Source organism: Cygnus atratus, chromosome 4 (genome assembly GCF_013377495.2).
Source record: "Cygnus atratus isolate AKBS03 ecotype Queensland, Australia chromosome 4, CAtr_DNAZoo_HiC_assembly, whole genome shotgun sequence".
Taxonomy (NCBI): domain Eukaryota; kingdom Metazoa; phylum Chordata; class Aves; order Anseriformes; family Anatidae; genus Cygnus; species Cygnus atratus.
In genome coordinates this window covers 17,395,675-17,684,032 of record NC_066365.1, presented here as the reverse complement: position 1 = coordinate 17,684,032, position 288,358 = coordinate 17,395,675, and the positions used below count along the sequence as shown (strand labels likewise).

General features: G+C 35.6%; 1 protein-coding gene across 1 annotated transcript; it reads right to left on the bottom strand.

The window, feature by feature from the left end:
• Window positions 1–159,342: 159,342 nt before the first annotated feature.
• TUSC3 (tumor suppressor candidate 3) lies at window positions 159,343–279,157 on the bottom strand. The gene is made up of 10 exons (XM_035537732.1): window positions 278,951–279,157; window positions 234,945–235,114; window positions 226,684–226,801; window positions 224,389–224,529; window positions 223,577–223,717; window positions 216,843–216,932; window positions 184,309–184,372; window positions 169,665–169,739; window positions 167,561–167,651; window positions 159,343–159,635 (listed from the first exon to the last, which is right to left on the bottom strand). Exons 1-10 carry the CDS (start codon window positions 279,086–279,088, stop codon window positions 159,620–159,622), a joined length of 1,044 nt encoding a protein of 347 aa, XP_035393625.1. The 5' UTR covers window positions 279,089–279,157; the 3' UTR covers window positions 159,343–159,619.
• Between the last annotated feature and the right edge of the window lie 9,201 nt (window positions 279,158–288,358).

Genomic DNA, 288,358 nt, shown 5'->3' with positions numbered 1-288,358 from the left:
AAGTTCTGGTACCTCACAAGTAGTTTTACTCTCCTGACCAGTCTTATTATTCATTGTTTTGGTTATTTGTGATAACCTTTGTAGAGTTTGTTTGTTTATTTGTTTGTGTTTTTTAAATACATTCATTTATAACAAAATAAATGTTCATCTCTTAAATTCAATATTTGTAAAAAATTCCTAAATTCTCTCATGAATTACAACATCCTCAAAATGTTCATAGACTTTTAAATATCATTGAAGTTCTCTTGTAAATTAATAAAATACTTCATCTCCTTCCCTTTTTGACATATGAACTTTTAGCTGATATTTTTCTTAGAACTCAGACTTCAAACGCTATGATCAAAACATAGATTTTGTTCATTTGCTCATTTTCAAATAGGAAATTCCCCAGACCATTCCCTTCCAGCACAGCACAAGACTGTAATACCAGCATTAGCTGCAGTTGTTTTTTGGTTTTGTTTTTCTTTTTTTCTTCTTCTTTTCTTTACCCCTGATCTGAAGTTTTCTATGTAGTGCTCATGTATTTTTTTGAACTATTGTATCCACCCTTTCCAATTTTCTGATACATTCCCTTCAAAGCTTAACCGCTTCGTGTGAAATTCATCTATCTTCTGGCAAAATCCAGACCTTCACTTTTGACAGTTTATTCTATGTGTTTATTATCTTCAGTATAAAATTATTCTCTTCCTATTACCCTTACATATTTTGTTTACTTTCTTGGTATTTATTATTATTATTATTATTATTATTATTACCTCTGTCCTTAGTGTATTCAATTTTTTTTCCGGTATATGTTAAGTGTACATGCAATACCCAATGTTTCCTATATTCTCCCATATCTGTAAAGGTAGGCTTTGTAACAGAACGCACAATACATGAAAATACAAACACTTACATACATTCTACTTTACTTCATAATCCTAGTTAGAAAACTTATTTCCAGCAGCCACAATAAACCACATTCCTTAAAATCACTAAAAAACACTTTAGAGAATGAAAATGCTGGGACTTTATTCTTAGTGTTAGCGTTTTGTTTAATTGTACTCTCTGGACTGCAGAGAGTTGCAAATAAGCTTTAGAAAAGATGTTTTGTTTGGAAGGGATTATCTTTCTTTGGATTAAGACATACAAGAAATGAAGATTGGTCAGCTAGTGGGTCCAGGAAGCTATACAAAAATTTTCATTAAAAGATATCAAATAGCTAAGACAATAACACAACATTTCATTCAGTGAGGGTTTTTTTTTTTTTTTTTTTAAGAGTAACAGCAGACTATGACCAATCCCGTGGAAATTGTTTTGGTAGTATAATAAAACTGAATGTCAGACAGAGTTTCAAACTTAATATTACACAAATATATTGTCATAGGAATATTTTATATACTCATAATTCTCCCTTCCCCGCTCAACACATTTAGTGGGTAGATTTTTATTCTACAGATGTTGTTCCTAAGATTGGTAAAGACCAATTCTCATTAAATTACAATGTTATTATCTTAAAATACCTTTAAGAAGGTACTTACCTTCTTAAAATCTAATGAAATCTTTTTGCTTTCATTTTCTTCCTTTGCGTTTTTGAATATGACATCACTGACAATTTACTGCCTTGTGTTGTCTTCTGCAGAGACTAAGTATAACACTTAGGCTACAAATGAAAAATAGTAGTTTCTTTTCTTTCTCATTATTGTGTTAATTTTTTTTCCTCTTGGTAGGGTGCATTTTGGATGACATATTAGCCTTACTGAGAGCTGCAGGATTCTGTAAAATCTGTTTGGATACCCATTTCTTCATCATTATCTCAGTTCTAACTATTCTTATAATCACTAATGTGGCAGGATTTCTGTTGCAGTTTTTTAAAAATGAATAAATTAATCTGAAGTGAGCCATTACTAAAGGTGAAAAAAAAACCAGCTAATTTTTTTTGCAAGTGTAAAGTAATATCCCATGTTCTGATTACCAGAATAAATTAATTAATTGATAGTAAATGCATGCTACCTGAAAAATCATGACTTAACAAAGTGTAGCTACTTTTTAGGTGTGTTTAAGGAGATAAATCACCATCATGTCTGCATATATCTCTCTTCCATATAACTCATCACAACTCCAAACCAAATTAAAATTACATAAATCTGACCATCACCTTTAAGTCTACTTATTTTTTGCAAACTAGTGAAGAGTAGTACTCTTAATAAAAAAAGAGTTTGAATTAAAGATATAGCCAGTACAGTGGAGTTGATTCCTGGTGATGATACCTGTCAATAGCATCCTGCTTCTGTTGATGTTTAAGTTGGAGAGTGCATTTTTGGGGTAGCAAGGAGTGAGATGCAGTTTGAGTCCCAGACTGTGTAAGCCAGGAATCTGCGTGTATAAAAGCAGATGACTATTTCCAGTGAGCAAAATGAAGAGCATGCTCCAGGGATGATCCAGAGCTCCTATTTACCATGATTCTTGCCTTTGATTTATGCACAGAAGTTTTTGTGTAGAAATGACTGCATGACCTAGTAAATACAAATTACTTAGCAAAGTGTTTCTTCCCCTAGTTCTCTGCCATTTAAAACCATGGTATCTTACTTGAATATAATTTGCATTATGCACTAATAGCAGTGTGTTAAGTCTGTCTACCTTTAACATACACTTTTTTCCTCAATTTAAAATCTCTTGCTGCTATAATCATAAAAATATTTAATACAATACTATTCACTCCATTATAGAAACATATTTTTATTCTGTTTTGTGTAAACATATGCTGTAGGGTACATTTATGCACAGATGGTTAACAAGTAAGACTCTATAAGTGATATATATTTACCAATATTTCTTCACCATTTCTCTTCCATTTATTTTATTTATTTTTTTTTAATTTTATTTCATTTCATTTATTTTATTTTATTTTATTTATTTTCTTTTGTCCTTATGAAAATACTTTTACAGAAAATAAAGAGACCAGTTGCTTTCTTGTCCATTGCTGCACATTGAGCAGAGTACTGGCAATGAGGAACGACACAGGCTTTAGTATAGACAGTTTAACTTAAAAGGGTAACCAAGATGTTGCATGACTGACAAAGGTGATAAACTCTTTTTCCTGCCTCCTGTCTCATCTGGACTTTTATCAGAGTGTGAATTTCCTTAGATATTGAAAACGTTTACGTGTTCATCTCTCCTTCCATCCCAGGAAGATGCCACCAGGAAGTCACATCACCTGAATATCATGGGAGAAAGGAGGACATGTTCTGCTATGTCCATCATCATGTTGATGTTGAAAGACAGGTGGTACCAGCAACACCTACCCTTCCGGCAAAAGGTAAGAATTGTTGCTGAACTAGAAAATAAACCAGAAGTGAGAGTAAATTTATTTTTTTTAACCTCAGTTTTAGCTGTTTTTTGTTTTGTTTTTCTTTTTGTGACTATGAAAAAAATGCATTACTTGTAGTAAGAGACAACTCTACTGTTAAGACAGTTATAGTGATGAAGGAAACATAGACTATGAGAAAGGACAATTTGCCCATGCAATTGCCTCCAAAACCTTGAGAGTAGACATTGATTGATGCTTGGATTGCTTCCAAAGTTTTTAATCTATTTCCCTCTTTTTCTTTGCAAAACAGAATACGTTTTCTGTTCAGTACCTGCATAGAAGTCTAGGCAAATCGGAGATAATGATTAATGTTTTTGGGTCCATATCAGCAGCACTCATATACTTTCTACAAGTATTTTTCACTTACACACTTTCACTTAAAAAGACATGCCAGTTACTGAGTCTGTTGATCTCTTGATTACTCCCAAAGATAAAAACAGAATTACATATAGGCTAGTAATGATTATTTCACAGTTTGTTGTGTTTGTAATTTCAAAACAAATAATGCAATTGCATTTTTGTTCTCTGACAGAAGTAATTAACTACCTCTGCACAGTGTTTCCATAGCACGTATCTGCCAGTGATTTAAATTGTTTGTTTAGTCATGTTACAACATGCAAGGGCCCGGGGGGGGGGGGGGAGGAGGGGAAGCCATCTGTCATTTAATTTATTTGTCACTGCATTATGTATATAAAACAAGTGCTGGTTATGCATTAATGTTGGCTAGATAGAGTATTTCTCTGCATATTTTTTCTGTTTCTAAACTGTCATCATTTTTATAGCCTTATGTTTGGAAGATAAATAAATGCCTTCTGTTGCCTGTAGTATGAATTTCAGAGCAATGTTAGAGGGAAAAAGTTAATAGAGCCGTGTTCAATGTATCTATGCTCTGATGGATAGATTTGTCTTGTTTGTAGTAAGTACAGCATGCAAAAGGCTTTATTTATTCACTTGTCATGGGCAAGTAGCTTATATGTGATTCTGTCTTCCAGTCTGTACAGAATAATCCCAGAATTTTTCTCTGACAGACACCTACACAGAATCATAGAATCATAGAATGGTTTGGGTTGGAAGGGACCTTAAAGATCATCTTGTTCCAACCTCCTTCCCACTAAACCAGGTTGCTCAAAGCCCCATCCAATATGTCCTTGAACACTTCTGGGGATGGGGCATCCACAGCTCTGGGCAACCTGTTCCAGTGTCTCACCACCCTCATCCAGAAAAATTTCTTCCTAACATCCAGTCTAAATCTAACTTTTTTTTTTCAGTTTAAAACCATTACTCCTTGTTGAGTCACTACATGCCCTGGTAAAAAGTCTTTCTCCTTCTTATAAGCCCCCTTTTACACATTGAAATCATTCTCAGGCATTACCCAGTTAGGAACTGATCTTTGACAATTGGGATGCCCTTTTCATTTGACTTTGTTCCTTCAATAAAGTTAGGATGTTGATGACTAAAATTTTATTTGCCTTTATGTTTTTTGAAGTTTCACATTATTTCAAGATGATCCTTTAGATGATTCTAATGTGTTCCCTCTGACTTCAGTTGAGGTCTGATATCCGTTTCCATCCTTGGCTTGGTGAAAGAGAATATCCACACTAAAATTTTTGCTCCTTTTTCTCTGAGGCTTGAAAGGTATCTGCCTTTAATTTCTCTGTAAGAAAATGAGCAGTGAACTTTTACTGCCACAGGATAATAGAAACATTTAATGATATTTACAGGACCTTTGTTTCTTTTTATCTCAGTATGCTTTTAATTATGGCTTTTATTTATATTACAGAAAAGCTGAAGGATTCCAATTAGGAATGGGCGTCTTCTGTATTCAACATTTTATTAAAACAGAGTTTTGCCATGCCCTGAGGAGTTTACAGTTTGATTTAAGACACAAAAGAGAATTAATTAATTAATTAATTGGGAAAAATAATTCTTATGAAGAAAAAAAAATTGTATGACCTTGTGTGATTTTAACACTGTTATTCTATGCTTCACTTTGAGATCAAGCTTTTGAAATCAGAGGGCTGAGCTGTGAGTCTCACTTTTTGCTCATTTTTAATTTTTTCTCTCCCCCAAGAAAGGTTTAGTTCTTCAAGTTACGGAAAAATACTTCAGAAAGTGAGCCCTCATGGCTGCAGTAAAATACAGAAAGAAGAAAACTTCCTGATACATAAAAAAAAGAATAAATGTGAAATTGGAGCCTTAATAATAAACATTCAAAGATTGTATGCCAGCATATTCTCAGTGAAAAATTCATAGCCAAAAAAGTTTGTCAGAGTTATATAATACCTGATGACATAAATGTGGGTATTTTTGTGTTGAGATTCACTGGCCAGTTTTAAAAGCATGTTCTTATAAATACTTAGAAAGGTGGCATATGAATTAAGAGGATATCCAGGCTGTTTTTATTTTTGAATGTCATTCCTATATCATTGTCTTTACGAAGGGATGCACCAAAATCCTAGTGTTTTTTGTTTGTTTGTTTTGTTGTTGTTTTTATTTTTTATTTATTTTTTTTTAAGTCTCTGAGTTACAGTATATATCGGAGAAACCTTATGAGCAACAGAAAACATATGTAGGAAAAGAAACAGTCCATACAAATCTTCCTTTTATTACACAATCATTAGTTACTTCCAAAGACTACTGGAGTCTTGTGTCTGTTTCTCTCCCAGATTCCCTAGGATATCTGGCTAGTGAAGGAGACAGAGTCATGACTCAAAACACATCCAGATGTCAAAACATCTTGTCAAAATGGTGACCAATTTTAGAACTAAATAGTCATAGATAATAAATATTGTGCTACACATTAAAAAAAATAAATATAAAATACACAGTCACTAATTCTTAAGATCTCAGTGATCTTAAGAATTACTTTCATGTTATATCTGGGTCAATGAAGAGTGATATTATGACCTTAATAAAAACTATGCTATTTTCATGTAGCATACTAATTTTTCAGATTCCATGCTAATGATTTTATATCACAGTTCTGTTATAATAGAAAAGAAGTAGAAATAGAAAAAAATAATTTATTCAAATATTTCTATCCTTCACATATATATTTACAAAAATCTGTTTATGACTAAAACCAACACACCTGACATTATTGCAGAAGAAAATGCTATTGTTGTTATCATAACTCATATCTGTATTACCAAAAGCCCAGTTACAGACCAGATTTGTACTGTTTTAATTTTCCTATGAATGCCAAGTCTTTGCAAACTAGGTATACAACCAAGACAACATATGCACAAAGATGGCAGGAAAATACAAAGATTTGATGAATGAATGTTAGCTTAAAGTGCAGTGCCCTCAGCACCTTTTTGCCACTGCATGTGTTCTATGTAACAACATAATTTAAATAAAACTCATCAGATCGCTATAAAAAGGAAAGGTGAATGAAAGTTTCTGATAGTGCTGAAGACTATAACTGAATATTGAACTGTCAAGAAAATATGATATGACATGGATATATCTCTTACCAAGCAAATGACTCTAGTTCAAAGGGCAGAACAGATATTTTTCTGTAACTGTCTGCCTCTCTCCTCTGGTGAAAGGGCTTGTCACTTCTGCTAATCCACTACAGGCCATCTATGGCCATTTTTTCGGAACAGCAATATAGGTTACTATAATTTATATCTGGACAATAGCCAGAGACAAACCAGTACAAAGTTTTAGAAAGTGCAAAACTGAAATTTCTGCATATACCTTATAGCTTAATTTATATTTTGGGCTACTCAGCAACCTGTCTCTGTATCTGTAGCTAGGAAATAAGTGCAAGTATCTTCACTTGTACATCTTAATGTGTTATTGAATGCTTCCTGCTGTGATACAATCATAGAACTGTTGTACATAAAATGTATATAATCAGTTATCACCTATAATGCTATTATCCCCTTTCTTTTTTTTCCTCATTGAGAGAAAAACAAAAAAAGAAAAAAAAAGTGAGGAACTTGTGCAGAAGAAGAAAGAGAAAAAAGCATCACACACACACACACACACACACACACACACAAAGAATTGTTAGCTAACATACAGATTTATCTTTTTTGGTGTTTCTCCTATATTATTCATTTTTATGCTTTTCACTTCTGTTTGTCTCAGCCTTTTAGAAATACTCACATAACCTGTTAGTCTGTTTTGGGAAACTTTGCAAAATTGCACTTCATGGTTTGCTGCTTCTATTTATGGATATTTAACATTTATTTTCATTGAAAGATTATAATTTTATTTTTTCTTTTACATAAAACACTCCTTTTGGGCTTTTAGGACACACTCCAGGTCTATTTCTCTCCTTCCTCCTTTCTTTATCTCAGGTATATATCTTCTAATTTGTGGATCAAATGTTGCTTACCAGACCACCACTCTAAATCTTTCATGAGTTAGTCTGGATTTACACTGATGGAATGGAGGGAAAATTGGCTTCATGCCTCTTATCCACTGTAGTCTCTTTTGCCTCTAACAGCATCTCCAAATATGTAGCAGATACAAAAGACACTGGAAGTGCTAAAAGAGCTCCTATCCATAGCAGATGGTTTTGGCCAGAACCTCTTACAAAATTATTTCTCTCTTTCTTGACCACTGTCTGTTACCAGAATCCACCTCTTTTTTGTTTCAGTCCTTCCCACCAAGATGTTTGCATTTGTATCTTTCCTTCTTTCCTTGCATTTCTTTCTTCTCTTGTCCACAGGGTGCATGTTTTCTGTAAGTATACTGAATCAAAAGATGGGGTGATTAAATAGTTATGGTGGCAATCACATGTATTTTTCTCCTAATCCTGAAGATGCAACACTAAATGAATACTAAATGCAGAAAAAAATAATTAATACAATCAATATGTTAATTCTTATTATTTTATTATTTCAAATTACCCAAATCTACCTTTTTCACAGCTCTGTTAAAAATACATCTCTGTTACAAGCTGCTTCTTCAGCTAATAGAAAAAATGTTATGTATGAAATAGAACTCATGGAAAGCTTAATATCCAGTGAGATCAGCACAGAAAGGAACACTTTTCTGCCTTCTAATAAATCTTGCAAGTCTCCATTAGTTATGTGGAAGCATATTCACTTGGAACAGAATGTGTTACTTTATACTGGAGGCAATCATTTACAAAGAGTAAATTGTGGCAAGCTGAGTAGATTGCCAGCCTTTTGTATTGTAATGAATCAGAAGGATTGGCTGTGACCCTTGCAAGTAGAGATCAGGTGAAAGACTGGCAAGGTTCAAGTTCCAGCAGCACTCACTGCCTAAAGACAGCACTACTGGCCTTTAGTATTTATTTGGGTGTATGTAGCCCAAGCAGTCCCTAGTTTTTGAGTGCCAGCAAACTGTGGTATTTCACTGACTACAGTTTTCTTCCGCTCCTCGTTAATCCTGTCCACATGGCACTCTAACAAGTAGCTCTGACTTTTATGGTCAGATCTAGCACGGTAAATCTTCAAGAGAAACTTCTCACAGCTTATTTCTCTGAAGCCATAACAAACTACTGGAGAATCAAAACTGCCCGATATTTGAGGCTTAAATGATTAAATAGTATTTTAGTGAAGCCACTCTTGAGCTTGCAACACTCACCAAAACTTTCGGTCCTGTGACTTTTTTGTTGGCTTGCAAAGTGCCTTTCACTTAGTAGTAACTCTCTGTAATTCTTTTCTCTTACCTCATTCCCACTAAAGACAGAGAAAAAGAGAGACATTCTGTTTGGTGCAAGGCTCTTCATTTAACTCACCTAAAAATTGCCCATTAATGTATGAACCTGTAATAATTCAACAGATATTTTACACTGAAATCAGGTGCTGGTGAATATTTTCCCTAAAGGAGACCAGTGGTCTTTTTGGTCCTTTTTTTTTTTTTTTTTTTTTTTTAATACTCTTCATCTCATTTTCTATTGAACTTCCTGGGAAACCTGCTCTAGGTCTCCCTGCTTGAACCTGCTCTAGGTCTCCCTGCTTGAGCAGGGGTTTTGGACCAGATACAGATGACCTCCAGAGGTCTCTCCCAACCTCAACCATTCTGTGATTCTGTGAACATACTTATTGTTCAAATATTGAACTTTTATTAACTAGCTTAATATAATTACTTGTCTATTTTTAAAAGGAAAAACTTGAAATTATTAAACATTAAAAAACGCACTGTGCACTGCTTTTCTCATGAAAAAAAATAATAAAGAGTAGTAACAACCTGTGCAAGATTAGACTAGACTAGGCTAGACTAGACTAGACTAATTCAGTTGGAAGGGACCTGCAAAGATCATTAGGCTAACCAAAAGTTAAAGCATATTCATGAGGGCATTGTCCAAAAGTCTCTTGAACACTGGCAGGCACGGGGGCATCAATCATCTCTCCAGGAAGCCTGTTCCAGTGTTTGACCACCCTCACAGTAAAGAAATGTTTCCTAATCTCGAGTCTGAATGTCCCCTGGTCCAGCTTTGTGCCATTTGTGCCATTCCCATGTGTCCTGTCATCGGTTCCCAGGGATCAGAAGCTGGAACTTCCCTCTCCCCTTCCCCTCCTCAGAAAGTTGCAGATAGCGGTGAGGTCGCCTCTCAGCCTCCTTTTCTCCAGACTGGACAACCCAACTGTCCTAAGCCCCTCCTTATAGGACATGCTTTCCAGCCCTTTTACCAGCTTTGTTGCCCTCCTCTGGATGTTTTCAAGGACCTTAGCATCCTTTTTACATTAAGGGTACCAAAACTGCATACAATACTCAAGGTGAGGCCTCACCAGCACTAAATACAGATGGATAATCAATTCCTTTGACTGGCAAATACCTTTTTTTGATCAATAATCACCTCTTTTGACTGGAAAATATTTTATCTTTATCAAAACATTTAATGTAAAATCCAGCTTTTATAACAACTGATGTATGGGTGCAGTCTCTGTTTTAAGCTGCCTTTGAAACAGATGCAGTGGGGTGAGGGAATATGTTCAAACACTGTTCTGGAAATGAGAACACCAGGGTTCCACACCGTGGTGCATGACCTTTGATTAGCTATACAACGTTTTGGTACAACACTTTGCTCTTCGTAAAACAAAGGTGATAGCATTTATTGACTCTTTATAAGTTTTGTCATTAAAAAGGCATTTGTGAAAGTGAAAATGATCCAGAAGTTAAAAAATAATCAAAGTACCTTCTTAAGAGAGAAAGAGTCTTTGTGAACTGAAAGATCTGCCCTGTGATATGTGTCTTATTGGGAAAAAAAAAAAAAAAAAAAAAGCAAATTCTGACTTAACAGAGAAAGAAAATATTTTTTTCCCCTACAATTATATGTCCAAACTGATGTCTTTGTAGATGCTGAGCTGTCAATAACTAAGACTCTGTCAAAATTTTCTCCTTTTTTATTTTTATTTTTCCCATATGAGCAGGAGAGAAAACCATACTAATGTAATAATTTTCTTATTTTCTTGTTTAAGTGTGTATTTATAAAAGTGTTGGAAAATGCTTACTTACTGGGGGGAAAAAATGTATTTACCAGAGGAAAAAGGAGAAGGGACAGATAATTAACCTCTTCTCCCCCTCTCTAATGTTACTGGAAGACAGACTCCAGATTACTGCAGTTCTGTAGAGATGTATGTTCTAAATATTACAAATTATTACATGTAAGTCTGGAGTACACAAAATGACTAAGACTTTCAGAGGCACCTAGTGAATTTTATGTGTTCTAGAAAGCATGAAGCATTTTCTATCTGAAAATATAACTAATGTAATATGTTTTAAGTTTTCATAGGAATTTGACATAACAGGATTTGGTATATGTGCTGCAGTATGGCTGTTTGTCTATGTGCTCTTCTCTGTCTTATCCTTCTGTCAGCGTGAGGTGGCTTATCTCTCTTTTATGACAGACTAAGAAGTTTTGAATTTTCCTTTTCTACACTTATATTTGCATAACTTTAAGATGCAAATATTTCTTTTTGCAGATATGCACTGTTGTTGCAATTTTGATCCAAGGAAGCAGAAAAACATATATTTAAATGTATTAACTCCCCATTGAGTACAATATGGAAGATCTTTCATGACTCAGGCTCTTTATCATTAATTAATATTGGATTACCCTGGTATTCATGAAGATACTGATATTGAAATCCTTAGGGTACATGTTTTTCTTGTGTAAGTTTGGGAATTCAGAAGGCAGCAAATTGTGAGGAAGTTCTTTCATATGCAATTACATGTTCAGACAAACATCCTGACTGTCAAGTCTCTTGCCCTACCTAGGAAAGCAATACTCTATCATGCAAGTGTTTTTTCTTTGTTGTTGGTGTTGTTGTTGGTGGTGGTGGTGGTGATAGTGTCTTGGTTGTGTGTGTGTTTTTTTCCCCCCATTTAATAGGGCAATATTTTAGTAATTTCTACAAAACTGAAGAATAGAATCTGAAGCCTGAAATTTACTATTTAGTGGTTTTCAGGAAATAAATGCTGTTTTCCCAAATTGCTTTCCACTTTAGAAAGGACGTATTTCTTATCTTGCATTGACTGTGTTTGTCATTGTCAGAGAAATTCGTCTGCACTACCTGACCCCACATGACCATCTGTCTGTTTTGGCTGGGCAGTGATGCCTGTAGGCTCAGAGCTGACCTCAGCCACTGGCACGCTGTGACCAAGGTCACTAATCCAGCTGGAAGGCTTGCAGGAGTCATTCTCACTCATGGAAAAGTTTTGATACGTTCTTTCCCACGAGCCCTCTTGCCAGACCAAAGGGCTGGTGAGACTGCACCACCAGTAAATATGGGGAATTTTGAATGCTACTTTCCTCTGAAAAGTAATAGTGGGGAAAAACAAACAAACAAACAAAAAACTGTTTTGTGTTTTTTTCACAGTGACAGTTTATGGTTGTTCATTTGAGTATGTATAAAAGCCACTTTACACAACAAAACTATCCAGGATCTTGGATCTATAAAATTAGTTCTTGTTAGTCAGTAAAATACACAGAGTTAATTTGAACTGAATTGCCAAAGAAGAGCTGATCTATGTTCTTATAATGTTTTTCAATTACTAATAGTTGTTTTAAAAGGACTTTTAACTGTATAGATGTATTTATAGAGTGAAAATGCTGAACTAAAAAACAATCCAAATATTCACTCATAGTTTTTTAGTTCTGCTGCTTAGAACTGAAATATAATTCTACTAAAACTATAAAGAATCATGCTGCTTTATGTTATGTAACTGTTACAAATCCTTTTTTTTTTTTTTCAAGTGCAGCTTACAATTGAGGAATATATGAAGCCAATAATTTTAGCTTACTTATTTGCGAATGTAGTTTTAGAACAAAGTTTCTTTGGACAAGTATAGTATCTTTGAATTTTTGTGTGATTATTATAATCATTTCTGTATCTTGAATTCTTACTGTCTCACAGAGAAAATATATTCCCCGTTCTCTGTAACAGGACGACTTTATGAACAAATTGCCCTAATGATCTCCACACTATTTTTTTCTGAATTCTTTAATTAAGAATGGGATTTCTATCTCCTTGAAAAAATCCTCTCTTAAAACCTGCCCCATGTTACTGTGGATACCTGCAGTATTTTCAGGCTTATTGACACACACACATGGTATTTTATTCTTGACTGGCCTAAGTCCTAAGTGATTTCCCCTGGTCTTCTCAGCAGAAGCTCCTTTAGAATTAGTTTTTTTTGTTATTTTGGTTCTCTTGAGCCCATATTTTTTCCCACAGGAGAAAGTTAATTCCTCACCTGAATGGAATTTTTCTCTCTTCTGGCTGTTCCACTGAGGGATAAAGAAGTGTGCTCTCAAACAACTTCTGATTGACGAAGGACTTTAATATAGGGAGAAGAAAATTCTAATGGAGACAGTGAAGCACATAATCTGTAGAATATCCCCTAATAGAAGGAAATTGAAAATCTGTCTTTCCTAGTGAGCTTAGTTACTGCTGGTCCTTCTATGAGAACTGGTGCTGTTTTTTTCAAGTGTTTAAATCCTTCCTGTTTTAATTATTTTGGCTGTTAGAAGAAAGTTTTTTCAAAATTCAATTAAGTCTTCAATATGTCCACATCAAGAAATGTTATAAGTAGTGCATTATATTCTGGAATTCTCTAGTCACAACTTAGGCAAAATATCTAGTCACAACTTAGGCAAAATATGCTTTATCTGCAAAACCAGGAGGAACGGTAAAATTTCCCCTTATCTCTGGTTCTTTTCAGATTCAAACAAAGACATTCAGGAAGTACTGCAGATATTTACAGTTACCATCATTACCTCCTCTTTCTGTGTTTTTTTTTTTTTCTTTTCCTCTCACATTGCTACAGGAAGGAATGCTTTCCCTTCCTGCTACAGGAAGGAATGCAATTCCTTGCTACTAGGAGGAAAAACTTTTTTTTTTTTTTTAAGTGAAGAAACAATAGACATACTAGGTCAAATTTATACCAGAGAAAATTTTTACAGAACTGAAGAAGAGCTATGCAGTTAGTTAATGACTCAGTGAAGGATGATGCTGGAGCTTGTTGTCACTGAGACTCAGTTGTGGCCCTTATCCACCTGTCTGTGTCTCTCCCCTAGGGAGCTCTTCAAACCTGTATGTGCTTTTCTCTTGAGAGCAGAACAGCAGCATCACGTACCTGCATGAGCTGATGTCCTGTGGGTGGCTGCTCTTGAAGGCACAAAGTTGTTGAGGATAGTGGAGTGCTCTGTGCCTCAATGAACCACCTACATTGTGCAACTTTTCTACCTCAAGAACTATTGACACAAGAAAAAAAAGCACTTTTCCCCCATGAGGTTAAATGACGCCTTTTGACAAAGAAACCCAGTGTCTGTTTTGAATAGAGCTTTGTAAGGTCTGTGGATCTCCAAACCTGTGGATGTGTGGGATGAAGTGTGAGGAGAGAAATGGACTTTTGACTTCTATGACATTGATACTCAGCACGTTCTTTAATCTAAAGCAATTAAAAAATAAAATGTCACCATGTAGATTTTAATTATGTTTTGAGTTCAAAGAATACCTAGGCTTATTTTTTTCTACAGAAAAAAACTGCTGTATTATACTGTTGTTTTGTAGGGTTTTTATCTTCCCTTTTTTTAACAAAAATATATATATATTATTATTATTATTTTTTACAATCACAGTTAATGTTATTTCTTTTTACTTCTTTAAGGAGGGTGTTCTGGAAAAAGAATTACATTCTGTAGTGATCTTTGTTTTCTCCTAACACGATGTGACTAAAGAGTAAAGGTGAGTTTTATTCTCTTTCTTCTGGACAGAAATCAGGGAAGTGTGAAGGTAGCATTCATAGGGATGACTATATATATAAGTCATTTATAAATTTATAAATAAGAAGAGGGCCTACCTATCAGAGAGTGTGTCCCATAGGAAGAATGAAGTGATGACAAAAAGCAGATGGGAATTCCTGAAAGCAGCATCAGCAGGTCAGTAGGTATTCTGACCTCCAGGAAAACATTATCCCCCCACTCTTTGTGGAATACAATCTCAAGAGTAAACTTTTCTTATGAAAACTGATGAGTCATACCACACCACCAATCTCCATCACAGTGGGAAATGTTTAGCTCTGCATTTGTAAACTAGGTCCAACAGCAATGGTGTAATTCTTTGTTTAATAATCCATCCTTCACTCTGCCAACCTTCTGCCTATCCTGGCCTTAATTATATGAAATATTTCCAATTTTTTTCTCTCTGATCCATATTCTTCTCCCAGGGTCCCTTTTCCCAGTAATGCAGGCACAGTTAATTAAGTCTTCAGCAGAAGTCAAGTAGAAGTCATGAGCCTATTTAACTGCTCTGGGAACAGGAGGGCTAAAGGGAATTGATCAAGAGGGCTGGAGAGCCATGGAGGAAGTTAAGAGAGCTGAATTTACATCCCTTCTTTTGCCAAGCATAAAGATAGGAAAAGGTAGCAATGTCTCAGCCTATAAATTTCTGGATGAAAAGTATTATTCTTGGATTTTGCATATCTTCTAATGAATTTTCTCCTGAGTCAGCAGACATCATCTCTCCACTGAGTTTCTCCCCCTTTACCCTCTTGTAGCAGCACCTGCTATCTTGACTTTCCAAAGCTTTGGAGAAATTAAGCAAATGGGTCTCTGTCCTTAACTGTAAGGTGTGTGCAGTGCTCATATCTAGAGGTATTAATTCCTTGCAGTTGGAAGAGCACAAGCCCGTGAATCAGTCCTAATGTCAGAGCAGAAAGCTCATTGGTCCTTCTTACATGGTTTGGGAATACACACTATAGTACAATAAATCTGGGAGAAAGCCCTGTAACAAGGTGGCCAAATAGTTTCTTTCCATTCATGGGTTTATAGGGAAGTTTCTTTCTCTGCAGTGCCTAGGAGCAGAATCATTACAGAGGAACAGATAACATATTCCATCTGAGATGGCCTCACAGCCATTTTTTTCAGCTAAGTTATTGTTTTCCAATTCACTTGTACTGTGCGCATTCATCAGGCAAGAGTAGCTCTAGGTGTAAGCCTTGCTGATGTCAGTGAATCTACACCAGCAAAGGTTTGGCTAAGCTGCTTTTTCATGCTTAGACAGAATGGCTTCAACAAGAACATGAGAATTAGGACTTTCTCTCATCTCTCTGTTGCTCAAGAAATCAAAATAATGTCTTCAGTAAAATAAAAGGTTTTAAAAGAAACACAGGGAAAATACTCCATGCAGTAGCAAACAGAAGCAAACAAACTACTTTTAATGTCAACATTGACTGATCAGAAAACATTTCATTTCATATGAACAGTAATAGCTGACTATTAACTCTGACAAACTTCTAAAAATGTCTGTTTTTCTTCCTGCTCGTATTAGCACCCATTTCACTAGCAATACTGAGCCCACTGTGTCTGCCTGGCATGAATAATAAGCATCTGTCAGACTATCTGCAGCTACAATTAAATACTGAAACTGCTGTATAGTTTCTAAACAAATAGAAGCTGAAAATCTGGCTGTCTCTATCCTGGGATTTCAACTGCATGCAGTCCACAGGGGACTTAACTTTCCTCTATAGTGAATTGCAGAAGGCACTTAAGTTGTATGACCATTAATTTAATCATCCTGAAGTTTACCACTGGGAAAAAGAGGGCAGGAAGGGAAGGAGACCTAAGAAGTGCACAGTAGTGATCAGTTGGTTGTTCACTCTGCAGAAGCCATCATCACAACAGGCATTAATTGACTCCCTTGTTGGCAGTCTCCATGGATGACTGAAATCACTCCAAGCCTAAGCTGGTCTAATAAAAGTATTACTTCTCTCCATAGACCTTGCTTCATATACTGAAATAGGCTTTCTCCAATAGGGGTGGTCCCTCTGAGGTAGCCCTGAGGCAAACTTCTTTACAGGGAGGTTTAATGTGTCTACACATACAGTGGGGGAATAAATGCCAAATTTGCTTACCATGCTTGTCACCTAAAAACCTTTCATGGCATTCAGTTTGTATACCAAAACGTCATCATATATATATATATATATTTTCTTTCAAAATATATTTCAAATTTAAAAAGAAGTCATGAAGAGAAAGAGCTCTGTTTAGGACCTTGATACTAATTGTGTATTTGAACTACTGTTAACTTTAGTTATTTTTTAATATCACAAATGTTATTCCACTCTTTTCTTCTGAAGTGTGTACCAGATATATCTTCCCACACTTTATTCTACCTAAAGAGCAAATTTTCAAAATTCAGCATATAACACCTGGCATATAAATAAAAGGCTGTGATTTTCTACTGAGAGCTTTTCATAGATTTGTAAACCCTAAAGGGTGGAAATGTCCACCTAATCTGATGATATATCCATATGCCACACATTTTCTTCCAATTACATTTTTGTTAAACTGCCTCATTTCTGTTTGGCTGTGTAGTGGGTTTATGTGGCAAGGTTTTGGTAGCAGGGGGCCATAGGGGTGGCTTCTGTGAGAAGAATCTAGAAGCTGCCCCATGTTTGGTAAGGGCCCCACTGCTGACCAGAGCTGAGCCAATAAGTGATGTTGTTTTGTGCCTCTGTGAGAGCGTCTTTAAGACAGGGAAAAAAAAAACACTGGGCCACACAGCAGCTGGGAGAGTGAGAGGAGTGAGAAACAGCCTTGCAGGTGCCAAGGTCAATGAAGAAGGAGGGGGAGAGGTGCTCAGGCACCGGAGCAGAAGTCCCCAGCGGCCTGTGGTGAGGACCATGGTGAAGCAGGCTGTCCCCCTGCAGCCCATGGAGTACCACGGTGGAGCAGGGTTCCACGCTGCAGCCCATGGAGGAGACCACGGTGGAGCAGGTGGACCTGCACCGACAGAGGCTGCGGCCTGTGGAAGACCCCTGCCAGAGCAGATTCTGGGCCAGACCTGTAGCCCGTGGAGAGGAGACCACGCAGGAGCAGGTGACCTGGCAGGAGCTGCTGCCCATGGGGGACCCAGGTTAGAGCAGTTTGCTCCTGAGGGATGGACCCCGTGGTACGGACCCATATCTGGAGCAGTTCTTGAAGAGCTGCTGCCTGTGGGCAGCCCACGCAGAATCAGTTCAGCAAGGACTGCATCCCGTGGGAGGGACCCCACAGCACAGAGGACAAGAGTGACCGAGAAGGAGCGGCGGAGAAGAAGCGCTATAGACTGACCATAACCCCCATTCCCCCGATCCCCAGCGCCACTCGGGGGGAGGAGGTGGAAGAGGGTGGATGGAGGGGAAGGTGCTTTTGGTTTCTTTCCTTTGTTTCTCAATTCTCTAGCTTGTTAGTAATAGGCAATAAATCTTACTATCTCCCTATGCTGAGTCTGTTTTGCCCATCATGGTAATTACTGCGCGATCTCCTCGTCCTTATCTCAACCCTTGAGGCCTTTTCATCGTATTTTCTCACCATTCCTCTTTGAGGAGGGGGAGTGAGAGAGCAGTTGTGGTGGAGCTCGGCCGCCCACCCGAGTAAAACCACCACAGGCTGAAATATATTTTAAAGAAAATCAGTCAATCTTGAAGTCAAGAAATGGAGAATTGCTGTTTCCCTCAGTAATTTATATTGAGGGCTGGTAACTATCCTAATGACGTGTCTGTGCCTTTATTTTAAATGTAAAATTGCATGGATTTAGTATCCAGACATTTTAAAATATTTCTTTCAATTAAAATATTATTTTTCTATTTTTAGTAAGGTTGGTATTATATTTTCTTGGAGGTGTTCCAATGTTTTAATCACATAATCTCAGTCTTTTTTGATGAACTAAATGGACTTGACTCCTTAATTATTTCTTTTTTTTTTTTTTGTATTTGTTCCTCAGTTAAGATTTTGGGGTTGTTCTCTGATCTCTCTTCCATCTGTCAATATCCCTCTCAAAATGCAGATGTCAGAATGAGATGCAGCACTCCAATTTTGTTTGCACTGTGGTTGTAGAGATATATAATGCCCACTTTTTTTCAAAATCATTTGCTGTTCACATCAACTTTCCTGAGTGTGTTGGTTTGTCATTCCTTCTGGAAATTGTGCCACTTCTATATAAATGACTTGCTTTAGGCATACGAAGTTGAAAGTACTGGTATTTGCTCCAAGAAACTAATCCAAAAAGGAGCTTGATGTGGACAGAATCTAGTATGCCCAGGGACATCTATTGACTTTAATGAGGCTTTATACAAGCCCAAATGTGTTCCCATGTGGAAATCCATGAATCAAATTTGAAACTGTTTAGGACCAGTAATGGGAAAAAATAAGAAAGAAATAATAAGAAATAAAAGAAATAAGAAAGAAATGCTGATAAAATCCTTGGATAGATAGCATTATGATTTTTCTAGTTTCAAGATTAAATTTTTTTTCTTTCTTTTATTGTTCTTTTTTTTCTTTTACATGTGTCTGACTAGTAAATAGATAACTGTTAACTTGTAGTAAGAAACCATACAATAGAACTGGAAGACAAATTCTATAACAAAATTGTATGGTCTTGATATTTGTCCCATTGATTTCATTTCATGAAGAATATATGTCATCTAAATCTAAGGATTTAACAGTAGAACTGTATATTCATTTGAAACTTTTTTAGTTGGAAACTTCATTTGATAGTGGAATTTAATTTGAGGAATAACTCATCTATTCCTCTCACCTTCAATTCCCCTGGGAAAAGAGAGCTTAGAAAAAATAATTTGAGATCACATGGAAACTTTAAATCAATTTGCCAAACATTTCAGAACATTTACAAAATCTAAATATAAAAATTAAACAAAAGTATTCTGAAACTGATTTTAAGCTACAGTTCCTATGGCTAGAGGCAAGTGAAAGATAGTAAGCAAAATTGTTTTTCTATGTGATGTCTATCATTCTTACTGCTTCAGATATCATCAATTCTATATGTACAGAAGACAGCCTGAAAAAAAACAAAGTACAAAATTGCATTTGCCTCACAAGATTTAAGTAGTTGCTAAGATTCATTAGTGGAAAAAGGAGCAAGAATGGACTTTGAAGCAAGTATTTGACTTCTGGAGTAAAGCTGTTTTTGTAGAGTACCTTTAAAAGCTTCAAGGAACAGATTCTTATTCTGAAGTTTCAATTTATGTCTGCCACAGATCCACTTTTTTCTTTTTTCATGACAAAATGAAGTAAATATTGAAATATCTATTGAGTGTATTTTTCTGATACTAATAAAGGGAGCCAATGCTATGAATATTCTTCTGAAATTGGGAACAAATTGCCTCTGTGTTAAGATTCATTCATTTGGCAAAACCCTCTGCTTCAGCCAAAATACACTTAGTGAACCTATGGATTAAGTGAGAAAGTACATTTTCTTTCCCTTGATTTAGTACATCCCAGGATATTTGGCCAACTTGTACCATAAGTTAAAGTTTGTTTCCATCAGTCAAGAATGAGGTACTCAACAACTCTACTCAGTCAAGAATTGAGGTACTCAGCAACTTTGCCTCAGTCTTCACTGGCAGTCAGGAGCTGGGGGAGCAAAGTCTCTCCCACTGTAAGCAAAGAGCAGGTTCAAGACCATCTGATGAAACTGAACAGATACAAGTCTATAGCGCGTCATTACATGCATCCCAGGGTCCTGAGGGAACAGGCTGATGTAGTTGCCATGCCATTCTCCATCATATTTGAAAAGTCATGGCAGTCTGGTGAAGTACCTGATGACTGGAAACAATTCCCATTTTTAAAAAGGGTGAAAAGGAAGACCTGGGGAACTACGGACTGGTGAGCCTCACCTCTGTGCCTGGGAAGATCATGGAACAGATCCTCCTGGAAGCAATGTTAAGGCACATGCAAGACAAGGAGGTGATCCACGACAGCCAGCATGGCTTCACCAAATTGTGCCTGACCAATCTGGTAGCCTTCTATGATGGAGTGACTGCATCAGTCAACAAGGGACAACATACCAATGTCATCTACCTGGTCTTCTGAAAGACCTTTGACACAGTCACACATGACAACCCGATCTTCAAATTGAACAAATATGTATTTGAAGGGTGGACCATTCAGTGGATGAGGAATTGCCTAGATGGCTGCACCCAGAGGGTTGTGGTCAATAGCGCTATGTCTATGTGGAGGCCGGTGATGAATGGTGTCCCTCAGGGGTCCATCTTGAGACTGGTACTGTTTAATATCAATGATATAGACAGTGGGATCAAGTGCACCCTCAGCAAGTTTGCAGATGACACCAGGGTGAGTGGTGCAATTGATACAACAGAAGGAAGGGAAGCCATCCAAAGGGACTTGGCCAAGCTCGAGAAGTGGGCCCACATGAACCTAGTGAAGTTCAACAAGTCCAAGGGCAAGGTTCTGCACCTGGGTTGGGCAATCCCAGACATGAGTACAGACTGGAAGAATAACTCACTGAGAGCAGCCTTGCAGGGGCTATAGGCTAATCAAACTTTCAGAAACAGAAAGAGAAAAAACACCCAGAAATTACTCTTGCAACTGAACAGCTCTATTTTTCTACATGAAATCTGAACCAACATAAAGATTTATTTAGAATTAATTATAATAGCTTAAAATGAGGTAGCAATATTGTAAAGCTTTGCTTGTGGGAATAGGTTTTGCTTTTGGGGGATAATTATTTTACTGTGAAAATGCTCTCTTCTCACTTCTGCTACTCACAGTTGCTACTCTAAACAAAAATTCACTAATAGAGCTTATCTAATGAATAAGATCTATTATTGTTTTCAGGAGCTGACCATTAGTGATGACACTACTACATTTTTAACAGAACATCACAAAAGTATGAGATCATTTCTACAACAAATCAGAAGCTGTCGTGACCACAGAAGGGCATCAAATTACTGCAGAGCTGGAATTAAGAATAGAAATTGGGCTTTCTGATAATTTCACATTAAGAGTCTGGGATCACCTCTGTAGCACTGCAGAATAACACATTACTACAACATAGCTTTTGGTTCTTTTGGTATATGTAAATAAGCAAAAACACTTTTAAAATCATCAAGAAGACAGGCTTTATAATAGCAGCTTGTACTGAAGTTTTTGTTTATAAACGTGTTATGTGTTAGAAGGAGTGAAAATTTGTCACCAAAACTGTCAAATTTCTTCTATACCACTTCTCTAAACATTTACTCATGAGTTTTTTGTTAGGTATTCATGTGTTTGCTGAAGGTCAGGTGCTCAAGAGCTTGGGCATGTAAGAAATGTTGTTCCAGAACAGAATAATGATTCAGTGATTTCCATATCCTGTTCTAGCAATGGCCAGTGATGGATGTTTCATATCTACTTAATGGAGCAATAATATATCATGCAGATATGATTGTCCTTAAGCACAACAACCCTGGCTGAGGAATACTGAATAATCAGAATTGTTGATACTTAAGCTGTTTCGGGAGTTGCAGTTTAGTGGTAAATCCTTTTTTTTTTTTTTGGTGTGCATTTCTGACTCTGCAGTGTTAGTCCAGTTTTAGGAAGAAATAGCACCGCTAATTTCAAAATAGTTGCACCAAAGGCACAGATATAGACAGCCAAACTTCACTTTGGGAACATGTGATTATTCTGGTGCATGATTTCCAGTGTCATTTCCAATCACAGATTTCTGAAAGTGTCAACAGGAATGCATGATCATCCTTCTAAAAGCAGGAATAGATGTACAAAACTGTCTCAATATTTTTTCTGTTTTATCTTTATATAGTCCTATATCTTTCAGAGTGTTAATGTTGGCAAATTAGAAGTTATATAGTGCTGTAAAATATCAATTATAAACACATACTTGACTAGACACCTGGAACTCCCCCTTTGTTAGATTTGTTATTTGTGGGGATAAATGTTTTTAATGCTAGATTTTATTTATTTATTTATTTGTGATAGACAATGTAAAAAATCTGGAATGCTGGAAAAGGCAAACAGCAGAAATTAGATAAAAGCATAACTAGAATATTAGAAAAGATGAATGTTTTTCAGCTATTTGGTTATGTTCCTAATTCCCACTGAAAGCAAATAAATAGTTTCTACATTTTAGTAGAATGAAAACCAAATTTTTGTTCTAATTATATTGAACATGAACAAACCTTCTTATTAAGCAATGTTCCTAGCAAATGGCATGCTATATCAATAGCTGTACTCTACACCTAGAGCAGAGGTAGAACATCAGTGATCTTTTAATTGCTTCATTACCAGACAAGGTGTAAGAAGTAGATTTAGATTTGGTAAAACAATGCCAAGCAAAAATGGAATGGAAGGGAACTGCTAGTCCACTTTTCTAGGTGTACTTATTTTCTTTCTGGCAGATATTCATCTGGCTTACTGCTGGAAACCTGTAAAAATGAAGACTTCCAGACGATTTATTCTGTCTTGCTGTCCTTTTCTTTCTTTATGCAGTCTGCCTTGAAATCAAATCTTGATCTTGCTGCAGTATACTTTTTCTATCTTGTAAAAGAGAAAAAACTTTTTTTTTTCTTCTCTTTTATGTCTACTATATGCTTTGAGACCATTGATTGTTCTACCTTTTCTCTCAAAGCTGGACAGGCTTTAACCAGTCCAATTCTCTTTTGAGTTATGATGTCTGATGACTCTCGTTGCTCTCTTCTGAACTTCATTGAAGAGATTCATATTTTTTTTCTGAGCTGACAGCTCAAAACTTGGCAAAGCATTGCAACCAAAGCTCGTCCAGTTTTGAAAAGAGAAAGGGATTCTTTCACGTATCCTTTGGGTTATCTTTGCAGGATGATGTGGGTATTTCTTGAAATTTTTGACATGCCCAGGCTTATGTAAAACCTTAAATCATTTTAATGATTGAGATGCACAACAAGTTCTCTTTTAGATGCATAACAAGTTCTCCTCCGTTCTGTATTTCTACAGTTAAGCTCCTAAGAGTAGGCATTGCACATAGTTTTAATGTTTTTTTTTTTGTTTATTTATTTTTTCTTAACTCCTTTCTTCAATATGAAAAAAATCATTTTGATTGCCAGTGCCTGTTCCCCATGATATAAAATTAATTACATTGATTTGACATGCATTTTTCTTGACAAATCTGTCCTGGCTACAGTTATATCCTTGTGATCGCCCACATTTTTAAGATGTGGTGGTGATTTTTTCCTATAAGCTATGATACTTCTTTCTTATTTTATTAGCTGTGTTAGCCACTTATTCATAAGTGTCTCCTCGTTTGACTGTTCTAGATACCCACTAGTCTACATTTTCTATTTCTTTTTTATTATGACTCAAATGTTTTAAAAGGTCTAATTCCCTCTTCATTTCAGCATTTTTAAAAAATTCTTGACATAAAAGGCAAATATTTTTATTTTCTCCTGTCTGTCTTTCTTAAAGAAACTCTATCATTCAGTCTTACATATTATTGCACAAAGATTTTGGAATACCATCTAATTCATAATCTTTTTGGAGAATAAACTCTTCCCTTTTTATTCCTAGTAAGTCTTGCATCTAAGAAATTCAGCAGTTGACTGTTTTTCTCCTCCTGTCTGTCCTATGACCTGACTCATAAATAACTTACTGCAAAAATAAAAAATGAAAATGGCAGTGTTATCGTAGTGTGACTCGACTGTCATATTTAACAAAGGATTCCAGAAAAAAAAATAAAAAAAAAAATACATAAGCATGTCTGTAGTAATATATACCAAGACAATTTGATATATCCAGGACATGTCAGCTTTATTGGGCAAATTTTATGGCCATTTCTTTAGGATTTAAAGGTGCTGGTAACTTGGTCTGAATGCCCATATGAATGTATACTATCTTTTTGGAAGGGAAAAGGCCAAATGGAGGGAAACCTTGGTGCTTGGTAACCCTGGAAGTCTACAAGTCTGCTGTAATAGCTTAGTAACGCTTTAGACAACATCCATCCTCTGCTTAATAAAGCTATCCTCTGCTCATAAATTCCATCATCTGCTAATAGTGGTTTTATCAGAGGGTTGGAGCACCTCTCTGATGAAGAAAGGAGAAGAGAGCTGGGGATTTTCTGCCTGAAGAAGAGAAGTTTCCAAGGTGACCCCACTGCAGCTTTTCAGTACTTACACAGGGCTTATAAAAAAGATGAGCAACTTTTTGCTTGGTCAGATAATGACAGGACAAGGTGGGTTGGGGGTGTTTTAAACTAAAAAAAGGGGAGATTTAGATGAGATGTTAGGAAGAAATTATTCACTTAGGGGGTGAGGAGGCACTGCAATAGGTTTCCCAGAGTAGTTGTGGATGCCCCATCCCTGGAGGTGTGCAAGACCAGGTTGGCTGAGGCTCTGGGCAACCTGATCTAGTGGGCAGCATCCTTGCCCATGTCAGGGGGGTTGGAACTAGATGATCTTCAAGGTCCCTTCCAACCCAAGGTGTTCTATGATTCTGTGATTTTCTGTGATTCTGTGTATGCTGATAAATGTAGGCACTACATTTTTTCCCTTTCTAGAAAAAATAGCATATATTTGTTTTGTCTCTTTCTACTGTTTGACACCCGCGCACTTTGTACTTCTGTAAAGAAATGCATACATGTATTTAAATAGAATTCCTTTCTAATTTATGCCACTCTCTGTGCTGAATTCTTTAGGCACCTTTCTTTGAGGATGCATTCTTAGGTTTTGCTTTGAACATTGCTTTATGACAGCATTGTTCTTGCACACAGTATTGCTGTACTTTCATAACCCTTCATCTTTAATTCCTTTCCTCTTCATTCCACCAAAGTAAAGCCTTGATGTATGTTTAGGATAGTCAGTGAGATTTAGAAATTAAGTCCTCTGTTTTTGGTTTAGATTTCCAAACAAATCTAGATTTTACTTTATATAGTGCTTGTGTGTAATTATTTTGTGTCCTGTGTTGAAAGTTTTAGCCATCAACCTGAAAAATGAACCCTTTTCTGAACATTGTAAATGGAAAAAAAAATAGCTTATACTTTGATTACATACATGACATTATTGTTATACCTTTCTTTTAAAATATATGCAAGGGCCTTTTGTCAAATTCTCCTAAGGTTGTCCTAGCCAGTGGAGAGAGAGGAGATAAATGTGCAGAAGGCAACCAACAGATAACAAGAGTTCAAGGACCCAGAGGTAGGTTGTTTGTCAGATAATTGTACAGGTGACACAGTGTATTTATTAATTGTTCAAATCAACTGTAGATTTATTTGCAAGGCCAGGCAAAATTTTCTTGATGAAATAAAACCTCTGTAGGATAAAAATTTATTTACTTTGGTATCAGCTCTTGATCTAGATCCTTTTCAGAACTCTCTGCCCAGCTGTTTTATAACAGATGATACAACTGTATGTATTGACATTTGGTTTCTGGGATGCATCTAACACTGATCATTAAAAATCCCCCAAATAAACAAACAAATGACCATTACTCTAGATTCAACATTTTGTACTTTTATGTGTGAATTTAATTTCAGACAGACTTCCAAGTTTTTATTTTCCCTTTTTCTTGCCTTTTAGCATTCTGGAATAGATCTGTTTCAGTTCAATGCATTCTTGTGTGTATTTTGCTCTGTGTTTAGGAGAGTACAGATACAGCTGAAATACGTTTAAAAGTGATTTTTATTTTCAACAAAAAATCATAACAAAATTTTCATACTGTTTTAACTCAAAGCTTGAGGACTCAAAATATTGGTTTGCTGATCCTTGTTATACTTTTAGACAACTAGGGCAGCAGTAACAGAGATAGACTGATTTACATGTAATGCTCCCAGAAAAGCTGATGGGAAGCTGCCCACAGATCAAGGACCATCTGATGTTCTAAATACATTTACATGACACATAGCAAGAAAACTCCAATACTGCAAAGATTTATACTTGTATTTAGCCCACTGTTTAACTTGACACAGGTGCTGATGGATTACTCCCTCATAGTGAAAAGAAGTTGTATCAGCTGTTTGTGAAAAATTGACTTGTTTAAGGAAGAAAAAGAGATATTTTGAAGTATGGAAGAGAATAGGGGGTTGCACTCATCAACAATGTAAAAGCAGCCCCTACACATGTATAATGAATTAGAATGCCTTTCACTCAAACCATTTTTTTTAAATTATGGCCTAGCTCACTACTAAACTGAAGTGTATTACTTGATACATCGATTTTAATGGAAACATGGTGATGCAGAGCTGACAGAAAATTGGCTTTCCACTGTGACATTAGGAGTCAGGGCCTAGAGCCAAATCAGCATTTAATCAGCTAACCTGTAACTTCAGTGGAACTTAGATGGCTCAGCTCTTTAGACTGATCCACAAAATCTCTGCCTAACTGCTTAGATTCATGATGTGCCAGTAGACTCACTTGTTATTAGTAAAGTTAATTAGCTCCCTAAAATATGTATGTATGTAGACATTATTGTTAAGCCAGACATAACAACGTACTCATTTGTCTTATACCTGAAGCTATGAAATCAAGTTGCATATGTAACTAGAAAGATTTTGAGGGAGAAAAAAAAGAAAAGATTTATTTTCATAATTCAGCATTGAATACAAAATTATAAAAACTAAAGATTCCTTTCCAAAAAGGTCCTTTAATCCAACCTTCAAATGGAACAAATGACCATTTGCACCAGCAGGGAATTTGGCTCATACTGAAGAAACAGTGACCCATTTCTTTGGTTCTAATAGGTTTCATTTATGCCTTAAAGGGATGGTGGACATCATTGTTTTCCTTGAAGTCCCAGCCAACAAATATTAAAGGAAGTTCAAAAAATAATGCCCTTAGCAAGCAATTAAAAGAAGCACAGACAATGCTCTAGTAAGGTACATGTCCTTCCTATTTCTAAGGAAGGACAAGTTGTTAACAGGCTGAGAGAATTCCTTGATAAACTCAATCCTGTATAATAACTTCAGAAGCCTCTACTACATTCACAATTTATACAACTTTTATACTGATGAGTAGAAAGGGAAATGTTTTCCTATGTGTTAGTCAGTAATAAAATGGTAAAAACAGAAATATCAAGGGGGTAATTTTTTATCTGTTGGCTTTGCTTCATTCTGACCATCTAAATTGATATGAAAATCAGGTTAATTGCCTTCTGTCCCAGACAGCCTGCCACCAATCGTTTTCTCTGCATGTAGGTGTCACTATGATCTTTGGGCTTAAGTCAAGAGTTAGAACATTTCTCTGCCCACCAAGCTCCCATATTTTCCTAGATAAAATGGAGCATGTATCCACTTATTCCACAGCAGCAGAGACAGGAAGTTTTTGACACCCATGTTTTATCCTCTATAGAGGTAATGCTTCAGATTTTCTTTGCATTTCATCTCTCTGTAAAGTGCTGTTGTGGTAGCTGACTTGCAATCCTTTGTCATACTACCTACCAATTGTTCAGGTGTTTTCCCTAGAGTTCTGAAGTTTCATTTTCTCCCAGTTCTACATATGGCATTGTCCATCAGTCTTCTAATTCAAAACAGTTTTATTGCTCTGGTTTCCTCTGTTGCCATATTGTCTTGATCTGTGATTTTATTGCTTCTAGCTTCTCTTATTTGGTGAACTCCTTATTAGATATAAGGTGTGTACACAACCTTCCTCCCCCCCCCCCTTTTTTTTTTTTAAGCTTCATTCTATTGTTGTAGTATGTAGATGATAACAACATAGAGGGAAGGCACTGTTTAGGGAGTTACAAAATTACTGTTACTCCCTAACAATTACTGTTAGGGAGTTACAAAAACAATACAATGGCAAGACATTGCAGTACAATTCAACTCAGAGTACAAGGAAATCCATGCTACAGCACAGTATTCACATCTCTCAATTTCACTCTTTCTATTTTTTTTATGTTGCTGAGATTGTCTGCTTATTGGAGCTAAATGTCAGCTAAAAAGCCAAATTATAAAATGCTTCATTTTCATTCACATCTGTGCTAGAGAAATGAGCTTGGGAAAAAGGCTTTCAAGGAGCTGAGAAGAAGTGCTTTAAAAAGCAACTGCAAGTCACTGGGGGCAAAGGGGCATATGTGGGTTGGAGAAAGCAGAGAGATATTTTTGTTACTAATGCAGAATGAGAGAGAAAAAAAATCAGCAGCACTGCCAATAAAGCCTGTTATGTATGTTCTCTATAATAAAATTTGAGAGACATTTCACATTGTATTCCATAGCTTCAAATGACTTAATTGTACCATTAACTCTATAACCTTGTTCTAAAGGTAACTTATGGTTCATGAAGTTCCTTTGAAAGAAATAATCCTAGAAACTTTTTTGTATGAGATGGTTTTCAAAATTTTCCTCTGGCTATTAATTGTTATTTAGTTCATCAATATATATGACATGGCACTACATTTAATTACATTAATTATATGCAATAATTCTGACAAAAGAGATACCATTTCCTTTACCTGACAAAGAAGTCACTTCGACTAAGAAATGAAAAATTGCAAGGTGAAAGAAAAGGACATCAAAGAAAAATATGGAAAAGACAGGAAAGAAAGAAAGTGGTGAGGAAGAGAGAGAAAAAATGAAAGGAAACAGCCAAGACAGAGAAACAGATCTTGTTTTTCTTGACTTTTAAAACTGTCCTTTTTGTTTAGCAATATTTATTTGTAGAGAACCACAAATGTATGCTTTCCATCTACCATTAGTATAAGGAATTCTGCTTCCTATGGACTACATTGATAATGTGTCTCCATGGATGTATTCCAGAGTAGAGTCATTTAGAAATCTACTGGATGTTCAGCTTTTCTAAACTATAAGGTTAGCACCAAAATAAAGCAAAAGAATAAATAATGTTATTATGGAACACAGCAGAAGTTTCATCTTCTCAGCCATTTTTACTGCAGTTCCAGAATAAACATGATAAATGTCACTACACTGATAGGCACTAGGAAGAATTTTTTCACAAAACTTGAATGCACTTTTAGCACTGATGTTCACCAACAGGTGTCTCATTACCTAACAACTCGTGTATGATGAAAAATGGCTTATTTGTTTGTAGAGATTCAAGAAAATCTGTCATACAGAAAACTCTAGTCCTTGTTTTTCTCTAATGATGCAACATAATATTTGAAATTATGCTGAAATGTATACTTTGGGTCTCCAGTTTCCAAGTATGCAGTTGAATCTCATTGCTGTGTTTCCCTACAACTCTTTTGCTTTCCATGACACGGCCACTATCAAAATTAGCTGCTGCTTCTTTAGATGGAAGTACATGTGTATACCTTTCCTTCATTTTTATTTACAGTTTTTCATTTTCAGCAATATGGTGGAGTTTAATGATACAACTATTACTAACAACTTTCTACCAGGATATTTAAAGTAATATGGACTACATTTGCCTGAAACATACATTTGATGGTGAAAATTAGATACATGACAAATAAGCATGTGTTTCTCTGAAAAAAATAGGACAAATATGCATATTTCCTCCTCTTATGGAGGAAACAGTGGCTTTGCACTTAAAATTCAGGAAAAATGACAGATTATGTTTTTTGACATTGGTGCCAATAATGGGACCTCCAAGATGTCTTCCTCAATGTGTGCTCCAAGAAGTAGTGAGTGGTAGCTGGTACAAGCATCTTCAAGGAATGACCTGGGTTCTTTGAAATTTGGAGGACCTGTCCTCTCTCATCTTGATCTAGGCCTAGGGTGGTATTGAATTTCATTTTACATGATCTCCAGCCCTCCTTTTGGAATTTGATAAAAGGAGCTTAAAAACATAGATTCAGACATAGATTCAGAGTTTGCTAGGAGCAGCAGGTGTAGGTGCCTACTTTACAGAGCCACCAGAGTCCTAAAGAAGAAAGAAAAACATAAGCTCCTTAGTTAAGCTATGAGTATTTTTCTTCAGAAGTGTTACTTTTCATTATTAGTTGTATATGGAGACAGGTTTTGGCGGTCATATGAGGTATGTATCATGCATCATTCATTGCTGCCTTGAGTCTGAGCAATAAGCATTTTGAAATAAAGACCATAAAGGAAAGGATAACCCAAGAAGAGAACATCTAGTTCTGTGTCAACAGCCTGTTTTGATGCTATGCAGAGCTATGTGCAGTCTAGCTAGAGTGGGTGAAAAAAAATTTTGTAATCACATTTAGTAGGAACATTTCATGGTAACCACTGGAAAATGCTGGGAAGTACATTTGACATGTTTTTGTTGCATGATGTCTGAGCCTGATGCCTGACTAGTATTTGGGGAATTTTCTAGTGATGGGCAGGTAACAGTCGTTAAATATATGAAGCCTGGGAAATCTCATCCCCTCTACTCCTGTGATTCTCAAACTGCCCTCAGTTGCATGCACACAGAGGGGGATAATCCATGATGCTCACTAAAGCCACTTTTTCACAGTGGGTCTCCCTAAGAGACATTTCAGTTTGACAGAGTTTCTTGGGTAGAAAACTGTACCTGTCTTAACATGGATAATGTATGTGTTTTTTTTTCCATAATCCCTGACAGGATCTCCCAACCTTCACCTTCAGTGACTTCATTTATCTGCAATCTGCATATGCCCTGGAGCAAAAGAACTATCAAGAACTATGACAAACCATGATGTGGTATTAGAGACACAATTGTCTACCATCTCCTTGGAACACTGAACCTCAGTGTTGAAGCTGATGGCAGTAGATCTAAAGAGTTTTGGACAGCACAATGCTTTCAATCAGAGTTTTGTGAATAAGAATGTGAAAATTAACTTTGAGCATTGACAGAAATGTCTAATAGACATAATAATAAAATAAAACATTAAAATTGATGAATTTAGAAAAATACAATCACAGGGTTTCTCTTCATTGGATGCTGTGGTAGCTGCTGCAAAAGAGTAGATAAGAAGGAAGCCTGAAGATATTATTTAATATTGAAATAACCTATTTATGTGTGTTTTTCACATTTGCAAAACTGAAAACATGCAGTGTATTTTCCACCTGCATTTGAGAATTTGAAATAGGCCTTTGGCAGTACTTCTGTGGGAATTAATACTGGGTTTTCTTTTTTCCTTTTTGTTTTCTGACAGTTGTTTTTTTTTTAAAAAATCAACTCAACATTATATTGAATAGAAGCTTTAATCCATTTTCTGGTCTTTCATTGCTAAAGAAAAGGTGGTGAAATATTAATAATTGGTGAGATGGGTCCCAGCATAGTAAAAGCTGTTGTTAAACACCATTTCATTTAATGCTGTTCTCTTTGTGTTATTGTGAAACTTAGATGTGTTTAGTGATGTGATATTAATAATTAAAAATTTCTGAAAAAAATTATGCAACTGGAATTGAAGTTGTAAGGAGATGCTTTAAGTTCAAATATGAATATCTGTCTCCTATTCCTGTTTCAATAGCTGGGAGTCAAGAGCCAGAATATTTTCAGTATCCACACTCTCTTAATGTAATGTTAGCATAAAATTGGAGCTTATGAAATTATGACACCTGTGCCACCCCTCCATCTACCTATTTCTAAAAGGATTGCCTCTCAAGCAGGAAGACACTTTCAAACATGATTATGTTTATCCAGACTGATTACTTTTAGAAAGAAAATACCTGCTCTGTTAATAAAAAAATCCGCCACTAGACCCTGACAACTGATAACTATACAAAGGATAATTTCTTTATGTTGTCTATAGAAATTTTAAACTTGCTGTCTCCTAAAGAAATTTTAATTGGTTTCAAGGGCCAATATTTCTTTGCTGCAGATTTCCTAACTGTATTTTCTTTTCTTCTTTACGCCAAATGACAGGGAGATTCTGCACTGAACCCTTACCCATGTATCTGACCAGCGTGCTAGATGGCCAGAAGGGACAGGGCTGGAAAAAAGGTAATTCTGTATTCTTCTGGTTGTACACCCATAGGCAGCTTATTTGTCCCCTGTCATAAATCAGAACGATGTCAAGGGTACCTTCACTCACAGCTGCCTGGAAAGATAGTGAACTGCTTTGGAAGTTGTGGTCAGGAACAACCAGGGTCCAGCATGATTTCCTTTCTATATTTTCTTCTCTCATATACTGTTTTTGTTAGTTAGTTAGTTAGCTAGTTCGTTCGTTCGTTCATTTGTTTGTTCGTTCGTTTGTTTTTAAGGATCCATGTCAGTTGGTTTTAAAGTTGGCTACATTAGTTCTACTGCGATCACGTCCTCTGCTGCTAGGATCCTATCTGTGCTGGCAAAATGTCATGGTTATGGCCTAGCTCCACTTTAAATTTCCTTCCATTTTTCTAAACAAGTCTCTCATTCCCTTTATTGCTTGCGTTTCATCATCCAGTGGTGGAATGTCTCACTCCAGTAAACATACTTGTACTAGTCTTCCCCTCAGTAGTGCAGGTAGCAGTGACATAATCTTTGGCTCATACTGACACCCAGTGACTCTGGCTGGCTATTATAATGTGCTCACAGTCACAACATGTTTTGTTGTTGTGGTTACTCTGAGCTTGCTAAATCATAGTTAGTTCAGCTTTGCCTATCATGCTCCAAAATGTTTCAGTAAATGCACTGACAGTCAGGCCTTGGGCTACTGTATCTTGTGTATCAGCTACCCTTATCCAACGTGTCCAATTGCATTTTTGTCAGCAGTTTTTGGCAAACCTTGAATACTCTGTGACCAAAAGCGTCACATAACACATCTTTTCTTATGTTTTTGTACTTTTTCTCTGAGCTGGCATAGGTTTTTTTTTCAAATCTAACATGGCTGCAGAGAGGTGATTTATCTTGCATATCCTTATATTGCTCTTTTCTTTTTTTTCCTTTTTTTTTTTCATAGTAGTCTGTCATAAATTAAATGAATACATTCATGTAACATCTTTTTTCAGTGGTCACATGACATAAGTCAGCAAATGAGTTTACATAGCACTCAAAAAAATGTATAATACAGCTTTTTGAATCTGCAAAAGAGTACTAGTGAAATTAGGAGACTAGCTTCTCTCATGGACTAGGAAGAAACAATCATGAGGTCTAAAAAGTTCAAATAAATTCTAATGCAAATCCAGCTAGGGTTGGTTTAGATACAGTGTAAGAATAAAGCTTATGCTTTGTTGATTTACTTCATTAGGTCTTAATCAGAATACTGAAATACACAACCTAAAAACAAACAAAAAAGCAAACATAACAAATGAAAATAAAATAAATGCAAAACCAAAACCAAACCAAACAAAAAAAAAAATCAAAAAAATGTTATATATACAGTTTTTTAGGTTTGGGGTATGAGTTATTACTGAAAGGATTTGGTAGTCACAAGGATGAAATAAATGAATTTGAAATGTAGACCCAGGTCTCTGCAGGTTAAAATTAGAAATTTCTGAGAGAGATGGATGAAATGGTAAACCAGAAAGGGTAAACCAGAAGCTGGGGATGCAGATTTAAGTCACTTGTTCACAGGACTTCAGAGTAGGATTTGACGTTATCTAATGCAACACATCTGTTAGCAGATTGAAAATCAAAGTGTAACAATTTGAGCTAATAGTAAGGTAGACAGTACAAATAAAAGACAGAAAATGGACATCACTCACAGTCAACAGAGACAAGGACAAAAATTCCAGATTAATGCCACAAAAATCAAATAAGATGAACTACTCCAAAGCTGCCAGACAAAAGGTTTATTGTCAAAATACAGTATAAAAACTTGAATAGAAAATCTCAAACTAATTCTCTGAAGGAAGCTTATAGATTTACAAATTATATCTAAATATAATTTTCCTGCAGTTTTAAAATCTGAATAAAATTGAACTGCTACGTTTAGAAAGGAAAACAACAGTTTTAAAACTTCAGATAAATGTTTGCAAAGAGCTAGATGTTACCGTATCTTTCTGTAGGTGCACAAGGAGTTAAAAGAGAATTATGTGGAGTTGCTTTGGAGGTGCAGAGCAAGGATTTGGAGTGCTAGATGGGATTGAATTATTTTTCACTGAAGAAGTTGTGAGATGGCAAAAGGCCAGAGAATGGTGTTCCTCAGGAAGGTGAGAGCTAAAATGTAACTGAGATTTATTTTGTCTTTGCTCCAACCAAAAAATAGTTTTGATCATTTCAGAATGACTTTAAAATAGAAGTGAATTTAGCAAACAGTTATAAGGGTTAACAAGGGGTTTCTGCCTTTCTGGTTGGAGTGAAGAGGGGAAATCTTAAATTCAGCAAGAAAATGACATTCCCATTTTATCCCCTACCTCAGTTTAGCTGGTCAGCAGAGAAACACATTCAGTTTCCTTCTTAGACAGTGGGTACAGTACTTAAATACATAAGCATTCCACCTAACCAGACAGTGGTCCAACCAACAAAATTTTTTGTCTCTCTGGCTGAGTGGTAGATGGTAATCCATGTGTTTCATTTTGCACATGAACACTTGACCCAGTAGGATAAAGAAACTGTCTCTCTATTGTAATGACTGTGTAAACATTTTATATAAAATAGAAAAAGGTCAACAGGATGGAAAAAAAAAGGGTGAAAGTGAAAGGAAACCCTGCCTATGAGTTACCACATCACCTTTTTCTTGGGAAATGAAAAATATGCATTCATGTCTTCTGAAACAAATTACTCCTGTAGATGTGTACACAAAGTGATAGTTTATTGCATAAAGGAGAAATAACTTCATCTTCTCTTTATGCATTGTTTTTAATCTAGGTGATTGATTTTCTTTTTTCCTTTTTTTTTTTTCTTTTTTTTTTTTCTCCCAGTATCCAGGAGAAATTTGCCATGTGTCAAACAATTTCACTGATACAGATCAGTTTGATTTTCTTTTTAGTGAGAACAGTTTTTAGTTTCTGTTATGCCTTGCTTTGCCTTCCCACTGAAAATAGGGTAACAGAATGGGGATCTTCCATTAGCAAAAGCCATCTAGTTTTGTAAAAAAACTAATTTGGTTTTAAATCCTTTTTTTTTTTTTTATAATGAATTAAAGAGTAATAATATTCTTAACCATTTTTTTTGACTCTTATTGACTTCATTGATACAAGCCCAAACTTCCCACAGACTTTTCTGGAAGTTCAGTACTCAATGTAATTAAAGAACTGGATATGTTTTTTTCTTCTTGATATATTTATATATTTAAGTAGCAAAATATTAATAAACGAACAAATTAATATAGTAAAATTTCAAATGTGGTATAGTAAAATATGAATCTATCATTCACTTTGCAGAGGGAAATTCATAATGAAAAATGCAAATAATATTGTTTACAAACCAGTATTAACTTTTTTATTACCTTAAAACAGGGTAATTGGGTTCTATTAATTCAATATATTTTGGAGAAAAGGGCTAATTAATATGCTGGAGTTTAATGTTTGACTTTTGTCACTTCTCTAGAAAATGCAATTAGAAAGTTTCAGAATGTTTAATTATAGTGCTTGCCTTGATCTCTAGTTTGTGATGCATGCACAGATTTTTAGCTTGTAATATGAAGTCTTCAGCAAGCTCTTCTCTGTCTGATACTGAAAGTTTTTCCCCAGATCTTTTCCATTCTCCTATGCTATGACATTAATCTATGAAATGTCTTTATAAAGAAAAAAAAAAAAAAAAAAAAAAAGTTTAATGTATTAGAAAATGTAGCTGTTGACTATTAGTACAATTAAAGTTACTCTTTCTCGCCCCTCCCCTCTTTTTTTCCCCTCAGAGTTATAAGAATGGTCTATCATACGAAAAAAATTAGAGGTAATCAATACCCAATTTTTTACCTCATATTTCAGTTTTAATATGGTATGAAAAGGATAGCCTCCCACTGGAAAGGGAACAGCGAGAAAGGATTTTCATTCTGAGAATAAGTAAGTTTGTCTTTGACACCGAGACATGATTTAAATCCATCCAGTCCATCTGGTCTCAAGCACAAGGTAATGCTGAATGGATTGCAGATTAATCTAGAAATCTAAATAAGAGGGGAAATAGTTCTGAAACTGCAGCAGTTGAAGAAGTCAGTGATAAGGTCAGTACACCTCATGGTTTATTGGATAATTAGAGCTTTCTTAGTATTGGAAAAGCTTAAAAATATTCAGGTTGCTATGGTATTGGTGCTCTCAATCTACCAGTTTTATTGGTAATCTAACTTTCATACAGACAGTGCTAAATACATTTCTATCCCATCTTTTTTGTTTGTTTGTCTAGAAAAAGTAAATTTCCCCTGGATTCTTTCTGATCCATATGTAGAAGTGGACATATGATGTCTGGCAGCATTCTGGAGGGTTTGCTGTCTTGAAAAAAGGACAAAATTCTAAGTTTTGTTTCTTGTATTTGTAAATGCATTTATTACACAGAAGATTGGTGGCCAAGGTGCAGAACTGGTACATCAATATTAGTTATTTAGGGTGCTAGAGAGGTCTTCCTAGATGTAGATTTGCCGTACTTTTACACATGCGTTGATACGATACTCTCTGAAGCACATCATCAGTGACATCAAGGTGATTTCTCTCCTGGTGGAACAAAAGCTGCAGCCACATACCAGGGTTCCAGCTAGAGACACCCTCTTGAAGTGCAGATGCAAGACCATCTAGAACCTCTGCACATGAGTAATGTTTATGGTTGGCAAGATGCAATATATATATGTGTTACAGCTCATTCAGAAAATGTAGACTTGTGGTCTTGCATAACTGCAGCAAATTAAACCCTGGTCCCTCACTCTTTGCTCTGTGTCAACTGGTAAGGCAAAAACATCCATTAACTGCTGTGTTACATCTAGCACATATTTTGTTGTTCAAACTCCAAACAACCTGTGGAGTGTTTAAAAGAATTCTTCCCAAAAATGTGATTGTTGTGGTTTAGCCCGCCTGGCAGCTAAACACCACACAGCCGTTCGCTCACCCTCCCCACTCCCTCTCCGGGATGGGGGAGAGAAATGGGAAAGTGAAGCCTGTGAGTTGAGATAAAGACAGTTTATTAAGACAGGAAAATAATAATAACAATAATAATAATAATAATAATGATAATAGTACTACTACTAATAATGTGTACGAAACAAGTGATGCACAATGCAATTGCTCACCACCCGTTGACCGATGCTCAGCCTATCCCCGAGCAGCCGCCCCCCCCCCCCCCCCCCCCCCCGGCTAGCCACCCCTATATATTGTTCAGCATGACGTCAGATGGTATGGAATACCCCTTTGGCCAGTTTGGGTCAGCTGTCCTGGGTCTGTCCCCTCCCAGCTCCTGCTGCATCCCTAGCCTGCTCGCTAGCAGGACAGAGCGAGAAGCTGAAAAGTCCTTGGCTTGGTGTAAGCACTGCTCTACAACAATTAAAACATCAGCATGTTATCAGCGCTCTTCTCATTCTAATCCCAAACATAGCACCCTACCAGCTACTAGGAGGAAAATTAACTCTGTCCTAACTGAAACCAGGACAGTGATGCAACTGATACAAACAGAACCTGACCTACTCTTTTAAAATATAGACTTGGAAAATTCTCTGTGTCTTGAACACTAAGAAGGAAAATCAAAGCACGTACAAAAGAGTAAGGTGAATTTGTCAGCCAAGCTTCTTTGTAAAATAAAGATGTACAATACCATCCACAATATAAATTAATTAGCATAACAGTCAAAACTTTTTAGAGATTTTGTTATTTGATGTCAGACATAGGAACTGGGCAGAGGAAGCAGTTACAATTCTTTTTTTTTTTTTTTTCCTATTTCACCATACAAAAATCAATCAGTCTTCTGATATTAGTGATGTTGTAATGACAGAAGATACAGAGAAGAGGGGAAAGAGCACAATCCTGTAACTGAATTTCAGGAGTTGAACATCTACAAATATATGTAGGCTCAAAAAAATCAGATGTACTGAGTTACAATGAATGTGTTTCATTGTACAACTCTGACAAAAAGGGATATGACAGAGAGCTTATGCAGTGCTGTTTGCTGTATGCCTGCCTATTATCAGTCTCCAGTTTTATGAGCTGAACTGATTTACAGAGTTCAAGCTTCTATCATTTATGAATAGAATGGGTAAGAGATGAACCATGCTGACAATGCTTCTCTATAATAGATGATAAAAAGGGTGAATAGAGTACAATGTTGCCTAGTAAAATAATAACTCTTTCAGATGGGGTTAATTACCTATCTTCATGATACAGATAAATGGTCTTCAGGAAGACTTTCTCAGGTTTCAAAGACATAATCTCAGGGAAATATATGTCTTTTTGAGCAGCTTTTCTATACAAAAAAAACAATCACAAGAGTTAGAGAGCTGTAAACAGGTTTTCAATATTCCTCACTCTTCTTTGGAAATATTCAGCCTAACTTTAATGAATAACAAATGCACACCTTGTAATTAAACCCTAGTCTGAGGTCATGTCATACAATAAGTGATTCAATTTCAAGACCAAGCAAGCCTCATTATAAGGTAGCCAAATCTTCCAAGATTTGGTGTTTCTGTACAAATGTCAAAAGCTACTTGTTATCTTTTATAATTTCCTACCTTCAGGTGGAATTGAAGACCAAACTTAAACAGGATGAAGCATAATAACAGCATCTTCAGGAAAAAATAATGTCATTGTTCAAAAGCAGGGAAATATGAAATTGAAAAGCGAAGATTATGATGGTCGCCATCAGATCGTTAATAGCACTCGTGGATCTAATCAGACCTCTAAATTGCATGAGGAGCAGAAGTAACACTACCCCATCTTATTGTTTCCTCTGACCTACAGGTTTCATTATTGTTTTATCTGAACTGTTATGTACCTATCTCTGCTACCAATATTAAGGTCATTGAATAGGAGTGCTTGTCACAACAAAGGGAAAGAGCTGGCTGTAAACATGACATTAGAAAGGACACGGCCTCTAGATTTCTTGTAAAAAAACTTTTTACTAGTTCTGGGTTGCACAAGTGGGATAGGATGAGAAAAATCTTGATGCGGTACCCAGAGGTCAGAAAAAGAAGAATTGCTTAATGTTAGCATCTGAGAAAATATGAAAAGGAAGGAACAAAACCAAGGAACGAAGTCTTACATGGCACTGTCATAAGAAGCCAGTGCAATATATATGTGAATGAATACCTGAACATCACCCACTGTAGATAGAAATTCATGAATAATGAAGCAAGTGTAGACTTGGTATCTTACACAAATTTGTGTAACCAGATTAACTAGCAAAATGAAACCTCTAGTAGAAAGATTACCTGCAAATCTATGGCTCCATACTAGATTATGCTACATACTTGTGTAAGAACCTTTTCCTTTAGAAATTGCTAAAGAGTTCACATGTCTACTCGACCATTTGACAACTGAATGAGATTGGCAAATACTAATATAATTTGCCAATTTTGGATTAGAGAAGCTAAGTGTCTTTCTCAGTGTCATAGAATTAAGTCATGTTAGTAGTGTAAAGAACAGAAGCTGCAACTTCAGTCTCTTCTTTAAGTTTCAAACTGCTACCTTTCATTTACCTCTCACCTGTTTGCTGATGACAAAAGGAAAAGTGTCACCAGTAAGGTTTTTCAATTTCAGTTACAACTTATTAATAGATATTTTTTATTTTTTTAACAGCTCAAAATTTCAGCATTTGTCATGGAGGACTACAAGCTTCTCATGACAAATAATCAGATTTTTGTTTTTATTTTTTTTCATAATGGTCAATGCGGTAATACCAACAGACTAAGGTGTTCAGCATCTAGTGGTCATATAGATGCTGACAAGTTAGGTGCACATTTTGCACATCAGTTATGTGCACATTTCAGACAAGTTAGGTGCACATTAATTCAGATGAAATAATTTATACATCTCCTGTACCATTAGTATTTCCTAAAGAATGGTTATGTTACAATAGCAAGAACAGAATATTTTCTGTGTATCAGCAGAAAGATATTCCTTGTGTAAAGCAAACCCTATGTGTAGAAAGAGTCTCTGGTCAAGGGACACACATATGCAGATATTTAGATTTTGTAATTGCCATCTCAATTTGGTTCCAGAATACAGGGGATGCCTTTACAAAACTTATTAAAACACATTGAAAATTTCAAATTATATTTATGCACCTGATCACTTCTCTGAAGATGTAAATCATTGCCATGCATTGTTCTCTGCCACTGTGATTCGTAGGTATTTCAAATAAGACATCCTAAATGTTAAAATTCTGATTTTAACTGATCTTTTTAACTGATCTTCTGATCTTTTTAAACCATAATCACATACATGGAAAATTTGCCCTCCTGCTGTAAGTGTAGTTCCCATAGTGGTAGATGATGTTTTCTAATTTGGATTTGGAAGCTTATTTCAAAAATATATAGTTGTAAGGGCTAGAGTATGATTGAGCTCACAGTGAAGTTGCTGATTTCTTTGTACAGGTTGATGCTAAGATACACAAAAAAATTATAAAGCTTTAATTTTTCTTTCAGACAATAAATTTTCATATGGGCATAGGACAGCTTGTTTTGTCACAAGTGCCATGACTGTCACAGAAAAGAGGCCAATATATCCAGTATCGGATATAAGCATTTATGTACCTGGAGCATTTTAGTTCTCATGTCTTTGAGGCAGGATTCAAAATGCAAGCTTTCAAGTCCAAAGAAAGAATATCTGTGATCTTTTTTTTCAGGAAATTGCCCTAACAAGCAAACTGTGAGTAGGTGCAGTCTCTGTGATTTGATTCTGATGACTATCTCCAGGTAAGTTTCTAGTCCTATTCTCATGTGTGTTTGTGGCTGTGAGTCTGGATTTTAGATCTTTTTTTTTTTTTTTTTTTTTTTTTTGTAAAATTAATAAGGAAGTTATTAAAGGGAAAATCTGCAAGAAACATTAGAAAATTAAAGAGGAAGAAATAAGAAGAATGACAAGGCTGGAATGATTCTTCCAGACCATCCTAATGAGCGTCAGGTCACTCTGGGTATATTAATCTTTAATGAGCAGAGTGTAACTCAGAAATAAGATGGTATGATTCTGAGCTCTTTTCTTTTGTTGTTGTTGACTTGGATTCCTTTATGTAGCATAGGACTGATCTGTTGGAGAAACTAAGCCTTAAGCAGGTGAAATATAAGAATGAAAGATATAGAAGAAAGTGTTTCAGGTAAGAAGTTGGACTCTTAGATCCTGGGTTACATCTAGTTAAATTGCTTTGCACAACATCAGAATGATTTTGTGGTGCCTCAGCTTACACCAATCACAGCTGTAGATATTGCTTGTGTAAGCTTACCTGAACTTAATAATTTTTCTACTGAAAACACTGCAGTCATAGCAGCACCTATCTCAGTATGAGGTAAACATCTTGCTTTGCAAACTTTCCTGGGTTTTGTGCAACCATCACTTTACTATGAGGAGCTAAGCTAAAGTAAAGCTCTATAAGTGCTGCGCTACTTGCCGTACAGATATTCTCACAAGGATATTAAGACCATGTGCTTGATTGCTTTATAATGACCCAAGTTCTTTTACTTCTTGCTGCTAGTACTACTGTAGTCAATAAGTGCAGGTGCCTTTCCTCTTCATCTTTAGTCTACAGCTGATTGTCTTTCACTGAATAGTCAACCACTCTTCTGCTCCCTGATTTACACCAGGTGCTGGGCTGTCATTTTCCTTTACCAGGAGCCTGGCAGGCTTTCATTGTATGAGAGTGCCTTTTAGTTCTGTAGAGTATCATTGAACTTTGGAGTAAAATATTTGATTACAGAGTAACATGCCTAGGTTATACTTGCATAAAAATGAAATAATCTGGTTCCTTAAACTTCTTATAAGCTATTTCTGTGAAGAATCACCTGCTCCTAAATTCTTCAAAGCTTCTTTGAAGAAAATCTGTTCCAAGAGGGTGGCTGTTACCATATTAACACTAGATAAAACCTAACATCTCTGGAGCAAGGTTAGAATGAAAGAGTGAACAGCCCAGCGACATGCTGGGTCGTTTTTGTTTGAAGTTGTGTGGAGGACAAATCTTTTCATTAACATAAAATTGTCCTTAATAATCTTGATAGGAGTTTTTTTGGCTTCTTAAGAAACAGTGATGGGAAAATAATGGAGCTGAGTAAATGGAGTTCAAGTGTAAGGTTATAATAAAACATAAAATTCATTCATCCAATTTCTGGGTTAATTGTAAGGCTTTAGCACAGCTCTGAAGCTAATGGGCCAAATTATTTTTTTAATGTGAATAGAAATAAGTTTGAAAAAATATGAAATGTAGTTGCCTCAATATCTACATGAGACTGGAGGGTAAGTCCAAAAACATTACTTTTGTGGTTTAACCCAGCTGGCAGCTAAGCACCACACAGCTGTTTGCTTACCCTTCCCCCCAGTGAGATGGGGGAGAGAATCGGAAAAAAAAACAAAAAAAAAAAGTAAAATCTTTTGGGTTGAGATAAAGACAGTTTAATAGGACAGAAAAGAAATAATAATAATATTAGTAATAATAGGTGCAAAACAAGTGATGCACTATGCAACTGTTCACCACCCGCTGACCAATGCCCATCCCATCCCCTAGCAGCAGTCACTCCCATCCCAGCCAGCCACCCCATACTAATTGTTCAGTATGATGTCATATGGTATGGAATATCATATGGCCCCCAGTTTGGGCCAGCTGTCCTGGTTCTGTCCCCTCCCAGCTCCTTGTGTACCCCCAGCCTCCTCACTGGCGGGGAGGGGGGGTGATGTGGGAAGCTGAAAAGTCCTTGGCTTAATGTAAGCACTGCTCTGCAACAATTAAACCAGCAGTGTGTTATCAACATTATTCTCATGCTAAATTCAAAACACAGCACCATACCAGCTACTAGGAGGAAAATTAACTCTATCCTAGCTGAAACCAGGACAATTACATCGAAAATAAAATGCATATAATTGAGATATGGGGAAGAAAAAAAGTACCTGTCCTGGGAAATCAGGACATCTTCCACCCTCAGGCTGTATATTCAGCAAGTTCCCAAACATTAATGTGATATATGGAGTAATAATTCATGTCAAGAAGATGGTTGATGTTAATAAAGAAGGGGGAGATGTGGGAGTGTGGCCATGGGGGTCGACAAGCCCCATGGTTGATGATAACTTCGGACTCTTGACTGTGAGGCCATCAGGAATGTAAAGAGTTTAGAGGGCACAAAGAAGAGTGATTCAGGAGACGCCATGCCGTCTCGGGTTGCTTGTTCTCCAGCTGTTAAGGCATGGAAGTTGCTGGGGGTTTGCTGGTTGCCGGGCAAAGTTGTTTGACCAATGAAGAGTTAGTGGAAAAGGACTGCTGTGGGGCGAATAGTATAAGAAGGGAGCCTGTCCTCAGTATGGAATGCAACACGATATGATGAAGTTCTGTCAATAAAGTAGTAGCAGTTACTGATCCTAAAAGAACCCTGGTGTCCGTGTGGTCGTTACGCCACAAATGGCACCCGAATAGGGACCTGAAGAAAACAAACAGGAAGAGGGACATGAACAACAGGCACGGGGACAGGCTAACAGAACAGGGACCAGGACTGGAACAGGGACATTGATGCCTAATGAAGATAGGTTCGGCCAAAATCAGCAAACAGCTCAAAGAAGCTCGTATAGAAAGTCGCTGGAAATAGGCGCACCGGAGCTGGAAGGAAGCTCAAGCTGAGAGAAGCTGACCCGTGAACACAACTGCCCCTCGCTGGCCGAAGGTAAGCAGTTGCGTGCTATGGGGAATCATACGTCCTTAGAAGCAAAGACTGTCCTGGTAACCTTACAGCTTATTCCCTTTATTAACAATCAGACAGTTTATGATCCTGAAACATGGGACCAAATTGAGGTCAAGGTGTGGGACTCTGCTACTAGTGAGGACGGGGTTGCGGTGGGATTGCTCGGCACCTGGCGAGCAATCTCTGAGGCCTTAAAGAGCCACGTGCGACCACAATCAGAAACGTGTGGTTTGCCAGATAGTGAGGGAGCTGCAGGCTCGTCCACCGATCCTTCTGCTACACCATCCCCCGCCGCTACAGCCATCGCAGGCCTTTGCTGTTACGCCCCCTGGTGACCTGTACGTTCCTTTTGATCCAGGCCCTATAGGCCCTGGAAAGGAGCCGGCTCTGTTTCCCTTCGATCCGGGAGGAAGAGGATACATAAGGCCCGAAGGCCGAGTTGCTTAACAACTTAAAGCGAGACGTATTGTTCCCACGACTAGTCCTGGAATTCTCCGGTGTTTGTAATCAAGAAAAGGAATGGAAAATGGAGACTGTTATACGATCTGAGAAAAATTAATGAAGTCATGGAAGATACGGGAGCACTTCAACCAGGATTACCAACTCCAGCTATGTTCCCCCAGTCATGGACATTAATAGTAATAGACTTAAAGGATTGTTTGATAAACACTTGCCAGAATTTGGAAAACTTTGCCATGTTTATGTTTCAATTGATACCTTTTCTGATTGTACATATGTATAGGCATGCTCAGGTTTCTTATGAATATGTAAAAACAATGTTCTATATATTTATGAAGTTCGACGGTTGTGTATGCGTGTTGGTAGAAAGTAGACTCCCCGCGCACCCAGCACTGTTTAATTGCCTTTTATAAATATGCAGATTGAGTTATATCTTCATTTATAACACATTAAGTTGAATTTTTAAATATCTCGGCCCACTCACTCCATTCAAGAAATACAATCTTAAAGATGTGGTGATAAATTACATAGTATTTTATTATGCATTGTATTATTGACTCAGTGGTATATGTGTTCTTAGCATCGTACAAGTAAGAGGAAACAGAGCTTACCCTAAGGACTGCACAATGTAGGTCAGACACAAGCAAAACAGCTCAGGCACATTAAAATCTGATTAACAGCACATACACAAGGTGGTGAAGCGATTTGGGAGTTTTTACAGGGGTTAAATTTGAAAGGCTTTGCAGGGAGGAAATACTTTAAGGAGGGATTTGAGGGAGATGGATGGGCTAGATAATGTAACAGAGAGAGTTGGTAGACAGGTCAGGGACCTGATCCAGTCCTGCAGTAAATGAACCTATGCTGTGAGTTTCAGGTATGGGTATTCAACAGGACAATAATGCAAGAGCCTATGAAGGAACAATGCCAGGGAGGTAGAAAGGAAATTTGGACTGTAGATAAAGTAGCAAAAGAACGATGATGAGGCAATTATGAAGGAGTAGGATAAATGGTAAGGACATTCTAGAGATTTTATAATCCAATTAAGTATGGCTGCAATACCAGGTATAACCTGTTGGCTCTTGGTTTTCTTTCTGTAAACATGAAACATAATAAACAGAGATGAAAAAAACAAAATGTGTTGCATTTTGATGGGAAAAAAGCATTCTTTTCATCAACCTTTCATCTGTCTTGTCTCTTCATGCAGTCAGCAATGAAGCTAAATGGAATATTAAGGTTCATCCTATTATGCATAATTTTCATCTTTTTTTTCCTAGGCTATGTTAGTATTAAGCTGTCCTAAGTCCATTTGCTAATCATCTGTTAATAACCTTGTGACATCAGTTAACCAAACCTTTTCAGAAATGCTGCTTTTTCCTGCCAAAAAAGATCTTTGCTTTCTTGTGCTTAAGTAACATTTTTTATTCAAGCTGTTAAAACTTAATCAGATAAATTTTTAATTCCCATTTAATTTTGAGGCTTCAGAAATTCACCATTACTACAAGATTTGATAGCAAATGCTAACACATAACTACTGGTAGGTATTATTCAGAATAATAGTTTTTTTAAAGAAATGAGACCAATCTCCTTCAGAACATGAACATATACTACGTTCAAACCAACTGTCCACCAAAATTCAGGCCTGACTAAAATAAGAATAAAATAGAGAAACTAAAGCTACCTAAAAAAGGCATGTTTTAAGAGAGAACATCATTTCCTAATGTGTAAAGGATGTTTACATTTGCAACATAAAGGATGCAGATTTACACCTCAAAATAACTCAGTGGGAGTTTACACACCCTTCCCATCACCTGAAAATCTCGGGGGAATGAGCTGCAAAAATCAACTGGCATAAGATGCATGGCTCCAAGAGAATGCCTCCATGAGTCATACTTGCTGGAGGCTGTGCTGACCTTGCTGGTGGTGGTTAAATCCCAGTCCTGAAATACCACACTGCATCATTGTCCTTATGTTGAAATCTCTTTTATTCTTTTCCTTTTTTTTTTTTTTAAATCAAAATACGAGCTTGATTGTTTGTTTTGTTGTTGTTTATGGGAGAAAAACAAACAAATAGATATACCTGCTTTGTTTTCCAGTGTAGAAAAGGCAGCATTGGTGAAACTGATAACAGTCTGAGTGTAGCGAACACAATGAGGCTTAAAACTCTTAAGTATGCTAGAATATAGACAGATGTGTGTAGTTGGGTGTCTTGGATCATCCAGATTTGTTAACAGAGACATTTTGACACTGCTGGAAAGTACTGCAGCAAAATCACAGTCTCTATTGTCTTCACTGCTGATGAAAGGGCAAAGAACATTTGCCATTCTGCAGTTCCTTGGTGGGTTGTTTGTTTTTACCTCTTGAGACTCAAAGCTGGTAAAGAAGTTGTCACCCTAACCTGTGTCAGCACTCTGCTAGGCAGTGCTCAAAGATGTTTTGTGTGGCAGTTGCGTCTTTGCCAGTGCTGTAGATTTCAGATTTACTTCGCTCCAGCTATTGCCTCTGTTTCCGCAACCAAAATCAGTGGAAGCAACAGAAGCCTGAACACTTCTGTAAATGATAGTGGCTGCCACTCCATTGTCATTACAGGCTGGAGAGAAAGAAAGTTCTTGCTCTAAAAGTGACACAGTCTTCAGATTTAGTAGACCTCCAGAGGCAGTGTTGAATCTTTCTCTCTCTTACTGCAGTAGTGATTGTAAAGCTAAGTGAGACACTGGAATGAGATCTACTGTACGTACGGCTTAACACTCCCCCTAGCTCTTTCCCTGTGTGAAGATCTTTCAGAATATCCTGTCCCTTGCCCTAATTACAAACTGAAAAGGGATGAAACCTACTTTAAAGTTGTTTGTTTAGTTTAACAATCTATATGTTTCATATTCTTTCTGAATTAGCAACTGTGAGCTGTAGCATCCACCTCCTTCTCTGTGTTCTCCCTTTTTCTCTCTGCTCATTATAATTTGCTGACCAGGAATGGTTCATATTAAATGTCTGTTAATAGTACTAATAGCCACTTAAAGGAAGCCACTGACAATTTCCCATACTATGGGAGCTGCTAGCTGAAAAGCCTCTATGGCATGTTGTGTGTGAGCGATGGCTAGGGCATTCTCAAGGTGGACTTCAGACAAAATGTCCGGAATCTCCTCCAACATGAGCAGAGATGGGCAAACATGGACCACATGACAGTTCAAGTTAATTGTACGCTAAAGGCAGTTCAGATACACTGGTAACTGAGTCATGTATCATCCAAATCCTGCCCTGAGCACCTAAGAAAGCAACAGAAGAAGCAATTGACTACACACCAGGTGGTGAAGAAGAACACTGCTTTTGCTTACATAAATGAAACTTGTCTCTCTTTTCTTAAAAACTGGGAAGACATGCAGCTGAAATATTGCTTTTGTCAATTCCTTTGAAGTTTCTACTATTTTCTAAATCTTTTACTTTTATAGTCAATCTCTTAAAGAGAACAAGATGTGTAGACAACAAGAATATGGTTAGGTAATTTTTTTTAAGATTTTTTTTCACTTCTCTTTTCTGTCTAATTTCTTCTTTTAATTACCTACTGGCTTGCTGTTAATTTTTTTATTATTATTGTCTTTGAAAAGTCAGTCATGATACTAGCAAGTTAACCAAATAAAAATATGATGACACCAGTTTGTGCTGCTATAAGCTGTTCTCAAACATGAATTCCTTTAGTAACAGCAACACATAACATTAATAAAGGGTCATGCTACTGAAAAGAAACGAAGGGTAGAGACAAATGGCAGCAGGCTGACATAACACAAATATGATTTCAGGAATGAGAAAAGTGTGACTTAGCTGAGAGCATATGAAGGGGTATAAGATGTCAAAGACTAAAAAAAGGTGTATTAGGCTGAGAAACAAGGTGGATATTAAGAGATTACAAGGTTTGATGAGAATGGGAGAAGCATGATGAAAAATATTTGTGGGAACACTCTAGAGATGTTTTTAGTGTTACCCAGCAGGAGGTAAAAATCAGTGCAAAGGACTGCCTAGACCAATAAACATAAAAATACAGAGTCAAGCTTTATACAAGTAAAACAATCATTTTGGGAAAGAGTTAACCATTTAATAGAAGTGAAATAAATGTTAACATGTCAATTCCCAGAGATTCTAGGAAGTGCAGAATTTATACACTTATGTACATGTGCAAGAAGGTTCTGTTATGCACACTTTTACACTACATTGAATGTGAAGATTTAAGAAACTACCCAAGTACAAAGCCAGGAGTTTAAATCATTGAATTTATTCTTTCTAACAGTTTCTATCAATATTGCTTTCTACTTTTCCTTATCAATATATTCTAGTTTAAGTAGAAAGCAAAATCTAATTAAAAGGACCTTCAGGACTATACCTCACACTGCACTTCCCATGATCAAAGCATATATGATTTTGCCTGTAGGGAAGTGTTAGCAGAGTCCTTAGGAAAGGTTAGAAGTCATGCTGTGTAAGAGGGCATTATTTTTCTGATTTTCTACAATAATATCAAATGACTTTACAGTCTGACAATCCTCTTTCAGAGAACTTCAGACTTTATATAAATAGGTGTTTTAGGTGAATATATAGTATACACTGTGAACACTAACAGACAGCAAGGAACTGGGTGTGTGTTTCTAGGTCAACGTCCAAAATCGAGCTTTTGAACTTCCCAGACAGACCCCGCTTCTTGCTAGATGGTACGAGCTGGTTGTAAATTTTGGAAGTGTGTAGGCAAACAGAAGTGCCCCAGCCAGTTTTCTGAAATTAAAACATGTGGTGGTTTTACCATGCTAGGCAGCTGAACACCACAACTGCCCTCTCACTCCCCCTCCTTAGATGAGGAGGGGAAGAAGTAAAGGAAAGAACAACTCACGGGTTGAGATAAGGATGATTTAATTAAAGGGAAGAAAAAAAAATAATTATTAAGGAAAGATTATTATTAATTAAACAATTTAACTAAACAATTAACAATTTAACTAAAGGGGAAAAAAGGAAAGGGGAAAGGGAGGGGGAAAGGGAAAACTAAACAAAACAATTAAAGGCTATGTGGAAGTGCAGAGGAAAGAAATTACTCTCTACTTCTAACAAATGAGCAATGCTTGACCACGTCCTTGAAGCAGGGCCTCAATGCATGTAGCCGGTGTTCAGGAGGAGGACAGACGTTTTCACAATGAGAGCCCACCGCTCCCTTCTTCTTCCTTTTTCCACCTTTTATTGCTGAGTGTGACATCATATGGTATGGAATATCCCTTTGGTTGGTTTAGGTCAGGTGCCCTGGTGATGTTTCTTTTCTCACATCTTTGCCCACCCCTAGGGGGGTTAGAGAGAGTCCTGATGCTGTGCCAGCACTGCTCAGCAGCAGACACAACACTGGTGTGATACCATTGCTGTTTTAGCTACTAGTGCAGAGCACAGCACTGTATGGGCTGCTTCAGGGAAAGTTAACATCCCAGCCCGACCCAGTACAATGCAAAACCAGGAAGCAGAACCAATTAGGAGTCTAATTGTATTCCTGCATTTAGGCTGCTTAGAATAGGAAAACCTAGGGCTTGCTTTTCTGAAAAGAAGAGCTGGTGACAAAAAAAGAGTTGGAAAGATAAATCTGAGAAAAGATCTTGGAAGTGGGTGCAGGTCCTAGGGGATCTAGGAGGTGCATGAATACATTGTGCAGGGGATGCTCCAGGATCCTGGCTGGTGATGCCCATGAGGGGTAACTGAGACCAGCAGCAGAGCAGGGACTAGCAAAACGTAAGGAACTTCAAGAGCTGGGTAATGTAGTGCTGGGGAGGGAGAGTGAGTGAAGGAATGAGGTAGATAATCAAGTAGGTTGGTTAAAAGTGCTAATCTCATTGGTTATTAATTAAACCCCAGTACCAGAGGCACATAATTAATGGAGTCTGAAAGCTGTTATGAAAACCTTTGGGAAAAAGGAATGTCAGAATATGTTAATGGGATATATCTTTAAAAATACATCTGATTCCTGTGAGCCTATATACCAATTTCATCCACCCTTCTTAGCAACTCCAGTCACAGTAGAATAGATTCAAGATAACCATTTAAGAAATTAATTCCTTTGAATCTAACATGGCTTTCGTCATCTACAACTAGTTGAAAACATCATCCACGGTTATAGATTAAAAGGGAACTCTTTGGATTAAATGTGAAACTTTTTCAAGAACGTCCTTTTAGTTTGGCAATGAGCTTTGAGATTAACCCCAGTTGGGACAGATTCATTGGGAAAATGGAATGGGATAATCAAAACTATTTTTTTTCAGAACTGTTCTCTCAGTACGAAGTGTTTTCCTGCTGATGAATGAGCCACACAGTTTAGTAACAAACTTTGTAGATGCTGTGATACCATAAAGAAATCCAGGCAGCCTGTAAAGGGACTTACATGCCTCTGCCTTGGCGTTTGTCTCTAATAGCTGAAGCAGTCTCAGACTGCCTTTGTTAACAAAATACAGAGGATTGCATGAGAGAATTAATTTTTTTTTCTTGGTCTGTGGACCAGGTTATTAAAAGTAAAATCCATGGGAATTAAGAGTCTCAGTGTTTTTTGATCTCTCAGAGGAGTTACCATCTGTGGAGACTTAAGCACCTTAACAAAACAGACACTAACTTTTTAGTCCATAGTCAAATTGTCTAGGGCAAACACTCAGCAGGGGTAACCCGTATGATGATGACAATGATGATAAAAATTTCTCTTGTTACCGTTTGTGCTATTTTGTAGCACCTGGATCTGTTACGCCATGGTCAGTAAAAATCACATGGGGCAAGAACAATACGTTTCCACCAGCAGATTTACATGTTTGTGCCTAGGATAATATTGCTTATCCTGCTTGATAGGAGGGTTCAGAACAAGTGCAGTCACAGTAATCAGTTCTGGCTAAACATCTGGCAAGTTATGTTATCTCCGTGTCTCAGGTGCAAACAAACATTTTTAAATGCTGACCTGAAGTGTTCACTTCAGGCCATACCTGAACTTTTTTATCTACTTCAAAAAACTCCATACTCAGAAAGTGAGTTTCAAGCTATTTCATAAATCAAATAAATTAGACACTTAGCACTCTGTGATACCATCTGGCTACTATATAATTTAAGAGAGAATTGAAAACTGTCTGATGATAATACTGTAGGGAGAAATAATTAGTGTAAATTTTCTTTTCTGCTTTTTCAGAGACCTGTGATCGCTGCATAGCAGATGAGAAGGTTTCTGAAGAAAATCCTCAAAAGGAAATCAGATTTGTTTATTGTCAGAAACCCTCAGTGTAGATCTTTGTGTCAACACATGTTCTTTCAGTTTAGTGGCTACAATAACAGGGAGGTGAAGAGGAAGGCAGGGGAAGGAGGCTAAAAACATAGGATCCTCTTTTCTATACGACTTCTAGTGAAAAGGCAATAAGAAATCTGATTTGGAGACAAAGTTTAGTGGCTGGAGGAAATGTATCTATGAATACGTAAGCAAACTGTATCTTCTGCTAAACATGCACTCACAGACTCTCATGTTGAAGCACCTATCAGGCTCTATGTGCAGATGTGATGAGGTTCAGTCTGTGTGGAGCAGAGGAAGCAGATCATACCTAAGAGACAGCTAAAGTACATTCTTGCCAATAGTTACAGACATGCAAATCTCAATAAAGCTCTGCTGTTGCTGTTCATGCACAGACTGAGATTTACTTCAAAGTTGATGAATTTATATGCATTATTTTAAGATTTCTGTAGCTCTGACAAATTGAACATTATGAAGTCAATGAATTTTCCTTGGTCCATAGTTGTAGGGTACTAAACCACATCCGTTTCCTTTTTTTAATATTATTATGTTTTCCATTAGTCCCTTCTTGGAAAGAATTGATCTATTTTGGCTGAATTGTTCCCACAAAATTCTTCATGAGGAAGCCATAGCTAAGTAAGATAATGTAACTGGAAAAAGGGGCTTTTACTGAGATATGTCAGGTCACCTTATATATATTATAAAGATGCTGAATATCTGTAACACTGATAATATTTAAGCCAGGTTACACCCAGTAAAGAGATATTGCTCCACTTGCTTCACTCAAATTACCCACTGACAGATTTACTATTGGCACTTCCCATGTTTTATTAAACTTTTGTCAGGTATTCAGAAAGATAAAGATAATGCATTTTTTAATAATTTTCTACTAGTTTCAGCATATTTAACGATGTGAAATCAGTATAATTTTGGAGTGATTTTGGAGGATTTATAGGGATAACAAAGTAAATCAATTTTGTATGGAGTCTTACTTTTAGAGTGCTAGTAAAGTGAAGGCAAAATATGAGAATAACATAAATACCAGTCCCTTATATTTTCATGACATTAAATGTTTCCAAATTAATGAAGGAATCAAACATTTCTAAAGTACTGTAAAAATTGCTAAATGGTTTTGTAATATGTCAACTGAGTTTAATTATTTTCAATTGCAGAAGACTAGAATCAACCAGCTAAGTAATCCTTTTACCTTAGGCTGTTTTCCCAACTCTATTTGAGGGATAAGAGTCTGGGAAGATTGAAATGGAGAGTGAAAGCATTACTTTATCCAGTCTGCAGGCACAGGGTAGGTACAGTCAATAAATAAAAAAATAAATAAAAAAGAGAGAAAATACAACTTCAAACCAAGATTTTTTAAATGGGCAGATGAAAGAATAAATGTGCTAACAATAGCATTTCTAATTCTTTAGGTACGTAGATAGTAAATATGCATACAAATTGTGAAAAAGTTAATCCCCTAAATCCAATGAATATGCAGTTTTCATGTTGCACAGAAGAAATTAAATGTGTAATTCTAGGCCTCTGTAATTGGAAAAGTTAAATTCAGTTACCTTTGCTAAAGAGAAGTTATCCCACTTACTCCTCATATTGTGCCATCCCATGCCACTGTATACTTTAGCAGCATAGCACCACTAGTAAGTTAGGTTAGGAGATATGACTATGCAATTGAGCAAGTCAGAAACATTTTTTTTAAAAAGCAGATATGATCTTTCTGTAAGTCATCCTCAGATAATAAATAAATATTGAAACATTAGTATTTGTCTGTAGCCTTGTCAGAAAACAGGTTGAATAAAGTGCTTTAAAACAGATGGAAATAACTCAAGTGCATTTATACCTTTCTAAAAAATGTCATGTCCACAGTGATCTCCTACCTGTCTATAGTAAACACTTGTGAAGCAACTGTTAAAAAGTGAAAGACAACATATATCAGAAACATTCATTTTATTCCTGAAGACATTATACTTATTACATAGAACTCATTAACAGGTATTATTAAAAATATTGAAGAGTAAATATATTACTAAAGCATTCAGAAGTGTCCAGGAGGTGCTCTTAAAGTCCATTGTTAGGTCCATACCTAACCAAACTTCATTATTTTCTATAGTTTAAGTCCAGATAACTTATCATTGTTATCATCATTATAAACTCCTGCACTCAAGACCATCAATTCTTACCCAGATTAGTGTACGGTACTCCCAGTGAGTGAAAGATAGGTCACTTGTGCTTTATTGGTTTCAGAATATCAAAGTTGTAGAAATAACAAATGCTGGAAAAACTCATGACGGTTAGAGAAGACAATAGTGATCTAGAGATATCACACATATCTTCTGAAAAGACAGGTATTCTTGTCAAATCCAAAGAGCAAGCTGACCATTTCACGTATGTGAAAAGCACAATCAGAAAGAACACCGCACCATTTTGAGATCACTTAGTGAGGAATAAGGTAAAAAGGACAGAATGGAGCAAAAGAGAATGGCTGTTGTCCCAGCAACCTCTCTTAATATGTAGAAATCAGCCATACGTAGCATAACATCCCACAAAGTTATCCTGGCTCATATTCAGGTCTTTATTTATCGAAGCACAAAGTGTGGGAATGACCACTGATATGAGAATGAATCGACCATAGATTCTGCGCGCATTCATCTCTGTAGCATGGAAGCAACAGCTTAGTAATGTGTAAGAAAACAGTAGATTTGAAAGGCATATGTATCAAACCAAATGGATTGAATCAATTTGAGTTCTTGTTTTTGTTTGTTTGTTTGTTTGTTTGCTTTCCCAGTAAATTCTTTCTGATTTCAAATGTTATGTACCATATGTTCCTCTATGTCAGACAACTGAAATAACCAATTTCTTTACAGCAATATAAATGAGAATTACTGAGTTAGGCATAGTTAATACAGCGCTACTTAATATGATTACTATTATTCTCTCAGGTCTGTAACCCCTTCTAAAGCATTTGCTTAATAGATCAATGTGACATACACTTGAAGCTTTGCTCTCCCAATAGGCTTACATCTTTATTTAACCTTGTGCCTGTGATTAATGAAATATGCTATTTCTGCTTTACTGTAATGGATGGTTATGTTGGGACAATACACAACTTAGTAATGACATCTTGCTCCATGAAAAAGATTATAACAAAAATATATAGGTGAACGAGAGCTGACAAATGCATTTTTACTCAATATTTTTATCTCTCTTTCCCTTTGACATATCTTTACAGACTAAATGGTTTTTCAAGTAAAATCTCAATGGTAACACTTCCTCTTGAAAGTTCACTTCTGACCACCACAGGGATTACATTGCCCCAAGAAGTGAGGAGAATTTGTTGGTACATTCACAGACTGTACACTGAAGTGCAGATTCAAATGTGCAACTCCTTCATTTTGAAGGCAACTGTACGCTTCAAAGGACCATGAAAAGTATGTCATATCCCATGGTTACTAAAATGTTAAAGCATTTTTTTTCCTGAAATGAAAGAATTATTGAAATCCTTTTGCCTACATGTATCAAGCATTACAGAAAGATAACGTGCCTTGTATCTGTAGATTCTCAGCTTTTGTAATAGTGGACAAATTTATATAGTTTCATGAATATAAAGAGAACCACACTGCCAAGACTGAAGACTAAAATTAATCTTGAATTCATTTATGAATTTATCTGTTGCCAGAAGTGTTTACACTTGAAAAAAAAAAACATGCTGGTCAAGGCTAAATATAGTTTCTTTAGGTTTTATTTACAAATATATAATTGATTTGCTATTGGATTAAAATAAGGTACTTGTAAAACAAACACAAACTACTTAACTGGTCCTAATTATACAAATATGCAGTTCTGGTCATCTCACCTCGAAAGGATATGATAAGATTGGAATAAGTTCAGGGAAAGATGGATAGAAAGTCAAGAGTGTCCTGTAGAGCTTCAAAAACTTTATTTAAAAATATTTTTAAAAAATCAGAAAAGAGATAATCAATTGAAAACTAATCTATGCTTCTTAAAAGGTATAGGGAAGAAGCCTAGGGAATGAGGATTCCACTGTTCTAATAGCACAAAGGGTTCCAAAGGAAATAATGAGGTATAAAATAAATGGAAGGAAATACCTTCCCACACAACACATATGTAAATTGGGAATATGATTGTCAGAGGAATTGCAAAAAGCAAAATTACAAACAAGTTCAGAAATGGTTTTGTCAGACTCATGAAAAATAGATCATTTGGCAACTGCAAACTCAAAAGTCCTAGATGAAACCTCTGAAACAGCAAGTCCCCTAAGTTGGGATTTGAAGATATTGGAAGGGAAGTGGAGATAAAAAATAGATTATTTTTCCCTATGGGTACACTTCGCTTTCAGTTATGGTTGACAACTGTTATTGGCTGTCATCAGAAAAAAATATCCTTGTGTAGAGAAATCCTGTGTTGACCACATGTAGTCAGTCTTCAGCCATCCCTTCCATTGCCTGTTGTACTTACCTTTCAGATTTTCTGCTCATTCAATCTTTGTTTTTCAGCAAAGGCTTTTTTCTTAAAGTTGCCCTTGGAATTCATCCTGCAATGATCACAGCATCGATAGTGCCAAACGTTTGGAGAGTAAGATTTAGAAAAACATATCCTACATAATGAAGTGATTACTTTTATGAAGTGAATAGAAGATCAAAGTCCTAAACATATTTTGGACCTTTGAGGATAGAGCAATACATATAATAATAAATAATAATAAATCACTTTTTGTTTGTTTTTGTTTTCAGTAGGAATATGTTCAGGCTTTGCAGCAAACTATCTGTTAGACAGCCAAAATCAGTTTTGATTGTATTGATGCAGACCTATTTTTTTCCATCAGAATCTCCTTGAAACATAATGCTTTATAAGAATTGTACTTGTCATTTTGATTACACTCAGCATCCTTCACAAATGCTTATGTTAGTCTAAAACACTCAAATGACAAATCTTGTGTATTGATTATTGTTGACATTAATGCTGCAGTTAACATCAAAATATTATAGAAGTTCTTCAAGATTTTTGAGGGATTTTAAACAGTTTTAACTCTTTTCTGAAGGTCACAGCTGCTTTTTCTATGTTACAGATATTTGTTAGGTGAAGTTTCCAAGCAATGTCACTTTTCTTTAAGAGATGGAAGCAGGACAACAAAGTAAGAAAAACTGAAACCTCAGTTCAGCTCTGATTTGGTTGGTAATTACAAATAATTTGCTTGTCATGGTCATGAGAGATATGGGGATGTGCCCTAAAGGATTCTGGAAGCTGTCAAAAATTGCAAACATTTTAATGACCTTTAAAGTTGTATTGTGAAAGAGCTATAGTATGAGGTTATTTTCCTTAAAAACAAAATTAATTTGAAAGATGCAATACCATTCCTCTCCTCTCTTTTCTAGCATGCATTATATTTTATAATTCATTAGTCTCTGTCTGCAGAAAATAGAAATTGCTGTAGGGAAATTTAAGGTAAATGTACACAGCGCTCACTTTTGTTGTTGAGACAGTGTGTGAAAATGCTCTCTGGGGTGTGAAATTCTCTAATAGAGCCTATCAGAATATAAACTTACTTGCATATCATCACAAAATAAGTGAAAAATAGATTTTTTTGGATGTTGCTGTTGATTTTTTAAAATTCTTTGTGTTTATTACAAGTAGAAGTATTTTAGAAAAGCTCTAATGTATTCTGATAGCTTCTATTTTGTGACAATTGAGATTATCTTCATAAATGCATACATAGTCTAGGGTTATATCACAAAAATACGTCAGCAACCTATTATGAATTAAGATGGTGCATAAGCATAAATATTTTGAGTCTTTAGATGCCTTCAGGTTTAGAAATAAATTTATGTTTTGAGATTAGTGTCTTTCTCAATAAAATTTGTTTCATAAAGAATATTAAGCAATATCATTTTCCAGGTCTTGTGAATTAGCTATCAAAGATGCAAAGCAAAGATATATATAAAAATTAGTACTAACGGCATGCAGCCTTTCCATGGGCAAAATCTCCTGAAACATATTTCTAGTGATGCATAATTTCTTCAGTGGAAGGCAAGAGTTAAGATTGCTGCTTTAGATCAGCTGAAAACTACCTTTGGTCAGCAGAGGATTAGAACATATGGACAAGATATATGTAGGACATCTGGTAGGATTTTATTTTATTTTACTTATTATTTTAGTATATTTTATTTTAAACGATGTCTGAATGGATGTTAAGAAACTACTCTTCTTAATTCTATAACACACCAAGTCAGGTCTCTGACAGCTACATATACTGTCAAGTCTTTGCTTCCTGTTCCTGTGTTTTACCTGTTCCAGAGACTAGGAGTTCAGTTTTGATGACGATCTACTGGGTTTTAGAAAAAAAAATTAAATTTAGGTTGTCATTTGTTTCCCAGTTCTCACTGTTGCAGTGAGTCCAAAATCCTTTATGTTTTATCTGCTTAACAGATACCTTCTCAGTGCATTTGAGAGTAGCACAATGATACTTGACAATCATTTAAGAATAAATACCTGAAATTAATCTATTTATTCTTTCTAGAGAAATATTCTGCTTCCTTCTGTTCTTTTAAATAATTAACTTACTATTCAAGTAAAGTTTAACTAAAGCCTTACTTCCCTGACTTTCTAATTACAGAGGCCCAACAATACACAGAAGCCTTTCAGTTTTACTTCATGAATAAATGAATGTTCTCTACTCTTTCAGATAATCCCAAGATTTACAACACTTTGGTATAATGATTTCAGTGAATATACTGTCAGTACTGATGGCATAGATGATTACAAAGTTTTCTCTTCAAGATACATAAAAGGCAGTTTGGGTTCATGATCTGTCAGTAGCTTGTATTTAAGGTCCCCTCCTGTATGCTTCCTTCATGCATGGCTGATTTTGAAGCATTTTTTTCTGTATGTTATTAAAAAGCAAATGTTGCTGCCATTTATTCTCTCTCTCTCTGTCTCTCTCTGTGTCTCTCTCTGTGTCTCTCTCTCTCTCTTTTTCCACTGTATATAAATCAGCTACTATGTGAGGGAGACAGGCTGTGTTTGCAAGTTAAAAGCTTTCATGCAGCATAAAAGAATGACAATGTCACTTCTCTAGCTGGAAAGACTAGTAAAGGACATCAGTTTTCAAAAACACTGCATCTATTTTCAGATAAAGAAACACATCAAGACAGATTTATAAGACGGGGGAAGAACATTCGTACCATTCAAGTGTGAAAAATAACTTCAAATGGTATCTTTGCATCATACACAGTACATCTAACCAGAGCATAAAACTTGCAATGAGCTTTTTAGTTAAAAGAATACAGCTAAATATGGGTATATTTAGGGGTAAATACATTTGAGGTATGTGAGGGAAGTAGTTAACTGTATAGCAGGAATAATGTTAAACTGCTGTTAGCACTATTTGCTTTTACTCCCAGGAATACCCCTGTGACTATAGGGTACCTTGCTGCCAAATGCCCCATCTCAGTGATCACTGGAGTCTGCGTAGTAAAGCTGGATGTGTAGAAAATGCAGAGTGGTGTAATTCTTAGCCTGAAGCTAAGCACAGCATGCTGTATACATTACTGTGCTGCCCTGCCTAAAACAGAAGAAATTAGACCAAATACTAACTAAAGGCCCTAGTTTAGAACAGCAAAAAGTGAAAAAGCCTGAAGTGCCAGCTCCTGACTATAGCAGTGCAGTTGTGATGCAGTAGTGTTAATATAAGCAGGGTTATCTAAGAATATGAGTGACATGAGGGAGAACATTTATTAGACCAAATGATGTAGCTGGAAAATGATCCAGGACACACAAGTTTTTCTGATGTTCTTACCTAGGAATTCAAGCAATACACAGAATCCAAGGCAGGAATCTCAAGCCCTCAACTTCATTCCAAGCTCAGTGCCTTTTTAGTGAGATCTGTTATAATGTGGCCACAGCACCGACCGCTCTAATATGAGAGCACACTGCATACATATCCTGTGGAGAAACATGCAGTGTTGTTGTGCTCTATGATTCATGTTGACTCCAGGTGAACCAAGCATTTACACAGGTTAATGCTCTATGACCTGTTAGTTTCTTTTATTATTCTTCAAGGGAACTTTCTACCAAGTAGCATATCCACAATTTTCCTTACCAATGTTTGAGCTCAGTTTTGGGAGAGGGGTGATGTGTAAGATGTCAATAGATACCAAGTTTCCTTTTTAAAGTTTTCTTTTGTTTGTTTGTTTGTTTTAGAGGAGAAGATGAAAGGCAGTAATCTCTGACAACAGAAAGAGAGGATTTTGTTGCTGTTGTTGTTGTTGTTGTTCTTTCTTTTTTTTTTTTTTTTCTTCCAGACATGCAGGAATGTCCAAGATGCATGACTCAGCTGTGTTTCTTTGCTTATCTTTCTAGTTTATGACAAGCCAATTTATTCACTGCCAACCAGATTATCCCATCACAGCAGTCTGTGATGCTGTTAAGTCATCACTGGGCTAGCAAATACTGGTTTAGCTCTTGCTTGCTGACCTGTTTACGTCTATCCAATTTGCCTCAGTTTAAAGAGAAGACTAGGGTAGTAACAGCATCTGCTGCCCTGAACAAGAGGCTGTTTATCCTGACTGCTAATTCAGAAGAGGAAAAAGTGATGAAAAAAACTCATGAAAACATTTTCCTAGAGATTTGTATGTACTAATGAGGAGCTTAACACTGGAAGGATAACTTTCCAGAAAGTCCATTACCAATACAGAAATACTGAAGCAGGGAGGAATAGGAATATTGATAGGAGTGGGAAAATGTTGGACTTTTGTGGAATTAGGAAGGACTGAGATCTGTAAATGGTCACCTAACTAGAAATGTGGTAATGGGAAATATACTCTTTGCTTTCATAATCTCTTAGGGAATTTATGTAAGGAAGGATGGCTGTGATGCTGAAAACAGCTGCTGTGGGAAAGCAGACAAACCTGATTTCCCTTGCATCTCCTCCCAGAGTTGTGCAGTAGCCTCATGGAAATATATTTAAGCTTTCCCCTTCAGCTATTGTCTGAGGGGAGGAAAGCTCTTACACTATCACGCTTGCATGGGTGAGGCAGGCACAGACTTTGGGTTATCTCCACACAGGTTTCTGTTTTCTCTTTCAGTGTCTGTTGGCTGTCCTGTTTTCTCAGAAGCAAATGTTGTGGTTATGGTGGTTGACTTAGTCTTGCACAGTCAGACAATGCTCCACCTCATTTTGACCTTTGATAAAATGAATCATGTCATATGTTTCATATGTGCCCTTTGTAGATATGTTGTGGCTATCTATCTGACAGAGACATGGAGAAAAGGACAAGACAAAATAATAACTGATGTTATCTGCAACACTAGAAAGAGAAGATATATATATATATTTAGTTTTTCCATCTACACATGATTTTTTCTGAGATAGTAGAACAAATGTTTTGCTTGTAAAATACACAACCCATTTTTCTTTCTGAAGTAAGTCAAGCAACCAAAGGAAAAACTTATAAGCCATGATACACACTATCTCTTTTTTCTATCTCCTTCCTATATGTGCTGCAACTAAGACTTTCAGTGGTTCAGTTTCTGGAAAATTCATTATCTGGTTTGAATAAAGCAGCATAAAGGCTTCTCAGCAATTATTTAAGACCAGATTGCTGAGTTCAGCTTTTACATAAACAGCAGTTCTGAAGTTTGTATTAAATGGAAGCAGAAAAAAAAAAGGCATAAGTATAACCTAAGAACAATATTTACATCACTTTATAAGAAAAATGATTATAGGTCAGCAACAATCTGAATTCTTCTGTGCTGTTCTGGGAGAAAATTTGCCAGTTATTTATCCAACAGTGAAACAAATGTTTCTACTAATCACTTGAGCAAAAAGGCATCAAATTCTTTATAAATCTTATTGTTAGTGTAAGTTCAGTTGGGTTGAGTCATGAAAAGAATAGCTTTTCAAAGGTAAGCACAAAGCATATGTAAATATGTGAATTGACCTTAATAAATAAGATGCCAAGTATCTATTCAAATTGGTGCTTGCATTAGTAGGATTTCTAAGGTACTCTGCATGTTGCACACACAAGTTCATGTATCTTCCATGATGTTGTGCTTGCATAACTGTCCATTAAAAAAAAAAATCATTTATTACGTCTATACAAAGCGGTTCCAATGCTTTATCGGGTCTGAGTATGTGTATCATCACATCTCTGCTCTACATTGGGATATGACTTGCCGGCTAGTCTCTAGCTGTTTAGCAGGCTTTTCCTCCTTTACCTGTCATTTTCCTGGAAATAAGGCTGGACACTGGAAAATATTTCCTGGAAATAAGGCTGGTGTATGTAGAAACGTGTACCCACTCTGTCTGGAATTAACTTCTGTATTTCAGAAAGGTGTTCAATTTTAAGAAACTTTCCATCATTTTTAGAAGATAAAACTCTCTGGTCCAGTAATCCAAATGGGGAGACTGATTTTTCCTTTAAAGAAGAAACTGTAGTAGATGAAAAGACACAGTTTTAGTGCTGCAATCATTATGTGTCTCACTAGACAACTTCTTATTGCCTTCATCACCAATTGCCACTTCTCACTAGCTGAAACCTGTGGTCCTGTTTAACATGAAATAAAAAATATTCTGTGCCTGCAGGATATCCAGGTGATGACTTCTTAATTCATAAATGGAATACAATGTAAATGGAATGTCTCTCTATTTTCAGACTTAAGCTTTAGATTATTTTTTGGTCTTCAGTGTCTTAAAAACGTCTGTGTCTTAAATAACTAAATAATTTAAGTTTGAAATGGAACTAACCTCCAAAGCATGAGACATATGGACTAACAAATAATAAAAATCTAATTATTGTAAGCACTGTAAGCCGACAGAACAAGTTCTAAAAAATTGTTTTCTGTAATGTTGTGGTAATAACAACATCTGGTATGAATATTTTTCATCAAGGGTCTTAGTGCTCCCACTCCTAATCTCAGATTGAATACAATATTTCTTTTGAAAAGAACATTATATAACCTTATTTATATATTTATTTATTTCCCCAAGAGAGAGAAAAATATAATTTATTTGCCCAGTGTCAGAAAGGAAGCCTAAGGAAAATCCAGAGAAAAACCCTGCTCTTGCTGTATAACTTGGCTTTAACAATTCGTCATATCTTTGAACAAACATTGAAAAGTTTGCTTGGGTGTTAACTCAGAAGTGGAAAGAATGTTTCTAGGAAAGCTGTATTTTGACCCAGAGAAATTACTCTATTTTTTTGTAACCATTTAAAACATGGTGGTGTATACACCCAAACACAGAAAGTGAGAAAGTCTGCAAAATGATCTGTTTCATAAAGGTATGTATCCTAATATATGTAGAAAGAAACATGAGTAATGCAGAAAAGCAAGATTGGATTACCCTAGTTTTCTTCATATCAGAAAGAAATAAAACATGTTCAAATAGGTATTGCACTTGACTTTTTTGTTTTACAGGTCATATAGGTTAATTGCTGGAAGAAAGGGATATTTAGTGAATTTCAAGCAACAGTAGACAGAAAAAAGCTACTTAGCTGTGGAATGGACACTCTGCAAAACAGACCAAGCCACATGCCTCTCTTAGCCTGGGGAAACCACAGATTTTTGCCAGAGTAGTGGACACTAAGGATATTGCTAAAACGAAAAGTATAAAACCTGACAATAAGTGAAAGAACTGACCAGTTCTGTTTCTTTTGAAGTAGGAATGATTATGTGGAGTATGGGAGAAGACTAAGTCTGTGACAGATTTAAAACAGGTCCCTACAAGTATTTGGTATTTTACATGAAAATGGCACAACATTAGGCACATTTTTACTATCACATCATTAGTATTTTTACAATTTGACATATATTAACAATTCCACTGATATTTTCACTTAATGTCTTTGTGGTGTATGAATCCTTTCTTCATGGAAGCCATCATATTCTTAATGCTATATATTCCATATCAAGAAGGATTCTTTCATGCTGTCCTGGTTTCAGGTAGGACAGAGTTAATTTTCCTCCTAGTAGCTGGCAGGGTGCTATGTTTTGGATTAGAATGAGAAGAGCGCTGATAACATGCTGATGTTTTAATTGTTGTAGAGCAGTGCTTACAACAAGCCAAGGACTTTTCAGCTTCTCGCTCTGTCCTCTAGCGAGCAGGCTAGGGATGCAGCAGGAGCTGGGAGGGGACAGACCCAGGACAGCTGACCCAAACTGGCCAAAGGGGTATTCCATACCATCTGACGTCATGCTGAACAATATATAGGGGTGGCTAGCCGGGGTGGGGGGCCGGCTGCTCGGGGATAGGCTGGGCATCGGTCAACGGGTGGTGAGCAATTGCATTGTGCATCACTTATTTCGTACACATTATTACTATTAATACTATTATTATTATTATTATTATTATTATTATTATTATTATTATTATTGTTATTCTTTTCCCTGTCTTAATAAACTGTCTTTATCTCAACTCACAGACTTCACTTTCCCGTTTCTCTCCCCCATCCCGGAGAGGGAGGGGGGAGGGTGAGCGAACGGCTGCGTGGTGTTTGGCTGCCAGCCAGGCTAAACCACAACACATGCTAATAACAGAAATCTACCTAACAATAGGTTTTTATGAATTATGAATTTCTGACATAGCATTTAACCTGCTCAGCTTTCTATTTTGTGTACATTTATGAGCCCATCAGAGATTTTGAGTAGTACGTTAATTAATGCTGAATGTCATAAGACCTTCTACAACTAATGGTTCTTTTCTTGGCCATGGAAAACAGTTTTAAAATCAAGACTTTATGTGGGTTGTAAAATTCAGGAAAAGCTGATTTGGGCTGATAAAGGGGCTTTGATTTATGCTCTAATATGAAGGAGTGATATGAAGTAAGTGAGCAAGTATACACAATTTTCAGTGGTTTTAAAGGGGAAAAATTTTGTCAGCTCTACTTGAGCAATTACTTGCAGAACACAATCTCTTTTTTTTTTGTTTGTTTGTTTTAGAACACCACCTAGAGTATATTTGCACATAACTTTTTCTGAAGTGAAGAACTGGAATTATATCTTTTAACACTCTGGACCCCCTTGGAGAAACTTTAATGTAAGTACCTCCAACATACAAAAAGTGTTTTAAATCATCAGCAACCAGTAGAAAAGATAATGTGCAATATACAACTTCTAGTACCAAGGAAATGATCTTAGTTCTCTGTCATCTATAGTAACATGTTAATTTGCAAAAAAATTTTGGTGCTTTTTCAACAAACATCATTATCACAAGTAGTAATAACAGTAATGATGATCTTTGAGAAGTTAAGCTAAGAAATAAGGAAGCTAGTTTGTAAAAATAGAACTTAAACTTTTAAACAGTTGATTTTATTCTGCACACAGCAATTACTCCTGTTGTCAGCAGGATGAAAATTTACTACCCCAGGAAGTCATAAAGACTCTGATGCATTCTTACAAAACACAGCGTGAGCTGCATCCGAATGAGACTCTTTTTCCAGCAGCTTCACCCTCCCCTATACTACGCTGCATTAGTGCTTACATCTGCTACATACTGTTGGGGGCTTTCGCACATTGCAGAGCCAGATGAAGCTGAACACCAGCCCTCTCTATTATTATTTCAAGCTTGGAAATATTTTCTATCTATTTTAATCAAGGGTATTTTTCACTGTTTTGGAAAACACATTAAGATGTGATTTTGGCAAGACCATTTTTCTCCAATGCCAAAAATAGCCAATAGAGCAGATTAAAAGTTTTACTATGTCTCTTATGAATAATCTGACAAAGCTATGAAACGGAAGCTCACTTGCCTCCCATAACCATAACTACTCTTCTTGTGAAGGTGAAGAATAAGAGAAAATACACCATCAGGATGTTGAAAATTCGGAGTGATCTGTCTGCAACTCTTCAATGATGCTACTCGCTGACCTGCTTCTCAAGCTCTCCAAGACACTCCTTTTAGTCCTACAAAACATCCTGGGCACATAAGCCCAATGGCAGCCAATTTGGACCAGATTTCAGAGGTACCATTATTAGGTATGGATGTCATGTCTGCTGACTGGATATTTACTCTCTGAGAGATTTCAGTTTTAAGTACTTTTCACTCACAGTCTTCAAACGTCGTGCATGTGGACCAGCACTTGAAGACATTAAAAAAAAATGTTCCCATTCCTTGTCCTGTATCCATTCTGTATCACATTTCTGCAAGTTCATGTGTATGGAGAAGCTAAGTTGACAGAACTAAAAAATAAAACTCTTTTAAAGTATTCAAAAAGACGTACAGAAAAAGGTTCTGTGAGCATGAAATACAATCATCTATTTCCTTTCAGTGTCAGATGAATGTTTCGTATTGAACATATTTTAGGACGCTTTTCTGTTCTGACAACAGAGATTAGTGATTGATCTCTTTGAATTACCTGTATAGATAAACATTCTTGCAGGTTCCAGGAGATCAAGTCAGAGTATTCTGGTATTGCACATCATCAAAAGGAATTATAGATTAAACAAATAGTAACGCAGTCTTTTTTTTTTTTTTTTTTTTTTTCTTCTGGCCTTTTACTATAGAAATGTATGTTTATTCAGTGAAATCTTCTTTTCTGCTCATTGATTGTTCAACATTTCTTGTAAACATGTTTTATTTTTTTTAAATCAATAAAAGCAAAAGTTACTCATAAATTCATTAAAAATAGCACTGAAAAGGAAGGAGAGAAACATTTTGCAGATACTGTTTTTAAATCTGTAGTGTCATACAGAATAATTCAGAATATGGCTGCAGTTTTGAGTTAGAACCCCTTGTTTAATCAAAGTTCCATGGCTGTCTCTAAAGGTGAATCCTGTAGATACTCTGCAGACTGCAAGCCACAGAGTTTTCCAGATCTCTCAGGCTGGTTGCTTTTTGAATTAATTCTGGGGCATATTTCTTCTACCAGAATATGATCAATCAGATTGGCCAAGTTTGCACTGTACAAAAGAAAGATGACTGATGTGTGGACCTTGGAGTTGCACATTCTGCTTTATCAAACACATTTCTACTTGAGGCACACAAAGAAAAAACAATAAGAAAATACATCCTGCTAGAGATCTGAGGACTCCTTCACTTCCTCTTCTACCATCAGGGTTCATCGACATATGAATAAATTTGCTGACTTTCTCCATCCTACATGCTGCAGTTTTTAGAACATTTTGAATGTTTCTCTGTTTGTACCTTTTATTCTGCTTTTTTTTTTTTTTTATCATTGCTGTACCCCCAGCGTACCACCCAATCAGCCTCCTCTTGAAGAGTCCATACATCATTTATATTATTCATCCCAAAAGCTGATAATAGTGACCTGATCATATCTTCATCAGTCTTCTTGAAACAATTCTGTTTCTTGTAGATAAACATCTACCTCCATGTAGCAAAAAGTATACTTTCTCCTTTTTAATGCTATCTCAGTTCTGTGTTAAAATAAAACAAAACAAAAAACAGATGTGCTTCCTCCAGCCTTGTGCCTTGTAACCATTTCATTCATAGTCAGTATTTAGTCTGGTATGATTTGGATATTGTGTAGCATATCCAAAAAAAAAAAAAAAAACACCTTTTCACTTCTTCAGGTACATCATATAAACAATCTGGTACACAAAAATTGATCCATCTCTTTCCATTAGCAGGTTTAGCAGGTTGTCATAACTTACTTTATCTTATTTGTAAATAATTTTCTTCTCACGTTATTATGAAACAAGGTTAGTTACAGCATTGCTGATTTGAGATTTAGTGTGGCAGGTTTTACCTCATTGGCGTCATTTTCTCTTTGAATCATATGACGAAAAGCTATCAAGGGATAGCCATGAAATCACCAGACAACTGTACACCACCTTCCTGCTGTTTTGGGAACTGTCAAACTTTACATTATATTGTTGCACAGTATTAACACTGAAAATTAAAAAAGGTCACGAATAACATCAAAACAAACTTGCAGCTTATATTCAAACTAATTATTTCTATGATTATTTCTGTACTGATCTTTCAGTTCACCTCACATAGTTTTTCCAGCTCTGCTAACCCAGTAGTTTGTAATCTGAAATTGTTTCTCCTGTTATCAGATTGATTCTGAAATGCCTTTAATTTACTTCACTAAGATAACATCATGACCATCACTAGTTAACACCTTGTATTCAGGTTTTATCTCAGATTCCCAAAATGTTAAATCAAAGTTTTGAAATTTATTACCCACTGAAGGCAGTTCAGCCTGAATCTTATATGATCTAACAACAGCTGCTAAGTTCTCAGTTAAATATAATTTGAAAGGATGGGTCATACCTGTAGCATCTAACAAATTGTACTGGGTTTATGTGGCAAGGACTTGGTAGTGGGGGGCTGCAGGGGTGTCCTCTGTGAGCAGAGCCCAGCAGCTGCCCCATGTCAGATCAGAGCCATCTCCAGCCGGCTCCAAAAGGGACCTGCTGCTGGCCAGAGCTGAGCCAGGGAGCAACGCTGGGTGGGCCTCTGGGAGAACAGATTTAAGAAAAGGAAGAAACTGCTGTGCAACAGCAGCTGGGAGAGAGGAGTAAGAAAATGTGGGAGAACCATCCCTGCAGACACCAAGGTCAGTGCAGAAGGAGGGCAGGAGGTGCTCCAGGCATGGAGCAGCAGTTCCTCTGTGGCCTGTGGAGAGGCCCCTGGTGGAGCAGGCTGTCCCCCTGCAGCCCATGGGTCCCACATGGAGCAGATCTCCATGCTGTAGCCTGTGGAGGAGCCCCCGGTGGAGCAGGTGGATGTGACCTGGAGGAGACTGCAGCCCATGGAGAGCCCCCGCGAGAGCAGGCCCCGGGCTGGAGCTGCAGCCCGTGGAGAGGAGCCCACACAGGAGCAGGGGGTCTGGGGGGAGCTGCCGCCCATGGGGGACCTGTGCTGGGGAAGTTTGCTCCTGACGGATGGACCCCGTGGTACGGAGCCACGTTGGAGCAGTTCCTGAAGAGCTGCTCCCTGTGGGAAGCCCACACAGCATCACTTTGGGAAGGATGGCATCCTGTGGGAGGGACCCCCACTTGGAGCAGGGGCAGAGAGTGAATGTGAAGGGTGAATGGGGGGGCGGGGAGGGGTGTTTTTAATTTGCTTTTAGTTTCTCACTGTTCTAGTCTGCTAGTAATAAAAATTACTGTAATAAAAATTACAGTAATCTCCTATGCTGAGTCTATTTTGCCCATGACAGTAACAGGTGAGTGATCTCCCTGTCCTTATCTAAACCCATTAGCTTTTTTTCATTATATTTTCTTCCCCTGTTCTTTTGAGGAGGGGGAGTGGGAGACCTGTGTGGTGGAGCTTAGCTGCCCATCAGCGTGAAACCACCACATAAATTGCAGTGAACTTCTTGGCTGAAAAAAAAGAAAGAAAAAGTTTACATATTAAGCTGTGAGCACATTATGATTATCTCAGGATTTCTCAGGTTTGCATATCCAAAAGTTATAACAAAAACCTACATAGTACTGCCAGGAAGTAAAGGAATTGGATATCATCATTGTACACTAACTTAAACAAAGGAGCCTCATTAGCTACAACAGCTAACATATGCATCATACCCATGCTGATGTCAACAGAACATACCACATTTATATTCATGGTTCAAGGCTAGCAATACGAAAATGTTTTCTACATATGAGAAGAATTGACGTGGATATAAGAAATATTACACAGTGAGGTCAGCCAGTGATTGCTTACAATCTTGTGCAGCTGAGTGTAAAGAAAGTAATGAGAGCTGTGGGTAAAGACATCGTGATAACTGTCTTTCCATCTCCTTGTCAGCAGCAATTCTTCAGACAGTTCATTGGAAAAACATTTTGTATGCACTTAACTAGTCCAAGCTGCTCACTTCTATTCCTACAGCATTCATCTTTGTGTAGCACTCGAGATTATCTCTAAAATAGTTGTCTTTTTATTAGACTCTGAGGTCTCAAGTATATTTACTGTTTTGTTTCATGTTTGTGATGCCAGTGATTGCTTAACAAAAATCATCTACTCTAGAGACTTTAATCCTACATCAGAAGACTCTCAGGAGCACATGGTTAGAAACTGCAATACTTTTTCCTACTATGTTGTTTTTTTCTGAAAATGAGATGCTGAGGAAAGAAAGTTTATATTTGCATTCTTCGTGGATCACTACAATTAAAGAAAAATTAGAATTTTACATTTTATGTCATTAGAAAGTAATACCCATATGTATGAATGTAAGCTACATAAATATACATAATTGCACACATAAATATGCACATAAATATAATATTTTTTACAATGCTATTCTTTAGTGTAAGAAAATTTTCAGATGTAATGAAATATTTATTTCACACATACAAACACTCATTTCTATGCCACTGAAGAAGATATGACTGAAAGCTTATTAACTTGCTGTTAATAAACTTTAGACCCACACAATGCCTTTCTGCTTACCAAATATTTAAAGCAATGATAGGTATATTCAGTTTTATTCTTTTATTCATTCTCACCTTCTTGTACAACAAATATTCATTTCCTAATAAGTTTCTTTGCAAGGAGTAAAAATTATTTTTATTTCAAAAAATCTTAGTTTCTTCTTATCATTTTTATGATTTCATGACTGTTCTCTAAAACAATGAAGTTTTCTAAAAATATGGTTATGGACCATATGGTAAAATAATGCACAAGCGACCATATTGTCAAAAAAGTCCCCAGTATCTCAAGGAAATCTTGCACATGTGAAAAACATCATTCTTAAACACAAAAAACAAATATGAAGAGAACAGCCCCGAAAAGCTGCAAAAAGATCTATTAATAGATTATTCTACTTGCACAGCTTTACAGCTCTACAAATCATATCACTATGGAGTACTGAATAATTTCACAACAGTACTGAATGCCGTTACAGAACCTTCATTACTGGATTATTGGTCCATTAAAGCCATCAACATATCATTCTTGAATTATCAACATAATGATGAGCCACTGCCCTGAAACATAATGATGTGTATACACCCTGCAGCAATAATAAAATCACAAATTGATGTATACTGATATAACAAAGTGCTAAGTGGAGTTGACAACAATCACTAAAAAGACTGACGTGCCTGTTTAGTATTCCCTAAAGCAATAAGAATGTTAGGTGAAGAACTTGTTTTAAATATACTACATCTGAGTTAAGATATGAAGAAGGACAAACTGTCCCAACATTTCCAGTGTCCAGCCATGGAGATATAACAAAGATGTGCCTGTATTCTACATGTTTTTATAATGAATCAGTTTATTCCATATTTTCTGATTTTTTTTTAATTAATAGAAATAATTAGGAGATTCACAGAATTAATTCACTAAAAATTCTGTAAGCAGAAGTGCCGTACTTCTGCAGAGAACAGATACTGCAGAGCAACTAGTAGTGCACATTTTTATACATTAGGCTGCCAAAACACCTTCAACTTTAAAAGACACCTTCTAGAAAAGAAGTTGCTCGTTTTCGGTGCTCATTCTGTTCTTGTCAGTTCTTTTGAAAGTGCCAACAGGGATGCCAATTCCTTGGAGTTAAGATAGATTTTGTAATGTGTATTGAGATCATTGTATTTCAACAGTAGGTCACTGACCCACTATTGGCCAGTAATCTATTACTTATCGAGAAGCTTCAAGTTGTTACTTTTCATCCACCAAGTTCTCATTCTTTTTTTGAAGGGAATTGTTAAATTATCCTTCTTTTCAGATAAAAATTGGATTGTACCCTGGAAGATATGCTATAGCTGAAATGCAAGTTACTGACTCAGTTCAGGGGCAACTGGGTGAAATATAATGACCTATGGTAAGTGATCCGAGTATATAATCAGATTGTCCCTTGAGTGCCTCAGGGCTGTCAGTTTATGAAGGTTAGCTGAAGCATTCATGCTCTTTGAATCTGCACAGTTGTATGCTGTGATGAGCCTCTTCTTAAAGAAGTCCTATCACTGTTCTGAAGCAGCGACAAAACCCCAAAACAACTATTTATTGCTCCAGTTGTATTGACAGACCTGTAATCACAGACTACAGTGCTTGCCACTATAACAATAGTGAAATCCATTCATCTATCATCCTTAAACATACTGCATTTTCACCGTTAGTTTTTATTTTTTTATTTCCTTTATTTCCTTTTAAAATGGGGCAAAGGGAGCAGATGAGGAGGGGGTGTCACTTTTAGATGATTTTCCTAAAAGAAATAGCCTGAACCTGGTAGGACATGTGATTTTAAGTAAGTTCATCTCATGATATTTCAGCTTTCCATTAATGTTTATGCTTCCCACTTTCCTGGTTGTAACATATTTTAGGACTATTGCACTGTGGAAGGAGAATTATTTTTCATCATGGAGGAAACCTACATTGACAATCTGGAGGCTGAGGGGTCTCCAGAGCTTGGAAATCTGTAGACCCTTCTCCCTAAGTCTCTCCATTCAGTGGAGAGCTTCCTATTTCTCCTTAATGAGCTCACTGCAAATAAATGAAGGTGCTATATGATACATTTTTCATTTGGGAGAAATTTGCACATGGCTACAATCTTCTCATCTTTTTGTTTGTTTTTGAGGTGGGGAGGTAAAACTAAAAGGTCCTCACTGGCATATGCCAGTGGGCTAATCCATACTGTCCCCAGAGAATACGCGCTTTCTTTCACAGTATTTTTATGTGGAAATGATAGGTTTGAAAGCTATGCTGTGCTTGTACAGCCACCGTGATTTTTTGCCTTAGTGTTAAGGTGAGCACTAGACAGTGAGTATAATGAATAAGGCTTCAAAATTTTAATTAACAAAGGAGTTTATAATTTCCATGGTCAGAGCCAGAAACTTGCAGAATCAAGCCCCGAAAGTCTGCTTTTTCTTCCTGTAAAACCTTTGCCAATGAACTTTTTGACAATATAGTTTATTTCATCTGGTCAGAGATGTGGCTGCTGACTGCAGCATACAAGTTAGCAATGTAACAGATGGAGAGGGTGCACTAAAACTTAAAATTTTTTGCATATATAAGGCAGTAATACTCCATCTGGGATTTACTCAGCCTTTGTGCTTCATCAAACACCTCATCAGGCTGCAGCAGGCATCCTAGCTTTTCTGCTTCATAGAAATACTGTCCCTAACTTCTGAGTACCTAGACAAAACTTTTCTAACTACCTTTTGCTTGAATGCATTTGATCCCCATGGGGAGAATCTAATATTCTTACCTTCATATTTTCAAGCCACAATAAGGAAAGTGGTAGTGTTTCAACTCAAGCAGATTAAAGATAATATCTAAGATAGCAGGATAAAGATAATTAAAGATAATAATATTAAAGATATCAAGGAAACTCAAATGTTTAATGAGCAAATGAAAATTAAAGCGCATTGACCAGATTTTTTTTTAATTATTTATATTTTTTTATTTATTTATAAATAATTGTGATTATTTATAATTATAGTTACTAAAATAGTTAATCCCTACAGGATTAACTGCCTCTGAATCCCTTCTATCTGAAAAATAAATCTGGTAGGAGGTAAAAAATACAAACGTTTCATAAATGTTTTTGAACATTTGTTGATGTTGTCAGCTTTATGTTATTTTATTTATTTATTTAAATTTTGAATTACTGTAAATTTGTTAATTGCAATTATCAGACCACTTAGTGGGCACAACTGATACCTTTTTGTAAATTAAACTGTTTTCATTTACAGTTGCCATATGTCCAGTACCAGCATATGGCCGTTACCCAGTGAAAAATACTGTATTAATGGAATCAGTTCTTAAATACAGCAGCCTCGTGGAGCAAAACTTCTACAAAGAGTATATGGAACAATAAGTATTTCCCCTCCATTAATTTGATTCATTGCATTGTTTACTCATTGCCAAAATATACTGTAAAATGTAAGCAAAAAGTAGTCTTTGTCAATGTATACTAACTACTGAACAAGATATACTGGACATATTTGTGCAAAGAGCATGAAACGAAATCCAAGAAACACTTAATTAAAAAAGATTATTTAGATTCTGCGACACAGAAAATTAAATTATACCTAGTTGAATTCCGGGACAATATTAGGTCACTTAAATCCTAAGCTGTACTCCAAACACACATTGTTTTCCACCTCATCAATCACAGTAAGGGAGGAATGTTGTAGAGTAGACAGCAGTACTTGCAATGCTTGTCTCAGCAAATGGTTGAATCTAACAATGGCTATTGCTTTAAATGTATGCTTAAAGGGGTGGGATGAGAAAGTAACAAATGCAGGTATTCTCTTTCTGGAGGGTACCTGTGGCAGAGCACTGTTCTTCATCATCTCCAGTGACCTTTGGCTTGAGCACTTTTGTTGCACATCATTTGATTTCCATCTTTCAGTCTGCAATACCTAAAGGAGAAAAAGAGAACTGTTTGCATTGACAGCATTGCAACTTGTCAGGAAAGCATTTTAACTTTGTATGTGCTAGAGTTTGGCTGACCCAGAAAAAAACTCTCCCTTTGCACAAACATCAGCATTCAATGGAATAATTGCATCTAAGGGATATGTCAGAGAAAATGGAGCAAGAGAACTGTCTTGCATTGTATGCTTATGATGCCTCCAGCCACTGATGTCTTGGAAACTTTATCTGACATCCTCTCAAGATGGTTCTGCTTCAAGTGAGTTGGAGCAGTTAAAGTGAGATGCAGAGCTAAGTTCAACACCTACATTTCTTTAATGAAGAATGATAAGTTGTCTTTTTAATGATGTTAACTAACGAGTGAATAACTGGTGAGGTACTTGCACAACACTGCAAATCAGCCAGAGCTTCAAGGCTCTCCACACCTGTCTTTTCTTTTATGTGAGCTTTCCAACAAGACCAAATAGCTTCTATATACCAATTTTTACTGGAACGAGAAAGTCCTTTTAAAATGAGAAGAAAATAGAATATGAAAACGAAAAGAGGGGGACTTGGAAACAAATCTCTCTCCCTTTACCAGCCATCTCCTTGAGGAACAGGACCTTTCATTTAGGCTTGCTTTCGTCCAACAACCTTTACTGACTTCTTTGGAGATAACAAAGTAACCCTGCTCACTATCTCTGTCACCCTGGAGGAATAACTTTGGATTTACTCTCAGTTCAGCTGTCTCCGAAGCTAAGATGTTCTTTAGAGAACCTCACCTACCTACCCTACTTTGCTCTATGTCCCCCGAATATTTCTATCTGTTCCCATAAAGGGTTCAATCTATTCCCCCATCTTCTAGAATGTTTTATTTGACAAATGAAAGTCTGTGTGCTTCTCAAATTCATCCTGAGGAAAAAAAAATGTATAAAATGTGCACAAATAAAAGAGCTGCTACTCACAAAAAATAAAAAAATATGTAGGCCAAAGGAATCAGAAGAGAAAACTGAATGCAAGATCAGTTTAAAGAAAAAAAAAAAAAGTAACATTTTTGTTGAGTATTTATAATTAACCATTACAGCAATAGAGAAAGGACTTCACTTTCAAAGAAATTTTATTCAGTGTTTCTGAAAGCAGGTACATCTGCTGCTTAGAGGCAAACCTTACTTTATGCACAATACTACCCAGTGCTATTGTTGATGAATGCATATGACCATCTCAGTGCCTATTACAACTTCAACCTTCTCAGTGCAGAAACTGTACTATAAATACATTTTAATTGTGAATATATGCTCCTCTGTAATCTGTTCCTCAGGCTCTATATGATTCTTGGAATATGGTCTTGTCATGTGCTTTGTGGGGACCTGATATATTCACTGTTTTATTGATGTTCGCTGTCAATGTATAAAGGTATGTTTGAGTCGACATCCAAGGTACTCTTTCAAAGGCTTGCAAATGATACCCTTCTTATAAGGGAAAATTTCCACTTGCTGAGAAAGCTTTCATTTAACTGTTGCAAATGTTCAGTTAGCTGTTACATGTGGGTGGGTTGCAGGAAGCCCTGTGATCATTGCTGCTGGCTGAACATTTGAACAGGCAGATGCATGGAAGCTACATCACAGCCATCATGACATGATTGCAGATTAGTTATCAGAAGAAATGCAAGAGATGGCAAATACATCAAGTAAATCATCAATTACAGTGTTTATTTTAAAATTAGAACTTCAAAACATCCTTCATCAGTTATTTTAGAGCTACATTTTCCACGGTAAACATGTGGAGAGGTAAGTAAGTATGTGTTCAGTTCTTCTCCTACCATGAGAGGATTCCAACAGATCCCTAGCTAATTTTTGTATGAAATGTGACCTTATTTAGAGAATATCATCCATTGTCTTCCCACCTGATCAAAAACTAATGTGATAATGCTGTAAATGCTGATACAGTCAGTACCTGCCTTTATCATACTCAAAGTCTGCTAACCGTTTTACTTTGTGCAAGAGCAGGTTTTAAGAATTCTACCAGAAACATCAGGGAATGATCTTGGGCATTTTATATGATATTTTTTCTCTCTCACTTTCATTCTTTTTTCTGTTTTCTTTCTTTGTTTTTCTTGCATTTATGCAAATATACTCATATACTTCTAAGTTTTACTACTTAAGTTTCACATCAGTTCATCTTCATGCATCGGAGCATTGTATCACATGCATTAACTAAGAAGTCTGTCCATTTTTTCCCCCTTCTAACTTTCTTAAAATTCATTTGATGCCTGTTTACTTGACTTTGAAACTATACATGAGCATTTCTCCTTTTCTGGTTTGGAGATCACCTAATTCAAAGTCCCTCTAATCCTTCACTGTTGCAAACAATCCCAACCGCACTCTTCTGCACATCATGATACATATGATGTGTAATCTTTAGTAATGCTTCTCTACTTTTCACATTTCTGTTCAATTCTTAAAAGAGATTTAACCACTCTCTTCAAGGTAAGCTGATTTTGCTCTTACCTGTTCCTTCTTGGACTGTCATCTACTGGCTGGATTTCATATACTACAAAGGATGTCTGGAACCTGTATCTATTCCAGTAACCAGAAGGCACCATGACAACCAGTCTCTTTATTTGCAGTACAGATATATGCTCCTATTCTCTCAAAACAGAGCTCTTGTTTGCCCTGTCACTTAACTCTTTTTCAGCTTTTTAGTTTGTTACTCTTATATCACTGTTGCTGGTCCCTTGCAATCTATTACCTGCTTCTTTGTCAAAGGTAAAATATCTGCTGCTGATTATTAAGATCAGCACTTCTCTAGGCTGTTTCTCCTTTCTGTAGTACACCTCAAAATATCTGTGTTCTTCCCATTTCTTCTCCATTGATCTGTCCATTTCATGCATGATTCTTCAGCCAGAAGTTTTGAGTAATACTGGAAATTTCCAGAATCATAAATTTACCTATCTAAATTCAGAATTCATTGCTGCTTGCTTAATACTGTTTAGTTTTCTGTCTGGAACACTGCTGCTTTCTCTCTTTACTGATAATTCTTTGCTCTTCATTGGGCTGACAGGTTTGACAAAATAAGGAAAGCTGCAGATAGCAGGGATATGCATAACGTATTGAAAGGTGAATTAAGAAAGACAGGCTGCTATGAGTGGATATGTGATTATTAGGATTGTAGTTAATGGGCAGAGAAAACTGTAGGCAACATAATGAAATTACAAGGTGTGAAAACCAGCTTGTGAGCATTTAATGAGGGAAATGGTTGTAACCCTCCAATGTCCGATATGACTCTTTCCACTAAAGTAATTGATAGATTACATCAAGTTAGAAATTCCCATGTGCTAGAAATTTCATAAAATTATGTACTAATGTTATTACATCCGATATCTGCCAATGTTTACCAAAGTGTAAAACAACAATATCAAGAACAAAAACAGACAAAACAAATCAGCAAAACTCTGTAGAAAACACTATCAATAGCCACAATAGCTACTAAAATTTTGATGCTCTCGTTAATAATCATAAATGAGATGTGGTTAATAACCATTAATGAGACATTTTATTTGTGTAAAACTAAGCAAGGATTTTATTTTTGTTGTTATATAAAAAACTTCTTCAACTAATTTCAGCATTAAGAACTTTGGAAACCAGAACAGGGAAGGCAGTTTTATTTTATTTTATTTATTTTATTTTTTGGTACTATTTGTTGTTTGTTTGTTTTTAAGAAAAAATAGCCAACACTACTGTTTATATTTAAATTTCATTTATATCTACATATAAGCTTTTAGCAGAGTCAGTGGAGAATCACATTTGAATTTGTGGGCATTTCTATCATACCATAGTTTTAGACCTCGCTTTGGGTACTATACTAATTCCTTCTTAAATTCCTTTAATATATGAGTTTTCTAAGCAGGTTAAGATTTCTTAAACACAAGGGTAAGTATTTACCTTTGTAGGAAATATTTGTCATCAGTTTATTTAGAAAGTTTCTGAGAAACTTTAGAGAGATTATCGGATTAAAATTGGTCAATCCTCAACATTTCATCTAGGGTAGGGAAAACGTCTTTAATGTATCCCAAACTATCCCATTTAAAAAGTGCCTTCACCTTTTATTTATTTAATTATTTATTTTTTAAATTGACACCCAAGTTACTGGAATTTGCCTGTATTCTTTGTATTCCAGACAAACTAAATACTCTTCACTGAGCTAGAATATGTTCACACTGGATCTTCTAAAAGCTAAGCAGAAATCCAGCTGACGTTACTCAAAGATCTATCTCCCTTTTAAAAACAAATAGAAATGCTTGTCCATCCCAGTCCCCCTCAAAAAGGAACCTGCCAAGTAATTATGTTCAAAATACGTTTTAGTCTTCTGATGATGCATACTGCTTATAAGTTATACTGCTTATAAGTTAGCTCAGAATCCTTCAGGCTTTGTTGTACAACACTGTTAACCAGCTAAAAGCAGTGATTAAAAAAAACTAACAGAGCTTTCTGTAAGAAAAAAAGTTCTCCTCTCTGATTCTGACCCAGAAGGCTACAAAGGGTGACACAATCATACCCTGAGAAAATAATAAAAAAAAAAGGCAAAAAAAAGGCAAAAAAAAAAGCATAACTGTGTCCTAGCTCCATTTTTAATATTCTCTGCATTAATATCCTTGTGGAATTCAAGTGTTACATTGTAACATATCAAAAAAGTTTCTTTCAAACACTCTGAACCCCCAAAATAATGTTGTTTAATTAATTCCTCTAGGTTGTCTCAGCCCTAATTAGAGCACCAACTACATCATCTTTTCTGACTTCTGAAAAAGTCTGGTTTTGAAACTGTTTACATCAGAATTTCTCTCTGATTTGGAGAGTTTGATATAATTAGGTCCTCTTTATCCTACATGTCTGAGATTCTTGTACAATTCCCTGTGCCTGTTTTTCCACTTTTTTTTTCTGACCATCATCTGTTGTTTATTGAATAGGTCCTTTCACAAAACTACAACTAGCTCTAGGGAGTCAGTTGCATCCTGAATTTCTATCTTCCTTCCTCCATTTCTTAAGATTTCAAGAACTTTTTTCTCCCCTGGAGGCAGAAATGCTTTCCTTTCAAGCTGTGCTTCCCATTCAACAGTTCCTCAGGGTTTACTGAAGACTCTGAAGGGTCATTCAGGAACAGGAAATAGATCCCTTCATTTGCTGCTCTACTGAACACAATGTGCACTTTCCCTTCTGTACCTTACTGAGATCATCTCAGTTGTAAGATTTATGAATACAAGACCTATACCACATGTATTTCAGTGCATTCAAATCAGAATCAGAAGTAAAAAAAAATATCAGGAAATCCACAGACAAAATTTCATACCTGCCTGGAATGTTTTAAATAAATACCTCTTGTGATATGAGTAAAATATACTGGTAAAATGATGCACTATGTTATTAATGTTGGAAAATATATATAAATGGCATCTTGAAATCCACCATTCATTTCCTGAAAGCTATTGTAAACTTTAGTTGGTGAATAATACCAGAAAGGTAGAATATCTGTCTCATTTTTGAAAAAAAAAATAAAAATAAAAAAAATAGTAACAGGCTAAACAGAGGGTGTTAAAAAGAAATTGTTACTATATCATCCCAGTTTCTAGAACCTTTTCTAATTGCACAAAATTTTTTTCTGAAAAAAAAAAAGGTATTTTACTGTAATTTTACTGTAAAACTAAGAGCTGACATTTAGTTTCCAGCTATCTTACTGGTGAATCACAGCTTTTAGTTGCAAAGAAGAAAATCATCAAGGTTTTGATAAAAAGAGTCCCAACAGCAAATGAGATATTTGTCAATGCCAACCACAGTCAGATTACAGGCCTCTACCTGGTTAAGCCCTTCCCGTAGAAGCTTAATTCTAAGTAGCCATAAAAGCTGAACAAGAGATTTTCCTTGTCAGCCAGGAAAAAAACTCTTCCAGTATTTTCTTACTGTCACTAGTCCTCTGTTATTCACTGCAATACTTTCTTTTCTGTCTTTTGCATTCTCTGTCAGGCCTGCAATCGTGCAAAGAGAAATGAGGTATTGAAGGGAGAAAAAAAAATTAAGTGATCAAAGTAACTCAGAGCTAAAGAATATATAAATTAGAGAGAAAAAAATCTTTCAGAATAAAGTGAAAACAGCAATAATCTGGGGAAAGATTACTGTTGAACATAGTGGCATGTTTTATAAATCTGTGGAGTGCCACATCAAAGTCAATATGGCAGTTGGTCAATAAAGAATTGCAAGTATCTTATAAAAGTGGTTTAAAGAAAAAAGGTCCAGTTATGAGGGCTTGGGTGTCAGTCTTTCTCAGGTAAAAAGTGATTGATAGGACATGAGGAACTGGTTTTAAGTTGCATCAGAGGAGGTTTAAATTGGAATTTGGGAATAATTTATTCACAGAGAGCACTGACCTAGGTGCCCAGGGCAGTGGTGGAGTCCCCATCCCTGGAGGTCCCTGTATGGACATGGCATTAAGGAAGGTGGTTTAGTGATGGGATTCAGTAGGTCAGACTGATGGTTGGGCGTGAGAGGTAGAAGTCAGCAGTGGCTAACAGAACATTAATAGTGATGGGCATTTGCTGTTCCCATAGGAAAAGATCACATAGTGAGTAGCTCAAAGTATAAAGAAACATTTTCTGAACTTCTTCCATTTCTTGAAAAGCTAATTCTAGTAGTATCTTCTCTGAAGTAATTCAGAAGCTACTTCAGGACATGGTGGTAGCTAAGCCTTCAGCAGTGAACATTGTTCATCAGTAGTTCAACATCTGAAAAGCAAATTGAGTATCAAAGAGCAGCACAATAACAACAAGCTTCAGAAGGAAAGATCCAGTAAAATGTGGTTAGTCAAAAAGCCTGCACTGCAAATGGTAAAACTAAGCAAAATACCTAAATACTAAATCAGATGTCATAAAAAAAAAAAAAAAAAAAAAAAAAGCAACAAGTATTGAAAGAGAAATAGCGAGCAAGGCCTGGAAGATATCTATCTTATAGCGGGACATCATGAGACAAGAGGTAGCTCTAGGAACACTAGATCTTATCCAGATTGATTTCCAGAGATTTTTTCCCCCTGAATGTATGACTTTTTCTCTTAGGTAATTATACTAACTTGTCTGTTCTATGCCAGACATCAAAGAATCTACATGAAGTCTCTAATAAGGCATAAACAGACACAGGGGAAACTGAGGTTCTCCTTATGGTTCAAACACTGATAGCAGATGTCATTTGTGTGGTTTCCCTGATGTATAATAAAAGTTGAGCTCATCGCACTGCATTGTCTCCTCCAGTTGGCATACTAATAAGGCCTCTAGTCTCTGTTTAATCTCTTTCAACTACAAAATTTGTAGTAATTTAGCATCTCTGAGGCTCATCAGATTTCTTGGCAATTTACCTCTGGCTTCAAAATTTATTAGGAGGGGACTAGCAGGCCTCTAATCACACGGACATGTACATTAACTCATAAATATAAAACAAGGCTGGGAATGTTCTTCGTTTTCTGAGAAAAACAGGCTTTTAATAAATAAATAAATAAATAAATAAAGCACACAGTTGAATGTTTTAAGAATCTTTGGATGCATAATGTTAGTGAGATCCCATGAGTATAATTTTGGTAGACTTTCACAGGATTTTTGGCAAGACTTGAATCAGGAGGAGTCTAAGAAATGAAGCAAACATGAACAAAAAGACAAAGTATTGTTATGGATAAAAATCTACCTAGAGGACTGAAGAGAAGAAAAGTTTCATTGTGAGAAATAATTAGTAGTTGTGTTTCATACAAGAACTGTCACTGGAAAGCTATTGAGCACTGAGACAATAAATCTGCAAATGATACAAAATTATTTAGACTAATCAGTACCAGAAGGAGCTGTGAAGAGCTTCAGAAAACTACAACCAATCAGGACAATGGGCAACTTGACAAGCAGATGAAATGTGATATTACCAAATGCAAAGTAGAATTCATAAGAAAAAGAAATGCAAATATTCCTTCTCTGAAATGCAAGGCATAAACATTTCTTTCAATAAACATTTCAAAAATGTAAGTCATAAACAAACACAAGAATTGGAATCTCATATCAGAAGTAGTCTATATGTCAATTTTGCAGTCTTACCTGGGCTTTTGGTTACTTCACTTTTAAAAAGGTGTTTCAAAATGAAAGGAGCTCAAAAAGAATGAAACTGCTGAAGCTGTGGAGAGAAATGTCCTATGAAAGGAGGCTGAGAAGGTTAGGGTTATTTGCTTTAGCAAAAAGACAGGAGAAAGAGAGGAAAACCTACAATATAATCAAAGACAGACAGTGTGAAGTCACCATATTTAACTGTTTGTTTCATAACACAAGAACATGGGGACATTCAATTTAGTTCAAAGGCAGAAATGTGAAAGACTATATGCACTTTTTTCCTATAAAATGTAGTCATACTGTGACACTTCTACTTTCAAGAATTTATTTGGGTTAAAATTTAGTAAGATTCAAAGAGGAATTGAGTATTTACAGGATGATCATTAATAGTCAAATTAATGACAAAAAAAATCAAAAGTTATATTCTATTTTCTATGTTTAAATCAGTCTCTAAGAATTAGAAATCAGCAGGTGGCCTGTGTAAGGGGGTAGCTTATGCCTTACATATGCCAAATGCAGATTGGTTAACTTAGTCCCTCAAGCTCCTTGGTCCAGTTATTTCTAAACATAAATTACTGTAAAAATGACCACTGGGCTTTTAGTATGACAGCATGGCATTTAGTTTGTTTCTATGCTGCTCTGTAGTCTAATTGAATATGCAGGTTCTAATATACAAATATATATGTATATATTTTGTGACATTGCATTATAACTCAAATCAGAATGCAGCTCAAAGTGAATTCTAAAACTAATAAGAAATGAAGGTAGTTACAAATGCAATCTGAAGTACATGAACAACCACTTTATTTAGCTAACAAAAATCTAACGGATGCCTGAGCAAGCTTCCCAAAGGAACAAACAAGCAATTAAAAAGTCAAAATCACAAAAATGTCAGTGGTTATTTTGGCTTTCTTTCCCATCAGGAGCACTCATTAAATAAACATGTCTTGTTTTTATATTTTTGTGTTTTTGCCTTTTCCTTGAGTGCTTATTGTTCCTTCGGGCTTTTGGTTTTGTCTGATATTGCTTTCTTGTACATTTTATATGATAGCCAGGATATAAGGAATATAAATTGTAAACTAGTCTTACCAGATGTCAGAATTACAATTGCATGAAAAGGTCCCAGGCCAGAGAAGCTTATAAAAATGTGTTTATTGTCAATCGAAATGTTTTTGACTAAGATAATGATAATAGCATAACAATATCAGCTAGGATTCTTAAAAGAAATAACGTGCCTATTCTATTAATTTCACTAAGTATCAAGTTCCAAGTGTTGGTCTTGTCAGTCTCCCCATCAATTCTAAGTAGTCCACCAATTTCTTGGTTCTAGAATTGACCCATTAAATAATAGGAACCACAACATCAGGACAACATTGCTTTCTGGGAAGTGACTGTGTCTCATAAGATGTCACAAAAATATATGACATGGTAGAAAGTAATGTTGTATTGACCTGTTTCTACTATAAAGATGCTAATTACTAACATCAAAATAACCTGAAGAAGTGTCATTCTTCACTTTCACCATCATAATAAATAATATTAAGTAAAGCTCTACAAACCTATTGTATCATAATGTTATTTTATGAATGTTAAAGAAGCAAATTATAGTGTACATACGGTTTAAAATACAGTAAATGAAAATATGTACTTTGTTCTGCAGTTCAGAATTGGGAAGATAATGTATTATTATAGACTTTATATAAACATTTACCACATACATTGAAAGACAAGTAATTATTGATTGCACAGATTGTGGTACCTACATTATATATTTGTCTTCTCTGATTATGTATAGAAAGAATCTCAAAGTGAATATGAACCATAGAGAAATTAGGTTATTCTAAGTTACATTAAAGAAATTGTTATTGGTTTGGTTTGTTTTTTAGGAATAAAAAAAAAAAAGAAATGATCAAAGGTCCACTTGCATGATTGCATAAGCTGACTATGGATTTTGGATAAACTATTCCAGTAATTATTCAGTAATATATTTCTTCAATCTTTCTCTACAACATTTGATGCCAGCTATTGTCAAAAAGAAAATATTAAAGTATTTAAAATATTAAAATCTGCTAGATTTTTATTTGCTGTAGCAATAATTAGATTACGTTGCCTGTCATGGAATGTTGTTTTTTTTTTTAAACCTATTTTTCAGTGCATATTCAAGCTGTTTTATTATTATTATTAATTATTATTATTAATTATTTTTAACTCAGAAAACGTTTCAGTTCTTAATTTCAACATTAGTATGTTTTTAAATATCCCATAAAATTATGTTAATCTTAAAGCTTGACACCTGTCCCATTCAAGGCTCAGCTGAATTTTTGGCTGGCAACTTGTCTCAGTGTTCATCTCTTAAAAAGCAAGCCTGTCACCCTCTCAGCAATGTTATATCAGTCTGACAGTGTTGCCTCCTCTCTCTCTCCTTTTAGTTTCATTAACTCCCTTCAGAAGCCAAACTTATTCATAAATGAAAATGGGAAGAGAAGACCTTGATGAGGTTCATTATCCTGGAAAGTGATAATTACATTATGATCAGACGACAAGATGTTGATGTAGCAATTTTTGATAGGTGGAGCTTCAAGCATAAAATTATATACCCAGTAAGAAATATCCATGGTGATAGCCTGGAACAAAGCAGAGAGTGAATAGCAGCATTTCTGTAAAGGAAAATTGTGGTGTAAGAGGCCCAGTGGAGGAATAATGGGCAAAAAGAGAATACAAAATATAGGTTGGAAAGATTGTTGATTTCTGTTGTTACAGTTACTGAAAACTAAAAGAAAGCTCAAATCCGGTCAAGACAAGCTATCCATTAAAACAAATGCTAAAAACTAGAAATGAGATTAGCTGCAATGAACTCAGCATACTTTATGATCCCTGAAAATGATACTGATTTAAGTCTCAGGAATAAGAGAGCATGGACAATTTTTTACATTAGGTAGTGATGCTTTGAGTTGGGGCATCATACCATATTATACCAAAACTGGTTAAAGAAAATAAATTTATGTTAAAAAAAGCAATGCAGCTATACTCCTGAGTCAGAAAGTTATGATAAACCTGCCTCATCTTCTGTGTAAGCCTGTAAAAATTTTGCCTTTACTTTTTAGGAGAGCAGGTTAAAATTATTATTTAAATCCCACTGAAGACATTTGGGCCTATTTTCTTCTCACAAGGCATTTTAATTGCTTTGCCCTAGCTTGTTGTCTAGGCTCCCTCAATAATTAACAGAGAAAAGTAAGCATCTCAGGAGGACAGTTAACACTACCTGTATTAGGATTCATCTTTGGAGGGAAATAATCAGTCTGCAGAAGCATTTTGTAGTCTGACTACTATAAAGACAGCCTAGATGTCCAGTTTAGAAACACATAATTTTTGAATATTTAAAATAAGTTATGTCATTTATGCACCTGAATTTGAGTGCATGGTTTGGGGGAAGTGATTTTAACCGTATAATTAAAGCCAAACATATCTTAGAAATTCTGCTGAATCAAAGCTCTGAGAGGTGAAACGATGTTTATTTGCAGTGTAGCTCCACAAGCTTCAGTGAAGACTCCACATAGACTATATGGCCAAATATTATACAGCATTGGAAGAAATGGTACACAAAATCTGAAATGAATAATTCTGGGCAAAACTTTCAGTATTTTTATCTCAGCACAGCCTCTTCATTCATTCACAGAACTATTTTATAGACCAGACTTATTCCTTGCCAGCCAGAATATTCCTGGTGGACTTCTAAAGGGTTTAGATCAACCTTGATTGCTTAGACTCATTTCAGATGTAAATCTGTTGTAGTCAAGGGGTGAATTTGAGTCTAGATAAGGCACAGGATGATCTCCTGTGGAGAATTCTAACCTGTGGTTTTTAAAGCAATTTGGATAGAAATGCCCAAGAGGATATGCATTAAAAGAATATATTAAGGAATAGCCCTGAATTTGTTAATTCACAGACAGTATAAATAAGAAAGTATTTTGTGACAAATATAGTTTGATTTCAATTTATTTTATCTTCCTTTGGAGTTTACTTCTTTCCTTATTACAGGCATTCAGATGTCAAATGGAAAACTTTAAACTGAGTAAATTAGTATTTCTTCTGAAAAAAATAATCAGAAAATAGGAAAATAAAAGTAATATTTGCCTTTTCCTTTCTTTATTCCATCATTTGCTACAGAAAAAAAATATGTTAAAGAATAAAAATACATTGTATTTCACTTGTAATTATGTTGTCAAAATGTCTGTGCTTGACAATAGTAGTAGTATGTGGTTTTATGTGTTTTTTGTTACTCTCTTTGAAACTGGGAGCCTAAGACATGATGTAATTATTGTCTATGTAAATATATACATTTTTTTTCCATACTACTCTATCCCCTCTCTTGCACTGCACTTTATGTAGAGTTTAAGATACACCTTTCAAAAATGTATTTGTGTTTTCAGGAGCTGAATGCATACTTTTGAAAATCCCATCATTTCTAGAAATATGACCTCCACGTTTTAAGTGTATTTGGTAACATACTAAAAATGGAAATGGAAATCCAGGCAGTGGAAATCAGTATGCTTTGTGCGTAGAGTTTTTTTTTTTTTTTTTTTAATTTCACTCAGCACAAGACTGAATGTTAAATGCTATAGGCATCTTTTAAAATCTTACCTTAACTTTTACTGAGAAAACTGCAAACGGCTGCCATGAAGAGAAGGAATGAAAAAGGCAAAGGAAGGACTCATATGGCTAAGCTTTTCATATGTTTATGATTAAACTTTTCACATGTTTATTGTGGTCCTGTCCTGGCTTTCTGAACTCCAATGTCAGCTTTTACAAGTGTAATGTTAAGGTGACATTCTTTTAATTTGTAACTGGCAGTGTTTTATAGCAGCGTCTGACTATCTCTACCATGTAAATGTTCCCCAGCAGTGCAATTTTAAACCAAGATTACAGCCACTATAGTGAAACCAGGCTTCACAAACTTATTTTTCACCAGCTCAGAACTGAAACTGTTTTCATCTGTGGAACAAAGGGCCTGTAAATAAATGATAGTATGAATAAACAAGAAAGTTGTATAACTGCCATTGTTAACTACATTGCATTTCTATCTTTTTGTGAGACACAAAAAGTGTGTGGATAATAAACTGTGACCTCCTGAATGAAGGTACAACATTTGCTGTGTACTTGTACATGCTCTACCATAATGGAGCACAAATTCTATCCAGGACAATAGCTTTTGATCAAAAAAAAAAAAAAAAAAAGAGAGAGAGAGAAAAAGAAATACAAGATAACAATAAATAGCTGATAATAGAAAAAAGTACTGAGCTTACTCAGATAATGGCTGCAAATTTCTAGTGGATATTTGAGCTTACTCACATGATGGCTGCAAATCTGTAGTGTATGTTTGTTCCTGATCAGAATCAAACAATGAGTAATAGTTTGAGCCTTAACAGTTTAAGAGCACAGATTGAAAACAGGTTCATCTGGGGTAAACTGGAAGAAAACACATATTACATTATATGAGCAGACATGATTCTAGAGAAAATACTTCAGCTGAGTAGTTCAGCATGTTGTGTCATTATTGAAAGAAGGAGGATACTACATGTTTTGTACCAAAACAAAAGCAGGAACATTTGACATGTATTATTCTAAATTGTCACTGACTTTTCCTAGGCAGGAAGCATATTTCTAATGTCTGTGCTTTGTAGGGGATAGTGCCCCCTACATACCATTGGTTTCTTTTTGCTGTCTTACTAATTTACATAATATTTCTTCTTTGGACTCCTAACCCTTATAAACCATTTTGAATAAACAAGGAATATAAATAGTCTTAATTTTTTTTAAGCAAAATATAAATACTTGGCATATGGTAGAAATTAAAGTTTTTGTTTGTTTTTTCTTATATCAAGAAATCTCTGTGAACAGAACTTATTTGTATGGAAGGGACTAGTGCTAAGTGACAGTTTCCACTGATACTGGAATCAGGTAAATAAACATACCATATATTTCTTTAAACATATGTGTCAGTCATGCAAAAATAATAGAATAGCTGATATGGTACTTGACTAATAAAAAATTAGAGGCAGGTAATGTAGTTAATGATAATCAAATAGATTTTTGGTAAATACTGTCTGGCTGACCTGATACTCATCTCTCCCCCCCCCCCCCCCCCCCAAGATTATAAGATAATTAATAAAAAATAATTATCAGAAAGACATTTGAATTTTTTCTATGTGACATTTTGATTAAGAATATAGAATGATACAAACTTAACATGACATGCATTGACTATATTGAAGCTGACAAACCAGCTTCAAAACATAATGGTAGTTGTCACTGAAGGGTTCAATTCCAGCTTGGTCTCACAAAGATTGATTCTTGGTCTCATTCTGCTTAGCATTCTTAGTAGTGGAAGAAAACATAAAATCAGTACTGACAAAGTTGGCAGATAACATAAAGATTGAATGAATGATAAAAAATGAGTGTGATAGGTCACAGAGTACAAGCAAACAATATGTGATTTAGTATAGCCAAATAGAACCAGAAACTATAGGACATTGAGGGCTCTGCTTTAATTTCTTTCCTTCCTGGCTTCATTACAGCTCCATGTCTTTTTCCATTTATCTAGCCTTAAAAACCTTGGGAGTTACATGCTGTTTGCTACAGCTACTGCTTGCGTTTTTATTTTCATTCATTCTTATATTTTTCTCCTCATTCCCAGCCAAATGTCCCTGTTGACATGTTTTATCTCTTTGGATGGGGACCACCTACTGCTCTGTGACTGAACAACATCTGGCTCAATTCTTATCTGCTTTTTTGGCACTACAGGACTACAAACCAGTTTCTAGTTGTAAAAGCTTTGAAAGGAACTACTCTAGCTGCCATTTCATTGGATTTATGAATGTGTTGGACTGCTTTGGGATTTTTTGTGGAAAATCAAGTTTTTAAAATAATTTCACACCTCCAACTACTACTATATTTGTTTCTAGTCCACGAAATGAACAAAGCTACAATATGGAAAATATTAATAACTTCTTTTATGAGAGGGCTTTCCCCTGTCCTGAGGTAATGTACTTTCCTTGATCTCCCAATGCATGTATGTGTATTTAAGATAGTTGGTTTACTACAAACTGAATACGTCATAACTATGCTTTTAATGCTTCTAGTACTTCTCAAATTCCACCTACATGTTAGCATCTTGAAGACTTGTCAGTCACCAGCAAGGGTGACTGACTGCTAACTACTTTTATAGAACTTTACAGAATATTTTCTCAGTGTAAACTTGCCCATAGGTGATTACTGCTGCTAAGACAGTTTTTCTCATAGGGGTTTACCCCCCCTTGCAATCCAAAAAGTATCAATTGTTCTCCCATCCATATCCAGTGATATCGTGTCTTTTGAAATTAGCATTCAAGTTCATGTGGGACATCCAACCTTTCATTCAAGGGAGCTCTATCATTGATTAAGAGATTGGCCAACAGTCAAAACCCCTTCCACTTTGTAATTTATCCTTCGCAATAGATTGCCTCTGGCCATCCCCCAGGAGACAGACCTGAACAGATGCAGGAAGACTGTCAAGTATAAAATGCCCATCCTGAGGACTTGTGAACACAGAGAAATTGAAGATGCTAAATGTAGTCTATGCTGAATAATCTTCTCAGATAACTTAATCTTCCTGACAATTTCAATAGTGAAGTTAGATTCTAAAGTAGAGAAACCTGCCTCTGTCATCTCTTCTGTCCTCCAGACAGTCCACACTAGATCCTAGTTTCTTCTGCATTTATTTTACTGGCAGTACTCCCCAACATATTAAACAATTTGCAGGCAGATAGTTTCTTGTCATAAATTGCAGATTATTATGCAAAGGAATTTTTATGTTCCACTACCTAGTTTGCAGTAAATGTATAGTGCTTATGTAATGTTTGTCTTGTGTGCTTACTTCATCTCTTTTACTCAAACGATGATGTCCTCAGTCTCCCAGCCTAATAATATTTTTCTCTGCTAATCCGGACAAAGTCTCTTTACCTTTGGGACTGAGGGGTTAATCTTCTTCTTTCCTGTCTGGTCTGTATGTTTGCTGTAGGAGTTATCAAAAGGATTTGGAATTAAGTGTGAAAATGAAGTCAAAGCACAAGGACATGTTGCCTGATACGGCAATGTTAAGAAGCAGTAGAGACTAGCTAAATTTATAGTTTGGTTATACTGAGATTGAGGGGTCAGAATAAGACAGTTAATTTGTGATAACATTATAACAGAAAAAAATATATTTAGGTGTCAGTGACTAGAAAATACCAAGTCTCCTCACTTTCAAAAAAAGAAATTTAGTACAAGAAAAAGCTGAAACTTGCAGAAAAGACATAGAATAAAGAAAAAGAGCTTTCCTTAGAAGGAAAGCACAGTGAGATTTTCTGTGGACAAGTTATTATCAAACTGTTTAGTGTGCAAAGATTTGGCAAAACTAGATGCTCCTGTACAGAAGAAATTAACTGGGGCAAAATAGACGAAGAATAAAGATGTGTGATCCTTTGTTGCCTTGCATCTTGCCTAGTCTTGTTTTAATAAGCATAGAACATACACAAGGTAAATACAAAATGCCATTCCAATATGTGACACAATTCATGTCTCTTTTCACATGACCTTTGCAGTCTTGTAAGACTGAGTAAGGTACAGCGCAGCAAAGAATGTGTCCACTGAGAGATGGGAGGATGGAGGTAGGTGCCTGCTGATAAAACCTTCCTCATTCAGTGTGCAGTCCACAATACTACTCTGTAGTATCACTGCTATATCACTGCTATACCCGGCTTCTATTTTATCGTTTCTCTGCTCATGAATATAACATCTATAAGGGATCTTTGAAAATTCTGTCCAAAGCAGATGATGTAGTATTGAGGTCAAGAGTTACCTCACTTTCTTAAATTTTTGTCAGCTGATCAGCCCAAGAGAAATGAGAACCCCAAGGGCAACCCTGGTTGATAGGCAGTATAAGAGAATGCAGATCTCTAACAGGTTACAAAAATTAAAAAAAAAAAAAAAAAAAAAAAAAAGAAAGATATATTTGCTAGATAATTAATGCTATCTTCTAATAATTCCAGGTTACCTTGTAGTTCCTTCCTAAAATTTAATGATCTATTAATGAAACTGGCAAAAAAAAAAAAAAAAAGGCAGCTTGAAACTTGAACTTTTAAGCAAGATAAGTATTCCACAATGATATCAACTATTTAAATACATAATCTTTTACTATTCTTCCAATGTATATCACTTTATGTCATTTGCTGCTTATATTCTTAGATAAGATGATAAGATACTGCGATGTACTTGGTATCAGTCACTAACTTTGTAGGTCTAAATTTTTCCCCAAGATTTTTTATATTTTTTTTTAAGAGAAGAGCTGTGTCCGGTTATGTTATCGATTATGGTCCTCTGAAACAGACTTTTTTTATCTGATTGTTCCCTCTAAATATCAACATTAGTCACATTATCTTGTGATGTTGCTTTTATCAACCTCCACTGATCAAGTTTTAATAACTTTAGATCTCTTACCTGCATTTCCTTCTAGTCTGCAGTATATTAAACAACTTGACAGTTATGGAAACTTTGAGTGCAGCTGGTTTTTAATAATTTTGATTTGTTGCAGGAAGCACAAAAGGCTGGAATCTCAGCAGGATTAAATATATTTAGCTTTCCATAGTCCTATGAAATTAAATGGCAATGTGCCAATCTATATGCTATGAGCTTCTACATATAAATATGAAAACAAACTACTTTTTTTGCAGGAAATATTTGAAGTTTTTCTACATATTATCACTTGTAGGTTGTTTTTTTTTCTTTGTTTTTGTTTGCTTTTTCTTTTTTCTTTTTTTTTTTTTTTTCCTGGGAAAAGTGAACTCTTCCACATATTGCTCTAAGGGTTTGCAGCTGTGACACTGGGGAAAGAATGCAGTGCATTTCTCTTTGTAAGCAGCAGAATGAAAACCGTGTCCATTTATAATGCAGAACTACAGTGTATCATACAAGAATAAGATCATAATAAAATAATAATGCTGTGATTCATGAACCAGAACTCTGATTGTTCAAGAAATATAATTATAAAATTAAGAACCTAATTCATTAGAGATATGAAATACAAGAGTTTTGAAGCAGGACCTGAAGAAAGTCTCATAGTAGTTTCTTCATTAGAGTTTGTTAGGAAATTGAACATGAATTCATGCATAATTAAGGTTGAATTAACAGCAAATATAAGACATATCATCCATAGTACCCTCATAGGTGATAGCTTTGGAAACATTACTATGCATGTGCATAGTAAGTGATGTCCGGCCAGGTGAATCTCACCTTTAGGATATTCGTTTGCATTTTGCAGTGGCATATAATGAGGTTTATGTGGAATTCAGTGTGCTTAACTAAAGATAAATACCCAATGGTCAACTTGTTAATTAAGAAAGTGGCCTAAATAGGATAGTATTCCAATTCTTATCATTATAATTATATGCAGTACAAAGAGTATGACACCTTGTACAGCTGAAAACTACTACTTCAGTTTAAGTATTTATCAAAATGATTATTTTGAGAAGTAGCCAAATGGCACTGATTATTTTTTCAAGACACAGGGTTGTATCTGAATTTATGGGATACGTGAAAGATCAAAAGTCCAAGAGTGAGGAACAGCACCTGCTTCTCTTACTTGGCTGATGAGATCTGCTGCTGCTTGGCTGCTTCATCACCTGAGCCAAGTCCAGGTGCTTTTTTGGGAGCTTTGTTTTCTGTATGACTTTCTATGAGTTTACTTTTGGTTTCTGTCTTCATTTTCAGTAACAGATTTTACTACTGTAATCCCTTATTACTATTAACTGTGTAGCTATGTAATGCTGTGTAACTGCCAGGGTTACATTACAAGGGGACAGAAATTTGTCTGAGTGTCAGAACTTGCTCCAGCTCTTACCCAGTGAACTGCATGCCCTTCCTAAAGTGCCACACTGTAGCATCCAGTACCATCCCACATCCCATCTCTTTTATCTCAATTGTATTTATTCCTTGCATTCAAACCGTGCGTGACATTAAAACCAACCAAACAAAAAACCACAACTGAGTCACAAAACCAACATTCCGAACATTAACACAGACACAGACACAGACACAGATTTCTAGGTTGGAAGAGACCCCAAGATCATCGAGTCCAACCTCCGACCTAACACTAAGTACTCCACTAAACCATATCGCCAAGCTCTACATCTAAACGTCTTTTAAAGACCTCCAGGGATGGTGACTCCACCACCTCTCTGGGCAGCCCGTTCCAATGCTTAATAACCCTTTCGGTAAAGAAGTACTTCCTAACATCCAACCTAAAACTCCCCTGTCGCAACTTTCGCCCATTCCCTCTCGTCCTGTCACCAGGCACGTGGGAGAACAGACCAACCCCCACCTCGCTACAGCCTCCTTTAAGGTAACTGTAGAGAGCGATAAGGTCGCCCCTGAGCCTCCTCTTCTCCAGGCTGAACAAGCCCAGCTCCCTCAGCCGCTCCTCGTAAGACTTGTTCTCCAGACCCCTCACCAGCTTGGTCGCCCTTCTCTGGACTCGCTCGAGCACCTCCATGTCCTTCCTGTAGCGAGGGGCCCAAAACTGAACACAGTACTCAAGGTGCGGCCTCACCAGAGCCGAGTACAGGGGCACAATCACTTCCCTAGACCTGCTGGCCACGCTGCTTCTTATACAAGCCAGGATGCTGTTGGCCTTCTTGGCCACCTGAGCACACTGCTGGCTCATATTCAGCCGACTATCAACCAATACTCCCAGGTCCTTCTCGGCCAGGCAGCTTTCCAGCCACTCATCTCCCAGCCTGTAGCTCTGCTTGGGGTTGTTGCGCCCCAGGTGCAGGACCCGGCACTTGGCCTTGTTGAACTTCATACAGTTGACCTCAGCCCATCGCTCCAGCCTATCCAGATCCTCCTGCAGAGCCTTCCTGCCCTCGAGCAGATCGACACACGCACTTAGCTTGGTGTCATCTGCAAACTTACTGAGGGTGCACTGGACGCCCTCATCCAGGTCATCGATAAAGATATTAAAGAGGACCGGCCCCAGTACCGAGCCCTGGGGGACACGACTTGTGACCAGCCTCCAACCAGATTTGACTCCATTCACCACAACTCTCTGGGCCCGGCCATCCAGCCAGTTTCTAACCCAGCGAAGCGTACGCCAGTCCAAGCCCCGAGCAGCCAGTTTCTTGAGGAGAATGTTGTGGGGAACGGTGTCAAAAGCCTTACTGAGGTCAAGGTAAACCACATCCACAGCCCTTCCCTCATCCACCAAGCGCATCACTTTGTCACAGAAGGAGATCAGGTTCGTCAAGCAGGACCTGCCTTTCATAAACCCATGCTGACTGGGCCTGATCGCCTGCTTGCCCTGCAAGTGCCGCGTGATGACACTCAAGATAATCTGCTCCATGAGCTTTCCTGGCACCGAGGTCAAACTGACAGGCCTATAGTTCCCCGGGTCTGCCCTCCGGCCCTTCTTATAGATGGGCGTCACATTGGCTAGCCGCCAGTCAACTGGGACCTCCCCCGATAGCCAGGACTGCCGATAAATGATGGAAAGCGGCTTGGCCAGCTTCTCCGCCAGTTCTTTCAGTACCCTCGGGTGCATCCCATCCGGCCCCATCGACTTGCGCACATCCAAGCTCCTTAGCAGGTCGCCAACCATTTCCTCATGAATAGCGAAGGCCACATCCTGCTCCCCATCCCCTTCCACCAGCTCAGGGCACTGGGTATCCAGAGAACAACCGGTATTGCCGCTAAAGACTGAGGCAAAGGCGGCATTAAGCACCTCAGCCTTTTCCTCATCCTTAGTAACTAGGTTTCCCCTCGCATCCAGTAAAGGATGGAGATTCTCCTTAGTCCTCCGTTTCACGTTGATATATTTGTAAAAGGATATTTGTTGTCTTTAACGGCAGTAGCCAGGTTGAGCTCCAGATGAGCTTTGGCCTTTCTAATTTTCTCCCTGCACAGCCTCGCTACATCCTTGTAGTCCTCCTCAGTGGGCCACCCTTTTTTCCAAAGATTATAAACCCTCTTTTTTCTGCTAAGCACAAGCTGCAACTCTCTGTTGAGCCAGGCCGGTCTTCTTCCATGCCGGCTCGTCTTTGGGCACGTGGGGACGGACCGCTCCTGTGCCGTTAAGATTTCCTTCTTGAGGAGCACCCAGCCTTCCTGGACTCCTCTGCCCTTCAGAACCGCCTCCCAAGGGACTCGGCCAACCAGCGTCCTGAGCAGCTCAAAGTCAGCCCTCCGGAAGTCCAATACAGCAGTTTTACTGGTCCCCTTCCTGGCCTCGCCAAGAATAGAGAACTCTTTAGTGGATTATTACACTTATTAGAACATTTTAGTGGATTATTAATTAATTAAGTTGTTAACTATTTTCAACAGAACAATGAGCTGAGCATGTAAGATCTTGAGTTTACAAAGCTGCAGGCACAAAAATGACCTTCTCAAGTGTTCACTGAATTTCAGACATGAAACACTGTCAAGCACGGGACAAGAACTGTAAGAATTGAACAGTTTACTTGTTTTCCAAACGCAAAGAACAAAGCAAGCCAGATATGCACGTTTCCTTACAGAAAGCAGAAAGATGGGATGCTTTGTAAAGACACTTTTTCTCATACTGGTATAAATTCATGCATGATAGAGACACTGTTGTGGTGAGTCTGATATAAGGCAAATTAACATTCATAAGCCTGAATTTAAATCCTACAAATAAGCATTTGTGCATCTAAACATATTCCCTGGAATATTGGATGCAGTTCAACTGAAATAAAAACAGTAACATTTCTTTGATACCAGATTTTAAGTAATCAGTCTAAAATATTTCACATGTACAATTAATCTGTTCTTAAAATAGGTGTATTTTAATAAATATATATTGACATTCTTACAACTGGTGATTTTTTTAACTCATTTTACGTTAAAAACCTTTTTTTTTTGGCCATTGATTCTTACTGATTGAATTGCCTCATACACTGACAGAATGAATTTCCAGTAAGGAAACTGCTGTTAGAAACAGTTCCTAGAACATGGAACCACGTCTTGTTTTTCAATGGTAGACTACAAAAGTAACTCATCCATCAGCCTGGGTAGAAAATAGGATGTTACTTTTAATTCTGTGCAGGAGAGTATTTTTTATACCTTTTTCCCAGCAAACTTGAATACTACTTTCCAGATGTGTGCAATGAAAACTAAGGAGATACCACGCTCTTGAAATCAGTAGCAGTCTTGCTACCAATCATAGAATCATAGAATCATTAGAATTAGAAAGGACCTCCAAGATCATCTGGTCCAACCATCACCCTACTACCAATGTCACCCACTAAACCATGTCCCTAAGCACCAAGTCCAACCTTTCAATGACTCCAGTATTGAATAAGCAGTAGTTAGTAGCCTAATTTCAGAAATGATGAGGGGGGTAGGACATTTTTCTTTTTTGATCAATGTGTGGGTGTAGTCTATCCCAGCCAGAAGTACCTCATAAATTACTCCTTTTTGTTCTTTGAAATTTCCTGTGCACTGTCTTGACCTTAAATAAATTCTTAAAATATTAATTCATGTAAATGCATATGAGCATGTAAATAGTAAGAAAGTAGAAATGCAGTCGTAATATATTAATAAATACTTAATTGCATTTGGTTCTTATGGAGATCAAAAATTTTAGTCCAAGCCATGGCTTATTACCACTCCTAGCTCTTTCTATTTATGTTTTTAAAGGTAAAGTATATGATTATTTGTGCCTCAATCTTAAAACATATGATTCACCTACAGATTTTGTACACATTAGATATGCATCCCAAATCCAAAGTATGGGTTTTGTTACAGTAAATAAAATGAAAAATACATCATTGTAGTTTCAGGCTTTAAAATTACCTCATCATCACCTATGTGCTGAATTTAAGGTTTCTATTGAATATTCATATAATCACAACACTGGCAACTCTCCAATTTTGTTCTCATCAGAGGTTTATCTACTTCTTATGGGTGCTTTTGTTGTATTTGATAATTTCATTTTTAATAAAACAGTACTAAGTCTACAGGACTGTAATTGTAACACTACATCAAGTTTTTATTTTTAAAATAAAGGCAAAATATCTGCTTTCAGGGAAATTAAGTTTCAGTGCTTCTCTGCATTAGAACTTAAAATATGTTTTTCTTCTCTTGTTGCTAAATAGTAATTGTGCTTCTGAGACTTTTTCATGATTGTTGTGCCAAGCTACTCTTAAAATAGAACTTTAAAAATAATTGAAGCTAATAGTAGTCTGCACCTTTTTTTTTTCCCAGAAAAATAAATGAAAAGATAACAAGGATATAAGCTAAACTTAATTTATCAGACTGCTTCTGCTGTGTGATCCATCTATCCTAGCACTGTCCCAGTCTCTTCTTGCATCCCTTCTTCTACCTTTCTAAAGACATGGATCTTAGTCAAAATACAATGTCTAAGAACCAGCAATAGTTCTGTCTCATGGGTTTAGAAAAATGTGGAACTGCATCAATCAGAACATGAAGAAAATCAGACCGTAGAAAGATTTGACCAGCCCTTACCCCATGTCCAACTACAAGAGAAAATTAATACTAATAGAAAAAGAGCCACCGACAAGATAGTGTTAAGTAGATCTTATAGTAGTGCTATTTCAGATTACAGGCATAAAAAATTTGGCCAATTATCTGTTAGAAAAAACTTTGTGAATCTCATATGTGGTTTATCACTCTGTATTTCATGGGTTTAGGGGAATAGTTAGAAGGGAGATTTTTGTCATGACTAAAACTATGAAGCTTACAGAAATCATGTTTAAATATTAACTGGTTAATTTAAATCTTGGATCTGTCACTTCAGGGAAGGAACAGAGGCAGAGTCCAGTGACATAGAGATACATAAAATCCTTAAAGTTCTTATTTTAACACAACAGATTTAAGTTTCTGCCTACACAGTGCTTTCTGAAGACCTGGAAGATGAATGGGCTTTGATTCATGCTTCAGCAAAGGGCTGGGGTTTAGGGCGCAATATAATATGCTTGCAACATAATTAGCTTTGATAATGGCTAGCATTGCCCAATATTCCTTTCTGGTACAATCCAGACTACTCAGCCTGGAGTACCTGAAAACTAAATTGGTAGGCCAGACTGGAACAGTCTGCACTACTTCCCATGCTGTACCCTACCTGAGATTAAAAAAGGGCTTCAGCTTTCCTCTCTTCCAGGTTGGTACTTTTAATGAGCACCGGACTAATTTATAAGATTGCTAGATACATAAGCAAACTTGTCTGAAAATATAAATATTTCTTTTTCTGGAATAAATCTATATTCCATTGTCACTGCAACCTGAGGTAATATTGTATATATCAGCATTTTTAATGTATGCTAGTCTGCTCATAAAACCATTGCTGTCTGAGCTTACGTAGTGTCTTATTTTAATGCCCTGGCGACTGAAACAAAAGAAAATGTGATATAAGCCTTTTCCAAAATCACATTTGGGAAACAACCAATGTCATTTACAGTCTAATAGAAATGTAACTAATATATCAGTACATTCTGCTCAGCTCCAGTCCCTCTTCCTGAATATAATGTCCCAAGCATATATCACTTCTTTACTTATGCTAAGCACATACAACTAGATGTGATTCTTGACTTTTCTTCTCCACTTCTACGGCTTGAAATGAGATCAAGGTGTTATTAAACTCTTCCATTTTGTTGTCTATTATATAAAGAAATACCCTTTTTATATGATGCCATGACTTCAAGGTCCGTTCAAAATTCTGGTCATTCCTATCAGTCCAGTACCATGACAGATTTGTTTTCAGAATCATCAGCCTTCTAGGTGTCACCTTTAACACTGCTTTGAACACAGCTATAGTTCCTGAAATACAGATGAATGAAAAAGAAGAATCTGACCTTTTTTTCTCCGGCTCCGAAGTCATCTTGCTATTAGTGTTTCAGTCCTTTATGGACATTTTCCATATAATCCCTAATATGTTTATAGTGCTAAGGTATTTAAAATGCTTCCTACTTGTTAACATGTCTTAAATGCTATTTATTCATATCAATCTTTATATTTTGTTGCAGATATTGAAATACTTTTACAATCTCTCTTTTTGAGAAATATTTGGGGAAATAATTCCTCCCCAGTTTTAAACCAAGCTCACTAAAGGGAAAAGAAGCTATGCAAAATGTAGACTTTGATCTGACTATAACCAAGCAGACACTAAGGACCAGATGTAAAAGCTATCTTCAGTTTGCCTAAAAAGTAGATGTAAACTTTAAAGCAGGTCCTTGGAATAGGGTTCAAAGTAATCACGGAATTGAGAGAAGGATGCTTAAATCAACTCCTAGGAAATGAGAAGGAGATATGGAAATCTCACCGTTTCTTGGACTGTGATGGATTTTCTTGAACTAACAAAAGACAGCAGTGAAGGATAGTTGTGAAAATTGAATTCAGAGTCAGAAATTTCTACTGCACTGAGTGATGGGACAGGAAATTACAGGCATGATGGCTGTAACCTTTTAGGAGGCTCAGGAGTTCAAAACCTATGTATCTGAGCCTTTCCTCACTTCTGCAAGCCAGTGATTTTGGTACCTACAGAACCTCTGACAGTAAGGATGAGAGTACTCTACTGTGATGAAAAAATTCTGAATTCTGCTCCCTGCTCTCAGGATTCTTAAAGTTTTTGTCCAATGCAAGTCTAACACATAAGCTGTATCAATACAGTTGTGATCAGTCAAGTCTCAGTATGCCTTGTGCCTTCAAAAGTCAACTGTGTACTTGTTACTACAGCAAATAAGCAATAAGTAGAGAGACAGAGAACAGCCCATGAAACAACAATTATTTGAATATTGGATAGAAACAGTAATGTAGAAAATGGTTGGATACACTGAGACTTTTTTCACAACAAAATTTATTTTGTCCTAAGGGGGAATACGATTGATCAGACAAAATTAGTTCCATCTTAGCAAAGTAGTTAGATATATGTTTAACTTTTAAGCACAAATTTTATGCTAGATCTTTTAGGAATGGCTGAGAATGATTTACTCTATGTTTGTAAATTGTTTTTAAATTCTTACAAAATAGACATAACTCAAAAACTACTGAGATCAGAAGAAATGTAGAAAAAGTGGTACTGGAATTTGGGAGCACAGAAATCACTCAAGCAACTTGCTGAGCATTCAGAATAATTCACTTGCTGTTATCATATTATTTCTTCATGAAGTGACCCATTTTTAAATAATTTAGGTGATGCTACTGCTACTCTGACTAGGAACTTTCTAATTTATAAATTAAATGTATTCAGAATCAGTTTGTACCAACTTGTTCCTGTGTCAAGGAACAAGTCCTTTGGCTACTTGTCCTTTAGCTCATGGTTGGTTTTTTTATTATTATTTATTTTTAATTTTTATTTTTTTCCCTGCTTGTTTTCTTTTTGATTTATTTATGGACAGTTATCCTCCATAGCTTGCATTTTCTAGACTAAAACAAGCCAAGCTGTTCTAATCTTCCCTGTTAAGAGATGTGCTACGTTTATTACTCATCCCAGAAGCAAATATTTCTCAATATTGACCGTCTGTGACCCTCACAAGAAAAATTCACAAAGCATCATGTTTCAGAAATATTCACGTTGTTCCTTACATTCACAGTCTCTGACAGCTAGCAATGCACTGCAATTTTTAGAATAGGAGGTGTCTAAGAAATAAAATGTCACTGCAATAACAATGCACAACTTTTAGCTTTGCTTAATAGCCAAGGACAGCTTTCATGGATCTTTATTTCTGCAATCAGAAATTACATTCTTGTTTCTAAAATGAACTGTATTCCAACACCCCACCCCATTTTATCTTAGCTTTGAATTACTTCTGATTTCTAGCCAACAGAATGGATTTTACGACTCATGACTGAAAAAAAAGAATGACATTGAATTTAACCTTCTAAATGTAATCCTTTTAAGTCTTGGTGGCTTATAATACAACCATCTTGGTTTTAATGGCAGCTGTTTCCTCAGATTTACAGCTCAATTTTCACAAATACATGAAATGCTTATTGTGGTCTCAAATGACACATGCTCAAGAACATTACAATAAGGAAAAAAAAGCATTTTTGTACTGTCACTAAACATATAATCATGCTCTCGAGAGTGTACAGTTTTGTGCTGAAGTGCTACATTATGCTTTTTTCTTCTGGCATTAACTCTATTAGATGGTCTGTACAACTTGATTATTTGTCCTTTGTGCAACATTCACCTTTACCAACTGAATATAAACTGCTAAAAGACTTATCTTAAGAAGAGTGTTTATAGAGACAGCTACATCTGCCATCCAAACTATACATTGAGAAAGGCTATATGTCTTTTTATAGACTTAGGGGAAGGGCAAGTTTCAGATGATCTGAGCAGGTTTTAAACTAAAAATTAATGGGAGATTACATGCTTGATTTCCACAACATTAACTATTTTCTAGAGATTACTACAACCTAAAATATGTGAATCTTGTGAGAGGATAACTTCTTTAATATCCACCATTCTATGCAAAATCTTGAAACAAAGAAACAGCCACTTCATGTGAGAAAGATAGTAAAAAAGAGCAGGTAATTGTGACCTTGGATGAGGAATTGATTGTCCACAGAAAAAGGAACAGTGGTTAAGATAGGAAAAGCTATAGGAAGGGGCATAAGCAAAGGAGGGTGGTATGTGCCAGGATTCAAAATGTCCTCCTTCAGCTCTGTTATCAATTACTGCTCTAGCTAGTTTTGACTATTCTGTCTGGAGCTGTAATTCTTGTTTTACACGAGGAATACTTATTTTCTGTCAAAGATTCAAATTTCCAAGTTTTCAAAACTTTCATTTTATTGTCAAAATCCAGTTGCACTCTCTTGTATGTACTGAAATTAGAAGAGCCAAAGCCCAGGTCGAGTTTGACTTGGCCACTGCAATAAAAATATTTTTATAAGTACATTAACAAGAAAATGAGGGCTAAGGAACCTGTAATTTCTGTACATATATTTGTGATGTAACAATGTCTTTGACAAACTTTTTTTTCATCTCATTTTGCAGTGTATTTTGCAATACTGTATTATTCTGGCAAGCACTGAGCAAATAAGCTTACATTTGTGGATTCAATTTAGACTTGCTTTTAAAGCTCTGGAAATAGCCAGTAAATTCCATTGATTTCCAAAACAAGTCTGTTTTTAAAATATTGAGTTTAACTTTCCTCAAAAATCTACATAGAATGTGTTGTAGCACTTAATAAATAAATAAATAAATCTGTTAGTATAGACCTCAGTAAATAATGATTAGTTAAAACTGAAAACTCTGCAATGGACTACATCTCCAGAAAAAAAAAAATAAAAAATGTTCTGGTCATATCACTACATTTCATTTGGCCTAATGCATTTGCTCAGTCCTCAGAATGAGGACAGTGACACTGTGTATAGAAAGAATCTTTTTTTTTTTTCCCTATAAAGAACTTATTTATATCCATTACAGATAATGTCTTACATTGCTATATTAAAGATGGAATACATTTTATGTATGTCAATGCCAATTATATGGTAAACGTATGGTGTCCTATGCGAAAATCGCAACTGGGAAAAAAAAAAAAAGGTTGAGATTAAAAATCTTAAAAAATAATTTAAAAAAATAGAAGAAATAGAAAACATTTCTGGTGTAATTTGCTCCCTTTCTAACATGAGATGCTTTGATGCTAGAATTTTATTACAGTGGCCAACACTGGACATGAGTTAGTGTGATATACCACATTATTTCTTTGCAAGAATATTGAAAATGTAACTGAAACCTTTTTAATTATTTTATTTTTTTAATCCACCAAGGTATGTCTTTATTAATGAAACGACTGTGGTAGCATCTGGCATGATATTGTTGGCACTGATTGTGGAGCAAGGTGCGTAGGCATCTGACCTATGCAAGTGTTTATCTTCAAGATGATTAGGTTTGTCACTATTGCTTGTTGGCTTGATATTCAAATCGAAAATCTTGGGAAGTTTAAAGTTGTTAGTTCTTCATGAATAAGAAAGTGGAGTGAAGGGATGGGGGGAGGTCATCCAAACAGACCACAGCTATGCCTCCATGTTGTCCTCACTGCACTCACACGCCTGCCATCCTAACATCACATTGCCTTGCCTTTGAGATAAGCCAATGTACCTACTTCAGCAGTAAAGTCTTTAAGAAATTATGCAGTTTCAGTCTAGGTTTTTGTCCAGATTTTAGTACCAAGGAAGATATGCTAATTTTCACAGTTCTAAACTAGTCACATAAATAAAAACACCAAGTGCCTTTCTGTGTCTTGAAAGACTTAGAGTTGAAATACCTCTGGGACCACCATAATTCACTGTGAATACCACAGGCAACTCTTTATCTGGCAAAGCTAGGGCAAAACTGCAATGACTTCCTAGAAGAATAGTTCTATCAAATTAATAGCTGGCAGAGACTCAAACTTCTATGGCTTGAGTACATGACAAGCTTTTTGAGAACCTTAAAAATAAATGTCTGTTCTTGAGAAAGATTGCTAAAATACATGTTTGCATCCTACCCAAAATGGTGTAAAAGACTAATCCAATAAAGAAAAAAAAAAAAAAGAATTATAGTACTCCTTCATTTCTAATCTGGTTATAATAATATTTCTAATAGCTACTATATTTAGTTCTAGACATCTAGATTACAGCTGTATTAGAAATCCATTGATGTATTAGATTAGGTAAAATTAATTCACCTGTGTTGTTGAATTTTATGATATTGCTTAGAGTAACAAGACCTTTTTATTCCTCATGTCACAGAAAAAAAATAAAATCATCATATAACTGGAGTATATTAAGCATGCTAAAAAGGCAGGATTTCTGAAAAGAAGTTGCACAAAAGACTGTGAAAACAGAAACAGATATTTGTGTTATTTTAGCCACTGATCTTTTCCAGAAGTTCTCACACTTTTCCCCCATTACAGAACATTCTGCTATAAAATGTCAGTTATCATGTTCCAGAATCATCATTCACTTTTAAAGCCTCATACATAGCTGATATCCGATAGTACATCTCAATCACATTTTTCTTGTCTGTGACCTTAACTATTACTATTGTATAACCAAAAGTGTGAAATATAACTACCTGAGTATAGCATTGAAAGATAACATATGTGAGCCTTTGTGGAAACTGGAAGAACTACAGGATTTGTTCTGTAACAATGGACCCAAATTAAAATGATTTGTACAAAATTTGTGATCTCTTTACAGCATGAAAAGAATAAAGCTAGAGTTACATGACACCTCTTCTTAATTTTCAGGTGGAGAATACTATGAAAACTAACTAGGAATTCTAAAAGTTCTATATTCAGGTATCTGAACTATAGCTTCAGCAACTGGTGAAACTAAGCATAATTAGTCACAGCTAGGTCTTTTCTAATTTTTAAAATCAGAAGTTATTGAAAGTTTCTATAAAGGAGACAAGTGAGACTATAATGAAATTATACACTACTAACAGTTTTTAAAGGAAGACTAAATGTAATGGAAGAAGAGATATAATCCATGGTCAGTTTTTAATGTAATAAAAGCAATTGGTTTCTCTGACTTGAAAGGAATAACATGTTCTGTGCTCAGTAATGCTAATCCTGACAGTTGCTCCTGGCCATGTATCTCATATAATTTTGAAAGGTACTAAGACATGAAAAACTTCTTACATGAAACAGAACTCATGGATATTAAGATGATAGAGGGTGAAGTGAAGACTGTGGGCTTTGAAGAAAGCAAGGCAATTTTCAAAGCAACTAACTTTTTATTCTTTTTCTAGAGTTACTCTGTCAAAGATACTTAGCTCAGCTGTCATTTCTTCCTTACTAAAGCCATATGTTTCACAACTTAAATCGGCAGATCCATCTGCGTTATTGGTAGCGAATAGCAGTGGTTAAGTACATACTCTGCATACAAATCACTCTGTTATACACAGCCTCAATTTTGATAAAAAATAAAATATTATTAATAATAGTAAAAAAAAAATTGCTAGCTATGTCAGACATTTTCATGTTTCTGATCTAGGAACTGAGAGGAAAGAGATCTCTGCTCTTAGCTGCATAATTTGTGCCAAACAATTATGAAAAATATTTTTAATGTAATTTCTTTAATATTTTCAAAATCAGAACAAGTCTGTTCCAATATTTACACTGTCTTTAGAAGAGCACACAGCTAGGATGCAAGATATTACTCCATTCCATCATCCACAATAAGCTCTGATGTATTGGACCAATTTAGTTTTAAATACCACTAGGTAATAAAGATTCAGTAACATCCACTGGCTCATATCACCATCTGAGTCAAATTCAATAAGATATTTCAGCTGATAAAATACTTTATTTGAAAAGGAGTGTTATGTGGGTTGCATTTTGCAGAAGCTGAGCCCTCTGGCATTAGGAAGCAGAGACAGAAAAGAGAGGTACCATTTTTCAGGGGAAAAAAAAAAAAGCATGCTATCACTTTCAAACAGCTCTTGTACTGTCATGAAAGGGTCTCAGAATTGCATGCTCCTTTTAAGTCACCTTTGTACAACTAACAGCACCACCAGTTTTGGCATATTTCTGTTTCTGACATCATAGCATTGCACTGGGAAGGGATTCTCATTCCAGAATACCGATTAGCAAATCACGTGTTTACTTCTAACAAAATTAATAATAATAATAATAATAATAATAATAATAACAACAACAACAATAATAATAATAAAAACCTCTCATAACGTTCTGAAATGGTGACTTTTAAAGAGACAGAAGAAATGATATTTAAAAACAGTCTGTCCATCATTTCTTCAGAGTATGACTGATTTCATCTCCAGACACTATGTGTAGCATAGTTACATAGCTCACATGGAGGAGGAAACAAGATCTGAGAGACAAAATCTCTCTTGAGATCCATGGTTAGGGTGACTCTGCTTCCCAAGACTGCTGTTCAAACTTCTGACCTAAAATCCTGTCTGTCAATGACCTGTGGGCTGATTGGCAGGAGTAAAAAACTTTGAATCAATGCCTTTCTGGATTGCAGATGCCTTTTCTAGATAACAGAGTTCTAATACAGCCCAAGAGTGCTATCCAAACTCAGAACAGATCATAATCCTACCTTTACTTTAGGCCATTTTATCTCACCTCCATCCTGAACTAAAATACACATTCTCCTTACCAATAAAAGTATATAGAAGTGCATAGTTGCTTTTAGTCTCATCAAATTGGTCCCAGAAGTATAATCTTTGATTAGTACAATAGATTAAGGATAAAAGTATTCTGCAACATTTGTGCTTCAAAAACATACCACAGTGAATAAACTTAAATGTTTGAATGGAGACATTTTCACAGCAGCTGACTTAAGTATGAATCTTAGTACTGGAAAAATTGAGTACTTTATGATAAATTTGAATAGTAATGCAGATACTACAACAATAAATCAATAAATTAATACTCAGTTTCTGTATAGGGTGGTTTTTCATCAGCTTGTATATCAGTTATGTGGAGAGCTGCCTTTTTCATAGAAATACCGTAGATATATTTTGATGAAACTAAACAGTAGATCATACTACAAGTAGCATAGCACACAGAAAAGGAAAGTATTATTCCATTTTAGCCTTTTACATTTGTATACATTTGTATACATACATAATATATTTAAACTGCTCAGACATTCACTTCCTCTGCTCCTCAAGCACATTGCAAACAGTCCACCACCTCTCAGTTAGAAAATTAAAATATTTTGATTCTTGAAATTGAGTTCAAAAGAGGTCCTGATATTAAGAGCAGAGATAGATGATCATATCTGGCTCTTTGCACACATGCAGGTCTACATTCCTCGTGTTTTTTTCCACCAAAAGAATCGGACTAGGATTCATAGACGAAGACCAGAGGTTATTAATAGTAAATAATGATTTAAAAAACATTGCAGATTTTTTTTTTTCAATAACACTGTAAGTGTCATGTCAAAAGAAACCTATTTTTAATTCTCACCGCATGTGAACACATTTTGTCCTAGTGGTGTAAAGAAGCTAATTGCTTTTTTAAAGCTGATGAGTTGAACCAAAGCTAATTTTCCCTCCCCCAACATCGCATTTGATAAAGCAGTTCAGATTAATTTTTATTTCTTTTTTTTTTTATGTGCTTAATTTTTCTACTTTGTCAAGGGATTTGAGCTGTCCCTTTCCCAAAATAATTGTGAATCCTTGTAAAAATCGGCTAGGGACAGACTGCATACTGACTATGTGTGGAGAAATGTTTGAAAAGGATTCCTTCTCTCAGGTATCCATTTCCAATAGTAAAGCACTTTTGCTTGTGTTTCCAATATTGCTTGCTATAGGGACTGTTCCCACAGTATGAGCTGAGAAAACCCTGAATATCAGAGAACTGTCTACTGAGAGGTCAAAAGCAATTTTGTTTGTGACGTCTTTTTCTTTTGAAGTATCTGATTCACTGAGTTTCCTATGCAGTATTTCCAGTCATATCAAAATTAGTGTCAAACAAACCTTAGATTAATTTCTTGACATTAACACAGGCTGTTTTAAAATACTTTTCATGTTGTTTTCAGTAGCTTCACTGTTTAGTAGAAAGCTTTCTTCAAACTTAATGAGGTAAGTCTAGTGAATACTAAGGACAGCCAGCAACCCCTACCCTGAAATACAGAACTGTCTAACCCCTCCGTAGATGAAGTAAAAAGTTACTTTTTTTTGCCTCTGTTTTCATCTGGCACTCTTACTACACTCCTGCTTCCTGTGCTTTGATACTCATGTCAAGGTTCATTTTTTCTTTTCCATCAAAGACTGAATTTTAATCACATCAAGAGAAATTATTGGACACATTTTCTGAGGTGTAAATTAATTTGGCCTGATTGAGTCCTGGCAGTTGAGACTTTGCAGTCTTGATTTTTGAAGAAGCTGTGCACCCACTTCAACTCTGGGTGATAACTGAAGCAACAAAACCACAGAATACCTGCAAACTAGCTCAAGATCTTGGCCTGGGCATTCATACAAATGAAAGCATTTAGTACGGATAACTAATACAGTGCAGTTTCAGTTCTACTGAACCTGGAACTCAAAATTTCCTTTTTTTCCCTTTTTTTCTCTATATCCCTGCTCTGAGGCCTACCTAAATGCCAGGGAATGCCTTCTGTATCCAGGAATAAAAGAAAGTTGAGCATTTCTGATTTCAGCATCTAAGTTTAATATTTAGAGTCTATTTCTATTCATTAAGTCAGACACCAGGATGAATTCCTAACAACTATGAAAGATAGTATGCGTACTGCAGTAATACACCTGCTCCAGATCTGTCATGAATGATCTATCTTCACCACCTGAAATATCACTCCAGAGGATCTTATGTCTTTAGTCATATTCCTAACCCAAAATTTTCAGCATTTCTTTGACTCCTTTTCTCATTTTCTTTCCTTTAACCTTCTCATTTCCTTTCAGCCTGAATTAAGGAAACTATCTTTAGTTTATCTTGGAAAAACAGTAGACATGCTGAAGATAACACTTTTTACAGTAACTTTTAAATTTGCAAGAAATTATTTCTGGAAAGACCAGCTCATTTCTGCTTATCAGACAGTACAAAGAAAAGTTTCAAAATGAATTTGACTTTTTAAAATGCAGAAAACATTAAAATGTTTGTCCAATGTGGAACAGCAACAACAACAAAAGATCTGACAAAGCTAATGTGAAGCACTAGATAATTAGTCCAAAAGTAACTCAGACCATTGTACTGACTGATACCTATGGTACATTAGGGGGGAAAAAATAACAAAAAAGTCACTTCACAGGTTTCTAACTAACCTATTTCTAAAATGTTTCCAGATGTACTCAACACATTGTTCATCTGATAGCACTTTTTTTCTACACATTGCACAATGTGCAGCTAAGCCCAGCCTTCAGTAAATGACAAGCTTCCCCAATAGGATGAGTAAGCTATCTCAACTCACATATAAGGTAACATATTTGGAATTTCACTGATGACTGCATGAAACAGCTTCCAAAGGAAGGTCTTCTGAAGCAAGTAATAAGTTTTAACCAATTTGTTAGTGCTGTATGTTTAGCACACAGTATCTTCTATTTGACTTCTAAGTGTTTTCAAATATATGTATTTGTTTTTTAAAAGTACAGTAGAGAACTTACGGGGAGTGGTATTCCAAATGTACACAATTTTCACTATTTGCTGTGTCAAAGCAAATTTCCATGTCATCACCAGATCCTCTCAGGAAAGAAACTCTCAGTGGTCCCCACTGAGTGTCCATTCTTTTGAAAACTTGTCCTCTCTGACTTAGTGTGTTAGACTATTTTAGCTGTTGTCAGATCAGCATTTTAATATCTAAGCAATGTAGCTTTATAGATTATCACAGTAAGTTTCTCTTCTTTGCACCTCATTCTATAATTTAAAAATCTTTTCTCTTGCAAGTTTTATTTAAGTATTAGAAATATACACAGACCGTATAAGTAAACATCAGAAATAATTGTACTGATAGAGCTAGTCTGTTTGGGGGTGTTATTTGCACTGAGTAATCAGTAAGTATATAAATACATTGGTTGAAAGAACTGATGTGCAAATTGTGTCTAGCTGCATAAATAAATAGATACTTTGGGGAATAAAGCAAAAAATATTTCATAAGAGGCTAATAACTAGCAGTGCAGGTGCTAGACAATTGTACAATGCTAAGATGCGCCAGTACATGTCTAGTGACAGTTCTCACACTTTTTAAAAGATTTAATAGAGTATATTATCATTTCTGATATTGTTAACTTCCGTGTAGAACTAATGGAGTTTTCAATTTTTAGTACAATTATTTTAACATCTTACAATACCAAAGTGGTGAAACCTCAGCCCTGCCTCATATGTTATGCTATTATATAAGCTAGGTATAGGGAAACCTGGGATAGGAAGGGTTGTCTTTCAAGCAGGAATAACAATTTTCACGACTGCCTCATTACAGCACTGACTGTAAGTAGAATTTACCTCTGGATTGCATTTACAGATATGAAGTGGTATGAAATGTGCTGCAAACTCAGTCTAGTCTTACGTTTACAACCTTGCTTAGCTTCACTCAATAAGCTTTTGTTGGTGTGACTATTACCTAGCATTAAACATTTTTTTGTTTTCTTCAACATGCTCCCATGGCATTGATATTTATTACTTTCTTTAAAATCCCATCTTGTCATCCTGTCCTCACAGCCTGTTCTTGTTCCCTGTTTTAAAATTCTGCAGGCTGGGGTTTTTAGAGGGTTAGCTAATTTTTAGTGCACATGAGGAATTTATAATTCTGTAAAATCTCGAATGTAAATCCCAATATCTTACAAAGAAACTGAAAGAAAATAGCTTGGCATTGCAGCCTTCAGCTGTCTCAACCTGTCAAAATACTTTTATTTGAAAGAATGGTAACCCTATCTTGATACCAACATAACTGTAGATGTAAGCTAGTGTCACCACATTAAGAAAGGAACTTTATACCTAATGATGGCAAAGAGCTTCTTTGCTACAAAAGGCATTTATAAACTGATTCCACATGTAATCATACCCAACTTTATGCCTTCTATAGTAATTCTAAAAATTATTATAAAAGTTATGTTCTGATATGTAACATCCAGTTGGAAATTTGGATATCCATTCTTAGCCAGCTACCAACCTCCAGACACATTATGTGCAAGGGCATAATGGAGTACAAAGTAAGACTCTCATGGCTGAAGACATGCACAAAAGGGTGGTGGAGAAAAAATGTGAGCTCAGGTAGCTACAGGACTGGTAATTATCTAGTTATGTAGTAATTTGTATTAAAAATTGAGTTAAGTGGATAGTAAACATATCTGTAGTCTTAAACTGCTATTATTACACTGCTAAAATGTTTGTCTAATATATTTCGTTACTATACTTGCTTTGTCCAGCTAATTTTATCTCTGCTTGGTGTGAAACAAACCTCATTTTTAAATTCACATACTGAGAAATGGTTGTGCTGAATATTCTGCAAAGCTGTGTGTCTAATATTTATGAAAATTAAATTCTGCCTGCTTTGAGTTACGTTTAATAAGAGTAGTTTAATGTTACATTCAGAAACTGCATTTTTTTCTCAAAAATGGGAGAGTTTAAATATTTTAAAACATTACCACTGTGCAATAAGCAACATTTTTTTTTTCTACAAAATAATAGAAACCCATTTACTTGCAACTCATTGCTTCAGTTTCTGTATTGTAAATTCAAAATAAATATATGGTACTTAAATATATATATATATATAATTTGGTAATCCCACTTGAGTATGCTTTTCTACTAATACTGTCTTCTCTGTTCCCATCACTGATTTAGATGGCTGATGTGTAGATCTAGAACCTAATTAAGCTATTTTAAAAATGTTCCAAAAGAGAAGGGTTTCCATTCCTAGCTCTTTAGCCCTATAGCTCGTAATCAACATCCAAGGTTTTTTGAAGGGCCTTCTGTTATTAAAGATTCTATTCCGACCTTTTTTTTTTTTTAATGTAAGCAAACTCTGATATTTTTCTTTATGTAGCTAACACTTATTTTAGAACTCCTGATCAATCACTATCTTGGGATTATTGTTTGTTTTAGTTGTTTAAGCAAAGAGGTTTTGGAGCATATGATTTACTATGGTTACAGTGTGACTGATAAAGAAGGACAATAGATCCCCCTTGACAACCTTGCTCTGCAATGATGTTTGAGATAATGCAATATAAATAAATAAGCAAATAAATAAATAATTGCTGTTTGGCACTTCTTTTGCGTCCTCAAAAAGTGCTTCATTGATTTCTATTATGATTGCATTTAATCGAAGGTTAATTCTGATGTTCCGGCATTCTTACAGATTAGATAAATAAAATGAAATTCTTAAAAATACTAACAAAATTGTAAGGTATTGTAAGGTATTATTGCAGGTATGAATCTTTTCAGCAGACATGGAAACAGTGCCTAGATCTTTTCCCCAACCGTATTTCATTTTAAGAAGGATTTCGTGTTTGAAAACCAATTCCTTCCATTATAGATTCCTTTTTTTTTTTTTTCCCCAAGAGATTTAGAAAACAAATGTAAATTTGTGTGACCTTTTCCATGATCTTTGGAAACAGCAGTGTATCAATTAAATTGTTCAATATTACTGAATGAGATTTTGCCAACAAAGACAATGTATTAGCAAAATCCTGCTCATAAAAAGTATTAGAAAAAAAAATGAAACCCTTATTGATCCATTTTGAGCGAATTCAACAGAAGGTATATTAAAACAAGGTCATTTTGTAGATGCATGTCTCACGAATAACTTTTATGTGTTTTAAAGTCTCATATTACATAATTCTACAAGAGGTCTAACTATCTGAAATGTCATTTGAGCACTGATCTTGGACTATAAATATAAGAAGGAGGAGCATTTTAACTATATATGTTTTAACAATGTCTTCCTTGAGACAGTCTTCTTTCAAAGCTTGCTGTTGTGGTTTAAGCCCAGCAGGCAGCTCAGCACCACACAGCCACTCACTCTCCCCAGGTGGGAAGGGGCAGAGAGTCAGAAAGGTAAAGTGTGAGAATTCATGAGTTGAGATAAAGACAGTTCACTAGGGATAGCAAAAGGGTCAGGCTATACAGTATAAACATCAAGCTTTTAGATAATCTCTTTTTTTTTTTTTTTCCCCATTTAACTAAATCTATTTGTTAATATTATGCTGACCTGTCACATCCCATGTTACAAACGATACACTAACTTGTCAGGAATTGTTGTGTGGGTCCACATTGAAGGCATGTCTAGGTTACCCAGTCAGAAAAGGTTATGGGCTGCTTCAGCAGCTCAGCAGCTCAGGATTAGTTACCTGAACTATCTTTACAAAAAGTGGGCAGAGTCTGTGGTAAGGATGGGATGATTAGACAATAATGGTTTGCTTTAGAACCTTGCTGAGCTCAGAAGTGACTGTTCTAACCCAGCACTTGATTTTTATTTGCTATTATAATGGAAGTTCAACAATGATGATAAGATCTCGGCTATTTGTATAATACTGTCTGGGGTTTTACAAGAAATATCTAGCCTGTTAGAGAGGTGACATGAAATTAAGTATATATCAAACAAACCCACAGTCCAAGCTGCAGTCCAAATCACTGTTCTGGGCACAAAAATGAGGCTGAATGTATAATTTTTTTTAATTGCTGTTGCATGAACACGAATGTTGGAAGATAGTTTTCTGAGATGCCCTGAAGTTAATTCCTTTATATATCTTATTCAATTGAATAGCACACCTTAAATCCCTCCAGATTATTATTTCTGGTTGAAAAAAAAAATAATGCAAATTTCCATTCTGTTTTCTGTTCCCGTGCTTTGATTAAATCAAATTAAATTGTGAAATATAATTCCTCTTGAAATAAGCAATTAAAACATTTTTATTTGATTTGATTATTTTTTTTTTAACCAAAAGCTGCTGTCATTTTTTTATAAATGGTTTAAGCTGCTCTTCTACCAGGGCTTGTTTGTTTTTTTTTTGGCAAACTTTGGCCAGCTGTGTCAGTAAGCTCACTACTGCACACATTTTAAATGAAGAAGAATCTCTTTAGTCCTCTACATGTAGCCACTTTCAGACCTGAAAGTCCCCCTGTGCCAAGTGGCTACATGTCTTTCAGCCCCACTTGGCAATCTCACTGCAGGTACCTGTGGTCACAGAAATAACGGTACCACTCACAATATTTTCTTAGAGCACTAATCACTGAAGTCATGGGGCTCTCAAATCAACCTTCAGCAAGAAGATAAATTTCCAGATATAATAACTGTGAGTAAGAGCTTGGAAATTTGGCTCAAATGCAGCACAAAGTTTCAGAAATAAAGGTGATTCCTTAGTCCCAGAACTGTTATCCAGAAGCACCATGCTTTTGATGGGAAATGACACAGAATTTTCAACGTGTGAGTCTGGCAATATTGTAGAAGGCAGTTCAGGCAAGGATGGCTGAACCTTGTAGGAAAGGTGGACCAGAAGGTGAAGACAAAAGTGCGGAACATTGCAGTGCTTTATAGAAAGTAGTAAAGTAGTAAAGTGCCTTTATAGTAAAAGGCACACAGCAAGCTAAAATATGATGTGTGATGTATTTAAATATTTTGGAGAAAAAGTTTGTAGAAGAGATGATACGTTTCTTTGTCACTGAATTAGTAGGCATTGTGGACATAAACTCACTGAGAAACAATAGACACCAAAAAGTCATTTTTTAAGTACAAATACTGAGACATGGTTGGAAATGCACATATGAGAGACACCAGTTATTCTATATGGGAGATAAACCAACACATCTCATGCCAAGCAACCCATGTCTGGGTCAGCAAATGAAAATATACCATGTTAGGATTATTATTAGTATTGCAGATTTTAATATTTTTAACTGAGACACAGTATTAACTAAACATATTCATATGCATCTGATAGGAAAGGGGAGAAATATGAAAGGAATGTTATTGACAGTGGTTTTGAGCATCAGATTTTTTCGATCTTTGTAATTCATCCCAATGAAATTTTTTGCTTGCAGAAAGTGCAAATGCTCAGTTGTGTTATGGCAGAATTGAGGTTACCAGATACTAATACATAATACAATATATACAAAGATAAATTTGACATTTTTAATATAAAGATTTGATCTGAAATGTTTTAAGGATTTCTAAAACGCAGCCTGTAACATAATATTTTAATGTTGCAGAAGTCTAACGGCTTTCCCTTTTATTAATCAACTATTTTTTTTTAGTACACAAAACTTCACATAGGAAAACAACTTTGTCCTAGTAGAGAAGTGTGAATTCTACCTGATTATGACTATTTTTAGGTTTAGTATTGTGTAATTATTCTCATTTGGGATTTTTCATTAACGTATATAGATGAAATCAATACAAATCAAATAATATCAAACAAGTAATTTGTTTCTTTAAAATGTGTACACAGTGACCAGCTTAAATAAAAATTAAATCTGGCAATTGAAAGCATTACCATTTTAATTAAAATGACTCCTCTGTTAACAGATTGAAAAGTTAACTTCAGAAGGTTAGATGCTGTTTGCAAACTACCAGTCTCTAAGTCAGTAAAGTAAGAATAATAAGAATAAGAAATTAGAATAAGGTGTGGATAGAAATCTACTCATGTTATTATATAGTTAAACATGATATTTTTCAAACGGAAAAATATTCTTAGCTCCTAAATGAAATTAAATTCAGAGAATTTCAAACTACTTCAGAAGAGTTTTTTTTTTTTAATTATTATTATTATTATTATTATTATTATTTATTTATTTTTATTAACTGCTAGTGTGTAAAGAGAACTCTTTTATAACAATAACTTTTATGCCTACTGGAACCCTGAGGGTATGTAGAAGTCTTACATATTCTCCATCCTTATTATTCTGGCTTTGGATTATCCTAAGCAGCCAAGGTCTGATGTTCATTCATCAGATTTGGGAGAGGTGGGAAAGTGACTTTATTCTATTTCATAGAGTACCTGTTGTGAAAAAGGACATAAGGTTTACAGTTCACCTTACCAGTAATCCATAAACAGTGTGACTTCTGTTTACTAAAAGTTTGTCCTACGTGTTGTGAAACCATAATTTCTAGATATCTGTTAGTTTTGATATGATCCGAGCACATCTTTTACATAGAAAAGTATTATTTTATCTTTATTCAGTGGAATAAAGAAGTAAAGCAGTTAGCTGCAGAATTCAAATAACTGGGAATTTTTCTATAGCCATTATTCCACCTATTGTACAGTGTGTTGATTCTACCACATTGGTGACGAAATTGTCTTTCATTTCAGGAGTGCTGCATGAATGTGTTGTACATCTTACGGATACAGTCCATTATATGTTTAACTGTTTAGTTGAGCACAGTTTTCAAAATCTTCACAATTATGTACGAAAGTGATTTCTACCAATTTTTGGTACAAAACAAAACAAAACAAAACAAAACATGGAGCTTAACATTGGTAAAACATGAAAAAGAAGTACTTTTTAATATTACTTTATAACAATAAAATAACTAGCAGCAATGGGAGGAGTGAAATCCAACTAGAGCCAGTGACCTTTCCTTAAAGCTTCAACTCAGAACTTTACACATCTTAAAGTTACAGAAAAGAGTGCCAGAAAGGAATTGCCTGCCCGGGTCAGCCTGTTTTGTCTGGGGGTGACATTTGTGGAAGGACTTAGAGTTCTCAACTGATTTATTGCAGTTATTGCAATTTATTATTGCAGTTTTCTCTGGCTATAGTTAGAAGATCTCAGTTGTTTTCTTGCATGGGTTGGCTTCTGAAGTTCTAAACTAAAAAGTTCTAAACTTAAAACTTTTTTACAAAAAATAAATAAATATATCTTTATCCTTCGGAATATAAATAGAGTGCAGTGGTGGAAGTACAATGTTGTGGGAAAGAGTCACTTCTGATCTAATGAATACAAAAGAGACATTTCCACCTCAGGAGGTGAATGTGTGGTCATTATCAGTCACATAAAATATTTTAACTGCCCTCAGGAGTTGTGACTTCTGGGCTCTCATAAATCAGATGAGATACTGCTGGTCAAACAGTCTTATTTATATTCCAAGAGTCAAAAGAACTGTTTTTTCACAATCATTTTCACTTTGCACTCATCACCTTCTAACCCTACTTTAAAATATCTCTATAAGTTTTTTTTTTCTTTTTTTTTTTTTTTCTCACATCTGACTGATTTCCAGCAAAGAAAAACTGGCACCTGACTTCTGTACTGTGAAAAACGAGAGCTTCCTAGTTTATCACTAACCTTCCATGAAATTCTACCATTTGCCAGTCAGCAGGACTTAGAAGCATAAATGCCTTTGAGTGTGTGTGAGTGTACACCTCTTGTAGATGTGCACAAGTACTAATGCCAAAAGAACTCCAGGAGGTATGTCTGCCCTGCTAGGAACATCATCTCCTTCCACCCTTCAAAGAACTCTTACATCTGAAAGATAGCTGAGCCCCTACTAGTGTTTTCTTTTTGTAATAACTTCTTGCTGAGAGTTAGTTTTTCCCTTGTTGCCTTCTTCACATTTCAATGAGATGCCAGGCTCTTGGGGAACTTGGAGATCAAGTGATTTTTATGCGCATAGTGCTAGGGCAAATAGAGAGTCAAACTAGGGATGGCACAGGAATGAAAATAAAAAAGTCAGTTCCTGTGCCATAAGAAACACATTCCAGGCAAACTGAATAATAATAAAAAGGATATATCAGTCCACAAGGAAATAGTTTACAACGCAAGTGAAACTAAATGTTATAAAAACATCTGATTCTGACTTGAAGAGGACCGTCTTAAGCTGTGATCTCAGGTCCTAGAAATAAAGATTGAAACAGTTCTTTCTCAGGTATCAAGAAAAACTTCAAACAGAAAAACTTGCAAAGAATTCACTTGAAACACTCAGCTAAATGCATTAGGTATTGACAAATTTATATTTAGGTAGTGGATGATATTCAGTGATTAACCAATGGATGCTAATCAATTTGGTCTGTTGAATCCTGCTACTACAAAAAGAAGTAGGATTTTTTAAAATTAGCTTCAGTAGTTGTAGAAACCAGCCCTTTCCCAGCATAAATAAAACCCAGAGCTGATAGCAAGAACCTGGATTATCTGAACTGCAGGAAAAAAAAAATTGTAGTTAATGAGGTATATAAAAATTTACTCTCAAGTTTTATGGTATTTCTTCTGAAATGCTGTGTTTTTAAAGAAATTGTGACTTCTAATCCTGTGTACTTACAGAACAATAGTCTTCCTTTTTAATAAACATACTGAATTTGTCGGTTTTTATATTTGAAGAGAGTATTATGTCATGTATAAATATATGCATATATATATGCGCACACATGCAGATTTAGAACTTAGTAGTATGGTTTAGTGGTGGGTTTGTCAGTACTAGGCTAAAGGTTGGACTAGTTGATCTTAAAGTTGTCTTCCAACCTGAGTGATTCTATGATTCTATATATGAAACACAGCTGAAGAAAAAAAAAAAAAAAGCTACTTTTTTTAAACCTTCCTTGCATACTTTGGATCTGCATTCTTCAGATAACTGAAAACATATATATATTATATACAAACATATGAAAAATACTCTTCTAAAACTGAAGCAGAAACTCTCTGAGGAGCCAGACAGAATTTTATGAAGAATTTAGCTACAGCGCAAATATTTCCTATTTTCAATTTTTACAAGTCAACCCTTTCCTGGGATGCTCTCTGATACACTCATTTATTATCCAAACATTCTTTGCTACTGGATGGTTTTACCTAAGCTGTTTCTCATACTGGTGAGGTCAGAGAAGCCAATTTCATCACTATTAAAACTTGTCTAAAATTCTGAGTGACTCTTCTTAAGCTCACTGTAGCATGTCGAAAGGTCAAAAGACTTCTTCCAGCCTCAGTAGGAATTGTTGGCAGTACCTGGAACACTTCTCCCTTCCCCCACCTCCTAAAAACTGTAAATTTGTAATGCAATTTGGGCTGACATTTGAACTCTGAATAATACAACTCTGGAATTATATCAAAACATACATTACACATTCTAAATATCCCAAATTATTTCTTAAATAGCCAGCATGTTACGGGGTGAAAGAAATCAGGTATGTCGCAATGCATGGAGGGGATGGTCAGTTGTATGAAGGCCTTAAAATCCATCTCCAGAGAGAATTATGCACCTGCTAAAACTGTCATAAGAATACTAATCTTCTCTGTCTGCTCTGCTCTACTCTACCATTCCACACGCTGCATTCATTAAAAAATAAATAATAATAAAAAAATCCTCTATATTGACAAAACTTTTGTTAAAGGGCGGGTTCTCTACAAAACAGATTATTGATCTGAGCTAAAAAGATAGCCACAACAGGAAACTGCTGTTTTTTTTACTGAAGTATTAATAGAAATGGAGTTTTCTGAGGAAAGGTAAAACAGCTGAGAGAGGTTGTGGAGGTAGTAAGATGCCAGATGGGACCTCAGAAAATCAAAGCAACACTCCTAATTTTATTAAATAATCCCTCTGTGGCCTTTAGCAAGTTATTTAGGATACATTTTGCAAAAGCTCATAAGGAATTCAGGAATTAAATCCCACTCATTTTCAGTGAAAATTAGAGTACTGAATGTACCTGAGTCACTCACAGATGTGGGACATGGTTTTTGAAATTGCTAAGGGAAATGAGTCACTGGGGAACTAGGATGATTTAAAAAAAAAAAAAAAAAGCTATTTGTAGAACAGTGTTGAATGATACTAACATGTTTCACAGAGGTATAGGAAGAGCTTGTACATTCCCGTGGTTAATAGCTTGAGATGAGAGATGTATGGATATAATGCACAAAATGCATGTTTTCCGTGTGACCCAGATGCATAATTGGCTTCTCTTTATCAGCATGAGAAAGCTCACCTTGCACAGCTGGAAATGCAGGAAGGTGTCAAATCCCAAAATTTCTGAATGTTATGGCCAGGTCATTTAAGTTACTTTAAAGAGCACTGACTCCTTGGAAAATTAGGACTACTGATGCTCTGTTTCAGGTGACCCACAGGTATCACTGAGAAAAATGAATAGGCTTTGTTTTGTTTTGTTTTCTTCAGAGAGCTCATTGTCTGAAAAAAAAGCTGATTTTATAGTTCAGTTGATTATCCTGCTGATAATGAAGACAGGAAAGAGCTGAAGATTTCTCACATAGACCTGTTCCTTGTGATTAGCTTCCTAGTACTCTCAGCCCAAAAGCAGGTTTCTCAGAGTCTCAAAGAAATCGTAGTGTTTAATCATCTGGGACTGGTAAGGAGAACACAGCCCTCGTTGGGTGACAGGAAAGGGTAGCACAGAAACACTCAGAGGCTGGTGATAAGGTAGGAGTTATTTCATCTTTTTTTTTTTTTTTTCTCTCCTCTGAAGGAGCACAGATAAGTTCACTGCTACAAGAAGTAGGAAATGCCCTCAGGCACTGAAGATCTCAAGTGTGTGTGTGTGTGTGTCTCTCTGCCTCTTTCTCACACCACCAAGCTGAGTAGTTCTTTAAAAATCCTTTTCCACACAAATAACTGTACTAATCACATAGAGCCAGGAGAGGAATGAAACTGCACCAATTTCTGGGGTTAACCGCAGAGGAGGAATGTCACACACATCAGTCCAGCAGTTAGGTGTTGAAAGTCAACAACGTGTATTTCTAATCCATGGTTCAGCCAATAAAATAAAATAAAATAAAATAAAAACCAGAACACATCATTTTCCTTTCCCTCTTCTTTCTCTCCTCTCCAAAACCCTCAAGTACATACTGACATACTCAAATATTTCTAAAAGAGGCAAGCATTTTTTTTGCTTACAAATAGTCCAGCAAAGTAAGTGGCCCTTTAGAAACATGCTAATTAGAAAAAACTTCTTTATTCTTTTGATAGTGAGTCAGCAAATAAGAGTAAACAGATGCTCATGAGGAAGTCAGAGGTAAGCTGAGGCCATGCTATCAGTGTTTATGTTTTCAATTTGACGGTCTGTTCCCCTGCACATTTGCCCTCCTTTCAGGCTTCCTTCACCTTCCCCAGCCCAGATGGTGCTCCTGACCTATGTGATGGAGATAAGGGCATTCCCTCCATGTGGACCCGAGTAGGCTCACCAAGGCATGATCTCTGTGGAAGAGAAATACTTTTAATGGGAACATCTGGCATAGTCTGGGTGTGAGTCACACATTCAGCTGCTCAACACTATCAGGATGGCAGAGCTTTAGGGCTTAACCTGAAGCAGATTTGTAGAGATGTAGGGAGAGTTAGTCTTGGCACTTAATGTGCTTGGAGTCATCATACATCTCCAGGGTTAAACAAAAGCTGGTTTGGGGGATTCTGATTATGTTCTTGTATACAATCCTTTTGGAACTAATTTTATATTTTTAATTTATGATTAGATGAAAACACAGGTGCTATTCGAGGCTTTGAATTCATGAATTAAAGTGAATCCCAAGAGACATATATCCATGTAAATTGAAACTAATGAAAAGGTTCCTACAAAGCCTAGCAAAGCCAAGCTATTCAGCTTCATAGATCTCTGCAATAAAGGCATTCTATAAAATTGAGTTAAATATATTAATGCAGTAGTGTGCTACTGTATTAAGTTAACATACTGCAGCATCAAATGAACTTTATCTCTCTAGAAAAACAATTATTATTTAATGTAATACAATTTCCAGTGTGTTAGTACTGCAGAAATGAGGAACCATAGTCTAAATATGATTATCATCTCAGCAAGATAGCCTTACAGATTCCTCATGTTTACTTTGCCTGGCATTTTTGCAGCCTTGGAATTGCTGGATGTAAACAAACCACTATGAATTTCAAACAGTTATTTTGCTAAAATCCTCTAAAAGAATAATATGCTGTCCAGAGTATATGTAGATATGATTGTTCTGAATGACATTTCTAATGGTGGCTTACTCTAAGAAAGCTGAGAATCAGCTGCTTTATAGTGTTTCAAATTTGCATTAAAATTCATTTTAAGCCATTTTACATTATTTCAAATGTAACTGAACATGAGGGGCACTCAGTCATTTATTTTGGGGATAATTCATGAAGTTCTGTGTCTCTAAAATGAATATTCTCTTTACCTCATTTGCAAGTCGATTTGGTTTAATACAGAAATATGACTGAGATCTAGTTTCATTTATATACTGATCTATAAATATGTTTATTTCTTGTACTCAGCTAAATGGAATACTGAAAGGAACATGACTAGAAAACAACAAACCATTATCTGTTGCTAGTGCTCCATCAGGAAGGAAAAAAAAAAAGTTTTTCATTTTTCTGTTGCATTTTAGTTTGTATCTAAGATAATAAGCCATGTTATGATGATTGCCCAGACAAAATAAAAGATGTGTTTTCTCTGAGCTGGTACCATTGGGTCAGCTGCAGATGCCATGGAGAGACGGAATACTGAACATTTTTGTCCTCTTTGAACATTACCTTTCCTATGTGGCATATATTGCCCATTCAAAGCAAGCTTAGCAGGCTGCAGTGACCAAACAGCCCATGGTTGTGACTTTTTACAGCACTAACTGATACTATAGATTTTGCAGTTTATTATACCAGCCCACCAAATTTACTTTAGAGATGCATGAATGTGTATGATTAAATGCTGTTTGTCTGTTGTTGTTTTTTAAAGACTGAATAACAACTGAATAATGAAAACTTTGTCTTTAAGTGAGATAAATGTGGTAAAAGGCCAAGATGAGGTAAGTATTTTTTTCAAGGGACAGTAATATATTATCATCTTCACTGAATTAGCCATCTACTTTAACAATCTTCTTGATATGATATTGCCTTTACTTTTATTTATTTGTCTTCACAATAGCTCTACAAAATAGGAAAGTGTTACACCCACTTTAGAACTACAAGTAGTTAGCAGAGGTATCTAAGTCAGTAGCTTAGGTAAGTCAGGAACCCTAGTGACAATTTATACCTTGCCCACATAAAAGCCGAGATGATCAAATCATCTTAAGCAAATGTTTCTGTGCTTCTTTTTTCCTTTTTGATATGCTCCTCTATGGTGTAGAAGATCAAGGGAAAAAACACAGTGATGTAAGAGCTATTTGTCTGCTGCTGATGTTGTCAAAGCTCAGTCTGACAGGTCAGAAGTGGAAATTAGCTTGAGCAGCACAGCCTTAAGTAGTAGAGGTCATTTAGATAAACTTGCAGAAATTTTAAGAAAGAAATTAAGTGCTCCATGAGGGGACTGTGTGAGCACTCCCTCACTATGATGAAGGTAGCCTGTTGAAGGGACATCAGTTCCTTTAACAGTGAAGCTTGGCCATTTAGAGCTCACTTAGCCTGCAGTCAGCTGCACCCATTCAATTGTAAGACCTACTGGGAAAGAAACCAGGCTCAATGGCTCAGTTCTGGCTGACAGGGGCAGAGGAGGAGATAGGATCCTGCAACAGGCCCGAAGCAGGGGGATTAAAGAGAAGACAGTGGGGAGCATATGTTTCTTCAGTTTCCTTACCTGTGGTAGGCAGAACTTTTTGTTTTGATGTTTGCTTAGGTTTCATGCTAGAGAATAAATTTTATCCTGAAAAAAAACAGCTTTTCCTGCTCTTGGGAAGGCTAAGCACGTCATCTTTAATGCAATCCTCCCCTGACAGTATGATTCAGCTGATATCACTTTAACACCTCAAGTACTTGCTTCCAAGAAGGATAAGAGGTGATTTTTTGTGTATGTCTGTTTTTCTCTCTTTTTTTTTTTTTTAACATACACATTAGTCCTTGTAATATCTCATGGAAGCACATCCTATCCTGAATATTGTCTTTTCATACCACATATAGCATAATGAACCTGTCAAACTCTCATAGGATTTTCTGGCCCAAGCACTCAGCTTAGGTTTGAGACCATATCTTCTACTCTAGGAGTTCACGTGTCCTTTTCCTCTCACATAATTCAGTAAATGTAGAAACCACTGCATGTAAACCAGATGTATCTGCTAATAGCAAGTATTATCTGGGCAATGTCAATTACTTTATATATTTGTCTCTTGTAGGATAGTAACTATACTACACTAATTTTAGAAAGACAGACTCTTCAATCATCATAGTTAAATCTTGAACAACTAAATTTTTTCGATAAGTCAAAAAAGTAAGTTCATACTACTTTCTGAGCAGAGAGAAACAATGGCAACATGCAAATATATAACAAAGATAGAAAGCTGTCACATATTTTTCAAAGTTTATTAAACAATAAAATTATAACACCAACTGCTGGTGAAGCCTTTATTTTATCAAGTGAAGAAGTGGAATGACTATAACATCTTCTAGCTATATCTTTATAAACTCAGGGTTCACACTTTCCTCACTCTGTTTAAATTTTAAGCATCATTCCTACAAACATTTACACATGTAAATATATTTATCTAACATAAGAAGCACATGGGTAGATTGAAAGGCTGTAAAAGGCTAGGATAATCAAGTCATCTAATTTCCTGCATAAGAATGGTCGTGAAAATTCCCTAAATTAACTCTTGCTTGTATTTTTAGGAAAATATAGTGATTTATTTTAGAATTGCCAGTGAATGCTTTTGGGCCTATGTCTTGTTCTGTGTCATTAAGTAGAAAGTAACAATAATTCACAATTATTGTGAAAATCTGGAGTTTTGAGGTAATTCCAAAAGATGTCTCAACATTTGAAGGATTACCTTTAAGGAGCGTTCATCAATCCTCCTATTAATAAATGGGAAACAGCTTGATGGAAAAAGGCATGATAAAAATCTTTAAAATAAAACCAATGGATTTTTTATACTTAAAAATATATTTTCACTTTGAGACCAAAGTTCACTTCTATCTTACTGACTATTTATCAGTCAAATTTCCCCACTGCGAAGCTGTACTGAGTTACTTTAGGGATGCCTTTAGTCTGTTATCTATGTAATGAAAAAGCAACATTGATTTCACCCTCACATAACCTGAAAGTGAATGAATGGAGTTTTCTCTATTTTTCAGAAATTCTCCTTCGTTTTAAATCAAGATCAGACAAAACATGGAAAAATCCCAAAGCACACATTTTCTATAAAAGGCCTAATGAAATAATAATAACAGAGACAGTCTGTAAATAAATAGTGTAATTATTTTCTGTGCATATGGGCACTTATTGTTTGTCTTGGCTGAAATTTTCTTAGCCATCTGTCCAGAGGTAGAGCATCTTTAAGATTTTGCAAGATCATGGTAAGCCTTATGTTTTGATACACTTTGTGGTTCATCAGCTCCCTGTTTCAGACTACTGAATACATTATACTTAAAAACAAGCTCTCCTATTTCTGCAAAGATAGTGATTTTGTTCCATTCTCCAGTCTCAAATGTATAAAGGCTGTGACAACTTGAAGTCACTGGTTATTGGCTTTAGTACAAAGCCACAGACTGTATGAAAGAATGCCCAGTGCAGGACCAAAAGTAAACTACTCAGTACTTATGATAGAAAGGTTGCAAGCAGAAAAGAAAAACCCTATATTGTTGACAATCTTCAGTAGAGCAAGAAAATGCAGAGCACAGGCATGAAAATGCAAGCTTTTGGCAGCTCTGTACAGAAAACTGCTCCGAGGAGAACAGAACAAGCAGAGACCTGCTGGTGACGCTGACAGTGTTGGAGGCATTCTCCTCTGAAATGAGAGCACAGAAAAAAGTTTAATACTATACCATAACCTGGTGGTGTACAGTCCTGATATGTGGTTTGAATCTGATCAACAAAATAGGGATAAATGAGAGTTCTGTGCTGCTGTTTCAGTGTCTTTTGAGCACAGAAGGCTTGGAGGAAACAAAATATTCTTCTCAGGTAAACTCTGTGCAAAGTCTCAACCTTAATTTGGAAGAGCTCAGGCAACTTTAGTATCTATAGATTTCCCCAGAGAAATATTTGTAGCATGTTTGCAGTCTTGTAAGGATCCTGTTTGTTTTAAAAGGTGAAACAGGAGATTTAGTGAGTGGAAAATCAAGAGGGAAATAAAAGGAAGTGTTTTGGAAAATCTGAATGGCTTTGAGTAATGCAGATTTTGACCCAGTTTGCTCATTTAACCAAGAGTAACTCAATGTACTTTAATTTTATAGCAAACAAACAAAAAAAGGGTGGAATTACAAATACTATGACTAAACCACTGTAAATTACTTCAAACCAGTTAAGTGTTAAATAACATAATTAGAAAACTGAAATAAAAATATATTGAAGCCAGTTGGCTGAAACATTATCATCACTTCATAATTCTGAACAGAAAGTTGAAGGAGGTGGTTTTCAACATAATTACAAATAATATTTAATTTTTAACAGTCTTTAGATTATATAAATAAATCCATTTTAATTTCTATTTAGAATGGACTAATTGCATGCATTTTCTCAGCAGTAAATCTGAGTAAAATACTCTCAAAGGGTAGTTTACTAAGTTATGGTTCCTCATTCATTTGCAGTCCTGTAAAAATGCTCTTAGGCACCTCAATATTTACTGGTTTTCACATGTTCTACAAATGCCCAGTATGCATTCATTTCAGAAAGAAGTTTAAATAAATATAGTTCCTCCAAAATGCTTGAAGGAAAGAAATCAGGGTTCTTTAGCTGTCATTGTGTACAGATTCAGTTCATGATGAATGAAAATAGCATGAAATGGGATGATGGATCAACAATGGCTTCTAATGTTTATCACTTTACATTAATGAATGTTTGTGGGTAAATTAGTAAACAAATAAATGTACACCTATATAACATTTCCACCTTTCCCTCCCTAAGCTAGGACATTAAAATCCAGTTTTGTGATGATTGTTTAAAAAAAATAATAATTTACTTCTAATAATAATTTACTACAAAATAATTTAAAATAATTTACTACATTAATATTCTATTTTATTAACCTTCCTACACATCCGTTTGTAGTTTTAATATACAGGGAGAAAAAAAAGATCAGATAGATAAGGCACTGCAATGGACGAAAGATCGTCAGTGGTCAGGAGACCGGATAGAAAGCAGAAGGATAGAATATACAGATGAGAGCTGTAGCCAGTTAGCTGAAACAGATAGTGCAAGATTATTCCAGCTAAGGAAATTAGTTTCTGGTCAGTAAAAAGTAATTGAAATGCTATATATTAATGCCAGCAGCCTTAGTGGCAAAATTGAGGAATAAGAACAAGAACTATTGGTGCAGGACCTGAGAAATATTCTCCATTTAACAGAAGCATCTTAGAAGAGCAGCTGTGGCAGGAGCACAGGTATAAAAAGATATCCATTGCTCAGGACAGACACAAATAAAGACATAAAGTGATTGTACTTTAAGGATACGAAACTTCAGGAAATAAGAAGAGACGAGATGCATAAAGCAGATTTTTTTGGAGTCAAAATCATTTGGGGAAGAATAATAAAAGATGAATTACAAGTAGGATACTGAGAGGTTTGGGGTCTGGTGTAGGTAAGGATAGACAACTTTGTGAAGTTGCTAGAGAAATACTATCAGCAGTTATATTCATAGGATCAGCTATCCTGGAGATGGTAGCTGACAGATTTCTTCATCAAAAAACTAGAGTACAAACGAGGCAATGCTATTTTAAACTTTTGGTAAGCACTTAACATATATCTGGTGTTAACAATAATCAAAGTTGTAAGACTGTAAATTAAATGATAAATAAGTAGGAGTAACTACAGTACTTAATTTTGAAATAGCAAACTGAGAAAAGAAAAAAAAAAAAAAAAAAGGAACAAGTTGGGGAATATCAAGCAAACTTACACTGCTGAGGGACACAAATATACCAGAAGCCAAAAATGTATTTCAGTTGAAGGTACTATAGATATGCAGGACCTACATCTCAGAAAGAAAAACAAACCAAAACAAAAACAAACAAACCAAAACAAACAAACAAACAAACAACAACAACAAAAACAACACAGGGAATCATTGGAGAAAAAAAGTCTACACCGACCAGCATGAAGACCTTGAGACAGATATTCAAGCTATTTATAGTATCTAAAAGGACAAGCAAAAAGAAAAAATGATCAGCAAAGAAAACTGTCAAACTATAGGGAAGTGTAGGGAAATATTAAAACAAACAAAACTTGTTCTTACAAAGAGAAGATGAAGGTGACCAAACAGCAAAGATGTGATAGGAGAGCTAGTGCTTGGTCCCCAAATTAAATTAATATTTAGCCTTACAGTTCAAAGTTCAAAGATACTAATATTGACCATGAGATCACAAGAAGAATAGGCCCATGAATGAGAATGGGGATGGAGTTACCTCCACAAAATACATGCTGGTCAAGAAGACTAGATAATGCTAGCCCAGAAAAGTTAGTACAAGATCAGTATACACCCGATCGATACAGGTCCCTTCCCTTCCCTTCCCTTCCCTTCCCTTCCCTTCCCTTCCCTTCCCTTCCCTTCCCTTCCCTTCCCTTCCCTTCCCTTCCCTTCCCTTCCCTTCCCTTCCCATCTGATTTATGACTAGTCTGAGGGTAATCACAGCCACAGAGAGCAGCAAATGTAGAGAAAACTCATATTAACAAAGCGGGCAAAATGCCCTGGGGATCTCCCATTGTGCACCTCTTCTCAAGTATTATGCAAGTAAAAAAAAAAAAAAAAAAAAAGAAAAAAAACCTTGTTTAAAAACAAATTACAACCTGCATACAAAAGAAAAACTGGATACAATGCAGCATACTTTTTACATATGAATCATGACACACTAATTTAATACTTTTCTTTGATTTTTCCATTAGGAAACTCACTTGACCTATAGGAAATAATTGATGATAGTAAGAGAGAACGGAGAAATTGGAAGATGGATAAAGAACTCACAAACCCTATTACACACAGCAATGTGCATTTATTGGTTTAAAAAAAGAATGTTAGTGGAGTTTCTATGAGGTAAATTTATGACTTAAAGTTTTACATTTTCATTAGAGAACTTAGCACAAAAATGACAGGGTATGGATGAAATTAACTGATATTGAAAAATCAATAAATATACTTGGCATGAAAAAGGAAAGATCTCTACTAGGGGAACAGGAAGCCAAGACTAGAAGACACAAATTTTGGAAGTAGACATAGTTATCTGTAAAATGCACTAGCTAGTTAACACTTTTCTTAACAAGAATGCCCAAACTTCAAAGGAAATCTCTAATTAATACTGAGGATAAGATGAATCTTGGGGCTGAATTGACTGACCTGAATGGTGCCTATCTCAATTCGAGTCTTTTCCATGTTATTATGAGGTAGCCATTTCCATGTTATTATAGTATAGCCACTTCCATGGCTACCTCAGCTAGCTTTTTGCTGGCTTCGTTGCAAATTAATTCCCTCCATGCTTACTTAGTCTGGAGGAGATGGTCCACCCATATGTTTGGTATTGCTAAATGGAGATGAACAGACTCTTACGTACTCTTGACAATAAGAAAATGGTCCTAACTGTGTTTGACCTTGATCTTTCTTTGACCTTGTTCAGAGTTCACAACTTAGTCATTATTTTCTACAAGGACAACATTGGATTAGAACCTACACATAAACCAAGTTTAAAATAGGAATAATTAATGCTCATTCTCATGAAAACATCTCTTTTCCCTGATACACAGGAGACGGAGAAATGCATTCATATTTGAAACTATGGATGTCAGTCCTCACATAACCCTAAGAAACCTTTTAGTCTGGGAGCACAAAGTGTGTGTGGCTGTTGCATTTTTGCTGCCAACCCTCCTGTTGCTTCCACTTAAGTAGAAAAGTTTTAACAGTTACTCTGTACTATGAAATTTACATTGGTTTTGCTACATAACCTTTTCCTAGCTGGCAATAGTCTGGTTGCTGTATTTGAGTAGATAGTGGAAGAGTCTTACCAAATATCTTATAGTCTTATCAAATAGTCTTATCAAATCATGCATAGAGACAGGGTTCAAGGCAGTTTTGGGTTTATTCATCAGAAGTAAGGTTCAGCAAAAATCAGTTCTTCTCTCCTTAGTCAGATCCAGTCCTTTCCCATATTAAAATGGAAGCGAAAGAGGCTGTAAACAAAGGAGAATCATGCTAGCAGACCAGACACTTTTCATGAAGATTTCGTTCATTAACTATAACATCCAGGTTTTTATTTCTTTAATTTTCTCTCAATAATATTTGAGGATTGTTTTTGTGTTTTATGCAAACAAAACAAAACAGAACTATAAATCTGGAGGGTTTTTTACATTAATATGTTATAGAGTGGGAGGAATTAGAAAAACAGCCATGAATTACACACTAAGTGAAAAGTTAGTTTTTCCCAAATTGGAACCGCACAAGGAAGTGGGGCAGTGAAAGAGCTACTCCAGTTTTAGTCTCTAGTGTAATAAAACTGTAAGTAGAACTTTCATCAAATCAAACAAACTTTAAAACAAGGAATTCGATCTTCATGGAAACTACCATGTCCTTTAATTCTCCTGTGACACCAGGCATTATTTCCAAAGCTTGAACAGAGTCCTGGTCTCCAGGACACTTCTGAAACTGTGTATTCTAAAATGTGTATTTATGTAATTCTAGTTGAAAATAATAATGAGAAAGATGATCGGTACCAAATTCAAGTGAATCTGGGATATTTCATCAGTTTTTGTGTTTCCAGTTTACTCTATAAGACCTAGTACTGTGGTTCTCCACCCTGGTCTTTTACCTTCATTTCTAGCCCAGGTATTACTTATATCAGAGTTCAGGGAAAATATAGTCATGAAAGATTTAATAATGAGAAGGTTTCTGTTTTTCAGCACTGCTTCCCAATGGTAATTTAAGAGCTACAGAAAATGGATTCTAAAAAATAAATAAATAAATCCAAGACACTTCTCCCAAGCTCTAGGAGTCAAGCCAGTATAGTGAAACAATCCAATAGCTGAATATTCCCTCTGTACAAGTTAACTATAAACAGCAACTCCATGTTTCCTTATACAACAGCAAATAAAGCAACCCACAAAACCTGTCTTTCATTTCTTTTCATATGTGGTAGAATGAAACTGATATTAAGTGCACCGTTTTGAAAAGTACTTCACAAAAATTAAAGAATTTTGTGATCCTCCAGGTGTAGAGAGGTTAACATAGAACCTGTCCTGGAGTTATGAAAGCAAGGTGGTAGTAGTCACTATTTCCACCTTATCACCTTGCCTGAAGGGCAGAAGTAGTTGGATGAGGCTGGAAAATTTCTGGCTGTTTTAAGTGGCTTGGGTTTTTGTTTGAAATACTTTGTTTTATAAATCAATAAAAGAAAGCCCTGAGGACAGGGACTGAAACTCTGGTGCTGGTGAGAACATTATTCATCTTCCTCGGCTGGTTGTTCAGCCCACTGGCATACAATCCTACATGGAAAGTGATAGCCATGACTAACAGGAACGGATGATAATTTGTCTAAAGGCTATATCTATTGGGTCAATATGATTTTATAGCAGGTAAAAGGAGTTTTGTAATAGACTCATATAAAATAGAGATCTAGCTCTGAGAGATTACTTACAAATGGCATAAAGTAACTTTAGGTTCGAAAGCTACATCAGAGATACTGTAAATATGTCTCATTATTAGAAGGGGAAACTTAATCATATGTATCAAGTCAGAACAAAGTCTTTATACTACTTTCTGTAGTTTATAAATCCCACTGTTAGAAAATATTAACTTATAATTATTTTTAAAAAGTAGATAAGGTTATAACCTTAATATGTTTGCTTCAAGGAAGGAATAACTTACCGCTCAAAAACCAACCAACCAAACAAACAAACACCAAACTTATCAATGTTAAGAATGAAGCTAACGAGGAGTAGCTCTTACACCTGTCAGTATGTGAAAGAAAATGTGATTTATTTTCCTGAATATGGACATGCACTCTTACACATACAACCACCACGTATGTTCAGTCACTTATTTGTGTTCCTTTTCATCACTCTTATTTAAACCATTGCATGTGAAAATAAGGGTTAGGAGAGCAGAGACTTTCAGAGGCACAAACACTCCCCACGACATGTAGTAGAAGAAAGTCTGTAGGTATTGGTGACTCATTCTTGCCTATGTTTCTGAAAATACTCACCTTAGATTTCAGCCTCTTCAGAACAGAAAATTTTCTTTCTTAGTGTGGTCAGAAAGCACCTGACACCATTATATATAGTATGATATAAAATACTATATACTACTATAAAAACATTCATATACAGTTCTTTCACGAATGTTATTTTCTTCTTTCTGACCTGAAAAATCCTTCTAACTCCTCACACTTGTATTTTGAGTATCTGTCATCTTGCATCTTTTCATTTTTATCTGACAAAGCTAAATGTGCTCTGTTACTTTCATCTTTCCTTTAACATCTTGTAGTCTTTTATGTTTCTCTATGTGTTCTTTTAGATGTGTCAACATTAGTGATCACAGAAAAAGGGAAGACTTCAGGACGTTCTAATAGGTAGCTCTAAATTAGGAATTGGTTTGACAAAGTAATGCAAGCTAACCTGCTCTGCCTGGTACATTGTGCCCAGCGAGGCAAATGGAAGAAATCATCTTAAGAGACAGCTAGTCATTTTTATGGTGAGAGAAAATTGGAGGGGACAGTGACATATCAGAGGGTAAAGGGTGAAATAAGCTTAAAAGGAACTGACTTGGGATAAGTTGGCTTTCCTTGTATAAGTAATTCTACTTCTATGACACCTCTTACTTCAGCAGCTGTTAGTGCTCTATTTTATACTGAGGTAAAAAGTTTGCTAATAAAATCAAAATTTGATTTTTTTTTTTTTAAAGCAACACAGAGTTGCTTCAGCAGTTCAGGGCAGGTTAAATGTGACACATCTGAGATTTAATATTTGAAGAACTAGCTTTGCTAGCCAGAGACACTGCAGATTTAATGTGCTTGATAAATCACTGTCATTGCTACAATGGGACTGACATAGCAGGTATAGTAATAGAAGCCCAAAGGAAACACAGCATGTTGAAGATGAATGATATCAAACAATACCTTTAATGGAAAACAACTTGGACAGAAATGCCCTTAGCTGGTACGGTTCTTTATCACAACATCTTTTAAAATCATTGCATTTCTTCAACAGTAATTCTGAAATTGATGTGTTGGTGTATGAAAATACTGTGAGAATCCTGAAATATACCTGATATAATATATATAGTATACATTATTGAATGTAACTTTATTTGCCCAAACCTGGCACAAAGTAAAACGTGAAAATAAAGTGGTAAAAGTTTGTTGAGTTCTAAGCCCTATACACATTGGGATATTTCCCAATGTTAAGAAAAATTTCCCAAATGTTAAGCAAAATAACATAGAATACAAGCAAGAAATAGCTAGAATGTTATGATACAGACTAAATATTGAGTTTTCTGAAGCAGTTTCTCAGTGAGCACTGTGACTGCATTGGTACAAGAACAAAGTTTAGCCACAAACAAAAAGCGAGAGAGAGAGGTTAGGGAAGTATTTACACCACTTTGAACAACTAACTAAATTGTTTCTAAATTGCAAATTAGATTCTAAAAATAAAATCTTATAACACTGTTATTGATTCTTCTGGTATGATATGAGAAGCCACCTTAAGTAAGCAAGTGATAAGTAACAATCATTTTTGTTTAGCTGGCATTATGCAGAACCTTAACATGTCATGGACAGAAATGTAGTAAAAATATCCAATTAGAAGTCTATCTTGGGAAGTGTGGTCTGCATTTCATTATTTTTTTCTAATACACTCTGTACAATTGTTTTGAAAAACAATCTTTAATACTTAGCAAGTTTGCCTCAAGGTGTGCTATGTGTGCCTGTCCTTGATTATTTGGTTATCTTTAGGAGTTAGAAATGTTTTTAGGAGAGTGCCTTACTGATATTTCTGCTCCTGGGGTACACTGACATTATTCCAGATATAAATATTAGTAATAAACTGGTAGGATTCCAACAGCATTCATCATATTGGTCTACCTTTACTAAAATATTTTTGAGTTAAATACAGTGCCAGTTATGGAAGTTGTGAAAAAATAGGGCTCTAAGTGATTATGATAGGTTGACTCTAGCCAGCACCTAAGAATCCATCCAGGCTCTCAATAACTTGCTGTCCTAGCAAGACAGAAGGAAGAAATGGAACAGCAAATGCAAGATAAACTCATTGGCTGAGATAAAAAAAAAAAAAACAGTTTAAAAATTGAAGGAAAGACACACATACTCCTCCCACAAGCAGACTGATGCCCAGTCTGAATGGGTACCATGGAAAGACTACCCAAACACTTTTTACTACAAGCATGATGTTATATGGCACAGGACATCACTTTGCTCAGTTTGGCTCAGCTGTCCGGTGTGTGTCCCCTCCTAACCTCTTGCTCATGCCCAGCCTACATTTTGTGCGTGACAGGGGACAGTGAAAAACTGAAAGCCATGACACTGTGCAAGCAGCGTTCAGCAATAGCTAAAACGGTGTGTTAGCAACACTGCTTTAGTCACAAATCCAAATCACAGTAGCACAGAGACTTCTATGAAAAAAGTTTGCTCCATCCCAGTCAGACCAAGTACAGTGAAGCATAATGGACTAAACCTTAATTTTAATCTTCAACACTGCCTGCCAGGGAATTATCTGTTGCAGGGTATGATCCTGTTGTCATTCAAATAAGTGCAAATAGACATGAGATCATAGTAAAAGCAGAACTAGATATTCTGTTGTCTTGTGGAACATCTAGCTACATCAGCTATTCAAGTTGGACATGATTAATTGCCTTTGAAGCCAAACAAAATATGAAAGTCAATTAAACTGTAAGGGTGGAATTTAGAGAAAGTAGCTGGTACATATCCTATGTTTTTCTGACATCCACCTTCAGTCCAGTGATGTTGGACTTTTTGTCAAGATTTTATTCTTCATTCTATTCTAATATGCATGTGATTTTTTTATCCTCCAGCACACACATATATCTACAATGCTGGTGAATATTGAAACAGTATGTCTTTTGACCTTTGTTTTCTCTTCAGTGAACTATAGAGTATCATGAAAAGCAAGACTCTATAAAGCAGAAACTGTTATTTAATTTTTTTTTAATTATTATTATTTGCATGATTTTATGTAGAGTTCATTCATGTTCAGCATTTACTGTTAATTTCAGATACAAAAGTGGAAGTGCTTGAGTGCTTCCCATCTTGGTTTTCATCTGCCTCCTTTCCTTCCAGTAGACCTGTTCTCAAGACTCTGAAGTTCCTAGAAAGGAGTTTATAATCAGATGTCATTTTAACTGTTCTATGTAACAGAACTGTAGCTTCTGCCTTCTAAGGCATAACCTGTGTCAGCTGAGACATTTGAATTAAATTTACTCCCTCAAATATATAAAATATTAAAAACAAAACCAAAAAACACCTCACTTTATTGTTTTACTATTTTGTGAAGATTTGTCGTTGCAGGTCAAATTCCCTATAGGTGTAACTTCACCAGAGGCCATTACTTTAAAAAGATTATGCCTTTCTGTGGCTTTCTGCCAAAAACAAACAAACAAACAAAAAACAAACAAAACAGACAAAAAACAACAAACAAACAAAAATTGTCCTAGATATATTAAATAGCAATATATCCTCTTACAGCCCATATACTATTTCTTAACTAAGACAACATACACAAAAGTTAATAAAAAAAATATATTTAATTCATTATGTCAGACATCATAAACTCTGTAGACAGAAACAGTGTGGGTTTGGATCTAACAGTCAATAATATTTAGCAGATTAAAAATTGACCATATAATTTTGCATTGCTAAGAAACAGCTCTCTGAGTGTTTTAGATTTATGACCACTGAAAAACACTGGAGTGATAAATCCTGCATCAGCTGCATAACTGCAGTAAGTAATGCTAAACTGGGAAATGACTTCACCCAACAGAAATGTAAACAAAAAAATTAATTGGTCCAAGGGGATTCTTTATGTCATTAAATATGCAATAGAGTCTGTACGCAGCAAACTTCCTCACAAAACTGATAATAATATTGAATCCACAGCAGAATTGCCTGCCCCAGTGCTAGGTACATATGTAATCCATCAGTTTGTGTTGTCTCAACTGATGCATTGGATTACTCACTTTCAATATTTGTTACCGAAATTACATAGGACAGCTGAAGTTCATAGCTGGTTGTATCGATGCTCATGAGTTGACGGCATCAATGTCAGTCTCAAAATTCACAAAGCTGATAAGCAAATAGAAGTAATTATTTTTGCACAGTCATCTGCCATATTTTATGTAATTAAATTTTGTAACATTATTTGAACACCACACTCTTTGCAAGATGTTATTATATTTTATGTATGCAGCTAGAATCATTGGCACTGTGAGTTGGCACTTGTCAAAAAAGCTATGTTCTTAGTAATAACATTCTTTTCTTTGGGGCTGAATTTTTCTCTCAGTTCAAGACAGTTGTAGAACAGAAGATTAAAAGGAGAATAAAGATCCTGAACCATGAATATAATGTAGCTTACAAAATTATTTTTTACTCTCTTATTTTCCCTATCCAAGATAAATGCCAATTAGCAGGAACAGTGATCCCCTGTGAAACTCATCATGGTGGTTTCACAATGATGGGCAGCTGAACTCCACCATGCCACTCTCTCACTCTCCCTTCTCAGAAGAAGAGGGGGAGAATATATGATGAAAAAAAGGCTAATGGGTTGAAGTATGTACAGGGAGATAACTTACCAGTTGCCATCATGGGCAAAACACACTCAGCATAGAGAGATTAATACAATTTATTGCCTAACAATAGCAGACTAGAACAGTGAGAAACTAAAAGCAAACTAAAAACCTTCCCCCTATCCACCCTCTTCTACCTCTTCCCCATACAACAGAAATGCTGATGACATTCCTCATAGCATAATAAGAAAGAAAGTCAGTTGTTACTTGAAATACATAGGAGCATACTAGCTCTTTCAGTTTAAATTGGAATTGTGTATTGGCAGTTATTATAACTACTACTGTGATCTGGATAAAAATGAAATGAATAATACAATGGCTTCATGTTCACTCCAGATTTCTTTACAAGCAGTATTCTCACTAGTGTTGTATAAGTATGCTGTACTCATGAACAATATTAGTTTCTCAAAAGAAAATGTAAATACAGGCAGGTCTAGAAATATATTAGAAATTAAAGTAAGAAAGATGGTTTACATATACTGGAAAGTGATATTTCTGATGATACATTCTTATTCTTCTCTTTTTACCCTTCTTAAAGCTGCCCCTTGATTCACCATGGAGAATGACATCTTCTGGTGTGCTTGCAGTAGCAGTGCAAGCTGGTGAGACTCCAAATGGACCAGACTGGCTCCAGAGAAGTACCTCAAAAGTCCAAAAGACTTTGGTCCTGCTGATCTGCAGTGTCTTGGACCCATCTTGGATCTCAGGCTGTGCCCACTCCCAGCCTGCATCCCTGAACACAAAGAGGTCTGAACCCAGGGGAAACAGTGAGCCAAGAGCACTTATTTCTGCTCAGATAAAAGACACTGCTTCTGTGGAAGGCAGGAATCCCTGTGATTACTTCACAGCAGAGTGGAAACCACACTCTTGCAAAGGCAGGATATGGTTTTCAGGAAAGGTGGTCTTTTCTTGGCTCCTGTCAACCCCCCAGCTCAGTGAGAACCAAGAGGCCTTGACTGTTGAGGTGACAAGCTCTTACTGCTATAAAAGCAGGTGCATTATGGGCAGGTGCTTCTGAACTTGGACATGAACACTTTGAGAGCTGGAACTAATTTATGAAAACATTTTTTGACTGAAGCAGACCACAAAACAAAGCAGCAAATAAGTGCCAGGCAGAGCACTTGGGCACATCTGAGCATCCAGATCTAGATCTGGATCCCAAGCAGCCCATAGGATATGAAGACAAGGATAGGCTGTGCACTGTAGAGTGTTATAGCAATACTGGAAGCTTAGCTGAATCAAATAAGAATTAGCCACCCTTTCGTGCTTGGGTCACATACTGCCACAAAAATTGGTGCACATTATTTTGAGAAATTATATTTCTAACAGAATAGGGTTGTTTTGTATATTTTTTCCTGTATTTCTCCTTTCCTATCGTTTTCTCCAGCAGTAAATTACCTGCTGCTTTTGTCTAGTCTGGCTCATTATTTGATTACTTATTCCTCTCAAACCTAATAGAGTGAATAATCTGTCTTTACCATAGACACCAGTGTGGAGGTCTCTGCTCACCATCTCCTGTCAGCTCCCAACTACATTGCATCTTTTAAATGCCATTTACCTATACGGGAACTGGTAAGTTATTACTTTAAACACATTTATCCTACTCTGTCTTTCTACTGTGACAGAAAGCTCAGCTTCCCAAATTGGTTTGGCAATTTGACTGTCCTCAAAGGTGGAAAGTCCTTCGTTATTTATATCTCCACCTTGTTTCTCACCAGATGTCTCCCTCCATCTTGCCCCCTGTATTGAAACAAAATGACAATGTAAAATGAAAATCATCAGAGCATTTAGTACTTGTTATGTTTGCCAAACAAAACCAACATATAGTTATGACAGCTGTTAGGTCAGAAAGATGTTAGAACTGAGGTTTGGAAACTTTTGACCTAAAAACTATACAACTAACCAAACACTGACACTGGTTCAGTTTGCTCACCATTTCAAGTCATTTTGATACCTGAGATAGTATTAGAACCAGTCTCTCTCAGCTCTCTTTTGTCTTAGGCCAACACATTTACTTGTAAAAGAATAATGTTCTGTCTTTGGTTTAACTTTGGAATGACATATACAACACGGTTTATAAAAAAGCATAAAATATTTATGTTATATTTAATGTCTTTGTTGTCTGCCTGTATCCAGACTCCAGCTATAAATGGGTTTTATTCCTACTTGCTTTAAGCAGTAGAAGCTCTCTCTGACACTAAGAACCAGAACTCTAGATTGTTGAAATTCAGCTGGAAGTCTTTATAAGAACCATTACCAACACTTTTACCTGACACAGTTTCAAACGAAAAAGCATAGATTTTAATTTTTTTGGAATACAATTATTTTTAAATCTGCAGGCTTTATTAAAGGAGAAAAACAGGCAAGCAGTTTTGTACTCTTTGCTTTCTTTAATGTGATCTTCTGTGTCACCTCTACAAAGCAGCTTACTTTGGTGAGGAATATTTAGCTTTATGTGACACAAGTAAATTAGTAAGCATGAAAATATTCCAATTTGAATAATATTTCTTAAACTGACTCTCCTATCTTTTACTGTATATTCATATTATTTATGTTCTTCTACTTATATGAAAGTTTATATAAATATATTTCTAGAGAGTTAAAAATATATATAAAAAATTCTTACTTCTCCTTCCTGTACCAGATGAAATATGAACTGTATTTCCTCATGTGTGAGAGAACAAAGACTGACTGTCCCCTCTAGGCATTTGATAAGATAAGAAATAACCTTCAGGCAATATTGTGACTTTTGCAACTATTGCTGTTTTGGAGATGTAGGGTAACGAAGTCCATTCCTTCCGTTTTAGCTGCCAGAGGCGTTCAGCCCACAGAGGAAAGAGGTTATGTTTCACATTTCCTGCCTTTCATGGATAATACTAGAACTACAAAATCTTTGACGTATTAAAGGAAATTTCATACAAATCCCTGTAGCCTCACAGTTTTAAACATTTTTAAATGGGAAAGAAATATTATCTTAATAACTTAAATGCTGAGACATAAAGGTATTTCCAAAATTGTTGCGGGATGGAGGATGCACCATCCTGAAATTCCACCACACAGACTGGGAAAATGGGGTGGACCCAGTAGTACAATGAACTTTAGAGATGTAAAACTCCCTTTAAAATAAGAAAGAAAGACCAAGTAGCTCATATGTGAGAAAAAAATCTTAAAAATTGTAGTTTTATTAGAGAAGTATTTCAAGGTTAGATCCCACAGGACTTTGAAAGACAATCCCTGCTGTAGGGCAAGTTATGATTCTGGAATGTGACCAAATCTAGCAGTGAATATAGTGTACATGGAAATTAAAATAGCTGAAATATATATATATATATAGAGAGAGAGAGAGAGAGAGAGAGAGTGAGAGAGAGAGAATAATCGTTATTGCTGTTACATGTATCTCAAAGATGATGAGTTGGATCTTTTGAAATATTGAAGAAAATGGTGACTGAAATAAAAACCTGTGAGTAAGATTTATTCCTATTCTGTTGCAAAAGTGTTCAATTTCTTTAGCATTTTCACATGAACTCAAGATCATGGGGGAGTTTGTAGATAATGATTATTTCCAGGGTTAAAAACATGTAATAAAATCATGGGTGGAACATAACATCAGCCATTACGAGCTCCCTAGACAAACTGTCTATGGATTTCTGAGACTATGTCATGTGTTGCTGAAAATGAGGAGGCATTGCATTCCTTCTCTGCATCACTGCAAACACAAACAATTCAGTGGGAAGCAAGCACAGTGTCTTCAGAGAATGTGTAATAAAAGAGCATAACTCTATCTGCAGTGCTTATTAGTCACTTGCCACTGGTTTCCTGCTTGAGAATCACAACACTCTATAGTTCAGGTGTAGCCTGCTAAATGCATTTCTCTTTTGCTCATTCTTCCAAGACTTAAAATAATCCCAAATGAGCTGAAGTGGGTCAATACATTCCCAAATAATCACTGAAGCAGGAAATGTAATCTCATGGAATCCTGATTGTCTGCTCAAGAGACTCCTAAAAAGAGTAGATATTATGCATACGTATTTAGGCTCAAAGACACTGAGACAAACGAAATTTGCTTGCATCTCAGTCATCAGAATTTTATCTTTCTTTTATTTATTATCTATTATTCTATTATTCTTTTATTTATTATCTATTATTATCTTTCTTTTTTTTATGGTGTTTAGATATGACAATAACAGACACAGATAATCACCAAAACAAATATTGCATTATGTTCATACAATGTTATTGACAAGACAAAAAGTTCTAACATTAGATAGTTAAGTCAAAACTGGATGAAGTTAACATATAGCAAACATCCTTTCAGGAAAAACAAACAAATTTAAAGTCTTTGAAAAATATCACCTGCCCAGTTCTGCTAAATGAGAAGGCCAACTGTACTGTAGCCTAAATTACTAGGAGTATTTGATTAGGCAATGATGGTTACAAATACTGAGTTTAAGTATTTGCCAGATGAACAGTAGTCCAAATTTCACTCAAAATTTTGTCTGGGAAAACTTAACTTAACTTAGGAAACTTAATAAGCTTAGTTTACACTGAAATAGGATTTCAGTTTAATGAGAGAGAAAGGATATTGTTCAGTAGCTGTCCCATGAGAGACATAATTGAGAAATATGAGTTCCCTGTACTCTTTCCAAAGACACCTAAATTTGCATATGTTGATTGTGTGTACATTTCTCCATATCTCCACATGATGCAAGTACTTGTGTGATAGGTTGCCAAACTGGAGCAAATTGACTCACATAATTCCAGTACAGTTGCACCTGAACCCATGAACACTGCTAGGGATTAAAGAAGAGATGTCTGTGCATGTGAATCTCCTGAATACCTTCACTCATGAGAGTTTGGCTAGAGCAGTCTCCTTTTCTGCAAAGACAATCTATCTGTCTCCCTGTCTAATGGGCCTCCCAGATTTTGATAAGAGGTTCCTGGTTAAGCATACCTCAACCAAGACATAAGAGCAAGCAAAACTGCTTCTGATCATATTTTGATGTCATTACTTTATATATCCTTTCCACCCATATCAGGAACTATGTTTAAAAGTATCTCAGGTATAAGGTATTAGAACTGGAAGCTATTAAAAGGGAAAAACTCTATTACATTTTGTTGTTTTTTGTTTGTTTTTGTTTTGATTTGTTTTTCTTGTTTGTTTTGTTTTGCCTTTTTTTTCCCTACATTGATCTAATTTATCTGTGTGATACTTAGACAGTGTCTAAGCATTCTGTGAAAATATTAAATCAGATTAGACTACATGATAGAGATCCAGTGCTGTGTATAACAATTCACTGGAGACTACAGAAGTGTTCAGAGGAAGTAACCTACTCAAATTCAATGAATGCTGGCATTCTGCAATAATGTACTTGTCTAGAGACACCATGCAACCAAAATCAAAGGAAAAAAAAAACTAGTGACAAAATCTATACAAAATTAAAAGCTCTGCCAAAATTTCAGTGGAGAAAAGCAAAATATAAAAATGAATCATTTGAAAGGAAAATGTTGATTTTTTGTGAAATATTGTACAAGTGAAAATTGGCATATTCTATTACTGTGAACAGGTAACATTTCCAGCCTCTTCTTTTCATTTTCATTCTTCCTGGGCTTGGATCCTGAGAAAAAGTGGAGCCTTTTGAGCTGTGCCATAGCAAAACCTTGATTACTTTGCCTCCTTAAAACTGACATAAAAAGGAACTGTCTGGCATTGATTTGGCATGCTCTGTGGTGCAGGAATAAAAGAGTTTCTCAGTGACTAAAGAGGATGTTGCACCCTCGTGCAGAGCAGGATATTTGTCTTGTATAATGATTTTCTTAGCAATATGTCTGCTTAGCTTTAAAAGATACTGACCTGAGCCTTAAACATCTGACATTCCTTTTCTTTAAAAAACTTACCCACTCCATTTATGGCCTAATTGGGCCAAGAATTCACATTTGTTTTCTGGGAATATTGCTCAAAGTGTTGTATAGACAGAACAGAGCCGGTACTTTAGTTTAAGTTGAAACACAAGAAATTTAGGCTATGATTACACACTTGTCTTGTTCTATATAGTGACCATGTCTAGTGACTCCATTACTCATCAGAACATATGTGATCTGGATCAGGCCAGAGATGTAGTCATATTTTTATGTAAAAGATCAGAGAACATGATAAAGAGATTTTTTAAATTTTATTTTTTTAATGTTGGTTTTATATTTGATGATGACTTTAGGAAAATGTGAGAGGATAGATGATGTGCCTTCAAGGTTGTGATTAACAGATATCTCATACAAGGTAAAATTTACAAGCACAAAAATTACCCACTAAAATTCTTCAAAAAATGTATGGAGAGAATTTATAAATTATGCTTTATATCATAAACACTAGACCTTCTGTTCTTATGCTAGAAGGCAAATCAGTTCCTGAAGATTTATATTTAAAATTTTATCTTTGTTCTGACTTTATGATTTTTTTTAATTATTATTATTTTTTGCATTCTGGCAATGGCCCAAATGTTGATTTACTCAGTTTTTCTCATGTACACAGGAGATCCACTCACAGTTTTTCTGACTGTCATAATATCTTGTTTGTTCAAGGAAAGTAACATTTTTGCTAAAGTGGAATAACTGGAAAGGTTTGAAAACCTCTCTGCATCTTTCTGTTTCTTGTTTATGTTTAGATGTTCTCTTCCTTCACACCTCTTACATCTTGAGTATCTTCTCAATTTACATTATAAGGAAATAGTTTGTCCTGGAATGGTTATGCAGGGCTAGTACCAACAGTCCAATCTTAGTAACTAAATTCAATGACTCAGTCCTGATACTTCCTGCAACCACTGAGTGTCTACAGCAAGCCATTTGTGTGTCTTGATTCACACTAAGAAAATCCCAAAGTCTTAGGTTATTAATGTTAGTTTTCTGCATTGCCTTTGTGCATAACAACCCCTCTAGAGCTCAACCACCATTTCAAACAAACACTAGATTTCAGCTTTAGCTGCTGTCTCACTTGTATGGCTGAGTTTTTACATGACCTAACCCCATTTTGATGACTGGATCAATGGGTGCCCCTTATATCCCCAAACTTCCCATGGCCTCTTTCATACATAGAGAAAGGAGTGAAAGGACAATATTCTTGGGAAGAGACCCTTTCGTCATCCCTCCCCTCCCCTCCCCTGCCCTTCCCTTCCCGCCCCTGCCCTTTCCGTTTCCCTTTCCGTTTCCCTTTAACTTTCCCTTCCCTTCGTCATTAGTTTTCTGAATTTTACACAGCATTAAAACACCTTAATATATCCAAAGGACATACAAACAATCAATCAAACAAAGTCATGTGATGCATTTTGTTTAATCCATGACACATTATAAGCATGTCCTGCTATCAAAAAGAAAATCAAGTCCAACTGGATAAAGATTCTGACAGAGTCAAAATTTTGACACTAGGGCACTACTTTTTCTCTATTTGGTAATATGAAATGCTGCTTTCTTCCCACAGTGGCAAACTCAAAAATATCTCGTTTGCTACAATCTGTCTGAACTTTCATTTCTCACCTTTCCTGTCAATCAGCTAATGCAGAAGGGGAAATAACTTATTGGTGACTGGACACATGGAGCTTTAATAATCTGTCAGCTGCTGTAAATCAGCAGAAAGAACAGACAAATGCTTAGTTCAAAAATTATAACCAAAATATCTAAAACCAGTCAGGTTTCTCTGATTGCTGGATTAAATTAAAAAAAAAAAAAAAAAAAAAAAAAAAAGGGATCTAAGATTAAATATTAAAATTGAAATTAAAGTACAGTGGACATCAAAGAATGCTAAGTACTTGAGGGAGAAGATATAATGAGCCTACACTTATAAGAATATGTACAACCTAATGGTTAATTAGACTTTAGAGAACACAATGAGCTAAGGAATTTGGTTAAATGGAGAATATTATAAGTTAACTTCTCTGCCTAGGGTTTTTGAATGTAGATACAGTCAGTCCCATAAGCTGGATTCTCAAACTAGTTATCCTCTCTGAGACCACCTGAGTGGCTGGAGCCTGTCTGGCCATCTCCTTCCTTCAGCCTAGGGCCAGAGTTAAGAAAAACATGTTGACAGAAGTTAAATTGAAAATGGAGTTTGAGTCAGGTGAGGCTTACTGTTTTCTCACTGATGTTAACTCCATAAGTACACTACTCTCTAATTTAAAATGTAGTCAAGAGACTACAAGAAATAATAGTTGCTCACCATGTCTCACTGCCATCACATCTCAGCTTTCTCTGTGGTTTATGTTTTGTTTTCTCCATCCAGATTGCAATGGTCACCCAGTGCTAGCCACAACAGAGAGAACTGGGAAAATGATTTTTCTCTTGGTCAAGCTATTGACAGCAGTATTATTTCATTTTGGCAGTTCTATACTTCTCAAGGCCTTTTGTCCTCTCTCTTATATCCAACATCTACTTTTCTTTCAAATGTTCTATAAATGTTTACTTATATTACTGTTTACATCATTTTGTGTGTGTTTACAAAGTTAGATTTGTCATTTCTTTTCAGCCTCTAAAACATCAGTTCTCATGGTTAAAGTAATTCAAATAGTTTTCCTAAAGGAGCTCTGATATTTTAAAGTTTTTCATTCATGACAGAAAATGAATTTCAAATTAAAATACAGTTTAATGAATACTGACAATGCAATTAAAACTTTTCTTATGATGGGTAGATCCCAAGGAAATTGATGAGAAACAAAGGTAGTTATGAATCACAGATCCTTTTTCTTTACAGAATAAAAAGAATGTGAATTAAAAGACAGAGATAGTCATGGGCAAAATATTCCAGTATATCATCATCAGACAAACTTATCTTTGTTCTTCAAGTTCATTCATATCTTTTTCCCCATTGCCTTTAATATTCCTCTATGGATCAGCAGAGATGATGTTAGAACTGATTACTGCTCCTGAGGCATTGGAAGAAGTAATTCTGACAATATCAATGATGGACAAACCTCCTACAGTATGAAAGTAGAGTTAAGATAAGGCTTAGTATGCTCCTGTGTCAAAGATCCCAAGGCCCTTTACAAGAGACACATGTAGGCATTACTTTGTCAAACAAATATAAAGGCCTTTGGAGAAAAAAAAAAAAAGTTTCTTAACAACACAATTTTATGGGATGCAGACAAAATAAGGCAGATGTCCTTAGATTCATGGTAATATTTACACGTTTAGAAAATAAACATCTGAAAATTTGGTGCTTACTTGTAGCAGTTCAAAATCATTGTACTACCCTTCTCTTTCTCAAAAGGTGAATCAGGATAGAAATCGAATGAGCAAATTCCAAATCCATGAAACTTTGTTGTGAATTCCCAGTCAGAGATATTTTAAAATATTTCAAAAAGGATCATGCACTTACTTCTGTGGCACTCTAAGTAGAGGGGGGCATATTCTCCAGCTCTTTCTCCAGCAGCTGCATACATTTACATGCTGCATGTGAGGTGAGACCACAATAGCAACAGGTGAAAATAAATGTGCAACAAAACGTGAAGGACATTTTGGGGAGGAAAAAAAAAAAAAAAAGAATCAGTGGTCAATTATTTTTCGTTTTGTTACTTGGGAAACAACACTTATCAAGGAAAGGTAGAGAAGTTGTTGCTGTATGAACAGTGATCAGAGGGGAAAAAGATCAGAAAAAAGGCTGACTGGTTATTGATCCCTACTGCATCAAATTATGCCAAATGGTTATGCAGATTATTGCTTTAGGAACACATAGATAAGATAACAAATGCAGGCACTGTTAAATGTACTATTAGCATAAACAGCTGTGTTTTTTGTTTGTCTGTTTGTTTTTAGAAGCAGATTTTATGAATTTTTAAATTAGTCAATTTTCTCTATGGACTGACCAGATTTTTTTTTTTCCAAAAGCAACATACAGAATGGGAGAAGGAAGATATTTCTTACAGTAACATATTTTATAAATGTATAACAAAACTAACAAAAAAAATGTTATCGAGCATTTAAGAAAACTTTTTAAAACAAATAATCAAATTCTGTTTATGAATTTAATTTCCTTGAAATATTTACACAATTATTAATTCTATTTTATAGTCAAATTTTTCCAACATGTATTATTTTCCCAGAAGAATTATGTATAATTGCAAATGATGGATAATTATATCAATTCTATTACCCTTTTAGGGCTTATTATACACAGCTGATGAACAGCACCACTGAATTCAGTAGAAAATTTATAGTGAATAGACTCTGGCATTTAGTTTATTATATTTAATATAGAAGGACTGGTGTTTCCTTGGTTTATTTTAGTTTCCTTTAGTTATTTTTCTGTTCTGTTCTGTTCTGTTCTATTCTATTCTATTCTTTCTGTTCTATTTATTTTATTGATTCAGCTGATTTTATTGATTCAATAGTTCCAAGTGGGCTCAGATTTTGGCATATAAAAGTTTTCATTTTTCTTGGTCATCCCATCTCACAGACTGTGCTGGCAAACTAAAAGTGTGACTTGCTCATTTTTCTATAACAGATACTTTGCTGACTTTCATTCCTTTTCTTGATGTTCATAGAAAGAACTCAGACTCCTTTTTTCTTTGTTTTGACAACTTCAGGGCCTGCCCTTCTGTGAGTTAGAGAATCAGTGAGGTTTGTAGGATGCAACATGAGAAATGTGTGCAGTTGGGTAAGGACAGGAGGTACCAGGAGAAAAGAAGAGTGGGTACTGACTGGAGTGGCCACCAATATTTGTGCTAGATCCCTGTAGGGACTCTGCAAGAGCTTTTGCAGCAGATAAGCAACATCCACCTGGGTAGTCCTGGAGCGAACAGTGTAACTGCAGGATGTCAGCTGTGGGCTCAGTCCCCTCGGCAGCTGAATTTGCATTTTTATTCTTATTCCAACAAATATTCCAGTCCTTCTTTGCAATTAGGAAAGGATGAAAGAACTTAACAATGGGAGTTGTGAGGGCAGTAGCATTCTTCAGCATTGTTAGTATTTTTTCTTAATCCTTTTCTCGGTTACCTTCAAGTGAAGAGAAGGAGAAGGATTCAGCCACTGTGCTGTTTAATAGTGTAACTTCATTTCTCACCCTGGCAGCTAGCACCAGTACAACATACCTCTTCGTGAACAGTTACTTTGATGGACTGTACCCCTGTGACATTGGACAAGAGCAGTAAAGGCAGACAGTAAGTCCATCAAATGGATTCACATTGAAAAAGCTGCAGACCTTGTCAGAGGGCAACCTACGTGTGAGGGTGTGACCATTAATCTTCTCTTTTGTGATTTTTTGTCCTTTTCATTAGAACAGATTAGTCTTAATTAAACACCAGCTATTAGATCAAAGGTAATTAGTTCAAAGAAGGAAAAAAAACTCAGTACATTTAATGATAAAATATTAGGCAAAATACTCTCTCAGCGAGTCCATGAGAAGTCTTTTCTAACTATATATTTATAGCCAGAGCCTAGGAGCTTTATATTTATTTATAGGTAGTATTCTGCAGATTTTTTTTTTTTTTTTTTAAGTCACAAAAACATGGCACTTTCAGGACTGTCTCAGATAAAGGTATCCAGTTATTGACAATCAACCTGCAAGTGGTGCCCAGGTTCAACAATAAATAGTAGTTTTGCCTTTGCTACAAATAAGCATCTCCAGTTTAGGAGACAAGTGAATTTGAAGATGATTAAGCAGAAATCTGCTCAAAATTTTAACAAGGATTTGACAAGAGAAGTAATTTTCCTTTGAGCTTGTACTCAGCTTTGAATCTCACTAGAACAGAGCTTTCATTTCACAGGCAGTCTCTCACTGCACACCCAAGCTTTAAAATTTAATGAATGCACCCTTTGCAAGAGATTCTGGCAATAGCTCAGATATATTAGTAAGTGCAATGATGTCAATCAAAAAAAAAAAAAAGAGAGAGAGAGAAGAAAAAAAGGAAGTGCAACTGATATCTTTCACTGTTATAATCTTATTGATGGTTTCAAAGCTTCTGTTTTGAGTTCCAGAACCATCTTCTATTTTGAACAGAACAGAACCTTAATAAAAACAAATAAATCACCCAACAAAATAAATCTGTTTATTTACTAATTGTACAAATGACACTGTATTGATTAATATGCATAGTTTAGAGGAAGTGTTTCAAATATAAAAGAGCTGATGCTAATTTTGTCCAAACATGCCATGTGAGACCAGGGTTAACCTCAAGAACGAGGCAGAGCAGCAGGCCACTGCCTTACCTGGTGGGATGAAAGCGCAGGAAGAGGCAGGACAGAGAGAGAGAGAGCACAGCTAAAGCTTTGCAAAGATGAGTGAGCCTCAGGGATGCAGAGGATATTGATTTCATGAGCAATAGTAATGTGTGGCTGTGGTGTGCCAGAGAGCTGTTATGAATCTGCTCTTTGCCTGGAGAGGCTCTTCTGGAGGACAGAGGCATGGCCACAGGATTTCAGCCCATTGCTGGCACTGTGTTGGCTTGTGAAAATTATCCCAGATATGCACATATCACCTGTAATTTAGATAGCTTTCTCCATCAAAGATCTCAGTGCGTGTTTTGTGGACTCAGATCTTTGTGTTGTGCTGCAGAAAGATATGAACTAATATGTTTCCTCTGCGAGAGCTGCTGTGTGTGACACGCAAAGTCATTTCAAGCCCTGTGTCTGTCTGAGATGGGATTTCCTTAAGTTGATCAGAGAGAGCTAAAATTGAGTTGTTTCTATCTTTTCCATGAAGTTAAGATACCAAAGAGCTTGTGATCTTTAAAGGGTGAATTTTATTAAGGTACCCCAAAGATGAATGCAGACCTGTTACATAAAATGGAACAAAAGATGAGTTATTTAACCTCATGTTACCTTGCCCTCTGTATCCTTGTAGGATGGATAATTTTCTTCCTAGGTTTCTTCCTAGGACCCCCCTACGTTGCAATAAGCTATGCAGTCTCTCCTCTGAGCTTTAGCTGTGGATCTGCTCTCTTCTACTTCTTAGAGTTCTGTAAATCTGTTTATGTGGTAGGTACCCAACTTGCTTGGTCTCTCCCCAGCCTGCTGCCCGACCCTGTGCTGTGCGAAACCTGTGTCAGCAGGTTTCATGCTCAGGCAGCATGTGATGTCCTTTGTCCCCAGGGCTGTGTCCAACTGCAAAGCTGTCTTAATGTCTTGAGCAAACAAGTAGATATAAATTGAGCAAGCAACCTGTACTATCTGTCCTAATATCCATGAAAACTACATGCAGATAGAAGGCAAGAAGAGTATATGGATTCAATGGTTCCTTTTTTGTTTTAATTTTGACCAATACATTTTTATTTATTCACATTCCAGTTAACTTTATCATTTTCTTGACCTCACGTCTGCTTGGAAATAACAGGGACTCATAACTTGCATTTCTAACTGGAAATGGTCTGTGTTTTTCTGCTTCACGTTGCTTGTTCTGCTTTCATTTTATATTTCACATGCTTACTGTGTTGAAAATAATAACTGAAATAATTGATATAGGAGCCGTAACTTGTAAATAAAAAATTGCATTTTCATATGAAACTTTTAAGCTTGATTTAATCTCTTTATCAGAAGTACTACACATTCTTGTTCTTGCCATATCATTTTTGGTTAGGACTTTGAAGATGATTCTGATAATTAGAGCAAATGTGTGCCCTCTGGAAGCATGAGTGAGTTAGAGCACAGCCCAGCAGTCTACCAAACTGAGCAAACTGCTAACCAATCAATTATTTCTAAGGAGGAAGACAAGCACTTTGCATAAGAAAAGATTCATGTAAAATGGAATTGTTGCTTTTATAAGCCAGGATTATTCATTATTATGTATCTCATAATGTTGGAATCCTAGTTACATAGATGGCTACGCATCAGATCCACAAGCCAAATTAATCCTATATCCTCTAGTCCTAAAATATTTACTCTGAGGACAAGACTAATCGTGTAGTATAGTCTTTTTTTTTTTCTTTGTGTGTGTGCGTGTGTGTGCATGTGAACAGTAATCAGATTTGATTTTAAATTAATGTTTTCTTGAGGGTAAATAGAATAGATAGTATACATGTTTTTTATAATTTAGAGCAATGAACTGCTAAAGGGATGAGACATAGGGTGTAAGTAACGTTTGCTGAATAACTCTTACTGAATCTTGTTGTTATGTTGGATAGGATGAAGAAAAACTGTGTACAGAAAAGCATAGTAATTCAAGAAAAAAATAGTAACAATAAGAGACAGTTATTCGTCTTAATGATTAGCTGCACTTAAGAAACAGTAAAATGTCAATAAATTTTCAGTGCTTTGTACTGCATTGGATTTAACAAGGCTATGCTTTATATTGATGTACAAATTGTGGATATGAGGTGAAGAGGTTTGTCTTGAAGATTGAGTACTGCTTTTTAAAAATAAAAATAATCAGAAAACAGTAATACTGTATGTGTGAACATTACCTTTCATTTCAAGGTGCTTAGGAAGCATTGTATCTACGTAAGACCAAAAAAAATAAAAAAATAAAAAATGCTCTCCAATCTCTAAAGTTATTCAGCAACTGATGTGGTTAGTGTTTCCTGATGTGTACCTTATGTACACCCATCTAAATACCTTCCCTAATGGCTCTGAGTATGTATGCATCTACTCCTCCTTAAGCACACAAAATTGTGTTACGTAGATGTGATGTACAGGTAGATGTACAGGTTCAGGGTTTAGAACATCTGTACCTCTCTGCATAATTTTTGGCCTGTAGCTCTATATTAGATGTGGTATTTGGTGCTGCTCTGAAAGGCCACAACAACTGACAAGTTATTACTTGAAGAAAAATGCTGACTAAAAACAATGAAGTATGCTTATTATTGGGTTTTTATATAACTGAAATCAAATTCCCATCACAACTGAAAATAAGACTTTGTACTGCTGTTCCTTCAGTGTTTTCTAGTATTTCAGTGCTGAGAGCAAACAATAGATGTTGTGGTTCTTCTGCACTTCAAGTTACTTAATGGAACTGTTTGATTTGGGAGATTGATTCTAGATTTAATAATAAACCAGTATTGATAACACAAGACTGTTTTGTCTAGGTTGTGTGAGTGGTGTGACCCAGTACCCTGTATCAACTGATAAAATACCTAAACTGCACTATTTACGTTTAATCCAGCAGAGAGGTGATGGTTGCATATGTAGCAAACAATATGCCGACAGCAATTTAGACAGGCAACTACATTTTCTGCTTTGGTGAGCTGAATTAATTGTTTTAGAAAGTTGGTTATCTTCTTCAGTAGAGGCCATTGGATACTGTTTCTTTTATGGCTATCTGGAAATGGATAAACGTTCCCTTGGTGAAGGTAATAACACTGAAGGTAGTTGTTTTGTTAAGCTCAAATCACCTGCAGCATCCTCTCCTTACAGAGCACGGGCTGAATGAACTCTTCCTAGCCATTTCCTTATTCAGTATGACACAAAAACTTGTGTGTGTGTCTTCTGTCTTCTAAAAACACCGCAGTTGGGTTTTTCATGCTGGTTACAGCACTGAGCACCGAGTGCCACCAGTTACTTACACCAAACATGGCTTTAGTTTTATTACTTAAGAGCAAACTTTTCAGTTACTTACCTGAATATGATATACGGCTGATTGCAGCTTACATTTAGATTTAAATACAGGATTATCAGCAGAGCATGTTCAAGTGCAAATAATATTAATATAATATTAATTCAATTATTTCTTCACAATATAAGCTTTGGTTTGGGAAGTATGACATGGAAAACAGGTAAGATTGTATGAATATACTCATTAGTAAAATGCAAATAGCATGAGACCCTGAGACCTGCTATGCATCAAGAATACATTTTGTAGCTGTAATTTATCTCTAAATCCAGCACATAAGAGTATTCTAAATCTACATATTGAGCAATATTGAGCTTTGCCTTTTAGACTTCTGACACTCCTGGGAGAACTGCTGCTGCTTCACCCCACCTGTAAGCTGTGCTGAATGCTAGTCTGTATCAAGGCATTCTATTATACATCTTCATTTACCTCTCTTGTCCAATTTTTTGTCTTTATTAATGCATGACACACCAGAGCACCATTCAGCACTGATTTATATTAGTGTCAGAAAAATTGAGACCTGCAAAAAGGAAATTCCCTCCCTCAAAAGGATGACAAATATCTACTTAGGCCTGTAATGACAGTAAATGTTAATGTTTTCCTGAAATGAATCAGACATAAGAGGTGTTTGAAGGAAGAATAACCCAGAAAGCATGACCAATTGAAACCAAAGTATTTTAACGCACTTCTTCAGGTATCCCTCAGTGTGAATGACACTTGAAAGTACTCTGCCACTTCAGAGAGAATAATGATGCTACTTGTACACTAACAGCAGTAGAGAGCCTCGTAAAGGAACAGTAAACTTTGAGGATTTTCAGTACACCTAAGATTTGACATGAAAGGAAGCTGAATGGAAGCCTATGCAGGCATGTGAGGACCGAAGTCTCAGGAATGCATATGGTCTTGCTTTAAAATAATAGGACATTTGAATAATTAAGGCACTTCAAACTAATTTTCTTGCTCCTTTAAGATTTTCCTGACTTTGCAACAGTTTAAAACATGACAAGTGCTGTATCCAAAGCTGTGGTGGCCAAATTTTGAATGATGCTGATTGATAGTGGTTTCAGTTAATACCAGGACGTACTTGTGTGAATGCATGAATCTGCTGTTTTTATTTTGTGAACTAAAATGTAGTCTTAACGTTTGCTGTGATGTGTGTGGCTGTGGCTTGCACAATTTTCTGTGGAACCGGTTTGGGGGAGGAGCGATACACACAGCAGGAAATCTCATTTTCCTTTGAGGAAATTCTTGAGCCAGCTTTGGTGTGAGAACTGGGCATAGAATGAGAAGTGCTGGAGAAATGCTTACCCTGCACTTTCTACACATCCTCTGTATTCAAGTATACGTGGCACGACATGTTAATTGAAGATCTTAGGTACAAATAATGGTAGTGTTTACATGAAAAATGCAGTTTGCAATTTATTTATTTACTTTTTTTTTCTCCCCAAATCTGTATCTGTTGTACTTTCAGCCTGTCCACCAGAAACAAAACTGGGCTTCTAGCTGTAGGAAGGCCTCTGTCTATGGACTGATGTGACACCATGCAGCAGAGGCCAGTTTTGTTTCCTCTTATGGTTTTATAATATATAAGACATGAAAAGTCAAAGACTATTCTGCTTCAAAGGGCAAGGAAACTGGGCCTGCCAAACCCTCTTCTGAACTATGATCATCTTAGGAGAAGACCATCTGAGTTCTAGCAGTAAGAAATAATGTGGGAGGGCAGAGCAGCTTTGGGCTGAGGCTGGACACATCTGAAATGAATGCAACTGGGAAAAGTCACAGCACAACCCAATGTTGTGTAATTTGGTCATAAAAGTGGCAAGTTGCTGAGGCAGGAGTTAGAGCCTGGGGAAATGGAGCATCTGACCAGCAATTAGCTGATTAGGATTTAAAGTAACATGGAAGCAGGGCCATCAACCTTCCATGACCCTATCCCAAGGGGAGGTGGGGAGAAGAATTGAGAGTAATTATAGTAATTATAAGACTATTCTGCACCAGGTACGATTATTCCTAGCTCCAAATACCTTGACTAGAGGGAGCACTATTGACACAGATGGATGGCCAAATCAGCTCAATATCGGAGTGATTTGCTACTTGCCACCAGATGTGTTGGTAGTAGGTAGCCCTCTTGAAATGTGCATGTTAATATGTCCCCACCGGAAAAAGGCAAAGACTGGCTAAAAGCACTCTCTCATACTTACAATAACTTCCACTAGCTTTGACCAGTGAAAATATTTTCACATAAGAAGTAAACTGTTCTGTTTACCTTCACTTTGCAAAATGAATCCATTGATGATGAAAATGCATACCCGGACAAAACAAACTATAACTAGATAGGACTCAAAAGGCTCTTCTTTAAATGTAATATAAAGCTTACTGATCTCTATCCTTAAACCTAGAAAACTTCTGCACCACATGCTACCAGAGGGGAAATAAATACCTGTGGAAGTGCGTGCATTGCAGCCTGGATACACTCGTATATTCCATTGTTTTTGCCTGAAGGGCTCCTTAGTAATGACTTACCTTGAGGCTCTTTTTCTCTCTAGAGTAAGACTCCTAAAGCAAAAGTGTAACTATTAGAAGATAAAGCAAAGCTTTGCAACTTGGGAACTTGAGACTTCATTACTGTTTATACTTTTGAACAATTTTTAAAATGCAAGACAGAAAGGCTAAATACAAACCAGAGAAATATTCCCCATTTAATTAAATTCTAATTTAGAGGACCAATACACAACCTAGTGATTATGGAAGTTACTAATCTCAAATAAAATGTACTGATCTCTGTTAACGCAGAATACAAACCTCCCTTGAAAATATGGAAAGATGCTTCTTTTGACATTATGCACTTGCTGCAACACGCAAGGACAAATATTTGGTTTTCTTATTAATTCTACCTATATCTTACATAATACTATAGCTAACTGGGGTGAACAGAGAACACGGAATTTTGATTTTGAGCACAGGTAACATTGAATTAAAAAACACTCTGTAAAGGTTTGTTCCGGCTGCAGATACTTGTTTTATGTGACAATGTCAAAGAAAGCAAAAGACATGTCATTTGACCTAACCTTTATTCAGGATGATGTTGGATTTGGTTTGTCACACAGAAGACGCTGAGTTCTGAACTGCTATAGCTCTTAGTGTAGCCATGCATCTATCCCTCTGAGGTGAACATAAAATGATCCTGGTAAAATATAGGGACTGTGCATAGGTGAATGTCTACTTTATTATAAGTGAATATGCAAGAACACATCTATTTTACATTTTCATTAGAGGTAAGATTATAGGTTTATTTATTTATTTATTTTTCATGTCTAGTTACTCAGTACTACCAGACATAAACAGCAAAATCATACTCAGTTATATATATTTATTATAAAGAGTTATAAGAATAACTGCCAGAATTTCTAACTACACAGTTCCTTTAATGACAATATATGTTATTCCAGTTACATCAACATCTAATTAAAGTAACTAAGTGCAACAAAATAAATGTATGATATGCTTCCTCAGACTTCATCTGGATCCATGTAAAAACTCAAAGGCATATGATATAGGAAAAAGACACAAGGAAGAAGCTGCTGGTACACAAAATTGGAAGAGAACAGAACTAATGCTTTTGAAAATGCTTACTGAGGTCCATAGGAAAGTATTTAAACCCAGGGGTTGGAGAGGAAGCATATGGCCCAAGTAGCTTAAGATAGAGCAACCGTCAGAAATGGAGGAATCCGTATTGCCTGCTGTGTGTAGATGTGCAGTTCTTATTGCCTGTACTACAGTTGTGTTGTTTCTCACTGCTTTGGTTCTTTAAATCAAACCTCAACCAGTCCCCAGACTACTGTGAATGCCATAGTTAGGGTGATAAATTCATAGTGCTGGAAGTGATCACCTATGAAATAAGACAGGAATTGAGTTATCAGCTTCTTATGAATATAACAGAAAGGAAAGACTTAAATCTTACAACAAATAGTATTCAGTCTAGCACTTCAGAAAATGTTGTGCGTTAGCATCATAAGAGGATCTTAAGATTTTTGATGCATGAGGAAAATATCTTGAAGTTGTTAACACTTTTCTGTATATATTTTAAAACCTGCTTGTATGTGTTTTATAACTTAGCAGTTCTTGAGATCTAAATGCATTATTCTGTGTATTTGTTTTCTGCTAAATTTTGTACTTTTTTTCCTCCCTCCCCACAGGGTTTGTTTGATCACATCTTGGGATAGGGGCCTTTCCTGAGTTGCAGCAAGATAAGGCATAATTTTTTTTTTCTATGTGCATCGATGCTCATCTTCCATCTTTTTGCCCATTCACTGACTTCTGAGAGGTTCTTTTGGAGTTTTCTTCCCATCAGCATGGCACTTCAGTATCCAAATCTGACAGGCTGCCCTGAATGTGTCCTTCTCTAAGTCATTGATCAATTCAAGTGGTCCCAGCAACAGTCTTTTGGAAGGTGCCATTGCTGTTTTTTTTTCTGTCATGAGAAGTAAGGTATAGGAAGTCCTATCCTTTGCTTGGTATCTTTTAATTGGTTTTCAATTCATGAAAAGGACATTTCCTCCAATTCTGGATTAGGTTCTTTAATAAAACCTTGCCTAGGTATTTTTATCCATGTGCTTCTCTAATACCATTCTATCCCTCTAGAAGCTTTGCGAGCCTGAATTTTCCTTTATAAGTCCTACAGCTTTCTCAGCTGACCATTTTAATCCTTGTCCTCAGTAAACTTACTTAGTCTTTATTAGACACTTGACCATCCTATCAGGATTGGAAATTGTTCACCGGTTTGCAGCTCTGAGGCTTCCCTCTGGACTCCTTTTTATAGATGAGAGCTGTGTTGGCAATCCGTCAGTCCTCTGACACAGCTGGCAACCTAATGATAGGTGGAGGCACCTCGGTCAGCAGTTCTGCAGCCTCACATCTGATTTCCTTCAGAGCTCTTTTACAAATGCCATTTGGTCCTGAGATCTTAGCAGCATCTAGCTTATCTATTTAAAGCAAATACACAGAAGGTGCTCTGACCTATCTGCTACAGAGAATTCAGCTTCTCTGTCAAGGTCATATCATAGAATCATAGAATCATTTAGCTTGGTAAAGACTTCTAAGATCATCAAGCCCAACTGTTAAATATGTGGAGAATGCAGGCAATCAGTGGGTGCCCCATCTTAAACCTTGGTCATCGGCTCTCTCACCAGTTCCCTGCTGGGTCCCCTCCTTTTGATTTGTTTTAAGAATTCTGTGCTACCACGCTGCTACCACCTTGAACATCATCTTCTCATTACTTTTTTAGTCTTCTTAAGTTTACAGTTGACCGAATGTTATATGAGTGTTACTGTTCCCCTTGGCAGCATTTAAAACACAGAACTCCCTAAGACACCTTTTGTAACTTTCTTGTTCAGCTACCAGTCTTTTTTATTTCTTTCTGAGTTGTGGCACATTTTACCTAGGCTTTAAATAGAATATTTAACGGTCTGCAGGCTGCTTGTTGGTGTCTAGCTATTTGGACTGCTCCTTTTTAAAAATTTAATTATCTGCCCTTACTTCTACATTACTCCTTCTTTGAAACTGATTATCTCAGATTTCACTTTGATTGTCCACTCTTGCAAGAGTATTGAACCCGCTGTATTATGGTTGCTCTTAGAGAGTTACTTTCCAATTAATCTTTCTTGTGCTTAGTAGCACTGCTCAAGTTGCTGCTCTCGATTTGCTTATTAATTGTGAGATCTAGTCTTTGTTCCAGGAGGCAGTTGTGTACTTTTGGAACACTTTAACTCAGCAAAAGCTGCAATACTTAATCTCATCAGGATGTCGTCTTGAGATCTCTCACTATTACTGCCTGAGTGTTGCAGTTTCTCTTATCTTACTTCCTGATCAATATCATCATCTTGATTAGGGGTCAGTAGAACAGTTCTCTTTTAAGAATAATAATAATAAAAAAAATTATTAGAGAAGTACAGACTTCCAACCACAGAGAATTATTGCTATACTTCCCCTTCCCTCTACCCCATAACACTTCTATGCTGTCACACTCTATGTAATCCCTCATGCACAGTGCCACTTTGTCATCCACATATCCTGCTGTGCCATTCCTAAGTCAGAAGCCTGGCAACAGTGTCTTACAGACTTTTTTTTCCCCACCAGGTCTCTGTGATGTGTTATACCAGGGCTGTGGTTTGGCACCACACATTCTAATTCCTCCACCTGTTTTTTTTAAGCTTCTAGTGTAGATATAAAGCACTTGTAAATTCTGCCCTAGCTTCACCAAACTAATATGTGCCAGTCAACTGGCACTGTGGGCAGTCTGATTTGCCTTCCCTACATGTTGTGAGGTGTTGTTCTAGCTAACATTCAGAGTACCTTTGACAAGGCTACATTCACCTTCACGTTTCATAGCAGGCTATGAACCAGGTCCTTTGATTTTGTCATTTTTTTTCCCCCAGCTTCTGGTTTATATATTGATCTACAACTTTGCAACTTTTACACACCAGCAGTCTTGCTGTGTTTTTGTGTAAGATATACTGTGTCCCTCCTGTCTTTTCTTGTCCTGAAAGGTTTCCCACCTGTTAACATAACTCTAGTTTCCAGAAAAGGAATAGCTAGAGCATTAGATGAAGGGAGTTTTGTACAGTTTAGTGAATTTTATCCTCATATTTAGAGGCATTTGTGTATGATACATAAAGAAATTCCAACCTGACTTTATTCCTGGAATGCCAGTGATAGTAAACTGGTCCCTGGAAAAATCGTATGTGTAGTTCTGATTGATCTAAGCCTTCTTGACTGCAAGGTTCCACAAACCATTCTGAACTACATCCTTTGGTATGGAAGAGAGATGAACTGAGTGCTGAGCCAGGAAAAGAAAAAAGAAATCCAACATGAAAATATGCCTGTGGAATATCATTTTATACTAATGGCTCAATATGTTGGAGGTGAATTAGGGACTCTATTAACCTGCCAAAATGAATGCTGACAGGCTGTTCTCTCCATATCACTCCAAACTCCAGTGAGTAGGACTAGCATTAGGTGTGTCCTAAATGTACCTCTAGAACTGCAGACAAAGGCATTGAGTTGTCTGGCTAATTGGAGGTTTATTGAATAGTTCAGTAAAAATGAATGTTACCTAAACAGATGGGGCTTTTCCAAGACTTCCTTGATCCTTACTCTTGTAATGGTAGCTACAAATATATCAGGTTGTACCATCTCTAGAATGGCTACCAAAGGGCTACACTGTGTTTTGGGGGGATCCTACATGACACTGTGTTAGTATGCTCAGTGTGCAAACAACCATGTAAAATTAAAACTTCTGGGCTGAATTCTATTGTCCCCTAAGATAAGTTTCAAAGCAAAGTGGTAGCAAGATGTATGGAGTTGTTAAATTACAGATCCCACCATGGTATTTCTCTAAACAGGAGTTTAAAGAACAATATTTTGTTCATATGCTAAAACACATCTCAAAAGCTTTTAACAAACTTCAGATGAAAAATCCTGGCAATACACCTTGGATTCTTGTCAATGAGGAAGCCTTAAACAGAAGCACATTATAAAGAAATTTATTTAAATTCTTGAGCACTAAATATACTATATTCATAACTTTTTAGCACTTCCCAATGAGATGTTTACTGTATGTTTCTATAAATTAAGCATTCATTGCATAAAACTGTATTCATTTCTCTATCAGCATACTATATAAATTATCACAAAAACAGACGAACCAACAAAAGATTCTTGAATACATGTAACATTGGCCGGCAGATAATATCAGTAACAGCTTATCTTCATGGTAAGCAGCTCTAAATGAATCCCTCTTGAATTCATTTAATTAAGAAGCTGAAAAGAAAGGAAACATGATTAAATGCTGAGAAATGTCTATAAAATATAGCACCACAATTATTTCAAAAAGAATAAACAAGGACTTGAAAACATTAATTTGAAAAGTCAGCCAATGTTTGTGTAATAATCTCTTAAATTTTTATATCCCATTAAGTAATTACTAAGCAAGATGAAAGCCATCAAATAAAAACCTGAGTGATTGAAGCTTAAATTTTCCTATTAAAAAAATTAAAAAGCAAAATGCACTTCAAACATCTGTTCTCTTCAATCAAGCTCTGCATCTGCTCTTACTACTTAAAGTGAGAACTACCTCTCCCAGGAGATGTTTCAGATTTATTTTAAGCATTCTTTACTGTTGAAGTGGCCCCTGAGCAAGGAGGGTATAGAGGACTTAGCAAGGCTCTGTAAGGCTGCAGATTCTCACATTTTTAATGTTTTAATAAATTAAGAAGTTTCAGATGACATCGTTGCTTCTTTACCTCAGAACACAGCTTTGTATTTACAAAAAAACACATACACATTGCTTGTCATACCTTTCATTTGGGGATTTCCAAGGACTTTACCAAAGAAGAGTTATCTTACAAATAGGTTAATGGGAACACAAAGACACAATCACAGACTCAGTTAACAGTACAAACATAAAAACAATGAGCTACTGAATGGAAGGATTTCTACAGCTTCACTGCCTCTAGCTTTGCATAAAAGATCTTTCCACTCCTTTATAGAAATGCAGTGTGCTCTAGCGTACACACTGTATTAACTTCATCAGTTTTCCATTAATGGCATAATTACTCACTACAAAACAGCCACACAATTGCCATAAGCTTAAAAGACAGTACCAGTATAAAGATGTTCCCTGCTGCAAAAAGTTGACACGCTTATTAGGCAAGACATACAAGCCAAGGCAAAACAGGTGGCAACTGGCTGGGTGCTGGAGGGTGATTACTGAAAAGGAAAAGCTAGCAAGAACAACTGTGTGACGAGGTGAATTGTAAGGTGCTAACAGAGAAGTAAGAGAATGCTGAGCACAGGATACTAGAAAGATAACCTAGGTGTAGGATACACATGTAAGGCCATGTATAGGAAAGACAGAATTGAGAGGAGAGGAGAGAAGAAAAGAGAGGAATACAGTCAGTGAAAAATTTTGGAGGTGAAGAGTGGGAAGGGTGAAGATTACAGTAATCATGCAGGTTGTGTTGACAGGGCTGAAAGACTGAAAGATATAACTGTAGGAATATATAAATATAGCAGCATCATTTTGAATAAATACACCATTATCGTATCTACTGTTCCTTACTTTCTGTTTGTAACTGAACAGCATCTTTAGCAGCTAAGAGACATAATATAGAACATGCGTAAGGTAAACACTGAAAGTAATGTAGAAATTATAAAACAAGCCAAAGAGATGCTCAAAGAAGGAAAAAGCCAAAGGTGGAAAATGACAAAAAGCCAAAACATCATAAAAATCATGATACAGGGAGTCGCCAAAAATGAAGGGGAGGAGGCAGGGTTTCTGAAAAATCTATGACAAGTTGGACAACATCTGTTGGAAAAGATCTGCAAAAAGAAAAAAAAGAAACCATATCCCCTTAGGCAAAGCACAGCAGGAAAGGATGGCCCAACTGTGCCCTTCCAGACATTAACTAACTGGAAATGGGTACAACAGGTAGGAGGAAATGGCAGAACTTATAGGACTTACAGGAAAGCTATAAAAGCTAAAAGAAATTTCTAATGGTGACAATCACAGAAGTCCTACTCATTGAACAGCATGCAAACTGCCACAGGAAGAAGCATTCCCTTCTTAAGAGATGTGCTATGGGGCCAGACACCTGAAATTCAGGTCTGTTCTTTAAAGGACTACAAACTGGCACTGAATATGGACACTTCTCACAGAGAGAAATGCAGTGGTTTGTGGCTATTCATTAATTAGGTATGCTGTTGGATAGTTTAGATGCACGGAAGAGACTGGGCTGTTTTGTTTCCATTTCAATGGACAGCTTCTTTCTCAAGAAACTGCTGTCCAGCCACATTAAGAAGAGTAATATAAAAACAATAAATTTGAAGTGCATTGTCTTGATAAATGTGTATTATCATTCTCCTGTCTTTTAAAATTATTCTTATTTCCTCTGTTTTGAGGAAAATAACCTATTTTGCTGAGCACCATAGACCTGACTGTGAATCTTGGTGTTCAACAGAAATACATTTATCAGTTCATAAACTTGAGGTGAATCAAACTAATTAGGCATGAAGTCAGGGTGGAACACCTGAGCAGTTGTTTGTAGCACTCACATCTATTAAAAAAAATAATTTGTCTGCATACATGTTCACTTACATTTTACCAATATATTTTTAAGAAATAACCATTCTATTTTATTCACTTGTATTTAATCTCTATTGTTCAGTATTATGCAAGTTTTCTTTACTGAAACTAATTTAATTACAGTGAGGATAGACATTTCTTATATGGTGTATACAGTGAATGCAAGGAGTTTTGCAGCTCTGGGGCATCTTGTAATTTGTCTGTTCATGTTGCACTGACTGCTTTTCTCTAAGCAATGAATGAATACTTCATGTCTGACTTAACATTTATGTTCATTTCATGAAAATAAGGCATCTTTTATTTATCGTGCTATCTTGTAGCTTAGTTCTTTCTCTCTGCTAGTCAATACAGAACATGTATTTTTCCATTCTCCCAGTACATAGTTCTGAAGGCTGATTATTCTTTATGATTTAACTAAAACCTCTTCACCTTAATCTTTTCAATAATACACGAATGCAATTGATATAAAGGCTAATCTGATAATGAAACACTCAAATGCAGGTTAAAAAAAAAAACACCACCTTTGTTACATAATGCAAGCAACTTAATAAAAATTATCTGAAAACTTCAACTTTTCAGCTGTTCATATCATTTAAAATCAGATTAAGAAAAAAGTACATGGTAAGTCGTAGACTTGAAAGGATTGTAAAAAGTGTGAACATTAACAAAGCCATACTAAAAATTAATGCAGAAAATAAAGCATAAAAGACAACACGCTTGGTAAACTTCAGCCAAAGCTCAAAAAAAATATATATATATTTTTTAACATCAGTAAACAGTGGGTAAGACTTTTGTCTGTCTGTCCTCTTGAAGAAACCAGTGTTACAAATATTTACATTCCTAATATTCACAGTAATACACTACTGTGCTAGCGTACTGATATCTTCTGTTTTGTTCTCATTGTCCTTTCTCATTCTTAATATTTTCTGTGCTTTTTTTGGACTGCAACTGCCCAAAGTGACATTTGCACTGAACTTTCAAAGCTCTTTTCTGACCAGAAAAGCTAACCTAGAGTTCATACTTTTGGCTCAGAGTTAAGTATATTCTCTCTGTTGTTTCCATGTGTACTAGTTTCTGATAAAATTTTGTGTTGATATAGTGAAATTTTATTGCTCAATGACCAAATATCTGATACTTAATATATCACTTATTCAGTTTAAATGTTGGGGCGAAAAAACTTCTAAAAATATTCCTTTGGATATAACAACACTCCTATCTTATCCAGAAAGCTCTATAAAGGGGAAAATGTTCAACAGTGTGAAATAAAATTAATGCATTATCACTCAACCATCAATGACAACAATTAAAATAAAAGTTTTAGCAAAATTAAAGATTCCATCTTGTTCCTCACAAAAATGTAGTTTAGTATCAGCATGAAAAAAACCTGCCCTGGTAAAAATGGCTCGAGGGGAGAGATTTATTACATGCTAACTCATCCATCATGGTTGTGTACACTCAGTAAGTAACCTTCACGGTGACCTCCATTTTGCATCACCTCTCTCACTCCAAAAGTTTATTGTATAAGAGTATTTTACCAACATGGTAACTTTTTTTTTTTTTTTCCCAACACTAACCTTCAGAAAGTAATATTCTGTGGAAGGAAGAATTGAAAACTTAATTGGAAGATGTCTGAAGTAGATGAAAATAATGTAAACATAATGTTACTTTCCCTTCCTATATACATACGTGCTCTCTAAAGAGCACATTTACAGACTTGTGCTGTTCTCTAGCACTTTTCTGTTTGTCACAGAAATTAACACTGACAATGGCATTACCGGGGTCAAGGAAGTAACAGCATTCCCAGTACTTTTATTTATGCACATTAGAAACGGAAATGACTGTTTTACTCCAGTTTTTGACTCCTGCTTTATGTTTATCTACCTCTGTTTTTGATTTATCTTTACTACACAGAGGTCAGTGGAGAGAAAGAGGATGCACAGCAGGTTATGTTAGTTTTTCATTTTTTATTGATGCATACTGCTTCACAGAGGACTTGATTGTTTAGTGACAGCACAAACAATTTGGTATATTAGACTTTTTTTTTTTTTTAAGACAGAAGTTGATGCTTGTGACTATGTATATAACATTAAAACATTTTCTTTAAATACTGCTTTAGGCATGATAAGATGAACATTCTTTTTTTTCTGACAAATCATTAGTATGCATTGTTGCTACTGTTGTTACAGGCAAAGCTTTACTAGCCTGAGGACAATTTATCACATAAAGACTGATAGTTTCAAGGTGAAACCTACTACCAGTGAAAGTAAAAAGACAGACATATTTCACATCGTAAGACATATCTACACCAGGATCAACTGATGGGACAAGAAACTCTTCGGAAAGATGCTGAGAAATTCAGACAAAAAGATGAATATGTATCAGCATATATGACTAAGATTTAAGTGCAGGATATAAAATTAAAGGAGCAATGACAAAATAACAGAATTTATATACTTAGTCTACCTTACTGTTCTGTGTGTTCGCTTTAAATTAAAATTAATTAATTATGAACATAAAGAAGCTTCTCTTCAGAAAGAGTATGACAGTGTCATGTAGACTACATGGTTGAGACAACTGAAGTGTCGAAGAATCAATAGTATGTTTATTTACAATAATGGAATAGAAAATGCGTTCAGAACTACCCAAGAGACCCACAAAACCCTCAAAGATTTAACAATGGAAAGGAACAGATAAGTACATTAAACATTTGGAAACAAGTAAATGAAATTTCATCATGGCAAAGTAATAGTATCAGTTCTAGTGACAGTTTCCAGTAATTCTGCACTGAATGAGGATTTAGGACTGAATGGTTAGTTCATTCCCATGAAAACACAGAGAATCTAGAAGAGAACAAGCAAGCCTGTAAAATCTTGCCAAATTCTGTAGAAGCAGTTATGTTACAAAAACAAAAACAAGGAACAACTTCAACACACCGCGTCAGCTACTAAATGTTTCTCATGTACTTAGCATCCATGGAGTTCATTCTTTCATGAATTTATCTCATGGGTGTTATTGATTAGTAAGTTGTGATGCTGATTCTAACTCAGCTCCTTAGGCCAGATTTTGGTTTATGGGTCTAACAGTTTCTTCACAGTAGCAGCATGATGAAGCAGTATCTCACTTTAACAGGATTGTAATGAATCATTCTTTTCAGCGCTATCCTAGATTTCTTTTATTTCTTTCTTCACCAGCTGTAACATAATAACGTGCATTTTTCCACATGCATCGCATATCAAATTAAATTTACTGAACCTTTGATAGAAATCAAATTCTCTTTCTCTTTTTTTTTTTCTCCTACTTCTTCACATCCTTTATTCTTAGCTTGGATACTAACAGAGGAGTCTAAAATCTACACAGGCTTCAATTTCTGCTAGACAACCAAAAAAGGATGTCTTATTTTTTCACTAAGAGCAGATTCACTTGTTGAAAAAAAAAACTGCTTCCCCAAAATTTACAGCAAAAAACATTAGCAAGAAAAGAAGGAAATCCCCCAGAAAACAGGTATGCATGAACATCTATGGTGTTGTGTAGCCAAGCCATAGTCATGTTCACAAGGTACAGTTCAACCTCAGACATCTTAAGTGTAACACAAGAGTCAAAAATTTCTAGTGCTAGCGTTCAGAAATACCATGCAAAGTCTGGAAGTTGGCAAAATCATATAAGCATGTTGTTAATAGGTGGTAAGAACATTCCTAAGATGAAAGGATTAAAAATGAAAAGTGACCTTAATGTGCTGCAGATGAAGCTAATAATTACTTCTTCAACCTAAGCTCTTAAAGGGAAGTAAGAATATCTCACACTTTTGGAGACTAGATTCTGTTCTTCACCCCAAGTTATTGAAGGCTAAAAGGTAGAAGATGTTGAGAGGCTGTAAAGACTATCCCAAATTGAAAATTACAAACTCCATACTGATGAAATCTTGCAGTATTATAGTATTGAGCTCTTTAAAGACCTCTTCCCTTTCCAGCAGGAAAGAATAAAAAGCAGGAACAGACCTTCTGTGCATATTGCAAGGGGAAGAGCTCTATTGTCTTGAGTGGTAGAACAAAACACAGAATATAAAACTGGCTACTGCACTAATGCACAAGAGCTAGTCATAGAAAGCAACACTAAGAGAAAAACTGCAGAAGTATTCTTTACATGATTCATTAACAGTGGCATTAACAGTGGAACTGTTAACATTAACAGACAATTCTTTTGTTTCCTACTTCAAACTATAGCCTTCAATCTGTGGTGCAAAAGCTTCCCTTATGTATATTTTGTATATGTATTAGATGACATTTCATCATGTCAGATCTTTCAGCAAAATGTTACTATATCTATACAGCAACATGAATATCATCCACTTACTTTCATCCATGTTAAATAGTAATGTAGATTAATAATCTGTGAATGGTTAGTCTACTAGTTTATAGAAACCAATTTTACTGGAAATAAGGCAAACATCTTCTTTAAAATGCATTGTGGACAGCTAGAGGGAGGAAAACAGCTCACATGCATCTTATCTCTATTGTAAAGCCTTACATAGCATGTTAAGACTATGCCAACTGTATAATATGTACATATATATACATGAAAAAATATTAAAAAGGAGCAAAGACTGGAGCAAAAGAAAGAACAGCATAGTTTCAAATAGGATCAAAAGTCAACGGAACAAAACTATTGATCTTGGAGATCTGTTGGAATAACAGAAGACTCTTCCTCATTAAAAATATTTTAGTCATCTTATAAAAGAAAGCTTTGAATGAGAAAAATCAACAGATCTCTCTGTTTTGTTCCACAAACTTGATGACTCAGGAAATGTCACTATATTGCTTTTATCTCAGTAGCCTGGTCCATCATTGCTATAGCACTGAAGACTTCACATAATTGCACATTTCCCTTTCCTCTGGGGTAGGATTTTTCATGTAAATCTAAAAATTATACTGGGATCATGAGAAAATGGTTGGATTCTTAACAGGCTACTGAAAAAATACGTTAATAGATGAGCAAGGCGATGTGAATCAAGTCTAGAACTCTACAGGTGACTCACAGATGAGAGCATCCACCTGCAAAATGGAGAGAGGCTTCCCTACATCCTTGGGCAAGAACTGTTTTTCCTTTACTATTTCTCCACTTTTTTCTGCTTGTCTGACAAACTACAACAGTTTAATTGGCAGATGTGGATATAATTAAAGATCATAACCCTTTATTTCCTCCCCGGTGTTTCTGACAAAAAAGATGGAACTTGGTGATAAAGTATAACTTAGCACTGTACACTGGTTTGGTGTTTCTTTTATCTTAGTTTTAAAGACGCACAAAGAAATATCTAAAAAAGGTTTATAAATTCAAGCATATGTTTTTCTTTGTATTTTTAGTGGTGGCACTGTAGATGCCATGGTCTGTGCTCAAACTAATTTAACTGATCTGCAGTAACAGTCATGTCAACCCCACTAGCTTTCCAGCCCTTTTCGGTTCGCTTTGATTAATCACCTTTCTTCCTGCTTCTTCCAGCTCCCACAGAGTCCAGTGGTAAAAATTAAATATTTGTTACCTAAAAGCTATTCTTAAACTTATTCAAAGTTATTGAAATATATAAAATGAGAATTTAATGAGAGATTACCTATATGGGTAGCCATGGTATTTGGAACGGAATATCGACAAAAGGAAGCTGAAGAAAAAGACCACCAGACCCAGGCCTACCAGGCATATTACTGGAAAGAAAACAACTTTGTTTACTAGCATATAAAAGACTTAAACTGGAATTTCTACAAAGAATATTATTTATGTCAATCATTTATACGGGATTTTGACAGTGAAATACAAAAATGTTGCTGCCTTGCCTACTGATGCCCACTATCTTCTGACAGGATTTCAAACACACACTAAAATAATATTTATGGTTATTAAGAAAAAATAAATTGTCAGTATGAATGTATTTTCAAGAAAAGAGTAGCAATTTGCAACTCAAATGTGTGTGGATGCAAACATCTTACCACTGATAATGGATTTAGTAACCCTGTAAATTATACATATCACGTAATGTCATTTCAGGTATTTGCTTGTTCTTTTCAGAAAACAAATCACATTTAGAAAAATATTGCTTAACTAATGGAATCATGTTCTCTCTAGTCAACCCTCTAAGGCTAAAGTAACAGCAAAGGCTGTTTAGTAGCTGCTTTATCTAATTCTTAATGGCTAAAACATTACACTGTATTAAGTTTCAAGGTTGGTAGCCAAATTCTTTTTTACTCTTAACAATGATATTAATCTTTTGGTACTGAAGATAAGTAATAATGACACAGAGCTTCTCATAGCACCTAGATGAGATGCAAGCTCTTTTAAGTCTTTTCAGGCTACAAATGAATTAGCAAAGTAAAAATTTAAATTAAGAAATGATATGTGAAACAGCAGTTGGCACCTGTGTGCCATAGCATAAAACCTTATCAGTCATCATTGTTCACTCAATTGTACGTAAGTGGGGAAAAAAAAAAGAAACATTTTACAAGCTGTTGCAGATAATTGAGATGCATCTCATCTACATTAGGTTATATTTTGGTTCTAATGAGCAAATTTGGTTTTAAAAGCTTTTTTTCTTATACTATTCCTAGCCTAGGCAAACCTTTGCTATTTAATTGCAATATTTATGTGTCAAAAGTGGCTGGCTTTGAGCAAAGAACAAGCAACCATGAAGTCAGTGAACCTGAAAACGGATGCATTTTTTCATTAAAATTGGCCATGTGAAAACCGACATATGTCAATTTAAATATATGATTTCTGCAGTTATTTTAAGAAAACTAGCCATATACAAATCTTATAAACACATTTCATCATCAAAAAATCATTAGTCACAAATATGATTTCAAAACATGAATAAATAAATAACTAAGCATGAACAAACAATGCAAGGCAAGTACACAGAAAGCATTCACGTAAGGACCACAAGCAGAAAGGAGTTTGATTTTGTACTGTAGTCCGTTGTTATTTCACTATGCTTACGTTCACACATCCAGATGCAACCTGGATCTATGATCACATGCCAATTAAACTCATGTCAATGTCTCTTTCAAAATCAGTATTAGTTATATACTTTCATATCATGTTCTTACACGACTTATTGCCAAAATCTTTTAAATATTCTGAATGACAATGAAATTCAGAAAAATATTAAACTTGCATTTCAGAATCTTTAGACATTACAGAATAGGGTATGTTCTATATTGTTGGGCTTTCTCCTTCCTGTGGAAACTTACGATATTGGCAAAGTGTACCAAGTAAGAGAGTTTTTTCCACTCCTTCCGATGCTGTCATCTTAAGCATTTTAAATGCCTGAATTCATGTTTTAAAAACAATATTTTTGAACTCTTGTTCTTTAACTCACTGACTTTCAACATAATCCTAAGCCAAAAATCATTCACACTATGCCTTACTACGTCGTGGAGATGCTGTGTCAACCTGTAGGTTGGCTGGGGATGCTTAATCCATTTATATATATACATATTCATGCATACATATATACATACATATATATATATATATTTTACAGCTACAACTTCATATGAATGCAGTTTTATCTCCTGAAGGTTTACACTATCTTCTCCACACCACAAAACTTTGGTTTAAGGGATACCTTTTGAAAACTTAATCAGGATTAATCAGATTCATCTGTAATTTCTCAGTATCTTTTAATTGTGCAAACATTATCTTAATTGTAATAAGCAACTTACTTCTCCTCTTTCCAACATCCCCTTTGGAGGTAGCAGCTTCATTCAGGAGTACCATTCCCATGGTGATAGCAGCATCTGTATTGCCATTGTCAAGGAAACAGCAGATGTGTGGATACCTCAGAAAGTCACAAAGGTACAGCTAAAAACTAAAGTTTTAAAGGTAATAAAATGAAAAAGTATTTACATACATACAAAGCTGCATACCACAATCTATACCGTAACAATAGATTCACCTGTAGCAAAAGTAGGTAGCAACATTTTCCTTTGTGCATTCGACATAAAAGAGGATAGGAGGTTCAAAAAGCTTTAAAGGGTAAGTCCTCATGTACGACACACAACTTTTGCAGAGTTATGGAAATAGATATTCCCCAATATCTTCCAATATTCTGTATATTGGAAATAAAGGATTTTAGACAATGGAGACTAAAACCAGAAATCATTGTTATTGCACACAATTTATTTATTTAAATGAAAATTGAAGCAGTTGGACTGCTTTATCTTCCTCTGCTTCTAGACAGATATTAGCTCCCTCTTTAGTGTCATATTGTTTAATAGTTCAGCAGAGAAACATCCCAGAGGCAAAGTCCTCAGTCACTTGCAGTGTTTTATTGCCTAATTATTACTGTTACAAATACAAACAAGCACATAATGATAAAGCAATTTAACTAATTTAGCAAGATTTTAAACCATTCACTTAATTGTTTATTTGAAATTGTATAAATAAAAAGAATGGTTACTACTGTGCTTAACATCTGTTCTGAGGAGGAGGCATGCATGAATGCCACACTGAAGCAGGAGCATGTCATGTGAGTTATATTTCACAACGTCAGAAAATACAAACTTTGAGACAACTGAATCTTGAATAAGGAGTTTTTTTAAATTTTACTGACTCTGGGGTTAGGTAGCAGGATGACAGACTATCAACTTTAAGAATGAGATGTATTCCAATTTACCTACACAGATAATGCACGAGAGATACTTCAAACATGCTACAGCCATGAACAATATGTGCATCCTCTAACATTATACTTGCACCAATCCTATCAATATTTGTATTAACATTTTTTTTTCATGTTAGAAATGATCAATATTAGACCAAAATTCTTAAAGACATCTTAAATCACAGTTATACAATTTCAAACTGAGACAGGGCAAAATGATTAGAAATGTCATAGAATCATAGAATCATTCATGTTGGAAAAGACCTCTAAGATCATCTAATCCAACCTTTAACCTAGTACTAAAGTCTACCATTAAACCATGCTAATAAGTTCTAAATCTACACATTTCTTGAAGACCTCCAGGAATGGTGACTCAACCACTTCTCTGGGCAGCATATTCCAATGCTGCACACCCCTTTCAGTGGAGAAATTTCTCCTAATATCCAACCTAAACCTCCCCTGGCGCAACTTGAGGCTATTTCCCCTCGTCTTATCACTGGAAAAGCTAAAAGCATGTCAATGCTAACATCATCCCACTTCAGAGGAGATCAGCAGCCTGATTAGGGGGAGTGGCTTTAAACTAAAAGAGGGGAGATTTAGATCAGAGGTTAGGAGGAAATTCTTCACTCAGAGGGTGGTGAGGCACTGGAACAGGTTGTTCAGAGAGGTTGTGGATGCCCCATCCCTGGAGGTGTTTAAGGCCAGGTTGGACAAGGCCATGAGCAAGCTGATCTAGTGGGTGGTATCCCTGACCATGGCAGAGAGGTTGGAACTAGATGGTCCCTTCCAACCCAAACTGTTCTATGATTCTATGATTCACATTTGAGACTTCTAAATTTCATACATGAAGAATGAGAAAAGTCAAATATTGAATAACGGGATTAACAAAAATAAGCATCAGTGTTGAAAAGAGGTAGATACTCATCACTGCAATATCAAAGAAATACAAGTATAAACAATCTTTTGGGTACAGACATCTTATCTACAGTCCTGAATTAGACACTAGCAACACATTAGTAGCCTGAATTACTTTTCTCACACATGTACAAGGTATAAGGCACAGAGTGACCCTTTGGAATGAATGGTTATATTCAAGTTCTGCACAAAATCATTGCTTAGAATTGCCTGGGGAGTGAAAAACTGGGGATCTAATTCCTCCTAAACTCACTCCCTGTCTTTCTGATGATGTTGTCCTACTTTACCTAGAGAAAAAATGCAAAATTCTTAAAGGCAGAGAAAATCAAAAAAGACTGTAACTGAATCCCAACAATACTGGGGAAAAATCTCTTTCAATTCCCAGTCTTAAGGCCATTTATAATTTGTTTGTTTTTCCCCAAAGCATCAGAAACTCAGAATCAATAGACATAGGAATTTGTTAAATTTATGTTGAGAGACATCAGCATCACTATTATCGCCTTTTTCAATGCCTGTTTTGAAAGAAAAGGTCTAAAATTTATTGACTCTGTTCCTAATACAATGCTGTCCAGAGCCAGGGTCCGTTGACCGTGTTAAAGGAATTGGTGATTTCAAGGGACTTGTGCACCAGGATGCTTCATTGTGAATCTTAGAAGATGTTAGTTTCATTAATCAGATATTAACATATGTAGAATTGTATACCTAAGTACTTTAGTCATTTAAGATACAACTGAAAGCAACAATAACCTGGAAATAATAAGAATGCATCAGACATAGACATATTACTACTGGGAAGATTGCAGATGAAAAGTAGAAGAAAAACAAGAATAAAACTAGTAGGTAAATACACAAGGAGTTTGAAGCTTCAGCTAATGAATAGTTTGTTTCAGTGCAAAATCTGGAACACGAGGTTCCATCTCGACATCTGGAAGCACTTCTTTACTGTGCAGGTGACGGAGCACTGGCACAGTGAACTATGCTTATTTTTTGTCCCAACTCTTTTGGAGCCTCACATCATTACCACTGCAACTTCCCTCACACTGTCACTATTTTTGCTTCAGTTGTTGCTTTCTAACTTTAGCCTCACTTGGTTAGTGTCAATGACACCAGCTTTATAACTTCACACTCTAACAGTGAGCGTCACTTACTTCATGATGTTGAAGCAAAAGAATCAGTCTTACTGAGTTCTGATTTCAATGCAATCATTGGCTTTTTACCACAGAATTCTTAGCCTAACTTATTATATTGGGCTGCTGTTTCCTAATACTGCATGTTTTTTTACATTATTTTGATATTTCACAAAATAACGCAACGGTCCTAGCTACAGAGATAATCTTTTAGGATAACACATTTCTCCAGTATTGGTTACTTGGACAGTTTTCTATGCACAAAAAATAAGATGGCATTAAAAGATGTACTTATTTTCTGTTTCTCTTTATCCCTGTTACTATGCATTATGCAATTATTCTGAAAACATGAGGGAAATGTGGCACTCAGATAAACCATGGCTAGCAAATGTTTCAAGTTCAGGTGCTTATGTTTTCTGATAAATGTATCCTTTTGTAGGAAGCTTGTGTGTGTGCAAATCCAGTTAAATATCTTCTCATTTTTAAATTTGGAATGATTTACCTACTGAAATTCTGCTGCCCTTTTTTCCCCAGCTGGTACATACTTTTCATAGAAATTGACAACATACACAATTCAGTTAGTTCTTTTGAAAAGGCTCCAAATATTTTGATACATGAGGGAGATCAGTTTAATAGTATGATGAAAAACAGTGATCACCAAAATTCATAAGATTATTTATAAAATGATCAGAAGTAGCAGAGCATAATATTTAGCTCTGTAAATGCCAAGATGCTTGAGTGGAAGTATTAAAAAACAAAAATAAACATTGCATCAACAAACTCCAGAATGATAGATACCCTACAAAATGAAAGTGATTACTAGTAAATTCTGGCTGCTGTTTATTAGCATGCTTTGACTGAAAAATTAATTGCTACTAATTCCAGCCAGAGTGCCCAAAAGGAAGAAAATCTGGTAATCCATAAATGTATTAATGTGATGTATCATTTATATCTTTTCTTCATAAATTTAGTCCTAATCTGTTGTGAGTGGGGAGGAAAGGGAGAGAACATTAATTGATAGACAACTCATTACCTTTGTGAAAAAGTTTGGTGGTCTCATTCATAATCTGCTGGATTACTGCCAAGAGTGAAAAACAAAACCTACATTAACACTATTCACATAAAGAAACAATTACATTAAAGCTGCAGATCACGCAGCTTGCTTAATAACTCATAAGCAAGAACAACAGGAGGACAAAATGTTCATCCACTCGACTTTGTGTTCAGTTTATTGTTAACTAAAATAGGGACAGGTTATCCCTTGAACTTTAAAAACCTCTCATTCACTTTATCGTGTGTGGGTAAAAGGAAAGCACATACATTTTTTGTGAAGGAGTATCAAGATCTACAGGAAAATCTATGACTTTATTCCCCCCCCCCCCTTTTTTTCTTTGAGTAATAGTAAGTAAAACGATAAAATTCTTTACTGCCCCCTTATGAGAAGGACATATCCCACTTACCTACAGAAATACCAGCCTTAACTTTTTCCTGCTAATATTTAAACCTCTAAAATACCTGTTGTAACTTCAGAAATATTGACCACATTACACATTCTTTAACTGAACCATTTCAAGGTGTATTTAACTTTCAACTTACATTTGAGAAATCCCAAGATAACACACATCCCAAGATAACACACATTCCAATCATTCTGTTTAGGAGATATTCTTTAGCTATGTGCAATTCTTGAAAACAAGGTATAGTACTTCTAAAGTACACTTTTCTACCTTGAGAATCTGACTTTTTTATGTTAGTGTGAAGATAATAATCAAGACAAAAAGTACAGTTCTGAAATTAAACATTTCTCATTTTCTTTCATGACATTGTCACTTCAGTTCATGAACGATTCTAATATTCCACTTTGGCTCTTCAATGTATCATCAATTCTGAATTAGATCATAACCATCCCAGTGGATGGTTCAACAGGCCTTGAGGGCTGAGGCAAGTTTAAGATACTAATCTCTGTATGTCTGATCTCAGCAAAGAAGGATGACTCCTAAATCATAAGCTGAGAAAACGGAGCATAATTTGAAAATGATTTGAATATGAGCTTAATTTACTTATAAACTGTACAGGATCAGAACATACTTCAATACTTTTAATTGCCTGAACGTAGATGTACTGATCATCACAGCAACAACCCTGAACATTACACAGAATGGCTGAGATCATCTAGTCCAAACTCTCTGCTCAACCAGGGTCCCCTAGTGGACGTTACATCTGGATTGTGTCCAGAAAGCTTTTGAATATCTCCAGGGAATCCCCTTCCAGGGACTGAGGTGAGGCTGACTGGCCTGCAGCTCCCTTCTTGCACATTTTGAAGACTAGAGTAACATTTGCTTTCTTCCATTCCTCAGTCTCTTGGCCTTCTTTGTCACATTTTTCCACACTCTGACAACATCGCCATATTCACCCCACTTGGTCCCTGCTCTATCTCCTGTATACCTCCAACTTATGTTTGAGTTTTGTCAGGAATTCCTTATTCACCCCTGCAAGTCTCCTGCCCCCTTTGCTCCATTTCTTACTCATCTCAAGACGCTCTGGCCTCAGATACACCAAATGGCTTTCCAGAATTTTAGAAGGTATACAGCTTTTACAAGTTAGTCTTGGCACTCAAGTTCCTCTCAACTCATTGAAACATGCAGTTCATAACTGTAAAGATACCAGAAGTCTGCATTTCAACCGTACCAGTACCAAGCAAAATACACCATTCTTCTTTTTCGTGCTTTTTCATCAATTTTACAGAGCAGAGAAATAATTTGATACTAATATAGAGTCTCCTATGTTGAAAAAAGTTTTTTTATTATTCATTCAATTAATGTCAGCTTCAATCCATGAGAACTGCACAAAGATTATCATTTTAATCCACAAATAATCTGATGGAACCTGACCTCCAGTGATGCTCTTACTTATTAGAAAATGGAAAGACTTTATAAAAGCTTTAGGAGTAGAGAAAGATTCTGGAATGCTTTTTAATTCATCTGCAACAAAATAGCATAAAGATACCTGCTTAGGCTTGTACTAAATCACTAATCAAACATTCATCCCTCCATTCAGGGTTTTCCAGCCTGATTTGCATCCTAATTATTCATATTGGTGTTGCCTTTTAGGATCACATTTAAAATGAACTTTGGAGAGATTAATTTTACTTTCAATATTTATGACCTTTTCAGTTCTGTAAATTATATCTGATGGAATTTCAGGGTTAGTCCTGTCCATCTTACAAATTTTTGTAGTGTAGTTGCCATTGTACAAAACAAATATTATTTCTGACCTTATTTACGCTTTATAAATTGCCTCTAGAAATTTTCTGTCCTAGAGGCACATGAATCACAGAAGTGTACACCAGAACAAGCAGATATATAGCAGTATTTTAGTTTCCTTGCTTTACATTATTTTTAAGCACTTACAAATGCTATACTTGGTCTAGTACGTTGCCTCTTCTCTTTGCTAGTATACAACTAATCCTTTAGCATGCACACATACCATCTTTCTTGCTCTCTCTAAGCACCTATAGATTTTTTAAAGAATATCACAGATTATTTTTCTATATCATAAATCACCACCAATATGACTCTAGGCTGGTATTGTACTTTGCTTCACTTTTAAAGACCTGTACGATACCGTAATAGATACAGTTTATCCTCAGATGAATGTACTCAAGGACTATTTGAATTATTAAAAACTGTCTGTGGATACAAAAGGTACAAAAAAACTTAACTTCAGACAATGTTTCTGCATCTTTCAGTCAAATAAATGTGTCTCTTAACAATTAAAATACCCATTAGATTTAAACTGATAGCTAAAGAAATCCTGAAAAATTCTGTTGACTTTAGCCTGTGGTCAGTGAATGTCTTCTGGTCTGTGGACTAGTAGTCAGACAGTCACAAAAGGCAAATGAGGAAAATCAGGCAACTGTCAGAGCAGCCCACAACTAAATTTGTTTCTCAGGGGTTTGTACTTCCACTGGAAAATTTTAGAGATACAGATATTGAAAATGGTTGAAAATTACCAAACTACAGAGATAGCAATTTCATACACAGGACACACATCATATCAGAGAGTAACTCACCAAATTATCATTCAATTAGCTGATGAAATAGAATTATATTGTATGTTGTACTGACAAAAACCCAGTTGTAAATTTAAAGTCCCTGTGCATCACACTGACATCTAACAAACTTTAGGGTCTTTCTCAAGAGATCATATTATGAATTATTTTGAGATGAAAGCAGAGGGAGAATGAGATAATAGAAGGAAACATCAACCACAGTATTCCTAATTTTTCTAATTAGCATCTCCTTATGCATTGTTACATTTGAGAGGAATCAGGTAGCCTCCAAAAGAGCCAGAAGCACTTACAAGGTTAACAGAGAGACAGTATTAGAGCCTAAATGCAAGTAGATTAAGTAGATTATAGAAAATATGCACCATGTTTTGCCGCGCTGGACATTGATTTCCACAGTTAATTAATAAAAATGTTTAAAAATGCTGTAATTTTGTGCTATTAGTTCCATCTTTTTCCACTGTGGTGATCTTCCCTTTTTTCCTTATCCTTATGATCGAACAAATAAAAAGCTTGCATCACTGCTTTCATTAGCACCTTCTTTTACTTTTATATAATCTCTGGAGGACATAATTTGATTCCATTATGCATGACTGATAGTGTCTTAGAACACAGATCTAAATGAGCATTGTTCTACCGACGTTGACTCAAAATTTCAGGTTCTTACACTCAGTGACTACATTTTGCATTGACACACAGGAAGGCATCTTTCATTTAAATTTATTCTATAGTTAAGTTCCCTTACACCAAAGAGGCACTTAATACACTTCATTAAATTCACTCTGTAGGACAGGAAATGTCTTTCATAATAGGTGTAATTTTACAGCTATAGAAAAGATTTGTCTTTTTCTTCATAACCAATCGGATTTTTTTTTTCCTTTTCAATCAACATCTAATATCCACCTACACAGCTGTCACATTAAATTCTGTCTTGGGAATTCAAATTAACAAAGTGGAGAGATTTCCATTTTCACTTAGGTGCATATGTTTTTATCAGCATCAAAGTTAAGTAAGTTTAACAGTAATAATGTGGAAGATTATCAGGTTATAAGTAACTGCTAATTCCTATAATTGTGCTTTTAGATTTATCTCCTTTGCAATCAAATAATTTGCTTAATGAAAACTGAAACTCTTTTGATAGTGCAAATATTTACTGCAACTTTTAAACTTAACTCTGCATTAGAAAGATTTACTTTCCTGGCAAAAAGAAAAATATATATTCATTACATTCAAATCAATTTTATTTCCTAAGGGAGTGACAGAAAAACTTGATGAAAATGGACATTCATTAGAAGTACTGGTTAGTGAAATGAAAGAATTAAAGGAGTCTTTTACCTTCAACACACACTCTCCAACCTTGCTACCTTTCTGTACCTTTCTCGTTGTATCTTCACACAGAGTCATAATTACAGCCCAGAACTGCACATTCCATTGTTTGGTTTACTAAACTCAGCATACCCTATCTGTATTCAGCTATATTTAACAACAATAACACTGATTGCTCAGTTTACTTTATATTGTTCCTTTCTTAAAAAGACAGCTCTTAATTCTGCAGTCATAATCTCACTATTTGTCTATAAATACCTGATTTTTATTGCTGACTCATTATCTATGACCCCTTTTCTGCCAAGAAAGGGTTGAAAGAATAGACACCAGCAGCCTGGAACATATTCTACATAAGGAAGGAGTAGGATTTTTCAATTTGGAAAGGAGAAACGAAAACGAAGCCTATATGATGAATTTTATAAAGACCCGGATAGAATGAAAAAGGGAAGGAAGGAAGGAAGGAAGGAAGGAAGGAAGGAATGAAGGAAGGAAATGAACAGACAAAACACTGTTTCTTATGATGGAATAAATACACACAATAGATTTACTGTGTTCAAACTATAGCCTAAAAACCAACCAAACAATCTAAAGGAGTAACTAAAGGATGCTACATAAAGTTAACACTACAAAAATTAATTGCTACAGAATGCTGTGCCATAACTAGTTCAAAAAAGGATTAATAAGAAGTAAGAATATATTCATTCATCAGTGTTTAGGAGCTAAAATATTCTGCACGTCAGGCCTGGCTCAGAAATCCATAAATTGCTGGTTATGGTTGGATATTTTGTTTTTGTACTCTCCCTCTCTAAAGATCTGCTTAACAGTGACCATCGCACTTACACACAAAGATGTAAACTGTGATGATATCTTGAGAAGATGCTAAGTCTTAGTATTAAATCATGATGTGTTTAGATATATCCTCTTTTTATGTGTTCGAATTAGATATCTAGCCAACAAATACATTGTCTTATCAGGATTACTTATGTGAATAAAGTTATTCATTTATGTAAATTATGCCGTCCCAGGTTCCTCAGAGATATTCACACTCTTCAGAAGCAAAAACTTTGCATTATAGACTGTGTAATGTCTAGCATGTTGGTAGCTCCACATAAGTTACTGCTTTCATATCCATTTAACAACCACAACAACAACATAACTATTTCTGTTTAAATAAATCTACCCTATGCTCTTATTTTAAATATTTTTGTTTGCACAGTCTGCCATGTTTATTCTACAGCAGGTATAGACTGTTATGACTTATTGATCACTTTTTTACTCCTTAAGAAAGTCACAATATTGATATAACTCTAGGTAACCTCTCAAATTATTGTGTGTGTAAATTACACATAGTTGCTTGAAGAAGCAGTGATCATCAGGCTGATGTAGGGCTAAATACTGTCATATTACACAAAACTTCCTCGATTGCAAATGATAACCCATTTCTCTTGCTCCTCAGAAGGAAACCAAATTTAGTCAATTTCAAAGAAAAATAAAAACATACTTGAGAAACAAGCATATATTTATGAAAGATTAAGAGCAACCTCAAACTCAATTTATACCTAACTTTTATTCACTTTTACTCTTTCTCTTTAAATCAACATTAACCCATTCTCTACACTAGGGGTGATCTGCAAACTAGAATAAATAAAAGCAAACCGTGCCTTTTGTTTTCTGCTAGGCAATAAAAAAGCTAAAACATAGTGGATCTCATTATTCTACTCCTGAAACTCACCAGACCTTAAACAAAACTCATTCCAAATCAAATAACTGGGGTAGAACCAGTCTGGACAATATTTTCCTTTTTGCAAGAAAATACTGCTGAAGACTCCACTAATTCTACAAAGTTGGAAAAAAATCCAAATGGAAGTCAACAAACATTATGACAGACAAGATTGCTACACACAAAGCCATGAACTGCCGACTGGGAGGTTCACAATGGATGCCAGGAACAAATTCACTTCTGTATTTGCCCAGAGAGATTATGCAATCTTCATCCTCAGCATTTTTCAATACCAAGGCTAGACAAGGATATGGAAGACAAGATTGTTGGTGACAATCCTGCTTTAAAAGGAAATTCGGGGTATGTGATCTTCAGAGGTCCCTTTCAATCAGCATTTTTTGTGACTTCCACGATTATTTACTGAAATTAACTCTCCAAGACAAGGGAAAGAAAAGCCAAATAACAACAACAAAGCTGAATACCAGTATTGTCAGAATAGCATAAAGCCCTCAAGATTTCTGAGTAGTAACAGCCTGAAAGTCACAGTGGCAGAAGTGTATAACATTACAAGCACCACAAATCATATCCAAACATGCTCTTTTACTGTTCTGCCAGGTACTCACCCACAAGGATTTATTAGCTCAGGCACTTTTGGATGTCAGCTCCACGTATTTGCTCCATACCTGAGATAACAGCCTGTTTCTGAGTGCCATCTGAGTGGCTGAACAGGCATTAGTGTGTGTGCAGCAATGTTTATTAGCTCTGGATCAGCTTGAGCATTGGCAACCAGGTACCTTGTACTGCATTCCTAATGGGAAAATTACATTGGGATGCCAAGCCAAATGTGTGGATTTTGATGTTACAGTTTCGATAGATAAGATCTCTGCCACAGAGTGGAGCCACACTGTTCTGACTAAAATGCTCCAGGAACAAGTAGAAATGGGGTTTGATCAGAGATGTTTTTTTATACTCCATGACCATTTGATATCAAGCAACACAGTCTGGAATTAGCACGTGTAAATGATTTTGAAAGACCTAGAAATCCTAATTTCATAAAGTAAAAGGAATATCCGAATTAAAGGGGCTACCTCTTACATAAAGAGTTAACTGCTTTTTAAATGGTCTATTAAAAATTTTACTTGCTATCCTGCAGTCAGAAGTTCAGCAAGGTCTATGTCAAAATACAATTATTACTATTTTTTCTTCAGTTTCTAAAAGGAACCTTCACCCAAGATGCAAGATACTGTGGACTCCACCCTCAGTAAGATGGCCCCCATTAGCCATATCTAAAGAGCTTCAGAATGAATCAAAACCTGGAATTTGGAAATGAAATAACGCCTCCTTCTTGTTCTGAGGAGCTTAGTATCAGTTTTTAATGTCATCAGAAAGACATTAAATGAAACACTTAGCTAGTTTCATCTGCTGCTAAGTGCAATACCAGTATTTTGCTTGTTAGAAAATATGCCACAGAAATAAAGCTAAGTACAAAAATCATCTCCAGAAGTAATCAAAGTGTTTTTTGCATTTGTCTTCATTTTACAGATATAGTATTCTATGTGCTGTATTATTATGGTGACTATTTCAATTGTGTTACTACTAAGATGTAGTTACCGTATTTTAGGACTAAAACTATTTGTTTAAAATTTTATAAGAATTTGGGGCGTACAACTAGTATGTACTCAGAAACACTGTACAGATGTTACTAATATAAGATGTTAACTTAATTTGGCTTTATAGTATAATTGAAACAGAATATCTGATATCTTTACAAGTCCTTCTTACCCAGCATCTTCTTACTTGTGTAGTTACAGCTTTGGCAAAAACAGCAGATCTCTATATGGAAATCATCTAGCAGATGGGGATCATCTAGCTATCCCCCAGATATGGGAATCATCTAGCATAGAATCACTAAAAACAAGTATAGAAATGGAATGGAAATTCATATTTTCTCACCAAAGATATTAAAAATTCACTGTACAGAGAAACACAACATTGCATTTCAACAACTATCAGGAAGCGATGACCTTGTCCTTACTACTACGAAGTAACAAGCAGCAACCAAGTGAAGCATGTACATGGTAATGTCTAACATTAAAATTCTGTGCATCTTCTAAACCTTAAAGGGTGAAGTGTGACTGTTTATAAATCTAGCATACTTGATTTATTTACCTTTTTATTATTGTTAATACTTTAAACTAATTCCCACATTTTCTATCAACATCGCCTGAATAAACAAAAAATAAAGAACCAATGAAGCAGCTCATAATTACTACCAGCATTGAAAGGATAAATATTAATTCCTTCATGCGTAACTGTTAAAATCTGTCAAGACTTCATGTCACTTGTGAAATGTTTCTGTCCAAAATCCCAGCTCAACAGTGTTGAGCTATGAAATGAAACCTTAGAGAATTCTTTTTGCAATTGGCAATGAACAATCTCACTAAAAGTATTCTTTCAGCCAGCTGCTTTAATATAGTTAGCCAACTTCCCAGTTTAAAGATGGTCTCTGCCAACGAAAAATATCACTTTCATGTCTGAGTCAGACAAACAAAATATGTCATGAACAAAAGTTTTGTTTATTTTTAATCTTAACTAGTTTTTGCTGTAAAAAAATTCCCATTTTCTATCAGCCAAAATGATTTGTTTTAGAACAGATTTTTTTAAATTGTGTCAGTTTGGGAAAAGCAAAAAGCATTACAAAATAAATTGTGGCTATACTATAGAAAGCACAAAACCCGTATAATAATATGCATAATGTTATATAAGACATTTCCATCTACAATATAATAGCTGTCTCTGTTTATGTTTAAAAATGTATCAATTAAATTAATAACTAAAGATCTTTGACTTTGTAATTTTCAGGTAAATCTATCTTTAGCTCTCCCTTCCCAAGAAATGGAGTGCAAATTTAGAAAATATGAATGATAAAAAGCATCTTCAAATCTTGAATGAATACAATCTCATTTTTACACAATATTAATTTGAGTATGATATAAAACCTAGAGAATTCACAGAATTGCAGAACAGTTGAGGTTGGAAGGGACCTCTTGACATCATCTAGTCCAACACACCTGACGAAGGAACCTGCTTGAGCAGGTTGCCCAGAACCATGTCCAGTTGGGTTTTGAATGTCTTCACAGATGGAAACTCTCCAACACCTCTGGGCATCTGGGCAACCTGTTCCAGAGTTTGACCACCCTCACCGTAAAAAGTGTTTTCTCATCTTCAGACCAAGAAACCAGTTGTTTTTCTATTTGGGTCCACTGCCCCTTACTTATCCTCTAAGAAGGAAGCCTGGCTAATCTTCATTTCCTTCCATCTCCCCTGAGCCTCCCCAGTCCCAGCCTCTCCTCAAATGAGAGATGCTCCAAACCCTTAATCATCTTTGTGGCCTTTCACTGGACTTGCTCAAGGAAGTCTGTATCTATCCTGTACTGGGGGTGGGGAGGGTACAGAAGTGGATGTATTACTCTAGTACAATAGGGAATACTGCATTTAATCTGAAAAATCTGTTCATAATTTTTAAATTAAATTTGCCTTGGCTATCTGTGGAGCAAATAAGGTTTAAGGTAGCAAAATCGATGTCACAAAGGAATGATGAAAAGAATGAAGCAAGAAGACAAAATGATGGTCTTCTCTTCGGATAGTAAGTGCCAAAGATGAAAGTAGATGGGGAAGCCAAAGGAGGGGCAGGATCTAAATAAGTCTACTTATCCTCAGGAAGAGGACAAGAGAGTAGCTACGATCGTCAAACTCTGAAATCTGGCTACTACACAGCTTGGGAACTTTATTTTTTCCCTCTTGTTCTCCTTAGAGGAAGGTATTTGTGAAGGAAACACTGTACTTTAATATCAGTTAATGGTGACTACAGTTTTCACTCACTGAGCAAAGCTGATCAGAAGCAAGATTTAAACAAACCAGATACTATTTGAGTTCTTCTTACACGTTCTTAAGACTTATTCACCAAAACAAACAAACAAACAAAAATTTAATTTGTCCTGTGTCAGTAAGAATGAAAAATTAGAAGAAAGATTCTGAGTCTTTCTGCCAGGAGGCAATGTGAGAACAAATGGGACTGAGTTATTATTATCATGAGAACAAGAAGTAAACTGTTTAGATTAGCTAAAAAGAAAAAACAGAAAATCTGAAGACTACTGGAGGGCAAATAATCCTCATACATGATCAGTAAGTTTCAATTTCGTAAGCTCTTGTCTGTTAAAACAAATAAAATAACACATCATTTTTAACTTTCAAAACAGAGTGAAAAAGAGAAGAAAATTCATTTCTGCCACTGCAATGATAATATTGAAAGGAAAAACATTAAGAATAGTAACCAGACATTAACAGTAACAAAGGTGATAACAAGGCACAAAAAGCGAAAAGCAATGCCAGCTTTCCTTGGCAGCAGAAACAACATTGAATATTTATTTAATCATATAGTAAGCCAAAATACAATACCTGCTCAGAAGTTCAATGATGTTCACTGTCAGAGCAATTTCATTTAATAGCACAGCTTTTTTTTCCTATTTATCACAATTTTGAAGGATACTCAGCAGAAGAATAATATGAGATTCTGCAACAAACTGAGCCTGACTGCTTCCATGTATGTAACTCTGTAAAACAAAAATGAAAAGCAAACCTGTTTAAAACAAAGAATTCCATTGAAAATTCCACACAACTGGATGTGTGTGAGCACAAATAAAACCTGTTTTGCAGAAAAATACAGACAGCAGCAGCTACGGCTAAACAACAAATGCATCTATATACGGTAAAAAGGAGTGTTAAAAAAATAACATATTTAGGGTTATACATACATATACACAGGATGTAATATTTTATATATGAGAGCATTATGCTGTACTTACTTTCACACTGCTAAAGTGGAGTAAAGAACATACATTTATTTGCTCAGGACATACGATTTTTGAGAAGGGAGGTTGACAAAATCAAGGCCGTGCCTCAGCATAGTTCTGACAGAAATGAAAACTGAATCTTGCAATGTTGCCTTTAAAAGTCCATTTTTTTTTATTTCTAGACTGAGTGAATTTACTTAATAAAAATATTTTGTTCATATGAAATTGTAGTAAACACAATCACAGATGCCAATACTAAATAGAAACCTAAGTTAGTCAATGTTTTTCCCCCCAAATAATTATTGTTAATGGACATATTTTGTACATTACTTTTTAATAACATACAGCATATTATTCAGAAGTTGTTGGTTTTTATTGTTAACTAGCTATGATATCAAAACAGAAAGCAAAAACAGGAATGTAAACATGCAAAAAATGAGGGAATTTCTCTCTCTTCCTCTACTATAGCAATTACAATCTTGACTATAGCTTGTCATGCTATTACATGGAAATTAAATATATCTGTGTTCTCAAAGTATTACTTACATGTATTCTTCTGAAGCACAGACACAATTTTCACCTCAAATAAATAGACAGAAAAGCACTCACTCCCATTAAAGTAAAGAAAAAGGAAACATTTTGCACCCCTCATGGTTTCAGGGTTTTGTTAGTCTATTTTACCTCATACCTTTTGCTTTAATTCATTTTATTTTGAATGATTCTGCCTGAATAAAATTCATGTCAAGATTCAGAACAACTTTTGAAATCAAACATTTGAAATACTCTGATGCTTCAGCACACAAAAGAATGCCTTCATCCATACAGGTTAAATTCTGGTTGATGCACTGTTTAAACATGTAGTTCATAAGATATAAAACATTTTTTACTCAGTGGTTGGTTATCTACTGTTTTCAAAATTGAGTTATACTGTGTTCACTCAAATCACTAATTCAAAACTAAAGTATGCAGGAACTTCATATATCTAAAGATTCAATCTCCCAAATGAAATGTCTTTTTTCTTTAACAAGATAAAAATCACAAGATTATCTCATTGCAGTATGATTGTGATAATAGGTTAATCTGTATTTCTTGACTTTTTGTCAGGGCCCCTTATAAATCTCACTAAGGCAAAATAGACTGATATAACAAAGGAAGAAAATAAGAATATTTCACATTAAGAAAAATTAAAGATCAAGTTAACATGCTCCTCAACAGACCACTTCTTAATTGCCTTTCTTTGCTGCCCTGTGCAAAGTAGTATAAATGAGCACTTTGCATTATTAGCATATAAAACTGTAATTAGAAGAAAACAACCCCACTGTCAATACAAATATTCACATTTATCCAATCAATTGTTCTATCAAAATATAGTCTAAATTAGGGCTGTTTTCCCCCTCATTTTCTCCAGCATGGTTATTAAAATATAGTAGTACAAAAAAGTTCTCTGTAGCATACTCCGAATCAGTTGTATCCACATAGCTGCAAATAATGACCCTGTCATTATTTCTCATGCAGCTAAAGCAGTATTTATACACGCATATATACGCATTTGCAGTATCTGGATTTACATGTGCCTAACAAACTGTAAACGTCTATTTCTACTTATTATCATAGCACCAAGTTATGATAAAGCTTACAATGATTAAAATATGTACTGTATTTCTGACCACAAGATGACTTGAAATAAAAAATGGACCTTTCAATTGAAAAGTGTAACAGGGTCTAACAGCACTATCCTGTTATTAAGTACCTATAAGCATTTATACATAACCACTATTGGTCTTCTCCACATGTTCTCCACGTGGCTCAGGAGTGGTCTGTCCCCACGTGCCCAAAGACAAGCCGGCGTGGAAGAAGACCGGCCTGGCTGAACAGAGAGTTGTGGCTAGAGCTTAGGAAAAAAACAGGGGTTTATGATCTTTGGAAAAGAAGGCAGGCCACTCAGAAAGATTATAAGGATGTTGTAAGGATGTGCAGGGAGAAAATTAGAAAGGCCAAAGCTCATCTGGAGCTCAATCTGACTACTGTTGTTAAAGATAACAAAAAGTGTTTTTACAAATACATCAGCACAAAAAGGAGGACTAAGGAGAATCTCCATCCTTTACTGGATGCGGGGGGAAACTTAGTTACAAAAGATGAGGAAAAGGCTGAGGTGCTTAATGCCTTCTTTGCCTCAGTCTTTAGCGGCAAGACCAGTTGTTCTCTGGATACCCAGTACCCTGAGCTGGTGGAAGGGGATGGGGAGCAGGATGTGGCCCTCACTATCCACGAGGAAATGATTGGCGACCTGCTACACCACTTGGACGTACACAAGTCGATGGGGCCGGATGGGATCCACCCGAGTGTACTGAGACAACTGGCGGAGGAGCTGGCCAAGCCGCTTTCCATCATTTATCGGCAGTCCTGGCTATCAGGAGAGGTCCCAGTTGACTGGCGGCTAGCCAATGTGACGCCCATCTACAAGAAAGACTGGAAGGTAGACCCAGGGAACTATAGGCCTGTTAGTTTGACCTCAGTGCCAGGGAAACTCATGGAGCAGATTGTCTTTGAGTGTCATCATGTGGCACTTGCAGGGCAAGCAGGCGATCAGGCCCAGTCAGCATGGGTTTATGAAGGGCAGGTCCTGCTTGACGAACCTGATCTCCTTCTATGACAAACTGACGTGCTTAGTGGATGAGGGAAAGGCTGTGGATGTGGTCTACCTTGACTTCAGTGAGGCTTTTGACACCGTTTCCCACAACATTCTCCTCAAAAAACTGGCTGCTCTTGGCTTGGACTGGCGTACGCTTCGTTGGGTTAAAAACTGGCTGGGTAGCCGGGCCTAAAGAGTCACGGTGAATGGAGTTAAATCCAGTTGGAGGCTGGTCACTAGTGGAGTCCCCCAGGGCTCAGTACTAGGGCCGGTCCTCTTCAATATCTTTATCGATGATCTGGATGAGGGGATTGTGTGCACCCTCAGTAACTTTGCAGACGACACCAAGTTAGGTGCGTGTGTTGATCTGCTCGAGGGCAGGAAGGCTCTGCAGGAGGATCTGGATAGGCTGGAGCGATGGGCTGAGGTCAACTGTATGAAGTTCAACAAGGCCAAGTGCCGGGTCCTGCACCTGGGGCACAACCCCAAGCAGCGCTACAGAATGGGAGACGATTGGTTAGAAAGCTGCCTGGCAGAGAAGGACCTGGGAGTGCTGGTTGATAGTCGGCTGAATATGAGCCAGCAGTGTGCTCAGATGGCCAAGAAGGCCAACAGCATCCTGGCTTGCATAAGAAGCAGCATGGCCAGCAGGGCTAGGGAAGTGATTGTGCCCCTGTACTCGGCTCTGGTGAGGCCGCACCTTGAGTACTGTGTTCAGTTTTGGGCCCCTCGCTACAAGAAGGACAAGGAGGTGCTCGAGAGAGTCCAGAGAAAGGCAACGAAGCTGGTGAGGGGTCTGGAGAACAAGTCTTATGAGGAGCGGCTGAGGGAGCTGGGATTGTTCAGCCTGGGGAAGAGGAGGCTCAGGGGCGACCTTATCGCACTCTACAGGTACCTTAAAGGAGGCTGTAGCAAGGTGGGGGTTGGTCTATTCTCCCACGTGCCTGGTGACAGGACGAGGGGGAATAGGCTAAAGTTGCGCCAGGGATGGTTTAGGTTGGATGTTAGGAAGATCATTACCGAAAGGGTTGTTAGGCATTGGAATGGGCTGCCCAGGGAAGTGGTTGAGTCACCATCCCTGGAAGTCTTTAAAAGACGTTTAGATGTAAATCTTAGTGATATTGTTTAGTGGAGGAGTTGTTAGTGTTAGGTCAGAGGTTGGACTAGGTGATCTTGGAGGTCTCTTCCAACCTAGATGATTCTGTGATGTACACTCAACAGCTCCAGAGTCGACACCTCCAGAGTCAACAGATCCACCCAATATGGTATTGTCCACAAACTTGCTCAAAAAACCTTAAATTCCTTCAACCAAATTGTTTATGAAAACATTGAAGAGGACTGGTCCTAAAATGGAGCCATAGGGAACCCCACTAGGGACAGGCCACCACCCTGATGTAACCCCATTTACAAGAACCCTCTGCGCCTGACCCATCAGCCAATTGTTCACTCATCTTATTATGCTTTTATCCAACTGTTTTCTGGTCATTTTGTCCAGAAGGATAGTGTGAGAGGCAGTATCAAAAGCTAGAGTACTAGCCACCACCTGACATTCAGTATAGATAAAAACATGGACTGGATACAGTTTATTGTAAATGCAAATAAAAAAATTTGAACTAACCTAAAACAATGAAAATGAAACCCTACCTAGAAGACCTAAAGCAGAGACTGAACTTTGAAAACTGGCTGATGAATATGAATTTCTGGCTGAATATCGATGTTATATATTTTTCGATGTTATATATCAATGCTATATATTTTTAAAAATATTAATTGCTAAAGGCATAGCCTCCCTTGCAAGGAAGGTGATGTACTTTGATTTAGTTTCAGAGATATTATGTTTTAAAAAGCTAGTAAGAGACAATTGTTACCTACTTCTCTTTCCCCAGAGAGAGGACAGGAACAGCTACAAGCAAAGTGAGTAGCAAAGTGAGTAGCCACCTTAACCGTAACTTAAAAGCCATCATAACATCTTTATTTGAGAAAGCAAGATATGCCAGGTTAACTTAAAAGAGAGACAGAGAGCACTAATTAAAAGCTAGTTAGTTGAAATGTTAAATAAGATGGATGTTTTTTGTCCTGTGTGTATATATATATTTAGTTTTTCATTTTATCTTTTAACTACTTCTTTGTTCTATTACAAATCTGCTTAGGTAAGCTATTTTTTAAAGTTACCTAGTAATAAATCTAACTTTGGGTGATCAGGAGGCTCCTCAGATTGCTTCCCAATGACATTATTCTCCAAATTCTCAAAACAACAGGAGGGTACATCTGCATAACAGCAGCATGACAGTCCAAGGAATGGCAGTGTAGATTTTGAGAAAGTGAAAGACTGTTGCAGTGACAAAGGGAAACCAAAATAACTTGCATTTGACACTATAACGTGAATAATCTGAGGCTGACACTACCCCATGCCATATCTAAAGGGGAATGTATGATAACCACTGCATGAGAGGAATTATTTGGTGCATTTTTTTCTGCAAACAATGTGCTTTCAAATACAAAAAAAATTCAGAAGATGGAAGATTAGTAGTTAATGCAAAAATGACGGCAAACAGCTTTTCTTGAAGAGAGAATTGTGAGAAGTACTGTGTAGCATTTGTACTTGTGTCTTACCCTACCGGTATATAATGACACTGTGAGGCCACCCAAGAGGTATACATTTTATTTGTACAGATAAATATTTATGCATTATGTTCCCCCACACAATAGTTTTGTATACTGCGATGGCTATTGACTCATCAGATTTTGAAATTCATGGCCATCTGTGACTCAAACCCACGTAAAATAGAACACATTTAAAAACAATATACATACATACAAAGTATGACTATATATATGTGTGTGTACATATGTATGACAAATCAGCTTTTCAACAGTTCTCAACTTGTTTTCTCAATACTTTTTTGTAGTTCCATAGCAGCTTTTAATTGTATAAAATTATTGAATTTTGGTTATCTTGGCTAACCAAAACAAGGGGATTGGTCACATGTGAGGTGTCTTCATTTTCACGCTTGTCTCCCTTCACAAAATTGCTGAATGACCTACGTGGAAGGCATATATTCTTGTGAAATTTTATTTGAGCCTGCAAACTATTAATGGACTGAAGTAAGATTTCTGGTTTTGCTATCTTTTCTGCTTTTTGACACTGAATCCGTTTAATATTTGGAAGCTCTGTGAAGTCTGCCTGTGAATGCTCTAGGCAAAAGCTTTAAATAAATTCCTGAATAAAATCAGTATTTCTCTTTCATTTTAGAGGCATCAAGAGGAATGACCACGTAAGTTGCAAAGCTGAAGTCCATCAGAACAGATGCAACCATGACTTACACAGAAGAGCCATACAGCCACACAACTGCCACAACCAAGACAACAGCAAATACTATGCCAGCAACACTTGTAGTGGAACTGAAATGTGACTGACACATTGAACAACTGGTCCTTTTCCATCTTTAATGTTGTCCTATCTCAAGTCTAATTCCACAGAAGCAATTTGAATTGCTAACTGAAACAATCATGTCCTCAAATTAGGCCATTTTATTTGTCAGTGACAAACAGTTGTTTACTGCATGCAGATTTCTACAAAGCAGTGTTAAATATTTATCTACTATTCGTAAACTCATTAAATATTTAGTGTTATTGAACTGCAGATGGCACATACATACAATCCCTCACTAGGATAGTCAAGGATAACAACAATGTAATATATTTTTAAATTTCTCTAAATACAACATATGCTTGTGATTTCCCTTCAAGGATGATAATTGTCATGTTCAGGAAAATACTTGACGTAATCTGTGCTCTTTCCCCCCTTTCTGTTAATGCAATGTAAATAAAACAAAAACAAAGTAATCAAAACTAAGGCCTCTGTGAGTTACACATTCAATCTTAAGACAATACAATTACCTTCTGGAGTAGGTCACATCAAGTTTAAAACACAATTTCAAGAGCTCCAGTGCTCTCTCCTAAAGTAAAGCATCACAATGTTTATGAGTGTGTGGATGAAGGAAGCTAGGGTGGAAGGAGCTGGTTTAACTGAGTTGGGTTTAGCAATAGCACACCATGCAAAGCTGCTTGATGAAGTATCATTCTGGATAACTGAGGAATAACTTGCCCTGAATTTGCAAGATGTGACACATATAACATTGCGTATTGGAAGCCAATAAAAAGCAGACCACTGGAATAGTCCAGACGTCATCTCACTTCTCTCTTAATTACTTCCTTAATTTTGTAAAGCCTCTACAGATGTCTAAAACTAAACCAATTGTAGATTTTCTGCTCAGTAGTCAGATTTATTATATTTACAGAATAAGAACAAAGAAACATCACATATCTCAGTAGTTCTGTAGATCTGATAAACAGAGTAGAAACAAACAAACAAACAAAAAATGGAATTCAAGTATTTCATTCCTTGTAACACTTCAACTTATCCTAAGCTTTATGAAAGTGTTTTTTTCCCCCACTTACTGGCTTCACTTCTGCTCCCAGTTTTTTTTCTTTTTAAAATATATAGTGTATATATAAATACATATTTATACAATTTTTAAAAAAGAAAAAAAGAAATGAAAGAAAAAAGAACAGGATTCTAGTTCTAACAAAACTCCAAAAATAGTATTAAAAATCTTAAATAAATAGTATTAAAAATCTTAATAAAAATACTGAAAAAGTAAATAAATACATGAAGAAATATCTCAAAAACTAGAGAAATACAAAAAGTCTTGACTCCAGTTTATTTACTGACCAACTCAGAAATCTTTGATTAACCTAACCACGTTAATTTCCAAAGTTTGGCTGATATTCAAATGTTGAACAGGTTAATTTCTTTAATTGTAGATATCCAGTTATAAAAGGGCACATCTGCAACTGATGCTTAACTGCTTTACAACTGAATGTAGTATTAAACACAAAATAAATCCAAACTCACTTACTGCTAATTTAAATACTGCTTTAATGAATTTGTGTTTCTGTCAAACTGAAAATTGTATATGACTATAGCAGTAACTGTGAAGCCAGCTATGATCTTTGCTTTGTTTAACAAAAAAACAATTTAGCACTAACCCACAGGAAATAAACTCCTTCAGAGAGTTAATAGCTCTCTATGAACACCTCCAACTCGAATGAGAGTCAACAGAATGCTACTCTCGTGAAAACTTCATGTTGCTAGTAAGCAGTCGCTCTAAGCATTGTCTCTCCTCTGTGCAAAATCCAGTCCAGCTCAGTTACAGATCAGCATGACAAGGACTAAGAAAAAAGTTAAGGTGCACATGCCAGCACATAAAAATGGTTAGAAATAAGCATAAGAATTACTAGTGGTGGTGACTATGTACTTTTAGTGATTTTGTTCAGCTTAAGCTCAAGCTCTGTACTGTAAAAAGTTGTAGGTTAATCTAGAAAATCATCATTGGACCCCACAAATAGAACTCTGTGTAGGTAAACCTGCCTCAGCACCCTTGGAGTAACAGTTGGTATAGGTGTGGAGATTCTCCCTTAACATGCACAACTGTAAAGCATATTAGCTACTTCTGATTAGATAGTTTAATAGCTATGAATGATTATTACCTGATTTAAGAAAAATTTTATTTTATTTTTTAAATTATACGCTATAGCTATACATGACAATCTCATACAGACTTCTAGATTTACTCATATTAATTAAATGAATGAGAGGTAGATCTTCTATGCCTAAACTCACTGCTGTGTTCACTGTTGCCCCAAACCAAAACACAGCCCAGAGAGAGCAGCCAGTTTTCACAGGACTGGGTAGATGAAATAGACTGTGCTGGCTGGCTTCCATGAGGTCCATCTGGCACCGAGCACAGAATATGATTTGGGTTCCCAAGCCTAGAGCAAAAGTGGAGAGATGCTGCTTAGTTTTGCAGACTAACTGGCTGGGAAGGGTAGCTGGTATAACTTAAAAAGGTATGCAAATCCTGGCTTATGCTACATACTTTGGTTGCACCTAGACAGCTTTTATAGCTATACTGTATTACTTATGATGTCATCAAAGTGCTATCAAAGGAATTAGGTAGTAGAGGTGATATTGCAAATCCAGAAACTGTGAACTTTCTGCTCAGCTATAAGGTTTTAATACAACCCACTGAATAAGAAGTTATTCTAGTGAGAGAATTCTCCTACATTTATTAATTACTAAATATTAACAAGACAAAAGATACAGCAATTCTTCGAGAAATCAAAAAAAAACAAAAAAAAAAACAACCAACAACCAACCAACCAAAAAAAACCACACTTGAATTCTCATTAGGAATAAAACATTGCTACCCTTATGACACTTAATTCCCAAGTTACCTAAAAGACTGGCATACAACAGATGTCTTTTCCCTGAATGTGCATTATGACACACAGTACCCATGTGAAAGGGTACTTTAACGGAGATGAAGCTGAAATTTCCAGCATCTCTGAACTAGCATTCTGGCAGTTTGGGGAAGTTTATACAACACAGCTTAGCCAAGCTGCCTAAGAAAAAGAAATGCTGCTGCTGTGATGCTTTGCTTAAAAAATTGACAACTTTCGAATCAACATGTAAAAGAGAACAAAAACCTCAAAGAAAGTTGACACTCCCACAGATTTTAATTACAGTGAGACAAAGGTGAGTGCTAATCGATAATACTAATGAAAGTTCAACTGTTACTAGTTGAAGTATGCACTGCTTGCTTACCACATGGAAGCCAAACTATGATATTTCAAATTAGGAAATAGGCTGAATAAACTGTACAGGTACAGATTGAAGTAAAACAAATTATATTGGGAGGACAGAGTGCTATAAAAGAACAGTAAATGAGGGACTGGAAATGACACAGAGACATTACTGTGATTTCATGTTAGCTGTATGTAGGAGTTTGTACCCTAATGCTACACTGTCCAAGACAGAAAACTAATCAGATTTCTAACACCTGGTAAGATAACCATAGAATTTAATAAGAAAACAGATTATTTCTCTTTGCATGTTTTATCACTATCCAAATTAACATTCATAATGAATTAACATGAAAGGCTAGCGTCCAAAGGGGCCCAAATCTCCAAATGGGAACAGAAATTGAGGCCATGGTAGAAGAAGTGCAGTCCCACCTGACCTTAATGTTACATTATTTACTCGACAGAAACATTCATTTGACTATCAGACCTTCAATTCACAGCTATTCTACCTTTTTCTTGTACTGAGGAAACTCATGATTGCAAGTCAAACTTGGTGACCTCTAAATGTAATATGAGGATAATAATGATACATTAATTCAAATGTGTAGTATGTATTCAGACTATTGTGCTCCTAGGGTCCTAAATCATGAATGTAGTTTCATTTCAGGTGATGTATTCTGCAGTGCTTGGAACAAGAATTGTACCCTAAGATCAGATGATGAGGTCTCACCATCTACATGACATTTATTGCAGTGACAGAGGATATACTCTTAGTAAAATACTATTAGAAAATGTAAGAAATGCTGGCTGCTCTACAGGAAACAACTGAATTTAACCCACTTCACTATAGCACTGTAGTGGTCAATGACTGTTACTGGGGATAGCCAACTTGTTTTTCCAAATAAATTTTGGTTGAGTTCTTCTCTATCAAATACATTTTTGCAAAGAAATTTTTCACGTATGAAGGACAAAAACATAATTGGTTACAAGTTATTTCCTAAACACCCTTTGATCCTTCCTTTCTTCAGTTAGTATGTACAAACAGTTTTAAAAAATCACTCATAATGATGAGCTGTCCTTCAGTATTTTCAATTGCAAACGTTATTCTTCCATGTGTCCATGAATAATCCCATTTTATTTTCCATTTGATATCTAATTAGATTGCTTCACCTCTTAATTTTAACAGTAATATTTATCAAGTTTCACCATATACCACTTTAGGTTGAATATCTAATGCTAGACTGACCTTGTTGCTCTCTACAACTTCCTGAGGAGGGGAAGTGGCAACATTGGTGTCAGACTCTGCTCCCTGGGAACCAATGCCAGGACATGTGGGAACAGCCAAAAGCTGCACCAGGGGAAGTTCAGTCTGGACATCAGAAAACATTTATTTACTGTGAGGATGGTCAAACACTGGAACAGGCTCCCTAGAGAGGTGCCTGAGAGAGATGCCCCCATGCCTGTCAGTGTTCAAGAGACATTTGGACAATAATGCCCTCATTAATATGCTTTAAGTTTTGGTTAACCCTGAAGTGGTGAGGCAGTTGGACATGATGATCTTTAAAGGTCCCTTCCAACCAAACTATTCTATTCTGTTCCATTCTAAAAGTGACAAATACAGTTAATATAAACCTAAACCAAATCAAAATCTCTCACCAATAAGTGAATACAGCCTAGTATTTTGAGATGCAAAAAAAAAAAAAAAAAAGGGTTAGAACCAAGTAAAATTTGCTGTACTGTTTTCTAATCAATTCATTCTAGAGTAAGCCTATATTTTTCAGAGTTGTACAGATGAGTTATTAAAAAAGACTACTCTGTGTTGCCCAGAGCAATATTTTGCATAGCATTTTAGGTTTAGTTAACCTATTTGAAAAAGTACTACTTACATGACAGAAACTGAGCCAAATGAAGTCTTTACCAGGACAAACTGAGAACAAAGGAATCACTCCATGTTTAGAATATAAAATTTGAAAGTAGACACTGTACAAATAGGAATTTATTTCACAATAACAAGTGCTTTGAATCCATGATTTATGACAGCAGCTATGGGAGTCACTTATTTAAATTTGTTGTTTAACACACTGGCAGATGCTTCCTAATTATTAGAATGCAGGAGTGAGAACATTTTTTTTTCAATGGATGTGTTATTAACATTAAACATCTTGTATTTTGGCAACTATCAAATTTGTAATGATGTATTTTATGAAGTTCTATTTTAGGATTGCAAGCATTAACTTAATATACCATAAAAGCCAGTAGCTAAAAAATTTATGTTATGACACAAAACCTCAGACCTATCTACTGTGCTATGCCTAGCAAGTATTCCAGCCTGCAATGAATATAAATCAAATATTGCTGTTTGCAAGACATATTGCATTTCAAGTTCTTTCCTTCATCTATCTCCAACAAAAAACAAACAAACCCACAAATTGTTAAGGACCAAAAGGTTCCAGGACTACAAAAAACAAAAGTCTGAACAAAAGTTCAGAATGATCATTGCTTTCAAGTTTATATCGAAATATTTTAAATGTTAGCTTTACTAAAAGAGTCATAAAAAATAATACCTAGAAGAAAATCAATAGAATACAACGTCCATGTACTGGGAAAAAGAAACCTGGGATTTATTTAAGGTCAAATGAAAAATTCTCTCAGATGTAATAACTGCTTATTCATGTGAGACTTTGACAGTGGTATGCAAGGAAGTTAAGATAATTTTACAAGTATTAAATTGTGAAACTGCAGTCTCTTTTCAGCTCAGAAAGGAGAACGTGAGCTTTGAATAAGTTACTTCTGGTATCTGTGAATGTGACTAAGCTTAATTATGTCTGAATTCATAGGACTACTCCCATTTTATATTTTATTTTCATGACACATTTAGTGATTTGAAACAAAAAAAAAAAAGAAAAAGAAAGCGCTACTGGGGATACTGGGGATAAATAAGCTTTTAAGGCAGAGGCCATAAAATGAATTTCATTAACAAAGACTGAAATACAAAGTAGAGCACACCCACTACCTCATGATGATAAATGATTCTGCTTTCTCTGTTATAAGGTAGAAAGAAGAAATAACTTTCCTTTAGCTGATCACAGCTTTACAGAACTGAGAGCAAAGGCAGAGCTGACTATATCAAAAACATCAAACAGTTATCACAAAAATTTCAAAAGCCAAACTACCTCCATTGTGCACACACATCTGAATTATTGAAAATGCTGGAATTCAAATTTGTACAGATCTTAACTCTTTGTATTATCCACAAATTTGCAGTACTGATATAAAACAAGAAATTTTCTGAATCTATACTGAAGAACAAAAATCCATGTGACCTATGTAGCCTAGCACCCAGATTCTAACTTCACAATGTTAGAAAAACAAAACAAAAAAATAAACTACCTTAAATTACAGGTTAAAGAAAAAAATCAACAAGCCCAACCCCGTAGCTGGGGGTATGTAAAATGATTAACATATGTAAAATTGTTAACGTCCTGAAATTTTCTCATAGCGTTTCTTATAGCTTCAACAGTTTCTTTAACTTCTTACTGCATTCTGTTGACTTTCCCTTCTTCAAAAGGAAAAGTACTAGTTTACTTTCTCTAATAGACAGTTATGTATATTGCTTTTTGTTTGTTTTTGTTGTTGTTAATTTGAGCTAAAGACCCAACAAATTTGAGAACTCACTGCTGAGTGATGGCAGGAGGGGTACAGGACTGGCAGCTTATTTTACAGTGCTTTAACATGTTTACATTTCTATTGTATTGAACTTCTCAGACCTCTGGTACCTCTGTTGAATTCTAGCATGTAAAACTATGGACAAATGTTGAGAAGCTCCCCACTAAAATTTTGTTTTGCTGCAAGTTTTTCAGCAAATCTTACCGCAACTGCATAATTCTAATATGAGAGAAGATAAATTACTCAGGATTACACAAAACAATATATTAAGCATGCATAAACTATATTCCCATTCACACAGATCTTTGAGGTTACAATTAAAGTGATGGTTAGATTTTCAAATTAGACTCTGTAGTAAGCCCTTAGTGGTTTGCAAATAAGTGCTATCAGTTTGGGCAAAGTTGGTGAAAAGCAAACCCTTAGATTGATCACTTTTAGAAGAGAATATTAATTTGCCCATTAAAAGGTAAAACACTGATGTCATCAACTGTATTAGGCTTACATAGCAAGGTTTTAGTAGTAGGAGGGAGGCTGCAAGGGTGGCCTCTGTGAGCAGAGCCCAGCAGCTGCTCCATGTCAGATCAGAGCTGGCTCCAGCTGGCTCCAAAGGGACCCGCTGCTGACCAGAGCTGCGCCAGGGATTGACACTGGTTGGGCCTCTGGGAGAACAGATTTAAGGAAGTGAAAAAATTGCTGCACAACAACAGCTGGGAGACAGGAGTGAGAAAACGTGAGAGAAGCAGCCCTGCAGACCCTGAGGTCAGTGCAGCAGGAGGGCAGGAGGTGCTCCAGGCACGCAGCAGCAGTTCCCCTGCGGCCTGTGGAGAGGCCCCTGGTAGAGCAGGCTGTTCCCCTGCAGCCCATGGGTCCCACATGGAGCAGATCTCCACGCTCACAGAGGAGTCCACAGTGGTGCACAAGGATCTGACCTGAAGGAGGCTCTCTCTCCCATGGAGAGCCCCCACAGGAGCAGACTCCAGCTGGAAGATGCTGCCTGGAGCAGTTTACATTAATCTCCCTACGCTGAGTCTGTTTTGCCCATGATTGTAACTGGTGAGTGATCTCTGTCCTTATTTCAATCAATGAACCTTTTTTCATCATAGTTTCTCCCTCTGCTCTCTTGAGGAGGTGGAGTGAGAGGGCTGTGTGGTGGAGCTTAGCCACCCATCAGTGTGAAACCTTTGTTTGCTAAGTTAAGTTTAGCCCCATTTGTACATTGTACATAAATACACAACAATTTTTAAATATTTTTCCACTGATAATTTGAATATTTTTCCATTGATAATAGAAGAAAACCAATTAAAATTGAAGACTTTTACAAAACGTGTAGTATTTTATTAATACTTTCAGAGTGCTTGCAACTCTCTTATACTAAGCAAAAACTTTGCATTTAGATTTGTCCTGGAGGGAAATTTATTCACTAGCTGAGCCTGAATCAAGATCTGACAGGCTGAATAGTGCCCTCAACCTTCTGCATTTCTCTGAATTTAATTAATTCACTAATTTATTGCTGGCCAAGACAAGCAAATTCTGATGTGGTGTTTGTTGCTTTCTCTAAATGAATTAAAATGAACAAAAGGAACAAAACTCCAGCCAATAATTCCTAGAATCTTCTGTGTTGAGTCAGTTTTCAAAACTCATCTATACTGGCAAGTTTTTCTTTAACTTAACACAAACATGTAAATCTGAAGATCATTTTTCCAGGCATCCCACCACTTCATCACAAAGGTTGTGCCCAGTGTTGGAGAAGCAGTTGTAGGCTTCATAATGAATTTTGTCTGCTTTCACCTCTCTGGACTTTCAAGATTCCTCTCAGTTCCTATAAACTAATTAGTGATTCTTTTAACATTACAAGCAATTTCTCAAAGTATGTTATTTAAAAAAAAAAAGGAAGAAAAAAGTTTTTGCTGCACACTTCTCTTTAGTTTACACACAGTGAGCAATGAATTCTAATGCTCTCGTTACAAAACCTCACAGTGACTCTGACCTTAGCAGTGTTTCAGTCCCATGCTACTTCTAAAAGAGCACAGAGGTTTCTTCTCTGTACAAAAAATAATTTGGATGAAATGCTGATTCAAAAGAAGTCAATAAGCATTTTGCTATTGATTTCAAGAGAGCCAATACTTCACCTTAATGGTTTATTGGACATAGAGTTTCAGAATATCAATATTTAGAAAGATATATAGTATGCAATAAGCCCCATAATTGCACAGAACAAACTATAAAGTAAAATCATTTACTCTATATTAAAGAATTTTAACCTAACATTTATTTCTATGTAACATCTAATTGAGCTTCAGAAGACTAAATAGAGTGCCACAAGAAAAAAGTACACCGAAGTCTTTTCATAACAAAGAATGGGTTCTACAAATAAGCTCAAGTAAGAGGTTCAGCAGGTGAACTGTCATCCATGTTTCTGGTGATTAGAAATGCCTCCAAAATTGACCTAGAGAGAGAACTTTTTACTGAATTAAAACTAACTGTGACTAACAGTGCATGAAAAACATCTGGTAGACACTTCATGATATGCTGACAATAATGTTCCAAATAGAGTCTGGTACCCCATCTTTAGCATTTGAATTTTCTCAGGTCTAGAGCTCGTTTCTCTGCTCCTTATCAGAATTTTTTTTTTCTCATGAGTGAAACACTCCTTGCTTACCAAAAAGGCAAGAGACAGGTAAAGCACTAATTTTTACTGTAATATCTATCTCAACAAGGAACTGTGATGGCTAGAAGCTAATGTACATCATGTATGTGCTCATTCTTCTCAAAGATTACAATCACACACCAAAGATTACAATCAAGATGAGAACAGTCACAATCCATCAACTACTACCTCTGCTATTTCTCAACTTCTGCTACTAGGAAGTAAGTCTCTTCTCCTTGTTGAATCTAAGCATATCTTACTTGTCCTAAAACTCCTTCCAAGTGAGAGGGAGCATAGCATCTGCCCTGATAAAGTACTCCAAAATATAAGTTACTTTCAATGCTAGGAAGTACATTTTTATATCTTTGTCTAATCAGCTTAAGAGTTCCATACAAGTGATCATCTTTTCTGTTGTTCTGTATCTCTCTCCAGTGACCTCTCAAAAGTTAACCTGAACAGCTGGCTGCATGCACTAGCAGCACTACATAATGCTCCCTATCAGTCCACATCTCATTTTCAGTTCCTCCTTAAATCTAACTCCAAAAGGACATGGATTAAGATGTACACCATGTGAACGATGTGGATATTCCAGTATGAAATTAAAATAACTCCAGCATGACTATACAAAAGACTCTTCAACCTTGCAACACAACAATAAAATAAATAAATAAACCCACCTAGCTTTCTTTTAAATGACCAACTAATTAAAATCTTCATTCTTGACTACACTTATAGTATTTTCCACATTTCTTGAAATACACACGCTTGAATTATTTACAATTTTTATCCTTCTATCTTATTAAATGCTGTGGACAAAGACAAAAGTAACTTTGCCCTTAATAGTCTTCACATACTTCAAGACAGATGCTATTAACAACACTACATTTTAATGTTTATGTTGAGGTTTGTGATCTAGAATGGTCCCTTTAAATCTCTCCCTGAGATACTGCCTCCCAAGCTATACTGGTTTTAGGCAGACTACCTTGAAACTACCATCTTGAACAGGTTTTATAGCTATACATTTGTTCAATAGCTTTTTGCATACTTTAAGCTTTAAATGCCTGCAATAACCTGCAGCAAGGAGTTCCATAGCTGGCTGTGTTATGCATAGAAATGTTTTATTTGAAAATGCCACCTTCAAATTTAGTTTGAATAAATTGAAGATTATTCCTTTGATGCTTTTCTCCATGTAATTATTTAATGGACCTCTTCTGAAGTTCTTCTGCACTGAACTCCGTCTACCATTATTCAACAGCTGGCAAGTCTTTAGCATTGCAAATAACTTAAGGCCAACAGCAAACTGTCATGCTTATAGAAAGGGATGAATAGCAAATAACAAAGGTGCTAACATAAACCCCTGTGAGACACCACTGATTTTCTTTGACCTTGAAAACTGGTAATTTGCACTTTTTTTTTTAATTTATCCATGAGAAGAAATTATTAGACTTCATTCTGTAACTTAAAGGATAATGGATTACTTGAACTCTTGGAAGCTTTGCCCGAACTCTCTACTCTTCTTGGAAAAACACAGCTGCGATATCTTAAATCTCCTCATCCTTTGTCCCCTGCTTTTGGAAACACGCATTGCCTTTCAGTGTAAATTAAACAAAATTCCATTCTTAGCCTCAAAGTAAATTCAATATAAATGAAGTACTCACCACATATCTCTGCAGCATTGCATATGTTCTTCAAACTGCTTACAAAGATGACATGATATCTTTAAGAATTAAAGACCGTATCTATATTTTATAAAACATATCACAAGGAAAATGTAAAACTTACTTATCAAATGTAATTGCTAGCACAAAAGTTTTTTAGTGACCACAGAACAGTCTCAAGAATGTTTTTTCCCCTCCTACACAACTTCCATTTAGCTTTTACTAGTTTTCAGGGAGGCCCAGCTCATCAAAAACAAGTAGTTACATACTTCCTAAAACTAGTTGACTGGAATTTCTTGTTTTTGTCTGTAGTTCTTTGTTAGAGAGAGACCTGAATGGGACATGTCATTGTTTTACCCAAGAACGACTACATACTATACAACCTAGAGCTATGAGAACACTCATTGTGTTGCTTACAGTTAAAAAAGATACCAATATACGACATTTTGCAATGTTAGCTAGAAACAGTGGCTAGAGCCAGTCTAATCCATGGCACCAAATTTCGTGCCCTACTTTCAGAAAACACTGATTAGAACCACTGGAAAAGAACAATTCAGGAGGGAGGTCGTTCCAGATATTTCAGTATATTTCAGCTCGTCCTAATAGTAATTCAAGATTCATGACACAGGTCCCCTGATCTTAATCTACGGCATGCCCTTCAGAAAAGGTAAACCAAGCTGGTTAACAAAACCTAAGAACAACTTCAAATATGGATGCCAATTGTTTAAATATTGTAAAGATATAACAATTTTATTTTTTAAAAGTTAGACTGATATAAATATTACACGTAAAGCTGGTTTGTTGCAGCATTTTGCATAAAGTTTCATTACTTCTCTATATGTCTGGAACTTTTAAGACAGTCTGTAGAGCACACTTTGCAAAAGATTTATCTTCTACAGTGAAAAAGCTACAGTGAAAGTGAGCTACTGCTGCCTGGATTACACTCCGTTGGTTGACTGTTATTGGACACTTTCTCAAAGAAGATTGAACATTACCATTATATAAACTAAAGAGTAAGAAGAAAAGTTGGATATTAAGTAAAATATTTTACACCATTGTTGCCTCTGCATTTTCATTTCTTTGAATTGTTTCTTTACTTCCTTTTTGCATTTTGAACCTTTTTAAAACTATAAAAGATACTGGAATTCAACCTGCTAAGGTATGCAGAGCAATATGAAAGTATATATTTGCTAATAATACTGTTTTTTATATATATATATATATATATATATATATTCATTTTTATCTTTTTAATTCAATGAATTACTCTATCAGCAATAAGATAATTGAGAAAACAGTTATCTACTGCTTCAACCATTTTTGTTTTCCTTAAGATAGGCAGACTGGGAGAAGAGAAGACAGCAGAGAACAAAACGGAAACGAGAAAAAAATTTAGTCCTCTTTCTGTAAGATGAGCACTATAGCCTGACCTGTCATGTATTATAAAATATATATTATCAGTTATGTAGCTTGCTAAAATTTCTGACACTGATATTTTCCACTGGCAGAGTTCCTATACCCAATATCCAAAGTTAACCAAAAGGCCCCTGTATGAACTCATCTGGAGTCTTACTGTTAAAAACAATGTGTGTATTATCAGAATCTTGAGTGATATTAACAGGGAAACAGTCAACTTTACAATATATGGGACACAACACAAAATGAAATCTATGTTCAATAACAATTAGTTCCAATAGTTATAGAATATGGAATATTTTTTGATACTAAAAAAATAACCTAGCTTTCAGCTGAGCCACAGTTGTGCCTACATAAAATTCTCTAGGCACTTAGCATACTTGATGATTATTGGAATTTAATTTATGCCGACGTATTAGGGAATGTTTTCATACATCTGATATCTTAGAGATTGCTACTGAAGCCCTACGCAGTGATACAATTGTCAATCTTTATTTGTTAACCTGTACATTAGAAGATCAGGAATGAGAATTTCACTCATGTAAAACAAATATTATTTCAGAATACTTAGATGCAGTAAAAGACTACCTAAGACTAACTAAATCTAGTAGTGAAGATAACATACAATTCTCATAGAAAAGATCTTGAATTATTGAGTTATTTGACATATTCCTAACAATGTCCAACAATTCAAAGCAAATTAAAAGAAAACCAGTGCTAGTGGGCAGAGAGTTGTAAAGGTTAAGCCCTCAATTAATTTCAGTGTAAATATTAACAAGTTTGAAGTAAACCAAATGTAAAAGCTTAAGTGGCATCGTCTTAACATGCAAAATTTGCACAATACTTTTACATGCATTGACATTGTGTGCATTAGCTAGCCCACAGTATAAAAAAAATCAGTATTTATATGAAATAAAGGCAACAAGCCAAGTAACAAGTAACTACAGTTCAAACCAACTTATACAGTCAGTAGTAAATATAATGGGTTTGCATGCATTATCAGAAAAAGCATAAAACTCTTAGTACAACTATCATAAATAGCTTGTAATGGTATTTGTACATTATGTAGGGGGCTGGCATTTATTCTGTGCGTTTATATTCTAGTGCTAGACTCTGAAGTTCCATCTGGCTGATGATTCCACACACATACCAGAGAAAAATACAGATTTTAATGTCAATAAAAAAAAGGGGGGGAGAGGCATGGCTATAAATGTGTTTGAAAATATTTTTTTCCAGAAAATATTCATAAAAATCTGAGAGAGATCGAAGTGGAACTTCATCCTGTATAAGGACTGAGAGAAACATTCAGAATTTAGTTTAAAGTCTGACATATTTATCATTATACTAATATCTAAACTATATTAAAAACTGCATTTCAGTACATGCAATGAGAAATTGGCTACACTATAAAAACACTGATAATAGTGTTATCTCTTCTGTTCCAGCGAATATAACCTCAAAAAGGGAGCTTACTCTATTGACAATTCAAAGTCTTCTCGAGTATTCACATTATGACTCTGACACTTGCATGACTGATAAGAGACAAAGTCAGAAAAAGTTTGAAGGTTAGTCTTTTGTCTCCCTTGAAACTAGTATTTTTAATACTATCTAGCAATCCTTTTCTGACGAACTCGGTTAAGAAACAATTTTTTTAAAGATATTAAAATGCAATTTCTGTATGTTTGGAAGAGTCCTATTCCTTTTTTTTTTTTTTTTTTTTTTTTTAGCTGGCCAGATAAAAAATCATCAGGAATAATAGCACTGTCCTTCTTTAAAATGAAATAAGGGATTTTAAAATTAGGAAAGATTTTATATATGTGTATATATATATATTTATATATTATATAAACTGAAGTAATTCTTAGTTCTGTTGAAAGATTGAGCTTTTGTTTATGTCTATGAAAGAATTTTTATTCCTCAGAGTAATAAATTTCATCCTCTTATAGCTTGGTGTTTATGTGGTTTGTTATGTTGCAAAACTTCTACAGAAGCAGCTTGGATGTTGTTAGATTCTTTCCTGCTCAAGGGATGGGGAACACTACATGTCTGATCACGGGATTTGGCAGTTAGCCCTCCAACAGCAATTGTGAAGGTAAAGCTGATCAAGGCAAGAAAAAAAAAAAAAGGCAGCAGAGAACAGAAAGTATTAATGTCTGCATCACAACTTGGGAGATGCAGAAGAGCAGCTATTTGGTCTTTCTTTTTCCATCTCTCTAAGAGAAGCCTAAAATAGAAGCTGACTGTAGTAGTTACTATAGATAAAAGTAGACATGATCCAAAGCTCTATCTGGTGTCTTTCATATATATATATTCATATATATATATATATATATATATATAGAGAGAGAGAGAGAGAGAGAGAGAGAGAGAGAGAGCGAGCGAGCGCGCACGCGAGCGAGCGTGCAGCAGGAAACAGATAAGCATACATTTGAAGATCTGTTACCAGAACATATCTGGTAAAACATGACACACCTTGTCCTAGGAACAGGTATATCAGATACAAATCTGCGGTGCAGTTATGGTCATGGAATCAGAACCTCCCACTAACATCACCCTTCACATCAGAATAAAGTTCAGAAGTTCAGCATTTGACTGGAAGAATACCACTGCTACTGATGCAAAGATGCTTATGTTGAGCTGCTGAAGACTCCCAGGCTATGCTTGTATTAGCAGTTAGTGCCTATTGATTCTCAGAATTCACTACCCACACTACACATTTCAAGGGTTTTTACTTCACAGTAGTTCCTCTCTAGTTCTATGGACCAAACAAACCAGCAGCAACTGGAAGCATACTGGGTGAACTTCTGGAGTTCACTATTTGTCTTCACTTCATTCAAAAGGAACACAGTCAGTGTGCCCAATGTAATGCGAACCAAAGCATACAAGGTGGGAATGAATGTGACATGGGTTTCAAAAGAGTGTTCCTTATCTGAACTAAGTACCGATGCAGGTGAACTCACAGAAAAATGGAAATGAGAAAGTGATAAGCTGAGCTTCAGTGGAACATTTCAGGCCCTGGAGGAGAACAAGGTCAACAGATAACTCAGGCTACCTGCATGGTGGAGGATATTGCGAAGCTGAACTGAAAGGGATTCAGAAAAAAGAACTTCTCATGGTAGATGGGAGACTAATTTTCTAGATAGAAATTGAAACAGATACTACTAACAGCAGACTTCAGTGATCTGTATGTGACAGCTAGCAGATTCTATCTTCAATTACTGGTTCAACACGAAGCAATGCTATTTTAAGCACAGTTTTCATAGAAAAAAAGGCACTGTAAAGACACAGGAAGTATAAAATAAGTTCACAGAAAAGTGAACTAAGTTCACTTAGGTAATTCATTCTGTTACATGTAAAGCTGGAGAAAAAGGGGTTTGGAACAAACATTATAGAAGGCTGAAAAACCGGCTCAACTGGAAACATAATGGGCTGTTAAAAAACACTTAAAAGAAGCCTGGATTTTGGGACTAATTTATTAAGTATCAAGTTGATGATAAGCACAAAAGTAAGGACTAATGAATTCAGATGATGCCAGGAAGAACAGACTAAAAGACAAAAAAAACACACAGTACATTACATGGGAAGAAATGAAGATTATCTTGCTTGGAAAGTCAGAAGAATTCCCACAAATTATGTTCTCACTACCTTAAAAAAAATCTCAATTGGAAAGAAGTACACACTAATGAATCATATTCAGGCTGTGCTTATATAGTATGATCTGCCTATTAAAAAATTAAGTTAGATTTGGGGTACAAAGTACTGCCCTGCAATATGTTAATATAATACTCATCACCTCTACTCAGGATCTCTCTAGCATGGGCAGAAAGCAAGCCAAAAGAACACAATAGTCTTCTAGATGAAAGAAGAGTGAAAGAGCTTGGTTCAGGCCTTAGCAAACCAAGGCTTCAGTAAATTAAGCTTCCCCATATTTTAGTAAGGAAAACAGGAAATAAAACAAAAAGGAGGAAAAAAGCCAGGACACTCATAAATTGAAATCTGTGTATGGTTTTTGTTTTTCCAGATAGTCAAGATTTGCAAAGTGTTTTTGTAGGCCTGGACTTAACATGGTGTTTTTAAGGGATGAGAGCAATAGAGTGGAAAGACTAGTGCAGCAAACATACTATAGTCCCTCTGTGAGCACTACAAAAAGTGGCATGTATATTCATGTCATGTCCCTGCAGTTTTGTATTTTCCAGAGAGAATTAACAATAATGCAAGTGATCAATTATTAAGATATGAGATGACTAGTGGTTTGAATTTAATTCAATTTAGTTCTTAAATCAATTCTTAAAATCCATTCTTAAACTGTGTGCCTGCTCCAATGCTTGCATTATTTCCACTTACTGTAGCATATGTATAGTTAAAGGCACATTCAGAAGGTCAGGTACCTAACATTGACAAAACTCTCTCCATTTTTTTAGTGCCACACAAAATGGCTGCGAATAGTAATATGTCCAAATGTTTCTGCACATTTACAAAGCTCAGTTTTAAAACTGTTTTTACATACAGAGCATTTTAATGGCAGTTTCCCTACTTGCGTTCTAGAGACCATCTTAAGCGACAGCACTGGACAAGATGAGATTGTGTTTATTCATTCATTATACCATTTATTGAAGTGTTCTTTGTTTATAGGCAGATAAAACAAAAATAATTTTAAAACATTTTCAGCTTGGTTCTATAACTCTGGTATTTAGCCCCAGAGACTACAGAACCATTCCTTCTTTTATCTGACAGGGATTACTTAGCCGGAAGTACAAAAATATGGATAAACGAAAGGCAAAAGAGTATTTTTGCTTGGAATCTTTTCCAGAACAGTGATGATAAAAAATAATAATGATAATAATAATCAGAGATCAAAGGCTCCTTTCATTCCACTAACCCATATTAACAGTGTGAAGGACTGGTAAATCCAGATAGCTTCCATCTTTTAAATAATAATGCTATTTTCTCTTCATTTAGGGGATCCTACTATGCCAAGTGACCTCAGGATCTGGAAGTTATTTCATATCTTGTTTGTTGCTCAGAAACTAGATTTGCAAGACTTTCAGTAAAAACTCTAAGTTGCATTGTGCTTAAAGTTAAAGCACTCCAGCTTCTAAAAGCTTTTAAATAAATATTAATGATAGACATTCAAGGAGAGGAATGGTGCAAAGTGCCTCCTCATTTCAGTACAGACATATGCAAAAGAACTGCAGTCTATTTCTAATAAACGTTAAAGTTTAATTTTGTAACCATTGAATACTATGAAAATGTGATGTACACTAAGCCTGCTCTCCTACTCACTTCTGTATATCATATTAGATTGATGCAAGACGCTTTCAAAACACTTAACGAGCAGATCCATCTCAGCTGTGCTATTCAGATGAACAACCCTGCTAAGTAAGGCTGTAAGACCAGCTTTTCCAACCCATACATGTTTCAGTTCTGTAATCTTTTTAAGTGGAGGACAGGAGCTTCCTTGACTCCAGAATAGTGCAAAACAAAAATAATTCCTTATGTAAAGCTCATGTAAAGTCCATTCCTTTCATGGACTTGTTTCTAATCAATGAAGACAGAGTTTGAAACCTGACCAGCAAACAGGATAAAAATTACATTCTCTCTGTCTCCTTCCCTCCAAGGAAGATGGTTGGAGGAGTTGGAAGATGTTCACAGTCCAGCATTTTTTTTGATAGACAGCTAACCATATATATACCCACACTAAGAAAATAAATTTATAATGCCTTCTTCTACATATAAGCACTAATATAACGGCTATGTAAATTATTCTTGTGAACAAAATCCAATTGAATTAATATAAAAATAATTAAGTAACTTGAACTTTTCATCAGGCTCCTAATTTATAAGACTACAGTTCACAAATTAAGTATATTCTAGTGAATTCTGGGTGTTTAGGTTGAATTTTTCACAAAATTCACAGAACAGAGGAAAACTTTAACACGTGCATGGTATTTCTGACATCATAAGCATTTCAGATTCGGTATGTGTTTCTAACAACTTTTAATTGTATTTAAGATATATTACAGTAAGGAGAAATGAGAAAATGAAAGTATATACATATAAAGTACTTTTATAATTACAAACATTGTAATAACAATTCCAAATAACGAATAGTAGATAAACTGTATATACTTAGAAATGTAAAAATCAGGAAAAGAGGTCCTACATTTATTTAAAGTTTCTCATTGTTTAGTCTAAGGCTAGACAAAAATTCACTTCTGCGATTGAAGCACTTCCATGGAAAAATAAAACTTAAATTATGTTCTCCGGATATGATTTTCAAAGGTGCTCTAACAGGTCTAACTTCATTGAAATCAGAGGTAATTTCACCAATGAATTGGAAAAAAAACACACTATTTATCCCAGTAGTCAACCTTTATAAAAAAGGTCCAGAGCACCTACTCCTACATTCTGCTCATATATATAACCTTTTGAAGTACCAGTTTATTCCACTTCAATTTTAGCACAGGAATAAGTTTTGCCTATCTCAGCACATTATCTGAAGGCAAAACTGGTTTCCCAGCTACCTGGGTTCAGACTGTTGAAATCTTACGTAAGTATACTGCTAGGCAGCGGGGAAAAAAAACACACGAATATAACACACTTCTATATCTCAAAAGAAAAAGTAGAAAGAATAGCAGTGGTAGTATCATTAACCTTGTCAATATTCATAATGCTTCAAAAGAATATTTAAGGAAAACTTTGAAAACAGATTTCTCTCCCTTGCTGTATGATCTACAACATCTGAATGTCAACATATGTTAATAAAAAAGTATAATAAGTCATTCAAAGAAAAGAAAAATAAAAACATAGATAACTTGCCTTTTAATGTCCAGGAACTCAGAAATATTTGCTATCTAAAAGACATGATTGTATAGTACAATCCTGCTGCTTATTAGAGGCTCAGAAGAACATTCAGCATATAGAATAAAACTTTTTAGTTTACCTTTTAATTTTATCTTTATGTCTTCTTCTGTTGTTTATTACTTCAGGAACAGTCAGTACACATAAAAAAGATTAGCCAAAGAAAGGAATTAATGTTGACATGAAAGCTAAACAAAAAAAAGAGAATAACTTGTTTCCTTGAAAACATATAAAAAGCATTTTATATTTATCAAAATATAAAATAGCAAATTACTGTTGCCTTGCAGATAAAGTATCTGAAGTTCTTTGCATTCAACAATTCAACCACCATAAAGGAGAATAAATATAAAATAAAAACAATAAAAACGTATCTCTCCAAGGCAAAGATTATGGGTGAATTAGTCCTGGAAAGGCTGTCTGAATTTTGCCGCTTCATTTACAGCATTACACATTCAAATGGCTGTTTCTTCTCTTGACATTGTTCATAAGCAGATAAGAGAAATCTAATACTGTTACACTGAAATGACAGCATTAGAGTTTACTGGCAAAACTATATGGAGAGTAAGTACTCTCCAACTGAAAAATATACAAGATCTGTAAGTCTAAAAGGCCCTGCAGAACAGAATATACTTTGATACTTGATTAGTAATTAAAAAAATGATTCCCAACCTGTGTTACAGGTTATCTTTAGGGAGGAAATACAAAAGATTTGCGAAATAATCCACCTGAAGTAGTAAAACACAGCTGTACTAAGATGCAAAGAAAAAACTCTGTATGTCAGATTTAACATTTTCTCATTTTCAGTATGAGTATTGCAGAGATAATAATGCTGCTGCCACTTAACAAAGGCATGCTTTCAGGAGCTCTGAAAAGGTGTACCCCTTGGCTAAGTTTAACTGTACTGAAGTCAATTGTAAACTCTACTAACAATTCAGCTATATCAGTATTTACTGAACAGAAGGACAAAATTTACTTTAACTATTCCTGAAGTAAAACCAATATATATATATATATATGAACATATATATGTTCCTGTATATATATATGTATGTGTATATATATATATACAAACACACACACACACAGGAACATATATATATATATATATACATGAAATATAAATATAAAGATTAAATTAAGAAGTAAAAAATAGAAGAATTACGTGGATGGTAAAACACGGCAACAGGTTGCCTGGAGAAGCTGTGGAATCTCTAACCATGAAGACATTAAAAATTTGCTTTGACTAAGTCCTGAGAAATCTGACCAGCTTTGAGCTGGCCTACATGCTCTTCAGAGGTATGCTTCAATCAAAATTATTCAGTTAGAGAAGGCCTTTAAACATATATACAACCAGTGAAGTCCAAGGAGAAAAAATAGATTCCTACTTGACACTCAACCTTGATTTACCAAAACTGCTCTTGTCCCTGCAAGCAACAGCAAAACACAAACATGCTTTTCCTTGCATCATTCTGGTTTTTTTTGTGTGTGTGTTTTTAAGAAAATGTAGCTTTTCTGTATTTCATTATCATTCTGTCTTTCTATCTTCAGATACTTCACAACTTCACACAGCTGAGGTTTTTCTGACTTCTGATATAAGAAGAGCTATTCTGTATAATATGGTTCTTTTTCCAAATGAAACTGAATTTAGTCTAAGAAGCCCATTCACACACAGTCAAAATACGTGTATGGGGAGGAAAGTTGGGGGGGACAGAAGCATAGGGAGAAGGAGTGTTTGTTATTTTAAAGTGGTACTGATCTATTAAAATTGGATTTCTTTTGTTACAAGTAGCAATTAAAATCTGGCTTTTTTTTTTAATTGGATTTTATCATGACAGACTACTTGCTGTCTGCTTACCTGCCCAAAATCTGCTTTTATTTGGTGGGAATGTGTTCCATCTTTACTGAGCCAAGAATACAGTACTGCAATAAAATGATATTCTCTAAACTTTTATAGCATATATGCTTCAAAAATTGATAAATTTAGTAATTTAGAGGTTCTTCTCTTTCATCCAAAAAACTCTTCTGTCTCACCTCCTTTTCTTCCCATAATAAAAATGGCTACAAAATATTGGGTGAGAGTTCCCTTTTCTGATATCATGGTAGAAACATTTGTTATACAGAAAGTTATTGAAATGTCAGCTATGACTTGCCTTGCAATCTCAAGCATTAGGACGAATGCCTTATACAGGTTAATAGTTTTCCCAACACTAATTTAACAAATGAGCAACATCGTATCTAATGTGTTAATCTGCTAATAGAATTATTTAATAAGATTATTTGTTTTACATTAGTTCAACCAACTCCTTACGCTGCCAATTGTTTTCTTGACTAAATCAAGATAGAAGTTTAAATCACAGGCTTGATAAATCCTCTACTAGTTGCAGCTTCTAAGTAAACTCACAGTTTTGATGATCACAGAAAAGCCATTTCATTAAGTACACTCATAATATAATCTACTTCTCACTTCTACCAAGTATATTAATGTAAATAATGTAAATGATTGGTTATTCCAATAAAAATTAAGTACTTTCAACAGTACAATGTTTGTGATTATTGTTGACAGATGCATCAAAACATCACTGGGGGGGCAAGTGAGATCAATCTGGATATCTTACGTTTGACACTGATACAACAACCAGTATGAACTTTTTTTTTCTTAATTTAAAAGCAAGACAAATACATTATAAAACATCATACAGCAAATTGACTTTTTTATATATTGAATCTGCAACTAAGCAGTCTGGCCACTTTCAAAAAAGTCAGGCATTTCAAATACAATCTGAATTCAAACATATTTCTAGATAGGTTGAAGGCAAAAAGACAATGTATTTGCTCCGATTTCCTGATATGGGATATTTCTAAAACAGTTCAGTACTCACATGAAAGTTTTATCCTGCTTAGCTATAGAGGATTAATGTGAATTAAGTTTCTTGATAGTCTAAGCATAAATTTTCACAGAGCACCTTAACTTTACATTGACAAATGGAAAAATGAATCAGAGCAGTCAAACCCATTTTTCATTTAACTTCGGAAACAGACAGATTACCAGATTACCCTGCCAGAGAGACTATTTGAAAAGAGATATTTTAAATAATGTTCCTGAATAAAGATCAGTGGTTTTTAAACTGTTAAAAGGCAAGTAGGAATAAAAAAAAGCTGAATAAACAGCTCAGTAACTGAACAAACATTTATAACTGATCTGATATTGAAAGGTGATATTTGAAAGACGTACTAAATGGGTAAAAGTTGCTTCCTAATGACATAACTTTTTTATGCTTGAACAATTTTAACAAGCTTCCATAATAAGACATGTAAAAGAGAATCGAATTAATATAGTAGCAAATAAAACCATTATCCATTTCACAATGCATCTGCTTATGTAGGGAAAACATCTGAAAATGGTTAAGATTTTCAAATTAACAAATAAATATACTAAATAAAAATGTATTTCCCCCCCCTTCACAAGAAAGCTTTTCCAACTTCTAATCACTTCTCACAAAACAAAAGAAAATGATGAGCTTTGAAAAATATTTTCATTCAGTATTTTAGGTCAAGCTTGTCCTTTATCTTGTTTTCCTTCATAGTAAACTTTCAACTGTTTTAAAGATGCAGTCCTGAGCATACTGCACAATGAAAATTGTAGAATTTGCATCCAAATATTAAAAAAGTTGCTGATCTATCAGGATAGATATACATATTTTCCTAGCCATTTGATTTTCTTAGTACCCATTTGAGTAAAAGCTGATGAAAATTTAAGAATTCTTTGCTGTTAAGTGAATTAAATGTCAATAGAACTACCTCAGCAGGAGGCTATTTCGCTGTATTCACCATCCCTCCACTTGTCTCACCACCAGCTCTACCACTGATAAAATTCAGTACTCTCTCAAGACTTTATATATAATCAATGGGATGTTTAGCTTTCACTCTGAATTTAGTTAGTAAGTGTCTAATCATAATGAAATTACTAAGCAAAAGATGAAGAACTCCAAAAATACAACAATTAAAAAGACATTAAGATAAAAGACTGGCATGACTAGTTTCATCAACTTAAAACAGAACTGAAAGATAATACTGCTGCCACTTTCATGTGGACCCAAAAACTGAAATTACCTGAAGGCAATAAGGAATAAAGGAAGCAACAACAACCACCTCAGTAACACAGTATCAACTTCTACCCAGAGTTAGAGAAATTTGGTTTAAAAGCTTCATTCAAAGAATACAATCATAGAATTAAAGTAATTTAGGTAATCAAGCAAGGAATCGTAAATGCTGTGCACAAGCCAAAAATGCCAAGAAATGGTATGTTACTTCTAAAAGATACTGGCACTAATAAGTAGTCTTGTTTAAGCAAAACAAACAAATGTCTTTTCATCTTTTGAAAAAATAAGAATTTAAGCAAGAGAAATGAAGTGTCATCCAAAATTATGACAAGAACAAAGCAAATAATAGGAGATACCTGAGGCAAGGAACAATTTATGAAGACAGAATTATTATCCCGTTCAAAGACCGGAGGCATATCAGGCCCTGCACTACAGAACCTAACTACTAACACCTGAAATGGAAAAAAAAAGCTAAGTTTGAACCTGACAATAACACAACTAAGCTTGGTGAGCTATTCTATGCCTTCTATTGAAAAGAGTTTACATGTTAAGATTGTTGAACAGAGTTTGTGAGTATAATGTACATGAAATCCTTGTGCAAAATTGGCATGTAAATTTGGAATTGGTACTAAGTCCTGGACATTGGAAATAAAATGAAGCATTAAACATCATCCAGATATAAAGATAGTACTTGCTAACTTACTGCGGAACACTGTTGCAGTTATCATGGCTAAATAAATCTTACAGAATTCTCAGATAATTAGTTTTATGACATCAAATTCAGCTAAGTGCTAGAAAAAGAACATAGGTTAGTGCTAGAAAAATGAAACAGGAAAATGTTCAATAAAGTTCTTTAAAAATCAGAAATGTAAAATAAGTCAAGGTTTACAGAACACTTACTAAGCTTCTAGCACTGGTAAAAATCAGAGCTTTAAGTTACAACTGTATTGGTCAGTGCTATTTTAAATTAGGAACTTGGTGAATCAATATCTGTACCTTTTTAAATTCTTAGAATCTGACTTTTTACAAAATGACACAGACAGCTCCATGGGAGGTATCTGACACATGGGAGCACTGACACATGAACAAATTAAAGACAGGGGAATTAGAGAAACAAAATAACTTACCTGAAGTCATGTAGTGGAGTAAAAACAGAAATGTATTGACTTATATAGCAGATTAGTAATTAGAATTTAAGACCAGCCTAATGATTACCTTCATTATTTAGTTGTTCATATTTATACTCCCTAACTAGTAGCTTTTCAGACATTCAGAATCTGAGTTGACACTCCGAAAACTTAGAGACAAGATGGCACAAGCTGAGGAACAACTAAAGGGTTACTTTTAAATGATTTAATGAAAACAGGTCTTTAAAAAGGATGGTGTGGATAAACCTGGCTAAGGTATAAAACTAATTAATCAGGAATGGTGCTTTTTCTGTGCAGTATTTCTTCTTTCCGTTGCTCCATAGGGAAGCTTCATAAATTTAATACTGCAAGGCAGTAATGAAAAGCTAAATTTTTCTAAACACAGTGTTTTACGAAGATTATTTATTACATTACCAGCTCTACTTCTGCATAACAAGGTTGACAGATAGAATCATGTCACTTTATGATCTCAGTATGGTGTTACATTCCAAATACAAAGCAGATTGGTAATCAAATTCAAACCATCATTTTTTCTGCTATCCCAATTAAGATACAAAGGGACCTTTGAAGAAAATTTATTCTTTAAGTCCTACGCCAGTCTCTTTTAACTAGCAATGGTCGAAGCTGAACATGGCTCAATATGCCACAAAGTATGGAAAAGCTTCCTGTCTGCAACTGTAAATTTCACAGATTCCATCCTAACAACTTCTTTGAAAAGTGGTAAATACGGAAGAGTAGTAGAAATTAGCCAAGGTCCTCGTTACCTTCCCTGTAGGTAAAGAGAATTTCTCCTTGTGAACTCTGATGAACGTTTACTAATTTGTGAGCAGGAAGGAGCAAGGATGAGAATTCCTTCAAAGACACCAACAGCAGCATATAACAGCAATTTTGGCAGTACTGAATTAATGGTAACTTTCTAAGAAGCTGATAAAGACCTCAAATTCAAGAAGTAAAGAAAAACAGGAAAAAGCATTATGTAAGGTTCAGAAAGTTCAGTGGAAGTGTGTGACAGGTATGATGGAAAATGGTAAGAAACATTAAAACATTTGCCATCTTTTCTAAACAAAATGCTGAACATGAAGAGGTTACAGGAAGAGGTTACATATCTCAAAGGTTCGCGTAAATGAAAAAAAACAAAAGCTTGCTTTTCACATTGAGAGGGATCATGCTTCTAAAAAAACAGAACGCATTTGAGCGGTGGAAATTGTGTGGCATGGAGTATTTTATAGCACATTCACTGCAGCTGGGAGCCTAATTAGAATTTTGAAAAACACAGGCACTCATTTCACTGCCCAAATCAAAAGTGGTGGAACTTCCTAAACACCGAAAATTCTGTAACGGACTCTGCTTCTAATTTGAGACTTAAGAGAACAGTCCAGTGCAAATATCTGCAATTACAGATTCGCTGTAGGAAATATCTACCCTCAAAATAAAATTTAAAAGAATTAACTCACCACTTGTCCGTTCTGAGGATTTTTATGAGCATATGGGGGTCCACGGATGTGATTCCACATCTGACCAGATGTCATAGCAAATACAACACACTAGAAAAATAGAAAAACAACAATATACTTGTTTTTTAACCCAGAGGAATTGAATAAAAAAACACTCTGCTAGTGATGTTTATTTTAGGTACATAATTGTTTACCTAACCAGATACAGTATCTACTTTTATTTTATGTTTAGGATAGGGTTTTCAGATGTGCTGCTCTCATAAAATTCTTAATGACTTCTGTTAGAAAATCAGTTAGCTCAAGACAGAAATTTTCAAAATCTCTCTTCAAATAGTCCTCTCTTTATGTGCACTTGGAATTGCCACATTTACAAATCCGCATGGCAGAAAACACTCATGATAGTAGAAAGCACTCACTACAAATATTCTGAAAACTGTCATCTGAGATTTCTACAAGCTTTCATGATGTTATTTCTGCCTCTAATATGAACGTTTAGCTTAGCTGTTTACTTTCAGGTATATGAAATTATTAAAAAAACACCAAAAAAATTCAACTATCCAAATGTCTTTCTCATTTATGAAATGCTTACTTTGTGTCCTATGTGACTGTGATCCATTTTAGCCATGACAAAGGACAATGGCTGAGTTGATAGAAAAGTAATATTCCCTCTGGAAAGGTGTGGAGTTAGGATAGGAATCTATGAAAACTGGAAAAAATGGACATTACTTCTTGCAGAAGGTCATACTACAGAACCTAAATGGCAAAAATCAGTCACAGCAGTAGTTGTGGCTCTCTTAAAGAAGAAATTAAAATATGCTTTAATAGCCAAATGAGAAAAACAGTAATGCTGAACTTGGATCATCTAAATGTTTTCTGATTTAATAGTCCAAATAATCTTTAAAAGACTCTGATATAAACTAGGTACAGCTTCTATATATATGCTTATTTTTATTGTAAATGTATATTCCCACTAGCAAAAGTATAGCCATAGCAATTTAAGCAGATGGTTCACGAGTGTGTATTTTTTTTTATATATTTTTTTTAAACCGGGATGATTAGCTAAACCAGAGATGACTAACTTCTCTTTACTAAAGAAAAGTAGCGAGGAGTTCTTTAGCTTTTCTTTAAAGAATATTTAATAATGTATTTGTGAAATAAATTTAAGCTAGTGTACTCTGTAGCACAGTAAATCCAGAATGGACACCTCTAGCAATATACTTTGAACCAGCTTTGGAAGGCCTTAGGACTGAATCTTGACAGACTTTATATAAACTTATCTGGCTTTTCTAGAGTTTTAACCTGATAAGCTGAAACGGCCATTTTTTCAAAGACCAGATGACTATGCTTAGTTTACATTACTTTTGCTCATCTCTGTAGGGCATAACCATTTTTTCCCTCTCCATTCCATTTAGGATGAATTAGTTATGATCAGCATAGTGATGCAGTGTAACCAGCGATATCAAAAGCAGTAACACAAGATACACTGTACCAGTATGGAATGATAAGATGGGGGCACACGATCACACTAGAGATCACAAGTCCATAAATACTGTACCAATGCTGAATTAAAGAAACAGAGGCAAGGGAGCTGGTCAAAACCAGTTTTAGGGGTAACAAATAAAACAGATAAACACCAATTTATCATTTTTTTACGCAAGGTGTAGTTGTTGGCCAGTAGAAAAAAAAAGGACAATGTGTAAAAGTAGCCCCAATTGAGCTCTAGGGTGAGGAGGAAGAAAAACATCCTACTTCCAGCAAAGAATGTGAAACACTGAACTCACCATAGCAGCACACCCTTTCCCCAGATCAAAGCCAAGGATCTTAAGATCCAGAGAGAATCAGTGGAAGAATAATCATGACATTCAGAAAGACGGAAAGATAATAGTTTGTGCATAATTTTGTGTTGTTACTGTTGACATTTTTTGCCCTTGTAACAGAAAGAAAGTAACGAAAAAAAATTCCGCCCTGTAGTAATGATATCTGGTTAAACAATAATACTTGAATTATACTGTTAAGATTTCAATTACACTAAGAACAGATTCGTGGCTCTAAATATAAAGTGTGTTTCATTTTGTCCATAACAGGATTTGGAGTGTAACAGTATTGTAATTAATATGGCAGATGAAAGCATATTGGTAGTGATTATTAGCAAATGGGTTATGTTTTAATTAATAATATGCAATGAAGTGAAGAGAGTATGTGCTTCCATTACTGAAAAAAAGGAGACCATTATTTCTATACCTTGCAGATTATTTTAGCTGAGAAATTTATACTGCAATTTTGGTGACGAATCACAGAGCTGATAGCTTATGTGAAGATAACAAAAGTGTAGAAACTGAGATGAGGGTAATAAAGGTGAGGTGAAAGATGTGAAAGGGCAAAAGTCAGCTGAAATGTAAAACATCAAAAGAGAAGAGGTGCATATAGTGCACAAATATTGGTGGCTCTGAAAGTGAGTCTTCTATTAAAATTGTGATTTTCTGCATTCTTAAATTTATATATTTAATTTATGCTCTATAGGGGCAAGTCTGTTTCCATATGTAAAGATAAAAAAAAGCAACCTCAGTTTACATTAGTGATGTACTTTTAACTGGTAATTCTTTCAAATTGCTTAAGTTCTCTAATGCTAGCTAGCATGGATACACGACCTCACAACATGCTAATATCTAACAAAAAAAGGTAGGATACAATAGTAGGACGAAACTCTTAATCTATTTTAAGTACCCCAAGAATATAGCATTTCCATCTTATCCCTTAGGGAAGCAGGTAGTAGTTGACATTCAAGCTCCATTCCATGTTCTCCTATTACTATCAATGACATATTGATCTGTTATATTCATTATTGTAATCTACAGACTTTTAATGTTTGTAAAATATACTTGAAATATACCTCATTATTTGTAGAACTGACACATGCGTCATAGACACACTGATACCCAATGCTTACCATTCCAAACTCTTTAGTCTCCATGTGATCCCATGCTTTGGGATCCAAAATTTCCAAAACACCTGGTTGTTTCATTGCTATGAATCAATGTTCCTCAGGATAAAACTTTTACAAATTCATTTTTACAAATGAGCAACTTGCCACATGTGATTAATGACTTCATATTTACCTTAAGGTTTTATATGGTATTGATTACAATGGAGCAATTCATATGCAGAGAAATTATTGTTTTCAGTTTTCTTGGACCTTGCCAAAGTACAAAGGATGACAAGTAGAGAAAGAAGATTCGAGCGAGGCACTTTTCTGTGAGCACTTAAAGGATTTTTTTTTTTTTTTCACTTACCCAGGCAAAGCAGAGTCTCTAATTCAGCACTTCTACAAAGAAGAGAACCACTCACCCCTTACCAAAGACAGTCCTCTCATATACTCACAACCCCTTCCTTTCATACTCCTGACTAGGAAGAATAGGAACAGCTCCTAGGCAGCTGCCTTGGAATCTGAAAACAGACTTTGCCCTCCCAGATTCCATAGGTATACAGGCAATATTGAAATGTACACTGAAAAACTGAAAATTATATGCAGAAAGGCATGTTGGCAACCTAGCAAAGAAACTATTTTAAGAAGCCCCATGTTGTCCACATTCTAGCCATCTGAACAAATATTTTCTCAGCTCTAGAGAAACTGTTGTCTGAAATGTAGCAATTGCTTATGTAAAATGTTAGAAATTTGCTCAGCCTTACACTATTTCACCTTTTATTCTCTGCTTAAGAAATGAAGAGTCTTGACAAGAATCTGAATTGCTTCTTGTTATCAGTATGAAAGGACAGGAGTCTGCAAATATTTTAGGACTGAAGTCCTTCCTCATCTTTGTATTAGTATGTGAGAGGGGAAAATATCCATAGATGAACAGTAGGATTTAAATTAAAGTCTAAAACAATCTAGGGGATAAATTTTGAGTGTGATCTCAAAAGATATCTTTTGAGTACTAGGTACAGTGACTCAACCACCACAGTTTGCCTTTCCAGAAGTCTTCTGGGTAATGCTGCAAGTAAAAATGCCTAAGGCATACAAGATACTACCAGAGTTTGCAGTGCTTCCATGAGAGGATGAAACAGCTTATCACACTGCTATTGCTCAATCTAATATTGAGGACAAAACTAATTCAACAGTTTTGTGTTAACTGGCATTGGAATCAACGTATGACAGTTCTCTTGATTCTGTGCCTATTCAAAACGATTAGACGGGTTATTAAAAATGGCATTCCAAAATATTTTCCTAAAACATGGCTGGAAATATTATTTATGAGGTATGTTTTTGTTTTTTTTTTTTTTTTCAGTTGACGTTCATACCAAATTAAAATCCAGTCTTCTAGGATCCTTTTTCCTCCTTCTAGTAAAAACAGCAAAGGCACTTTATGCAGAGAATATTTGCTAATTTTTACGAACAGAGAGGCACTGTCTTTTTTTTTTTTTTAATAAAAAAATAGGTATCCAACCTTTGGGAGTATAAAAGCTCTTCAAAACAACAAACCAAAGAACTCTTTAAAACAATGAAAACAAAAAAATAGACCTGTCTATTTGCAATGATACGGAATCCTTAGTTTTCAATTACTGAATTTCAGGAGATCTATGATTAAATTGAAATGTAAAATGCTATTTTCCATAAGGTTAACGAATGCCGGCCATCTAGCAGAATGAAACATGAGAAGAAAAAAAAACAATTTTGATTATACACAAAGTTAGAGTACGCTCATGCCTTCAACTACAGCCCCAGGGTACACAATACATGGCCTCTTTAAAATGGTGCTAACAAAAATCTGACAGATTTAGTATAAAGTGGTTTGATACCTGCATTAAAAGGCAGTCACTATTGGTGATAAAGGTTACTTTTTCTTTTGGGTCATTTACCATCATCTTTTGAGATAATTTCTCTACTACCTTTCCTAGAGAGAATTACAGAGGTTTTGTTTTTCTTTCAATTACGCTAAAATGATGTAGGAAATCAGACAGGAAATAAAAAAAAAGGTTTAACACCACCTAATTCAGTCCTAGAAATTTGACTGTATTACTTTTACTGCATTTCGGCCAAAGTGTATACTCCCAAGTAACTATGAGATTATTTACCTTTTTACTATAAATAATTAAACTGGAATATTATATTATAAGCCTAAATTCTGTTGTATTATTCAGAAGCATACATCCAAATGACACTGTTATAAAAGTGGCAGTAGAGCACAGCCTCATATAGCTATAGGGCAATTACTGTTGCAAGGGACCTCCACAGGTCATCTTACACCTGTTACAGTTCAGGGCATTGTCCAGTTGACTTCTGAGTATGTCCGGACACCAGTCCTGACCCCCGAACTCAGCCCAGGTTTTCAATTGGTCTACTCCCAGAAAGCCCCAAATTGGGCATAAAAACACGCATACACATGCACTGCAGGAATAACAGGTGGTCAACACTACATAGAATCAGTTCTCATTTTGTACACTTTGGACCTGTGTAAGTCTGAATAGTAAAAGAAATGCTACAAACCACTTCTCTGTTTTTTTTGTTAGAAATCACAGATGCCAGAAGATATCCAGCGCTTTTTACTCTCTGGTTCCTCTCCCTACTCTCAGCTCACACTTTTCAAGGATTCACAACCCAACACTTCACTTGATAAAACTTTTTCATTGGAAAATACTAGTATTCTACACAAATATAAGGAATTAAATTTGACAGCCTTACTTTGAAGGAGAACTGTCAGAATTCTGTGTTAGAGCTCAGGATACTCCAAGTGATATACTGGAACAAAGAACACATTCTGCCCACAGCTCTCTAAATTGAAAGAAAACATTCTACTTGAAATCTAGTCCTTCAGGTGGTTTATTTGAAATCTTGGACTTCATTCTTTGACTTCTGAACAACAGGTACTAGGTAACTTCATCCTTGAATTGATGTAATAAATGCTGCCAGTGAGCCCATCAGCTATAAGGGTCACAAGAAGGTAAGTATCTCTTTGCCTTGTTGAATCAGAGCAAAACTGACCACCAATATGACATGGCTTTGAAAAGGCAAAAACAATTTTGTTTTGTACCAGTAACCTGCTTCTAGCAGAGCTAAAATGCAAATGCCACTGGCACAAGTAAACTCATATTCCATCTGCAATCCTGGCCATATGCATTCAAGAAAAATTAATTCAGATAGAAGCAAGTTGAAAAAAAGTCTTTAAAATGATTGAGTGAACAAATAACCCATTTACATGGAAAGAGAAGAAAAGCTTGACTTATCTTGTACAGACTACACGAACAAATTTTTAAAAAGTACTGTTCTCATTGCTAGCATAGAAGGAAGGCATTCTATTAAGCTGTAAAATGTTGGATTGACTTGATGCTACTCTAATGCTGATAACCAGGCTCCTGAATCATGGTTCAGGAGCACGTCCCCTCAAAATTAAGTCTTAAATGCGACTTCTCAGATTTAATTCTTCTGTCAGTCACAATGACAGCAGAAATTAAATTAATGAGTACTTGTTGATAAACCTTAACTGTAATCTATCATACTTACATGCTATCTAAAACTAAGATAGCTGACTATGCAGCACAGACAGTGTTTTTCCATGAATCTTCTCAGATGTTTGAAGACTGTGGTATAAACAAACATACTGCAATACACTGTTAAGCACATTCAAACTTAATTCATCATTGATGGCCTTTGGTTTTTACTTTACTATGCAAGTAACAAAGACACATACGCTAAGATAGGGAACTAATGCAAAGCATGTTAGTATGGAAAATCCGCATACCAGAGCTGCCATGGCCCAGCCAGTTTTGTTGTAGATGAATTCTAAATTATTTCTTCTCAGATATAACAGGCCACCAACAAGAGATACCAGAAGGGCAAGTGCGATTGTACCAGAATAGTTAGGAGGCCTGAACACTCTAATCTGGAAAAAATAAATGCAAATATAGATCAGAAATAAATACATACCTACAGATCAATTCCCATATAAACAAACAAGGAGCATAAGGAGCATCTGAAATCTGGTTTTGACACAGACTAATCACTGAATGTATCCATAAATAAGAAAAACATAGTACTTGCTTTAATAAATAGATTGCATGAAAAAAGCTTTAGGGACCATTTTAAACTGATAATACGCTACTGATCTGAAAATTTCAATACAGAATATTCCATTATCTCTTCTATAAGAAAATTAAACTGTTCAACTCAAAAAAATGTATGTATTTTCAACAGATATGCATGTTGTTTCTGAATTAGGAGCAACTACTTTTGGATCCATTTGTTTTGTATGTAGTATTGCAAGCATGTATTACTCATTCAAAACTAATTATCACAATATCACTACTACTTTTCATCTAGAAAAAACTACACATAATTTAACAAAGCAAGAATAAAATATAATCTGCAAAGTGTAGAAGTTACCACAACTATCATGAATATTTATTTTGGTTTTGTTTCTTTAAAAATATGCATTCAAGAGCCTATGTTTTAATGGAAAAACAGGCATTAAGTAGGGACAGCATTTGTCATCTGCCTGTCTCAGACTACAAAGGTACATTTGGCTCTAACTTTTAAAATTGTCTGAATACTTACATGAACATCTGTTCTGTCAGCTATCCATTTAGCTAGCTGTTCAGCTGCAAATCCGATTCTCTGCAGGTCAAATGTGTCAGCTCTCTTGGGCTTACCTTTTGGAGGAAAATGCATGAAAGTCGGAGCAGAGTTCATATTCAGCTACAAAACCAGGAAAAATAGCAAAAAAATTAGTAACCCCATACTTTAAAATGTTTACCTGTTATGTATCAGACAACATAAGCATATTCAATATGAAAAATATTATTTGCCTTCCTGCATAATGTGTTACTCTTTTTTATACATCTTCATGTACAGTCCTAGAAAAAGAGTGCTCAAAGTATTCCTTGCTATTTTCTTCTGGTAGATTCTTTTGGATGTTTAATTATTCAGAGTATTTCACCTGCAAGCTTTTCTGACTAAGAGTATCCTATGCTTTATAGTTCCCACACACTGTAAGAACTTCCCAGTAATTAGTAAAAACAGACAGCCCACCTCCCTCCAATCTATTAAAGCATATTAGGCTGAAATTCAGGGGAAAATAAAAGCTTATAGCTTGACATTGTTTCTCTTGCTTAGCTCTCACCAGTCCAAAGTTACCTAGACTAACCTATTCATCTTCACTGGTTTCAAGACAGACTACTCCACTAGTGCTTAGTCCTTTCTGAATCCCAAAAAACCTGCTACGATGACGTAACTTGCTCTGGGAATCGGGTGAATATTAATCCACATGTTGATGCCTTTGGAACTATTCACACTGTATCAATCTGGGAAGTTTGTTTAAATATAATTCAATTGATTTAAAATCTTTCATAATTAAAAAAAATAAAAAGTGAGAGTATGCCTCTTTGTAAGTCCTCTCAGCTATATTTTGTACAGGGTAAAAAAACCTCATAGATGATAAACAAACAGATTTATATTTGCCACTTTGTTTAAATTTTGACTTCAGCTTTGCTATAGTTATATATTGCTATAGGTATATATTATTATATAGGTATATATTGCTATAGGTATATATTATAATTATTCTATATAAGATTCCTCCATATTCAGTCCATCTCAGAAAAGATGTAATAAGCCACTTGAAAAACATGAAAATTAATGTAAACAAAACCAGGGAAAATATTTAAATATGATGCAATATGGAGATCTTTGAACAGCAAACACAGAGTAACCTTGTTTCATTCCTGCAAAATGAGTTTTATCACATTACCAAAACATATTATCTAATCAAGTACAGAACTTTTACACATTTTTTACACATTTTTTACACATTTTATTTAATTTGGTATGTTTACGTGACTTTAAATGTGCATCATCTGAAATAAACTGAACATGTGCCCTTTTACGCAAGTAATAAATTGGACTGTACTACTCTAATATGTATTGATGGCTTAAGGCAAGATCAAACAATGTATTTTATATTAGTGCAACCATAAAGGATAACGTAAGATAAATTTTTAAAGGTTGAAAGTTTTAAAATCAAAATCTTACCCATTAATAAACATATTTTTACACAACACATTCTAAGATGTCTGATGGAAGCCAAAATATTTACAAGACACAGTAAACTATCAAAATATTAAATATTTGAAAATTAAATATGTAAAATTTTCAGGGAAAATGTCTAGCTCATATTTCACCAAAAGGGGATTAAAAATATAGAGAACTTCAAAACTTGTTACTCTTAATCTCTATTTTTAGCTTAAATCAGTAGAAAAATATCAAAGAGAAAAAAGCATGGTTTTATTTAGCATGAATTTTCCAGGGATACTTTTTGTCTTGACTATTCAATTTAAGACTATTTTCCAGTAATTGATTCCTCACTCTTCATAGCCAGCACATAAAATCTAAAATCTGAAAGTCTCCTCTCTTTACCCTGAAGAACTTCCAGACTAATACTAAGAGTACTAAAGCTGAAGAATATTTTCTTCAACCTAGTCAACTAAAAGGCTTTTAACTAAAACCATTTTTCCTAAAGATAAAGGAAATCTTTAAATGCAAATGTTATTTACACTGCATTTCATTCCAGAAAAGAACACTACTAACGGGTTGATGAAATTTTACATATATATAAGATCATCTATAAAGAAATACTATGAACTACGTTTAGCAAATGCTTGAAATGGCTACTTGTACAATTCTTCCTTGTTAATGTTATAGAAATTCCAGCATCTGGTATTTGTAACAAGGAAGTTTATATATGAAATGCATATAGACATACATATCTACAGAGAGAACACTTTTCTGCTGTCATTTATCAAATAAACATGTATTATAAAAAATTAAGAATGTTTTATAATATCCAGCATTTACCTGTTGAAAGACATCTGCCCCTTCATCATAATCCACTATTGTGAAAAACAGCTTGTTTGAAAAAGCAGATGAATAGCGCCATGAATTAGCCAGCACTTGATATTCTTCGTTAGCTTGTCTAAAAGAAAAACATATATCCGTGTGGCATTCACTGGCTACAAAGATGCCCTAGCCAACTGCAGTGGTTAGCTGAATTACACTTAAAATTTCACTCTCAACACCCATATTATCAATTAATAAACAACGCTTCAGCTCATTATACAGCTCTCTGCTTCACACTTGCATTCTCCAAAATCACAAATGTGTTAAGTCAAACTAAAAGCAGAGGGATCCCAGAAGATGTTAACAAGAGTAATCTCCTTCATAATCAAAAGCTTCAGAAAACACAATCAAAACCCTCAGGAGCGGCCTCCTGAGGATCACCAAAATCTGCAAACAGATCTCTGTATGGAGATGCTTACATGGCCTTCAAGTATAGTAACAGGATTTACTTGCCAAAGACAAGTGCACATAGAGGATTCTGAACGTAGTGGAAAAATCACAAAGAAACATGACTGTAGTATTCTGTATAAAAAAAACAGAGCCATAGAAAAAGTCTGCCCACACTATGCCAAGAATTGCTAAACACTGGGGACATGACAGTAACTAAGCTAACAGGAGGTTCGTAAGTAGCATAAAAATGCTCAAGATTATTTCTATAAAACAAGGTTTAAAAGCAATACAGGATAATTTTCCACAACATATAGGGTTATATAATCTTTTTTATCATCATTAGAAAGCCATATTGCTACTACTTGTATTTGCAAGAAAGCCTCCTATTTGCTTTCCTTGTGGCTGTACATTCAGGGTTGTTTTGGATTTGCTTTGGTTGCTTAGTTTATTTTAAACCTTTCCATGTCTGCCCTGAGAGGAGAGAATAAAAAGGGGGGGAGGGGAGGGATCCTTACCAGGAGAGAAGTGCTCCAAATACACAAGCACAGAACCATAAAACAAGTTCCTCCACTGGACAAATCCGTATCAGCAAATAATTCAATAAAAAGAAAAGGGAAAAAAAAAAGGAAAGGATCCTTGTGATACTTTCAGCTTTACTAATTCCTTCACTAATTATTTCCCTATTACTGATTAATCATATCTGCTGTAGATTCCAAACCAACGCTCCACCATTTGGCCACTTATATTTGCATGTGGTTTGATACTAAAGTAGCATAAATGTATTCTGCAGCTTTTCTTGACTTTCTTTATTTTCTTGCTGTAGAAAATAATTTCCAGGCATATGATGGTGCAGACTACTATTATTTATAAACTGGGACTGCAAGAGAGAAACTCTGCACTAAACACATACAAAAACATTGTATTTTAAGAGCAAAGAGGAGGAAGACAGAACTACAGGAGTGGTAAGACAATACCCCATTTCCTCATAACTGCGATCAGCCTTAGGCATGAGATATATTACATACAACTCCAGCAGAGTTGTGTTGTAACTAGGAATATATTGTATACAAGAAAAATCTATCATGAAAAAAAAAAGTTAAAATAAAATTTGATCATCTATTCTCCCTGAAAAAGAAATCTTACGAAGCACAACAAAACTCAACTTTCACTCTTATTACTTGATTGAGTAAAACTTGCTCCTTAAAACATTTATTCAACACACAAAATTTGGAATTATAAAAAGTGGATTACGCTTTTTTTTTTTTTAGAATCAAATATTAACATTAAGCAGACTAACGTATTCACCGTCATCCTGAAGAGGGCAGTCAGACAACATCAAAGGAATGCTATAAAATCTTAACTAATATCTGTAGAACACTCTTCTGTTAAACCTGCTATATTAAAGTTGGACCATTTTCATTATAAAAACAAGATAAAATCACTTCATCTTGATGCTAGCATTCTTCTTAGTCTACCTTTCTCTCGTGATGAAACAATATTTCTGGGAAGTTCAGATACTCCACTTATGCCCCCACTATTTGACAAAACCCTCTCGTTCCCTTTGATCTCCATGCATTTCTTCATCTTTAAATTATGCTATTTTGATTTAATATAATAGGTAGAACACAGGTTTCAGAAAGTAACATTTTTCCAAATGTCCTCTTGAATTTTCTGTAACAGTACAATTTTATCTTCTCACTGAACATTCCAAAGCATTCTGCAATACACCCTCATAGCAGCTCTTGGAGGATGTGGAGGAAGGAGACTGCAACAAGGAGGGGCAGGAATGCAAAGTTAAAGGATTACTACTGAAGAACATCTTACATTTATTGTGTTAAATAAAAAAACCTGATATTCTACATCCACTAAATAAGTTCCAATGGATATGCTGATGAAGCAAAAAAAATTGCATTAAAATTTTTTTGAAGTGTTGGTTACTCGTTCTTAGATATAATAATCACAAACAGTGTAAGCACTTGGCTGGAAAAAAATCAACCTCCAATTTACATCAGTTATATCAATTCCATCACTAGTTATCTACTTGTCTATCCCTACCATTAGTTAACATCATTTCTATCACAGTTTGTTTACATGAAGTAATGTTAATTATGTAATTCATTATATAAAATACTATAAAGACATAGGGCAGAACCATGCTTGGTATGAACTCATCAGATTAACATTAGCACTGTTCTTGTTAGTTTGACAGGATTTTTTGATAGAAAAGATTTAAATGATATTGCTGCTACAGTCACCTCTTAATTTTGTCATAACATGTGGCAACATAGGAACTAGCAACACCAACAGTAATAATAACCAACTTCTAGAAAATAATGACCAGATCAAAATAAAATGCTACTACTAGAGTTTCCTACAATATTCAACCCACTCAAAAGTAAGCTGCTAGGCAAATGGTCTATAAAATGTCATACATTACACAAGAGCGCTCATTAAATATTAAGTTTTATTTAAAAAGATTAATTACATTGGTGTCTATGGCAGATAATCACATTTGTATAGCTTGAGCTATATTAAATTTGATTAATTTTATTCTATTAGTCTGACATTATATTAGGGAAAACGCAAACTGAATATCGTAAAAGGAATAAAATAGACTATGGAATTACTCGTCAAAGAAAGCAGTAAAAACATCAATTTTTGGCATGTTATGGACTGCAAAAAACATTTACAAATGTACAATTGGCAAAGAATGCACTACCAGGTGACCTACCAGTTCTTAACCCATCTGCTTAAGTAGAACTGTGATCAATGCTGCAATTTACTTCCAAAACAACTGTTTTTTTTTTTATTTGGAATGGTTTTCCCTAAAAGACAAGACAAACAGGCTAAATGTATATTTTAACTACTACTCAGTATCAAGATAATAAATTCAAACTGCTTATTTGCTTTTGTTTTTAGTGTGACTCGATGTCATGATGAAAAGCATGAAAGAACCTAACAAATGCATCCAGAATATACTCCAAACACTACAAAATAAGACAGAATGGACAGTAGTTGAATACTACACTATGCAATCTAAATATTGATAATAACAGAAAGCAAGCTAAAATCCATGCTATTCTATTTACAGCATCCCAATAGGTCCAATTCCAATTTATTCTGGAGATAAAAGGACACTATAAGATCATATTTCGTAGAAAGAGAATAAGGAGCCTTTCATGGTCCACACAGATAACTACTATTCTGGAAAACAAGACTCATCCATACTTCTATCGAGATACTAAAGTGCACTGGAAAAAAACAAACGCAGAACTTTCAGTGGCTCCTTCCACACCTCCTGTTCCTTTTTTGAACAAAAGTTCAAAAGATAATTCCCTCTCAGTACAGTTAAGAGACATAGCAATGATTTTCTCATTACCCGCTCATGATCAACCAGCAAAAAGCTGAAAGGCAGAGGGAGGATCCTGTCTTCTTATTTCTCATGACAACTCCTTGACTGTCAGAATTTTATTTTTTGCTTTTGACCTATTCTTTGATCAACTACTTGAAAAGAGTTTTCTCAGATATCCTCTTGAACAGGGAAACCAATAGATTTCCTTTCTTTTCTAGATAAAAAACCTCCTCTTAAATATCTCTTACTGATGGAGTAGATGGTAATAAAAATATGTGGAATTTATTATTTTGTATATTTTGTCATTCTTTTCTGCACATTGTGAGTCAACAGTAGAAGGCGGCTATACTTAAGGGCCTTTTCTGAAAGGTACATGACATTAAGCTCAGAACTTAAAAATGCACAAACTATATGTTGAATTATAACTTACCTTTTTTATAATCCTAAAACAAATACAAAAGAAATAGTTAATACGGAATTGACTTGGAGCTCATGCTGCAGCATAATTTCCGCATTAACTACAACTTAGTCCAACAGACACCGTTAATCCTTTCTGACAGAACTCAGCCTCGTCACTCAAAATGCAACAGAAGAAGTCTTTAGAAAACATATGCCACACCTGCAAAATTGAGCTGGCTCCCTCATGACCAACAGTATACACTTTTTTGTATTTATACAAAATTACGACATAGATGATTTTATGTATTTGTTATGCATATCTTTACACGCACACATATTTACAGATGTATACACAACTTCATCTAATAGGAGTGCTCCTTTCAATACAAGCTTTTAAAAATACAACAGTCTAGCCAACACAGGGTGAAAAAATTACGGGCTATACAAGCTTCTCTCTATTCCTAGCCTTTTTTGGCTGCTTCTTCATAAACACAGCCTTTGGAAAACTGTTAGTGAAAATATTTCATTAAGATGAATACAAAACCAATCCATGTCTCAGAGTTGACAAATTGGTTGTTGCCTTTTCGGAATCACCTGTAAATTAATCTGATTTGTTATGGGCATAGAATAAATCAAAAATTATATGTATTCAATTCTAACTTTTAAAAGTATGTATTTAAAATACTGAAAAGAGATGATGTAAAAGAATTTGAAGCAAATCAAGCAAAATTATGTAAAGAGAAAGCATTAAATACAACAATATGACATGTATTAGGAACAAAAACATAAAGCACTGGATGAATAGATAAGTTACATAAAAATTGACAAATGAAGCGAGAATCATTGATTTTTTTTTTCAATTGACCCTTCTTCAAGCTGATATGTAACATTATCTGTTTATTTCCTGCAATGATAAAAAATGCTTCTCATTCCATTGGAAAAAAAGATCTTCAGTAATTTTTGCTTGAGAACATCTACAAAATATGCAATATGCTTTGATTTTAATCAAAAAGATCAGCTACTAACTGAAAGGTTAATTTTTACACACAATAGTTTCACCCAAACTTCTGAAGTCACAAGGATTTCTTGGCATGCAGCATTTTAAGAGTAAATTCATATTATTTCCACATGCTTTCACAAACATGTAACTTCTAAGTGATTTATGTGACTGATGTGACAATGTCGTCCCTGCTGCACACAGAAAAATCTTGGATTTTCTGAGACAAATGGGGTCATTTCTCCACATATAGGTTCTTACTATATGTAAGGGTATACTTTTTCAGATGTTATTACATAGCATAATCCCCAAAGTTTTAAGATTTGGCTACGATCACTCAGCCAAGTTTTAACCAAAATTTGGAACTTTTCTAGTGTTGAAAAGATTGGGAAAAAGATCTTTCTTCACACCTTCTAGATAATGTCCAAACAACAACACTCTTCAGCAATGGACAGACACAGTATTCCTTAGTCTGGTACAAAACTTGACCACCAAACTGATTTTATATTCACCCTGATAGAGTGCCAAAGGTGATGCTAACTTCCTAGATGGAAGAAACTACCTCTCCATTGTCGGTAGCACAATCATTCAAAATACTTGCAAGAATGTACAACAACATTGTAAGTAGGGGATCAACCCAACATCAAGCATTCTAAATTTAGACAAATGCAAAACCAGATACACAAAAGATATAGCTTATTTTAACACAATAGGACACATTATCCCTTATGGACTCATATGAGCAAGTCTGCAATGGCCTGCTCTAATGACAATCAGCTTCCACTGCTCTTCTGCAGAAGAGGAGCACATCTCCCACCATTGCCCTCCAACCTGTTATTTCTCTTTTTTTCTTTCTTTCTTTTTTTTTTTTCATATAATGCTGTGTTATTCATGCTTAGCATTTGAGGTAGCTCTATGCAACAGCAGCACACTACATTTCTCTTTTAAAAATACTGCTCCCCTATTCTTTACAAACTGGAAACTGAGATAAAACACCAAAATGTCAAATCTATCCACCAAAGAGAGAAGACCTTTAGACCTTTTTAGACCTTTTTCTTTTTTTTTTTTGGGGGGGGGGGAGGGCGGGTGAACGTACTAATTCTTGAGACAGTTATTCAAAGACAAATATTTCAGTCTAGATACTACTTTTTATTTTAAATATAACATTGATTTTTGTATACAGCTGTTTCAAAAATATTTTGATTAGCAACATTTAACTTAAAGTGTGGACAGAAGCATCCTCACAGAACATTACAGATTTAGTTAAAAATCTATTTTTCCTTTAGGCAAACTGGCTACTGAATAGCTAACAATAAAGTAATGCATGCATTTCAGTTCTGTATGTCTTTTCAGGGCTCCCATCCATTAATTAGCCATTGATTCGAAAACGTCGATTTTCCTAATAATGGTTTTATGTGCAGTACGATCAACCTCATTAAATTTCTTTTATTTCACATGAAAGAGAGGATCTCAACTTCACATTCATTTAAATAACCCCAACTGAAAGCAGTATGTTGATTTTTTTTCTTCCTGTTATGCTTAAAGATTTTTAGTTGCTTCTATACATGAATATCTAGCCTAGCATATTACAGGATGAAGCTTATAAGGTTAAATTCCTTAAACAATATACAGTTGTAAGCAAAATTAACTTCTTAAATAGTAACATTTACGTTGTTTTCACATGTCCTACAAAAAAAATCTGTATATCACATAGAAAATGAATTGGCTACCACCATTGTAATGGCAGATATGCTGACTCCTTATGCTGAATTTAGCACATCTCCTATAGATTTATCTACTTGGAAGGAAAATAAGAAGTGATTTTAAACAATATGGTAAACTTCCAACTCTTATTTCATTTCCTAAAGTTAAACTCTGGCAATGCAAAGAAATAGTAGCAACCAAGTGCAGGAAGTGGTAAAGCAGTATTTCTTTGACTTAGCAATGTTGGACAGCTTCTGTACCTAACTTCCTCCCCTTCACAGTTCAGATGTGGAGGGTGAACTCATGGGAATGCAATTTACACACTCTTCTTCAAAACTGAGAAACTGAAACCAATAGCAAAAAATTAACCTATTAAAAAGTCTAAGAAAAAACATATATAACTACAGGTTTACATCTTATGATTGTAAGCAAGTTGAAGTTTCTATTGTAAATGTTGCATTCCATTGCCTAAGAAATCTAACAAGTTACTAACATTTATCAACTTTAAGTATTGCTTACAGTACACCCATTTAAAACAAAGAAATATTTCTTCATATAAATGTTACTTATTTCATAGTTCTATGCAGCATTCTGGTGCCTATTTAGATAAGTTTTGAATACCCTGCATAATAAGCCCACCTTTTACTAAACACAGTAATTTCTAATGCATGTTTTGGCTGAAGAAGGTTTTATTAGCTCAATTTCTGATTTAGTAATGTAATTAAGTACATAACTAGCTCTCAGTCCCTTGGCCCCATTCCCACGTCTATCATTTGTCATCTTTTGTTTAACTGCATTGAACTAGAAACTTGCAGAGAAAGATCTTGGACTTAGAAGAATACCACTACCACTCCAATATGTGTTCTAAGAGGATCTAATGGCACATTTCAAAGTACAGTGCCAGACAGTATTCCAGAATATTTTTCCTCGTGGAAAAACTCACTTGCATGTAAGAACCATCCAAATCGGTGAAATCACAGCATAACTCACATCTGTATCAGAGCCTTAGACATCACTTAACAGGAGAAATTAGTGAAATGTCATATTATTAAATGGTAATTATTTACTTTATCACAAAACATCTTTGGAAAGATTGCAGCCGACTGATTATAGTATAAGGCAGATTTCTTGAAAAGTTTTAGTCCTAGGTGGCATACATTTAGTTCAACTGTAATAAAAAAAATGCTGAAACTAAGAAAACTTCTAAGATTTACCATATATATGAAAAAGAAGTTGAAAAGATGCTTTAACAAACACATGAGGCTCTTAAATAGTAAATATCTGCCCCAAGCAAAGAACAATCCTACCTGTATTTCACATTGATTAAAATGTTCAACTGAAAACTGTGATGAGAAAGATGGAAAAAAAATGAATTACCTGCAAACAGAGCATTGCCGCTGTGGCTGCAGAGCAGTGAACATCACTATCACAGAGTAGTTACGAGGTGGAGCCTTCACAAATCTTCGGAATTTGTCTCCATTCATGCGGATGACCGAGCGCCTCGAGCTCCACTCCATCAGCTGTTCTACCTTCTCAGCCAGAAGATTCTGTAATTGCGGACAAAGATGAGGAACATTTAAGCTTAAACTTCAAGCACTTTGTAGCTATATTCTGCCTTTGCATGCCCAGAGGGGACAACTGTATAGCACAGTTTAGTCTAGTATGTACACAAGTAGATAGTAAGTATCTTAAAATAACTCAATCTGGTCTTAAAGAGAAAGGATGCACAAAATGAAATCAGACAGCTTCCTACCTACAGCAAAGGAGTAGAGTAAGGCTGACTAAATAAGAGATATCAGTATGGCAATCATTTAACTTGCATTGAGAATTGGAAGCTTTAGATGATGCAGCATTATGCACGCATTCTATTTAGTAAAAATCACAGGAAGATATTGTCAGTCAAACATTAAGATGAAAGAAGAATCTGTTACAAAAATAGATATAACATGCAGACTTTCGTTACAAATATGCATATTTATGCTGAATTTATACATTAATATTTTGTATTTTGATACAGATTGCCCTGTTTTGTAAACCCACCTAGGCACGTTCCATTATAAGATCATGGTTTTAGTTGCTTTTAAGACTGAGATCACCATACTATTTGGGCTGAACTATGAGTGTATAAGAAAAAAAAGCACACGTTTTGCTTGCATGCTTTTTTCTTTTCCATGAAAGTATTAAATCACATGAACAATCTAAAAGCAGGCTATGACACAGATTAGCAGATGGCCCTTACATCAAATACATTCATCTAACTATTCCTGTGAAAATCTATTTATACTTTTTTTTTTTTTTTCCAAGTGAGACTGATGTCATACACGCTCTGTAGAGAATTGTTAGTTTCTTAAAATCACCTACTTTGAGTGAGGCTGCACTGACTATGCTGTAGGTGGATCACTACACCTACAACATACCAGGAGCAATGCAACAATCCATCTTGTTTTAAGTTCCTCACCCAAGGACACTGTGGAAGCTGCCTATATTGAGTAATAGCAGAGGGAAAAAAAACAGCTAAGAAAACTGGAATGATACACACAGAAGCTGAGTGCTGAGGGAGGGTGGGCAGGACAGAAAAAACAGACAGACAGAAATAGAAAGTGAAGGGGCACCAACCAAGAGAGAAACTAAGGTCAGAAAACTGCAAGGTGTGAGACCTGTGATAAGGCTAGGATGAGTTGGTGAAAGAGGAAACCAACGAGGATCTGGGAAAAGAGAACATGGTAACAGGCGAGACAAAGAAGAACTCAAATACTGTGCAAGAACAACTGTCCAAGGAGACAAGATGGCTTCTCTAGGATAAAAAAAAATAAATAAAAATAAAATAGAAGAATAACTTAATCTAGTAACATTCTGACAAATCAGTATGGCCATAATTAAGAGTCAAGATACATATATGAGGGAGGGAAGGACTAACTACAACAATAAAGGAAAATTACTGTCAGATCTTCCATCCTAAAAATTATCAGAAGATGGCCCTTACAGCTCCTTCTAAGGCACAAGTGGTAATCAGAAATTTTAAGTCTAAAGGAACCTTTATCAGCATAAATCTTGAACAGTTTTGAGACAGCTACATTTATTTGTCCCCATAAAGCCTTAAAGAAAAAAAAAAGATCTTTTAAATTTTCATTGCCATTCTGATATTTTGGCTGAGTTTTATAATCACAAATCCAAAGGAGAAATTACAACTTTGTTATCATGAGAATACCAATGAATCAATTAATACTAGAAGTTTTCTTCTGCTAATAGACTTACTAGTTTTTGGTAGTTTTGCATCAATAAGATATTACAAAAGTTCTTTTTAAAAAAAAGCAGAATACATAAAAAATAAAGCCTACCCATTTGTATCCTCAGTTAGCTGTATCCGGATAAAACATATTAATTTCAAAAGATACACTGGTTTTGTATTGGGCATACCAGCGCACAATGTGCAGTAAAACAGAAAGAGCAAAAAGGATGTGGAAAATATTTCCAAAAGTTGGAATAACTGAAGTAAAGGATAAACCAAAGAGAACTAATAAAAAACCATAACTTTTAAATTAGCACAGAAGAACATATAATATGTTTCTTGGTAGAGAAAACCACACACTTTACAGAATAGGTCTTATTCAGAGAAAAGAAATAGAAACCCATGAAGTATCATTAAGGGTATTAAAGTAAAAGCACGATCTTGACAGAAAAAAACAGGGAAGAAAAAGTTTATTACTGCTATATCATATTTTCCTACAAAATTATCAATGATATCAGAAGAGAACTCCCCAGAGAAGCCCCATACAAAGCTGAATTTGGAAACTTGTGTTACCAGTTGTGTTAGCAGTAAGCAATTGCCTTGTGGTGTGGTGTTTTTTTTTTTTTCCCCCCCTCCGGATTTAGCCATGGATGTGGTCACCTACATGTAACCATGAAGGCTCTTGTACAGTACCATGAAGTTCACCACAATGTTCTCAACCACGTATGTCTTTTGTTCTGCTTTTTCTAAATGCCAGGTAGAAAGTCAGCAAATAAATTAACCAAATAATTTTACTGTACTAAGTAACCAACTTCATATTCTTGAAGTATTGCTTGTCAGGTACAACTTTATCACTTGCTTCCATGGATTCTGAAAAATCTACCATTTTTTTGAATATAAAGATACCATTGAATAAACAGTGGATAATCACATAACATTACAAAAATTCTTCTAATGGCCAGATTACCTAATCTTAGATAACTGACTGTACTTAATTATCCTACCATTTTTTTAAAAATCACTTCTATTCCTGAAAGTCTGCTTTCGCAGAATAATGAATAGATCAGATCTTCTGGAGTTAGGTAGCTTCACAGTGATGTCTGTGCGATGTCCTATATTTTAAGGCTTTCTTGTTTATAACACTTTACAGATAGGTGAGGTCTGATACTGGTCTTTTATAAAATCTTTACACAATGAATGCTGCTCATCTCATGTAATAATGAAAGAAATAAATCTAGTGTTAAATGAGTTTCCACTGTAGCTGTGCATTTTACTTTGAAGCTGAGCACCAGTGTTCAGGAAAGATGGCAGATTTCAACATTACAACTGTTTTCAACTTTGAATCATAAAAGGCACCTACTGTCAATATAGTCAGAAATCGAGCAGTCTGTTAAAAGAGAAAAAATGTATATTTTAAATGCTGAAGCTAGCAGACTGGACTTTGAGATTTCATAATCCAGAATGTATGTGTATTTTCTTACAAAAATATCAAATAGTTTTTAAAATAAGACTGCATAAAAAAAAGAGAAAAAAAGATTGTTGACTACAAGTATGACTATAAACTATATCTCCAGTCAAATTTTTTCTCCTGCATAAAAGAACAGTATTGGAAAACTAAGGGAAAGAAAGTTAATGTCAATTAATACCCAGGAAAGCATTGTTAAAAAAGAAAATTAACATGACCCTAAATTATTCTTGCAATGTACATTACTGAAACTAAAGATATCCTTCAGCATTTTTCTTCCACTGGTTATCACCCAGCTATGCAGAAACTATCACCAAAGCAAATCACCTTTAAGATGCCAGATTTTTGTTAAAGTGTTACTGACACACCTCTTTCCACTTAGCAAACTTTTCTGTTTTCCACAATCCTCCATCTCTCCAAATCCCCAAATAAGAGAAGGTGGCTAAATCTGACACACAAGGCAAAATACTGCATGCGATGACTGAGATACTCAAACGATTGCTGCTCACGTCCAGAAAAATCACAATCATCATCTCATTTTTGCTCTATGCTGCTAGTTTTCTGCTCCTTTCCAGTTCATAGAAGACCCTGCATTTGTTTAAACATTTATTTAAAAAGATCCTCTGAACACTCACTAGTTAATTTACCAGCTTTCTGCTGATAACTCAAAGGGACTTTGTTGTTGTTGTTGTTACATAAGCATAAATCTGAGGAAGCAAAATTCCTCTTTTAAGAAAAAACTTGGAATGTCGTTGGTGCAAACAGCTATGGAAAACATTTAAATCAATTGGTGAAAAGGCAGCCACATATCATTTATTTTCATTAGCTGATGCTCCAACTAGAATAAAGAAAAATGCAAGATCTACATGTGTAACACTGCTTGCTGTTCCTACACTGTTTTGTAACGAATGCAAATATGCAGCACATTTTTTTTTCCAAAACTAAATAAACCATAGAAACATAAATGAGAAAATCAGAATCCAGGAATTTTCTGAGGCAATAAAGAAAGCAGTTCAGGGATTTCTCCATGAAGAGATGACCTATGAAAATCATTTTTGTTGCTGGAGTAGGAGCAGAGCAATTAATGTTTTGGCCTCAATCCTGTTAAGCAGATGAGCAGTCCCTACTGAAGTCAGGTGCTCAGGAGAGCAATTCTAAATAATTCTGCTTTTGTTACTATGGCTAGCAAAAGATTTTTCCACATGAAGTTACCCACATCACTGAATCAAGAACAAAGCAAAAGAATAAAGTTAAAGTTCATCTATTATAGATCTCAGTTTCCAGTGATGTGATGAAACAACTATGCCACCTGTCAGAAGTGTAGAGAAACTGTGACGAGCTATGAAAATGATGATGCTGGCAGGCCTGGCTTCTGGCATCTGCACCTGGTTAGAAGCCTTCCACAAAGCAATTCCCAGTTAGGGATTGCTTCCCAGTGATCCCCTGTATCTCTTCCTTGCTTCTTAACCCAGTAGAGCTTGGCATCTACAAGCCTTCCTTTTTGTACTCTGCCACTAGCAGCTTAGCAACTCAAAACACGGCTTTATTTATCCATTCTCCAAAGACACAATGCCTACAAGACAAAGGATAAACAACAACCACCACCCTGTATACATGTTTCCCCTCTCTTGACTGCTAATCCTCCTTGACCAGATTTTGTAAATTTCTCTTGGCCCAAATAAAACCATGCATGGCTGGGGAAGAAACAAACAAACAAATACAAACAACACAGATTTTCCCAATTGCAGCTTGCCCTGGCTGCCCAATGGATGTGATACATTCTCAAGACAAACCTCTTATTTTTAAGACAAAATATGTACAGTCTTAAATCTCTTTTAATTCAGATCTGTTTATCTTGGCAATAGCTGATTTGGGAAATATGTATCACAGTAATACGGCAGGAGTACGGCAAAGAGCAGTTTCTCCCTGATTCTTACAAGAGTTCTGTCAGAGCATCTTTAACATTTTGTTTGAGTTTACATTACAGGAAAAGTATTTTGAGTTGAGTTTCTACTTTAAACCTCTTTTGATTTACCTTGCCTTCGGTTAGAACATCACCACACAGGTAACTTACAACAAATGGCCATTAAAAAAGTGAAGTCCCAAAGATCCTACTAAATGCTTCAGTTTCCAAATTAGCCCCCATTCATTTGAAACTTACTGGGTCTACCAACCGGCCTCCTTCAGGTTTCAGAAGAGACTTTAGGTATGAGAAAAGAGGATGCCCCCTTGAATACAACTAGACTTGTGAACACACAAGACCTTAACTCTGGAAAGGTAGGGCCCGGGTCTGTAAGAGGAGATACCAGTATTAAGAAAAAGTCCTCAAAATAGTTACTAAGAATTAGATGAAGACTCTAATAGTGAGACTGAGGAACCATTTATTAGCAAGCTATGCCCCATTTCCTGATAAAAAATTCAAATGCAGCCTAGTAGCTCAAATCTCACAGTTTCAGTAGTGGAAAAAAAAAAAGTATCTTATAAATTAATGGTGTTATACTAACATTGCTACAGGAGATAAACAATGTTTTTAAAGGATTTATTAAATTACAACTTTGCTAATCAAAAAATTGAGGTGGCTTGATTGTCGTGTTTCTTAAATGTATACCTTACCAAAAAGAGCTAATGTAGACTGAAAGACTGCTTGAAGCATGAGTTTCTCTAAATATTCATTATGATTTCTTTCTTTTCTGTAAGAGGCAAGTCTAAACTAGAGCTTACATGGCTTATGGACTTGAAGTTACTTTAAAAAAAAAATTCTTTGATCAGTCTATATCTTCACTCTTCTCTAGCACTTCCATGATCCTGGAAAACTATTAAAGCGTATTTCATTTTTTGTAAAAAGTTAATTCCTCTTGGAAAAAACAGACCTGCAGCATCAGTAGCTTTACATAAAATATTATTTATTGTTTTGAACTTGTCTATAAACAGGAATAGAAATTGTGGGTCATGTCAAATTTACACTTTGTTAAATGCAATTTCTTCATAAACAACACAAGAAAATAGCTCTAACGGAGACCTTTAGGATTAAAGGTACCTGATCTTCCACGAAGGAAAATGCTTTTCTTCAGCAGAAATTAGCAACATTTACATCAAATTCTGAAGGCATCAGAAGCACTGTACAATCTTCTACAGGTCATAAACTAATTCCTTTGTTGAGAAAGTTTTTATCTGTACTAAAGTGTTTTCTTCCCTTGTCCTCCTCTATCCTCTGCAGCTTTCCAAGATCTTTCAAAGCTAATTTTATTTTTGTGCCTTTTAAAAATAAATTCTATTTGTTAATAGAAAGATTACTAACTAGTAATGCACAAAGAAATTTTTAAAGACAGTAATTTGTCTGAAAGGGAAAATTTTATTTACAAAAAGCCATTGCCTAAAAATAATTGAGAAGCCATGTAAACTGGCACAGTATGACTGACTCAATATTATGCTCCACTGACTTGAAGTTGATATAGCTGTGACAGTTTAAACAGGATTTGCTTCTTGGAATTTCATCTTTTCATCATGATTTTTAAACAGATGCTTTAAGTTAGTTCTATGCACAAATATTATTTCACAAAAGATGGAAAAGTAAACTGTCCTTTTAAGGTCCTATCCAGACCTAATAAGTCAGAACTTAAAGTACCAAGTTTTTTTAATTAATATTATTTTAGCCCACAAGATGCACTATTAACAATTAAAGTTTTGTTGATTTCCTATTACACAGAGCTGTCAATTTCTGATCACTATACAAAAATAAAATTACATTAATACATATTTTTCGCAGTAGAAAATGCAGGCTAGAAATTAACCTATATAATGGTTTACATGGATCTATTTGATTCAGAGGATTTCAAAGTGATCCTTAATTTCCACGGATCCATAATTGATTATTGCTTTCAAATTATAAGAAATTCATTCTTTTTAATAAATATTTTTCAGCACATTCATAACATGTCACAATTTTTAATATAGCTATTTATAAAGTTCACCTAGTATAAAACTAAGTCTGTATAGTCAACAGTATTAATTAGAGAGTAGAACTCTAGTACTGTAAACAAGCACATATCCCTATTGTACTGTGTTAAACACTGCATTAATCTCTTAAGAGTTTATAGAAATAGGCCTAGGTAACATGGCTTGTACAATATTAACAATAGACTTTTTCCTCCTTTTTTTCCCCCCTACAGATCATAAAAGTTATTAAAAACATGAAAGGAAGTTGTGGGGAGCAGCCTTTTCTCAGATAACTACTGACTAGAGGGAATGGCCTGAAGTTGTGCCAGGGGAGGTTTAGGCTGAAAATGAGGAGACATTTCTTTTCAGAAAGAGCATTCAAGCATTGGAACAGGTTGCCCAGGGAAGGGATGGAGTCACCGTCCCCCCTGGGGTTGTTTAAGGACAGGTTGGGTTGGACATGGTGCTCAGGGACATGGTTTAGTGGGTGACAGTGGTGGTAGGGGGATGGTTGGACCAGATGATCTTGTAGTTTTTTTCCAACCTTAATGATTCTATGAAGACAAATATAAGGAGGATGAATTACAAATTATAGAAAAGATACTAGAAGGAAAAATTCTGCTAAACCTCAAAGTATATTTTGTTTAGGTCACCTTTACACTGAAAAGATATTACTCTTGGGAAAACTTAATATAGGACAACCAGGAAGATTCCAAGACTACATGTTATATAGGAAGACTTAAGAAGTTCAATTTATTCTCACTGGAAAACATTTCAGAGTGACCTAGCAAAAATATTGCAAAAGCTTTTAATTATAAGATATGAAAAAAGCCTTTGCAAAATATTAAAATGATACAAAAAGTTAAAAACTAACGTTACCAAATAAGAAGCAAATCATAGAATATTTTTAGTTGGAAGGAACCCACAAGGATCACTGAGTCCAACTCCTGGCTCCACACAGGACCACCCAAAAATCAGACCATGTGTCTGAGAGCATTGTCCAAACACTTCTTGAACTCCAGCAGGCTCGGTGCCATGACCACTTTCCTGGGGAGCCCGTTCCAGCGCTCAACCATCATTGCAGTGAAGAACCTGTTCCTAACATCCAATCTGAACCTCTTCTATCACAGCTTCATGCCATTCCTTTGGGTCAAAATTGAAATATCTGTGCAGAGTTACAATTACTAGGCTAAGCATCTTATAAATGCCTATGCTTTTTCATTATTTAGAATCACAGACTCTTCAGATTCCTGATAACTGGTTATGACCATACCTTTTGATTGGTAAACTTATGATTTTTAAGCAGATACTTTTAAATCAGTTCTATGCCCAGCTATTATTTCACAAATAAAAACTTTGTTTGCCCATGAACACACCTCACAGCTACAGATCATCAAGACATGCTGTGGCATTAATACACTCATTCAGTCTGTCATTTCTGAATACTTTGAGTTTTAGCTAAGACTGCATACTTAGCTAAGACAGTCCTTTAAGCTAGTTTCTATTAGTATTTCCATTCTGAGTTTCAGGAATTCTTCCACACATCTAAGACCTTTTATGAAGTTCAGTTTGCTGTAATACTTATCTCATAGCACTCAGCAGCCTGGCTGAATGTACAGTAGAGAATTATGAAGTAACAACTGGAAGCCATTCAACAACTGTTACATAATATGTGTACCTCTCTTGCTAGAAATATTAACTTCTCTGGCTCACTATTAACACTGCTTTTTTTTTAAAAAAAAAAAAAAAACTTTTGATCCCACTCTTTTCCCTTCACTTTTTTTTCCCAACATTTGCTGTAATCAGCACCTTACTTAAACTATCCAGATCATTTAAAGAAATGGCATTTGTGCACTAAAAGCAAAGTCTCAATAGTATAGAAACTAGACACAAGCCATTTCTCTTTTCTTCCCCTCAATGATGACGATAGCAATAACACACAGGTAAACCATTTCAGAAAATTAAAGTTGCTTTTCATTTGGTGAAATGTCTGCAGTAAATCACCATTTGAAAGGGGACAAAAACTGAAAAACCAACAAGAGTTCAGGGTATTACTGGATGCTAAGACACAAAAAAAGAATTAGCTTGGACAACTCAGGCAAAACACTGTGAAGACAAAAGAATATACATATGCCCATATGGGAATATGCCTTAAGACTCAATCTTAGAGAGCAGTATATATGAAGTGTAACTTAAGTTCTTTAATTTTTCAGAGAGAAAATAAATTGCAGCCAGATCTTTTCTATCTAGGAATACTAGAGAGACATTTTACAAAGCCATTCATAGCTGAGCTCTCTTCACTGTGGAATAACCACATAGAGACTAGCCCCTCAAAGCTGTGAAGTACTGTGCTACCCAGTAATAAATCTAGATAATAAAACCTTGGGTAAATGTTAAAAAGGAAGTTTCTTCCTCATCAATTTTCTAAGTTATTTCAAACATCAGGTTAAAATGAAGATGCTGTAGGTTCTATTTTCAATCACTAGATGTACAGAAAAGATTATGAACAACTGATGCAATGATAAGTTTTACTTTAAAAAGAAGCTTATAATAAACAGCTAGCTATGGGAAAAGCACTAAGACTTTATAGCAAACTAGATTCTAACAGAAGAATGGTAAGGGACAGGAGCACATCCTATTAAAAGAAAGGATGCAAATTAATTTAACTTCAACAATCATTTAAAATTTTAAATGCCAAGTGAACACAATACAAATCAAAGATGCCTTGGTTCCATAAATGAGCATAAACATACTAGAATAAAAAGGAATGAAAGGGCAGAAATGAAATTGTTGTAAGAGCACTTAAGCACTGCTTAGTAATCAGAAATATAACTGCTTGAACAAGAAAACAATGACAGCTCAATCAAACATGCCGTAATAATGTTGACAAAATCCCCTTAAGAATAACGAATGTAAGATTTTGTTTTTTTCCAATTGCTCCAACAAGGAGCATAACAGTACATTACCTTATTTTGTTATTATATAATGGACAGTTAAAATGAGGGTATAGAATACTAAAGAACATAAAAGACATTTAGATGAGGCTAAGTGACCTTTAACTAAATCAATACATCAGCAGAGTTCTTACAAAGAAGTTATTCCACACAAGCACAGAAAGACCACTTAAGCTGATCTAGAGGCCACACAAAGTATCTGACTGAAAAACATTCTGGGTATGAGCACAAACTGGATACCTCACCTCCCCAGACTTAGAACAGAGAGAGGTCACAGGTTTGCTTTTTTTTTTTTTTTTTTAACCAGAAAGAGTCTCAAGTACCTATTTTCTAGTGGCATGTTTACAATTAACCCCACCCCCCCCCCCCCCCCCCCCCCCCAAAAAAAAAAAGAAAGGTTACCTTGCTGATTAGCACACAGGGAAAGTAAGCAATAGAGTTAAATCTCTCATCTGCTTCTTCACAACACACTGTGAATAGTAAGTGAATTAAAAGACTAACTGCAGAGCAAAGATGTAGTGATAAGCAATAAACAATTTCTATCTTGTGACAAGCACATTAGACACTTTCTGAAGTAGGATATCTAGATATGCAAAAACTAGTCTATGTACAACATGTGTCAAAGCTGTTAATCAAAAAATCGCAATCAATCTTGTTATCAATCTTTAGTTTAGTATCATTACTAAAGACAAACATCTTCTAAATACCACCGATACCAAACTGAATTTCTTCCTTAAAATTCTAGATGCCAAAAACATCAAAAGAACATGAACGTTTCTCAATTTGAGTAGTGTCATAAATTATAAAAGTCCAAATTGCACAGCTAGCATAACTAGTCAGGTACTGAGATCACTAAAATGGGAATGCGTTAGAATATGGTCTACCAAAAACACAATTTGACAAAGGCTTCAGTACATTGGCATATGACCAAATGGCTTATTTTTGGCTTTGGTGACTTTTTCATTCTCTAAGAAATCTAGTATTATGTATTTGGATTTTTGCCCATATCTTTTGTTACAGCACCACAATTATCCAAAGTTACTACAAATTAGTAGAATTACTTTGAATATATTTGTAATATAATATTGTTTAGAGCCTGATTTCTAGGCAGACTCTAAAACTTTCCTAGCAAGTTTGTCTAATCACAAATTGAATGCTATCTTATTTCCATTCTTCTACTATGGATAAGTAAGCAAAGATGTGACACAACCTCAGGCTCAGAAAACCTAGAAACTACACACTTCTGTAAGAAAGAGGTTATATCTAATGAAATACATTCTATACGTGTCCTTTTCTTACCATCTCTTTCTGAGCATTTCTACTGGCTGCTTGTCAGGGTAGGATACTGTCCCAGGGCTTACACCAGGAGTCTGGCTAGCGCAGTATCTGCTGCATGGAAATTTCTATGCTGTCTGGTATTTCAAAAGCCAAAACAAGGTATTTTCAGTTTAGACTCCATTTCTGCTAACCTGCAATACAGATTTACATACACACACGCCCGTAACTGAACAGAAAAATTTTAAGGGTATACTTTCTATTTCAAAGCTATTAATCTACTAACTTTAGTAATTCCTGTTGCTCTGCAGATATTCTGAATATACTTTTAAAGATGGATGACCTGGGAAGAAACTTCTTAACGAAAATGATGGCACATCACTTGGGAATTGAATCACTGCATAAACTAACGACTAAGTCTGTAATTGACTTATTTTTAGACAGTGCCATCTCCAAAATTATACATTTAAGTACCTGATAATACAGTATTTCCACAGTGTTGTTTTGGAAATAAGAACTTTGGTTATTAAAAGCAGAAATAAATGTCTTCTGTGAACTACTGTGATTTTATTTATATATATACACTTTTAAAGCCATTAGATGTTGGTACCCTAATTAATATATGCACTGTAACCGTCATTTGCTTTTCAAATTCAGACAGAAAAAGATGCTTATGGTGTAGAGGGTTTCAGAACACATGAATAGTAAGTGCATACTACCACACTGAGTTGTATGAGCATTTGAAGACTTAACAAAAGACTACTAGTTCTGTGATGAATTAATAGAACTAACGAATCCAGTCCTATGTATTTGTGCCTTGAGCTTACATTCTGGTGTCTCATAAGATACCAACATCAGTCACAGATTTTTCTTGTAATGGAAATACAATATCTTTTTGCTCAAGAATTCTCAGGTATTTATTAACGCTGGAGTTGAAATTGTCCAAGTATGGAGGCTTAAGAAGAGATAGACATGCAGAGATTGCTTTGTTCTTGAAATCAAGGACAAAATTTGTTTTGTAACATATGACTGCATATCCAATTTGAATCTGTGTTTAAAGAAATGTATAAGTTCTTACTAATCTTATCTGTTCTCTTCATCTTCATGTTTCACCCATAAACTTACATACCCATAGGATTAACACCTCCAGTGTACCTCCCATGGAAAGAAATAAATATTACTTATAAAAGCAAACCTCCTCTCACTGCACAAGAAATGATAGCTATTAAATATGCTAAGTCTAGAGTTACCAGGGCTAAAAATAACTGCTGATCTCCCCACCTCACCCAGACACTAGAAACCTTTTTGTGAAAGAGGAAAATTCCTATTTCAAGAACTAAGCAAGTCAAGAAACGCCAAGCTTCAGTTCCAGAACTGACTCAGACTGCTGGTTATTCTGCTTCTGAATTTGAGGAAAACACAAGAACCCTTGTGCTTTTGGAGTGCAGGCTGTTTAATGACAGAGAAGTAAGGGAAATAAAAGTATTTGGCAGTTTGTTTTTAGTGGTGGAATTTAAGGACTTCATTGATTAAAAAAATGAAAAAAAAGTAGAGAAGAGGCATGGCTGTAAAAGCTGTAGGTGCCACAGACCTATCCTAGAAATTAACCTTCAGAACAGTTAGAACAATAATTTTGTGAAGCACTTTCACTATTTTTTTTCTAGCTGTAGAACAGCCATTTCTGCCCCTGATTATCTGCAGGCACCCTGATCCACTCGAGTCCTGTAAGGATATAACAGAGGTTGTACCAGGTCATGCTAAACATCAGCCTAGTCCCCATCCAACTGCAGACACCTACAAAACACTGCAGGAACTGAGCAAACATGTTATATATCCTACTACATATTCGGTATCTCAGGGACATATTGAAATAGAAAATGCTATCTTTGTATTTAAGATAACTTCACAAGGATCAACAATGAAAATTTCTGAAGCCGAAGACTAAGTTATCTTCAAAGAACGCATCTTACATATACAAATAAAATTTATGCAGCTTCTTGTCTCTTCTTGGTTAGCAGCTAAGAGAAAAGATACACTGCAGCTAACTCAACTTAGATTTAAATATCCTTCTTTTGAAATCTGCATTCTGTAAGGTCAATATTAACACACTACCTTCCAGCACCCATTCACCTTTCAATTCCCATCCATCAGTGTAGAAAAAAAAAGGCACCTCAGAAACCTTGTTTTATAAAACAAGGAATCCTCAGGAACCTGCAAAAACAGCTTCAATGCAAAACGTTTGCCTTTATGACTGAAAAGGCATAAAGCACTGCACTTCTCCCATGTGATCCTACAAAAGGCACTGTACCACCTTCCCCAACAAATGCTATGCCATTTGCCATGGTAATGAAACAGCAAAGTTAGCTACACCAATAGCTCCAAAAAGTGAAAATACACCACTTTACAGTTATAACAGAAGAGATGTTGCTATTATTTTTATGATAGCACAAAGGTCCAAGCTAGAACACTCACACCTTCCTATTGGAAGGATAAACCATAAAACCTGGGGAAGCAAGTGACCGCTGATAACCAGAGAGCAGAGTTCTGAGCTCTTCATTTGCCAATTCAACATTACAAACTCCTTTACAAAGAGGACCTAAAAGGCAAGTTAACTAACTAGTCAAAGACCAAGTGCAGAAAAAAAACCTTCATAAACTTTCTCTAGTTTAGGGAGCAGGAGGAGTGTAAGAGGGTAATGCTTTTGACAGATTAACAATAATTGATATTGAGAGGAAGGTCATAAGAGTCCTAAAAACAAAGGTAAGATCTGAAATAAATACAAAGCTCATCAATATGTTTAGCACAAAAATTGGTGAATATTCACTGACTACGCAAGTACATCAACCAAATCACCTCAATACAAGGAAAAATGCCAGTCAGGAACATTCATTTCACATTGGTTACATACCTTTGAACATAATCAGTTAGGGAGATTTTCATCATTGGAAGCAGCTGAAACTTGTTATAGTGTTAAAAATATGTCAGAGAAAAAGGAAAGATAACACTGACTAGCTCCTTCCAATTCTAACCTGGCACAATTTATATCCCATGCTATTCAAGGGCCTCAAGGTTTCACATTTCATGACCTGGATGCTAACAAATCTCTCTTCTACAAAACAAACTATGAAAAAATTCCTCCTCACTTTTAGCATGAGGGGGAAAATGAAAAAAATGAGTAACAGCATTATGTATGTGCACATCCCTAAATAAAATTTGCGAAATTATACCATAATTTACAAATATATTACAAATATAATTTTTTTTTACTCTATACTTAAACAAAAGTAACAATTAGGGGTGGGGGGAACCGCTTTGCTCTAACAAGCCTAGAGATGAAACAAATCTGAACGTAAGTCCTGTTGCTTAAGAAATTCACAACCGACACTTCAACTCCTTCCTACATTTTCACTGAACTAATACATCAGTGACCACAGGGAGGAGAAAAGCATTACAAAAAATTAGATGCAATTACTGTCCTAATCCCTATAGACATAAAGACTAAGAACATACTTTATCTCCATTTGACAGAACCGTATACTTCAACAAGAACACCACATGATTTGTTGTAAACTTTTAGGTCTGAATCACATTTAAAAATAAGCATGAGAGGCATTATTTTCCAATTTACTATCCTGGTACATAAGTACTTATCTCCCACTCCAAGAATTTAGTTCAGCTGAACTGAATTTGCTCTGCAGAACAATATAGTTCCAATAAGGAAATCATTTTTATAATGCATAAAATGTATATAGCAAACAACAAATATAAAAATTAACATTCTGCATTATATATACACAGTTACATATGCAGACTGAAACTGTAGAATATTAGTCATCTATACAAAAATGACTAATACAGAGTTTCCTTATACACACAATCTAAGTAACACTGACTAGACTGAAATCATCTGACTGCTCAGCTGAGACACTGTTAGATTGGCCCATTGGGTTTGGCCAAATATCCAATAACGCAGCATTTTGTGGTACAAGGTAAGAAGAGGCATCTAATATTTTTCTGAAAATACTTTTACCAGAAATTATTCAAACATATGGTTCAAACAACAAGCAAGTGTACGGAAGTCCACATATCTAAACATCCCATAAAATACAACACATAGGGCAGGTAGACTATGTGGCTTTTTTTTTTTTTTAACCAACTCTTAAAAAAAAAAAAGTAACCTGTAGTGTGACTAAGTCACTTTGCATATACACAGCTCTGCCTTCAGGATAAATTATCAGGATCTGTAATGCTAAAATAAAGCTTCTTATGTATACAAAAACAAACACCCTGTTTGAGCACATCATAACATTTCCACTTAAAAAATACAGTTAACACAAGTGGTAAATTTACCTTTCTGCTCCTTGTACATGGCATTTAAACAGACTGTCAGGGGGAAGAAAAAGATGCACATAAGGCAACCTTTAGACAATTAAAATTTTAAATTTCAACCAATATGAGAGATTTCAGGAAAAGGTACATTTTCAAAACATTCCCACCAAAAGATACATATCAGAGGCAAGCCAATGCTTTTACAAAAGCTGAAGGTTGTGCTGGTGAGAGCCCAGCTCAATTGTAACAACCATTTTGAGCAAGCTCAATTACCTGTTATATTACCTCACAGTCCATACTAGATTTAACAGGCCCTTTTTCTCTTTTCCATTACACACAGACATGAAATTATCCCCCTCTCCCATGGAAATGAACGAGAAGACAGACAAAAGAACTGTCTTTGCGCTTACTGCCAGCAGAGCTGGTTACTGGAATTGCACAGAGAACAGTCAAGAGTTTCAGAAAACCATGGGATTTATTTTTCTAGGAAGAGGAGATCCAGAAGATTTTCAGATGATATTCTGAAAATAACACGGGATCTATGATAACGGAGGAGGGAGAGAAGCAGATTGTGAAAACAGCCAAGAAACTATAAGCACAAAGGATGCGAGCTTCTGCCATGCCCACAGTCCATGGATGTATACATGTATATTTAAATCTGTGCGTAAAGCTTAAAGAAACAAGAAGCTAGGTTCAAGACCTTACACATCTCCCCAAAAATACATAGCTGACTCCATGTATTCAACTCACTACTAAACACACCTTTCGAACTGTAGAACAATGCACTTCTTTTTTAGTATTGCAATGATAAAAATTTTATAGACTTAGGTTGTTCAGAGCACATAGTATCATAGTTTTTATTTTATGCTGATTATTATCAATAACAAGAATATTGAAATAATAATTCCTTGCACAAAATAATTGAGAGTTCTATAAAAACTTAGTCAAGGAACAGAAAACAATTGCAGAAGGTAACAGACAAGCACAGAACAACGAGAGCTTTAGTCCTAACAATGTAGAAGCCATGAAGGAAGGAAGATGTAACAGATCTCCTTTGCTTGTTTACATGTGTCCATGTGTCTGTGCACAAGGTACAGGAGATCAGTGAAAACAGAGGTGAATGTGATCTACTGTTATTTCACCATATCTATTGTCTAATCACTGTTAAGGTTTTGGAAATATGACAGAAAAAGCAGAAGCATCTTTAGGAGGGAAAGAACATGAGTTTTTACAATGTTTTAAAGAACAGGAGTCTTTAAATTGCTTTCTGAGATGCTGCTTCAATAGGAAGATATTAATAAAGTTTTGGATTTTTTTGATTAAGTTAGACAGATGGACAACAAAGACACCACAGGATAATGAAGACTAGGAAGTTGGCAAAAAAAATCTGCTTGTGCACAGAACAGTAAAATGAAATATGTTCTGAAGCGTTTGTTTACTACCAATAGTTGCAGAAGTAGATGGTGTGTCATTTGTCACAAATATTGAAGGACCAGGGCTGGAATACAAACAGAAGGCAGATGGGGTAAGTAAAATGCTGTCATTTTTGTAAGTTTTCAGAGCAGGCATTGCTTTAATATTCATTAACTGTAGAGAACCTTTATTTTATCCCTGAAGCCCTAATTATTGTGAACCCACACTGTCATCTACATTTTTTGCAAGACTGCATCCTCTCCCTTTTTAGAAAACTTAATTAAATCTTTAATAAGCCAGTATAAATGTAAAGGATGTGGAACACAAAATATCACCTTATGCATATTTATTAAATTTCTGCAAACCCTAAAGCATTTCTCCCCAAATTAATGGTATGGAAAAAATTGATTTCAGTTTACCTGCCAAACTATTTTCTTTTAATAATTCCATCTGTTAGCTGTCATGACAGGGACCTTACTACTAAATACTGTCTGGATGTAGTCTCCAGGACTTGGTATCATCCCCAAAGCTTAATATCAGCCTAAACCACAGCTGATCACTTCCACAGGTAATTGATTAAAATAATGTTGTTGTAATCATTGTGTGAAATTAAGTGTGAAATGTACCCATCCTCACCAAGCGGATGGTTTTGTTTTCATCTTCTTGCTCACGTGCTAGCGTACAAAGTAGTCTGTAAGATCATCAAGGAAGTTAGCAATGACATTCAAGTGGTGTTATCACCACTCAGATATAAGATCTCATGTTCAAACTTGTGATAGTATAACGGCAATTTCTAAAAGTACTTAATCCAGTACATTTACTTCAGATAATTTGTTAGACCTCTTTTGGCAAACAAAGATGGTAAGATAGATATCACATATCAATGAACTGAATACTGATGGTTGCATATATGCAAGCAATCTTGTCCCCAATAGCAAATGCTACTTTCACACAGTACTACCGTATTCAAGTTGTCCAGGGGACAAAGGAGGAAGGAGGAGCAGAGAAGACAATTTTTACATGTTTAAAAAAGAAAAGTGGACAGCTACACTTTTTGGGGGGAGAAATTTTATTAACTTAAAAAAAAGAAAAAACACCTTGATTCCAGCTGACGCTTGTGATGAAAAACATATAAATGAATTGATTGATTAGACATCAGTGCACTGTTGATTTCCTCGAGTTGTAGAAAATTCAACAGCTATGAAAGCATGACTTGCGTTATTCATCTGCTCTGACTGAGATCTACAAATGACATTTAGAATGTCAGCACTGTTAATTTCAGTGCTGAATACTCTGATAGAAACATTCAGCTAACATTCTAACAAACGATCCAACTGACTCTCAAATACCAGAAAGCCAATGATTAACAAGAGAGCAGTATATCTAGTTTGTCACTCTGCAATGCAGTTATGCTTTGTTGATACAAATATGTGGCATATGGAAAGAATACACAGCATACAAAATGAACCGCAAAACAAAAATCAGGGAAATTGTGCTAGTGATGGGTAATTTTCATATCTTAAGACAAGAAGCAGCGTTACAAATCACTTAATCTAACCAACAAAAAGACAAAATAAATTAAATCCTCAGGTAAATTAAACTAAAATTAAATCTTACATTACAAAATTTGCACCTGATCTCTCACTTTGCCTAAGCTTCAGCTTTCAACTGTCAAACCAAACGATTTTTGATAGATGAGACAGACCTTACTTAACAGATATATATTTTTATATAGGTAGGGTTAGACTGTGGTCAAGGTCATCCTTAATGCTTAACTTTATTCAAGGATTAAATTCAAGCCTTTACCTTCAGGCAGATCAACAAATATTTGTTGCAATTCTTTCCTAAATACTTCAATATTTGTCAAACATTTTCTTCAGCATGGATATCACAACTGGCTATAATACCCTACCAATTGCTTTGTCCATGCCAATACAATGTGCATATGAAATAATTTGATCAGATAAATACTTCCTCAGTTGTTTATTCAGAGACCACACATTCTCTTCACAACAGCTTAGAATTGGTATCCACTTGTAAACGGTTGTCATTATTTTCCTCCCTGTCACCACAGCATTCTATGACCACCTTGTAGAAGTGACTCCAGACTTCATTCCTAGTACTATGCACCTATCAAGTGGGTGAGTTCAACATACAGAATTACTGTCCCCCTTAGTTTTTAACTACCGGAAGTTACCTATATCATGCATAAACCTATGCTTCTCTCTCCAAATGACTGATGGAAGATGGCCTATATATTGGACTGTTTTGAATGAAATAATTCAAAAAAAAATTTTTTTTTCCCTGTCACTTGAAATTAACATTTCTTACTTTTAGCTCCTTGAACATCTAGTGCCTACCTGTTGGGGAGCCTATCATTGAACACAGCACTATCTCTTTTGGCAAGATTCAATGCAGATTCAATTAAAACGCTTTTCAGAAATCTTATATATTTTATGCTTCTCTAATCATTAGGTATTCAAAAACAATTCCCCAAAGAAACACCAATTCTGGAGTACAATTCTACAGTATATGGTAACAAGACAATTCAAGAGTCTTAAAATCAGTATCCTCTGACTGAAAATCTAGTCATGCTTAGTGTTTCACAGCGACAACACCTCCTCACCTGTCATCTCTGTATGTTTAAGTTCTTGACAGCTTCACAATTTTAGCTAAGAAATGCCACAAACTAAGTTGGACCTTTGTACTATTCTTTGTTTCATTCAGTCTGTTGTCATGATGTTTTACATAGGGAATAATGTTGCACGTTCTTTGCTTCAAACAGCATCTTTCCTCTGGAGGCGTAAGACCTATTCCTTCCTTTCTCTTTATTCTAAACTGTTGTCTTTAATAAAAATACAATTGAGAGTGCTACTTCTTCAAAATAATGAAAGTTCATTTGAGGTAAATGGCAGGCTCAGAATTAAATTGCGATTTAAGAGCTAAGACAAAGTTCTTCTATTCAAAACATAAAAACTTACTTTGTGTTTTTGTTAGTATAAATTACAGGTTATACAATCATGGTTAGTTCAATTTTTCAAGAAAGATTTATTGCTTATGTATTTCGAAAGCAGTCACATTTTTTATTGGGGTGATCTCCATCACAAATTCATTCCAAACTCAAGGGACTGCCACTAAAAGTACAATCTCATGCCCTCACACTAGCCATCCTCATCACCAGAAAACAAGTTGTCTCCAAAACCCACATGCTTTGGTATGTCATAAATGCAAGCAAAACAAAGAGCATCTTGCTGCTTGTTCAAGAAGGTGTGTTTTTCTTCTTGTATAAAGCTTCAGAACTGATAGCTAGTGGTTACCACACGAGACAACTGTAATCTCTTTAGCAGCTTAACATATTAAGCTTTATTTTTTTCTATATAGTTAAATCATTCCTATCAGACACTTCCTGTTTAATAGGCAACCGTGTACAAACTGTAAAATACACAACTGAGCACTTAACAGCTTCTGGACAAAAAAACAGATCAGTCACAATTTTCCTATTTATTTTTTCTCCTGGAAATGTCCAAGTAGAGCCAAGAATTTCCATGTTTACATTTCTGGACTTTTCAGAACTACTATATACAACCAGGAATATCAGGTACACACACTGAGCGAGCATAGGCAGATCCAATGCACTGTTCATATCTCTTTGGCCATCTCAGTCACAGAAAGCTGGAAGACTTTCTGTAGAAGACAGTAGAAGAACTTTATCTATAAAAGGTCCAAATATCAGCCCAATTATCCTGAAAGAAACACTCCCTTCAGCAGTGAAGTGAGCTCTCCTGAATAGAGAGGACAATATTTTGGTACATTCTTAGTGCAACATTCCTGCAACAAAAGACACACAACAGCAGAATTTACATCTGATTAAATACTCTTAATTTGCAATCCTCTCCACATAATACGTGTAACCACATACCTAGATTCTGTATGAGCTATACATCAAGTAAAGCATAGAAAGAAAGGTACAAGATCTAGGACTGTTGAATTAATCATGACAGTTCATTCCGCAGAGAGCTCCACTAGTGGAAAACATCAGACTCAAGAAAATCTGAGCTGAAAACAGTGGAAGGGTGGGAGATTACAGGTTAGTGATTCAGTAATACTTTTCCTGTTACTACTCCTCCCTATGCATGCATTTGCAGATGTTGTTTGAGAAAGAATATTGGGACTAGGTGAACTCCATCTGAATGAGTTAAGTCATTCTTACGCACCTCATACGGAGATCCTAAATGATCGCAGGTTATAAAATAATGAATGCACAAAGTAGTTTTTCAGGGGAGAGAAAAAGATTTCTTCTGATTACCACAATATGGCATGCAGTTAGCTGCTCTGGAAAGAGATATCAGAACCATTTTCATTCGATACAACACGGCAACAGAACAAAAATCTTTCTGTGAGATCTTCTGTCAATAGATGGATAACATGAGAGGCAACGATTAGAGTTTAATGAGTGAGAATCATCCCTTTTATAGATTAGTGCAGAGAGTGATCATGACAAGGACAGAATCCATTACCAGCCTTGTACATATCAGGGAACTGCAACGAGTGGAGAGGGAAAAAGAAAGGTATCCAACAGAGATCACGTTTGTTTTGATAGCATTTCACACCATATCATCCCAGTTATTTTTCTTCTCCAAGTAAAGCAAAGGAGGAGAGTTTCTTGAGTTAATTCACACTGCCTGTTTTGAATTTTCAGAGAAGAAATATAAACTGAAGACCCATGAGTTACAACAAAGACCCCTTGAGTCAAAAACGAGGAATGTAATAAATCTCTTAAGACAAATGGATATTGGTCACAGAGAAACAGAATCGTGCTGAATCCAAGAACTTTATAGATCATAATTAGAAAAGACAGCTCCAGCAGAGCTAACAAAGCCTTTTACCTTTCAGATTAACAATATGTCAAGTATTTTTGTTCTAAGGCTAAAAGTCCTTTAGTATCTTACAGTTAGAAATGGTAATAATGGTTACTTCAAGGATTTATCCTCGCTCTTATTTTGCAGTGTTAGTTGAGCACAGGACACCTAAGTATATGAAAACAATCAAATCAGTATTGGTATGAATTCTCTCAGAGAAAACCTGGATCAAACCAGACAGCATCTGGAAAGCAAATTCTGATTATTTCTTTCAGGAGTAGAAGCCACAGGATAGTTTTCTAGATGATTTGATCAACTTAGATGTAAACAGACGTTACTGTTTTAGGGAAAGTTGACTCCTTAAAAGCCCATAAATGAATAATCCTTCAATTTCTGTCTTCACTTACAAGGGATATGGACTTTGAAGGAAAAGTGATGTGAGGCAGAAACAAATAATCAAAATAATAAGCAATGCAACATTGAACAGTCAACTCAGCAATGAGGAGGAATTCAAAATAGTGACAGACATCTGCTGATGGAAACCAGTAGGAAGAATGACAACATGAGATGCTCCTTCTTGACTGCTGTAAACTGAACCTATTCTGGTCCTGACAGACAGGAGGAATATTTGCATGCACCTCAACATTAATGTGCAGATAGTATTTGATTTTACGATAGATCATACAGAGGGAGATAATTTCATTCATAAATAATTAAAAGAAGCCCTTGTTAGCTTTGTACACTTGTCCAGAGTTACCACGATGTTATGGTTTAACCCGGCCGGCAGCTAAGCACCACACAGCCATTCACTCATCCTCCCCCCTCCCTCTCTGGGACAGGGGGAGAGAATTAGAAAGAAATGAAAACCTGTGGGTTGAGATAAAGACAGTTTATTAGGACAGGAGAGAAAGGAAAATAATAATAATACAACTAATAGTGTTACTAATAATAATGTGGACAAACAAGTGATGCACAGTGCAATTACTCACCACCCGCTGACCGATGCCCAGCCTATCCCCGAGCAGCAGGTCCCCCCACCTTGGCCAGCCCCCCCCATATTATTGTTCAGCATGACATCAGATGGTATGGAATACTCCTTTGGCCAGTTGGGGTCAGCTGTCCTGGGTCTGTCCCCTCCCAGCTCCTGCTGCACCCCAAGCCTGCCCACTGGCAGGACAGTGCAAGAAGCTGAAAAGTCCTTGGCTTAGCATAAGCACTGCTCTGCAACAATTAAAACATCAGTGTGTTATCAACATTATTCTCATCCTAAATCCCAAACACAGCACCATACCAGCTACTGGGAGGAAAATTAACTCTATCCTAGCCAAGACCAGGACACATGATTACAGACATGCCTCCCTTCCCTACCCCAAACAAATCTAGAGGCATGACACTCAGATTTTCGAGGAAGGCAAAAAAAAAAAAAAAAAGGAAGTCCAAACAAGAAATTTCTTCCAATACAAGTACATCAAAACCTAACTTATCCTACTTTGTTATTTTCATTAGTTCTTAAAGTAGAGCTGAACATAACTATTATCTAAGAGCAAGAGATATAACACATAGATCATGGGGTCATCTTTTTAAATTTATCTGTATGTACTAAGCAGTACATTGACAAGAAAAAGGATCAAAATCCTTGGGAAAAATGTTGAAAAACACACAAATGATGAAACCAATGGCTACAAGGAAAAATACCTAGATAATCACAAAAGTGTATTACACTAAGCAATAGGTATGATAAATAAAAACGTGCAAAGGAAAAACATAAGAAGAAAAATGTAGAAGCAATTGGAGATACAACATGAAGAAACAGAACGGAAGAAAAATACTACATTCTAACATTAAAGGGAAGGGAAATGTAATATAATGCAGGAAGTGAACAGTGACAGTTTGAAATCTGACTTTGAACAGACCTAGAGAACAATTTTTTTGGCAGAAAATACATCAGTAGCTTTCCCCAAGGCAGCAACAAACATTCCAAGATGGAGTTTGCTCTCAGTATTGAGCAGGCATCAGATGTCCATCACATACATGAATATTTAATTTCTGAGAAAGCAAAAAAGCTACGAAAATAACAAGAATTAACAGAAAGAAGAATCAAGGAAGTGATCTAGACAGACGAAAGAAAAATTAGAACACAGAAAGGAAATAAGTAGACATTTTGGTTAAGCAGAATAAGAATACAGTCACAGGCAGCAAAAAACATAACTCCATGTGTGATGACTTGCAACTGCAGCGGGTGACTGTTTCATAAAAGCTCAGAGGCTCCGACAGACAAGCAGAATTCTATCTTAAAAAAAGGCAGGAAAAATATAACAAGCAACTAACAGGAAAATTAAGAGTTATTCCTAGAAATGTTAAAAAAAACTGAAAAATCTCCATCAGAGAGGTTTTAAGAAACTGACCTCCTATTATGCCATTTCTTTATTTACAGGTTTTATAGACAAATATCCAAAAATAACATCGATACCAAACTGCTCCGCCGAGAGAATTACATAGAAAGGGATAACAAAAACAAAGAAAGATAGCCAATGAAAACAATCTGAATAATGAAAAGATAAATACTTTTCTGATCTAAAGCCATATAAAGCTAATGCTAGAAGCAACAGATATTACAGGATAACTGCATTCCCTACCACACATGTGGGAAATAATTTATTTCATATATATGAAGAAATTTCAAGGAGAAATAATAGCTCAGGATGACTAACAGAACACAAAGAAGACTACAGGCCAAGACAGCAAATGTGTTAAAAGATCTAAATAGTATCCAAAGAACAAAGTAACCTGAACTTTGAAATGCCATTCTGTATCACAGAAACATATTTAATTCAGGCACCCTACATACTTCCTGTCCCAATTAAATCAAGATAATTTAGTTACCACAGGAATAATCTACTGATACGACTACTCCTTAATTTGCTTGTTGAAATTACGCATTCAAGAACTGAGGCCATGCAAGAGTGCACAGCAAGTAAAAGATAACTCAGATAAAAAAGAAAATACATACATTTTATTCTGGCTTCCTTGGGATTCTTCACTACAAAAATGTTGTTCTTTGCTCTCTGTTTTGTATGGTGCTATTAAAAATAAGGCAGATATTCTAGTCCTGTCAAACACGTAGCATTATGTGGGTCACTGTTAAGCCATCCCTCTCCGGAAGAGGGACAGACATGTTACTAGGGAGCAATACTCTTAGTGGTCTAAATTTCCCCATTCCCATAAAATTCAAAAACAAAACAAAACAAAAACCACACTAGCAGGAGAAACTCTGAAACTCTAAGTGAGCTACTTGCCCTTTTTGAATTTATTTTTTTTTAAAAGACAAGATGCTTGAGAAATTAAAACATTTATACAACAGCTTTAACAGGAGAAAAAGGTGACTAAACAGACTAAGTCAAGGAAAGGACAGGGATACACCAAGCATGAAAGAAGCTGAGCTGAAAGGTAAGGAAGAGATTGTCAATTGTTCATTTCCATTTTGGATCCACTCTGGAAGAGGTCTTTGTGAAAAATACTAGGTATAATCTAGCTGACAACACCTAAGACAGTGGACATTCTGGAAGATATCCAGCTGGGAAGACCATACAGAATATTTCCTTTAATTTAGACAGTAGTTATCAGAAGCCCAAAACTGAATCACAAGCTTAATTTCCTTTAAGCGGTTTTTTTTTTTTTTTTAAAGCCTAAACCTTTACATTTAAACATTTTGCACACTAGTTTTGTCATTCACTAGTAAGGAAACATTGAGGTGAGTATTTATCTACTGCACCTATACACAATAGGTATTATCATCATACACAAGACAATTTACAATTAATACAATAGTTACAATAGTTAATATTAAGACATTGTTGGAATCTTAACTATTGGTTTGCAAAATCAAGGATGGATTACAGTCATTGAACTTTCGTCTACTTATAGCATGTTTAAGTGAAAAATATTTTTAGACGTTCTTTTATACAAGAAATTGAAATTAATATGCTGATTAGATTGAAATTAAAAAAAAAACAATTTCCCTGTATAGTATTTAAAGAGGATGTTCATTATGTTTTAAAATACAACGCATAAGAGATTGTTTTAAGGATAAGAACTGTTTATAGTCCTCATACTGCTGCAACAATAATTTGCACATCTTTCCATCAGTTTGTAAGTAAAATTGAAGATTTTAATCCATTTTTTTTTTGCCCAGAGAAGTTCTGGATGCCCCATCCCTGGCAGCATTCAAGAACAGGTTGCATGGGGCTTTGTGCTACCTGGTCTGATGGGAGGTGCTTATGGCAGGGGGTTGGAACTGGATGGGCTTTAAGGTTGCGCCCAACCAAATCATCCTACGAGCTTAGAATTTTTCAGGTTTGAATATCCATAGTCCAATATCCTTATCAGCTCAAACAGCTGAACCTGAAAGAAATAATCCTCCAATCTTGGTGCATGTGTTATCTGAAGGGTCTTTAAAAATATTTAGAGTTTGCTCACCATTCTAATCGACAAAAAATTTAAGGGAGGAATTTTTTCCACTACAGTGGTGCACAAGCTGGTTGCCTGTTTCTTAGCAAGGGCAGCTGCAAGACACACGCACAGCTAGCTGCTCAGCATCTATGCACAGCAGTAAAGGAAGGAAATGCATAGAAGTAACTTTAAAAAAAGCATTTGGAAAGTATCAAAAATCTAATTAGGAAGATATTGGAAATGCAAATGAAAACAAATCAACAACAGCCCAAGACTTGAGACAACCGTAAAACAGATCATAGCATTAACTGAACATTGTGACTTTTGAAGATTTTTTTCATCTAATCACTTCAGAATCAGTTTGCTGAAATTCTCAGCAAACTCAAAACATATTTGAAATTTTAAACAGTCTAGCACATACCTTCTACCAACGTCACTTCTGAGCTTTTTCTTTTGTTTAAGAGGGGGTGCACTGAACATCTGCCTGAGAATTTTTGTATAATACTAACTCACGGCTATCCACCCTCCAACCATAGTTTTTGGGTCATGACTGCAGTAGATTAATTCCCAAAAATATGCAAAGTGCAGCAACCTTTTCTAAGCTGTTTATAACACAGCTTACAGGTCAGAAGGACTTTCGCTGTTGCTTACAAGTGCTCACGCACCTGCCTTTTGACTTCTGGAGGCACAGTATACACAGCAGTTATCTGTACTGACAAGACATGAGATCTATCCCCAAGTTGAAAATAATGGAAACAAGGAAAAATACAGGTAATACGAAATTGGAAGAAAGCACACATACCTTTCTGCTCATCTTATTTCTATTCTCATAAGAGCCTGGGTAAACATAACATCCTCTTGTGAATATAAACAAACAAAAACTACTGTTATTCATTTAAATATAATACTGGAGTGTAGCATCATTTCTACCTGCAGAAGATATCTCTAAAAATCTACACCTGCTGGGGAATTAAAGAAACAAATTATTCCTGGTTTTGAATTACATCAACCTTTTGAAGAACACTGAGACATGCTATTATTATGTTTCCATTCTAAATACGATATATAGTAACACCACTATTAATCTAAGTGTGCAAAATTATTTACAGAAAAATTAAACTCTCTAATTAGAAAACATGATGGCACTAGTCAACTGGAGATGAGTTTGAGTGTTATTATACCTTCACTTTCCAAAATTCTGCTCACGGATATCTGGAAATCAGGTAAACACTGCAGCAACTACAACAGCAAAGGTCTGCCTTAGCCTAGAACAAGTGTGGTATGCTTTCCACTGATATTAGTGTATGTAAAGAAGGGGAAAAGCATTCTATGTTAACATTTATGCATACGTTACAGTTGTCCATCACTAATTTTAAAATAATAACCACAACTAAAAGCTCTCATCTTACAGCTTCATGCTAATACAACAGTTCTAATCTTGAAATGTGTTGTATACTCTATAACATTATGATGTATTAAGAGCATCAACCAAGGAACTGTTCCAAAAATCATGTGATGAAAAAAACATATTCTATTATTTTGCACTGAGTGAATTCCACATGACCAAATCACAATTGTAACTTTGTTACTGAGACAACTTGAAGGTCTTGACCTCGGTATGAATGCCCTGATCAAAAAAAAGATCTAACATCTTAGATGCTATGGAACAACGTAAGTTGCAACTAGATGCTTCTGTATAGTCTAACTCCTGTAGGAAATGAAATACTTCTTTTAAGTTACTTTTTTCCTTCTGCTCTGCTATCAACAGCAGAATATTTATAGTCATGAAGCCTGGATGCTATTACTAGTTCTGAGAAATAACAGTGGGCAGAAAGGAGGTGGCAAATCAGTTTGGTCACTTTGAAAGGCAGTATGAGATAGTGGTAAGATTTGCACAGACAATCAGTCTTCAGTCCTACATCAGCATTTTTATTTTTTTTTTAATATGGAAAATATACAGCTTCCTACTTTCCCAAGCATAGTTTTAATTTTCTTGTTTACAACTCTGGCAGCAGTCCTCTAGACAAGACAGATAGCTGGTGGGAAAAAAAACAACACAGTGTTTCCCTCCTCTTTCCTCCACATGCTTATCAGGAAGATATCAGTATTTGACCTATGGCAGATACATAATCAAAATTCACTGAGCTTATCTTTGCACATGAATTCTCCATTATGGTGAAAAAAAAGCTGTAATCTACTCCATATAAGTCACTTTGGTTAACGAAGAGATTATATACTATAATTCTATGTAGCCCAAAGAGATTCCAGTAAGGAGCTTAGACCATATGCAAATAATGCTGTAAAACATAGTAAGCACTATGGCTAGAGTTGGGTAGGAATAAAAAAGATCCACAAACGTTTTTGCATCAATACGTTTTCAAGAAAGTATGAAAGATTCTGATATTGTCAAAGTTTACATTCTGCACATTATTTTTTTCCACTTCAAACAGATGAGCAAGAAAAAAAAACATGTTAAAACTGAACAAAGCTATAGCTGATATGTAAGCAAGATCTGTCTCAAAAATTTTATTTAATCATCCTGTGATTTCAGTTTTAAATGCATTAAACTTAACCGTACAAAAGCTTACCTCAGAAGGCAGGTGGGGAAAAGTGTGTAACTATAACATCTGTTTGGCTTGCTGAATATACACAGTGAAGAGTTTTAAGTGGCATGAAGAAAAAAAGCTCAGAACTCTTATTTTCTCTCTTTTTCATACATGTAATCTACATTAATTTAACCCAGGTCCTTGTGGCATTAATGGAAAGCCTATAATCTTCAGAGAGATGTAAGGATAGAGGACAGAACACTTTGTCATAAATCTTCCTCTATTAAAAGAATTCCAGAATATAACTAATGATCTACCAGCAGGTCCTTGGCATCCTGCAAACCGGTTATAGAGAAGTTCAAAATTTCCCTCTATTTATCACTTCACATACACATTTCTTCACAATCAAGTGCTATACAGAAGCGATGCCAAAAATCACTTATTCTTTAGACTGCTGTTTTAAGCAGTTCAAAGCAACTGCGATTAGAGCATGTACATAGTATTGCACATTCACTAATAGAGCAGCCAACAATCTGGATGTATTCTTGTTCCTTACACTTGCAAGATACTTATTAAAATGGCACAACAGAAAAGTTCTCTGAGACAATGAACGGTATTATATGGGGAAAAAATCTTCAGGCTTTCCAATCTGCTACTGTTGTAGAAATCACAGATCTCTCTAAGACAGAAGGGGAAGTTGTATTTATTTGTCCACACGTTCCCCTGAATGTACAAGTCCAAATATATGAAATTTCATGCAAGCAGGGGAAATTATAACATGCAGACTAAGACTTCATAAAAACTTCCTCAAAAGTTTGGATTCATGTTCAGACTGATTCTTCTTTCCCTTCTTCTATCATACAGAAGACAACCCTCTTTTTTTTCTTTTGGTAAAACCTTTCCATAAAAAGATCCCACAAGCAATTAAGACAAAGTTAGAAATAGTAGGCAGTAAAGAAAGTTTTGAAAGCATCAAAATTAATAAAGTGTAATCTCCACTTTAAAAAAAATCAGGCAATTTGTATATTGTATCCATTATCTCTGTGTTAATGCATATTTCAGAGTAGTATGCCTCCTAATACCTTTTTTCAAACTACTTTTGATCATGACTAATGTTCTCATTGTGAGAAAAATCTTCATCTATCCTCACTTACATTATTTCAGTGTCATTTTATTACTAATACTCATACATTCTTCACTACCTCTGACATTTATTCTCCATAGTTTTATTCTATTGTGTCATCCTTTTATTGGTCACTTTATTGTCAGAGCTTCTTAGCAACGTCCATCTCTCTTGAGGAAAACAATAAAAATACAACAGAGCCACTGGATTTAGCATTCTTCTTCTCTGTGACTATTACTTCCACATTTTCTAACAACAAAAGCTTATACAAAACTTTCTCCTCTGTCAGCCATCTGGATAAAGTTCTTGCTTACCTGCAATTACCCCCATGCACTAACAGAGATCAGTACGAAGCATTCCTGGAGCAGGAGTTCTTCTCATTGGAATGCCACCTTCGCTGGTAAGTCATTCATTACAAGACAAAGAACATCGAACATCGCATGGTGCTAATACTAATGACTGGCCTCTGAGGTTCAACAGGAAGCAAACAATCACCTGTGACAGATAAAGCCCCTAATCCGTTCAACATAAAATAATTACTTCGTAGTTCCAAAGCTATTTCTGAGCAGTTTAAGGAAAGACTATGCATAGATACCATCACATAATTTAGAAGTTAAAAAAAAAAGTGCCACTGATAAGATTAAAGCAGATGTTTGTTGAGGAATGTCAAATCAAGACTGTACAAAGTGATTATGATGCTTTAATAGAAAACCTTACACTTTAAATATGTTAGGAAACAGCAGCATGAACATATGAAGTCTAAATTTTTACCTTCTGCAAAGAATTTCTAAAATTTAACTGAAATCAAATTTCTAAAGGCCTATTTATGTTTTTCTTATAAAAAGTGAGTATAGATCTAACCAGTTGAAAGTGTCTCTCTGTTTATAAGCTCATTTTAAAAACAAACTGTATTAACTCTTTGTAGGCTCAGGATTTACTGTATGGACCTTCAGTAAAAATGCGTTTCCTAAAGAACTTTTTTTTACTATCAAACAGTTCATTAAATTTAGGAAAAGTTCTATTTTGACTTCCTGGGAGAAGTGCAGACTTCAAATTACTTTGGAAAACAAAGCTGCTGTATCAGCTAATGAACTTGTAATTTCCTCTCTCAGCCAAGTGAGCAGAAGTTCTGCATCAGAGCACAATGCATTCGCTGCTCAAAAAAAATAATGCTATAACTGAACAACTTCAGCTAGATTTTTGAGCCACTTAAGATACATGCCAGTAAACTAGTGTATTAATACAATTGTAATTATATTACTTGAACATGGTGGGACAAGAAAAAAGCAATTAAAGATAAAAGTTGTACAAATACAAAACTGTATTTCATCTGAGTGTGCAACATATACTTGGTACTTCCAATCTCTCCAATTCGCCTCACTTGAAAAATCTTGTAAAATGAACACTAAGATACCAGCATGTTCTTTTTTTTTTTTTTAAATGAAGATGCTGAGGTCTGAAATATCAAAATCTTATGTGGGTGGAACCATTCTCTCCTCTACCACAGATGACAATAAAGGTTGCTAAATCTCCAATAAAAATATCTAAACTAAAAGCTTCAGTTGTGATGAATTCAGGTCTCATTGTTTTTCAGTGTAGCCCAATTACTAATGTTTTATACAACATCCTGCACTAAAAGAAACTTATCAGCTTTTATCTCCCCTCACCCCATATTGCATTCATTTAAAAACAGAGTCAAATATCACCATATTTGACTAGCTATAAACTAAGTCAAACACCACTGCAACTTCATGCTATACTTTACCTCACCTGGTATATAGTACTTAGTTTAAGCCATGTAGTACTTAGTTTAAGCCACACAGAAGCTGTTAACTAGAGGACTGTGACCTACAGCAACCACGGGGTGAGAACAAAGCTAGCAATTCCGGGTTTGAAGAAGCTTCTCCTGGTTCTCTTGGGTACTTACAGCGCAAATGTTGTGTATTCTCCTCCTCCTCCACAGACCTGTAATATACAAACAAACCTAGAACAGTTTTTTAAAAAAAAGTGCTGATAGAGCACTTTTGTGTTACCTGCATTACATCTAGATGTTTGGGGGCTGGCACTTTGGACACAGTGCCCTCTAAACTTCCTTCCTTCAGCCACCTCCACTGATCAAGGAAGTTAAAACTGAAAATGTGACAGCAGCTTAGATGGAGAAAGTCAGTGTGTAGGGGTTATCCTGAAGAACTGTCACTACTCAAAAGTAACCTTGATTTCTTCCACTGCCCTCTGTGTGTTCCCCAACTAAGAAGTTTGGCAGGCAGCACTCATCTCCAGATGGTGGACAAGTAAACCTACTTGAACAGATTGTATTGCAATATTTTACATTAAACAGTTATTGGATTAAATGTATAAATAGTTCTGGGAACTCGGGACATCCCTCTTCTGAATGATCATCATTCAGCTACAAAATTACCTTCCCTCTTGTTGTTCTTCTCCGACCCAGTGAATGCTTCAACCTTTTCTGAAGCTCTGTGCCTGGGCAAGAGGACAGCTGGACTAGATCTGTATTAGCAAGTAGTGCAATGCTGAAGAATGGATTTGCAGAACAAAACAGCTGGTGTTGCAATCCTAACAGCCACACCCTGCATGTTTTGAGAATTTTACTTCAAAATAATTCTCAACCAGTTCCAAGGACGGAATGCCAATTAGCACTTGGAGTGCATTACCTGCACTTCTGGAACATTTCGTGCTTCGGTTTAATTCCAGTAATAGAATCCAGTTTGCACACTCAGAGCCCATTCCAAAACGCAAGCAATGCATTGCAGGTAGAAGACAGCTGGTTCACTTCAGAGCCTGCTCATAAAATTAATAACACAGACCACCTTAAGAGGATCCAGGCGCCCAGAACAGCAGACAGCAAAGCATTTAGGGCACTTTATGTGAACCAGGATAATCGTTTGATTTCTGGGAAATGGTATCAACTGCTCTCACTATTTCAATTTCCCAGACGTGCTCTAACCATAAGGCTACTATATAAAGAGACAAGATGTCACATTCCACTGACAAATTAAATCCTATCGGTCAATGTTACACAAGTTCACAGCAAACAATGACAAGTTTAAGAATGCCAAGTTTCCGTGCACAGAATGGGCTGAAATACAAGCTACCAAATCAGACAAGGATTGTTCTCCATACACGCAAAAGCAGAACTGCACGTGCCCATTACCCTTGAACTAATTTAGTTATGTTAGCAACCTGCAGGACAAATATGCAGTTACACAAGAACATTGTAGATGAAAGTTTTGGACTCCAGACGCTACATTCTCCATGAAGTTTGGTTTAAGTACTTTGATCATGTATAGGACCTGGGTTTAGAGTTATAGGAAGATGAACTCATAGTTGTCAACACAAAGGCAAATGTTATTTCACATAGGCCAGGGCAAACCACTATATGTATTTTTTTTTGCTATCGGTATTGTCTAATTTATCCAGCTTAGACAAACCAAAAAGAAAAATGAGAAAGCCTACCACGCATTTTAAGGGGCAAATGATCAGCAATGCCCAAAACCAAAGAAGCATAAAGGAAATGAAAAGCAATGATAGTATCTGGAGCCTCTCCAGCGGATATTAATAATGTTTTATCTTAGTTTCTAAACAAACTGCCACTAAAGAAGTTAGTGCTTCCATTTAAATCACTGTCACATTCTCAGTAAGTGAACCCATCTGCTGTGGACAGCAGAGAGGCATAATAGTCTCACATTTTCATCTTGGATTAGGTTTTCTAGGACTGCCATCTTCCTTGAAATTCCAATGCAATTCCTGCCACTCACTTTCCACTAGGCTGGAAGATTTCACAGAAATCAGGCATGGAACTAAAAGATTAAAAAACTTCCAGTGAAATGCATTAAAGCTGAACCATCACGTGGTTACCAAGAGTACAAACCATGACTACAGTGTGATGCAAAAATAACACAGTTCAAACAATTTAGCAGTACCCTCCTCTATCCTCTAGCAGATTTCAGTATTTCAATATGTTTTAAGAACTCTCACTTCTGAATATGTTTGATCACTGAACCTGGCTTCTCGTAAATCTCAGTATTTAAACCTGGTAAACATTACCAGACACTGTCATCTGGATTTGGTGAGAACATTTGCTACTAAACTGTAATAAAAGGACAGATCTAAGCAGCATGACCAAAATGTTTGTGCTCAGTCAAAACAGTCATTGATTGGATGATCAAAACTTGTCTCTTTGGAATTGCATGCATCTTACTGTGGGCTTCTTAATATATTTACATGCAATTTTTTGGCTTGTCATATTTCACAGGCATTTTGCCTCAAAATCTGATCATCAGATCCAACACTCCAACCTGATCAGGCCATCTGTTAAGCAGGTCACATTGCAGCATAAGATAAGTTAGAAGAATCTAGGACTTGCTAAGAGAACTTGAAGGAGGAATCTGTCTCAATGACATTTTACATGCCATTAACAGCAACTCCATTTAAGACATATGGCTGGCAGCTGATAAGAAGAAACCTTACCAATTTCAGCCATCCATCACCACAAAGACTGATCCACCTTCAAATGATTTTTGCACTACGCTACAGCTAGATTCATACATAACCTGAAAACCTCCTTCCAGTGTTACAGCAACATTACAGCTTGATGAAAACCTAAAGCTTTTTTTTTTTTTTTTTAAATTAGGTCAGAAAAGTACAAACATAAGAGAAATTTTTAGCTCTTCATGTTTTTATATTAAAGGAAGAATTTTCAGTGCTCTCTGGGCCTCTGAACATGTCCTACACTATTCCAGATGTTGCATTGAACTCAACTCTATGGCCCCATTATGAAGATGGATAAAGCAGGTAGCATGGGCACTACCTTTTCTAAGCACCTGATCTCAGGCATACTGAGAAAAAAATCTAATTGATACCCAGAACCATCTCACTAAAAGGAGTCAAAGACTTAAACAGATGCTTGAAAGCAAAACACATTTACTGCTGTGTGCATTCGTGTACCTTTCTAAATTCAAGAGTGTTTGGCCAAGTGAGAAGACACAGATTCAGCCTGATCTTCATTAACCTGAAAGCATTCAAGTCCCACATCTCAGAAGAAATCCCTGAAACATCTTACAAATCACAATCAATATATGTACTTTCACCACTTCATACAATCTGAACAGAAACCAAAGTAGATACAACCTTAACCATAATTATGTCACTGCATGGAGAAAAAAAATCACAGTACTCTAACGTAATGATTACATTCACATGTTACTTCTTTATTGATATTATTTTTAAGGACTATGTACATAGTCTTCACTGAATAATTAGTGTACAGTCATTGCTACTATCACCTCCTCCTGTAGCTGAAGACTTTGCAACACTTCACCAGGACATAACCAGTGCTAACGATACCAAATTCTGGACAACACAGCCTTACAGTTCTGAGTTCAATATACAAACTCTAGAGAAGGCCAAGATTTCAGAAACACCTTCCTGCTTAGCATTTCTTATTCCCTAGTTCAACATCAATGATTATACAATGATTATACATTTCTTCGCTTTATCTAGCCCAACAACTTCCAGGGTACCTAGAAAAGTATACGCCACCTTCAGTGAAAATAGATTTCTAGATGTATTCAAATACCTTCTTTATACTACTAGATAACCTTGATAAAGCAGAGCGTAGAAAGGAACCATACTTACAAGCACATTAATCTCCCTTGCAGAATCTGAGTCTTCAGTTATGTCTATTACGGAAAGATAAAGACTCACCTAAGACATCGTAAACAGGTTTAAAAGTAAAAATGAATTCATGTTTTTAGTAATATCAGTACCTCAGTGGATTTACTAGTCACGGATTCAACTTAACTTAGATTTCATTCTAGTTTACTACTAAAGACAGAGGAAGGTAATACAGAGTTGATGCTACGAGAAGGAAAAAAAAAACAAAAATGTTTTAAAGTAGTAATTTGCACCACTGGAGTCAACAATAAAGACAAAGAATCTACAATTATCAAGGCGAGTTTAAGTAGCAGCAACCAAAAAAATACTTCTCGTACTGTTAAAATAATCATGTTTTTCAGCATAGTGAAGAAAAAACACAGTCATATAAAAGTAATACTACTTTTATACTTTCACTTTTACACTTATAAATGAACAGGCACTTAGAGGACAGTGCAGTTCTGAATTCAAGTCTCAACTTTATGAATGTACCTCTGCCACTAACAAGCTCTAAGAGAGAAAATGTGTTGAAAACCTAAATGTGTAGAACCTGATAATATGCAGTATTAAGGGAATTAGCTAGTTAATTAGCTGAACTGTCAATTATTTCATAAGTCATGAAAACAGGCTAAGTATCAAAAGACTTCATAAAACCATCGAGTTCAAAAAATTAACCTTATGCTTGAGGGACTTTCACCATATTATCTATACTTTTGTTACAGTAGCTCAAAAATCTTTGAAGAGACATTTACAATAACTCAGGAATGAAGACATGCATACCAAGATCTAGAAAAATTAAACAGAAATGGAAATACTCAAGATTAAGGACTAGAACCTGTCTTAGCTGGCCTCTGTATGGCAACTGGATGAGGAAAGTAACTGAAGGTTCTAATTTTGTAATAGTACAGCAGATAGTGATTGTGATAGGAAATTACTGAAACCAAAATCTAAACCTAAAACCAAAGTAGAAAATAGCTTTTATAATTAAAGCAGTGGACGTTACAGGCTATATCCTTGAAGAACTCTACTAGCTCAAGATGTCACTGCACAAAGGCACTGCACAACTGTAGTTACCACTTGTGTTATGACCTTAATATATGAATGTTTTATGTAATACAGCCAAACTTTGCTAAGCTTAATGTCCAATTTGTATTAAATTCAGAAACAAATTGCTTTGGATTCCACAGAAAAGAGCAAGAAAAAATAATGGAATTGCATAATTAGTATAAGAACTGCAACTGCTTAAGCAGAATATGGAGAACTGAGGATATTCTATAGTGAATTATCAGATTAAAATAAAATCTTACTAGTAAATCCTATTAGATGGTAAAACAGTCACCCCCTAGAAACGACAAAGTCCTGCCACTTGAGCAATCACAAAGAGCATCGCCATGAAGAAGACTGCACTGCCACAGGTACAAATCTTTGTCATCTCAAACCAAAATGTTGCAAATTATTTTTGAATTCTTTTGTAAAACAAGCAATCCACTCAATGAAAGTATAAGTTTGCTTATCTTTCTCTGAATGCAAAGAACTTTCTACATTGTAATAATAGCATAGAAAATATAAGTCTACCTGAAATACAGCATGTACGATCACTATAGGAATATCTTTCAATTTATTTCATTGCAATCATTCATTATATAAATTTTTGAAGAAAAATAGTTATTAAATTCTATATACCTATCAAATATTAAAGAAGGCACTATAATGCCTATGTATATTATATCTAACAGCATTATATGAAAAGACAAACAACACTTTTTATTTGTAAAAATTTGTACATTGTAAAAATGTATTTTTATATTTATAATATAAATTATATAAAAATATAATTAATAATAATATAATTATAATATATATAATATATACAATATATATATTTATATTGTATATTTACATTGTAAAAAGGTATTTATTTTTATATCTGCTCACTTTCAGATTTATTAAATCAAGAGGAAGAGGCCTAAATCATACCAGATAAAGTTGATGCTTTTTTTAGTTCTGATCACTAGCTTAGCCAACAAAATGTGACCTTCAATACATTTTCAGAAATGAAAATAAATCTGAAGATCCAAAATAATAATGCACAAAAATAAAAAAAACACCATGCTTTCCCCCTCTAATTATACTGATTTATCCTGAGTATCTGCTTGAGTTCTAAGTGCTAACTGTATTTTCCATGTGGCTGCACAGGATGTGCTGTATAAACGGTTATAGAACAGAACAGGGAAAAAGATCAATTAAGCCACTGATCTGTCTTATGACAGCAAGGATGCCAAATGGAGACAACCGGGCAGAAAAAAGTTTCAGTAATCCAATTACAAAAACACTATCAGGCTATTGTAATCATCCCTTATTTCACTTATTGTATGCAATCACAGAAGACATTAAGTTTCTCTACGCACATTTGTTAAAATTAGAACTGCTAGTTAATTTTGTCCATTTTCTCCAAAACCTCAGTTAATTAGGAACAGAAATGGAAGGGATGCAAAGGTTTTTGTGGCTTGAAAAAAAAAATCAGTGGAAAACAAAGAATTCTTGCAAACGCTCCCACCCCCCTCCTTTTCCTTTTAGGACAGATTCAAGAAACAACATTTAGAATTGTATTCAAAGAATTTTACATTTTCAGGTAGTACTTCTTGCTTTTATTTCACTTCAAAACCAGGACAGTTACTTTAGTGCTTTAAGTATTAATTGAAAAAACTTCTTTGCCTACTGCAACAAAAGATAAAATACCAAATTACCCAAATGGATATAGACCTTCCACTTTAAATACAGCTTTAAGATTACTTGAAGTTCAATCTATAACCTGGACTGCATTTCCCTTCAAAGATTCAACCTTTGCCAGATCTTAATTTTTAATAAAGCTTTTAAAGAGGAGCCTGTGACTTGGTATAAATGCCAAACATTTTCCTGCATGCTGTTTCAAAAGCAAAAACATGCAGCGTTCCGCAGTCTGGAGACCAAACATAACATTTTAATGATTAGAATACCAAGAAGTCTTTTATATTCAAGTTTAATGTTAAATAAAATTTCAAGAGAGAGAGATGAAACATGAGTTTTAATTATTACTATTTTGTTTTTAAAAATAAAAGTATCAGAGGTCAAGACTCCATCCTTTATACCACACATGCTATTGAACATGCTAAATACTTCTAATTCTTTTTTCTGTTTTCATCCAACACCGACTGTTCAGTGTTGAAGTAACAGAGTGCCCAATGCAGCATCACTATTACTTCAGAAGAAGACTATTCTTCTAATGTTTGCTTCTTTCCTTCTCCACTGGCTCTACAACATGTTTCTCATCATTTCTTTCTTTAAATTAAACAGGCAAGCAGAATGTTGATCAGAAGAAATTAATACTACGCTGAGAACAGCATTAGAAGACAGAGGAAGGAATTAAGTATTGCCTTTCCACGTTGGAGCAATGGCAACCAAAGGCAGCAGGTTTTGCTGCATGTTGGGCAGGCCCTGCAAGGGTGACTTTCACTACTTTTACAACAAAAGACAATCACAATAAATTAGAATAAGAAAGGAATTTTCAAACAGATGTAATATCCTGGCTGCAGTGGAAGGAACGCACTAATAATCATCACGTACCTGGAATAACCGAGATGGGCTCACTATACAAATCCAAAGGAAAACAAGAACACACAGCAAAGCAGCAAGAGGATCCTGCCAATCTATCCCAGTTAATTTCACACAGAACAAAGCATGCTCAGGACTGAAGACTGACTCAGGAAAATAATCACATTTAGAACTTATAGCCTTAAAGAAAAGACACTGTTGCTTCTGTCTATAAAAAAAAAAAAATCCCAGAAGAACTGTCAAACGCTACCTTTAGTTCCTGTCTAAATGGAGAAGACTATCAAAGAATTATCTGTTCTTTATGATCATCATGAGGACAAGAAATAACCGACTGAAAAACAGGGACACTACACGCAGAAGTTTTGATTAGAACTTCACAAAAAAAATGGATCTTTATAACAGTAAGATGCTGTAATAGGCTACCTAAATTCTAGAATCACCACAACTGAAGACTTCTGAGGGCACATAAGGTAAGATGTTTGTCAGAAACAATATAAGTGTAGCTGAGTTTTGGAATAAAGGATGAAGCAGTCTGTCCTTCCAAAATATTTTCTACAATTTGTCACAACTGTCATAATTTGTATATACACTTGGGGAAGGGGTGAGGGCAGTAAGAAGGAAAAAGCAGGGAATAATGATAACTACACCTGTCTTTAAACACTTCAAAAATACTCAGGCAAAAGAAACCATTACAAAAGCTTACAGTACAGAAGAGTGATTATAACATCATTACACCTCAACAGCATCTTTTTTAGTAGACTTTAGCTTAACAAAATACTTAACCCAAATGAAGCTGATATACTACAGCTTCCCCGTGTCTGAATTAGCGGTAGTGACAAACTTACCTACAGAAAAACAACTACTCCAATTGCATATCAGTGGTTTAATTAAGCTTCTGAATCATCCATCTGAAAGCTCAAAAATAAGCATTTTGTATACAGAGTAAAATTTATAATATTGCAAAACCAACATCTTACCTTTATGTGCTTCAGTCCAAAAAGAATGTATCCATTTGGACATAAAACAATGAATGATATTAAAGCAACATGAAATGTAGATTACCCGCGCAAATTTATAATAAAAAGCCAAGTGGTATATTTCAAGTTGTAATAGTCTCATTCTGATTTTCTGATTTCTTTCAGTTTTTAATAGTTACACAAATTTTAAGTAGGTAAAAGACACAAAAAGAAAATAAAAGGATTGGAAAGAACATGCCTTAGTGAAAAATGCTTACATTAAAATACAATTATATTACCTCAGATACTGTGGAAATAGTTATTTTCTCAAGTTACAAATATAGTTGCCAAAAGAAAAATCACTTCTTCAGTCACTTGCTGCTATATCCACAATCAGAAACTTTTTTTTTTTTTTTGCTTCACTTTACTTAAAGGTACTGCTCAGCACCAGAATTAAAATCGTAGAGCTAGTTAAACTTGTAAAGACTGCTTTTAGGTGTGAGACTGGTGAGAAAGATACGATGTTGGGTCTTCATCTAAGTTCCAAATCAAAATATTTTACCTTTGGGCATGTTAAAAGAGTCAAATGGTTTCTATATATTTCTTCAGTGGCAAAAGCTGTCTTAGTTGTCCACAATACAGGAGAGCGAATAGCAGGATTGAAGAGAAGCAAAAAGACTGTTTATAGGTTTATGGATTTATGCTGCTATTTTACAACTTCCATGACACCACAGAACTAATTATGAACTAATTTAAAACCATTCTCTCTTTTTTTTTTTTTTTTTTGAAGACGAAACTCAGCAGCTTTCTGTAATTATCGTTCAGAATTTTGCTGTACAGGACAATGTATTTCAGCAGTTTAAGACCTAGTATTTTCCACTCTAAACACAGATATAACATAGTATTTACCAATCAATACAATGAATCTGCGACACAAAGTTATGCCAGTTTTCTCTAGTTTCCTCTATTTGTCTTTCCTTGCTAGCAGTAATTCCTTCAAACACATTTAATAGCTTAACTCAGTCCTCTTTTTTTCTGTAGTCATTATTTCCATCTTACACGCTCAAACAATCAATCCAGACAACGATTTATACATAATTTTCTACATAGGTGACACTTGAGAAAAAGAAAAAATAATAATAATAAAAATCATTGCCTTCACCAAGGTTCCTTTCTTTGCTTATGATCCAATATCAACACCTCGAGTTCTTCTCAAGTATTTCATTTTGAAGTACTTTTTCAAGCACTCAAGGTTTTCAAAAAAGTTGATTGGGAAAGACATTTCCTTTCTCTAGTCCTTAACCTCTCCTTCCATACAATCACCCCCAAGAAATGCACACACAAAGCAAAGAAGAAAAAGGAATCTGAGATGTGACATCTTTTTAATCTCCCAAAATAGGCATTTTAACCCTACTACATTAATTTCCCTCTTGAAGGTTCACTTCACAAGAATTCACTGTACGTTCAACTATTTTTCCAACTTCTACAAAAGCTACAGCAATCTTGTCAGTCTTTGTGTGGAAAAACAGGCTCATTTTACTCACTTAACCTCCATCACCTTTGCCTTTTGCAACTACGCTTCCAGACAGTGTTGCAAACCAGGAATCCCAACCTCCCATACCACAACTTTCTATGCTCTTCCAATTTACACAATTATCCTGACAATATTTTGTACATATTATTTCCAAACGGCTTACTGTGAGAAAGTTCAAGTTTTGTATTTCTCATACAGATATACCTCCCCCTTTCCCCCATATATTGGGCAGTTTTCTACATGTAGTTAACAAGGCAAGAAAAGAAGCCTGGCTTTAGCTGTAATGTATATTATACAGAAACATACAAAGAGACAATCGTAATATTTATGCAATTAATTAAACCCTGAAAATCACTATGTTATGCTTTAAGTTTGCATTTAGGGTGAGGAAAGTGCTTACAATGTTGCAGTAGTTTCTGTAAAGATGTAGCTGTAGATACAGTATGTTTACCTAACACCAGTAAGTGTTCTGTCTATAGGAGCGGAAGTATTAAGCAGGACTGAAAAGTGGAGGTAAAACTATGCAGAAGGCTAAGCATTAGTTCATCCATTAAATAGATTAAAGAAGAAAGAAATCAAGCAAGAAGCTTTTCAGACGAGAAACACCACCCTGAACAGCACTACCAAACAGCTAGGCAAAACGTATCTGTTTCAATCCTGTTATCTACTGTCTCTTCAGTAAAACTGGTAAACTTTATAGAAAGCATTTGTAGATGGCCATTTTAATTTGCCATTATTTATTGCCAGGAAAGGATTCCATTTAAAAAGAAATAAAAATTATTTCAGTTATCTTGGTAGCACAGCTGCCACTCCACAGGAAAGTGTCAACAAAAGTTGCAAAGCCAGTACATCACAGCATGAGAGAATCAATAGTGATAAACATCAAACACATTTTATTAAAAAGAAAAAAAAAAAGATTTGAAAAAATAAGTTAATTGTAGCAGAAGACTGCCTACTCTTTCCAGTTGCAGAAAATTGTCCAAAACAAAAAAAGCAAGCAAAAAAAAAAAAAAGGGAACACGTAGAGTTCAGGTGTTAATTTTCTACCTTGACACCCAAATGATTTATCTCGACTTCCAAGATTGTTATTTAACTTGGTAAGTCCACAAAGTCAGACCACTACTTTGAAACTTAAATCAGGATTTTACAGACTACATTAGGGCTTTTACTTCCTTGACCTATAAACCTTAATAACCTACATAGTTAAAGAACATCAAAACCAACATTTTTGACCATTCTCTCTGCTGGATTATATAGTTGAAGGAGATTATTTGTTAGCAAAACTTTCCCTCTCCTTTTCCACCACCAAGTCCAAGTCTGGTAACACTAACAGAAAAGAAGGGATGCAAATAAATTAATTAAATTATAAAGCTCTACAGTACAGTAGCAGCCTGTGGTTATTCATTGGTCAGTGAAAGGTTATTTTCACCCTTAAGTTACAGAGGAAGAGTAAGAAGATTCTGCTGGCTGGCCTAGTGATGGGTATGCAAATACCTGGCCTGAAACTGAGTGCAAGACAGGATGAAGTGTAGTAACCTGCAGTAGCATCAAAACCTGAATAAGGCACACATAAACACTATGTGTTAAAAAACACTTTTTGCACACTCCCCTACTGCTGAAGGACTCCTACTGAAACCGAATGCGAGCTGCCCCTTCCTCCGTGCCCCCCTCGCCCCCAGGATGCCTCGAGCAGGCTGAGCACCTGCAGCAGCACACAGACACACCCGCCAGGACTCTCTGCGTCCGAGCCGGCACCTTTAATTTCTCCGTAACTTCTCTTTAATTTTTCCTTAATTCCCTCCTGCTGCTCGCTCGCCAGGGCTCAGCTCCCCCGCCACGCTGCGGGTGGGGGCCCCACGGGGCCGGGCCCACGCGTGGGAGGCCACGGGGCCGGGCAGGGGCCGCAGCAGCCGCTCCGCCGGGGCACGGCCCGGGGCTGCCCGGCGCCCCCCGCCCCGCAGGCACCCTCCCCTCGGGGCCGGGGAAGGAGTGGAGCCGTCGGGGCAAGGAGGAGGGCGCAGGGAGAGGGCGAAAGAAGCGAACGTTTCTACCTCCTTCTTTTTCTGTCCTCCCCCGAGCTGGCCGCAGAGGAGGAGGAGGAGGAACAGCAGCAAGAGGAGGCGGCTCCCGGCCGGCGGGTGCGGCACCAGCACCGATAGCCGCCGCCACGGCCGGGCGCCCGGCGCCATCTTCCCCCCTCCCGCCGGCCGCTGGCCTCCGTCGGGCAGAGCACCTGCGGCACCGCTGGCCACCTCCCCGCCGCTGATTGGGCTCGGGCCCCGGCCAATCGCATCGCCCTCGGGGCGCGGCGGCTCCTGGGAGATGTAGTTCTAGTCCCGCTCGCAGCGCCGCGTGCTGGAGGGAGCTGAGCGGCGCCATTTTGGCGGCGGTGGTAGGCACTGGTGTTGGGCGGCGTGCCCTACGTGCCGGTTTGTTGTGGGGGTTTCATGTTCCCTGGCTGGGCTGAGGCGAATGGGATGACGTTCAACGAGGTCCTGCACTTTGGCCACAATAACCCCATGCAATGCTATAGGCTTGGGGCAGAGTGGCTAGAAGACTGTGAAGAGGAAAGGGACCTGGGAGTGTTGATCGGTGCTCAGCTGAACATGAACCAGCCGTGTGCCCAGGTGGCCACGAAGGCCAATGGCATCCTGGCCTGTATTAGAAATAGTGTAGCCAGCAGGAGCAGGGAGGTGATGGTTCCCCTGTGTTCAGCTCTGGTGAGGCTGCACCTTGAGTACTGTGTTCGGTTTTGGCCCCTCAGTACAAGAAGGACATCAAGGCCCTGGAGCGTGTCCAGAGAAGGGCTACAAAACTGGTGAAGGGTCTGGAGCACAAGTCTTACGAAGAGCGCCTGAGGAAGCTGGGATTGTGTAGTCTGGAGAAGAGGAGGCTCAGGAGAGACCTCATTGCACTCTACAACTTCCTGAAGGAAGGTTGTGATGAGAAGGGGGTCAGCCTCTTCTCTCAGATAACTAATGATAGGACTTGAGGAAATGGCCACAAGTTGCGCCTCGGGAAATTTAGATTAGACATCAGGAAAATCTTTTTCTCTCAGAGTCGTCAGGCACTGGAACAGATTGCCCAGGGAGGTGGTGGAGTCACCGTCCCTTGCGGTGTTCAAGAAGCGCTTGGACAAGGTGCTACGAGATATGATTTAGTAGCTTAGTGGGTAGTACTGGTGATAGGAGGATGGTTGGACTAGATGATCTTGTAGGTCCTTTCCAACCTTGTGTTTCTATGATTCTATGAATGTCTCCATCAGATATTTTGTACCAAGGCCCTAGAAGCAGAGTGGCGCCAGACGTCGTGGTGGCCCGGCGGGTGGGTATTTCTGCCCACCTGGAGCAGGGGGAGCTGCTTTATCTACTGGCCAAAATTCCCCGTCCCTCTAGCAGCCAGCCACCACAGCAGCTGCCAGAACCACTGCTTCATTAATCAAGACCATGTATAAAAAAGGAAGACTGAAGACCCTTATTTTCCATATGTTTGTATGCATACACTTTTCAAATTTCGCTATTCACACTAAAAGTTGTCTTTGCAGAAAATAATATTCATGTAATACACTAATACTGTTAATTTGAATATAATTCCCAGAGCATTAACTATGCAGCTTTAATTTGATATTCTTGTGCATGGTACAATATTCAAATCATCAACTACATTATTTTTTTCCATGGAAATACACACTGCAATGCATAAGCTAGGTAATGTTAAATTAACATGCATCCACTTATTTTTTCTCAGACTCCAAGTTCTCACCTTATGCTACATAAGTTATTTATACACATCTGTGCCACAGACTCCACAGACAAAACTATCAATTTCTTCAGAGATTTTGTAATGTCACTCAAAAATATTATGAATTTTATAATCAAAACACCATCTGAAAATAGAAAGATGAGTCACTGAGAGAGTATTCAAAAGTATCTGTTTATTTTGGGCACAGAATTTTTAGATGGTATTTTAATGATAATATCAGATGCTAGTTCAGTGATACTGCAGACATCTTAGCACTAAATGTTTAAAACATTGAATAGGCTGTTGTGTTCCTTTCGGTTGTATTTGCCATGTGCCTTTGAGGAGTTACTCATATCCGTAGGAATTACAGATCATATTCAGATAATCTACCAGACACTTAAGATTGATCCCAGTGTCTTAAGTTCAAGAAGGTTCAGACCATTTTATCCATGTTACATAGGAAGGCTGGCCCAAAAGCCCTTGATCATAAACTTTGAATTCAGATACCGGGGGTGCCATAATTACTAAAAAAAGTGATATCCAGATGCTGACTTTTTTCTCAATTACCCAGACTTTGCTCTGTCTAGTAAATATAAAAAGTAAGATCAAGATAGAATGTTTGCAAATGAAGAAGGAATGAGTTCAAAAGAAAGAATGAAAAGAGGAAATTGAAGGAAGGAAAGACAGGACACAGGAAGAGGTTCATATGTTTGAGCAAGTTGAAAGTAAGAAGATCAGAAGTGAGAAGCATTAGTTTTTCCCAATGTGTTCCAGGGTTTTGGAAGTTCCATGTCTTCTGGAGCATGTAGGCCCATCTTCTCCAATATGACCTCTATTTGGGTTCTCGAATTCTTTATGCTACCTTTAATCTGTGAGGCTACATTAGCAGGAAATGACAGCATGGAGAGCTTTACTTCTTTTTCACTCAGCTTTCTAACCAGATTTCCATGACAATCAGAACTTTCATATTCCTGACTCGTTTTTATTTGCTCATTGGTGAACTGTGTTTCTTTGCACTCCAAAGCTAACTGGAGTCTATGGTGATGGAACTAGCCTCACAGATATTTTACATGAACATAGCCGCTGTACGACATGTATGAATTTCAAACGTGTTTCATTAACAAAATGAAAAAAAAAATCTCTCTTTCCTCAAAAAATTACAGAGGTAGGAGTAAAGCCTGGAAAAGAAGTGCAGCGCTGGAGAAGGATTAATGGAAAGATTTCACTGATTTCACTGGAGACAAGTAGTACAGCGAAATTTGGCTAGGGAGAGTGGTATGAGGAACAGTTGATGTGAACGTAACAAACCAACAGATCAGATTAATTCAAATTAAACCTTGCAATCCAGAAACATTAAAAAAAAAGAAAAAGCGGGTGGAGTGCAGCATTACATCCTCTTAAACTATGTACCCATTCAGCAATGTGGCTTTAGTTTTGATTAAGCCCATCACTGGAACATTTAGTTATGATAGCAGCTGCTTAGCTTAATGAGAGAAATGTCACATGAGGCTTCTATGCTACAACTTCATGGAAAAAAGGAATTGCATTTATGAAGTACAATTTAATATTCGCCTGACCCAAAACAAAGTAGTTTGGTCAGTTTATTAAGCTATGATGAAACATCTTAGTCATGGGAAAGTTTATATGCTTCTTTAAAACCAATGATAACCTTGAAACTAAAATTCTTGGACATTTCTTAATTAAAACCTCAAAAAAAAAAAGTTCTGAAAAAAAATATGAACTTTGTTGTGATTTGGGATCAAAATAAATGTGTCAGAACTTTCTGCAATAAATTTACATTAATGCAATCCTGTTCCTTAAGAGATGGATGTTAACGGACAGTGTCAAAGGCTACTTCTGAGAGAAAAGATTGCAAACTTCTGACCAAACACAGATTCTTAAGGACCATTTTATTACTTTTATATAGTCATTTAACAGTCACAGATCAAAAGATGCAAACTTTTAAGTTGAAAGATGGATTAACTCCTACAATCAAATGGAATACCTTCTTTTTTGGCTTTCAGCTGCCAGACTTCAGAGAGCTTTTTTTTCATTCACGCCCCATTGATATCTCTTTAACCAATGAGCCACATCACATCCAAGTCAGGTCTGAAGAGTGGTTTACTGAGTTATATTTTTTTCTTTCTCATGTTAAAGATGAACCATGCAGAACAAAACTTGGAGTAGCTGGGAGATACAGCCTCCCAGAGTGGCAAGCTGCCATTAATCAATTGCTGTCAGTAAGTGGCAATTTGAGGCAGAAAACTATTGCTATATTTGGAAATCAATAGGAGTTTTATCTGTCACAGATGTACTTTTCAAGACATCGAGGCTCTTGGGTTTTTGCATTGCACAGATCCTAATGCATACCATCAGAAAAAAATGCTCATGAGCAGTAGTACAGCAGTTGCTGATTCCTTTTCTGGACTTTCTTTAGTCTTCGTAAAAAAGATAAAACTACCTAGCTACCTGCCAGCCATCCAAGCTCACCAGTTTACTAAGTGAACTATTACATTTTTCTCTCTCTAGGCTTCAGGCAACAGTTGGTCAGGCGGATAATACTGAGAATGCCTTCTTGAACTGAAACCATACAATTTTTTTCCAGAATCATTTCTTCCTGAGCAAGACTCTGATTCATTCCTCAAGAGTACAGCCTAGTACTTGCAACAAAGCGTACTGAGTTCACTGTTGAACATCAATTCTATCAGCATGCTTTATACCCCTTTTGCAATAGAATAGACAAGTGCTATGAAAAGACTGACTACAGAACTTTGTACCTTTTTAACTTTAGTATTTTTTATTACATTTAATTTTAGTAAACCTCTTATTTATGTATACAAATCCAGATGATATATTTTTTCTATCATTCCCCTGTTTCATTAACTTAAACTAGGATTCCATAGAGTATTATGCAAAAAAAAATAATTGCTGGATGGAATTGGACAAAAAAAAATCACTTTACATCTGCACCAATATGCCATACATATCAATTTATTTTGTTTTGAAAACTTTCATATTTTTCTTTGTTAATAAATTAATATTCCATATTCAAATCTTTTCATATTATTATGAATGCATTACATTTTGTCTTGGATAAAGAAAGTCATGGAATAGAATAATCCATGTATTCCGGAAAATTTGGACAGCAATCTAAGCATAACCAAGAATTTTCTGTAAAACACTATATTTAAAGGTATAAAAATATACATAGATATGTAAGTGTATATCAGCAACGGAGTTCCTAGTATTTGAAAGGAATACCTAAGATCAGATTGTATGCTGATTTGTCTAATTTTGCACCATATTGATAAAACATAAGAAAGTGTGGTTAAGAATCCTGACCCTTGTTAAACAATTCTCGGACGGTTTTTAGCATTATGCTTATTTAGCCCTGATGTCATGTTTTGTTTGTTTAGTATGGTTTTGGCTGATCTTATTCTACAAAGTTCCTTTATCTGTAAGCACTAATATATCATCTATCATATCACAGACATATTTTTAGCCTTAAAGGAAAGTTACAGACATACATTAACACCAGGTAGTCAAAAACTGAGCTAGGAAAATGAAAGCCAAAACATTCAGAAAAATATATTTCAGTTCCCCAATGAACGGCAAAATCATTTGCAACTCATTAATACAGTTTTAACTGTTCTATAGTAAGTGCAAATTCATACAATTTCCCAATTAATTTAAAATTTACATTTTTTTTTGTTTTTAAAAAGTGTGCATATTTAATGGCTTAAATAAGATTAAAAAAAATGATGGTGAAGACTTGATTTGTGTATCAGCTGTCCAGTTTTTGCTCATGAACATCTGGACTAAAAAGCTTGTTGAAATTTTCCATTGTTGGCAAATAGTAGCATAATAAATCTTAATAACTATGCCAATGGGCACCTTTAATTCTTAAGGATCATCACTATAACTCATTCCCCTCCCAATAGCTATGCTATTTTGAATGAAAACTCAAAGTTTGAAATGTGAATATAAAAAAGAAAGGTATCTTATGGATATGAAGTTGTTCATGCATTTTAATATCTCACTCCACAATCCAGACCAAAGTAAATGTTTGATACAAATGTCACAGTGATTCTTACTGGGGATATAAGTTGGATTTGTGTCACCTAGTTATATTTTAGTAATTTTTTTCTGAACTAATCAAAGATAGTAGGTATTTTAGATGCTAGTTTTGGGGATCAGTTGAATTACTCTCTCAAGAACAATTTTAATTTCAGTTTTCATTGTCTGTACAGGTACTTCTTCAGACTAAGCATCAAAATGTTGGTTGGTAGAACTTGGGGCAAATTAAGACCATCTGTGGAAATATAATACACAAATTTAATACTTTGGGTGAATAAATGGAAAGTGATCTGCATTTCGAAGTACAGACATAACATTCACTCTCCTGAGAACCCTGAATTTTACATTTCCTAATGGGTGCCTAAAATAGGAGCTTACTCTTGCCACACAAAGCCTGGCTTTGATTTCTGGAAGTACAGTGGTAAATATATAATTAGTATAGGACCTATGAGGAAGACAGGAATATTCTAAGGGACAAAGTACAAGAAACATCATCCAAAAGCTACTAAAATTTTATAGTATTGAAAAATTATAGTCCCAATTTCAATTATTGTCTTCGTAACTGTTGTGGTTGGTGACAATTTAGGGATGCAGCACAGCACACCAAGATCACATGCAAATTATTTTAACAATATCTAGAGGGTCATGAAAATTAAGGGCATGTAAAATACTTACTAGTCTTAGGTATGAGTATTTCATTAACAAAAGAAAGGATCTTGAAAAAAATCCCAAGTCACACAGCCCAGGTGGTTATTTCAGCAATAATTTCTTTTACATGTCTCCCTGTGGAAAGGTTGCCTTTGATGCCTTTGAGAATGCTAGTTATTTCTTCTCTTGGAGAGTTAAGACAAATTTACATTATTTCCACATCAATAATGAGTCTTTTTATAGCACACAATAAGGTTTAATCTGTTCCAATAATAATTGTAATAGAGTACTGAAACACCATTTTACTTTAAAATAGTAAATATTTATGTTAAACGCCAGTTCAGATTGTGTGCTTTTAAGGAACAACAAATTAACATTTGATTAGTTGAAAAATAAATATTTTAATTAATAAAAAAATCAAGTACTACTGAGTATTGTACAAGTTGATGGTAGATACTCAAAATGATTTTTCATTGTTAAAGGTGATAAGAATATCAGATGAAAATAAAATAAGTGGCTACTTTAAATAAGCTATTACAGATTTAATTAGCTGAAATATCAGTATTTCACTTGTAAATAATAACTTAAGGAGAGAATTCATGAGTGTTCTTACATGCATTCACCTAAGCATGCTCTGAGGTGAATGTTGATAGCACGTGAAATTTTAATTGCCCTTTTTCAGTACACATCACTTTCAGACTTTTTGGTACGGTTATAAAAGTCTGTTTTTTTCTTCTAGAGTGTGTGCAATGAAAGAAAATATGACAAAGGGCCCTACCTTGTGAGAGATGGATAGAGCATTGATGGGTATGAACCTCTCTAAAATCCCAGGAAAACAAAACCAAAACCAAACCAACCAAATAAAAATCATTCCCATGTTCTTCGAAGAGGAAGCAGGATTCTGTCCTGTAAGAAAATCCTCTATACTGTTTATGGTTTTAAACTCAGTTCCTGAGTTTACAGCTTTCAATAACTCCCCTTAAGATCTCTAAAAATCAAATGGTTCTAGCAAGACAAAAACAAAACATGGCTACCTACGGTAAGGTACATCTTTCTGGCATAAGGAAAATAAACACACATATTGAAGAAGCTTTTTGCATGTGACATTTTCAGAGGAAAAGGATTGTATAAGTTTAACTGTCTTAAATATCTTAATAAATTAAGCAACAACATAAATTTGTAAATTATTCATCAAGTACATCAGGATAATTTTAATTATCAGATATTAAACAAAGGTAATGGAAACATTTCAAAGATCTATAATAATGAATGTACAATATTATTTCTTAATGATTTTTTTTCTTTCATCCCTATTGATAATTATTCCTTAAAAAAAGGAATTCCAAATTCACATGGATAGAAGATGACACTGACTTTTGTAGGCTTCTAACCATTATTACTTTTAATATTAATTTTCCTGAAATATCATGTATTTCAAACTTGTGGTATGTCTCCTGCTTTGTATTTGATTTGGGAGAAGTTTTTACTGATATGTGTTTGTTTCTTAAAAAAACAATTGTACTTGAGACCAGCCTTAGTCTTCAGGTGAGGTTCCCCAAACCAGAAGACTATCAGATGATGCTGTTGGGATGGCATCTCAGTTTACAGGCTATGAATGTCCCCTTGTGGCACTTCATTTTCATCATTCAAAAAATAAAAATAAAAAAAATAATTATATATATTCTCCACTGAACAAATTTTTCAAGTCATCACAAAGCAGTCTTCTCCCTTACATTTAGATTATTTTTTAACATTGCATTTACATGTGTTTTAAGGCTTGCCTATACAGCCACACTAGAGGGAAGAGAGAGAATACAGAACTAAAAGCCTTGTGGACAGTGAGAATCTCCCTTCATTTTGCTTCCTCTGAAGGACTGTAAAAACATGTGACTGATGGACAATTTTTCACTACATCCTTCTGTTTCCCTCATATGGGTTGGGAGGATATCTTACAGAATAAAAATGATAGCACCTGTAAGAACTGCCAACCTGCATCTTGTGAACTTCATAAGACTTCATTATCCATACTGTCTTCCCTAACGTGACAGCTAACATGCCTGAATAAGCTGTGCGTATTGAGAGCTTCAAGAACCACTGTTGCTAGTCATGCATCACCTCTTGCAGTTAGGTGTCTGTCACCTTATTCTTTCCCCAGTACAGCTTTAATGTATTCTCTGACCTCATGTAGAAAACTGTAAGCCGTCCATCTCAAAACAGCTTATTATAAACACACATGGCAAATATGTGATTTAGCTATGATCTGAAGTACAGTGTTGTGACCCAGTACCTGGTTCTGCTTCTGTAAGACCATTGCCAAACCAGACTTCAACGGCTTACATGCTTAAGCAAAGTCTGACAGATGTGGTATTTAATAGGCTTTTAGTTTTGCGAGCTGCTGCTATTAACAGAATCAGCATCATATCATGGGAGGAAATCCTTGTTGTTCTGAAGCCTCGCTCTGCATTTTAAAAACATATCATTTACATTAATTTATTAACTTAGGTTACACAGTTGCAGTGACAATAAATGAAGGCCAAAACATAAAAACAAAAAATTTAGGGAACAGTTAAAGGACGGAAAAATAGCAATTACCTGTGAGCTAGGGGTTATGTTAGAAACTCATTTAACATAACCTCTCATTGTTATGTTGTAGTTCTCTAGCACAATTCTTCCATGCATAAGTGAAGGGATATAAAATTGAATTAGGACAGTATTAATGTTTTCTAGAAACCAGAAAGACCAAAGTTGGATCATATAGTACCTGCACTTCATGAAATGAAGTTAAAACCAGAATGATGTGTAAAGGGTAATTATTCACAAGAATAATGTGAGCTCTAAGTTATGCTACTGTAAAGATTAAGGAAGTTTAAACTAATTCAAGAGATGTATATAGCATAACGTGATTACAGTCAACAGGTGTATATGTAGAGAAAAGACATCTTTAATGTGAAAAAGCTATAACAGGAATCAGCAATAGAAACTGAAGTTAAATT

Excerpts from the sequence above, each read along its gene's own strand:
- TUSC3 (XM_035537732.1), bottom strand. The coding sequence starts at position 279,088 with ATGGCGCCGGGCGCCCGGCCGTGGCGGCGGCTATCGGTGCTGGTGCCG. Across the intron at positions 224,530-226,683 it reads GGGCAGATGTCTTTCAACAG|CTGAATATGAACTCTGCTCC; the intron begins GTAAATGCTGGA and ends CTGGTTTTGTAG. Across the intron at positions 223,718-224,388 it reads CTGACAGAACAGATGTTCAT|ATTAGAGTGTTCAGGCCTCC; the intron begins GTAAGTATTCAG and ends TATTTTTTCCAG.